Raw genomic sequence first — 244,924 nt, 5'->3', positions numbered from 1 at the left:
TGTGACATCTACACACTCAGTCACCTTTCTGTTCACCTCTTTCCCAGTGGTGAGGCTTTGTAGCCCATTTTCCGTGAGCTTTCTGTGGGCTACTTGGACACGGCAACCTTTGCACAGGAAAACCATCAAGGGAAATCCTTTCAACTGCTTATAAAAGACGATCCAGAGAGCTTCTGGTGGATGGGCACAAAGGAGGAGTGAAAGCAAGGACATCGTGACTTTGGTCTGAACTCTTCCTTTTCCAGAAGTTCAATTACATTCAAAGAAGAAGTATTTCAGGCTCTTAGGGGAGGAAGCACACAGCTGTGATGAAACACTTGCAGGCAGGGGATCAGTTGACCAGTTGGAAAAATAAAAATGTCAGCTGAAATGCTTAACGTGGGACTATGAAGTCAGCGTAGCAGGTTGCTCAGGTAACAGTGGGCTCGGAGGCTTTGTGCTTGTCTCAGCAAAACAGACCGAGAAGGTGATGGGGCTGTTCAGCATCTCTCTTATCACTGTATTTTTTGCAGATGAGGTGTTATGGCTATCGCTGTTTCCTCCTCTTTCTTAGTGTTATTTCATGCCTAGAGTTTGATGGGAAGATACTGTCTTGGTTTCTAGTCCTGGTCTGGAAGCACGCCATGCACCACCATCCCTTTTCACCATTTGCCAAGAGGACTAGGAAGAGTCATTTTTTTTTGTAGATGCATTTTGTCATGTTTCTGAGGATTTGTTGTCATCCCTGGGGCTTGGCACCTCTGAATGTGAAAAAATAGAAAGTGTTTGAAAAGCCAGTGCACCAAATTGCTTTAAAAAGCATCAGTAAGACTGTGAGGGGCCCCATTTTAGGCTTTCTCTGGCTGTGGGATGGGTAGGCAGAGGCACCATGTCCTCCTGCAGACCCCGGCGCAGGGTCAGGCCTGAGTGCTGGTGCACGACCGGTGCATTGCACCACTGCCGCGCTCTCATGCTGAGCTTTGCCCTGTCCCAGATCACCCCCTTGGCCAGCCCATGCCAGGCTGGGATTAGCACAGCGCCGGGAAAGTGCCCAGTGAGAAGTTTGGACATGGTTACCCCATGTATGTTGGGAAAAGCAAAAGAGCTTTTCTCTGGGTGTAAGCCATGCTGTACCATTTGGCCTCTGTGCCGAAGAACTGTGCCTGCCCTGACTTATTTCCCGGTATAAATGAAGTGAAAAGTTTCACTTCACATGGATGAAACATATTTTGAAAGTCCAGGTTTTTTAACTGTCCACCTTTCTGCTCCTCTACTCGCTACGTAGCACCAAGGCTCTTCCTGGGGGTGATCGGATGTTCTGCCCCTCCACCAGCCTTCATCAGGCTCAGCACTTATTAGCAGATCATGTCTCTGGTTGCTGGATTTCTTCAGGGATCACTCAATATTGTTTCATAAAAGAGAGGAAGAATATTTGTACTCTTAATGAATTTAGTTGTCATCACTTGTCAGGTTTGCGCTCTGAGGTCTTGGTTAGGCAGCATAATTATCATTATATTTATATACAGGTAATTCTAATCTGGGAAACGGTCCAAATTCTGCTTTTTAAGAAAGATCGGTCAAACCTATTTGAAGCGCCTGGAGCCCCTCTGCACGCAGCAGGCTCGCCGGCAGCTCCCCAGTGGCTGTGGGAGGATACACCCCACTCAGGCTGCCCAGGGAGGTTGTGGAGTCTCCTTCTCTGGAGATATTCAAGACCCGCCCGGACAAGGTCCTGTGCAGCCTGCTGTAGGTGACCCTGCTTCAGCAGGAGGGTTGGACTAGATGACCCACAGAGGTCCCTTCCAACCCCTACCATTCTGTGCTTCTGTGCTTCTGTGAAACAAGGGGACATCTTCCTTGCTCAGCTACAGCCAGGGGTCATTCCTCGTTCTGCCTGGCATTCCCTGAAACACCCTCACCTCCAGATATTCTAGCCTGGAAGCTGTAGTCAGGAAGCAGGACAAAAACCATCACCAGTTACACAGGCTGGGGAATGGGAAGGTCGTTAGGCTGTCAGGCTTGTACTCCCTCCCTACCCCTGCTGCCAGGCAGATTTTCTCTATACCAACAGGCACGGGTCCCGCTGTTCTCAAAGAAACAAGAGAGGCACAAGATGGTTTCTCGTGGAGTGGCTTTGGTTTCGAATCCCACCATCGATCTTCCCACAGCAATGGTTCCCGGACGAACAGCACAGGGCTCTGCAGAGCCAAAACAGCACCATAAGCACCCTGCCTGCTTCTCCAGACCTGATCTACAGCTATAGATGCTATCTTGATGATTTCTTTGTCCTCAGGGGCACAAAACGCATTTTCAGGTGCAAAAAATCCTCTGGGAATATGTCTAACCATTCCTACCCCAGTGTGCAGCATCACCCTGAGCCGTTGTCTCTACAATCAGTTGCACCTTCTGCCATGTCACGTTAGGAAAATGCAGGGTGCTGTTGGGTTTTGTAGGACATGGGCAAAACGGCAGGACTCCCCCCAGTGTCTCTGTTACTCATCTGGGGAGCATTACAGGACCATTAGGAAACGCTACTCTCCACTTCCACCCACAGGGCAAAAAATGAAATATTTTCTGAATTATGAGGAGGCTGAGTGATTGGAAACTAAAAATATTCCTGCAATTGCCACTGTCACTGATAAAAAAGGTTGTCAAAATTGGCTTATTCTGAAAATTTTAACCAGCAAACTGTGCTGTCAGCACAGGCAGGGGCAGGGAAGGGTCCTGGGGCTAGTCATGGGTGGATATCACTGCACACTAATGGGTTGCTTCTTGGGAAAGTGGATGAAGGGAATTGCTGCATAAAGAACTGGCTAATCGCTGGATATATGCTGGATGAAGAACTGTCTGGATGGCCGAGCGCAGAGAGTGTTGGTGAATGGAGTTAAATCCAACTGGCGGCTGGTCACAAGTGGTATTCCCCAGGGCTCAGTTTTGGGTCCGGTCTTGTTTAACATCTTTATCAATGATCTGGATGAGGGGATGGAGTGCTCCCTCAGTAAGTTTGCAGATGACACCAAGCTGGGTGGGAGTGTCGATCTGCTGGAGTGTAGGAAGGCTCTGCAGAGGGATCTGGGCAGACTGGATCCACGGGCCAAGGCCAATCATATGAGGCTCAACAAGGCCAAATGCCGGGTCCTGCACTTGGGTCACAAGCTACAGGCTTGGGGAGGAGTGGCTGGAAAGCTGCCTGGTAGAAAAGGACCTAGGGGTGTTGGTCGACAGCCGGCTGACCATGAGCCAGCAGTGTGCCCAGAGGGGCAAGAAGGCCAACGGCATCCTGGCTTATATCAGCAATAGTGTGGCCAGCAGGAGTAGGGAGGTGACCGTACCCCTGTACTGGGCACTGGTGAGGCCGCACCTGGAGTACTGTGTCCAGTTTTGGGCCCCTCACTACAAGAAGGACATTGAGGGGCTGGAGCGTGTCCGGAGAAGGGCAACGAGGCTGGTGAGGGGTCTAGAGAACAAGTCTTATGAGGAGCAGCTGAGGGAGCTGGGGCTGTTTAGTCTGGAGAAGAGAAGGCTGAGGAGTGACCTTATTGCTCTCTACAACTATCTGAAAGGAGGTTGTAGTGAGGCGGGTGTTGGTCTCTTCCAGGTAACTAGCGATAGGACAAGAGGCAATGACCTCAAGTTGTATCAGGGGAGGTTTAGATTGGACATTAGGACAAATTTCTTTACTGAAAGAGTGGTCAGGCTGCCCAGGGAGGTGGTTGAGTCCCCATCCCTGGAGGTGTTCAAAAAAGGTATAGATGTGGCACTTCAGGACATGGTTTAGCAGGCATGGTGGTGTTGGGTTCATGGTTGGACTTGATCTTAGAGGTCTTTTCCAACCTGTGATTCTCTGATGCTATGGTTCAGTCTTTTTGTTTGGAAGAGGGAATTCTCCTATTCACCCTTTGCTTTCTCACGCAACTGCATGTTGCATGTACCATGCAGATGCCAGAGCATCTGGGAATAGTAGAGTTGCTGAAGGCATATTGCCCTTTATCTGCATCTTATTCTGATATAACTAAGATTGCTCCCTGTCCTAGTCCATGATCTCCATCCATTGTACAGCCATATGGCTCTCTTGGAAAGGCCTTGCTTTTCTCGTAAACTGTAACTTCTGATCAGATGGTTTGTTCACCCCTAAGGCAACATGTTTCTAAAATACAGAAAGGGTCAGCCTTGCTAATCCATTAGGTAGGAACTTGGTGGCTATCAGAGTACATGCAATGAAACCTCTCTTCTCCAGTGAGCTCTGCAGCATTTTTCTCCAGGTCCCATGCAGTGGGGGGATGTGCTGTTTACCAGGTTTTCTGGTCGTTACTCTGTGGAGTATTTCTTTGCCTCACTTTCCCTGCTGCTTCTGGTGAGCAACGGTTTGGTTTTGATGAGGTTGCCCACATCTTCTCAGCCAAACCGCAATACTGAATGTCTGCCATAAATGCACTCAGAGCAAAATCTCTGCTTCTCTACCTGCCCTGTTATAGTGACCTTACCAATGGAACCAAATTCATTCCAATCCAGAAAATCCTCTTAAATCATGGGAACAGCTGAAAGCAGAATTTGACCTGCTGTGCGCAGGGCTTGGGTAAGGGCCAGGACTGCTGAGCCAGTGATGTGCCCTCACCGCAAAGCAAGCTAACAGCATCCTGGGCTGCATCAGGCAAAGTATTGCCAGCAGGCTGAGGGAGGCGATCCTTCCACTCTGCTCAGCACTGGGGAGGCCACAGCTGGAGTGCTGGGTCTAGTTCTGGGCTCCCAGGTACAAGAGAGACACGGACATACTGGAGAGAGTCCAGTGAAGGGCCATGGAGATGATGAAGGGACTGGAGCATCTCTCTTGTGGGGGGAGGCTGAGAGAGCTGGCGCTGTTCAGCCTGGAGAAGAGAAGGCTCAAGGAGGGGATCTTATAAACGTATATAAACACCTGAAGGGAGGGTGCAAAGAGGACGGAGCCAGGCTCTACTCAGTGGTGCCCAGGGAGAGGACCAGAAGCAATGGGCACAGACTGAAACACAGGAGGTTCCCTCTGAACATCAGGAAACATCTTTTCATTGTGTGGGTGACTGAGCACTGGCACAGGTTGCCCAGGGAGGCTGTGGAGTCCCCAGCCTTGGAGATATTCAAAACCTGTCTGGCCCTGGCCCTGGGCAACTGGCTCCAGGTGGCCCTGCTTGAGCAGGGGGTTAGACCAGATGAGCTCCAGAGGTCCCTCCCAATCTCAAATGTTATGTGATTCTATGTTTCAAAACAGGGCAGTGAACAGAGGAGAAGGGGCAGGAAAAAAAAGGGCAAGAAAGATGGAGTGAGGTGAATTACTGAGGCAGAACAGAAGAGAGGGACGAGACTGCCAGGAGGGATCACCAGTTAGTGTTCCCTCTCTTCTAGCCCCGTCTGAAACCAGTCTTTCTTATGGAGAGGAGTTATTGAGGCATAATGCTGCAGCAGACAGTGGCTGCAAACTGGAAAATGGCAATAATGTCACAGCTTGGCGGCTTCCTACTTGGTACGGAACTTCCCAGGATGGTTGTCAGTGATTTGCAGTCAGCCTGTGCCAAACCAGCCCATCCCCCTGCTGTACCAAGCCAGGGGAACCTGGAAGTGCCAGCAGAGCTGCCCAGTGTCTGCCCTGTCCCTGTGCTCCATCACCTGCGTATGGGAGCAGAGGTTTCCTCTGGATGTGCAGAGGTGATGGCAGGGTGATCCAAGGGACGTGGCTCCTAGTCAGGCATTTTTCTTTGCTTTTCCCTCTCCCTTGGAATCCCAATCCCAGCAACTGGAACTGCTTCAGGGCACGAGCTCGCAGCGCGGCGGTGCTTGATCAGAAGCAGCTGGCGCGTCAGACGCACACAGTGCTGGGTGGACCTCCCCGTCAGGCCTCACCGGCGGTGTTCATTCAGATTGCTGAATTATCCGTTGACAGCCTTGCTAAGTGAGATACGCTGGAGTGCGGTAATCATAGCTGACACGTTGTCCGCTGGCAGGTCTGAGCCCAGCTTCCTTGCTTGGGCTGGATTGCTGCTGTATTACTGTTATTAGCACTGTCACTTGAAGAGTTTATCTGGCACCCATCAGCGCATCTGAAAGCCATACAGACCTGTCTTTTCACTCTTGGTGCCGTCAGAGGCTGGCCGTGCAGGGAGGACCATGCCCGCAGGTGAGGTGGCCACGGCAGCAGGTTCTCAGCATCTCTCAGGTCCATCAAGCACCAGTGCTCCCCGTGGACCGCACTCAGGGTTTCAGTGCTGCGGGAGCACGCACTGCCCTGAGACCCAGTCTGACCGAAGGATGCGGGCACACGGGACCTCTCAACAGACCCCGCCAGCGCGAGCTTTGCCTGTACTTACAGGAGTGGAGCAGGCAGCCTGAGCCACACTGGCTCTGATAAAGGAAAGTCATCTCAAAATGAGTACAAATGTAAAGCATTGCTGATTTTATAAATGATTCATAGTAATTGTTCACTCAAAACCATACACAGACCAAATTAGATGAACATTATTGCCTTTCCAAAGTCAAGCTCTCAAGAGTTAAAGTATGCCAGAACTAAGGTGACCTACGCATGCTATACAGCCTCCTTAAGTACACATACCATGGGAGCACCTTGCAGTTTCTCAGTGTAGCACTTGTATGGACTCAGTAATGGGAAAGAATTTAGCCCTCTTTCACATTTAGTTGAGCCTTTTCTGTCTATCTTTCTCCATTCCCGTCCTGGACCCTGTAGATCAGCAGCTCCTGCTGAGGCTATAAATGTAGTCTAGTGGGAGATGAGATGTGCTTCAGCAAAAGCTTAGTATCCTTCGGGGTCTTTCTCTGTTGTGGAAGGTATTGGATGTGAGTGATACATAAAAATCAAGAATAAGCAGAAAGGGCTGCCCGGCTTGTTACCCAGTCTCTGACAGAGGCCAGTAACTGGGCCTGCAGGCAGAGCGTAAGGAGAGGACAAGCAGGTACTGCCGCTTCCCGAAAGTGCTTTCAGACTGCAATCGTTTGTGGTCCAGAGAATTCCTGACCAGAAATGATGCCGTCATTTTTAACAGTGCCAAATGTGTTTTTCTTCCACAATTTGGCTGGTTGCTTTCTGAACCGTGGAAACGCTGGCATCCTCCCGCAAACTGTTGTGAAGCTTCAGGACGTGTTGTCTGAGAAACCCTCCCCATCCCTCCCCGTAGCATCCGCCACCTGCTCGGGGTCTCAGACACCCTCAGACAGTGCCCTCTGCTCCCTTTCTTCACACCGCTCAGGACTTCATGGGCAGCCATCATAGCCCCCCCCTCAGTTATTTATTTTCAGGGTTAACGGCTGTAATTTTTTTCTGTACCTGTTTTTTCCATTCTATTTGCCTTGAGATGGGGGGGCCCAGAACTGTGCATCATGTTTTGATTTGCAATAGCTGGTTCAGCTTTTATCTTTGCATATTGGAAGATTTTATTGGGTTTGCCAATAGCTTTCACTTAAAGTTGTCTACCTTTTATCTGAAAATGTCATCTGCTATTTTACTGTCCAGTTGCTAGGTATTCTGAAACCCTTTTACAACTGCTGAAGTAGCTTCTGTCCTTATCACTTTGGACAGCTGTGTACAGTTGACGGATTTTACCCGTTGTCCCTGAGGGTCCATTATTCACCTTCTTCTGCAGATATTTTAGAAATCAGTTGCTGAGAGCAGCCGCAGCACGTGTCAGTGTAGGACTCCAGCGGGGACTCCCCTTCTCTGTCAATATTGCTTGCGTATTCCTGGTTTTTGGCAATTGCTTGCTCACATGAATATGTTCCCTCTTCATCCACAGCAGCCACTTTACGAGCTGCTGTTGAAGGATTTCACCAACGCCTTTTGAAAATCGAGTTGACTGTGTCTGTTGGGTTTTGCTTGTCTGTTGACACTCGCTTGTCAATGCTTTCAAAGAACTCTTTACAGATATGCGAGTCACGACTGCTGACGCTGTGACGAATATATCATATTTATTCACTTATCTGCACCACCAATACCTTCCAATAGTTTATTTACATAACTGTGCAATGGGGAAAAAAATTAGTCCCTAGATAGAGATAGCTTAGACTGTTTTTCATGTTTCTATATATATTCTTGTCCTAAAAGACTGCTTGCCTCCCACCAAAGAAAACCGGGGAATCGTGCAATTCATCTTCCGGCCACCAGGTAGAGGCAAAAGCCATTGCAAAATAGCTACACAGGCGATAATACAACGGCATTTCCAAAATACCGCCCTGACTGACATCACATGAAAGTTTCTGGCCAGCCTGTCTTCGTGGTTCTTAAAATAGGTCTGGCGAAATTCAAATATAAAAATTATTTTTGAATCTCATTAGCTCTGTAGTCAATTAGTTAATTAGAAAGTAGTTGCAGACAATCGGTATGAAGCACACTAATTATCCCTTCGTACCCAATGCATGAAAAATTAATCACGGTAGAATTGCTCTACCTTTTAAGACAACAATAAAAACAGTGGAGTGAGTGTTAGCTCTCTAAAAAAGCATCCAGTGAAGATCTTTAGAAGCTGTGGGGGGGGGTTTATTGAAGAAAACTTAATAGTTTGCCTATTATGAGTTTTTTAAACCACAGTCTTCTCAAATCTGGCCTTATGAAAAGAATCATTAAAAAAAAGGGACAAATCTGCACACCAAAACTCAAAGGTATTAAATACTAACTACACACAACAGTATCTATATTACATTCATGGTGATTTCATGAGTTTTCAGGGTTTGCTTGTAAGGAGGGAAACATAAACAAATGTAAGTTATTGGGCTACCAAGGACAAAACTTTCATATATCATTTATTCTTTCTACAGGAACAACATCAATCCTGATCTTTCAAAGACATATCTTTTCTTGACTTCACACATCGGCTGTGCCTATTATTATTCACATTGCGGCAGCTCAACGGAGCCCCTGATGTGGATCAGGACCCCATTGCACTGCAGACCATGCATGTATAAGCTTGATCGAGACCACTCATAATCCCTTGTCTGCCTTGGAGGAGCAGGGTTGTAGGAGTTCAGCTCTCCCCCATAATTCCCACATATGGAACTGCTCGTTCACCAGTCAAAAAATTCAAACTACAAAGACCCCCAAAAGCCTTAAAATGTATTAAAGTTGCAGTTAAAGTACATCAATATTTCAATTTGGTGAAACTGATGGATATTTTACGTTCTTTCAGACATCACAGGGTTCTGAGCTTAGGAGTACTGTATGAAGACGATAAGCTTGCAGGTTTCCTAAAATCTATCAGAGAAGCAGAATTTGATATTTGCACAGTAATGCCTCCAACTATGAATTTCGTATCAATGTGACTGAATACAAATGACTGGCATTCTGTTACTGATGAGCAATATAAGATTACACATTTTGGTTGTCTCAAAGGCCCTGGGCAGAGGGTGCTGGCAGGGGCCAGCAGCGGTGTGCTTCTCGCAGTGTGCTCCAGCACTGAGGAGGCGAATTTCCCTGCCTCCCCGCGCAGCTCTGCCGGAGCTCGGGAGGGTTGGACACCGCTCAGCTGGCTGCTGACAGTACAGGAGGTGTTGGATTTCTCCCCGCTCACAGCACTTTGTTGTAAAGATTTCATCTCACCTGAAGTATTTTCTGATTTTACCATGTAAAAAACTCAGAAGACATCCAACTACATGGGGATGGGTTTTGGCTATAAGTGCTAGGAAACTCTCTCAGCAACCCAAAATTCAAAGCCTAGGCAATCACTGGGTCACTCCTTCCCTTTTCCCAGAATCCGCCTGAAGGCGAAGCCATTGGTTGGCAAGCTTTTGCCTGAAAATGTCATCTCTCAGCCCCACAGAGCAGTGAGTGTAGAAGCCGAGCCCAGCCCCACATCTGGAGGGTGCTGTAGGACATGCCAGGGATGGGGACAAGGGTCATGGAGATGTGGCTACACCAGCCAGGTGCTGCTGCAGGAGGTCCCAGCGTGACCATGGGACACTGTCTCTGCCACCTGAGCGTGGCAGGCAGCACTGGGAGATGCATGGCTCAGCAGCATGCTGGTGGCACTCAGCAGCCTGGCACTCCCATCAAAAGCCAACCTCTGGGTTTCTTTCCAATCCACCCTCCTGCCACCATAGATTCCCGAAAGCCTGGGGTCTGGCACTTACTGAGGTCTCGTCACCTCTCCACGATGCAGTGTGGTGTTTCGGTCCAAAGCCACAGGACTGGGCCTTTAAATGTGTTTTATTCCATTTGCTGGCAGTGACCCTGAAACCCGACTGTGCCTTACAGGGTGAGACCAGCCTGCCGGGTCAGCCCTTCCAGTCTCCTCACTGCCATGAGTTTACAACAGAAATTTAATGCATTGAACCTATTTTTTTTCACCAAGAGCTACACCAGAAGAGCAGAAACTTCTTTTGTTGTCTGATTACTTAACAAGAATGAACCAGAGAAGGGCCCTGTGAGCCAGCAGCGAGCCAGCGATGCCAGAGAGAACAGGCGGACCACGGGCAAGAGGTTGAATGTCAGCCAGCACGAGAGGTAGAGCTGGCAGTGTCTTGGCCTGTTCAGCCTGGCTCTGAAGAGCATGCTTCTTTAATTTAGCTTTTGCTGAATATTTGCTAATGCAAAAATAATACCCAGCATCTAATAATATCCCCAGGATAAGGATGCTGCTTCAGATGTAGCATAGTAATGCAGGCCAAGACTTGGGTGAAGAACAACACCTGGGGCCCCAGATCCTGGAGCAATGTGATTGTATCTGGTTTTGAGCTATCTTCTGTACAAATTTCATTACGTATCAAAGGAATCCCCTTCCTTCTCAGAGTGGAAGAGGGATCATCAGTGCTTGCTTCTCCTGACATGAGCGGAAAGCTGTTTTTCCAAGGAGACAGTTATAAGACTCTTTGGCTGACGGAGTCAGAGATGAGATAATGTGATTGACCACTTACAGCTGAAATTTGAGTAGTCTGAAAAGTGGATTCAGTAGCAGGATGATCCAGCACTTTTAGGCTTTGATCAAAGCAGAGAGAGGCTTAATCTGTCTTCTAGGTGAAGGAGAGGGGTGAACACATGATGATGATGTTGATTATGAGGACTAGGAGGAGGGCTGCTGGGGAACAGAAGTCATTTTTGGGAGAGCCTAGGAGGCAGAGAAGAGTGCTCAAGGTCCTTGACAGAAGTGAGGTGAAGCAGTGGGAGCCTGCGAAGTTGGCCCTAGCTCCTTGGGGAATTTCAGCAATGAGACTTGTGAGGGATGGGTGGCCTGGAGGAAGGGCAGTAGAAGAATAACAGCGATGTACAGGAAAGGCAGCCTGGAGGAAAGAGCAGAAGGATTTTTTTTTTAGTTTTTCTGGGCTGCCAAGATTAACTGATCCTCAGAAAAAGACCTGATCAGCCTGAGGACTTGCTGTCTGATGTGGACACATTCCCGCTATGTAACTTCATGTAAAAACCCCATTTTTAAGTCCCTGAGTGTGATGGCAAGGTGTGAGGGTCCTGTGTGGCAGCTTTCAGGTTAGCAGCATTGGAGATGCAGGTGACAGTTGCCTTCACTCCCTTAGAATCACAGAACGGTTTCGGTTGGAAGGAACCTTCAAAGATAATCTAGTTCAACCTCCCTGCCACAGACAGGAACATCTATCACTAGACCAGGTTGCTCAAAACCCTGCCCAGCCTGACCTTGAGCACTTCAATGATGGGAAAGTGCCCTTGCTCCGCTCAGAAGAGCTTTCTGGGCCCAGAGGGCATGTCACTTGCAACAAACCATCCTGCCTCAAAAAAGGTGCTGGCATCCATCTGCTCACTGCTGGTAAACTTTTTTCATGTGTAGCTGAATCAAAATCTTTATTAATGATGTGGATAAGGGGATGGAGTGCTCCCTCAGTAAGTCTGCAGACAACACCAAGCTGGGTGGGAGTGTTGATCTGCTGGAGGGTAGGAAGGCTCTGCAGAGGGATCTGGACAGGCTGGATTGATGGTCCGAGGCCAACTGTATGAGGTTCAACAAAGCCAAATGCCGGGTCCTGCCCTTGGATCACAACAACCCCATGCAACATTACAGGCTTGGGGAGGAGCGGCTGGAAAGCTGCCTGGTAGAAAAGGATCTTGGGGTGTTGGTCGACAGCCGGCTGACCATGAGCCAGCAGTGTGCCCAGGGGGCCAAGAAGGCCAAGGGCATCCTGGCTTTTATCAGCAATAGTGTGGCCAGCAGGAGTAGGGAGGTGATCGTGCCCCTGTACTCGGCTCTGGTGAGGCTGCATCTGGAGTACTGTGTTCAGTTTTGGGCCCCTCACTACAAGAAGGACATTGAGGTGCTGGAGCATGTCCAGAGAAAAGCAATGAAGCTGGTGAAGGGTCTGGAGAACAAGTCTGATGAGAAGTGGCTGAGGGAACTGGGGATTTTTAGCCTGGGGAGAAGAAGGCCGAAGGGAGACCTTACCACTCCTGACAGCTATCTGAAAGGAGGTCGTAGTGAGGTGGGGGCTGGTCGCTTCTCCCAAGTAACAATCAATAGAACAAGAGAAAATGACCTCAGGTTGTGTCAGGGGAAGTTTAGATGGGATATTAAGAAAAATTTCTTCACCAAAAGGACTATCAAGCACTGGAACAGGCTGCCCAGGGCAGTGGTTGAGTCACCACCCCTGGAGGTACTTCAAAGATGTGTAGATGTTGTGCTTAGGGACATGGTTTATCAGTGGACTTGGCAGTGTTAGTTTTATGGTTGGACTCAATGATCTTTTCCAACCTAAATGATTCTGTGATTCTATGATCAGGAAGGTCAGTGATGTCTTAGGTGTGCCCAGCTTTCTTACTGGTACTTATAAAACAAGTGTATGCTCTCACATTAGAAGCCTGTGATGCCTGATCCAAAAATCAGTGTAGATTTTATTTCTGTGCCTGCTTTGTTCTAAGAGCAGGTGGTGTTGAAGCTGTCAGAGTGATGAAGGAGGAAAGCTGGAGGGAGCTGTCTGTCCTCCCTTGCTACACATAACTAAAGAGAACAAATATTTGTCATTAGCTTGTGACTCTTCCAACCTGCGTACAAGGAAGATTCATACTACTCAAAGACTTGTGTAATGAAGTGCTACTAATTCCCCAAAAGTCCCTCTGTAGTAGGATCATGTTAGTTTTAGGGAGAGAGGTGGCATGTCGGATTCTGCTCTCACAAGTACCTTGTGAAATAAGTTGTGAAGTATGGAATATGACTTGTGAGAAGAATCAAAGGAAACCAAATCTCTGGGGTCTAAACAAAGAAGAAGGAACATAGCCTGCTCTGTTGCCTGAAGAAAGAACCGTGCTCTCCTAGCTAAGGAAATCACAGAATCACAGAATGGTAGGGGTTGGAAGGGACCTCTGGGGGTCATCTAGTCCAACCCCCCTGCCGAAGCAGAGTCACCTACAGCAGGCTGCACAGGACCTTGTCCAGGCGGGTCTTGAATATCTCCAGAGAAGGAGACTCCACAACCTCCCTGGGCAGCCTGTTCCAGTGCAGCCAGGGCACACTGCTGGCTCATGATCAACCTGTCATCCAAAACCAAAGGAAAAGGGAAAGGAAAAAAGGAAAAAAAAGGAAAAAAAGAAAAAAAAAGAAAAAAGGGAAAGCCAAAGGAAAAGGGAAGCCAAACCCAATGAGCCATCTTCTGCCCCTGCCACACTGGTGCAATGGGAGTAAGCCCTTCAGCATCAGGAGAAGTGAAGCAGGCTTCAAATAACTGTTGCTAATCCTCCTGCTGCCTCTCTGCAAATGCACAGACTTTTCTGCCTCAGGGCGTCTCCAAGACATCGGTAGAGGAGAGAACCTCTGCTCCCACCTTCAAAATGCTGACGCTGGGTGAAGCTAACAGGCACCATGCAATGGAATACAAATTCTGCTGCAGAGTATGCCCATGGGAGTACATGCACATTAGCATTGTGGGTTTGACCAGTGCTGTTAGACAGAAGAAACACCAGAGGAAGAGTGGGGATGGCTGAATACAATGTTTGATCAGTCTGTGGCGATATTTAACCACCCTCCATAAGCTTCAGGGATCTGTGCTTCCCATATCCCTTTTCTTACAGGAGACAGGGTGAGAGGAAGGATAGTTTTCCTGTTTTATTTCTAACCAGAGGATGAAAGGGTATGTGTAGGCCACTTGGTGACCACTGGCCCTAGGCATGAACTGAGTCCCTGAGAAGCTGTTGGCTGAATTTGCCCAGCTTCACACCACTCCTGCCGTGGCTCAGTGCAAGAAAAGCACAGCCAGGTGGCTTAGGGATTGCCTTTTGGTGTCAGCCCTACGCTGTAGGCAGGTAAAGCTGAAGCTCCTGAAATCCATGGCTTTTCTCAAGCTCCTGCTTGTGCCCACAATCTCTGAACAGCAGAGAGACAACCTCTTCCAGGACAGATCTGGGAAGGGCAGACCACTTCTGGTAGTGGCTGCAGGCAGGACAGACGTGCATGACTGATGCCAAGTGTCTGCGAAAGCTGCCTGCAAAACTTGCACACTCCATTTCTTCTTTTTTCCCCACAGGTGGATTTGTTTTGCTCTCTGTGGGATTCAGAAACAAGCGCTGAGTTGTCCCTTTGAGTGGAAAGTCTTCCCTCAGGGAAGGCATGGCAGCTCTGCCATTGAGCCAGTGACTAAGAGCAGAGCCGTGGGCACAATCTGCTCACGGGGGCTCTCCACTGCCCAAGAGGGCAGGACCTGAGTCCCTGATGCGCTGCTTTCAGACAAACCCTGCTGAGAGGTGGCTCAGGTTGAGTTTCTGCCCTAAAACACACAAAGATGATAAAGGGAAGCCCAGAAGGGCTTTAGCTCTGGAAGGGCTTTTGCTCTGGAAGGGCTTTTGGCTGGGGTATGTCTGTGGTTCTGGTGAGCTCTGGATCTGTGGAGAGGACGTGTCTGTGCCAGCCTCCAGCACCATGAGCTGGACCAGACGTGGTTCAGCATCTCTCAGCACAGCAGCCTGCCGTGGCAAACAGTTAACAGCCTACGTACGAGTGCTGGTGGGAGGGCCAGGGATGTGACATCCTGGGGGACGCGCAGCCATCAGGCACTACTGGATAGGCCCTTTGTGGGTCTGTGTTCCCCCTCTGCCACATCCTACCTACTACAAACTTGCCTAATTTCAGCTATTGGTCTTCAAGGAAGGTTTTCAGACTCTCTCCATTGTAAAATCAGAGAAATGTGCACGCCTGGGTGCAGGTCACTGCAGCCTAGCGCAGGTCAGCTGGCTCGCAGCACGGAAATTGCTCTTGGCTCCAGCGGTGAGAGATACCGGCACCTGCACTAGTCAGCCACGCAGAGCAGAGGAAAGCAAAGTGATGTTACTTCACCAGTGCTGGGTTTCTGCAGCTGCCAGTGTGTGTGGGGACCACAATGCCCCTTTCAACTCCACCATAAGTGCTCAGTTGCCTCCATCGCGGCAGCGTGATGAGCAATCCTTCGAGGCCTTTTCATCTGTGCTTTGTGGTGAGGGGCTTTGAGACAGATGAAAATATAATTTCTTCAAGTTTAATCTACTTCTGGAGACCAGGACTCAGAGAGAGAGGGAAATGGGACCTCCTTGCCTGTTAGGGAAGCAAGATACTACCAAGCAGATACTAGCACTGTGGTTTTAAGTTGACTGAGCAGGCTGCAGTAAGGGATGCCATGTATGTGTCTGGAAGCCACTAAAGACCTGCAGAAGATGAAATGGACGACACCACTGGGGTCCTCTCTGAAAACTTCCTCCACATGCTGGGATCGCTGGTGCTCAGAGAGGAGCATCTGTAAAGTCTCAGCTAGAGGTGGCCAGGTTTAGCCCCACGCTACCTCTGGCTTTAGCTGTCAACTGAAACAGCCACCACCCCCTACCCACCAGGTCCTGCCTACAGCCAGCTGCTACTGTAGACCATGACTACAGACCCCACGGCTAGTAGGGTATGATAGACCATGACATATGGACAACACCCTATACGGCTAGTTTTGCCTAGAAAACAGCCATTTTCTGCGCCTAGCAGACCAGAGCATCAGGCATAAATCTCCATTATCCAAAGTGACCTACAACTGGCTGCACACGGTGGTGTCACAGCCGCTCGCCACAAGCCTGGTGCACGTGTGGGCTGTACCTCAGCAATGGGGACTGCTGGGACCTTCTGAAGGCTGAGCAGTGTGCAGAGCGTTGGCGAGGGGCAGGGCAGTGGAGCCAGGGGCAGGCACTTGCCTTCTGCTGCCCTGGTGCCTGGCAGGGCCCCGGGCACGCTCCTCCTCGCCGTGCCCCTGCCGTCCTGCCAGCCTGTCCCTGTGCCTGGGAGCAGGCTCACTGGCACAGAAGCTGTTTTTTTTGCTGTCAAGACCTGCTCTCATTTGAATTATTTTAGCAGTGCTGAAATAAAAATAAAATAACTGGGATGGATGATTTATTCTTTTCAGTTTTCTTTCAGCCCTGACACAAGTTGGCTGAGTTTCAATGAACTGATTTATACCAAATACTGCTCTGCCATATCCACAGCTTATCTTTATCTACAAGAATGAAAATAACTGTCAGCAGCAGGTTTAAGCCAGCTCATACAGTGGCTGCTGGAAGGAGCTGTGTGTCTGTTGTCCTTCAGGGTCAGGGCTTTGGACTGGGTCGCAGGTGAATGTATTTGCTGTGCCCAAGGCTTCTCTCCCTGTGGCTGCCTCAGTGACTCAGCTTGTCAGTTTGGCACAGGCACCGTTTCAGCTCAGGGTTCAAAACCCAGGTGACATCGCACCCATTTCTGTAAGGACGAGGTTCTACCATCTCAGGTTGTGTGACTCAGCATGCTGGTGGAGGTGTCTTAGCTGGCTGACTCGAAGGAGACAGCTAAGTCTCAGAAGATGAAAACCAACTTTTTTCACCTTGCTAAAAATAAGTTCAATTCTCAGTGAAATCTCAATTATAACCTGAGATTCTAAGTAGGGTCTCATACTGGAGTTTACTGAGCACAGCAACCGGGGGCCTCTAGCAAGACACATAGGATACAACACGTGGTATGGTTTAGACTATGCACATCCACATCTCAAATCTCGATTGTGAGTGCTCCGTGACAGAGCCAGGGAGTTCCCAGTACACGAGAACTGCAGCCCTGCACAGCAAAACCCAACTTGACGTGTGCTGTGCCGTGAAATCCCACAAGTGATCAGAGATGTCAGCTCAACCACGTGTCTTCTGATAAATCTTTTATAATACCCAGTCAGACCGTGTACCTGGCTGACTCTAGGGGACTGAGAAGACTGTCTGATATGGTTTCTACCTCTTCTGGGTCACCATCTGACAAGTGCAGGAACGTGACATAACCAAGATATGGAGAGGACACTATTTTCAGTGCTGAAATAATACCAGGTGTTTCACTGTTAAACTGCCTTCGGGGACCGGCAAAAGACCTTTACTGAAGGTTGATAACAACAACAACAACAACAACAGATGCTACCATTAGTACTACAACAGTGCTCGGATCTTCAGACCCAGCTAAGAAGATGACTTCTGCTTTGAAGCTAGAATGAGAAGCGGAGGCTGGATTTCCACCCGTGTGCTGGCCCTTAGCTGTGCTGAAGAGATGTGTGGGAGGTTTAAGCAATAATACTGTCATGCCTAATTTCCAAGAAGTCCTCACCCTTGACCCCCCTCCTACACTGACCCTTGTCCAAAACTATTAGAAAGCGAAAGCGCACCTGATGCCGAGCCTGGAGGAGACAGCACTCTCTGGGGAACGGACTTCTGCTCCGTGACATGTGTGCTTTTCTCATTAGTTATTTAACCAGTTTCCAGGGTACTGATCTGTTATCCTTTACTTCAGAAGCACTTGCTTCTTCCTTCACATATTTTCCCTGATTTCTTTTTTCCAAACAGCGGCCTAGCCCCAGCAGGAGGGGTAGGAAGGCATGCCCTGGGTGAGGAACAGGAGTAATTGCAGGGCTCTGGGCTGTGAGTAGGGAAGCAGGTGGCTACAGCCAGCAATGCCTGTGCACCTCCTACCAGCTAGAGGTCTTATTTCAAGCCCCCTTTCACACTCATCCAAACAGAAGGAGGAAAGAAAGCAGGGTGATTTTTTTTTCAGTCCTGAGCTGTAGCATTTAGTGAGCAAGGAGTGGCTCCGTGCTCTTGCTTTTCCCAAGGCAGCTTGCTAGAGAGAAACTGGAAAAATGTAGGGTAAAGCATCAGTACAAAGTTGTTCAGCCTTGTATAGACACAGATGCTTTGGCACCTTTGTGCCCAGAAACAAAATGCAGGTATTTAGGTTGACTTCACATTTCTCCAGGTCACTTCCAGAGCTGTTGCCTGCTCGGGCCTTGGCAGGTGGGTAGCTGGGTGTTAAAGTTATCCACAGCCAGGCTAAGCCCTGCGATTCTGAAGCAAACGTGAAAAATGGGATCCAAATGGTAAAATACAAACAAAAAAGAAAGAAGGAAAACTTCAAAAACTGCATCTTCCTTGCTGAAGTGACTCTTCATTCACATGAACAGGGCACTTGTGGCATCAATTTCCCTGCTGCCTGTACCTCCCAGAGGCTCCTCGCCAGAGCCAGCAGCGCTGGGCTGCTTCCGAGAACGCCGCAAGCCCCGCTGCAGCTGGCAGGGTGGGACAAGGCTTCCTCCTGCTTTTGCTTCGTAACTAGTGTAACTTTGCTATAAAGCACGGAGCTCCCGTTGCTTGCAAACTTGCATCTATGCAGTCTTTTGTTATGAAAATTCTTCTTGCCATCTGTGCACTTCTAACCCCTCCAAAACATGGCTGGGCTCTTGGTTGCAGCGAAACCCTTTGGCATGGAGGAGCTCGTGTTCGCCCTTCACGGTGTGCAGCTGCCTGCATGAAACTTTCTTCGGCTGCTCTTCAGGGTTGTTCAGTATCCTGCCCCACAAACGCGGAGTATCACGAGTGGTGGTTAGCTCACGCCGGGGAAGATGCTGGCTCTGAAAGAGAGATGGTGCGCGCGGTGTCCCGTGATTCCGAAGAGCTCTATCTTTTCCATTTAAAGACACTTCAATGCCAGAAGCGGCATTATAGGCATATGTTCAGGGAACTGACAGAATCAGGGGTTTGTAAGAACTTTTGTCCCCTTGTATTTAAAACTTGAGAAGAGGCGTGATGAGAAGAGGCGCGAGATGCCTGCTGCTGAGCTATAAAGGCTTCTTTGTGCTGAATCATCTGGGCTAAAAAGAGCTCTGGCTCTCTCCTGCGAAGTGGCCAGGGGCTGCTGGTGGACCCCACGGAACCAGCTTTTGTTAGCTGAGACCAGCTGCAGTGAGAGGTGGCTGGGTCCTCTTGCCCTAACGCCCGCTGCAGAAGGGGTGAGGGGATAAATTTCTTTCTCTTAACGTCACTCCCCTGCTGAGTTTTCCACTTCAAGCTGCAGTTTGGGCAGGAGTGCAAGTCGGTCTGGGAGCAGTGTGGGCTCAACGTGAGTTCAGACAGACGTGACCGTACAGACGTGGCACTGCAGGGAGTTCGTGGGGAGAGAGGGGAGGATGCTGCATCTCCAAAGCCAGCACTCCAATGTGACTTTTTATTGCCTTGATGGGAGAGGTGCACTGGAGAGGTGCACAGGAGCTGGAGGTACGCCATTAATCAATGAGCAGCCACAGCGTAGCAAACTCAGTGCAAGTCCCTACAGGAGGGTGACTTTATCACCTTCTGGGCAGGTGAATTTGTTTCAAAGCAGTACTGGTTTGACTCATTCGCATTCATATTCTTGTATCCACGTACTCACCAGACGGGTGTATCCAAGCGGTCTGACCAGCATGCAGATACCAGGATGCGCGTGTCCATCTTCGCGACGACTTTGAGGATGAAGGATGGTGCCATGATGTCCTCATCAAATTTCCTGGGCTGCTCTTAGGTTGGTGACCATCTGCTATCTCTGGATGTGCCTGTTGCACCCTTTAGTTGCTGGCATCAGCTACACTGTCCAACCTGCTCCATCTCTGGGAGTTGCTGGGACTCACTGCTCTTCATTTCCTGACTGTGTCCTGAGCAGCTGCACGCTGTGTGTGTGCTGGCATCTTGGTGGGCTCCTCATCAAGGTCCCGTCAGCACCTGCCACTCTTACAGCACTCGCTTCTAGTCTCCTGCCTTTGGTCCCTTCTGGTACCTCACACCCAGCCATTGCCATTGCTTTCCCATTCTTACCAATCTTCCCACTTCTATTCCTATTACAATCTTCTTCTGTCTTTAGAAGACAGTTAAATCTGTAAGAATTCTTTTATCAATGAATTCTGTAAGAAATTCTGTAAGAGTTTTTTTGGGGGGGGAATTAGCATTATGGACATTAAAGGGCAGGAAATTTGGTATATATATTTTGTTAAATTAACTGCTTCAAGGGAAAAAATGAGAAAGGTTTTGGAGAACAGCTTTCCTTTATATGAGAAAGCAGAAGCTCCATTCCTCTCTCTTTCTCACACCATCTGTGTTTACTAACTCTATTTTAGAAACAAAATATCTCTTACATCTTTCATGTAAGCCAGGCTAACATAATCCACATAATGATAGCGACAGGATGAGAGGCAATGGCTTCAAGTTGCATCAGGGGAGGTTTAGATTGGATATTAGGACAAATTTCTTTACTGAAAGAGTGGTCAGGCATTGGAACAGGCTGCCCATGGCAGTGGTGGAGTCACCATCCCTGGAGGTGTTCAAAAAATGTGCAGATGTGACACTTTGGGACATGGTTTAGTAGGCACGGTGATGTTGGGTCGACGGTTGGACTTGATGATCTTAGAGGTCTTTTCCAACCTATGATTCTATGATTCGCATAACCATCAAGCGCAGGAGCCACGTAGGAAAGGAAGATAAAAAGCTTTCTTTTATGCTTTCTTCCAAGCATCAGAGGTCTAAGAAAACTGCCTGAACTCCCCCCCACCCCGCCCCCCCAGTTCATGGGTACTACAACATGACAGACATTTACCTAAATTTATGCAAACAACCTGGATCAGCCCTTTGGTGCATCGCATCCAAAATCTTGTTTTCAGCAGTGGCCATGAGAAAACCGGCAAGCAAGACTGTAGGAACAGGGCAGACACATGTAGTCATGTCCTCCTATTCTCCCAGCTTCTAATCATTTTCAACATAGTTTATATGTGTTTAGCAACTCTCGGTGGATTTCTGTTCCGTTTTTTCTTGAACCAAACTGTAATATCTCCAACATCTGTTGGCAAAGGGCTCAATAGGTGGACTGCTTGTTGCATGAAGTGCAGCTCCTTATTGCTTGTTTTAAACCTCGTTCTCTCATTGTTTCTTTTGATGCTCCTGAGTTCTTCTGTTTCTGCCAACAGCCTTAGCCATGTGGCACCCAAGTCCAGCTAATGGTCTTTGAATAGCCAGTCAATAACTAAATGATGACTAAGCAGCTAAAAAAATATCAGTTACCTCCCACCACCCTGAAGCAACACACTCTAAGTTAAGCTCTACCTTTTGTAACCTGGTTTGGCTCTTCCTGAGGCCCAGGTGTCCGCTCTGTTACAAAAGTGCATTGTGGGTGCTGCTCTGCAAAGGGGTATCAAAATGGAAATCGGCACTAGAAGTAGCATCATTTATTTCTTTGGAAAGAAATACTTCAGATCAGTTGGTAATAGGGGGTTATTTTTTCCCCAAATACCGCTTTTCCCTTGCTAAGTTTATGAGTCTGTCTTTAAAGCGACTCTAAATCTTTTCAGCTCTGATTTCTGCTGCATGCCATATCGGAATCCTTACCTTGATCCTCCGGCACACAGCGTCCAGCACGGCACATGCACTTCCCACTCCAGTGAGTGCATTAGGATGCTGATGTCCAGCAGGTAAGTGTTCCCCTTGACTGTATTTACCAATCATTCTTTAAAAGGAAGGTCTTTCTCTTCCCGGGCTTTTCAGATGCTACATCTTATTCCACATTTGTTACCTATAAACTTCTCATAGTCCATGGAAAGGTGTTTCTAGTGGCAGCAATCGTTAATTCAGATAAACGGTAATTCTGAATGCGTATAAGCCACTTTTCCAGCCACGGAATCTCACAGTGCTCAGTCTGTGCAAGTCCAAGGTGCTGTCCCTTGGGGGTTACAGGACGGGTGCTGGGCAGAGCGCACCCCAAGCAGCAGTGTGGCAAGGACAGGCTGCAGGCTCTGCTCTGCGCCGGGCAAGCTGACTGGAAGGGCCTGAAAGAACAAACATGCTCATGCTGTACCCACGTTTGGGGTGAGTGACACCCCGCGAGGACTCACGGCGGCAGGCTGTGACATCCCCTCAGTGAGGGGCTGCTCTGGTGTTTGACCGACCCTCTGCCAGGACCAGCCAGGCTCCGTCTCTGGGTGCTCCCATCCCGGGTCTGGAGGAAATACGATGGAGAAAGAGAAATGTAGGGCTTGGCACGCCCCGGTGACATGGCGGAAGCAAAGACATCCCGACAGCTCTGTCTTGTCTGACTTTCAACAGGTTGGCATTTACATTTTATTTATACATTCAACAGAAAACAGGTAATTAGCAGTAAGATATGTCATCAACCAGCAGTAACAGAACATAGATCATACTTGATGTAACACTGTCAGAAAAACTCTGTGTATGTAAACCCACCAGATAACATGCATGGAGAGTAAGCACGAGAGATTGCTCCCCAGCTGCTGGTCCTGGGGAACTCTCAAAATTCTGTCAGCAAGTCATTTTTATGATTTAGTTCACATTCTTCCTTTCCTTGTAAACAATTTGGTCTGGATGTAAACCATCAGGAAATGCTGTGATGGGGCAAATGCTCAGGGCTGTGCAGAGGCCATGCCAAGCTTGACTCCAGGGGTGGCCAGGACTTGGGGCTACCGCCGCACAGCTGCCTGTCACCAGGGCAGAACGGGACACGGCCACACTGCTCCTTGGGCAGGGCTCTTCAGTGGCCTCAGCTCAGGCATCCCTTCCTAGGACATGCAGCAGTCTCCAAGACAGGCACTCGTCCTCCATGCTTGTTTTTACTCTTGTTTTCCCCATGCTGGACCAAAGACCTGTCTGTCCTGAGCAGGAGCAAACCTTCGTGCACGTGGCCACGTGGTTCTTCCATAGGTTGAGCTCTGCCGTGAAGGGCAGATGGACTCTAAGCCCTTCTAGGGAAGGAAGGTGGAAAATTAGGAGTAGACCTATAGCAGCTAACTTTATCTCTTAAATTGTAGGTGAAAACAAACAACTCAGTGCAGTAATGTCCAAGGGGTTAATATGAGGTTTATATCGAGGCTGTATTACTCTTTTTCAGCTTCCTTTTCCAACTTTCAATCTGCAGCTGATTTTTTTTAATTGACAAAACATAGGAATGGCCCAGAGATGCTTCTGGGATTGCATTAGGAATTAGGTAGGGACAGTGGGGCTTGGTATATGATCTTAATTTTTAAAACGTTTTATCAGTTCCAGAGCTGGAAATACTATTTTTTTAAAAAAGCACATATCCTGAAGTGCAGAGCTCCTCTTCTGCAGCAAATCCCCTTACCAGAGAACTGTGCAGCATGTCACACCTCAGATTACTGAGAGGACAATTGATGCTTGAACTTTTAGACCATTTTCTATTGCCTCTACTAATAAGGCTCAGTCCAAGCTCATCACAGTCAAAATAATTCCTGTTAAACTGTGGTGAGTGTGCTCCTGTACCGCAGCACAAAGGCAGGCTGCCTCGTGCACTCTTTGCCTGCTGCCCAAGGAGACTCCAACCACCGCAGCTGGGTGGCTGCACGGGGACAGAGTCCCCTTCCCACCCGCTCCCCTTCCCTCATGTAACACCCCAGTCCTCTGGGATCTGCAGAGGTGGGATGTGTCTGACTTCCAGTGTCAGGACTGTCAGAGAAACTGCTTGTGGGACACTGCAAGGGTAACACTCATTGCAATGTATTTAAAAGCCATGCCTTTGCTGCTAACTGGACCACTGCAGCAGACACAGATTTCCTGTCTTAATTTTTCCTTGACACCAAGACCATTAATTTCCCAACTAGTTTCTGCGGCAGTCCTAGCTTATGCCAGCCTTGCCTTTCTCGGATCAGCCCTTCCCTTGGCTGGCACAAGTGTCTGTACAGCAGCAACAGATCAGAGCAGCGACCAGAACGGGGTTAAAACAATGCTTGCAAGAAAAGCAAAAAAAAAAGGTTCACTTTAACCTGGGGATGAGTTCCTCAGTCCTGTGCTCCACATTGTTAGGGGCAAGTAAAGAAATGATACAAAGGGAGACTGAAGAGCAAATTCTGTGTGCAACGACAGCCTAAGCTATAAATGGATGGACATGACCAGTCTCAGTCACTTGGCTTAAGACAATTTAAAAATCCTCTTTAAGCCTTGAAGTATTTTTATAGCCTTAAATCGCCGTTTCTCCTCTCTCTGAAACAATCTCCAAAAATGGAGAGTGGTGACAGTGGCAGAAGAAAATGAGACCAGTCCTGTGAGTATGTGTCTGGGGCCAGCAGCTCTTGTCTGAGCGCTCAGCCATGTCCCCAGCTGCCCGAGCTGCCCAGGAGACCCTGGAGGGACAACACTTCATGTTATTTTCCTGACTTCTTGCCGCTGCGGAGACTGGAGCAGGACTCCTCTCTGCTCAAAAGACTTAGAGAAATATTTAGAGGCTGTGCTGGGTAATCCTGGGAGATGTAGGTCCTGGCTCGCACACACCGCTGGCACTGGGGCGGACTTACTCCACTCTGAATTCCTACCTTCAGAAGGACTACCCAAGGGGACGAATTCTGACCTGCAGCTCACAGAGATGGGAGGACAAAGCTCCAGCACTGCCAGCCAGCCCTTCACTCCCTACATTCCCCTTCTGCGTCATCTGCTGTCTAACTTCTGGTGCAAGAGGGGCCAAGAACAGTGGCTGTAGGCCCATTGCAGGTATCTTTTCAGCTTTGGTATCTGATTTTGACTATTTGATTGGAAACCAAAAGGAAGCACTAAGCTGTCACCTCCAAAGTGTCCTGGCCAAGTCGCCCAGGTTACCAACGCTGCCGAGTACAGCTGCTGCTGCCGGGGGCCGGTGCCTGGGGAGCCAGCTTTTGCTTTCTGAAAGATATCGCTATGGATTCCTGCTGGCATTAGGGTATGTGTGTTGTCACTGAGCAAAGTACGGGAGGAAGGCCCCTCCTCAGGTGCAGGGTGTTCGAAGCCAAAGCAGGGGGATGGGAGCAGCCCATAAGTACTTGACCTTCGCTCTTGCACAGACCACACAGCGCCCCACGCTGCTCTCGGGCTTCTGAGGTGTTCTTGGTTGAGAAGGTCTACACAGCTCTTTCCTCAGACCAACTGGGAAATGACTGCCATGCTGTTATAAAAACAAGAAATAACTGAATCTTACAGAGCCGCAAAGTTCTACAGCTCCAAAAGCAACGTAAATTTGTCAGGGCTCCCCACTGCTCTCAAAATGTAAAGAAACAGGATAAACGTAGAGGAAAGCAAGAGATGTACTGCAAGGTTGCTATTTCAGGGTACGAATTCACCTTTCAATTAAAAGCAAGGTCTCAGAGTTTGGGGAGAACCTGCACTTACCTCTGGATCCTGTCTTTGCCGCCCTTTGTGTTTACAGAATAAGCTGCAGACAGCAGTTGTTATTTTAGACACGAGTATTTTTTATCTGAGCACTACTGCCTACCAGAGATTTTGATATTTTTTTAAAATCTTGGCTAATTTTGTGTTTTGAGTAGGAAGCTTCAACTTCACACACCAGTTCCACACAGGCTCTTCTGCTATCCAGCAGTTTGGGCAAGATAAGCCTGCAATCAAGACATTTCTCCACTGATCTCTATGGCTTTTATCAGGATTCTATTATTGCTCACCTTACTGTGGACTTTGAGATGTGGGGAGTATCTGAAGTAGTTTAAAATTATTTAACCTTTAAAATATCACTGGAATGTAGGGATGTCCCTGTATATCCACCCAGCCCCAGTTTTTGCTTTGGCTTTCTAACAGGTGAATAGAGCAGGGAAGGCAGGGCCAGGCAAGCTGCCCGCAGCGATCTCTGCGGGGAGCCTGCCTCTCCCCCAGACTGCACTACCCACCTCTGCTCCCCTCCAGATGCCTGCCCAAACCCTCAGTCCCCTCCCGACACCCCCATGCTCTCTGTCCTGCACCATCCCAGCACTCGCAGGAGAGGGGACCCCCACAGGCACCACCCTGTCTTGCCCACATTTACGGTGGAAGGCAGTGCCCAGGCAGCATCGAGGAAGGAAAAGGCTCTGAAAAGCAGCAGAATTAGCAACATCTTGCACATCAAAGCAAGTCCTAAAGCTGGCAAAGCAGCAGCTGGGGAAGGTGACGACCCAGCCCCAACATCCTCCCTTGTCCGTCCATCCACCTTAGCACAAGGTGGGAGGCAGCGGGCAGCTCCAGCGCTGGCACCCTCAGCTTGCTTGATGGCTCATCCGTCGGGAGCGACGAGGAGGAACAACGCTTGGTGTCATCCTGGGCATCTGCCTGCCTGCCAGGCTTGCTCTTCAAAACAGGCTGTCAAGCACAGACAGCTGTTGAATCAATATGGATTTTACTTTACAGCCCGCGCCTGGTAGCTGTTGATGCCACTTCTGCTGCCACGGGGTGGGCTGTGCCGCTGTACGCCAGGATGGATCCGGGCTACGAGGGAGAGGATACCAGCGCTGACTCCTCGGTGTCCATCTTGGATGACTGTGAGAATGCAGCCACACAGGAGGACTGCAGAGACGGCATCTCTGCGTTGTCGCTGCCAGTCTCCCCCGCCAGCGCCAAACATGCACGTTTGCCAAGCACAGCGGAGAGTTTGGATATATCGCAGTCGGTCAGTCCTTCGGATGAGATGTGAAAGCAAGGGCCTCCTCCGCCAGCCTCGCCAAACCTGCTGCACGTCTGGAACAGACTATGAAAATCAGCCAACATCCAGATCACCATCTCCTCCTTCCACCAGGCAGCTTCTCACGCCCATCCCAAGGCTGTAAATTGCTGTGGATAATAGCCGTGATGTTTATCCAGAGGTGGCTGCCTATCTGTGCTTGCGCGGAGGGTCTGGTGCTCAATGGTCCCATTGGAGAGGTGACGTCCAGCTACTTGGAGCTTGTGTACTTGGTGACGGCCTTGGTGCCCTCCGAGACGGCGTGCTTGGCCAGCTCGCCCGGAAGCAGCAGGCGCACGGCTGTCTGAATCTCCCGGGAGGTGATGGTGGAGCGCTTGTTGTAATGGGCCAGGCGGGAGGCTTCTCCAGCGATGCGCTCGAAGATGTCGTTGACGAAGGAGTTCATGATGCCCATGGCCTTGGAGGAGATGCCAGTGTCGGGGTGGACCTGCTTCAGCACCTTGTAGACGTAGATGGAGTAGCTCTCTTTCCTGCTCTTGTGCCGCTTCTTATCACCCTTCTTCTGGGTCTTCGTCACGGCTTTCTTGGAGCCCTTTTTGGGGGCAGAGGTGGACTTCGCTGGCTCTGGCATCCTGAGAGCTCTTTCTCTGGGTCTTGGAGCTGTTTAGAAAGAACATAAAAAAAACCAAATTCTTTTTTGCTCTCCTACAGTATAGTTTTACCGGAAGATGAGTGAGTCCGAGTCAGAGACAAGCAACATCTCTGAATCCGAGACAAACACCCCATGGCCCCATGCAAGCATTTTTGAACTACCAGCGAGAACTGCTCTGGTTTATGTATTTTTTTTTGTTGTTTTCTGTTTAAATTCCATAGCACTGGCCTTGTAAACATCGTTGACCCTGGGCCTAGTTGGCATCTACTTAGTAAATATGGGCTGGAGGGCGAACATATTTCTGAAAAGAACACTGCAGTTCCAAAGAAAACACTAACTGCAGCATGGATTAAATTAAGTCTTGCTGGAAGGGGCTAGAGACTGTTGCAAGATATGACTGAAGCCACCCTTATGTAAGACTGGTCAAAATGATTTTATATGGCTATTACAAACTCCAGTAGACCCTTTAGTCTTTGCATGTAGGTAAAAGTTTATTTTGAGGGTGCTTGCATTTCTGTGGCTATTGTTTTAGACCGTGTATTCCAGTGGAACACAAAAATCATACAGTTTTAAGCTAGCTAGCTGAGCTACGGGAATCTCTAAGTACTCACGTTAGCTAGCAAAAATACCAGAGAGTAGAAAAGCTCAGAGAAGGTGGCAGGAATCACCTGGTAGAGAAACAGAAGTGTAGAAAAAAATTAAAGTGCTTTTGCACTACGTGTTGATGGAGAGAAGCTTCATGCACTGAAATTGTTTCCTGCTATTTGGTGCTTTCTGCTTTTGGGAGAGCGAGTGTCTGCTGGCCAGTTCACATCCAAGACGCCTGATCCTCTCGCTGAGTTTTTCTCATTACGCCACAGCCTGCAGAGCCCTGAGATGCAGCTCACTGCTGGCACTCAGAAGTGCAGTAGCAAAAAGACAGCATGTAAACCCATCATAAAACTGGGTGCCTCCCCTACACTACAAATTCGCATGTGCTTGGCTACGTGGGTCAAGGGAGTAACTGTGTCATAACCTGGTAGATGGTTTTGTGTTTCAGAGGACACTTTGAGTGCTCCCTTCAAAGGCAAAGCTTCTCCAGACTTTGCTGGAGGATCAGCTTCCAGCATCACCCCAGGGCTTGGGCTTTCACTGCTCTGTGCCTCCTTTGAAGATGACCTACGAATTACAGTCTGCTGGCCAAGAGAGGCTGGAAGAGAAAAGAAGAGCTTCAGGGCTGATGGCACATGGCAAAAATGGACAGAAGAAAACAGGAGAGAGAAAGGCAGGATGTAACATATGGTCTGCACACACAGAGCATCAGAGAGGGACCTAAGCGGTGCCTGTGCCAAAGCAATGGCTGCATGCTCAGCCCCTCTCCTCCTTGGGAAGGACCAGGCTGCCGCCCTCCAGCCTGGCCTGGTTTCTCCACTGTTGCCCTCATCTGCAACCAAAGGCAGACACAGCAGCTGTGCTGCAACCAAGTCTGTAGGAAGTTCCCAGTTGCTCCCTGTGGGAGCAGATGTCACAGAATCACAGAATGGTAGGGGTTGGAAGGGACCTCTGGGGGTCATCTAGTCCAACCCCCCTGACGAAGCAGGGTCACCTACAGCAGGCTGCACAGGACCGTGGCCAGGTGGGTCTTGAATATCTCCAGAAAAGGAGACTCCACAACCTCTCTGGGCACCCTGTTCCAGTGCTCTGTCACCCTCAGAGTGAAGAAGTTCTTCCTCATGTTCAGCTGGAACTTCCTGTGCCCGTTGCCCCTTGTCCTGTCGCTGGGCACCACTGAAAAGAGTCTGGCCACATCCTTAATGGTCCCCATGTCTTTGATGCTGAGGCTGGATTTACATGTCCACATCCTGGTGGACACCACCTCCTGCTTCCAAACCATGTGAGAAACCTCCGCGGCTCCAAATATTCAGTACATGAGGTGCTGCCTCTGCCCGCAGCCTGCACCAGGGCTGGCTGCTTTGCCCTGTTGGGCTCTGGCAGGCGTTGGGCAAAGGGCAATGCTGAGCATTTCAAGTGGGGGTATGCCTGGCTGCAAGGGCATGCTGGGGACCGGGGAGGCAACGTCTCCACCCCAGCCCCCCCCAAATGTCCACCTGGCTACAAGCCACAGCTGGCACCAGTGTCCCCTAGTACTGAATTTCTGCTCAAGCAAAGCAGTTGCTTCCCTGCCACTAATGGGAGCTTTGCTTCTGTGAGGCCTGAGAGACCCAATCACGTCTCCTTTGCTTCACCTTGCAAAAAGAAGTATTTTGTCACTCCAAAATGGGATATTGTCTAACTAGGTGGAAAAGGCCAGTGTACACGAAAACGTCATGTAACAGGCTTCAAGCACACCACCAACTCCTCGCTGCACCAGAACCTCAAACTGCTCATGACCAAACCATACAAATATTTAAAGAACTCCCCCAAAACTGGCTAAATACATATAAATCCCCCTCACATCCCTGGAATAACTAGCAACTTAACATCAGGTATGGGGGATAGGAAAAAAACGGAAAGAAAAAAAACGGACAAATGTATTGAGCACTGTTGATGCTTTCTTCCGGTAGGCTTTGGTTTATGAACATTAATATCTTTTCCTAGTTTCAGGAAATGTGTAGTTGTAATGTATGTGGATATACCACCTGGTTAATCATAAACTAACATGTATTGCTGACTCTTTGAAGTTAAAGGAGAAACAGTTACATAGAAAGAGGAAGGAGATGGCATGTTGCGAGAGTAGTTATCCTTCAGGTGAACTCAGAGCTTCATGGCCAAGCCAGCTGAGCCAGGTGGAAAACCATGGAGAAAGACCTGAGAGGTGCAGATGCCCAGAGACACGCGGGATGGGTCTCATCAGCGTGGACTCTGAGACCTGGCATGGCAGAATGCTCAGGTTGACCATACGAATAAACAGTGTCACAGAAACGGCAGAAATGTGCAGCTGAAATAAGCCTCCAGAGCTCTATGCTTCACTTTGAGGATGGAGAACCCAGGAGTGCCCTCCTAGACGAACTTCTCACCTTTTCCTTAAAAACTCCAGAGACATGATTTTCATGTGCTATGTGTTTGACTCTGCCACCTCATCCCCTTTCTTAATCTTCCCAGGCGTTCTTCGCAGTGCAGGAGTTTGGAAGGGCAAGTGCTGGAATGCCCCCATAGTCCCGGACACCCCCAAAACTCTGACACCTGCCCCCTAAAACACCGCATTTTCTTCCTCTGGTGAAACCATGATTTTTCTTCCTTTCTTCCTCTACTTGGGAAGCAATATGACGAAAAGAAATCCCCTACTGCTCTTGTTTGCAGACTCGAAAATATGTCTTTTCAAAGGAAAGGCATTTTTCCAAGAGAAGAAATAACTGTGAACTTGCTTCTTTTTCTCTTGAGCTAATTTCCAGACTGAAAAACACCATAACTGAAAAATGTAAATGACTATTTCTTAGGCTTTTTAAAAAGTGTGTCCTTCTAAAATATGTATTAAGTGCACTTGTACTGCAGCTTTAAAAAAAATGAATACAGCACACAACAGGCACCAGAGTGATTTCATATCATATCTCGGAAAAGGTCACACCTACTGGACAACTCCATCCTTGCTTCCCTCCATCCATTCCTTTGCAGCCTACAGTTTAACAAGCAAATAACACCTTCTTTGGGAATGGATTGTCTTCCTTTCAGTTTGTTTGGGCAGTGCCTAGCACAAAGAGCCCGACTGCAGTTGCCAGATGCTAAATAAATAATGTTAATAATGGTCAACAGTATCACCAACCCTTCTGTCAACAGTGCAATGCAACCCACAGGCAGGTGCTGCTCTGGTATGAAGACAGAAGTAGTGGGTTATTCCCAAAGTCTCCAGGTGGAGAGTTTGTTGAGGGAAAACTAGGTGACCTTTAAAAAAACGGTTTATTTTTACGAAAATAGTTGCATTTCTTTTTCCTTTAAAAAAAAAAAGAGAAAACCTGAAGAGGTTAATAATTATTAGGTTTGGAAGTGTTGTCATCATGATTGACTTCTCTGCTGTGAGGGTGACCATGCACTGGCACAGGTTGCTCAGAAAGGTTGCAGGGTCTCCATTCTTGGAGATACTCAAAACCCAGCTGGCCGTGGCTCTGAGCAAGCCACAGCGGCCAACCCTGCTCTGAGCACGGGCTGGACTAGATGTTCTCCAGAGGCACCTCCAGCCTCAGCCGTTCTGTGACTCTTGGGAGACTGAAGCTGGGTACCTCACAGAATCACAGAATCAAAGAATGGTAGGGGTTGGAAGGGACCTCTGTGGGTCATCTAGTCCAATCCCCCTGCTGAAGCAGGGTCTCCTACAGCAGGCAAACGTGTCTAGGCATACTCGCCTAGAAGGTGCTTTAGAACCACAGAATCATTAAGGTTGGAAAAGACCTCTCTAGGAGCTCTGTTCCCCTGATGGACATTTCCCATGGGATGCTGCAGCCAGAGACTCCCACATGGACCCCTAAGGAGGGGAGATGGTGCTCGTCTCTACGTCCAAGCCACCAAGGTCCTTGGGACATAGGTTATGCCCATGCAAGTGGAGGCACTCTGAAGCATCATGGTGACATTTGGAAGGTTTCAGGTTTTTGAAGAAAATCTTTGGGCATGCTTTTTTCTTTACGGTTTTGTATGCTCTGAGTCAATCAGTTATCCATGCTGGCATTTTTTTCCTTCCTCCAAAAAACAACAAAAACAACCACAGCATTTTTTCTCCAAGCAGCAGCCTGCCCGCTGCTAGAAACCAGAGCAGTGCTGGGTGACAGAAACATCCTCCTCTGTGTTGACACCCCTTTCTTCAGCATCATTAAAAGGAAAATGAACTGAAAACATATTCAAAGATACAAATCACCACAGTCTCTCTGATCTGAGACGGGAGAGGAGCCCTGCTGAGAAATCCCACGTGAAACCTGATGCCATCTCTGTTTTCCCCAGGCCTGATATATTGATGGAGAGAGAGACAGGCAGGGAAGCTCCTGCAGCATTTTTGTTCATTTTTGGCCTTGCTGCTGAGTCTGCAGGACCAGCACCAAGCTGGTGCCAGCAAAGTGCATGGGTGACCACGACTGGACTATGAGCTGGCCTTCTGGACCTCTCCTCGAGCAGGGGTGGAAACAGCACTTGGAGCTTTTCCTTCTTTTTCCCAATAAAAGCTGTCCTTGCTGTGATGAGCTCTCTGGCATGCACTGCAAATCCTCACACCCACTGGGCTGCTCCCTTGCCGTAATTTCCTAATTGACCATAAAAGTTACATTTCTAGAATCAGCACTTTGTTCTTAGTAGGTTTTGGTGAAAAATTAAACATTGGTATGAAAAACCCTCATCTTTTGTACATCTGATATTCTGATACTTGCTAATTTTCTGATGATCTATTTCAATCCTTGCTAGAGTAAACGAGAGCCAACGGGCACTTGCTGTTTATTGTGCCCCTTAAATAGGAATGTCCTGTTAGTTATGACCAATTATCATCCCTTTCCTTGGCTTTAATCCTACACATCAAGAAACATAAAGTGAAAATTGCTGCTGCTTTTTATTTTGCCCTGAAACACAAAGGACAACAGATTTGGGAATGTTTCCACTGAAAGGAAAAGGCTTTCTAGTGGCTTTATCTGCTCCAAATCGCTTGTAGGAGCACAGACAGCAGATCTGGTAAATACAGTTTACAAATTGCCAGATGTCAGCAAATGACTGTTGTTGGAACAGCGTATTTCTGCAAACCCCCTCCCTTTAATAATGTATGGCCAGCTACCTGCAAGTTATTAAACAGGAATTTGCACATCCAACAGATGCCTTTAAACAGAAATAGCTGAGAAAACAAGCAGCTATTTTATGGCTATTTGGTAGCAAGCTCTGCCTTTGGTAGTAAAGCAGATCAGAAGCGTGATGACTCACATGGGTGATGCTGCCTCATGTGCACAGACGGATAGTCATATTTTGGATTGGAAGGATTTTTCTCCTGGTATGTTGTCTAGCATGTGACGATGAGGTAATAATTACTCTGAAGTAATGAGGAGGAGAATTTCCTAGAATAAGGTAAGCTAGTCTGGAATGCCTGATTTCTCCCAACGGTGGAGGGCGCAGAGATCAGTTTTGGGACCCCAGGCTTCCTCCCAGGTAATCCAGTATCAATAATACGGCCCCATCCCTAATCCGACTTGCTCTGTTGCATTTTATACGATTGCTCCCGTAAAGTTAGCATTTAAACGGCTAACTTTTAACCTTGGATACACACATGCAATTTTTCTAGTGAAGAGATTCATGCTTGGACCATGCAGGTGTGTTAACACTGAAGATGCCCCCTCCTCCTTAACACAGAAAGAAATGCTACACACTCACTCCCTGACACAGATACACCACGTTCAAAGCGATCTTTAGATTTCTTTAGAAGAAATACAAGCAGAACAGAGCATACACTGGTGTCCTAGCTCTTCGACTGATCCTTATCACTGCTTGTGTTAACACATTGCCTGGGAGTTCACTACAGGATACTCCCTACAGTCACCTTCTCTTTTCTCTTCTCTTCTCTTCTACCATTACCATTTATGATTTTAGAAAACACATTTTTAATGACCAGGAACAGCTGTAATTCGTGTGCTACTTCTACCCAAGGTGCAACTACTTCTCAGGGTTGTGGGGGTATCAATCAGAGCTGTTTATGTACAAAGGAAGGAGCAGGAGCCCAGATGAGAGCTCCCTGCAGAGAAGATGCATTGCATTTTTAAGGAAAAGGAAATCTTATCCATGAGTCAAGCAGAGTAACGGAGAGACACAGTGCTGCAGGAAGAATGACTGTCAGGAGGATAAATACTGCTCTCCTTACTGTGATTAAAGGAGTGCCTGAAGTCAATGGGGGTTTAACCTGGGTCTGAAACCACAGATACGATGTTTAGAGATGCTCAGCACCAACAACCGACATTGATTTCCACTGAAATCCTGGAGGCTCGGTGCTTTATAAAAATCAGACTCCACGTTTTATCAGGGTTTTGTTACTGTGAATAAATAACTGAGTACTTAAACAAGCTTTAGCATGACTTTTATCTGCTCTTTATAAGAGCACACATTAGCTACCGGCTTTGGAATCTCTCTGATCTACATGCTTGACCAACCGGACCTAATAAATGCAAAGAGGAGAAATGATGTTTTCTGTAGATCAATACCCGTTAAACGTTCAAGAGAGTACACCCAGTACCAGCATCTGCTACAATCACACTCCAGTCAGCTTTCCCACGAAGAGTGCCAGGGTTTAAGGGAAACGTGTTATCACCCCAACCCCCCCCGGAAAGCCCTCAGCACTAACACTGTCCGTCAGAGCCTACAACCAGGCTCACCCCCTCCCTGCAGTTTTATCAGTAAGTCAAAACCTTAACACAACACAAACTTCAGCACAAGCTTCCTCTCCAAGCTGCACAGTCATCGGGATTTGCTTCTTTTGCCACGAATCCTTTCCATAGGCAACAGGCTTATGTTCCCTTCGTATCCCACTACAGCTCAACTGGACCCACCGGGGGTCAACCTGCCAGCAGCAGCCCTGTGTTGTGGTGCAGGGTTTAGCTCCTGTCCTTAGACTAACTCAGCAACGTCACTCTGAAGGCAGGGGGAGGTCAGAGCCTGCTCACCACGTACAGGCAGATGATCTCCAGCTGACCCGGTGCAATCCTGCCGGGCAGGAGAAGCCAGCAAGGCATTGCAGCAGCTCAGCTACTCGGCAGCATCACGAGCTCTACAAATCTCGGCTATTTGCAAAGTACAGATGATTGGAAATGAGTGTGAGAACAAAAACTGTAGGTGACTGGGGTTTGTAACACTAACGACCCATTACACATCAGAAAAGTGCTCTACTAATTCCATGATGCCCTATGCTATCAAAACAAAAGAGTGCAGGTTCAAACATAAATTGCTCTGTGCCATATCAAAAATGAAAATCACTTGATCTTTGACCTCATCATTTCAATTTCTCTGGAAAAGCAGATGACCACCAACTCAATGAGTCTGCTATATCTAAGTAATTCCTTCTACAATGGAGCCATGGTTTCTAAACTAGTAATAATAATAAGCCTAAAGAACTGCTATGGCATTTAAGCAAACTATTTTTATGGATTTTATGAAGTAACGGAGAATTACAAAAATTGTAGACTATTTTCATCGTGCTGAAAAAGGCATCCATTAAAAATGTGCTAATCCAGCCCTGGCAAAAAATATGAGAAAAGCTACAGCCCAACACCTGTGGGCCATACGGGGAGAGCGGAAGGAGGGGGAGAAGCAGCAGGCCCAGGAGACGAGAGCAGCTTCTGAGCCGGCGCAGGAGTTACGTGGGAACCAACACAGACACGTGCGGCACCTCTTCCTCCCACATGCCCCGTCCCCAGGTTTCAGCAGGTTTCTGTGACCTTTTCCAGTGCTACAGATCATTTGTGTAGCAAAAAGAAACAAAAGCAGGGATTGTACCCCAAAATGTTTACTCTGGTCATACCACATTGACTGGGAGTAATACCCATGGACATAAAACCACACCGAAGTGGAAAGCTGTGTTCCCAAATTAGACTGAAGATCAGACCAAGGTCATTAAGGCTTTTAAGTGAGGTGATGGGCACATCATGGCCTAAGTCTGCCTACGTGTCCCCAGTGGCATGAGTGAAACAAGCCCAGCAAAACTTTTTAACCACCTTCAAGCCAGGTATATGGGTCTAATGCATGTGCACTCAACAGAGTTGGACAGCATCACCAACCCTCCCCCTCCGCGGGGAGAAAGGGCCAGATGAGGGCATGACGTGTGCAGCTGTCATCAGTCATGACCGACACTCCTTCCAAATGCGCGTCTCTAACTTCAATCATCGCTGCCCAGTTACATTACCCACACCTCAGCAAGTCCTGAAAACGACTGAAAAAAAAACCCAGTGGAAAGCATGCAATTAATGAAGAAGTCAGGAAGACATGAATGGTGCTCCATCACGGTTGAGAGCGTGGCTGCCTGGAAATGCAGAGCGCAAATGCAGGCACCGTGGGTACCACACAGCTACGTCCAAAAGGTCTGCCTGCCACGCCACAAGCCAAAGGGCAGCAAGTGGCACAGACTCAGATTTCACTGCTACAGGATACCGAAAATATTGTAATGTGTGTATTAATAATTAATTTGGCACAGTGATAGCAATTTTACAGTAAAACAGAGATGTGCGACTATTACTGGAGCCTGCAGGAAAACAAAGACAAATGTCCTTCTCCAGATCTCACATCACCCAGTAATAGAATTGGGAACACAATCCGGGACTGCTGACACCTTTCTCTGCTGCAGCCACTAGATCACATTACCAGAGGCGGAGCGTCCTCTGAGCGTTAGAGGTCATCTTCTGTACCAAGAAGGGAAAGGGAGAGCCCGTCAGAAGGAGGAGAGGAGAAAGGCACGGCTGGGACAGCACGGCAAAGCTCCACCGAAGAGGGGAGCTGGCTGTTCTCTAGAAATAGACAGGGGTGAGCACTAAGGGCACAAGAGTTATTGAAGGTAAAAGCAAACTCTGGCACAAGAACTGACAATACACTGCTTTAAAATGTTCAGGAATAGGTTTATACTGGAGATGAGAAGGAACCTCACTTACATCCTGACTTGGAAGCAGGAGACGAGGGCAACAGAGGAGGAGAGAAAGATGAAGAAACTCGTATCTTCCATAGTTCAATGTCTAAAGCTGTGTTGTTTTTTTTTAAAAAGACTTCTGTGATATGGCTCTGGCACTAGCAAGTAACTGCTCTGCATTAACCAGACAGTGCCTTTCTGTTCTATGTTGCTGTGCTACTGAAGAATCTTTATCAGAACACACAGAGGTCCTTCATTTTGCATTTCTCTGTCCCTTCTTCTCTTCTTTATTGTTCCTTCCTTCTTTCTCTCACACCCATTACAAGTGCCAGGAGGTTCAGAGCCCGAGGAGGTTTGCTGCCACTTGGTCCCATCCAACACGTGATATTTGTACAGGGACACATTACTTTGAATGACCATCCACGGGGCTGAAAAGCTTGCATTTCTCTAGAAACATTGAAAAAAATGTTTCAGGCCAGGTTAGCCCACACTTAAACTCCACACCACACAAACTGCCTGTGAATGGTGTTTTAATTTAGCTCTAATTTGTGACAGCATCATTATCAAGTGGACTTCGTGTGCTAGTCACTATATTGATAGAAGCTAAAAAAGGCCATCTCTCTTCCAGAGAAATCAAAGCATAATTAGGCATACATCGATATTTATGTCAGGCAGGGATGCAAAGAGCTCTCTGCTGAAGACTCTGCTGCAAGCACTAGACCATCAGTGAAGACAGTGGGGGTTGCTGGACAAAGTGACAGCCTCAAAACACCAGTGGTCCCGGCTGGTCAGCAGTAATTAGAACAATTAAATGCAAGGTTTGCTTTTCAAAACACAGAAGGGTTTTCAAAGGCAGCAGGTTTCAAACGCCAGCGGAGTGCCACATTACCTGTATCATACAGTTATTTTTAACCACCCGTGGCTCCATCCCCCTACACTCACTTTCCTCCTGAGGCTTCCACACCTCTAGTTTCCTCACTGCTTCGGTCTCCTAACCCGTTCCTTCCTCAGACGAAGTGCTCACCCTTTGCTCTTCTCCTGCCTGCTGGTGCCTCTCACAGCACTCGCCCTCCGCAAAGCTCATCAGTGCCTCTGCCTCCAGAAGGACCTCTCTGCGGATGGCTCCCGAGGAGTCCTTATCCTGAGTTGTGCCCCAGTTATTAGGCAGGCGCAATCGTTAAGAAGGACAACTGGAGCTGGGATGAGGACCCACAGTGCAGGAAAGGAGAGGCTATGGGAATTAATTCTGGCGAGGGAAGAAAAGGGAGGTGTGATGGGAAGGGGGAGACCACTGCATCATCCACATCTTCAGAGCAGAGCTTCTGTATCTGCAATGCCTTTTAAGGCTCGTCTATATCCAAAGGGGAAGTAACCCATATTTATATTGGGTGCAGTCAGACAGCTTGTTCCTGATGGCTTGCTCCCTGCCTCCTGTCTGGTAGCACCCCACTTGTTACTCAGTCATTTTCCAGGTCCCACAGAGGACCCAAAGAGTCCCCTCCTGGCAACTCAGCAGCAGCGTCCCTACTCTTCCTTCATCCACATTTGTCAAGAGTTCACTTCGGTTCTTTTGGTTTTCCCCTTTCCTTCCCATTCCTTGATCCTGCCTGCCCTTGTGGCAGGGAAACGAGGAGACTCTTCTCAAATGCTTTCCCTGACCCTCCTTCATGCTACAATTTCTCTTTAAGCACTGAGCTCCACAGTAGTCTCCACTGTTCCTTCCCCTCTGCCCACCCTGTAACTCCTTTCGATCATTTCTTCTGACAAAATGTCACATGCTTTTCTGCTCAAGCTTTCTCTCACTTTCCAGGCGAACTCATGTCCTCTTTGTAACTCCCAGTAACCTTCCTGGAGGTGCACTTTCAGTTCCTCCTACCCCTCTTTCCGTTGCCTCCTGCACACACTGCATTTATCATATCGCCACGTCTATGTTTTGTTCTCATTCCCATCTTCGTGTCTTCCTTCCTGTAGTATTTTCTGCCTGGCAAATATCAGTCTACTACATACAGTCTCTCTCCTCACAAGAAACAGGGTCACACAGGTTATACAAGCAGGTTTTAAGGAGAGATTTTATGTGCCCAAAAACACGTCTATTTTTCCCGACTCTGTCTGTTGGTCTAAGGAAAAACATTGCCTCTGCTGAGAAAACTTCACCCTCTTAAACCCCTGATCATCAGGCTACAGCCCCCCAGCACATTCCTCTGCGCGCTTCTCATGCAGTGACTGCCTGGGGATGGTCCTCTACCTCCAGCCGATGCATCTCAGCTCTCCAGGTGGCACATATCATGTCAGAGACGAGTCCTCTGCAAATGGAAACTCTCTCTTCCCTGATCCTGGGCTAAACACTAGTTTTTAACAAGTAACACAGAAAACTATTGCGATGGACCGCCTATGTATTTTCACCAACTTCAGAAAAAAAACACTAATCTACAAGAAGTAGAAATCTACAAGCATCTTCAAGAGGGTCGGTAGAATAACAGGACTAGGGCGGTGATTAACTCTCACCCCAAAGGAAAATGTTGAGTTGATGTAGGTGGCATATAAAATCCTCCAGTCTCTTTATGAGTCAGGTAAGCTGCCAGAAAGCAGAGGTGGAATCCGTGGGATGGGGCTGTTTTCATTCCATCCAGTTAGCAGTATGCTTTATGAAAGACAAAACTCCCCAGTTTAGTTATGAAATCAGATTTTTTTGAAACTATGAGTCTTATTCAAATAGAAAAATCTAACATTTGCCCTTGATCCCCAACGATGCTGTCTGTAGTCAGTGACAGTCAAGGGGAAATATTATTAAACAACTCCACCCCACCCCGAGGTTAATGTAGCATTTTGGGTTATGCATCTATTCTTCTACCTCCCACCCAATGCACATGGTCCTGCAGTCACAGCTCTCTCCTCTCCCTCTGGCTCCAGAAAAAAGGGATGCTGATGAGCTGGGATCCCAGGCTCACCGCACACAGAGCCCTTCTCAGAGGCAGAGCTCAGCTCTGATGAGGAGAAAAGCATTCCTTTCCCAGTAGCTGCACAGAAGTATCTTGAAGAATGTATAAAAGAATTGGCAAAAGAAGAAAAGCATTTTGTGGGGTCTTATTTTGGATCAGTCCAGGATTCAAGGGACAATTCAAACAGATGGCAGTGTCCATTATCTAAAATTGTAAACTTTTCATTATCAAAAATCAGAAGTTAAGAAGTGTGAAGAAAATGCCATCAGGTCCTCTGGTTCAGGGGGCTCACAGTCCTCCTCTGGTACTGTCACTGGGAGCACAATAACTGCTCTGCTCACACCGCAGCCTCAGCGAGCTGCTTTCTCACATCCACCTCTGAATTTAGGAACATTTCCCACATAATTCTTCATCTACCCGATACACGTGTTTGAGGATGGGCAGGAGCAGCATATTTCAGGTACTGAGCAAGAGATGCAATGGGATCAGACTATCAGCATGAGTTGTTTGTTTCAGCTGGAGAATGGAAGATCTGGAGTGGAGATACATGTATACACACACACACACACACACCTCTCTATATATATGTAACTGTAAGTCAGGAGAAAGGATGGAGGAGGACAATGACCAAAGGAACAGCAGGGAGAAAAAGTGTCAAGAGAAAAGTAGAGTAAGGCAGTGAACTGAAGTGAGATGTCAGAATGGAGACAGAAAGACATGGTATAAAAACCGGGACAAGCAGAAAAGAAATAAAAAGATGGAAGAAGGAGAGTATATATGAAAAGGGATAAAAATGAGAGACAAGGTGCAAGTGGACAACAAGTGTAGGGAAGGGGGAAGGCAAAGTAACCAGCGCAATGTTGGGCAAGACAGCAATACTAAAGCATAAATTAGACACAGAGAAGAGAGACGCAGAAGGTCATACAGCACAGCAGAGAACACGTGAAATACGCAGTTGGAGAAAAAAAATCCCTTGCCAGGCCAGCACTTCTGAGAGTCACGGGTGAGAGGTGTTGCTGCCCCAGCAACGGACAGCCAAGCCTTGGGAAGTGACAGGCGGATCCCAAGGAGAACAAAGCATGAGGCCGGGAGAAGACAAACGATACCACCGCACTAGGTTGCTGCCTTTTGTCTAAAACAGAAATCACGAAGGTCACTGAAATTACCACTTAGATCTTACATCTCAAACTTTAAAAAAAAAAACCCTTATTTTTTCCAATACAGTCCTCCTCCTCCTCCTTCTTCTCTCCCAACGCTGGATTGAATTAATTACTGCGTGCTCCACAGCTATACCTCCCTGCCAGGGAACAAAACCCCAGACACCATTATGCCTAAAGCAGACCCTGCTCTCTGGCTCCCTTTGCGTATAGAGGCTTCCGTAGCAATATTTCTGCAGACAAAGCCAGATTTCCTGCAGCTCCAACATTACCGTGATGGAGCTGGGTATCACTAGCAAGCTGAGGGAAGAAAGAGGAAGCAAACAGGGGTGTACGCTCAGGGAAAAGGCGCTTTTTTGGTTGTTTTAGGAAATCTTACCTGTATAGAGGGAAAAAGCTTGCTGCTGGTAAATAAACTGTCACTCCTTTGCAGATTAAGAGGAACAAAAGAAGAGGGTGTGGGAAGTATATCCATATTACCAGATTCTTCCTGTTAGTAACACGGGTTCAATGTAATAAAAACATAAGCAGGGAAATAACACGCTCTAACAAAACTATATATATATCTATAACTATATATATGGAGGCTATAGAGTAAAAACCCCGGGAAGATGAAGCAGGGTTCCCAAGGCAGCACCAGCCTGGGAAACCAGCACTTCATTAGTAGTAACAGCAACAACAGACGGAGCTGAATGAAACCGTGACTGCGACCGCGATCTGCAGTCGCACGCTGCTCTCGCTCGGCTTCCCTTTCCCACAGCCTGACTCAGCCTCCGCACGGCTCCGCTCCCCCGCCTTCCGATTCATAAACCCCTGATCGCAAATAAAAAGCGTTACGACGCCAGCGCGCCCAGGGCGGGAGATGACGCGAGGAGGCCGGAGGGCGCAGGGCTGGGGACGAAGCTGCCGGGGCGCGGCTGCAGGGCCAGGGCCCGCCCCGGGGTCCCGCCGGAGGCAGGCCGCACGCCGCGGCTCGCCCGCCCAGGTGGACAGATCCGTTCCAGGGCCATGTCACGCCGCTCAACGCTGGTGTCATCCCCGCGTCGCCCAACCCAGGAGACGGGACACGAGGGGAACGAGAAACAGAAAGGGTTTCTCGCGGCACGTGCTCCCCGCGCTTCTCAAGGGGAGGGCAGGGCTGAGGCGCAGCGGTGCAGAGGACGGCAAGCGGTGCGTGACCGACGGCACGGAGGGGTCAGGGCGCGGGAACGACCCCTCCCCGCGGGCCGGGGCTCCTCAGTGCGGCCGTGGGGGCTGCAGCCGGGCCCCTGGCAGCCAGCGCCTCAGCGGGGCCCAGCGCGGGCGCTCCGGGCCCCGCCGCCGCCAGCCCCCGGTGACCCGGAGCGCGGTCAGACCAACAACGAACCCGGCAGAGCGCAGGCAGGGCTGCCGCCGCGCCGTGGGTCTGCCGAGCCCGGAGCGGCACCAAGCCCCGGCTCCGCCGCGCTCATCGCACGCTACCGCGGCCCGCACACCGCGTTACGGCACAGGCCGCGTCACGGCGAGCGTGCTGGGGCAGCACGGCCCCGCTGCGGAGCGCTCCGGGGCGCAGAGCGCGGAGCGGCCCGGATCGGGCGGCGCGGCGCGGCGCGGAGGACCTTGCCTGCTGGGCGCCGGGGCTCCTCCGCGGGCGGGCTCCAGGCGCCGGCGCAGGGCAGGTGCGCGGCAGCGGCGGGGCCGGGGGCTGCTGGCTGCGGACGCCGAGCCGGGCGCACGGCTGGGCCCGCCTCCGCCTCCCTCCTCCGCCGCCGCCTCCTCCGCCGCCGCCGCCTCCGCCTCCTCCGCCGCGCTCCCGCGGGCTGCGCCGCCCGCCCCCGCCTCTGCGGGCTCCCGCCGCGGGGCCGCCGGGGGCGGGGCGGGCGCGCGGCGCGGCCCCGGCGAGCGGCTCCGGGCGCTGCGGCGGCGGCGGCTGCGCAGGGCGCTCGGCGCGGCCTCGGCGGCGGCGGCGGACGGGCACCTGCTGCCGGGCTGCCCGCAGCGGGCGGGGCGCCGCGCTCTGTCCGGGGCTCAGCGGGCGCGCCCGGCCCTGGCGGCGCCCGGCCCGGCCTGGCCCGGCCCGGCCCAGCGACCGGCGGCTCTCGGGGCGTCGCCTGGCTCCGGCGGCCTGGGCACCGCGGGAAGCGTGAATGAGAGTTTGCTCCGATTTACGAGCAGGGTGAGTAGAAATGATAATAATAATGATGATGATTTTTTTTATGTGCTTTATTTTTTCATCCGAGCCTTTGCGCCCCCAGCGCGGCGCCCACCTCCGCGGGCCGGGGCGGCGGGGACCCGCGGGCTGCGGTGCCTCCCCGCCGGGACGGGGAACCGGGGGGGGGGAGGGCTGCGGGGGGCCCCACCGCGGAGCTCGGCCTTCCGGGGCCGCCGCCGTGGTGCGCTGGCGGGGGCCGTGAGGCGGGAGCGGCCCCGCTCTGCCCCCCGCGCCCCTCCGGGCTGCGGCGGAGGCTGTGCGGGGGGCGGCGGCGGGCCCGGCGGAGCTCAGACCGTCGCGCCGGAGCGCAGCTCGCCCCGGCCGCTCTCCTGGGGTGCTGTCGTCGTCCCGGGGGGACCGAGCGGTGGCGGCTGGTGCGCGGCCGCTGCCGGACCCGCGCCTCGGAGCCCCCTCCTCTCCCTCCTGCCCCCCCCCCCCTCGCTGCCGGGGTGGGCGGCATCTGGGCCGCACTCGTTTGGGAAGAAGAGCTGGGAGCGTCGCGGTGAGGAGCGCTCTGGCTGGGGCTGGCTGCGTGTTGACGGTCGATAGCAGCCAGCGAGGTGCGGGTCTGGGTGCGTGGTGGTGCGGGGAGCTAGGGGCAGCAGGGCCGGGGGAGTGAGGCGCAGGAACGCGTGCCCCGAGGAGAGGGAGCGTGTGGCAGGGCCGTGGCGCCGGGTAAATGGCCGCTGCACGGCCCCAGCGGCCAGCCTGGAGCCCTGCGGAGCGGGGCCGGTGCGTGTGGGCCTGCTGCCTGGCGCCGTGGGTCGTCGCCGGGCTGGAGCGCGCGTGGAGCGAGCGGGGAAGGGACAGCGGGTCGCCGTGTCTTCGGGCCGTGCTTTGCTGCTGCAGAGTTTTGGATGGCGTGGACGTGGCACGGCTGGGCTCGTGTGAGCGCAGGGCGAGCGATGGACGGGCGCTGGGGCATGGCGTGCCCGGCGGTGGCTGCGGTCTGGCCGGAGAGGAGAAGCGTGTGGAAAACAGGGATCCCAGCCGTCTGACAGCATCCTTAGCTTTGAACGTGTGATAAGCAGTTTCATTCCTCAGCATTAGAGGTGTGAGCTGTTTCAGACCTTTATTTTTTTTAAGTGCCGTATCTAGTTATTAAAAAAGGGAGGGCTTTTGTAGTCCCAATCTGTGTCCTTCTGAAGCTGACATTTAAGTTACTAGCTGCGCAGCTGATAAAGTATAAGATCGATGGTGTTACGATACCAGATTTGGCAGAAATCCCTGAAGCCTGAGTTATGTTTCACTGTTTTTCATGTGGTGTCCACAAGTATGTTTGGCTCACCCCTCTGCCGTAATAAAGGTAGTTTTGGGCTGAGATGCCAGACGGAATTGAAGATGATGAGCCATGTCGTGCTTCCAGCTCTGCAGGTGAGCTCTCGGAGATGGTTTTGGCCGGTGCCAGGTGGGACTAACCTGAGCTAAAGTGGCAGACTGGTGGGCTTGGGGTTTTTTCTCTTTTAACTGCGGCACTAGTGAAGCCTGGTCTGCTCAGCACGCCCTGGGTCAGGGGGTGACTGTCGAGCGGCACGGGAAGGGTGCTGCTGCTGCTTGAACGTACATGTGCCACTCCTTGGCGTGGTATGACGTCTGCTCGGGGTGAAGGCATCACCCAGACTTTGACCTCCCACCTGCCCGCCTTGCCAGCATCGCCGTGGCCTGGTGACCTGATGTCGAGGAGGGAGGAACTGAGGGCGGCAGCTGGGAAAATCCTGTCCTGGCTCCGCTCTTCGGCGGGACTGGGTTTCAGAGAGGCTGGCAGAGGGGAGATCCCATTTGAGGAGGCAAAATCAGGGGCCTGACACGGAGCCCTGCTGTTTTCCTGGCTGGAAACGAATTCCTCGTGATATACAGCAAGTAGCCAATACAGAGGCAGCTCCCTGGCACCAGTCCTTCTCCTCTGCCCAGCGTGTGGTACTCGGAGCTTGTAGGAACTGAAGTTCGTTATGAGAGTGAATGGCTGGGCAGGATCACGTGCCAAAGAGATTCAATATTGCTTGAGACCTGGGGAAAAAAACCCCCAACTTTAATATTTTATTTTGGTAAGGGAACTTCTGCAGTGCCTGAGAAGTGATTAGCGCTGCTGTTAAAGGTCGGGTACGCTTCTGGGGCATGGGACATTGTGGATACATATGACGTGCGTACATGTGATGTACATATATGTGTAGTGTCTGCAGCATCATTCTGATACTGGAGTATTCACTCCTTAATGCAGAGACTTCAAAGCTAGGGAGGAGCATTAGCTGTTCAACCCCCAGAGCAATGACAGATCTGTTGGAAAATTAACAAAGACCCCATTTCATCTCGTTTTGTCTGCTGGAAAGTTGTGCTTTGTTTTTGGACTCGGTCACCACCAAATCCATAGGGATTATTGAAGATAAGAGACCGTTTTGTGTAACGTATAGTCCTGTTAACAGTTTTATGGTGAATATCATTTTATTTAAGGAGTAATAAGTCATGCTTCTTGATGTTTTGTTTCTTACAGGTTTAGAAAATAAATACTATTCAGGAATGGTTGAGTCAAGGGCAACATTGTACCTTGCTGAATTTTTGGGGTTAAAGCTATGTAGCTCTTCAATGGCTTGTCCCGGTCTCTTCCTCCCTCTCCTTAGCCCCAGTATTTATCAGGCATAGCAGTGATACTCTCTAACGTTGAAGTCCCTAAAGCCCTGGCCATTACCAGAGTACTCCAGTATTATGTGCAGAAAAATCTGCCATCCTGAGCTGGAGTCTCTCTTGTCCAAACTTGACTGCGTCAAGCCCAAAGTACACAATTTTCTAGCTTTATCCTGTACCACTGTGTCCTCTTCTTTCCTAGATAGATTTTTCTGAGCTAAATAGTATCTGTGTGGCAGCATCCATGCTAGGAGGAGAGGTGACTTCCTCTAATGTGTTATTTTCATTACACAGAGTTTGATCGGAGGGAAAGCTTTGGACAGTAAGTGCATAATCAGGGTCTTGTTGAGAAGGTTCTCTCTCTGCCCGCTGCCCTGGCCTTGCATGGTGGCAGGTTAATCCATGAAGTAATCTGTGCACAGAAATACAGCTGTCAAATGTAGCTTTTGGGTCATCATGTTGGGTACTTCCAGGGTTTGTGTGTTTTGATCTTGCAAGTTTCTGAACAAATGCAATTTTTCTGCTTTCGTCTTGTGGTCCATGCCATTGATATGGGGGACACAAGCACACACACACACAAAACAAAGAAGTCAGCCCTTTTCCTAGGAGGTCAGAATTTATTAAAACAGTTATAGATTAGTGGTGAACTCGCCTTAAAATTTGATGTTAGTGCTGCTTTTTGTTATGGCATAAGAAAATGAAGTAAGGAGTCTTTGAAGCCACTTCAGACTTCGTAAATATTAACAGACTCTGCAGTCTTCACAGCGAGTAAGTTCTGGATGTTTTTCTTCACCTTAATGGTACAGTCTCTTTTACACAGTAAATCTCATTGCTATAACTAAACTGAAAGAGCAGTTATCGGAGGCAAACCAAAAAAACTGTATTTGTGGTTAGGAGTTCTCTTGCTGGTTTTCCCCTCCTCTTGTTAACACCCAGTCCTTTCTCCTGGTGCACACTCTGGTAGCAGTATATTTAATTTCATGACTTACAAGACCAGATCTTCACAGGTACTGAAATGACTGGAGATGCGTTTTTTTTGCTTCTGAGAATAGTGAAAGGTAGAGATTCCTGATGTGTTCAGTTGTGTTTGAAAAATCCTTTTTATTTGCATCTTGGGTCGACATATGTGTTTAATACTTGCCTGTGTTAATGAGGAAGAAAAATGCTGGCAGTATTTTCTAAACATGCCTTGAGAATATTTAAAATTGTCTCTTTTAGTTTAAAAGCTACATCTGCATCTTAATAGAAACTGAAATTCTGTGAAGTTGCAGCTTCTTACAAATCCCGAGTTAATGCAGCAAGTTCTTTGTGATGGTCTGTGAAGAGCACATCGCCTGTTCTAGATACATATTAACGGGAACGCATCGAGCTTACTTGTTCTAGGTGTCTCGTCAGTGACCAAGGAGAACTAGTCTTTTAATTTCGTAGAATCATGTAATGGTTGAGGTTGGGAGGGACCTCTGGAGCTCATCTGGCCCAACCCCCTGCTCAAGCAGGGCCATGGCCAGATGGCTTTTGGGTATCTCCAAGGCTGGGGACTCCACAGCCTCCCTGGGCAACCTGTGCCAGTGCTCGGTCACCCGCACAATGAAAAGATGTTTCCTGATGTTCAGAGGGAACCTCCTGTGTTTCAGTCTGTGCCCATTGCTTCTGGTCCTCTCCCTGGGCACCACTGAGTAGAGCCTGGCTCCATCCTCTTTGCACCCTCCCTTCAGGTGTTTATATACGTTTATAAGGTCCCCTCCTTGAGCCTTCTCTTCTCCAGGCTGAACAGTGCCAGCTCTCTCAGCCTCTCCCCACAAGAGAGATGCTCCAGTCCCTTCATCATCTCCATGGCCCTTCACTGGACTCTCTCCAGTATGTCCGTGTCTCTCTTGTACTGGGGAGCCCAGAACAGGACCCCCAGCACTGTGCTGACCCAGCACAGCAAACATGAGCTGTGGCCTCACGTTTCCCAGTATGCTGTAAAACCGGGAAACTTCTAAAGTGAATTTTGAGCCTATTTTTTTAGGATGCAGGTCCGAGAGGTGTCTTTGACGCTGTGAGCCACTCATGCGGTTTCTCCGAGTGCTTTTGCACTTCCACAGGAGCTGATGGTTCTTGTTAAAAAATCCCAAACGCTTCAGCGTTTTCCTGATCCCATCAATGGAGGCTTTGAGAACTCTTTGACCTGTGATTAAGAGATTTATGGCAAGGTTTGCTGGCTACACACACCTAGTGAGTGTAGCCACTAGATGCTGAGTCACACGGGTATGTGTGCTTCTCGGGGTGTGTTCGTATGGACTGCGGTCTGGAGCAGAGCTCCTTTCGATTTGGAGTGAACACCTGCTGACGTTTGTGAGGGCACATCCTTGCCGTGGGCTGGTTTGGTTCCCCAGCAGCCATCCCGTGTGGCGTTGTACTCCTTCAGGGCTGACCTGCCTGCTCCGTGGGCACGGTCTACGTTACTGCGTGTCCCTTGTGACACACCTGAAGGTGAGCGTCTGTCTTGTAAACTACACCGGATGGAGTTCGGGTGCTTCCTCATTCCACCACATCTGTTTTGTGTGCTTACATGGGTAACTCTGTAGTGGATGTTAAATATAGAATTTGTAAACAGGGTTTTCATTTTTAGGTCAGCACTTTAGGTGCAGAGTAAAGCTGTTGGTGTAATGCACAGGAGGGAGGGAGGAGGACAAGTAAAAGGAATGAAGCACGAAATATCACTTTATCCTTGGGATTCTCATCAGACTCTGTGGCAGGGGACACCCTTGTTTCTTGACCACTGAGCTTCGCCTCCTGTATATCTAGGTGTGTGGAGTCAGTTAAGGTGGTTTTTTAAGGTTCTTAAAGAACACAGCAAAATTATGTGGAAAAAGCAGTCAGCAGTTGCTTGTCTTCTCCGTGTCCAAATACAGTGGTGAATAGATGCATTTTAAATTTCCAAAGTACTCCCCTGAAAGTAACTGCACGACATGAGAGGTCTATACTTATCTTAATTAAAGTGAATAAAGCCGTGCACTCCATGCTGGCCTGATGTATGCGATTAGTGACTGAGTGCAATTAGTTTCCAACTGCTAAAACTGTCTTATCGGAGCTCTCACTAGGACTGTCAGCAGTTTGTATTAGTATCTGGCATCACTAATGCTTGGCATTTTTTACCACGTTGTAAAAGCCACTTGTTCCTTCAATATTCATTTCAGGTATCAGATTACTTACATACAACACACTTCACATTCACTGGTTTGGAAACCAACCAGTTCTCGGAGACTGAAAATTAGTACCAGGTTTTTCAATGAAGGATACACAAGCATCTTTAGACGCTCTAAGCAGGGTTTATTTCATAACCTGCACTTTATCATTAGCTTAAATTTTGAAAAGTGGCTTCTTGAAGTTGGAAATGTGTGTGCAAAAGAGAGCTTCTTGAAAGAGTTTTAGCTCTAGAGCTACCTTCAGGAAAAATAAGTCCTCCAGCCTCTCACTGCAGATTTTACTACCTGAGGCTCCACGTTCTTTCTACATTCAGGAAATGGTTTGTATGTTTTTCTTCCCCTCTCTCTGGATCTCATCTCTGTGTGCCCAGTAACTGCATTTTAAAATAACTTAATGCACTTTTCAGGGTTGACAGCATGTTGTGACTCCTGGGGAAATGTAGCAGGGCTACAGAGAGGTGTGTGGGTTTGTAGCCGTCAGCAGTATTTAAGCAGTGTCACAGCCATAGGGCTGGGGACATGTGAGGCCTCTAGAGAAGGATCTCTTAAAACGTAGTTTGAAGGCCATGTGTACTCCGTGATACTGCGTTACGAGCCTGACAAGCATGTCTCTTTTCCCGTCTTGCTTCTTGTAGAACCAGCCGATGTCAGTAGCTGTACAGCTTCAGGGTCCCGCCTAGTTATGTTAGGACTGATGTGGGTGTCTAAACCCTGTAATTTACTGCAGTTTACTTCAGATCTGAGTCTAGGGAGCCTTGTAGTTGTGTGCTTTGGGCACAAGCTGCTTTCCCAGACATTCCTGTAGTAGCGTGACCGCTACCAGTATTAGGGTTTGTTCTAGGGGCAACATGCTGCCAGAAACTGGGTGAGTTCTGCTTTCTGGGTTGGCTGGAGGGGTGACGTGCCTAATTCGAGTCTTAGAGGTCTGAGCAGCGGAGAAGAGACCGATCTGAAAGTATCCGTAACCCTGTTCTGGGGGTGAAGGGACCTGAGCGTTTTGTAAGATGCACGGCTATTGCAACAAGATAGCACACTGCAATGGGAAAAAAATAGGATGTTCAGCACTCAAAGATGAAATGCTCTGTGCCTGCGGTGTGATGTTCCTCGCACTTAACGTGGTCCTTGATGATCGCAGCTTTCATTACCTGATTCCAAATCAAGCTGCAAGATGATCTGTAGTCTGGGATCCCATCTCTGAACTCGCTTTTGAGTTTGCGGCATTCTTCATCTTCCCTTTTCCTCGCCTTTTTCCTTGTGAGACAGGGAGTGATGCCGAGGGAGTTGCCTGCACGTGCAGTCCTGGAAGATCCTCTTGCTGACAGTGGCCAAGGGGTTTGATGCCCAGCGGCTGCTGTCCTGCTTGTGTGGGGCAAAGGCAGTTGCGAAGCGTGGGACTGGAGAGCAGCAAAACAGCCAAAGCATCCTCGTATGAGTAATAGTAGGGTGAGTTTGGGCTGTGATCGTCAGATAATAGTAAAAAACAGTTCTCTGGACTGCTGAGTCTTGCATCAGCTTGCAAGGGTTGTGTCATTGGAAGGAGTAGGGATAACCAGAGTCTGTATAACTGTGTTCTTTATGTAGACTGACTTTTCAAATCATTAAACCACTTCTAGGCATTATTCCAGTTGGATTAACTTTATAATTCTTTGCACTTCTGCAGTGTTTTTATCCAAGATCTTCATACTCCTCTTAAAGGCTAATCTACAAAGCAACCCAAAAGATACCGCCGAGTGTCCGAGGTCACCTTTTGTATGAAAACGTGGTGCGGCTAGGTTTTGTGTAAAGCCCTGCAGGGTCTTGGCAGCTGTGTGGGATCACCTGGGACTGTGCAATGAGGAATGTCCTTCCCAGCAGGCCACGGAGTGTCCGCTGGGACACGCTGACGCTGTGAGAGATGAGGCAGCTGCTGCAGGGTGCTGTGCTCCCGGGGTCTGCTTCAGCTGGAAGAGCTTGCTGGAAACCTGCAGGAGTTGGAACTAATGTCAAGAGTTTGCAAAACACTGCAGAAATGAGGACTGTGGTTTCTTCCAGGTTATCTGGAGCTAGCCCTGTTTTGTTTCAGGAAAACATTCTGAATATAAAGCTTTTGATGCTTAGGAAAGGGTCTGGGCCTGTTTTGAAGGATTTTTGCCTTCCCTCCCTGGCAGAGTTGCTCATGGGACTGATGAATGTGCGCGTGTTCGGCAGCTCTTATTCTTACTTTCAGTTGTGGGAGTTACCAGCCAAGTTGGGATAGTTCTGACTTCCACTTAAAGCTGTGTTAAGAAATGTTTTTACAGCAAATACACTTTTTCTGAAGCTACTTCTGCTTCTTTCCTGTTTCTTCCAGCAGCAACCTTTCCCCGGTTTGGGGGCTCTGCCAACAACGATTTCCTCTCGCGCTAGATCGCTTGTCCCTCTACAACAACACGTTAAAAATGAGTGAGGCACAAATGCCATTGCTTGGGATGTTTTACAGGAGGAATGTGGAGGTCACTTTGCTTAGCAGTTTGAATTTGCCTGGTGAAGCTCTCGGGCCCTGGGCAGGCCTCTGTTAAAGCAGGGCAGGGCCAGCATTTGCCTTTTGAATGAGAGGCAATGACCGATGTTTTCAGTCCGGCTTTCCTGGTGGAATTCAAGCCTGGCTGTGCAGAGTGTCCGATTCGGATTTCACTTGGATGCATACAGCTATGCTGGTTGGAGACCATGGGATCTATTCAAAACTCATTTTCTGTGTTGTTTTTAATACTTTGAAATTGCATAAATATTTTTTCTTTAGAGATAAGCTTCAAGTATTAAGCTGTTGTCCGTGACTCATTAGTCTGCTGTTGGTGGCAATTTATTGTCTTTGTTAAATCATGGAAAATCTTTCCACGCGGTTTGTATCCCTTATTGTCTGAAGCAAACGACATCTGTGTTATCTTACCCTGAAGGTGGCTTTCTTCTCAGCTGGCTAAAAGTTCATCATAATATCTGAGAGCTAATACAAAAGTACAGCAGACCTCACTCTGCACAGAAAATTCCATGTGTGTAATTTAACTGTTGAACAGTTGTGTTAGGTGAGTTTTGGAAACACTGCGTGGACTGACACAAAAAAAAGTGCTTGCTTTAAGGGTGGTGATTTGCTTTTTTTACTTTCTCCTCCCTTTTCAAAAGCCCCAGCTGAACCAAGTGTTGGTAGTTACATAGGCTGGCGTTTTTTTAGAGCTTTTTTGGTTCAGTGATTTAATTGCTATGAAGTTAATACTGCATTCTTGTAAAAGTCAGAAGGAAAGCAAGTAAAGACAGATACATGTACTGGAAAAGCTAAGAACCTTGAGAGAGACTGTCTGACCACAGATTGCTCGTTGTCTGAAATGGGGGATGAGAAACCGTGTTTAGGAAGCAGATGCATCGCTGATGCTTCCGAACCGTGGAGGAAATGCCAGACACCAACTCTTGTAGGTTAGCTACAAGCATGGAGATTTTCTTTCCTAGAAGTTCATAATAATTTGAAATAACTTATTTTTCTTTTTAAATAAAAATTAACCAGTAGATTGAACTCTTAAAGTTTTTTGCAAAACGCAGTCGTAGCTGGTGATGTGAGTATTGTCACTGGGGCATGGGGCAGAGCAAAGCGCTCTGCCTGGCAAGGTGGAAAGGACAGCTCCCCTGGTAGCTGGTCTGCTAAAGAAAACACCTTTAAATAAAGGTACTCAATTGCTTGAGGTTCAGTAGCCCTGTCATTCTTGAAGGGAGACAGCTTCTTCTGTCACCTGCATGCTCTTGTACGCACCCTCGTGTAGGAACACCAGTATGAAGTGGTCTGACCTCTTCGGTAGCCCTGTTAACTGATACACCAGATCCAAAGACTTTTTTTGGTACACGTGTGAGCTCTTAGTTGAAGGCCTTAGGGCTGGTTATACGCGAATTGGACCCAGCTTTCCCATCTTACTGTTTGTTGTGATTCCTGGGCACCCAGAAACTTTTCCAGTTACTGGAAAATGGTCGTCTTGTTCAGAAAAAACTTGCTTTCATGTCTTCTGGGTTGTCTGGCTGCCTTTTCTGAAGGAGCCGTTGTAGCAGGGCATGTTTTCTGTTCTGCTTGTTGCAGTACAGCCCTTGGAGGCCTGACGCTTCTGCTGGGCTGTGGGGTATCAAAGTTGAGTGCAGCAATAAAAACCCAGAACAGTCCTCGATTAAAAATGCTGTGTAGTTTCTGGAGTTTTTGTACTATCCAATAAATAGAAGGGTTTGGCAGGAGTATCGGTAGGATATGAATTATCGCCTTATTGTGTCTTTCCAGCTTTTTCTTTCTACCCTAAAGACAGCCTGTCCCTGTTTCTTGTCATCTCATCTTCCATGACTTAGGTCTTGCTTAGAACAGACTCCCATTTACAGCCATCCAAGTCCCTGCTTCAGTCTAGTCAGCCTGCCTAGATCCTGCAGTTGGATGAAGGCCCCAGGTTCCTACGACAAAGAAATTCAAAGATATCATCTTTCTTTCTACTCCCCCCCCCCAAATCAGAGGTTAGTGAGAATTCTATGCTAGCTGGTGGTTCGATCATGTCCTGCAGTCTTCAGCAGGCTTCTGTCATTAATGCAGGAAGTCTTGGAATTCCAAATTTCCATGACTTTGAGAGACTGTCTGTTAAAACATTTGTGTAGTGGAAACAAAAGGCTTGATATCCCCAAACAGAGAATTTGAGCCTGATTGGTAATTAAAGTTTTAGGATCATTCTCAAAAAGTGAAACCCATAGTTTAGTTTTTAAAATTCCAAAATTTAAATAGGTGAATATTATTGAAGTAATTGGGAAGAAGATAGAGCTGGAAGAAGTCCTGGTTAAGAGACTGACAGAAGTGTCAAAAATGCTGCGTTCTGCCGTCGTTTCTGCTCCTTCCCCCAGGTTTTTTAGGGAGTTTTCGGAGAGCTTTTGGGGGTGTGGGGGTGGTCTCTGGGCTACATCAACCTCCTTTGTGAACTTGGGAAGCTTTGGAATGAGCACGGCTGCAGCGGTTTCATGGTGGCTTGTGGGGCTGGGGAGTGCGTGCAAGGAATAACGCTGCCTGCCCCTGCCCTCCCCACCCCAGCCGTAAGGCGCAGAGGGACGCGCTCTGCGTAGATGGGTCTTTTTCTTTAAGTGCTTTGACCTTTGGACCTTTATCATTGCTAACTGAAGTGTCATCATGGCGTATATATACCCGTCAGCCCAAGCAGGGTGATTCTGGCCCTCATCCCAGTCTGAGGGGCAGACGTAAATGCCATCCTGTAGCTGGCTTTTAACTTGCTTGGTCTGCTTGAAATGATGACTGAAATAATCTTATTTCTTCTCCCTTGGTTTCTTCACTTTGTTACTAAACTCTGTCGTGCTATCTTTGTGTTAATTTAAATCTGTTTCAAGTCTGAAGGCTCAGCAATGTGCCAGGTTGCTGTTTACTGTCATTGGATTTGTGTCATTTTAGCTGCCTGACAGGCATCGCGATGTGTTTGTGTCATTTTGAGATGAGAAAATACTTTGTTTTGAAATAAAGCATGCAAAAAAGTATGGTAGATCGGAGTGCTTGTACAGGCTTGGTTAATAAACTGAAGAGCTGATCCATTCAGTGCAAACACCATTGGATTCATAGGTTACCCCATGTTTGGGATCAAAAAACCAAACTGGCAGAGATTTTTTTCTGCCTCTTCCTTGTGTCCAGTACATGTGTTGAAACATGGTGGAAACCTTGCTAATATAGCTCCATCAAGAGAGAAGCTGGCTTTGCTTGGGAGAAATGCCACTTGGCATGTAACTATACGTCAGTGATGCTCGGTAGAGGAGGGGAGCTGGGTATGTCAGTGTGCCCTGGTTTATTTAAAGACTTGCTCTGAGATGTCTTGTTCCAGTTGTTAGAAGCAGCTTCAAAAATGTAGTTGTTAATTCCTGTGCATAATTTTTTTGCTGTCTGCAGTTCTGAGGCAACAGGATATAACAAGCACCACCACATCCTGGGAATCTTCCTCTGAAAACTCATATCTGGGTGGTTTCATGATAACTTGTTACTTGCTTACAGAGCTGTTGACATTGGCTTCTGCTGAATTGTCTCCCTAAACTGAGAGAAGCTCCTCAAGAGCATCTTGCTGTACTCTGGCTACGAGCCTTCTTCTCAGTGAGGTGCCCCCGTAGCTGAATGATTTGGGGATTGTAAATGTGGCCAGGTGGTGGTTTTGTGAGCAGAAAGGTAGACAAGTTCGTTTTATCCTTGCATGCGTAACACAGCAGTTGTAGGCCTGTGGTTTATGGCCTGATGGCTTTGGTAACTCCTCCTGCATGGTCTTGTTGTAGGCAGAACTGCGGTGCATAGGTGGCTTGGCATGGTGGCACATTGTTCTGCGTGGTGCTGCGGTGGGTTGCACGCTCTTGGCGACGCTTGGCAGAGGTACCTGCGCTGTGTGGGGGTCAGCAGAGATAGGTCAGGCTACAGTTCATAGCCAAGAGTTGCGTCCTGCTTCAAATGTGTACATCTTATTTCTCTTTATTTTTTTCAATGAATAGCAAGATGAAATCTTTGTTTATCAAAAAAGGAATATGTATCATAGAATCATAGACAGGTTTGGGTTGGAAGGGACCTTGAGGATCACCTAGTTCCAACCCCCCTGCCATGAGCAGGGACACCTTCCACTAGACCAGGTTGCTCAGAGCTCCATCCGACCTGGCCTTGAACACTGCCAGGGAGGGGGCAGCCACAGCTTCTCTGGGCAGCCTGTGCCAGGACCTCACCACCCTCGCAGTGAAGAATTTCTTCCTTATATCCATGTAGCCATTCTTCAAAACTAGACCACGTTTTATACCTTTGTTCTGTTTCTGAAGATTGCTGGGTGAGCTACGAGCAGTCATCCTGAGCAGATGAAATGCATGCCTGCTGCTGAGAGACCTCTTCCAGAAATACCTGCTAGGTCCAAGCCATCCTGTGTAGACCTTGGAAGGCTATTCTCAAAGTGTCTTGCTCTAAGCCTGGATTATGGTTTATTTCCACAGTGTCTTTTTTTTAATTCTCTGATTTATCTGTATTTATAATCTGAAGATGATGAACATGCAGCTGAGATGATGAAGAACACAGCATCGAACAGGTCTAACTGCATTGGTCTCAATAACTTGCACTTTTTTTACTAGAAAGGATAAAATTATAATTCTTCTTCAGGGCTGGCAGGGCTCACGCTTTCTAAACAGTTTAGTGGTCACCTTCCGTAATATACTTATTAATCTGAATAAGATACTCGATGCTAGTATGTGTACTTCTGACTTCAAATGTTTATTTTGAAGCAGATTGTAAAAGGCCAACTTTATTCTGAGTGCTATGTCAAGCTAGGCTTCTTACACTGCTGTGTGAATAGTGGAAGAGGAGATCTGTGCAGTGAGAGCCTCCTCTTACCCTGTGTCAGTGGTGTTCCGTCCTGCCCCCCGTCTGTCACCCCCATGTCTCTGTCTTTTTAGGCAGAAGTTGTGGTGCTTGCTTACAGCAGTGCTTCCCCTCTGCCTGGCTTCTCACTTGCTTGCAGCCCAGCCAGGCCGGAACTGCCTGAGCCTTCTCGAATGTGGAGACTCTTGCTGAGCTGGTGGTGTTCATTTCCCCGTCTTTCCCCGCAGCTCCCCTGACTGGTAGACAAAATTCAGAGTGAGGGAGCAGGAAAAAGCCTTTTGCCAGTGCTGAGCTGTGACAAGCTCTTCCCCCATCCTTCGGAGGAGGGACTGAAGCTCTGGCGTGGGACTGATTTCTGAAATGTGCCTCATGGCAGCTTCATAAACACTATCTTTAGGGTGAGGCTTTGCGGTCATTTAACCTGATTTACTTGCAGGTGGCTGCTGTAAAAGGACGCTTTCTCCCTCCGCCCATGACCAGAAACATTTTCTGCTCGGGAGGCACGACAGCCCTGACAGCTTGCGCAGCCACGAGTGAGGCTGCGTGGCTGTCTGCTCTGGTTAGACTGACCTTGCCAGAAAACAAACACAAAAATTAGTTGTATCAGCAATGAGCAGATCAGCTGCATGAGTGGTCAAGTGACATGAAGGCCGTGGCAGAAATGGATGAGGCTGCCCCCTTTGACGTCAGCCTGTGATCAAGTGGGCTTCAGGCTTGGGCCGGGCTCGTCTGGGATGGGTACGCAGCAGGGGGGACGGGGCGGCGAGGGGGGACCCGGTGGGCGACCGCGAAGGGAGGGGTTCGCCTGGAAGGGTGGAAGGCTTTTATTACTGTCGTGACGTGCTGCGCCTTTCACAGGACATCTGCCAGGCAGAGAAGCTGGCAAGCAGGAGTGCTGAGGCACTGCTTGCTGCCCCGTGGCTCAAACCGGAGGTTCCTCCAGTCCGCGGGTGCTGCTTGAGCTCCTCTCCGCAGGCAGAGGCATTTTCATGCAGGGGCTTCCATGCTGCTCTTCCAATGGTGTAGGAAGCATTTCAGATTTTTTCTCCCCCCCCACCCCTGGGTGTCTTGAGGAAAAAATGGGCTTTATCTTCTTGTTTTGGGAGTTAAAATTCCCAGTTTACAGCGGAATTAAGGTAACAAAACTTGCTACTTTGAGGTTTCGTGATGCAAGAGAGACAGAGGTGTGTAGGGTGTGAGCGTGGTTGCAGTGTGGTGTGTTTTTGGAGGAGGTGTGCTTCCAGGGTGGTGGCAAGTGGGGGATTAAGTACAAAGTACGACTCCCACAGCTACTCAGCAGAAATAGTCACTTTCCTCAGCTTCTTCCTTCACACACCGGTGTGTGACCTGTATAGGTATGTGTGCGGTTTGGAGTCTTATTGTGAGCCCTTCCACCCATAATTTTCCAGTGATGATCAAGCCACGGGCCCCTGCTTCCAGCTGGCTTGGGCACTGTCCCTAGCAGTGGGAGCAGCAGCTCCCCCTTCTCCGTCCTTCCGTGGGCTTGCTTAAGGCTGATACCTTGCGCAGGTCTGAAACTTTGCAGGGACGGAGCAGCTCATTTTGGGAAGCTCTGACTTGAAATGTTTGCCAGATACGTCCAAAGTACCCTCTGGGGGAGGCAGGTACAGAAGAGAGTCCTGCAGCCCTGTGCTGCCCTGGTCTGCATCTCCCCTCTTCCCCCAGCCCCTCCTGCCTGCAGGATTCAAAGAGAAGTCACTTCTACTGTACAACCCCGACTTGTCTCCCAGGCAGCTTCATGTTGTGAACTGAATGACACGTTAGTCTCTTTTGGGAGAAAAAATAGATTTTAGCGTGATGCATACTCATGAAGCTGCATTATGGTTGCTGTGACAACCTCACCACTGGCAGTCAGGATCCGTGTGTTGAACTTCTGTCTCCAGTCCCCATGTTGTGCCATAGCACGTGTTACACAGCTTTCCACTTTTTTTCCCTCCCCTCCTCCTCCCAGTCAGTGGACAATTTAAAAATTGTTTCAGAGTTGATGTTTAATTAATAGCTGCATCTAATTAAGCCTGCAACACTGAAGCACAACTTCCTGCTCTTTTCCGACATGTGTTAATTGGGTGTTGCTTCTGCCAGCAGTCTGTAACACAGAGAGGGGTGATTCTGGTGGGGTTTTCTTTGATCATCTCCCTTTAAACGCAAGGGAAAAATAAACCTGAATTACTAAGCATAATATTTCTCCACCCCATAGGTAGCCTGACTGATAACTTCATTTCTCATGCCAATAAACCCAACAAAGTCTATCCCCCTAGTCTATCCCTATCTAGTCTAATCTGTCCCGAGAGTTTTCAGGACTTCTGACTCTGAAAGGGTTAGGAGCTTTTAGCAGGTGTTACTCAAAACCAGAAAACAGTTTGCTCTGTATATGTATTACGTCATATTATGACCCTGGGGCCAAGAATGACATAGCTGGAGGAAGACTTTACCAGCCTGTGATGCTAAGGCGGTGACTAATTTTAGGACGAACCAGTGACGAGTTGAGTGTGGGGAGAGCTCAGTTCTGAAGGTCAAGCCTTGCGTGTTTGTTGGTGTCGGAAATTGAGGGCACTGGCGCAATGCTTGTAAGTTTTGAGGAGTGTTTGTAAGCTGCTCTTGGGCAGTCCAGCTGAATGCTTGGCCCAAAGTATTGACGTTTCTTGGTTTCCAATGAGAAGTGGTGACATCACTCTGTACAGAGAATCATAGAATCATTAAGGTTGGGGAAGACCTCTCAGGTCATCTAGTCCAATCGTCAACCCATCACCACCATGCCTGCTAAACCATGTCTTCAAGTGCCACATCTACATGTTTTTTGAACACCTCCAGGGATGGTGACTCCACCACTTCCCTGGGCAGCCGATTCCAATGCCTGACCACTCTTTCAGTAAACAAATTTTTCCTAATGTCCGATCTAAACCTCCCCTGACACAACTTGAGGCCATTTCCTCTTGTCGTGTCGCTACTTACTTGGGAGAGTTGCGTAGTCCTGGGTGATATAAGTCTCACACGGGTGCCCTTGATGAAGGGGCTGCGTTGAGTGAGGTTAGTGTCTCTTTTGTGTGCCTAAGCATCTTGTTGGGTTGAGCTTAATGTGAAGCTTTCTTGAAAGGTGCCAACACTGTATTGTTCTGGAAGAGACGCTGTGGGTAAGGTTTGGCTTTCTTCACAGAGAGGAGCCTTCTGGAGGGCAGTTTTGGAGAAGTGTGTGGACAAGAGGAAGAAAAGCTGAGCATCCAAGGAGCTCTCAACTGCAGTCAGCTGATCTTTGTCTGGTTAGTTTCTTAAATATTAATAAGTACAAAATGTTCAGACAGTGACTTGAGATGAGATTCTGTCTATTAAAGTGAGAAATTGGAGGGGAAGAATCACGTAGCAAGAGGGAACTTTGTGCACAGAACAGAATATAGAGCTCGACAGTGAATCTGTTGTAGGCTTAGATGCACTCATGGGGTTTTCCAGTTTTAGTTAGACATGTCCAGAAAAAAACATGCCAAGCTTTGTTTTCAGTATCAGTTGGTACGTGGATGGCCTGAGTGTATCATGTGATGTCCCTGCTCTGCTGTCAGCTCTTTTAGGATAATATGCAGGAGCATTTCAGTGAAGAAGTAATGAATACCTAACATAATCCTGATACTTTCCACTCCCTCAATTTGCACGTCCCTCCCTCATGATAAGACCAGAACACACTGGTGTTGACACCATGTCTGTATTTGTTCATCCACACACAGCCTGGCTTTTCTTGGATACCAGAGCTCTTACCTCGGACTTCTGCAGAAAGATGTTTCGAGATTAGAGGGAGAATGTGAAGGAGGTGGGATGTGAAGATGAGGACTAAGGGTCTGCTGGGTTTGCTTCAACTCCAGTGTCGTCTTCAGCTTTCTGAAACGCTTTTTTTCTGGCAAAAGGAGTACAGGTGCTTCAGAGGTTACTTTGCTGTGTCATAGTCTTGTATGGCCTCTTTGACCTAAGATGAAATTCATCCATGATGTTTTAATGGGTTTTTTTGTTGGGTTTTTCCCCCCAGGCTCCAGACGAACGCTTGCTGAGGCGATGCTGTTTGACTTTGCGTAGCTGGTTTGCGTTTTGTTAACAGCTGAGGAAAACTGCATCGCCGCGTTGTGGAGCAGAGTCTTTTCTCCAACAAAGTGCACATGAAGATTTATCTGTTCGCTCCCTGCCCAGTCTGCTAGGCCACATACTCTGATTCAGCGTATTCTTGTGTAAAAGCTAGATGCAGCAACATAAAACCGAAACCTGCAAGCCAGTTGTAGGAGACTCTGGGGTGAGTTGAGGCGGGTTTTGGACAGCAGCGGTGCACTGAGTGCTGCTGTTCCCCAGGTGCCCTCCTCCCTTCTGCGTCCCAACCTCTGCACGGTGGTGTGGGATGTCCAGATGCCCGTAGGAGCAAGCCCAGTAGCCGGGTCCCTCCACACGACGCTGGCCGGCTGGCTCTTGGTGTTCCCCAGCAGCTGCTTGTCCTGTGCTGAAGCCTCTCTGTAAATGTAGGCAGAAAAAGCTGTGCTAGGTCTCCTTCTGATTTTTATCTGAAAGTTTGGGAAATCTTGATATTTCTCTACTTATCATGAATTTGGAATGTGTGTATATGTTGGTTTGGGGTTTTGGGTCTTGATATACTAGATATTAATGGCAATTAAAAAAAACCACCTTTAAAGATTATTTTAGTTTTGGCTTTTTTTTGAAGTGTGGAAAATATAGGCCTTTTTCATTAATCAAGCCCTGTATACATAAGCTGTTACCTAGTTTTCTACTAGATGGTTTGGGATTTCAGGATAATTTTTACGGACTGCTGTTTAATTTTGCTGGTTTGACCTCTGCTACTGCAACAAGAGAAATAAACCCCACCATCTTAAAAACCTGGGTGCCTGAATAGCTATGTTTGTAAGTGTGTTAATGTAAGATATCCTTACGATATTACAACAGAGGACCTGCTAGTATTATTAGATCTGGCTGAGGCGCAACAAAGCGGTACCTAAATCGGTCTTGCAGAGTCAGCGTCTGCCTGACTCTGCTCTGCAGCACTTGCTGTTACGGCGCTGAACGTGGGAAAGAGCTCCTGTTGCTTAACATTAATGGTAGGGTGTTTGCAGAAATAAACTTGATTGGGGAGGATGGATTTGATTTTGCTCAAATTAATAATTTGCAAGCGTGTTACCAGTCTTAATTCTTATTTATAGCTTATTTTTTGTGTGGTAGTGAGAGCAATTATTGTCACATCTGTGACAGTGTTGGGAAATGAGAGTGTTTACAATGCATGGAGTTAAAATAGCTGTATTTTTATTAGAATTTCATAATGCCTATTTATGATTAGTTTGAAAGCAGAAGGAGGTGTGGGTCTGCATTCACGCTCTGAGCTCTGCATGTGCAAAACTGCGTGTTGATTTTGGTGTTGCTGGTACGGGTTGTTGTTAGAAACAGCCTGGAACTTAGAGCCGAACCACCTGAGGCCAGGATGTGGATGGGGAGTTGGGAGAATCGTGATGGTGAAGGAGGGGGGGGGATGAATCGTGATGGTGAAGCAAGTGGTTTTGATATTTAGTTACTGTATTTTACAACAAAGCTAATTCTAGCTCAGATTCTGGTCTTGCGTTTTACAAAAGCTTCCTCAAGCTTATCTAAATTTGATCCAAGCCACTTCAAATACAAAGTCTCTGAGAAGATTTCTTTTTTCTAGTGAGCCTGAAACTGCTGAAATGTCACCATTTTTGTTGATCTTTATCTAAAAAAAAAAAAGTTGCTAGTTGCAAGAGCAGGCTGCTGACATAAAAAGCCTGTCTTGGATTGTGCGTTTGGTTGGAGGCCAGATAATGAGTTTCTGTAGGAGCTTGTTGGCAAGCTTAGTTTTTTGCTTAGGTTAATCTAATGTAACTGTAATTAATCTGGGAGTCTGGTATGCTCAAAACAATTTTTTAGACAAAATGATTGTATTAATTTTAAATTATAACTCAGCAGATATTTTTATGTAACAGCTTCTTGTGCTTACAGCACTTACAAAAATGGCTAGGAACATGATTCTTTACTATTTCCTCTTTTAATGGTCAACGTACTGAGTAGTACTTTAACAATATTGACACTGAGGTCATCTCTTTTTGCTAGCCTCTGTGTTACAGAATTTAAAGCTGACTGTTCAGTGGAATGATCTGTTCGTGCCGTAAAGAAAGGTTTGCATGTTTAAGAGACCAGGTGGTAATACACGTAAGGGTAGGTGCGTCAGCTTTAGTAGTAAAAAATACCGTAAATGTGTTCATGGGTGCATCTGTTGGCCAGGTTATTCTGTGACCTGGGGCTGAAATACATGAACTGTCTGCAGGGGCAGCTGGAGCTTAGGACTGTGTGTTCCTGAGTGGTGTCCAAGCCAGGCAGTTACACCGCTGGGCCGTTTCACCGGCCTCGTGGGTCTGCTGTTCCTCGTTACCGGAAGGCAAAGCTCAAAGAGAGGGGTTGACGATTGCTCTGTCTCGAGGTGGTTTTGTTGCCTCTCACTTCTTTTGTATGATAAGTGGATGTGAATCCACTCTACGGGGAAAACAGAATTCAGATCTTGAAATGTCCATTGAAGTGCTGTATATGCCAGGCTATAAAAAGAGATCCAGATCCAGCCCTGGTCTTTCGGGAGCGGTGGATAAATGTGGCTTTCACAGGAGAATGCTGAGGACTCCGGATTCCGCCCAGGACAGTGATGCTCATCTCCAGCCTGGAGTCAGCTGCTCCGTCTGTAGGAGGGCTGGAGAAGGCTTGGGATGCGTGCTTGTCCTCCGTCGGTGTGGGCTGACGAGTGCCTGCCGGGAAGCACTCTGCAGTCCTTGTTACTTCTTCATACAGCCGTATCACTAGCAGTGGCAGCATGGATGGCAAGCAAACGCGGCTTGGTTTACAACTGCTTTGCTGTAGGTCTGACTTACGTGGTATGTAAAGCTGGTTGAACATAGATGGAGATCTTTGAGATGGGAGGGAGTGTGATACAATTGTGCCAGTGCTTCTCAAAGATTTAAACTTCCCTGATAGCATTTGTTCTCCGGTTGCTATTAATAGTAGAGCCTAGAGATATTTCTGGATGTGATAGCTGACAAGTTTCTTCATCAAATAGTCAATGAATGAGCAAGAAGTGTTTCTATTTTGAACTTAGCTTTGACAAGTAATAGAACTTCAAAGAAAAACTGTTCGTAGAAAATAACCTTGGTGTGAGTTACTGCAGGTGATTCTCTTGGAAGTGAAATATTAAATACAGGGCTTCAACTTTAAGCATCTCTGATAAAGGAAGAGTTTTGTGGGGTTTTTCTGCCAGCTGCGCTAAAGGGGATTTGTTTCAAACTTCTGTGTTTAAGTGAAGGGTGGTGATAAACCTTGGCAGAGGTGCAATCTAAGGCTGATTTGGAAGGGAGTGTTCTGGTTTGAACTTGGTGTGAATAATCACTGCCAAAGTGTTAGGGTAAGTGGGGAATCCGCAGGGAAAGATGAAGAGCTCTGTTGAGAAGAGGCTTGTGTTGGGACGTGAGGATTGCCTGAAGTGCAAAGGCTGTGGGAGCCAGTAGCAAAAGGCTCTTCTTTCTTGCTCTTTATACTGCTGAAATGACGCATGTATAGGTCGGCCATTTGCTTTTTCATCCCATACGAGTGCCTGGGATGATGTGCCATGGAGCTCAACGTGTTTTTTAATGAAGAGGAGGACAATGTTGACCATAGGGAAAAAAGGACAGTAACAGAACAAGTGCCTCAAAATAAATTTTTACCACTGCAGAAGTCCCTATGGGGGAGCGTTGCGGCACCCTCCAAATGGAACTCTCTGGACTGAGGAACGCAGGTTGTAGGAGAGAAAATTGAGTCTGGCTTGGTATAAACTGCCAGAGCAGTAGCAGGATCTTTGTTGTTTTGGTTTATTTTTTTGAAAAAAACGATGGAGCTTGGGACTATTTGGTACAGAGCAAGATAGGTGTGGAGCGTTGAATTGGAGCAGTTCAGCAGATCTGATTTAAACCAGAAAGGACGCAGTGCAGTGTTGTGGAAAGCTCCCATTACAGTGAGTTTACATACATTAATTAAGCTTTCTTCTATTGTCTTCTAAAAGGCAAAATGCTTCTCCCAGTATGATTTATCATTTGAGTATTGCTCATGTCACATACTGTCACTGGAAGTGTGTCCTGGGTTCGGCCAGGACGGGGTTAATTTTCACCAGAATCCAGGAAGGGGCACGGGGGGGGGGGGGGGGGGACGGCGGCGGGGGGTGTGCTGACCCAACCCCAACCGACCAAACAGAGCCCCGGTTGCTCACTCTCGGCTCGGGAGCGTGCGGAGCAGGTCCTGTCCAAGAGAGCGGGTCTGTGGCTTGTGCGGTTCGTGTCGTGTTTTCTCCTTATCTGTCTCATCGTTGTTCCTGTTCTCTTTTGTTTGCTGTTCTGTTAAACTGCCCTTATCCCGACCCACCAGTTTCTGCCTTTTTCTTTCCATTCTGCTCCGCACGCCGGCGGGGGGAGGGGCGGCCGAAACCAAAACAAAGTGAAATGTCCTGGACATTTCTCCTTCCTCCGGATGCTGTGGCACCTGCACGTTCTGCAGAAGTCCTGGCTGCGCTGTTTCCCTAGCAGTAAGGTTTTGGTCATGCTGGTATCAGCAAGTTGAAGAATGTGGTCTTATCAGTAAACTTTTTTTTGTTTCAAGTAACCTGTTAGGAGCTGACTTCCTAATCTTTCTTTGGAGTGCAGGTCGTTAGCTTGTGCCTATTTTCTGATTTGCTTTAAAAATAGCCATGATAAAGAGGCCAGAATAGTGTGGAAAGATGGTAAATCATCAACTACGGAAAAACAAACCATGCATCTGTTACACTGTGGAAGAAAATGCCTGTTAAAAAGCTAAGCTGCAGCATGTTTATCCTCCAGTGACAGGAAGGCCCTTGAAAGATGGTTGGAAGTAATTAGAGGTTAGAATGCATATGTTTGGGTCTATTGCAAGCTTTCCAAAGTACTCTTGATGTCTTGTTTCTTGCAGAGACTCCAACCGTCATGTTAAGGTAAAGCAGAAAAGTGCAGTGCTGAACATGCTAAAGAAGTTGGACAAAATAAGGTTCAGAGGTCACAAGAGAGATGAGTTCCTTGATTTAGCAGAGTCTCCAAATGCTTCAGACACTGAATGTGGAGATGAAATCCCGGTGAAAATACCTCGAACGTCAACTCGAGACAATGAAGAGCTGAGAGACCTTGTAAGTACTTGGTTTAAGTATCACTATATTATGTTATATAGCTGTCGGGCAGAAAAATAACAGAAATTAGTATTTCTTTTTCTCTGTATTTTGTATTAAACACTTTAAGATTTGTAGACTAGGAAGTAAGCTTCCAGTAATAGGCTTCCATTTTGTGGCAAGATAAAATTAATTTCTTAATATTAGGGTTCCTTGTTCCTACTATTAATTTGAGATGTTGTGGGTTGACAGGTTTGTTAACCTTGGATGTGCATCTGAGTGCTGTCTGGTTTTTATTTGTTTGTTGAATTACTAACGAACAGATCTGAAGGAAAGACTTCAGTCTGAGAAGCTCAGATCTGCTCTCATGGCACTGGTCAGGACTGTAGGGATAAGACTTCTGGTGGCTTCGTTAGAGAGTCAGCCACCTTGTTCTCCACTGCAATGTTGTATCCAGTGATGCTTCTGTGCTATAGACTTGATTTAAACCTATGCAGGAGGTGAGCAAGACTTCAGGTGCTAACATTTTTTGGTGCTTGTAAGCAGAGGCACTCAAACAGACCTGCCTTTTTAAAAGATGCTGTTTCAGGAAATGTTAAGAGTTGGTTAAAAAAAAAAAAATTCCTCCTATAACTATTAAAAAAAGGCTGTGAATCCTTGAGCTTGGAGTGCTACAATCTACAATTTGACCGTTTAACTACATGCTAGAATGTGACTTGGGATTCGGCATTTGTACCACCCTCTGTGGAAACTCACCGTGCAGTTTTTAATCCCAAAAATGTAGTCAAGCTGTTGTCTGAAAGGTCATGTCTAGCAGCACAGGGCTTGCTCACCACAAGTGTTACAGTAAAAGACTTCGAACTGTATACGCTTAAGCATCTTCTTTGGGGTTGACAGCTTGTATCCTGTTCCATAGCTATTATTAGTTTTTTTTTTTAAATTCAGGTACTCTTGTGTGGTATCACATACAGTCCTGCTTCTATAGACTTCTTTACCCAGATTTTTTTTCCTGTGATCGTGGAACAAACAAGTGGTAATGACAGAGCATTTTTGGGTCACAAAAAGTCTCTTGTATGCAAATCCTCAAGCTTCTCAGACAAGGAAGTTCTGTTGAATGCCTTTCCTTTGCTCTGATTCCACTGAAGACATCTGTCATTTGTTAAGATGTACATATTGTGTATACTGGGACGAGTCTGTGCTGCTGCCCTTCCAACATGGTATTTTCTGAGGTTTTGGTAGGTAAATACTGGCTTATTTTCATTAAACTTTAGGCATCATATGTATGTGTGGAGAGCAGGGAATACCCTTTGTATCTCATCAGAAGGATCTGGATGGCAGAGCTAGAGGCTAGAGAAAGGTCTGTCTTAAGCCCTAGATACCATTTTCTGTCTTTCTTCAGGAGGGTAGTAGCTCCAGGATGGTATGGCTGAGGGAATAGCGAGATATAACCAGTCAAAGCTGTGGGTTTAAAGCCTTACAGCTAGACATCTGTAGTGATGGTCTTTGTTTTCTCAACTAGTTGAGCTCTGTGTGCTGAGAAGATAATTTGAGGAGAAACATTTTGCTTTCTGGCTGATTGCATACTGTTAAGTAGGCTGTTGTGGTCTAAGTCCTTGGAATACAGTTGTGTGTAGTTCTTTAAAAACAGCGAGAAAGGGACAGAGGAAAGCAGCAACAGCATCAGACTTGTTGTTTTGCCCTGCTCCTGATGCTTGGGAGCTCCAGACCCAGTGTGGTGCTGGAACAGCCTAAGAGCAGCAGCAGCTGTGTTCCAGATCTGAGCAAAATAAGCAAACTTGTATGAGGAAAGAGGTCTGACGCATAAGGGAGGAATTTCAGATGGGAAGTTGAGGGGATTAGCGCTTGGCCCTCACAGACATCTGCCCACTAGGCGCTGCTGTCCATCCGTAAAAAGAAGGGAGGAGAAATAATCCCCTGTGCTGCAGAGGTGCTGGGAGTAAAGTAAGTGATGCTTGTATGTTTAAGTCGATATTAAAACAGTGGCTGAGAACAGGCCGATTCTGAGTTATGTCTCTGTTTCGTATTGAGATCATACAGCTGAATTGTGCCTGAATTGTTTCTAATTCAGTGACTAAAACTCCAATCTTAAATTGCTTACATAGGGTGGTTTTCTTTTATAGGCTCAGTAAGCAACTTAGTATTATCCTTTTATGACACTGATCATGAGGAGACCAAGTCTTGTTGGTTTCTTCCTGTTTAATACCTTTGGGCAGCTGGTGAAAGCGTACAGAAGTCAATGCAAGTCTTGTGCAGAAATTGAAGTTAGGCTGCATGCCGTTTCAGATAGATGTGGACTGTACTGTGCTTCCACTTCTGTTGCTTCACTGTTTCTATTGAAATCTGGATACAGAACTGATGAGCTTGAAAGAGCAAGATTGGTGGCTTGGAAGTGATCAGAGGCGTGCAAAATGTGAGTCCTGGTTGCCTGGTCTGCATCTTCAGTGCGTAGATGTGTCTGACTCCCCTGTCAGCCACTCCCTTGACAAAGGCATCATCTCTGCCCCTCTTGACTTCCCCCCGCCCCGGTCTGGCGTATTAATCGTTACGGAGCCATTACAGAAAGATCTCTGTCGATTGGCACGGTACAGCACAGTCAGGTGAATGAAACGCCCTTCTGTATTGTGCCTCAGGGGTGCGTGCTGCACTTAGAAGTGTGCACATTAGGTGCCTCTTCTCTGTCTATGTGTCTGAACTTGAAAAGCGTGTGCGAAAACTTGCCACAGATGGATGTTTTGGGGTGAAAAGCCTTGTCATAAAAGCTTGTGATTGCAGAGCCCTGCCCGTCTGCAAAGAAGACCATCCTGTTGCACACCTCGAACAAGTCAAGTGAACATTCAGTCCCCGGCCACAGATACAGCAGTGGGACTTAGTCCCACTTCACATGTCTTGCTGAAGTAGCGTGTGTAAAATTTACTCCCTGTGGAAGGACAGGAAGAATGGCCAGATAAGGTCATTTTATATTTTTTATCTTAAAACTTTGAGCTTTACCTATTTGGTTCAATAATAAACATCCTAACTTGTGTTTGGGTAAAGTATATGGCTAGCTCGTCGTAGGAGAGCCCTGAGGTTGGAAGGATTTGTTGTTTTCCTGTGACTTCTCCTTAGTGAGACTTTTTGTTCCACGGGTGTCTTACTCTTAATTTGAGCTAGTTAGGTCTCAACTTACAGGGTGGTTGTTTGCTTGTGTAGGTGCTTTTCCCCCTCCCATTCAAGTGCCAGGACTACCAGGGATGTCTTGGACAGCAGATACTTTCTTAGGTCTCTGTGGGTGCTTGGACACTATGATCAGATCATTGCCAAGACAGCCGTGTTGGTTAACCAACTCACTCTTTGCTGAGCATCTCTTTGAGGTCCTGAATGGCTTGCCGGATTTCTTCCTCCCTTCCCTCTTTACCATAGGTGGCTGACTGATTTTTTTATTTTTTTTTTAAAGCAAGGACATTCGGCACTGTGTGCAGCACTGGTATTTCTCCATTGTTTTGTGAGAACACCACAGTCACAAAACAGGTAGAGGGGGTAACCTGGTCCATTCCTGCTTAGTAGTAGTGAATGTATTAGCGTTTGTCTTGTTGTGACATTGGAAATTCAGGTCATGTTACTTGTTCGGTAATTGAATTCCCCTTGACTCAGTGCCATCATGGTTTCCTGCTCTGTAGACGCCATGTGGGTTCCTTCCTGCTAGATCACAATTCTGCACCTAAAAAAGCTGTCAAACATTGCTCCAGCAGCTTGACTTGCTAAGATGCAAATATTCAGGGATGGGGACTGTGCCCTGAAAATCATAGATCGCCCTGGTGTTTGCCAGTTCTGGCTTGATTTGCCTCATTTTAACTGAAGTCTCATCGTTTTGTGCTATAGATGTATTTATGTGCTCTTAATGTGACAAAAGTTCTGTTTTTATAAAAGGGAGAGGACATTCAGTACTATGTACAGGTATATGAATGAACTCGGTGCAGAGGAGGATCACCTCCCCTTCGGCAGAGTGGGGAGAGAATAAATTTGTGTTTTAAACCCGTGGAAGTTCTGCACTGACCTGTCAGTGACAATTACAAGTCTAAGTGCTCTCGTACCTGGCATATTGTGCTGAAAGCAGTCTAATCTATTTATGCAAGTTCCCCGCCAGCATGCTAGGATTAAATCTGAGGTATTGTGGTACAGAAAACATTACTGTAATTGCTGTTTCAGTACAGTTTGGCTTTTCCTGAAGCATGTCAATTAAAACCTTAAACTTCAGTATCAGTCACCTCATTTACAATGACAGGAAGGTAGAAAGCATGATGCTTGGAAGGTAGAAAGCATGATGCAAACATTACGGTTAAGATATTAAAATCTCTAAACCTGGCTAGCACTAGAATTTTTTTGAAATGCATGTAAAATATAGCTGTGTTTTAGGAGCTTGCAATATGGGACTACTTCCCAGAATTGCTGCTAAGGATTGAGTGTTCCACAGATGCTTTCGTTCTTCAGCAGTGTTGTTGGATTTTCCCTTCCCTTACAGCAGGTAAATGCAGCAGGCACGGGAAATCCTTTTGTAATTTGAAGTAAGAAAATGCTTGTGAAGTGTCAGTTGAGAAACTCAGGAGACTATGAGCTTCCTAGACAAGCTCTGGAGTTTGTTGTATTGCTGAAGAATCGTTGAACGGTTTGGGTTGGAAAGGACCTTCAAAAGTCACCTAGCCCAACCCCCCTGCAGTGAGCAGGGACATCTACCACTAGATGAGGTTGCTCAAAGCCCCGTCCAACCTGGCCTTGAATGTTTCCAGGGATGGGGCAGCTACCACCTCTCTGGGCAACCTGTGCCAGTGTTTCACCACCCTCGTGGTAAAAAATTTCTTCCTTATAGCCAGTCTGAATCTACTCTCCTTTAGTTTAAAACCATTACTCCTTGTCCTGTCACAACAGGCCCTACCTGACTTTTTTTTTTCTCCCATTGCTGCTCAAATGAGTACAAGTTAAAATTCTTGTATTTCAAATTACCGCTTCCCTGTGTCGTGTCCCGGCCACTGCTGGGCCCTGAGGAGTGCCTTGGGTGGATGGTCTTGCCCCTGGGCTTGGCACGCTGTGTCCTTGCTGCTCCCCATTCTCCGTGTGTGGGAACTGCTTGATTACAAACTTGGAAATGAGACCAGCATTTTGTTAGATATTCCTAGAGGAAAATCATCTGTGTATGATCTTCTGCAAGTAAAATGGAAGGAGTGAGTTGGCTGGTTACATGTCTGTGTGATGCTGAAGATGTGCTGTGCTGCAGTTGGAGAGGCCGGATCCACATCTGCTGGGTTAAGAAGGGACTTGGACCTTTTCCATGGCTGTACAGCGAAGGTGGCATCGGCGCTTGGTGCACAAAACAGAATCCCAGAGCTGGCGGGATGAGGGGGGTTTGGGGAGGGAAGGCAGAGAGCTCTCAGGTTGAGAGCTGCTGTTAGGAAAAGGCTGAACTGCAGATGGCTTGAAAAACACATTTGTGGGTAGATGTGGTTTTTCAGATCCGGATCTGGATGTGGCTTGGAGCAGCAACTCTGAACTCTGATAGTGGGTTGGAGGCAATCTGTCGTCATCTGAAATCTTCCTTTAACCCCTCTGGCTCCGAGTCTCCACGCTCAACTCTGGCATTTCTCTGGCTTCCTCGGCACTGCCGAGCCTTCTGCGCGGTCTTCAGTGAGTAATAGTGATTGCCAACGTTTTAAGAGGGCTCCTGTGTCAAATACTGTCAAAGCTAGAGAGGCAGAAGGAAAAGCAGAAATCTGTGGAAGCCTTCAAGGCTTTTACTGTGAGTCAGAAGCAAGAAAGGACATCTGTAGCCAAGTTATTGGTTAGTCCAGCCTGAGTCCCAGCACTAGTCTGCAGAGGCAGCAGACGAAAGAAACATTACACAATTAACGCTGGAATTAATAGAAGATAATTTTTTTTTTGTTGACTTGTGAGTTGAGTCAGTTATGCTAACTTCAGACAGAGGTACTTTTTGAATTCAGAGGCAGGCAGTTGACCTCCAGAAAATGTATGGACCTTGTTTCTCATCTTTTTAGCCCGTTAACACCTCTTGACACAGCAAGGTGTGTTTGGTGTGGGGAAAATTCTGCTGGGACAAAGGAAGCATCTGCTTAAATGTCTCCCGTATCACTGTCCTGGACATGCTTAGTTTTCTGAACACTTCCAACTTGTATTCATTAATACGTTATCGTGTCACTAATGTTGGAAATTGCATGCTCTGTTTTCCACCAAACTTGTATCTTACTCTCTGGTTAAACCATTTTGTTATTGCACAGTTATTGCGTGACGTTGCTCCTGGTGTTTTAGCAAGCAGCCTTATGTTTTGACTTAGTGGATGTTTTTTCCTTTTTTCTCTAACTTAGAAGGTCATTGTAACCTTCTTGGTGAGTTTAATGATGTGTACGTGCTGTTTTTTAACCAGTTAACCAGTGTCAGACTTCTTGGGTCCAATGCTTTAGCAGATATGCACATTTGGAAACTTTCAGAAAGAGTTCTGTTCACCCATGTCATTTAGTCCACAGTCCTAGTCATCTTTCGCTTTTTCCTGCTTCCTAAGAGGCACAGTCAGGGTATCCTGGGCCTGAGTTAATGACTTAACATCTCTGAAGACGCAAAAGTGGAGCTAGTTCTCCAGATGGATTTCTGCAATGTAGCTCATATCTTGGTGAAATACCTTGAGTATCACCAGTGAAGATGACAACTGGAATATGCTTAGATATTCACTAGCCCCGTTCTTCTTCCTCTCCTCCCTCACTTCAGTCTCTTACATTCGTGTCCCCACCGCAGCAAGTGGGGTTGGGAGCCAGGGACGGATTGGGCAGGAGCCAGGTGCTGTTTTGGATTGTGGTCCATTCATCACACGTTGTCTCTGCTGCTCCTTCCTCCTCACACTCTGCCCCTGCCCCAGCATGGGGTCCCTCCCATGGGAGACAGTCCTCCACGAGCTGCCCCAGCGTGGGTCCCTTCCACGGGTGCAGTTCTTCAGGAACAGCCTGCTCCAGCGTGGGTCCACCACGGGGTCACAAGTCCTGCCAGCAAACCTGCTCTGGTGTGGGCTCCTCTCTCCACGGGCCACAGGTCCTGTCAGGAGCCTGCTCCAGCACAGGCTCCCTACAGGGTCACAGCTTCCTTTGGGCATCCCCCTGCTCCAGCGTGGGGTCCTCCATGGGCTGCGGGTGGGGATGTGCTCCACCATGGACCCCCATGAGCTGCAGGGGCACAGCCTGCCTCATCATGGTCTTCACCATGGGCTGCAGGGGAATCTCTGCTCCGGCGTCTGGAGCACCTCCTCCCCCTCCTTCTGCACCGACCTGGGTGTTTGCAGAGTTGTTGCTCTCACTCCTCTCTCTCGACTGCCGTTTCGCTGCAGTTTCCCCCCGCCTTCTTAACTGCGTTATCCCAGAGGCGCTACCACCATCGCTGATGGGCTCGGCCTTGGCCAGCGGTGGGTCCGTCTTGGAGCCGGCTGGCATTGGCTCCATCTTACATGGGGGAAACTTCTGACAGCTTCTCCCAGAAGCTGCCCCTGTAGCCCCCCACTACCAAAACCTTGCCACGCAAACCCAATACATGCGCAGAGCCCGGGAGCATTCCAGACGAGTACAGCATCTTGCTCTTTAACCTGTACATGATTTTATTTATTTATCTGTTTGTTTGTTTTGAAGCAGTGGCACTCTTTCTTTAGACAGCTCCGTATGAACTCCTGCACGCTAGGAGCAGCGACTGTCCCTTTGTACCAGATGTGGATATACGGTATAGAAAGCCACGCTTTAACGCCTGGGCAGCAATCTGTATTTTAATAACGCTTTCCTTTTGCCTGTCTGTAGAGCGTGATGTTAGAATCGCAGAATCATAGAATGGTTTGGGTTGGAAGGGACCTTAAAGATCATCTAGTTCCAACTCCCCTGCCATGAGTGGGGACACCTTCCACTAGACCAGGTTGCTCAGAGCTCCATCCGACCTGGCCTTGAACACTGCCAGGGAGGGGACAGCCACAGCTTCTCTGGGCAGCCTGTTCCAGTGTTTCACCACCCTCATGGTCAAGAATTTCTTCCTAATATCTAATCTAAATCTGCCCTTTCTTAGTTTAGAGCCGTTCCCCCTTGTCCTATCACTACACACCCTTGTGAAAAGCCCCTCTCCGTCCTTCCTGTAGGCCCTCATCGGGTACAGGAAGGCTGTGTTGTTGGCGTGCCACTGTCCGACTTCAGCCACACCTTACTCGTTGGGGCTCTCCAAGCGTGTGGCAAGCGATAACACTAAATCTTCCGGCATAAATCAATAGAACCTAGCTCTGTAGATAAGAAATCAGCGCAGAGGTTAATTGCCATCCCATGTCCATCTGAAGCCAGACCGCAGCTCCTCGTCAGCGGTGGCGGGGTGGTTGCCGGTGGCGTGTTCCACTGTCCCTCCCTGCTGAAGGCAGGGGTGAGCGGGGGTCCGGAGCGGGGGGAGGAGGACGCTGTGCAGCAGCTCCCCGCGCGAGGACAGCCCTGGGCCCTGTCCGTCTCTGCGGCGGCGTGGTTCGTGCCGGCAGGGCTGCTGCTGCTGTGCCGCCGGCTCCCGCTGCTCAGCGCTGGCAGGGTGCGGGACGGGGCAGCTGCTGCTGGCGGGGCTGGACGCAGCGTCGCTGCCCGGCACGCCGCGCGGGGAGGTGGTGCGAGGTGAGTGCCTGCGGGGTGCCAGCTGGCCTGCGTAGGCAAACTCTGAGGCTTAAACTCAGCACCTGGGCAGCTCAGACAGGTGTACAAGAGGTATCTCCACACTGTTCTGTTTTAAAAGCGCAAGTCATTCCTGACAGTGAAAGCACTTTGCTGTCAGTGAGCTTTTGGTACATTTTAACTAAACCATAGAAAATGTCTTTTAATTAACTCTCCTGTAAATGAGTCGAATTTATATATGTATGTAATTTAAGCTGTCGCGGTTAAATGGATGCGAGCTGATTTTTGAAAGCGCTACAGCTCCTGTATGCTTTCCGAGCTCAAACAAGGGGTAGGGGAATGGCTAGGATAGGTAAATAAATCCCTTTTTGCCTTGGGATCATGTCTTAGATGTAGGCTTCTGTCATCCAGCACTTCGGATTTGAGTACAAGCTGTTGGAGAAGCTCCTGTAATTCTAGCTGACAGACCTTTTGTACCTGGTGGGGACTGCACACGGTGCCTGAAGAGCCATTACCGGGGACATGCCCTCGCCCACCCTTCCTCTTGCTGTCCAAAAGTGCTCACTTCATGGGGGTAGGACGGCATTACCTGCCTTGTGCTGCATGGGTCTGGGGTTTTTCTGTGCTCCCATGGAGGACAGGACGGTGGTCACTGCTGCTCTTAACTAACCAAGTCACTAAGTCTCGCGTTCTGCAGTATTTCTAATGCCGAGTTTGCTCGAGGGGTGCTGCGAGTCAGTCGAGGCATATAATCTCCTGACTCCCCCCTCTCCTGGCCTGCCAGGATGAGCTTCTGGGCACCAGCCACACATCCTTCAGCCGTAACTGGGCTGTACTGGAGGTGGGGGAGTGGCGGTCCCTGCACTGGTCTTCCTTACAGAGGGACCACGCTCCTCGGAATTACACACCCATAAATGGATATTAAAATATACAATATGTGTTTTGTAATAACTCGGTGAGTATCTGGAAAAGTACTCCTTTTGCTAGCTTCACAGCCTTGTATGTAAAGTACGTTGCATTAACCATTCATGGAATGGGAAGAGGAGGGGGACAGTATAAATACGCCTTTTAAATAAGCAGAATAAAGGCTAAATGATGATGCATCAGAACTGGTAAGAAGGAGAAAAAAAAAAAAAATCTTTGTTTTCAGTAACGCCCTGAGGTCTCCAGAAGTGCATTTTGTAAACTCAAGTGGGAGAGATGCTGTGCATTTGATTAGCTCTCACTCATTTTGGTAGTTTAACGCTGAATAAGAGGTGTGCAGAGCTGTTGGTACTTGCATGTTTCTCACGTGACTGTTTCTTTACTGCCCCAGAAGTAAGTTGATGTCTTTAAATGGCAAAAGAAAAGTGCCTCGGAGCTGTCAGTGTGTTCTGGCTTTCTTGTAGGCTGGTCCAGGGAGCATCATCATGGCTTCAGGAGTCCAGGATTTTAACAGAACGGAATCTGACAGACTGAATGAAATCAAAGGTCACCTGGAAATAGCCTTACTGGAAAAACACTTTTTACGTAAGTATAAAGTTAACGCTCTGTGGAAGGGAATGGCTTAAGCCTGCTGAAATAAGGCTTCTCTAAACTGCCAAAGTTGGCCTCAGAATTTTGAGGTGGGCTTGCTGCACGGGTAGCTTGTGGGCTGACACTTCTCTCGGAGGAACTTAAAAGCATTGGCAAGGTTTGTGGGTCACTTGGATATTTTTTTCCTCATTGCGTTCCTCAGAACATACCTGACTGTGACAAAAGCTGCTTAGTTGAAGCCTTGGTGTTGACATCTTCAGGTTATTTTAGAACTAACTGAACGTTAATGTGGTTGCAGTAGGTGTTTTTTGGCTAGTAGTAATTGGAAGAAGGAAGAGATTTCTGAAGGGATGACCAATGCATTTCCTTGGCAGCTGTATCAACAAGTAATACGTCTTAAAACACATGTCTGTTAACAGTATATGAATCACTGGCAAGTGGCCTAAGAAATACAGGTAAGAGTATGTGTCGGTTTCAAGTGGTACTTGTCTGGTTTTGTGTGTGTATACACGTATATATGAGACAAAATTGTTATTCATGGCTAGAGGCACCTGTAAGACTTCTGGGATTTTATTTCAGCAGATTTGAACTGCTGAATTGTGAGACAGGATAGTTAAAGCTGCAAAAAATGGCAGACAAGCATTCCTTTATCTTGACAAAAGTAGAGATCTCTGCAATAAATCAATGAGAATTCTTGCTCAGCTGCTTCCCCAAATGGTCATTTTAGTGGATTATTTTTGAACTTCAGAATATGAGGATTGTTTTTATGTGTTCGAAGCTTGTCAGATATTTTCTAAGGGGTAGAAATAACAAGGCTATAGACTCTATTCAGTTTATAGATTATAATCTGACAACAAGACTTGTGTTTTATCTTCATCATATTCTCAAGGAATTGGAATTAATTTTCTGGGACTTTTTTTTCATTTGGCAAGATTTCTTTGATTTTTTTTTTTTTCCTTGTGTATGAGAAGGAGGCATGATAAAGGAGACTGGGCAAGAATTTGTAGTGAGTGGTTAGCTTCCCCTGGTATCAGGACGAGGTATCATGATTGGAGTAATCATGGAGAAAAGCCAATGTCCCTCCAATCTTCAAAAAGGGCAAGAGGGAGGATCCAGGGCACTACAGGCCAGTCAGCCTTACCTCCATCCCAGGAAAAATGATGGAGCAGCTCATTCTGGAGGTCATCATCAAGCAAATGGAAGAAAAGAAGGTTATCAGGAGTAGTCAGCATGGATTCATCAAGGGGAAATCATGCCTGACCAATCTGATAGCTTTCTACGATGGCATAACCGGATGGGTAGATGAGGGGAGAGCAGTGGATGTTGTCTGCCTTGACTTCAGCAACGCTTTCAACACTGTTTCTCATAACATCGTCCTAGGGAAGCTCAGGAAGTGTGGGCTGGATGAGTGGTCAGTGAGGTGGATTGAGAAGTGGCTGAATGGCAGAACTCAGAGGGTTGTCGTCAGCGGCGCTGAGTCTAGTTGGAGGCCGGTAACTAGTGGTGTCCCCCAGGGGTCAGTACTGGGCCCAGCCTTGTTCAACTTCTTCATCAACGACCTGGATGAAGAGTTAGAGTGCACCCTCAGCAAGTTTGCTGAGGACACCAAACTGGGAGGAGTGGTGGATACACCGGAAGGCTGTGCTGCCATTCAGTGAGACCTGGACAGGCTGCTGCAGAGTTGGGCAGAGAGAAACCTGATGAGGTTCAACAAGGGCAAGTGCAGGGTCCTGCACCTGGGGAGGAACAGCCCCATGCATCAGTACAGGCTTGGGGTGGACCTGCTGGAGAGCAGCTCTGCGGAGAGGGACCTGGGTATCCTGGTGGACAACGAGTTAACCATGAGGCAGCAGTGTGTCCTGGCTGCCAAGAAGGCCAGTGGGATCCTGGGGTGCATCAAGAAGAGTGTGGGCAGCAGGTCGAGGGAGGTTCTCCTCCCCCCCTACTCAGCCGTACTGAGGCCTCATCTGGAGTACTGTGTCCAGTTCTGGGCTCCCCAGTTTAAGAAAGACGAGGAGCTGCTGGAGAGAGTCTAGTGGAGGACTACGAGGATGGTGAGGGGACTGGAGCATGTCCCCTACGAGGAGAGGCTGAGGGAGCTGGGCTTGTTTAGCGTGAAGAAGAGAAGGCTGAGAGGGGACCTTATCAATGCTTATAAATGTCTTAAGGGTGGGTGTCAAGAGGATGGGGCCAAGCTCTTTTCAGTGGTGCCCAGCGACAGGACAAGGGGCAACGGGCACAAACTGAAGCATAGGAAGCTCCGTCTGAACATGAGGAAGAACTTCTTCCCTCTGAGGGTGACGGAGCACTGGAACAGGGTGCCCAGGAAGGTTGTGGAGTCTCCTTCTCTTCAAGACCCGCCTGGACACAGTCCTCTACAGCCTGCTGTAGGTGACCCTGCTTCGGCAGGGGGGTTGGACTAGATGACCCCCAGAGGTCCCTTCCAACCCCTGCTATTCTATGATTCTGTGATTCCCAGAGGCTTCCATGGCTGGTGAATCCATTCTCAGTCGTTAGTTTGTGCTTACAGTGACTACATGGGGCAGACATTGTTGTGAATATTTGTGAATATTTTTACTCTCCAGGTTCTTGCTGTAGTTTGAAAACGTTCTGATCAACTGTGTTACTGCTTTTAGCTGAATCTTCTTCCTTTGCACAGACCTTTGTAGCGAACTCCCAGGTAAAGGGTAACGAAGCTCCCCCTTGCATGTGAAGTTGGAGCAGATGGCTGGAGGTTGAAGGCTGACAGGGCGGTTCAGCTGAGTGGTGTGTGTTGGTCCTGGGAGTCTCCAGCCCTTATTGCTAGGCCAAGAGCTCTTCACCGAAGCCCAAGGTTTGCTGTAGCTGCAGTTAGAGTGTTCTCCGGGCAAGCTGGTTGTAACTCTGTACATAAAAACAAGAGAAAGAATGATAAACTGGTAGGGAAATAAGCGCAGTAAAGCATACCCCTTATTCTCCCTACACCCCATTCAAAATTTTGGGCTGAAATCTGTAACTACGTTTGTCAGCTGAAGTAGGAGCTTGCTTTTTGGATACAGTTCCTGTATTCTTCTGTTTTCTTCCTCCTTCTCTTTGAGTTTTTTTTTTTGTTTTTTAATACTAGAAATGCTTCATTATTATTTTGCCTTCCCAAAAGTGGAGTGATAGTGAGCAGAAGAAACATTCTTGAAATGCGCAGTTTGTTTACTTTAATTTGCCCTTGGAAGAAAGCCTGATTATTATTTTTTTGAATCCTGTTGCTGCAATAGGTGTTTTTTAAGAAGGCAAGCCACTCAGCTGTATTTGCATACTATTTTAATCGTGGCATTCCTTAAGGACACCTTGCTGTAATTGTAGTTTTACATAAACTGTCTGCCACTTCCTCTTACTCCATGTCCTCCAGCTAGGTGTGCGAAAATCAAACCGACTGCTAGTATGTGGGGGAAGTATTTAAGCTTCCATGCATTTGCTTTATAATGTGTTGGGCTTAGAATCGCTATCAGCCTGATCCTGTGACTTTATTTTTGCCTCTTCCATGCCTCTTATTCGTATAGGTGTGTTATTAGCCAGGAGGTTTAAAGAGGAGAGATTTCCTCCCAGCTATACGTTGTGTGTAATGTACGCATACACAGCAGAGCTACAAGGCAGTGTGGGTTTGTGTTTGCAAGTGCCTGGCTAACAGAATAGCAAACTGTTAGTCTTCTCTCAACTCCGTTCAGCCATTAGTAGGCACAAGTAGAAGGTGCGGTTTGGCTCAGCAGTGTTTTCAGTGAAGCACATCCCAAAGCTAACTGTGGCCTCTACAAGCTGCAGAGGAAATCCGGAGCAAGTAGTTACTGCAGAGAAATGGTTGTCAGTAACGGGAGAATGTCTTCGTCTGAGACACCGGATGAATCTCCTCCCTAGCGAAGAGATAATCGAAACATCCCGAGAGGTGAAGATGGAGAGGCACTGCTTAGCGTGTTGCAAAGCTGTAAATGCAAATAAAATGTGACTGGAAATGCAAGGGGTTTAAGCTGCAGACTGACAGGAGGATGAGGCACGCGGAGGAAGAAAGGATCTGGGATAATGACGTCTTAAGCAAGGGAGGGATCAGATGGCTCTTCCGGCCAGAAGGGCTAAAGTTGCTTTTCCTGTCTGTGCGGGAATGGTCTTAATCTCTGTAATCTAATGGCTCGTTCTGAGCCGTGGTACAGGAATGCTGAAAATATTCGATGCGTGTTGGGTCTGGTGAGACTGCGGTATCAGGGTGGGTTCGTGCTGAACGAAAAGCGCGGAGAGCTCGGTCTGCTGGACCTCCAAATGCACGAGGGTGGGTAAAGCTTCATCTTGGGGCTGTTGCCGTCAGAACCATCCATTGCTAAAGGACTTGGAGTATTACCGTAACCTTGATTTGAATGTGTGTGAACACTGCCTTGGTGCTGGCTGAGGGTTCAAGTGTGGAAGGCAGCTGCTGCACTGGGGCATCTAGATTAACATGCTAAGGTTAGCAGTGGTTTTAGTGCTTCCATTTCGAAACCTAGTTGTATGTAAACAAGGAATAAAAACGTGCTTGCTGTTCTTGCATTTGAAAGAGAAAAAGGTAGGCAATATCTTCTGGGGTTTGCACCTCATTAAGCTACACGTCCTGCTTTTCTTCCCATTACTGTTTGTGCCTGCTTGTGGAGGACAGTTTTGCAGATGTCAGCACTCTGGTCCCGGTGCTGCAAGGTGCTTTGTAAGCATGCGTGCGTCCCATGGTTTACGTGAAGTATTAGCTAGTTCTCAGTCAAGGATGCTCAAGCTTTTCGCAATGCTAACGTGAGCAGCCTCGGGGAAGAGGAGTCGGTGGTAGCAGCAGCTAAGAGTAAACGAACCGGGTGGCTGTTAGGGAAGAGGGTTAGTCATGAACTGGTACATCGAAGAAACACCATGCGTGGATGAAGAACTTTAGGAGGAAATAAAGTCCTCTGCCACAAGGGTTTTGCATTCCACTCTGTACAGCAGACTGTGGCAGGAGTCTCTAGGGGCTTGCAGAACTGCTGGGTTTGGTTAGGATTTTATCGCAGCATTACAAAAGAAGTCAGGATTATGCTTCTTTGCCATTGATATTTCTGTTCCCCCACATTCTTTATTCTCATGTGCCTTTTTAAAGCGTGTGTGCAACTAACTCCACAGTGTTTTCTCTGGCTTCTGCTTTTTGGTGTAAATGACCTGAGGATTCTTTGTAAGAAGAGCAACCCGGCAGAATACAGACCTCATGAAAGTAGAGCTCTAGAAAGCCATACATGGTCCTCAGGCAAATCTGGCATGTTAGCAGGTGGTAAACATTAGAGGCGAAGCTTGTGGTGCTGGTGATGACCAGCAAAAGACCTGCACTACAAAGTCCTGTTCTGTACAGAAATGCTAATACCTCCTCAAACAGCCTTCATAATCGTATGCAACAAATTAACTATGAAACTGCGTCAGAGTCCAATTACCAACTGTGTCAGAACACCCTAGGTGTAATTTCTCCTGACGTGAGGGTCAAACACCTGCAGCAGCAGAGCTGGAGAAGAGCAGAGGAATAGTTTCACTGCATTGGTTTTGCTGTCTTCTTACTGACCCGGCAGGCTTGTGATCAGCAATTCTGAAGCAGGGTTGATTTGTGTAGCAGACAAAGACTCTGGTAAGAGAGTAAGTAGCTGCCTTGTCTGTCTGAGGCACCAGCTCCCAGCTGTGGGTCGTAGTAGCCATTCCTTGCTAGATGGTCAACCCTGGCCAAGGGATCCTGGCGATGCAGCGTGGGCTGCTGAAGCCTGCTGGAGGCTGCTGTGGCAGTGGAGTTTGCCCTGGGCGTCTCGCACCCTTTGCTCTTCTCCCTACGCCTCCTTTCTTTCAGCTTAAAGTCCTGGCCTCCCAGACACGAACAGGGGGCTTCTGGGAGATCTGCACAGGTCCCTCGCCCTTGTGGACTGCCTCGGATGAGGACTGTGGTTTACGTGTGGTGACCAATGGGGAGACTTCTTGAATGTTCTCCCTGGGAACGCAGAGAAGCTGCAGGAGAAAGATGTGAGCCGAGGCTTTGCTGCAGAGTTGTCTGTTCAGCAGAGCTGCTCTCCCTTGCGTTGTATTAACAAATTTGTTCAGAAGTTTTTCTCGCTCTGCGTTCTGACTGAGAAGCTTCTTGTAAAGGTAGGGAAAGTTCATTAAGAGGTGTAGGAAAGGTTTTGCTTACACCCAGAGACGCTTGCATGATGCGCCATGTATACTGAGTTCATGTGTAGCCTTCCTGGACAAAGAAAACCCTCCAAAGCTCTGGCTCAGTTTTCCTGGAAACGTTGCTGGAAGAGGCAATCATGAGCAGGTTAGGGCACTTGTCTGAGGTTTAGAAGGCCTCAGTATGGACGGAGGAGGGTTCAGACCTCCATTTCTCACCTGCAAGGACTCTGCTCTGACTGGTGCAGGATGAGTTGTGCTCTTGCTCGCTCCCAACTTGGCTTCCAAGAGCACAAGCTTCCCGAGACGAGGGGAGAGGGAGAGGGTGGGACCCCAGCCCAGTGCGGCAGCAGGCTGGAGGCCTGGGCTGTCCTTGTCCCGGGCCTGGCTCGTGCCATCTGCCCTCAAGGCTGGGCGACAAGTGTGAATGGTGGCGGCGTGAAGATGCCGGGATGCTGGCGGGCCCAGCCCCGGAGGATGACGTGCTGTCACGCCGCCTGTTCGTGGGGCTGGTTAACCCTAGTGCAGCACCGCGCCGACAGAAATGTGTTGCTTCAGCTCCTCCGCCGGCTCCAGCAGACGCTGCCAACGCCTGGTGTTACGTAGGTGGGCTGTGCGCTTGCTCCTGCCTTTTTTTGGGTGCCCAGCTTGGCTTCATGAATCGTGGAGTGAGCGTGAAGGCTGAGGCAGGGCAGCGGTCAGCACTGCTGTGCCTGTCCCTGCTGTGTAACCGCGACGGAGATTTCGGGAGCCCCGTGTGGATCCTGCCCTTCCTGGCTGTGTAACGTGAAAGCCTTGCTGGAAGAGCCTGCTGCTGTTCCCGAGCCAGGCGTTGGAATGTTTATAGCCTGTTTCACTCCTGGCAAAACCAGGGAGTGAAAACAGTTCCTGCAATAGTGACAACATTTTTGCAGTTCCCTTCATTTTAGATGGATTCTGCAACTCTTCTGAAATTTCTGAAAATTCATAGAGCAGCAGTACTTTTTGTTACTGTTTTGCTGGCAAAAGTGTATCTGGCGATAGAAGTGATGTTTTGAGAAGGGGATCTGTCTCAGTAAGTTATTAATTTTTTAAGATGGTTCCGATATTTTCGGGAAACTTAATTTAAAATCCTTCTGTAATGAAGGGGAAATGATCCTGTGTCTGTTACAACACTATAAAGCTTCCCTGAAAACAGTACATGTAAGTGTAAAGTTACTAATTGGTTGTTAGCGTAACTATTTTGTACGTACCAGAGTAACTGCATCTTAATTGTTTCTAACCTCACTCACGTGAAGTGGGACATGGCAAGAATGGTGAGGGAGGAGACTAGGCCAGTTTGCATAGAAGAAGATCTTGTCAGATACGATGTGCTTTGTACATCAGTCTCCCTCACCACAGGAAACAGAAGAACACTTCACGTGAACCTCTGCGGTTGAGGTGAGGAAAATAGTACCAGGGGAATGCTAATGCCAGTGAGAAGCAGGATGATGGTTCAGACTTTCCTACCCACGCAGGGAGAGCCCGTGCTGCTCCCCACGCTGTAGGTGTATGCAGAGAGACGCAGAAGTTGGTCCTCAACAGCAATGCTTATTGACAGTACTGCAGCAGGAGCTCTGCCCTTGAGAGAGCGAAGAGAGGCACAACAGACTGATGGAAACAAAAAAAAGTAAAAAGAGGGATTGTTTAACCACCAAACAAGGATTGTGTAAATGCCAGACCTGTGTTAGGGGTTGTTTAAGGCAAATTGGCATGGCTGGTATTTTTATAGTAGGAAGGAGTTTCTAAAACTGTGATCAGATAACGCTACAGTCCAGCTGCGTTTCCCACCCGCTTCCCACTGTAGCTTCTGTCTGTTGGCTCAGGTGACTCTCCAGACCACTCGTTGTCCAGCTCTGGAAGAGTTATGAAGAACAAGAAGGCTGGTATCCGTTTCGGAAGCGACCACCTAACCACACAAGACAAAGGAAGGGTTAGACGGCCAACCTGGAGTTTGGGGCTTGAAAAGGGAGGTTTTTAAGTTCTTCCTTCTTAAAATGCTAAGAGTAGTCCTCCTGAGCGGGTGAGCTTTGTGCTTCCCAGGTGAAGCGTCGACGTCCAGGCATGAACGAGGACATGAACTTAAGAGGTGTCTTCAAGAAAAAAGGACAGCTAATAAAGTGGAGCGGCTAGAGTGATGGCTTAGACAAGCCCCTTTCTTTCCCAAGCATCTGGCATGCAAAGTAGTAGAATGTCTTGCAGTGTCTGGGATCAAAGGCTAATGTTTTATCTGAAGTCTTTCGAACAGATTTGTGCAGTCTTTGGCAGTCTCTGTGGGTCTCAGGTCACCGGTGGAAAGGACATAAGACCTGAAGAAGAGTAGTCCTGGATTAGAACAGGAGAGCCGTGGATTAGAAGAAGAACAGGTAACAAAGAGTACGCAATTAAGGTGTATCCAGTTATAGCTATGAATTGTGAACTTGTATCCAGAGGAGAATATGAATTACAGAATAACTGTACACAGGAGAAAAAACAGGTTAGAGATTTCTGTTGTGGGTCCTTCCTCCACTACTGCTTGTTGGTCAGACCATGGTCTTTGCATGTCTTTGCTTTAGCAGAAGTGGTGTAGCTGTCCCATGTCTTTCACAGCAGGCTGTCCTTTGCTGCTGGTGTCTACAATTAAGACTAAAAGCTCTTCAGTGTCTATGATGATGAAGATAGACATGTTTTCAGACTCTAACATCTTGTTAGTAATGTCATATGGTTGGTTTACTTGGGACAAACTTACAATAATAATTGCTTTCTGTGGGAGTTGGGAGTCTGGCAAGGGTAGAAGCTGCCTGCGCTGGAGATAACTTCCGGTGCCTGGCGCTGTCAGTGCTGCTGGCGAGATCCAGTCTGACGGTCTGTGGTTGGGATTTAGGGCGTTTGGTACCAATGAAACAACACACTTGAACTCTGGTGATGTTCAAAGGGTTGAAGGGAGCCATAATTAGAGAAGGGTTATTTCTGTCTTGTTAGGCACTGGTGTTTCCCCATGTAAATATGACAGGGTGCACGTACGCTTTTTGGCATTTCTAGTTTTTAACTTGGTCTCCTTAGAGGTAACACTGAACTGATTTGGTAGCTAGGAACAGTGGTCTGCAGTCTCTAGCTGTGCCCCCTGAAAGAAATTTTTGGTCACTTTGTCGCAGAGGGGGATTTTGCAGCGTACCTGTAGGCCTATGAAGCAATAGTATTATGTAAAACAGCTACCAGGAGACTCCGTAATCCACCTCCAATCCCCACATTAAGGGAAACATCCGCTTTACTGCACATGCGGTATGGAATTAGAAACCCAACCTGCTGCCACGCCTTCCCAGCCTGATGTACCATCCTTCTGTTCCAAATACCGCTCAGGTTCTGTTCAGTCTCACCTGAACTGAATACTTTAGTATTGAAGAGCTTTTTCTCAAAACATTTCTTAAAAGCTTGTGTATTCTGAGGAGCAAATTGAGATTTTTCAGTTGCTCTAGCGGCTGATGCAACCAAACACGCGGTAGCTTGTCTTTTAGCAGTTACATGAAATCAGCTAAACTTTTTGAAATGTTCGGTCTTCAAATTTAAATGGCCAAATCCTTAGAATTCAGGTGTGATAGTTATGTTATACCTAATAGAGGGTAAAAAGATGTAGAAAAAATGAAATGGATAATTTTTTTGTAACCCATGAGATGCGTCGCTGTTGATGGTCTTTCCCTATGGGGTCAATTCTCCTAGGTTTGCAGGGCGATAATATGCAGGTTAACGTAACTGAAACACTGTTACTGCCTTGTCTCACAGACTGCTAAGGCTCATTTTTAAAAGTGCAATGTCATCCAGATATTGTGCTGCTTTTCTGTACAAGTTGACTTTGCTGGAGAGGTTTTAAAGCAGTTTTTCAGGGTCACACGTGCTGTCACGACCTAAAGGGTTACCAAGCCTGCAAGTGTGTAGAGATTGTGACTGTAGGTTGGTAGGATTCTGTAATACACAAGGACACAGAGGCCTTTTACTCTAAGTTTCTCTACTTTATTACAGGTTGCCACAAACATCACCACCGGCAACTGTACCTATGATTGATAAAGCAAATATATGTATGAATGGGAAAAAGAAATATATAAAGCCATTACAAATTATTGGCAACAACCAAGTGGGTGTATGTATACTATTACAAGTTACTATAAAGTTATGACTAGTGAAGTAACCTTATCAGTAATATTGCAGCAGATGTAATTATGACAGATTACTTATATGCACATACACATATGTTTACACTAATACCAGTGTCAAGCTCATTGCACAGATCTCTGAATGGGCCAGACCATCCCAGAGGGAAGGACAAATCAAAACCTCCCCCGTGAGGGTCCAAGAGCCCTAAGAAACTTTGTGTGGAGAGCTCAGCCTATTTGGGAAAGGAAAGGTACATGCAGCACGGGAAGTTCTTGGAAAGAGAAGCTCCATTTTGGGTAGAAATTAAGTAATTCTTATATGATAGAGACATAAGGAGGTGTAGGGCACCACCACTTCAAGCAGTGAATAGGTGCTGTTTCTTTCGATTTTTCACCTGGAATAGGTGATAGATGTTGAGGTTTTCTTTTCTCTAAGGTCAGTTTTTATTTTTCCAGACCGTTTTCCTGTTCTTGCAGATAGAACAGCCAATGCCAGTTACTAATTCTTACTTTCTCAGGATGTTTTCCCCTTTTTCCAGACTGTTTTTCACCTTTTCAGATGGTAAGTTGCTGCTACAGTTCCTTGTTTTTTGCGCTTGTCAATGGTATCTCAGGATGTCTCTGGTTTCTAGGTATCCAGCTGCGTACTTCTGAGAGGCCAGTTGCTCTTCTCAAGGATGCTTCTGGTTCCCAGGCCTAGTTCCCAGGCTGGCTGGCATTTTCTGTGTCAGTATTTCAGCAGACATTTTCTTCTGTTCAGCATTTTCCCCTGATAGCCAGGTCACCTTTATGGCTGCTCGCATCGCCTACATGTCCAGTTAAGACACGCGCTGAGGCGCTTGTAGTATTGTAGTGTTTCTTGCCCAGCAGGAGATAGGAAGCTGAGATTGATGTGCCTGGGAGGGAAATTATGGGAGCTGATTGATCTTGGACGCGAAGCTTGACCTTTTGTGTTTTACCCTTTTGTGTGTGTGTGTAGGGGGGAAGGTGTTTGAATTTTGATTGTCTGAAGATGAAATCCAAGGAGCACTCCGTTCTCGTCATCAAGGAGGATACTAATCTCTAAAGCTCAGTACTAGATGCCATGGTAGATGAAACTTCCGGGGTGAAATGTTCTTCCGGGTTCTTCACAAGGGTCCATGACCTCTGTGTTTTGTAGCCATCTTCACCCGTTCTGTAGGAAGGCATTGGAATAGGCTGCCCAGGCAGGTGGTAAACATCCCTGAAGGTGTTTAAAAAACGTGTAGATGTGGCACTTCAGTATATGGTTTAGTAGGAATGGTGGTGTTGGGTGGATGGTTGGACTCGATGATCTTAGCGGTCATTTTCCAACCTATGATTCTATAAGAGCCGTTGGGGCTAGAGAAATGTCCTCTGTATGTTCAGTTCAGCTTGGCCAAATTGTAGATTATTTCAGGGGAGATAGTAAGGAAGAACACATCTTCTTTTTTTTTCTTTTTTTTTCTTTATTTTTCCTTTTTTTTTTGGTTTTTTTTTTCCCCTCTGTGGTTTCTGTTGCTTCGCAAACATAAGTATTTAACTAACCAGACATGGAGGTTTTACAATGCCAGACCACACTGCTGCCAACGTAGCAACAAACACTGCTTGAAAGAGTTGGAGGGGCCAGAGCAGCCAAACTGGGGTGAATTTAAATTGCAAAGTCATGTACTTGAAAGTTAGGAAATGCTGTGAAATGTGAAGCTGTGACAATCCTTAATGATGTATTTTTTGTTTTGGTTTATGGGAGTTCTACGTTGTCCATTGTGTACCCTTTAACTCTGCCTCTTTGCGTAAAGAAATTCTGCATCTCTGGCACTGCCTGTTCTCCTAGAGGTCAAGTTCCTGGGGGGGGTTGTTTTGTTTTTAATAGAACAAGATGTAGCGCAGTCAGAACAACTGGGATTAAGGAGACTGGAAGATCTGAGTAGCCTTTCAAGGGCATTGAGGTTAATTTACACTACTTGCGGTTTTCTTATGTACACACAATGCATAGTCACTTCCTCTTTAAAAAAAACCACAAGTGCTTAATGAAGAACTTTTTGCTTTTCACGGTCTTGAGAAGATAACATCCCTATCAGGCTTTGGAACTTTTTGTGATATCTTCATGATATTGCCCAAGCTCCAGTGCATTTGAAGTGCGACAGATGTTTCCCCTCAGCTGTGTGCGTGCTCTTGTTCTGGAACAAGGCGAGCCCTGTGAAAGTAGGGTAAGCTAATTACAAACGTAGTTTTCTTGTATTTAAAATTCCTTGTGGACACATAATGAGGAACAGCTCCATGTGTAGGTAAGCCCTTCTGTCTGTATCTTTCCAGTTATTTACAGGAGAGACAATACCTGCTCCAACAGTGAAAGTTCCGTACCCTCGGGAATAAATGTCAGTTTTAGTTGCTGGAGGATAACTTGGTTTCTGTGCTCCAACTCTTCTTTCTGGGGTTGCTACCAAAGCATCAGTGGGGAGATGACAGCACTCCTTTCAGTTTGGTGGAGTTCAGCCTGTAGCCTCACGGTGGAAGCCGTCATGTTGTACTGTCCTCTCGATTCGTGTATCTCTTGCCTGTCGCTCCTGATGCTGTGCTCTAAACCTCTTAGTGCTGCGGAAATACAGATAATCTACCAGCACCTAACCTACAGAGCGGATAAAATGATGGGAGACACCACACAAGGGCCTCCTGCAGAGGGGCTGGAGTTTGTCTGTTCTTCTGAATATTTGCACAAGGGCTTCAGACCTTCTCAAAACACATAACGATTGGAGTCGGAGAGGCTCAGCTATCAAAATTATCTGATTATCAAAGATTTGCAAGGCAATATGAGAAAAGAAACGGAAGAGGTTGCTGAAGGGTGGAACACAATATACAAATCTTGTAAAATGACATGAAGTCTGAACCCCTGTGTCTGTGTAGGTAGTGGAATTAGCAAGTATTTTCTGCTCTGGTTTGCTTTAAGCTTGAAATACACCTGCTATTCTATTATTTATTGTCGAGACTGAGCTTAAAAAACAGGCCAGAGACCAAAATGCGGAGTAATCTTATTGTTTAACAAAAAGAAAAAAAGAGAGAGAGAGATTCCCGATCTTCTTTGTATCGTGTCTCTTGTATACCTGTCTTGGAAAAGTGATCAGTGATAGTGACCCCGTTGTAGCTCAAGAGTAAAATAAGGTCATGAACAAGGATACTGCCAGTGAGAAAAAAGCAAGGCTAGTTAGCCACATAAAAGCCTTAGGCATAGCTGATACTAAGTTCTCATGAAAAAATTTGTGAGTGTATATGTGTTTGTGTGACTAAGTGTATGTGTGTGTATGCGTATATATATTTATACATAAATTATGACATGGAAGGTAGTAGGACACACTGTAATCTCTGAAAAGGGTAAAAATCTGAACTTAGTTCCTTGTCTCATAACCCCTTCTTGAAACTGTGAGATACTCTGGTCCATGATGGGGCCATCCGGCATATAAAAATACAGGGGTACCAGAAACTGATGGATAGAGGGTTATGTGGCAGCATATAACTTTATGTGAATATAAGTTTGGGGTTTTTTTCCTACCCATAGACATGGGAGAAGAGAACAGACAGGTTTTTTTTTTTTCTTGTTTGACCACTGGATTTTGCAGTAGACAGCCTTTCCTGCTGATTATTTCTTTGGGGAATGAAGGGTATGTCACGTTGTATTTAGGTAAAGGTAGCTAGTACCAAGGGCTTGTTTTTGACACACTGCGCCTTGAAAATAAAACCTTGAAGTTGTTTTTCTCCTCGCTTTAATATTTGTAACTAAACATTTTCTAGATGATACAGCTGTGTACTTTTTATGAAGTCTCTCTAGCCGTTGACTACTTGTATTTTCTGGTGAATGTATTCGGTGTAGCGTAGATTAAAAAAAAACCAAAGAACACCTAATCTGTCATAACTAGTTTTAATTTTCTTATAGAAATGCTTCAGGGTAACTAAATCTTTTTGTTCTCCCTTAATTAACAGAGGAGGAGCTCCGGAAGCTGAGAGAAGACACAAATGCTGAAACCTTGAGGCAGGAGCTAGAAAAGGAGCGGCAGAGGAGATTAGAGCTAGAACAAAAAGTCACTGAAGTACTTAAAGCAAGGTAAGAGAAATATCTAAAGCAAGGTAAGATAAATATCTTCACTGTAAAGCTGAAAGCCACTTGAAATCTCTGACTGTGTCTGAGGAGTTCTGGTGAAAGCATCCATTTCCAGCCTAGGCTTTCTTAAAATCAATTAGTAGCTCCCAGAGAGAGAAGCTGTCTGTTTTCCTGTAAAAGTACATCTTGTGCACCCACGTACATCTGCATTACTTCACCATATGGAATGCCCTAGCTGCAGAGGTGTCCTGACACTTGTGTCGTTGGGCTATTCTTTGTTTCACCTTCTCTGATGCCCTCCCTCTGGGATCCCACCTACCTGGAGCTATTAGTGTGCCCTGTGTGCTATTGAATTCCAGGGCCTTCGCCATGCCATTGCATATGCTTTGCCTCTTCAAAACCTGTGTCATCTCCAGACTGCGCAGTCATTGTTACTCCTGGTCTAGCCGCAGCAAGGACATCCCAGTATCACGGCACAACCCTAAATATGTGGTAGTGACTGGAGTTTGAGCGTCTCTTGCCACTGCAATGACAAAACATGCTTCCCTATACCCCTAAGTCCTTTCAGCCTTGAGGACACCCACCTTGATGATGCAAAGCATCACATTTGATGTTGTCTCTCCTTAGTCTGCCTAGCTGCATGGACTTTAGGTCTTAAGACCGTAGCACCTGCTTGGTGGCCTTGTTGGTCTAGACCACTTGCATACGTCGCTCCCCGTGTTATCTTCCTCAGCAGTAGCTAAGATTACTTGGCTGAGCAGTAGGATCTTTGGTTCAGCATCAACTACTGTCATCAGGAGATGGTGCAGGCTGAGTTGGTAATTGCGTGCGATAGCACTGCTGGTTACTTAGAGGTGACAAGCAAGAACAAACAGGCGAAACTTTTTGCTTGGATATGAGGTTTCCCAGTGCCATACAAGCTGCTCCCATCCTGCTGCTTCTTTCTGTATTCATCCTGAGTGTGAAAATGCCTTTCTGGTCAGGCCAGCAGTCCACATCCACTGGTAGTCTGTAGCAATGGATATAGGCGCCATTTATAGGAAACATGTGAGCCTAGTTGCTTTCTGTGGTCTGTTTACCTCCTACTCCTGTAGAATCATAGAATCCTTTAGGTTGGAAAAAACCTGTAGATCATTGAGTGCAACCGTAAATCTAACACTACCGAGTCCACCACTAAAACGTGTCCCTGAGCACCACAGCTACGCATCTTTTAAATACCTCCAGGGATGGTGACTCAACCACTGCCCTGGGCAGCCTGTTCCAGCGCCTGACCACTCTTTCAGTAAAGAGATTTTTCCTAACATCCAATCTAAACCTCCCCTGATGCAACTTGAGGCTGTTCTCTCTCGTATCACTTGTCACTTGGGAGAAGAGACCAACACCCACCTCTCTACAACCACCTTTCAGGTAGTTGTAGAGAGCAATAAGGACTCCCCTCAGGTTCTTCTTCTCCGGACTAAACAAGCCCAGTTTCCTCAGCTGCTCCTCATACGCACCCACAAACACTGTATTTGCTGTGTTACTCCCCGTGCTGAGAGTGTTGGCTATCTTGGTAACAGCGGCACAAAGCAATGAGTACTGTTTTCTGCTGTTGGTGGATAAAACGGAGGCTTCAGGCGACTTTCTTGTCTGTGACTCGCTGCCTTGAAGAAGCTGCTTGAGATGCAAATTCCACATGTTTGTCTTTAGCGCTGGCACAGGGCTTTAGGCTTTCTCCCGAGAGCAGAGTGCCTGGGCTCTAGGTCACACACAGAAAACGGGGAGAGTGATCCCGTCATTGCTGGGAGTCCTGGAGAAGGATGAGGAGCCATCTTCCTCTGCAGGAAGGTACCCATCACCCTGCCCTGTTTCAGAGTAATGAGGATGGCCCAGGGTCTGAAGGGCCCACTGCAGCCTGTGAGTGCTTGCGGTTTACAGAGATACGAGGTATGCCATTGGTTTTTCCTTAACTTGTGCTCCGTTGTGTGAAATTCTTCTTCGCTGTTTGTTATCTTTTTGCACTTCACTGTAGACATTTTAAAATACTTTTATTAGGATACAGGCAAAGTGTTGGCTGACACAATCAAATATGTAATGGGCCACATTTACACCTGGGGGAAACGTGATTTTGTTAAGCAAAGTAACCACGGAAGGCTGCCTCTGCTTACGTCAACAAAACCAAATTTGCCCTGCTTCTCAGGTAATTTTTCATACAAGCTTTAAATAGATACGCATATGTTTGCATATACTCTTCTTTTTGCTTATTCTATAAGCAAAGTTCTGTGAACTACTAATGAAAAACAAACCATGCTGTAGTGTAAGAAGGAAGAAATTGTTTTAATAGTTGCAGTATTCAAAAGTATTTGTGAAGTAGATCAATACATGTAGCTATATAAATATGTGCTGCAAAGTGTTCAGCAAGGAGAAAACAGTGAGCTAACAATGCAGATTTTTTTTTGATTTTTTTTTTTTAGTGGAGAACATGGGTTTCTTTCATTGACTGGTTTGGAGGGAGGAGTGAAGAGGATGCTTAGTGGTTTAATTTGTCATGGTGTTCGTTGTCTATATAGCTGAGTATTCAGCAGCATGGTGGCCTCAGCTGAAGTTGTGCGTAGACGCACTTTGGGACTGCACAGCGTTTGGTACAACAGCTGAAGCTTACGACATTTTGCTGGATGGAACAATGCATAAATAATTTGGAATAGTCTGTGTGAGCAAGGCTTTAGTGTAACTTGTGGGCTTATTGCTGCCTTATTTTACAAATTGTGAGCTAGCTCCATCACTCAGGGAAAAAAAAAAAAAACCCAACAAAAAAAACCCAAACCAAAAAAAGCAGCTTTGCAACAACACCTACCAACAAGCTGTGGCTTATGCAAACCTTTTTATTAGTATCATTGTGAGCTATTTTTAAGAGGAGAAAATAGACAATGTTTCTGCATAAGGCACTATTCCTTCTGTACCCCTTACCTTGGTTAACTCTTCCGGGCCTCTTGTTACATGACGTCATTTTCCACACGTGATGTTTTGGGTATGGCTGACTTTGTGGTTGAGAAGGTGCCTCGGCATGCGATTGCTCTGGAGGCCGGAAGCGTCCCCTTCTGAAGGATCCCATCAGGCTGGGACACCACGCAGGTAGCAAGAACCTGAGACCTGGGTCAAAAGTTCCTTGCTCAGCTGCCGTGCCGTGCTGGGATTGCTGACATGCGTGGTGGCTGACATACCCAGCTGGCTGAACTTCACGCGCGTCTGTTTTTAAATTAGTAGATTTGGTGACAGGCTGCTGCTGGTAAAGGAGCTCCTGTCAAGACTGTATTTATTTTTTTTTTTCCTGCCCATGAACTTTTAGGTCTTGTGCAACTTTGGGCTGATGATTATTTCTTCATCAACCTTTCGTTTCTGAAGCTACCAATTTAGGACGCTAGCCATGTAAAATGTGGGAGTATCTAGTGAGGAGGACAAAGCCTTCTGAAATGTTTGGTGTATTTTAATGGGAAGGAGATGCAAAACATAAGAAAATGTTCTAACTCAGTTTTGTGCAGCTCCTCAGGCTAAGAAGCCATGCATAATTCGAATGATTAGTCTTTAAACTAGGCTGTGAAAAGATCTCTTTTATGCTTATTTTTGCATTTCTGAGGTTGTAAGGTGCTTTTGATGGAAGTGCGTACACATTCATGTTGTTTTGAGCAGTAAGAAAGATGTGACAGCCTTGACTGCCTTCCACAACAGCTGTCCAAAGAATGATGATGGGTTGCTTTTGAGCTCGGTACTCAGAATCAGCCTGTAGGAAAGTTGCTTTTAACACGTCGGAGAAAATCCCAGCAGCGACTGGCCCTGTTGTGTGCAGCAAGTCCGGTCTTCACGCAGTTGTTGGGGAGAGCGTTGGTTCACACACACGTCAGCTTGCAGCTGTGTTCAAGGCCAAGTACGCACAAACCAAAGATGTTTGGTTAAAGTAAATGGCCTTCAGTGTCAAGGCTCCTGTAACTTTTGTGTCGTACTTGCAGCTACAGAAATAATCCTTTGGCACTATTCTGTGGGGCAGCATCAAGTGGATGCTGCATCGGTGTGTGCTGGTCACTTTTGAATGCTACATGTCTGCTGGTCGTGAGCAGCTCTAGCAGTTGTGCTCCCTGTCTGCAGTATATATTTAAAATATAAAAGTAAAAATTGGCACCTTTGTGTTTGTCTTCTCCATTGGCTGTAGTTGCTCTTACCTGTTTTAAATGGGTGCAACCCCTAGCTGGATAAGCATGACCTAGCCTCGGGTGGTGGATCTTTTGGCATTACCAATCACACCCCTTTTTCTGTGTGAAAAGCGTGGTCCTAGAGGAGTTCATGCAGCTTGTTTTCTTTGGTGCAGGCTGCAGTTAGGAAACCTGCATAGAAATGCAGCGTTTTGCGTTGTTCTGGGGACGACTTAAGTTTTCCAGCCTTGTAACTGATGTCTGGCATGAAGTGTGGTTCAGAAGCTGTAAGGAAAGAGAATTGCTCCACTCTGTCAGTGGTCTTGGTGTGCTGGCTAGTTCAACATGACCTGATTTTGGGATTGAGCTTCCCGGTGGGTGTGCAAGCCTAAACAAGGAGTCCTGAGCTTCCTGGCCCAAATGTGTCTGAAGTGGCTAATTATAACCTGATTCACAGGTGCAGTAATGCGCTGTCATTAACCTGATGATTCGTAAAGGTCAGGTTCTTCACAGGGAAGGAGTAAGAGGCAGATGGCAAGTAAGCCATTGCCAAGAAAACGAAAAGAAAAAGCGCCAAGAAAATGAAACGAAAAAGCACCAAGAAGGGTCAAAGCCAAACCGTCACGTGCTCCTGATGGAGCCCAGTGACACTGCTATCCAGAACGGCTTCTTGAGGAGATTTTTTTTGTTTGTTTTTTTTTTTTTTTTTGGCAAGACGCGTGGGGAGTGATGACGCTGTGCTGCTTGTGAAAATATATCCCAGCGTGTCAAAGGAAGACCCAGCCCGACGGCTGAGGACTGCTGGGATCCCACCTCGGCTCTGTTGCTGGAGCCGTTCAGGTGTGACACCTCCCCAGTGCCATGGCACGGCTGGAGCGGGTTGAGCAACCGGCTCCTGCCTGTGGGAACCTGCTTGGGAATGACTACACCCTTCCTTCCAGAATGTGTCTTCAGCTTCAGTGAAACATGGTGGCAGTGACCGACGGTGGATGCAAATGCCCGCCTCTGTGGTGGAACAGTCTGATGTGCTGATAGAGGAAAACAGGGCACTGCTGTATAATAGTTTGTGCAAGTTTGACCACGTTAATTGCTCCCTGTCTTTAGAGAGACAGAGCTGGAAGTGGAGGAGATGCAAGGGTGTGTAGGGGAAAGAGTAAGGAGAGGAGGAGGTTTTGGGTGGGGAACCTGTGGTTTGTATACAAAATGAGGAAAACCAACACAGAAACCAAAGTTAAAGGTTAGCTAGAACAAAGAAACTGGTGGAATTTCAGGTGGCTTTTGAAACGAAGACTTGCTGCAAATACAGAAGGCACGTGGAAAAGTCCTGAAGAGGAAAATAAGTGGCTTTGAAAGTAGAAACCATTGAATTCAGCTGCTGCACGCTGATGGATGTCCAGTTATAATTTTAAATCCGTAAATTATTTCTGAATGTTCCTGTTAGTAATGAACGGGGATGTGCAAAGCTCATTAACTATGGGGAGTGCTTAGGAAGGCAGGGAGGTAATTAGTTCTGCAGTTTCTCTGTCGTAGTCATTCAGGCTGCACGAATTTGCAATGGCCTTTTCTGTGTGCAGACGGTACAGTGAGATCTTTCCCTAATGTACTTTCTGGAGGAACAGCAAGAGCGAGAACTGTATATCCATCTATACTGCTGCAGTCTGCCCAGTACAGTGGGATCCCTCCTCCCGCTCTCCATTTGCTGACCAGTGTCCCGCTTGGTTCCCTTCCTGCGGAGCGAAAGGTGAAGGGAACATTTGCAAGCACCTCTATTGTCTGATAAAGGAGTGATGATGGAATCGCACGCCCGAGCCGTTTTTGTTTCAAGCAGCAATCTTTTCAGTCCTTTTACAACTCCCTGTCAAGTAAAGCTTGCTACAGCTGCTGTTATGTTGTCAAAGCTGCTGCTTCATTAGAGGAGTCATTCTGTAGGATATCAACATGGATGGCTGAAGACTTTTGGACTAAAGCCTGACGTGTTCTCAAGGCAGGTTGGCAGTTGGAAGCCGTGCAGAGTGCAAATGGAATTTGGAGCCTTGCAGATGTGCAGAATGGCAAAGGCATTTGTGTTTTCCAAAATCTGTTCAGTGCTAATGGATGGAAATATTATTCTTGACTCATTTTGGAAGATGAGACCAGTGATGCGTGCTACTTGCCACAAATTATTAGAACACTTTTGTCTTGGTTTTTTAGACCTTTATTTAAATTTTTCAAGTTTTTAAAAAGGTATTTTTAAAAAGGGTAGGTATCTGTGCATTTCAAGAGCTTACAACACAACATTTTAAATAATTCTTGACACCTGTTCCTCACGTTGTGAAGATGAGTGGTGTTCGATGCGAGCAACAATGCAGAATTCAAGGTTCATGCATTAAACTGTGGTTTTGTTCTGGTATTGTGCTTATCAACTTGCGATACGGAATCCCTTTTCATTTATTACTGTGGGAATAGTTGGGCCTCTGAAGAGTTTTCCTGGCAGGCATTGCAATGAATATACAACACAAAGGCAGAAGGAATACAACAAATTTGATACTAAATGGTTTAGTAGTTCTAAGATGAAATTGAGCTGTCGGTGTCAGGAAATGGCTAAACCACGCCTCTCCTTCCAGTGGATGGTGTTTCCATGGATCTGAAGGGCGATGTGCAATGAATATTTTGAAGCTTGTGAAAGGGCATAAGTTTATTTTTTTTCCTTGTCATCTTGTGTTATCTCAGCTGTAGAAACCGTGGAGGTTCCAGCACTCCCTTTACCTAAAAGGGAAATAATTCTTCATCTGTCGCATTTCACATGTTTTCCGTTTTCTTCGTAGGACGGAAGAGGTGGCTGCAGCTCAGCAACCTGCAAAGCCGCAGACGCAGGCCAACGGAACAGGTAATCTTGGTCAGATCTCTACTAGCAGTTTGATTCAGTTGGATTTTTTTTTTTTTTTCCCCCCACCCCTTTCGTTTGATCTTTGGAAGATCAAACCTTGCTGAAAAACTTGCAGGGTCCTTAAGCAGGCTTCTGAGGAAGCCGAATAAGAAAGACCATTTGAGCAGCTTCTTACCTGTCTGTACATGATTCTGCATTTACTTTTAGTAGTTGACTTTGCACACCTGTGCAAGGAATTTATTTGGTGTTGTAAAGCCTTTAGGAATGTCATGAAACCTGTTGCCTGACTTCATGGCTCTTGCATGACTTGCTGATCCTGGACTTACCGAAAAACAGGTGTAATACATTGAAAAGAATTTCTGTTTTGTTCTCGACTGCAGAAGCTCTTTTATGCCATTAACCATATTACTTCTTCCTTTTTTAAAAAGAAAAGATATTCTGGGGAAAAATAAACTTAAGAGTTACTCATTGTTTTGGACACCTTCACCGTTGTCCACATTTCTCAAGCTGCTGCTTATTATGAGCTCAATAATACAGTGATTTCTCAAAGAACTAAGGCAACAGGCAGATTCTCAATCTTTCAGTACACGTGAGCTTTCTTCCCCACACCTCTTGATTGAGATAACCACTTAGCCTTGTAAATCTGCACATTAAATTTGAAGTTGCTCCTCTTGTACTCCCATAATGTCAGTGCTTTCTGTTGTGTGAAGTACAACGTGCCATTTTTTTCTGTCTTGTACACTCAGAATTTCTTTCTCAGTACTATCTGAAGTGTTAGCATGTGGGAAGCTGGTTTGTATTTTTTTATTTTCAGTTGTAAGTGTTGTCTCAGCTGTAAGCGGCCACTAAATTCCTTGGTTTTCTAGGTATCACTGCCATTAATGAAGAGTTTGATTCTGTTTTCTGAGCACTGGTTGCTTTTTTCTGACATGCTTAAAAGCATCGTGTTGGCGGTTGTAGTTGGAGGGTTACTGTTTCATACCTCTGTTTAATCATATCTTAATTTTATGGAGTTCTGTGCTAAGTTTGGCCCTGCAGTAGTTGTGACCAGTGTCCTCTTTGTGACATTTCTATATTGACCTACCTTTCCAAAGAATAGTCATTCTGTTCCTTCTAGACAGTTATTCTCTGAGTTACAGGTGAAGCAAAAGGTGATTATTTTGCTCTCACCTGTGCTGCCTTAAGGCTTATACCCTAATATTATTTCCATATACCTATAGATTTATGTTGTGTTTTTCCACTGAAACTGACATACAGAAAGTGTGCATCACTTCATTACTTTGCCATATAAGACTTTGCAGGCAGTACGATGACTACATATTCCATATATAGGAAGTGGCACATACAGCATAATTTCTGTAGCCTGTCTTTAGAAACAAGAAAGTGTATGTTACGTGTGTTTATGTATACACACGCACGCGCGTGCGCAATCTTTACAGCCTATAAATGGTTGGACAGCAGTAGTAAAAATGCCTCTTGCAGAATCTTGCTCAAGTTTCCACCTCACTGTCCTGTCAGATTCGTGTGGCTGCAAGGTGGTTGTCCTGCTCTGTGTTCAGGAGTGCTTTGCTTTACACTTGCTTTTCTCAAGGTGAGCCTGCAGCAGAATAGGAACACTGAGATTTACGTCAGTCTGCTGTTTACAGGAACCTCTTAACCAGAAGATGTTTTTACAGTGCTTGCTAAAAATTCTCGTTTGTTAGGATGTTGAAGTAATCTCTGTACTTGTGGTAATAAGATGCTTCCATGTGCTGTACTTGAAGCAAAGCAGGAGTCACCTTTCGCCTTATTTTACCAGCTTAGTGCAGTCAGGGTTTCTGTGCGATGGCAGAAGGAAATCACGGAGTGAGTTTCCCTGAGGAGTGTTGGTGAAGGATGGGAAAGCTGTGCCAAGTCTGCTTCCCAATGGAGCACGGTGTGCGGGAACAGGGACAGCCTTTGTATGACGATGTCTTCTGTGTTATCCTGATACTTAGCGCTTCTTTTTTATAGATAAATGTAGTCACACAGTCTGCTCGAGACTCCAGAAGTGGTTTTGTGACAAATTTGGGGAGTATGTTGAGGACTTCAGATTTCAGCCAGAAGAGAATACAGTGGAAACAGAAGAGCCACTTAGTGCTAGAAGGTAAGTCTCTAACGTGATTGTCAGAAATTGTTGGCTTCTTTACAAGTTGCTTTGCTTTTCTCTCTTTTTTTTCTTTTTACAATCTTTTACATGGTTTGAGCAAATATTTGCCTAGCAAGTCATAAAACTGAAAGCACAGAACCATCTCAAAAGGTTTGTGAATGCTTTGGGCAAAACATGAAATCTGAAGTTTCTCTGCTGTCTAATGTAGCCTAAGAGGTATATTATGTACGAGATATTACGAGATATGCCTCTCAGACTGTGGACAAAGTCTTAGTTAGGCGGGAGAGCTTTTACATTTCAATTTTTGGTCTGATGCAAGGTAGGCTGTATTAGTTACTAAAAACTCCTTTCGTAACAGGCAAGAATGAAACTTTATGCACAAACATCTGATTTATAACAGTGAGCAGTATTTCAGGGATCAAATGTACACAACTGTGTGCTACTTGCCTGTTTAACGAATTGGTTTTATTCATTATTTTTCAGATTGACTGAAAATATGAGAAGATTAAGTAAGTACATAGCAGTATTTTATTTTCTGGAAGTAAAAATTGTTCTTAGTAACCCTGTCGGGAGGATTGCTGCATTTTAAAATACAGTGTTTTGAAATACTTCTGCCAGTTCTTAAGCAGAAGTGCTTCTGAAATCCTGAATTAGTGTTTGGAGTGCAAAGTGACTTAGAGGAGCAGTGGTAGAAGCTTGCCTTTAATCTTGAATTACGTAGGATATCTCTGAACTAAAAATGTAATGTTAATTAAAATGTAATAAGCAAGAACAGGGTATTTGTGTAACGGCAAAAGTAACAGTGTTCATTTGCTTATGCCTGAGCTGCTTGTAGCTCGCTTGCTAGTCTGTTAGCTTGTGCTTTCAAACAAGGAGGGGCTGGATGATGCACTACACAGAGTGGGTCTTGCATTTCTTTCTCTTGGATAGCTGATAAATTGTTTTGGAAGGTGGAGGATGCAAGATGGTGGGTTGAACAAAGTTAAGCCCTCCAAAAGTTGTATGCAGCCATGAATTGCTAGCCTGAAAAAAACATGGCTGATTTGTGCTCCAAGTTGGTTAATTATTGTAGGGGAGAAGGTGAAGTTGAAATGAGGGTCTGTAATCTCCATGTAAGGTCAGCTTTGTTCTCCACATTCTAATACTGGTGTCCATTTCAGTTTCATTTGGGAGAATACTTGTGACCTCTTCTTCATGGTGCACGTGCATTGCCTTCAGAATAGCTTTAAAAAAAGCAGTATTAAGCTTAAGCTTTGAGTGGTTCTTTATTTCCACTCGCTGAGCCACAAAATCTAGATCCCTGTTGCCCAGGGGTGCCTGATGACCGACGAGACCTCTCAAGACCCTTGGCTGATCTCCAAACCCCTGTTGTTGCCAGCGGTTTCCAGGTGTTGACCTTCTCTGCAGGTTCGATGTCAGATGGTGGAGCAGTGCTGTAGTCCATGACCACCTCCAGTGGCCCAGGCGTGCCCTGCCGCTTATTTCATCTGCTGCTTTGGTTGTGCCACTGATGCTCAAGGAAATCCAGTCCTAACTGTTTAATTACTTCCCATAGGGACTGTGTCAAGGATAGCTGAATTTCAAGGCAAACAAACTAGGACAGCAAGTCGTAGGCTTTCTCGAGGAAAGCCTTTGGAATTTGTCAGCTCTCCTGCAGACCAGGGTGGGTGCTTCTGGGGCCCTCCTGTGCAGGAGTTGTCATCACTCTCCTCAGCAGGGAAGGCGAAACCCGTGTGTTCCAACAGAGAAAGCAAAGGTCCTCTTCTGCTCTGTGTGTCCCCTGGCTAGTTTGCCGAAGTGGTGAAAGAGCTTAGAGGAGAAGGAAGGGTGAAGGACGAGTCTTTTTTAGGGAGCTGAAGAAGAGCTGCTCTTGCTGGCTGTGGGCATCTGCGCATGGGAGTGACGCCTGTCCTGGCGCAGGTTGGTCTCCCGTGCAGTGACTGCGAGAGCAAAGGTCTGCAGAGGTGGGACACAAGCTTCTTCAGGCAGCAAGGTCCTGGGCCTCTTGGCTTAGGAAGAGTAAGCAGTGAAGTGCTAGCAGTGCATCGACTGCTGCAGAAATGTCACCAAGAGAGATCTAGCCTGGTTCTAAGCTAGCTTGCTCAGGTCATGGCGAATCGTTCCTCAGTGGCTTGGAGTCCAGTCAAGCTACTTTGCCTTGTTTTACAGTGGGACGAAGGGACCTGTGCGGAGGTCTTTGGCGTGGAATGAACAGGGCTCAGAACAGACTGCTTATCGGCATCCAGGGTACCGCTGTAGAGGATGTTGAACATTTTTGCCTATACCTCAGAGTTCAGACATAAGCTTTGTCTTAAATAACACTTTTGGTTTTGGAAATGCATTACTTAGCTAGTTGTTCAGTTATATTAATGGGTTTAATTTTTCTTACTTTGGGTAAGCCTTTTTATCTTTACATGTCTTGAATATTCCTATTAATTTTCTAATTTGGTTGTTTGTCATTTACAAGTGATTTAACGACTGCCAGCTAATTCTAACAATGATGTTTTTTCTCCGCTTCTGTTTAGAGAGAGGTGCCAAACCTGTTACTAATTTTGTGAAGAATCTCTCTGCCTTATCAGACTGGTATTCTATCTACACTTCTGCTATTGCCTTTATTGTAAGTTACCCCATTCCTCCAGGAGTAGTAAGAACTTTTAAAAATGTATTATTTACTGAAATTCATTGAAACTGCTATATCTGAGTAGGAGTTATGCTGCAGTTTAAGTCAAATCAAATAATGTAATTTCATCTAACACAAAAAACCAGTAGTTGTCACTTTCAGTTATATTTCAAAGCCACTTAAACTGTATATTTTGGGTTTATTGTAGGAGAGTTTTGTAACTGTTAAAATAGCTTAGAATGATCTGGGCATTGTTCCCTCGTTTCTTGTTTCCTGTCTCCCAGTCCTGTAACTTGATGGTTACTTCAGCCTCTGGAAAATCTCTTGTTGTCTAGGGCTGAAATGCTGATAGTGGCTCTGTTTGATAAGAAGCTATCATTCACCGTGAACGCTCTTTGCCAGTCGTTAGGATCGTACTTACTGAGGAGAGACAAAATGCCTTGATTTAATGTGCAGACGTCTGGTCTGTGTGCTAAGTTCAAGCATTCGCGTGCCATGTGAGGAGGTTTGTGTGCCACAAAGTGACATAACTATTTAGTGGATTCTTGATTTGTTTTCCTTCTAACTGTTAATTGAATGGTCTAAATTCTTTTGGACACAGTATATATGAAATGTTTTGCTGTCGAAGGGAATTAATACCGATAGTTGTAGCTGAATGAACGTGTTTGGTGAAAATATCACACACTGTTTCATTAAAAGACCCATCCCTGTCAGTTATAGAGCCTTATTTGATGCTGCTTTGCATGGCACAGCTGAAGAAATATTGAGGAGGAGACTTCCCCCTCCCAGTGCCCTGTATCCGTTCCTTCTCCTAATCTGCCAGTTTTTCTCTCATCTCTCTTGACAAATCCATTCTTCAGATAGAAGCTGAAAGAAGGAACTTCAGCTGTTGCTCAGAAAGCTCTGGGACCTCGGAGCTGGAGCAGTGCTTCGTTTTGGGGCTGGGAGTAAAAAGCCTCATGTCTGTCATCAGGGAGGCTCTAGTCTCTGTATTTTGAGAAGTTGGGAAGGGGACAGAATACCTTTTGAAGCACTTTTTTGCTGTATTTGGTAAGAACGATCTGTTTTCCTGCAATCTGTTGAAGCCTGGTAAAAATTTGGCATTTAATTGACCTGAAATAACACAGCAGGAGTTTATCCTATTGCCCTGTAAGGGCTAGTTGTTATAACTCTGCTACTATACCATTGCTTCAGCTGATCTAGGTGAGGGCAGACCGTATCACAGTTATGTAGCTGATTCACAGACTTCAAGGTTTGCTTTTTTTTTTTCTGTACCTTCATGTATTTGCAGTGTTGGGAATATTCATTTTCTCGAGCAGCTGAGAACTATTGAAGTGTAATCTCTGGAGATTTAGTTCAATCTTACAGTTTCCACTTTACGTTCATGAATGCAGTGCTATTGTCTGTCATGGGGTGGCTAAAAAATTTATTAACTTCTGTGATCTGAGTTGTGTGATTCTGAACCCAACAGAACAATGGGAAACGGCATTTCATACAGCTCACTGTACCGCAGTTTGTAATCCACATCTCTCTGTTTTTCTTCTTTTTTTTCTTCTTGATCTGCAGATTTACATGAATGCTGTATGGCATGGCTGGGCCATTCCGATGTTCTTCTTTTTAGCAATTTTGAGGTTGTCCCTAAATTACCTCATAGCCAGGTATTTACTTAAATAGTAGATTATTCTCTTGTAATGCTTTGCTTGGAAGCTGTTTTATTATTCTTGCACTGAGTTGTAAACTGTTACCTTTTCTAATGTTGTGAGTTACGTTTAACGAAGTGAAATTCAGACTCTGGTATCCTTAATTTCATTGCTCAATTTCTACGATTTTTGGCTAGTCTAAGGAATTATCTTTGTTTCCTGTGACTTAGGTCATCATAAATGATGCTGCATCTTCTCAGACAAATTCCACAACACTTCAAAGCTCTAAAAAAAAAGTATTCTGCAGTATTCAGAGTAGTTGGAGAACATCGCTTTAAATGCGTGAGGGATCGCTTAAGCAATCTGGAAGCCCACAAATCCATGGGCCCCGATGGAATGCACCCACGAGTGCTGTGGGGGGAGCTGGAGGATGTCATTGCTGAGCCACTCTCCATCATCTTTGAGAGGTCCTGGAGGACAGGAGAGGTGCCCGAGGACTGGAGAAAGGCCAATGTCACTCCAGTCTTCAAAAAGGGCAAGAAGGAGGACCCAGGGAACTACAGGCCCGTCAGCCTCACCTCCATCCCAGGAAGGGTGATGGAGCAGCTCATCCTGGAGGTCATCATCAAGCAAGTGGAGGAAAAGAAGGTTATCAGGAGTAGTCAGCATGGATTCACCAAGGGGAAACCATACCTGACCAATCTGATAGCTTTCTACGATGGCATGACTGGCTGGGTAGATGAGGGGAGAGCCGTGGATGTTGTCTGTCTCGACTTCAGCAAGGCTTTTGACACTGTCTCCCATAACATCGTCCTAGGGAAGCTGAGGAAGTGTGGGCTGGATGAGTGGTCGGTGAGGTGGATTGAGAAGTGGCTGAATGGCAGAACTCAGAGGGTTGTCGTCAGCGGTGCCGAGTCTAGTTGGAGGCCGGTAACTAGTGGTGTCCCCCAGGGGTCAGTACTGGGCCCAGCCTTGTTCAACTTCTTCATCAACGACCTGGATGAAGAGTTAGAGTGCACCCTCAGCAAGTTTGCTGACGACACAGAATTGGGAGGAGTGGTAGATACACCAGAAGGCTGTGCTGCCATTCAGCGAGACCTGAACAGGCTGCAGAGTTGGGTGCAGAGGAACCTGATGAGGTTCAACAAGGGCAAGTGCAGGGTCCTGCACCTGGGGAGGAACAGCCCCATGCACCAGTACAGGCTTGGGGTGGATCTGCTGGAGAGCAGCTCTGCGGAGAGGGACCTGGGTGTCCTGGTGACGACAGGTTGACCATGAGGCAGCAGTGTGCCCTGGCTGCCAAGAAAGCGAATGGGATCCTGGGATGCAGTAGGAGGAGTGTGGGCAGCAGGTCGAGGGAGGTTCTCCTCCCCCCCTACTCTGCTCTAGTGAGGCCCCATGTGGAGTACCGTGTCCAGTTCTGGGCTCCCCAGTTCAAGAAAGATGAGGAGGTACTGGAGAGAGTCCAGTGGAGGACTACGAGGATGGTGAGGGGACGGGAGCATCTCTCCTATGAGGAGAGACTGAGGGAGCTGGGCTTGTTCAGCCTGAAGAAGAGAAGGCTGAGAGGGGACCTAATAAATGTTTATAAATATCTGAAGGGTGGGTGTCAGGAGGATGGGGCCAGACTCTTTTCAGTGGTGCCCAGGGACAGGACAAGGGGCAATGGGCACAAACTGAAGCAGAGAAAGTTCCGTCTGAACATGAGGAAGAACTTCTTCCCTCTGAGGGTGACGGAGCACTGGAACAGGCTGCCCGGGGAGGTTGTGGAGTCTCCTTCTCTGGAGATATTCAAGACCCATCTGGACAAGGTCCTGTGCAGCCTGCTGTAGGTGACCCTGCTTCGGCAGGGGGTTGGACTAGATGACCCGCAGAGGTCCCTTCCAACCCCCACCATTCCGTGATTCTGTGATTCTGTAATATTGAACCCTACTGCTTTTCCCTGGAGAGAATGTTCATCTAGGCCTAAAATTGCAGTTTTGCCTTTTTCAGTGGCCCTTGTCATACTTTATCCAAAGTATCTTTCATTTGCGTATTTGGTCTCTGTTAAAAATTAAGACTTTCTTTAGAAAAAACATTTTATGTATTGAGAGGATCTTTTAAAAATGCTATTTTAGGTCGATGGTGTTTTCCCCCTTGAAATGCTTAAAATGGTGAGGAGGATCGTAATGTGCATATTTGAAAATAATTTTCTGATTTCTTAAGTAATACTTGCTGTCTGGCACTCTAATTGAAAATTACCAGTGGCAAATAGGCTCCAGTATAAGTTGATATAATTTTATTCACATTTTTTCACATTATTGGTGCAAAAACCAAGAAAAAATGTCTGTGCACACAGTTCCCTTTTGTTGTAAAACCTGCAAGCACTGATTTTGCCTAGTATCTACGTAGCGAATAGAATTTTTTTCTTTAATGTATATACCCTTAAAGGTGTCTGTGGTTGGCAACTTGTGCTTATGTTGTTTTGTGGGTTCTCTGTTGATTTGGGGATTTTTTAAAATATTTTTTTTAACCCACAAGTGCTTGTTGCAATAAACTACTTTTTAAGCTCTTACAAATAATCCATGTTGGCAGGTGGAGAAGAAGTACTTGCTCTCTTTAACTATTTCCTTAACTTCTAGGGGTTGGAGAATACAGTGGAGCATTGTGCCTGAAGTTTCTGAACCCATGGTAGGTCTTTGGTTGGTTTGAGCTGTATGTCTGTGTTACAGGTTGCGCTTTCACAGCCTTCCTCTGTGTTTGTGTGGGTGGCTGTAAGAGAAGGGAAGAGGGAGGTGCAAAGAAAGACACCACGGCTTTTTTCTTTCTCTTTGAATTTGGAAATCTTCACTAAGAGCACTAGGTTTGGGTGTTTCACCGTAAAATACTCCGAACTTGAATGTCATTTCTGGAATAAATGTTAATACGCCAACTTGGGGCAAGTTAGAGCCTGTTGGATCTTCAAGAAGCCTTACATTCTGTTTTCTCTGTAATATTTTTGAAAGAAATATTTGTCTATCCTGCTTTAAGCAGGAAGTATTGGAAGTATTAATGTAAGATGGAGTTCTTTGAATTTCAAACCTGTTAGTAAGACTTAGCGAGGCCTTGCTTCCAGGATAATTTTAGCTGAGCTGAAAACTAATGGATTGTCTCTTTCTTGTCTAAGGATCCCCCAAAAGAGGACCTGACGGTGTCTGAAAAGTTTCAGCTTGTTCTAGACGTGGCTCAGAAGGCGCAGGTACTGTGCTGCGCTTGGACCTCTTCAGCTGCCTCCTTAGAACAAGGAGGTTCATAGTGCAAGTGGTCAGAGTACTTTGTTCTGCAGCATGTGAAAACAAACACTTAAACAAGCGATGCTTTCCTTGCATAGGGATCTTTACGAGCAGTAGAGATGTCGGTGAGATGCCTAACTGGTCGAGGTTCTCCTGTCACTGCTCTGAGCAAGGTCTGAAGGGGAACAGAAGCAGCTTCTGGCGGTTTTTCCCCTAATATATGCAAACAAGCTTCTGAAAATGTAGATTAGGTGGTGAATCTTATCAGTGTACTGGAGTATTGGATCCGTGTCCCAAATCTGCTAGTCGCAAAACTGCTGCAAGTGACCCTTTTCCTTCAGCTGTCTGTGTAGCTGTGTTAAGGCAACAGTTTGCACAACATCTCTGAAATAATCTTCTTTAAACACCACCGCCCCCCACAGCCCTGAAATCTGCTGCTTGAGTTGGAGAGAGTGAGGCGAGGCTTTCTTCCAGGTCCACCAGTTTGGTGAGCTACCCTAGCAGCTGAGTGACTCCACCACCCGGTTGAAGTGCGGCCCTGTGCCGTGTCTAACAATGTGGCACTGCTGAAAGTAGCGTACCTTTCTCTTGCCAACTGTGTGCCCTCATCTTCTTCCTTCTGCTGGTGGTGGTGCCTATGTTTATATGAACACCCTTGGGAATTTATTGGGAAGATGAAGCTTACAAGTGCTGTGACAGCAAGAATCGGTTGGAGAAGATGTCTGACCCTCTTACTGCTGAGCGGGGGTCTGTTTGCATCAAGAGTTGTTGGAATTACGAGGAAACTAGTAACTCAAAGGGTATATCATGAACACCTGGTGGTGGTGTGTTTCTGAAGAAGCTGAGTCCAACACGTGATGAACTCGGTAACCACTTCCTGAGATGTCAGTGCTCAAAATGTGTGAAGAAAATTGCCGTTTTTTTAGCCACTGACAGAAGCTCTTAACTCTTAGATTGACAGCTTAATTTAAAATATTTGCGGTGATCTAAACACTTTCCAGTCATGACGGTAGGGTCAAATAGTTTCTTCACTTCTAAGAATTAATTGTGAGTTACAGAACAAGGTGTTAAATGAGGTGGAAGTTATCAAGTATTGCTATTCTGTTCTGTATTTACTCAGTTGTGAAGTACATAAATGGCTGAAATTTAGTTACAAAAAAAAATCACTTCCAGGAATTGCTTATTACCAGCAGAGTAAGGTAACTCTGATGGTTTCTATTATGTGGACAACAAAAGCAAAATAATGCAGGACTTGGTTTTAATTCTCTTGCTTCTTGTGCAGAATCTCTTTGGCAATATGGCAGACATACTGGAAAAAATTAAGAAGTGAGTGAGTCTTTTTTTCCTCTTAGAACAAGACTCGACCAATGTCTGGAATGCTAGCAATAAAAGTTTGTTGGTTTTTTTTTTTTTTGTTTTCAGCTTGTTCATGTGGGTCCAGCCAGAAATAACACAGAAGCTCTACATTACTCTGTGGGCAGCCTTTATTGCATCCTGCTTCTTGCCCTACAGGATTATTGGACTTGGAATGGGTAAATGCAATAAGTAATTGATCTGTTACAGTCTAGACTTAATGCATGATCTTTCGAGGGAGAATTGTAGAGTTTAAGAAAGAAAACACGGCATTAAATCATGCAGTGTTTTAAAGTATTTTCATTGTGCTTGGCATCGTTTGTCTTGTGCATTTTGAAAACCATTTCTGGGTACCTAATATAATAGCAAAAAGCCTGGATAATGCATTTGCTCCTTGAAGAAGGGAAGTTTATGATGAGCTGTTAGCAGAGGTCTTCAGACTGGCAGCTATAAGGCTTCCAAGAAGTCCTGTTTTTGGGGTTTTTTTAGCTCATATGGCCTTGCAGATTAAATATGTGGGACCACATAGAAGGCACAAAGATGACAGGGTTGGAAGAAAAGGAAGGGGCTAATGGGACTACTTGTAAAACGTGGAGGACAGGCTGGACAAGATGAACAGATTACTGTGGGTGAAGTTGCAGATGCTTGAAACTTTCAACTGAGAATTGGGAAACAAGGGTTTTCGCTACAGCATGAGACTGTCTTTTGTCTAAGACATGAATCGTCATCCTGTGAACTAAGAATTGTCATTTCTTTTAATTAAAGAAATGATAGGATCAACTGAGTATTACTTTTAGTGGCACTGCACTTCAAATTGTGTTAGCTTGAACATAAACGTAGGTTTGCTTGACATGGCAGTTGAATTAGATGTTTAAGGAATCATTTTTTTGACTCTGGCTCTTAGAGGTCTGAATAGCAGTCAGTAAAGTTTTGAGAGAATGTTTCAAACCCTGGCAGAATGCAAGGAAATACCTTGTAGAAGATCGGAGGACATAGTGGACTGGAAGATAGAATTTAATGTAGTACATGAGAGCCCTCTGTTGCCATTAAAATTCTTGCAAGCAGCTGCAGAGTTTAATGTTCTGGTGTGTTTTCTGTTTTGGAAGTAATCATGTTTTCAGAGTGCTTCTGGTGATAAGGAGTGTATGTTTGAAAGATTTTAATGTTGTGTTGCGTAATAAGAAGCTGTGTAAGTGGTGTAGAAGAACTGGGGATGGGGAGGAAGGAATCTGGGCAGGCGAGGAAAAGAAAAATAATTTCCTGCCTGTAGAAGAAGAATCAAAGTATTAAAACCAAGAGAATGGTTTAGCAGTATGATTGAAGATACTTACAGAATTTGGTTTCATTCATGAGCTTGTTAAAATATGATCAAAACAGTGATGTGCTTAATCCCCCTTCAACATGCCTACCAAAGTGATCTTTTTTTCAGGACTCTATGCTGGAATCAAGTTTTTCCTTATTGATTTTATCTTCAAACGATGCCCCAGACTAAGGGCTAAGTATGACACTCCGTATATCATCTGGACAAGTCTCCTGACAGATCCTCAGCTCAAAGAAAGATCTAATGCTACAGTGTCGAGACGGGTAAGGCTAATAAATCTTTTCGTCCTTCTGTTCCCAACATCTGAAAATCAGATCCCTTTCTCCCTTCCCTTTTTCCCCAGTGACTAGAGCACATTAAAGGGAAGGTTAATTAAATCCTAACAGTCAATATTAGTCTTTTTTTTTTAAATTATTTTCAGGATCCACAGAGTCTTTGTATGGATTGTGTTTCTTTTATGAAAGGAATCTGTTATCAAAATCTGCATATAAACATGTAGATATATTTTGGAAATTGTGTGGAGCTAAATGCACAAAAATAACAGCATCCATATTCATATCACTTTCTATAACATACATTCTGTGTGATTTTATTGTCAAAATTTAGTCTTTTTGTATTCCCTTTCTCTGTTCTCAGACATTCTTTTTTTAGTGGATATGCAGCTGCTTGTGTAGATTGGAGAACAGCTAGTTAAAAAAAGAGGCTTGAGTACAATATGCAGCTTACTAATGGAATAAGCGTTAACGGTCGTAATTAAGTAGTTTACAGATTTAGGCATTATGTCTTACAGTTATTTGTATTAGATGACCTTTTAGCATAGTGGTGGTAAATGACTTTTCACCATGTTGCTACTCAAACAGTAATTTTTTTCTTTTGTTAAAATCTCATAGTTAAATCTTTAAGTGTTGTTTTCTGTGCATCTTTGCAAATTGTTTTATGGCCTGACATGATAACTTAAAAGCAAGTCATACTTTTCCATACCCCTGAATTTGTCAATGTTTATTAGTTTAAAAAAAATAATAGTTGTAATAAAACTTAAGTCTAATCATGTTTTAGCATTTGCTTAATGCCTCTTATCACAATATCTAATTGCATTCATGAAGTATCTCAGTACTGCTGTAAGCTCCCTGACTAAAATGTGCAGCACTTGGCGATAATTCAGCCTGGGCACACAACTGGAGAGCAAAAGGGATAAACACATGAACCTTTGGCTGTTAACCAGTGAAGAAGAAGAAATACGGGGTTCTGAGGGAGATGGAGCAGTTGGTGATAAAATAACTCCAGCATAATCTGAGTATTGCAGAAGGAAGTAAAAGTTAAATGTTTCTGTGCCTTTCAAGTTTACAGATTACTTTTCACATACTGTGGTGGTTTTGGCAGGTTCTTGCGGAGTCTCTCTAATCTGCCTTGAATCCATAAACTGAGAGAGTAATTATCCTTTCTGGCTTTTTCTTATGGCTTAAATTTTGCCAAATAGACCAGGGTTTTAGTACTACTGTGCCTGACTTGATGACCTTGGCTTGTCTCCCTGGAAAGGATGCGCAGGACTGCATTATCTGCTTTCAGATCTCTTTGAAAACATTAACTTGGTCTCAATGATTTTAGACAAACATTCTTACCCCTTGAGAGATTTCTGGGAACCTCATAATATAAAGAATATATTTTCATACAAAAAGGTAAAAACCAAATAGGTTTTTCTTTTTTTTTTTTCCATAGAAAAGGCAGAGCCTAGAAGCATGTAGTGCCAGCATGTGTGCGTTTGCTTTGGTTTCTTCCCATTGAGCAGCATACAAGACACCATAAACCTAGACATGACACAGTATTCAGTGCCTATACCACCATTCTGAGCCTGTGACCTTAGGAGCAGTCCTGACAACAGTGTCTGGTGGATAAAGGTTGCTTGTCAGAAGCTGATGACAGCTCAAGTGGAAAGGAATGCCTCCAGGTATTCCTACCTCCAGGTTGTTGGTGACGTTTGTAAAGAGTCAGGACTCTTCAGCAGTACAAATCCAGTCACTTCCGGTTAGATTTAAGGTTTATAATAATTGGATGCAATGCTTTCCGTTTAGTAATTGACCATAGGTTTTCTCAAGCCTGGGTGCTTATGGAGAAGTTAGCTGCTTCTTGCAAGGGTAGAGGAAACATCTGCCTGTGTTAGGAAGGACTGGAAGTAAGGGCAGAACTTTCTCACATCTTGAGCCGCCAGATGGGATGTGGTACTGCAGTTTAAACACCTTTTTTTAAATCAGGTAGGTAGGAAGCAGTGTAGCAGAGAGCAGGAATAATCCTCATTCCAGCACACAAAGCCTTAGACCTCTTGCACCGACCTTTTGTATGTTTGGGGCCATGGAGTTTGACCTGGTTATGACATATGCAGCCGAATAACTTGTCCAGGAATGACCTCCAAATATTTGTGTGATCCTTGCTTGCACACAGATTGTTGGAGAAGCGATTATTTCCCTTGGTTCCAGGGGCTCGACCATTGGTAAGGGCCCAGCAGAGGGGCAGTAACTGACCCAAGAGTACAGTTAGTCAGCAACCATTTGCTTTCCATGTCAACTTTCTTTATTCTTTTCCCCCGAGGCATCGCTGTATTACAGTTACCCTAAAAGCTGGATGGTAAATACCCTCTGTCATGCCTGTGTCGTCAGTCTGGTTTTTATTGCAGTGTGCATGTTTTCATTTGCTGTGGATTTCTGCAGTTAGTGCTGAATCCTGCAAAGTGTCAACTGCTGCCAACTTAAGCGCAAAAAAAAGCAGCGGAGGCTGGCTGGCCTCCGGCAGCATCGGGCCTTGACGGAAGAAGGGCTTAGTCCTGAGCTTGCACGCTGACAGTTTGCCGGGTGTTTAACTGCATGTGTACGGTAGGACTAGGCACGGGGCTGTTAATGCTTCGATGACAGAAGCCAGCCTTTGGAATTGTGTGGTGCCCCGCCACGATGAGAAAGCAAACACGAGGAATCTTTCCAGGAGAACCTGCGTGTGCCGTCCTTCCAGAAGCAGGGCTTGTTTACTGGGGCCATCTGCAGTGGTTCAGGAGCTCTGTTTAAAAATAGATTTCACTCGAGTACTTTGGTTTTGAGAACTCCATGCTACCTTTGCCCCCCCCCGCCCCCTTAAGGATGCTGACAGCCATTCTGGTTTTATTTCACTCGTCAACACTCTCAAAATTCATTGCATCTTCAAAGCAAAGGAAAGATCAACGGCTCTAACGCAGCCTGAGTAAATTGAACTGGTGTGCTCTAACCACTGATAACTCTTCTTTTTTTAGTTGCATTCATTGTGTGTAGTCTCCTGGTTTGTGAGCAAGATCTTGCAGTGTCACTCAGTTCATGTTTTATTCTATGTATTATACTGTTAAATAGACTTCACTTTTTTCTTTTGTCACTGTCACATTTGTGTTTGTTTCTTTTCCTGCCAGCTGTCAGGGCATGAAAAGGTATGGATCGTAGCGTGGAAAACTTCCTTTCAGTTTTAGCGTTTGTATTCATAATGGGCTTATGCAGTTTTGTGTGGCTTTTTCTTTGTTTGCTCTGTTTTTCTTTCTAAACTTAGTTTGTGCAATAATATTGTGCTTGGTCTGTCTGTTGAAGACGAGCCAAGTACTGATAATATACTAACTGTTAGTAGTCCCACTAGTGTAGTAATTGGAGCTGTGTGCCGTGACTTAGCTGTATCTGATCGGATATACCCTTTGCTGTAGAAAAATGGTGTTTTAAGATAGGTGCATTTAGCACCATGTGCTTTCACCCCTGCAAAGGGTGTCCATCAAGGAAGGGGCAGCACTTTGAAAGGTGATCTTCAGATAGCACGGCAGAGTTTTGTGCTATAGCAGTAGCGTAGTGCAGTAGTCCAAAGCTAACTTTATTGAAGTAGTTGATGAAAATTGTTGCATTACAGAGTGAGTTTGTTTTTTTTAGGAAGAGTAGTTAGCCAAGTTATTTTTAGGAACGCAGCTTAAATGTTGCTGCTCAAATTTGGGAATCGTGTTTATTTTTCTGCAGCTCCAAGCAGCAGCATCCAGGAGCTACGTGGGCTCAAGCGCCCCAACCGGAATAAGCAAAGATGAAGACACGAGTCGTTTTCATACCACCAAGAGGGGAAATTTCCATGAAGTTTTCAACCTGTCGGAAAACGAGCGTCCTTTGGCAGGTATTATGCAACGGGAAGGCTACATGAGTAGAGTATTTTCTGAAGAGCCAAGGATAGTTTAAAGTTGAATTCCCTTTGTGTGCAACATAGTGGTATGAGCTTTTGATTGAAAAGACTTGCTTTAAATTAGGAAGAATGGAGATGATCTCTTTCATTGCCCATCCTTACAGTTCTTTGAAAGAATGCACAGCCTGGTGTGGCTTTTGTGGTAATGCAAATGGAGCAGTCAAGTTAAAGGGAATGATTGTGTGGGTGGCTTTTGTTTTGGTTTGTTGGGGTGTTTTGGGTTTTTTTAAACCGGTGTTAAAACAGGTGTTGCAATGTCTAAAAACGCCTCATTTAGGCTTTTATTTGTAAACGCTTCTAGCTTTAGGTATCTAAACTTTAATTTTCAGTGTTTTCTGTGGTTTTATAAGGAAACTGTTGGGGGTAATGCCTGTCTTTCTCTCTTTCTTAAAGTAAGATTTCTTGTGTGACTCTTTTAGTGTGTGAAAACGGCTGGCGCTGCTGCTTGATTAACAGAGACAGGAAGATGCCTACCGACTACATCAGGAATGGAGTTCTTTATGTCACAGAAAAGTGAGTTGCTGCACTCCACGCAATTCTTAGGAGGGAAATGCAACAGATACTGAAAAATTTGAATCTAAAAGTAATCCTTTAGCGGTATTTTGAAACAAAAAATGCCTTTTCATGGTGCTTTAAAACCTCAGGGAAGCACCATAGGGGAGGGAGAGCTGAATCTAGGGTGTGGTAACGCTTAACAAATGTGATTTTGCCTTGGAAAGGCTTGCATAGAAATGGAGAGTAGCTCTGTGTAGTCAGTTGTTAGAAGCTGTAGTTCTTGATGTGTATAACATACTATCTCTCTCTCTATATAAAAAAGAAACCTAAGAGCAAAGTATATTTTGAGACTTGTGGTCAGTGGTTATTTGGCAAATACTCTTAGTTTATTTTGTGAAGGCAAATTGAATGTGTAGCTTCCTTGAAGCAATGTGCAGCAAAAAGAAATTCAAGCCTTGGTTTCAAAACTAGTGCTTGATTTTTATGGGTTTTTTTTAATTCTTACTTATCCCTCAGCCTCCCAGGGCTGAATCACTGTCGTCACTACTGTTTGGGTCTCGCACTGAAATTCGTTTGGAATGTAATGAATGGAATTAAAGCTCATCTGTACGCCATGTCACCTAGTGATGGAGACCACTCTCCAGTGATTAGAAATCTGTGCTTTTGTCTGCACCACAATAACATGAAACTAACACAGTGTTTTCCGTTAATCTTCTTTTAGGATGGTAAAAGATTTATAAGCCTTTTGAGATTTGGTATTTCAACTGTTTAAGGATATACGTGCTTCCTGTGTCTTTAAAATGCCTGTCAGGTTTAACTGTTCAGTGCTGTAATATAAATACAAGATTTTTGTGTGCATGTGTGCGTACAGTATGTTCTGGGCTTTCAGACACGGTAGCCAGTTGCTAGAATTACAAATGTTTGCTCTAAATTAGAAGCCATAACTGAGTCGTGTATTGTGTGCTGCTTTCTTTTTTGGAAGCTGATTTTAGCCTGTGAGACTTCAAACTTCAGAAGTGACAGGAGGGATATGGAGAGCTTTGTTTTAGAATACTGTATCAAAATGAACATTCTTTTTCCTTGTCTGCAGTTACTTGTGCTTTGAAAGCTCCAAGTCCGGCTCATCTAAAAGAAATAAAGTTATAAAGCTAACGGATATAACAGATATTCAGAAGGTATGTCTGTTTTGTGTTGCAAATAGGGGACAAAGCTGGTGTTCTGTTCAGCTACTCATGTTTTGCTTTTCTGCTGACGTTATTTTGAGGAAGAAAAAAAAATACGCATGCCATTCATATTTTTTAGAAGTAAAATGTAATTCTTTGATCAAGAACATTTCCCAGAACTGCTTGTTTAGCCGTCTGGACGCACCACAAGTGATCTCCCTAGGAGCATAAAAACAAAGTAGTTTACTAATCGCTTACACTCCTGAATTATTTTGAAATGAAAGTTAATGTTGTTTCTTAACTCCTGCATTGACTAGAGCTGTGTGGGCTTTAAGATGATTTACTGTTAGCAGGAATTTGTAATCCTGACTTCAGTTTGGGTGTTGATGTCGGTAGCTGCACCATCTTAAAAGTAGCTGCCTCAGGGGAAAGAGGGATGATTATTGTCAGTGGAGAAAGGTAAATCATTAGAATGGCCAGACTGGATCTGGCTGGAGTTTCATCTAGGTGGGGTCCCATCACTAACAGAAGCAAGAAGTGGCTGATTGGAAGCACGGCAAGTACAGTGTGGTGCTTCCTCTGGCTGAGTTTTGTCAGCCTGTAGTCACCGATGGCTTTATTGTGCCTTGCATCACTCTGTATGGCGTTTAATGTCACTTTTTGTTACCCTCTCTGAACTTGTCCTACTCTTAAACACAGACACCCCTCTTTCTGCTACGCCCTGTGGCCAGGAGTGCCTCAGATTAAATCATGCTGTGCAAAGAAATACCTCAGCCCAGTGTCTGCTGCTTAAGTACCTCCAGATTTTCAAACAAATTCCTTCTGTTTATATCGCATGTGTGTAAAGCAGGCTACTTACACGTAACTTCAACATTCCGATTGGAATTAATAATTCATATTGATGGATTTTAAACATCATACTTGAAGTAATGCTGGCTCTTTATTTAGTAGGTCTTCACTGCCATAAAGGTCCTTTTGCATCTGTGTAGATTTTTGAAGGAAGATGAGACAGGGATCATGCAGCCAACATAAAAATATGCTGTGACTGGGTTGGTTTGGGGGTGGGAAACACAGGCCAGACTCGGGGTGTCTTCCCACTGGGGGATGTTCCCCAGTTCAGCCAACTGTATTCCTTCTTAGTGTTACAGACTTTCTCTAAAAAAAAAACCAAACCCAACAACCTACATATACCCTGTTTGTCTGTTTAATTTTGAAAAATATGCTTTTTCTGGTCTGCTTGGTGGTTCTTTAAGCAGTGGCTGAATGTTACTTCTAGGGAAGCCTCTAGGTGATACCCAGAGGCACGCTCCCACGTAGGTGTAGACGTGTAGCACCAGGGTGTCCTGCCGGTGGGGTCCCCTGTGTCGTGGCTGCACCAGCTCCTGGCACCACAGCCGTACCGATGTGCTCGGGTCGGGGCCGGGTGCCACGGTGCGTGGGAGGAAGAGGAGAGGCAGGTTCATGCTGTACGGGCGATGCTGTGCCCAGTGGCCCCGGGGTCCCTCTTGTTGTTTGTGACTGACATGTGCCAGTTGTGTCTGGGGGGATGTACCAGTGTCGAGGTGTGTAACCTTCTCAGCGCCTGTTGCAGTTCTTCGGTACACAAGATAAATGTGGTCTGTGGTTTTTTTTTTCTTTTAGTATAAAGTGCTCTCTGTTCTCCCGGGATCAGGGATGGGTATTGCTGTATCGACACCATCTACACAAAAGGTAAGGAGCTGGCCGTGTGTCTGTTGCTGTGCTGGACTTCATGCCGTTTGTGTCTTCTTTCTCTGGCTAGCACCGACATAAAGGCTTTTTTTTCCTTATGCCAGTGCTTGGGTTTTGTTGTTTTGGTTCTTTTCTCTCTCTTTTTTTTTTTTTTTTTTTAATTCAGTTGTCTATTAGTCATTATATTTGGCTTCAGAACTTTAAATTAAACCTTTAGCTTGTCGTGCTGCATCTGGACTGTTTTACTCTGACACTTCAGAAAGGCTTGCCCCGAAGTTTCACTGACCGTTGCCCCGCATGCTTCATCGGGAGCATGAGGGCTGCTCTGCTGTGCAGTCTGGGGTGAAAAGCTGATGGCTTGAGAGTGTCTGTGGGTGAGGAGGAAGGGCCTGGCCCTCAGATGCAGTTTTCCTGTTTCAGTCTTACAGTGTAAAAGATTTAAGCTTCTCTAAGTCTCAAATACCCTTTGGGTAACTGAAGCTTTTCTTAACATATGACTGAACCTTCTTTTAAACTGATCACCTGTAAATAACTTTTCTCCAAGTCACACAACCTTTGTACCAGATTTTCTGCTCATTGTTTGATATTGAGAAGTTCTTCTTAGTTATGAGGTTGAAAATGTTCATCTATGTCAATAAATATTCTATGAGCCAAAACAAAGAGGCAATGATAAAAGATTTCTAGAAATCTTTAATGGAGGCAGAGGTCTGTCCGGAAAACATCATGCACTGAGCAGATGGAGAGGAGAGTTGAAGGGTTCTCCATTGCTAATACTCTGTGCAGATAACGTTTTATGCCATGGGTGTTTGAAGAAGATGAAGAAGTGAAGAAAATCTTAGAAACTCTGCCATATATCCAAGGATTTAATAGAAAAAAGGTTTCTTGTGTCTTTATTAATGCGCTTGGAGTACAGTTCATCTCCTGTTCCTATTGATTTGGCCAAAACTATACCTAGAGGAAGATTTTCCTTTTCTGGACTGACATGATCTTTTTTTTCTGTCCTTTAGCCTTTGGTGTTTGGTGCCATGGTACACAGAGATGAAGCTTTTGAGACGATTTTCAACCAATACGTGAAAATAATCTCTGCATCATCAAGCAATGAGAGCTAGTATCTTATCTTAGAAGATCTCATGGAAAGTTTCCTATTTGACAACTTGGTAGTAAAAAAAATGAACATCCTCATCAATTTGCAATAATTTTTCTTGTCTGGTGGTTTATATTCTATCTGTTACATAAATCAACTGTATTTTATATATGCCTTCACGTTTGTTTTTAAGGTTTTTGTAAAAAAAAAAAAGACAAAAAACCAAAATCAAACAAAACAGTAAAAGTGCTATCATCACTATTAGCCTTGCACATTAAGCACTTTTAATGTTTATTTACTGACATTAAAAGCTGGGAAGATACTGAAGTGAAACAGATTGATCCCTTTAACTCCTCTGATACCACTAGAGATACATTTGTCCTTTTATCATAGCTATTTTTCCCCAAGAGGTGAGAAGGATGACTGTGGCAGCCTGAAGTCTCCTTCTTCAGCTCTAGAGTTTTTAATTGGGTTCTTTATTAAAACTGATGGCAACACCAGGGAAGTATCACCATCTTTGTATTTCCATATTTATAACCGCACTTAAAATAACTCCTCCTAGCTAATTCTTGCATTGCAGAAGTATATTTTACCTATTTTGTTAGGTTCATTTTTCCCTGCATAGACGTTTAAATTGCTTGTGCAGTGACTTGGAGGAGAAAGTTTGAAACTATATCTTCCTTTCCTAATTAACCAAAGTAAGAGGAAGGAAGGCAGGCAGATACTTTTTATAAAAGAGGGCACCAAAATGTTGTTCCTAAAATGTTAGGCATCGTATATTTGTATTTCTGTAGATACTTGTCATAGAAGGGCTCAACTATCGTACAAGTTGTACGTACAAGGTGTTTGTATGTTAATGTGTTAAAGACTTGCAGGCTTTTTGTGTTGGGGGAGGTGGGAATACTTAAACTGAGACAGGACTTTGTTTTTTTTTTCAATTTGGCTTTTCTCTTGAGTTACCTTGTAATAAAGTAACACTATAATATAGCAGCTGAAAGCACTAGTTCCTTTTCAAAGCATAGTTTAAGGGGCATTGGTATGTTGCTGTATTTCCCCTTGCAAAATTAAATTCTAGTGACAATTAAACCCAACTGCCAGGTAAAACAGGGAGGCTGTGCTCCTTCTCTAAACTCTCTCAGGCCTTTCTAGCAGCAAAGCACATATTGACCTTTGTCTTTAATATTAGAAAGCTTTTATACTCTGTATAATAGCACCCATCTGAGAGGTTTAGAATTTTGTTTACGTTTTCATGAAAGCACAGTGGGAGTTACGCCAGGCCTTCCAGTATGTCTTTTCCTTTGCTGTCTCTTTTGAGTTGACTAGTATGGGTGTCTTCAGACATTATGTGAATGTCCCTAAAAAAAAAGCAATGGAGATGCAAATTCTTATGTAAAAATGGGACTTAATTTCATGGACTTTTTCCTCTTTTTTTGAACAGGAATTTTCTTGCTTTTTATAGGTGAAGGGGTAAAATGAAGGAGGGAGAGGGGAGACAAACACCGAAGGGTGTTTTAACTCTTAGCACAGTTTTTAATGAAAATCTCTCAACAAATGCAGCAGTAATGAAGAAGGTGGCAGTCAAACTGTACAAACCTTATTTCAGTCTGGCTACTAAGAGGTAGGATGTGAAGAACTTAGTATGAACTTGATATGAAGAAATACTGTTGAGTACTATGGTTTTGTTGGGTATCGTAAAGTGAAACACTGGCAGGGTAAAACTCTGTGCCCTGGGTGGAAATGTGAACAAGAATGGGGGACAATTCCCTCTAATGGCTAAAATGCTATTTCTGAGTTGTCCTTTTAGAGTAGCACTTGAATATGTCTTTATGTGGCCTGACAAAGGGGTGCATTTCTAAGACCTGCTTAGGTATGGTGTAACTCAGGGCCTGAAAACTTAAAATATAAGCGAGGCTGGTGGGAAATCCATTTTTCCACCATCTAATATGGAGGTAGCTTGACAGCTTGTGGTTTCTTCACTTTACACACACAGGGTTTGTGTTTAAGTAAAAATCCTTGGTCTTAAATTTTTCTCATCAAACCTACTTTGAAATCAATTAATCTCTTTTTGTAATTGCTGTGTATTATCATTTGGCTTTCCTTTCTAGAAGCTGCCTTGAATAGTAAGTGTGGCTAACAAATAGGCATTAAAATCGCTTAATGCCATACAAATCTTAGTCAGATTCATTCATTTTGTCATAAGAAAAAATCATTTGGGTGTGTTTAAGGTTATCCTTTTTTTTGAAGAAACAGAAAACTATATTTTTTACAGAGAGCATGCTCTTTTTCTGATTTTTGTACCATTTTTCAAGTGTAATTTATACCTTCACTCTGATCACAACAGCAGTTTCAGCAGGAAATCAGTTGACTTGCACTTATTAGCTCTCCCCCTCCCACCCTTCACTGGCTGACCCTGGTAGATAGGGTTGTCCTAGATTCTGGTTCCTGGAGGAGCTGTCGGTCCTGTGCTGATGGTGCCAGGGCGATTAACCATACCTAGGCTTCGGAGAGGGAGAACAGAAACCATTATCCTTTTCCCAGACTGAAAGGCCTCATGCGTACAATATGCTCTTAAAATTTTTTTTCTGGACAAAGAAATTAGAAACTTCTTATAATATCTGGTATGTTGACATTTGAAACTAATCCGCACTTCAACGGTGTGAAGTTAGTGATTCTTAAAGCAGTAAACCTAGAGCAAACTGCAATGCAACATTGTTTCATTCTAATATATAGAAAACAGACTGGATGTGTTTTTCACAATAGTTTGTAATATAACTGACAAGCATCTATGTACATATTTTGCAAAGTTCACTTTACATTGGGTTGTTCCTGCTACATAACTGCTCCCGTGGCGTACGTGGCTTCAGAGGCACTGGAAGGTAACCTCGGTGTGTGTTTGTTTACTCATGCTTTTCCTCCTGCTACACCTGCCCAGGTCTGGAGGGCAGGAGGGGATGGACAGTGAGTAAATATACACTTCACTTGTATAATTACACTGTTGCGCTCACCTTCGTTTCCAGTCTTCCTGCACAGTTTTGCAGTACAGCCTGCTGTACTTCAGCGACAGGCTGGGTCGTACCGCTTGATGTAAAGTGCTGCTTCCTGACAGCAGAAAGTGATGTTCTGGTCATTCTGTCTGCCTGCTGTTTAGATTTGCAGTTCTGTTGATGTCTGTGGCTCATCGCTGGAGCACTCGTGCGTCACTGGATTTAACTTCTTTAGAAGCACATTGGTTGGTTTGAGTCCCTTTTCAAGAGAGAAAAAAAGGGAGATGAAAACTGACTGCTTGCATTCTTTATCGGTGACCATTTAAAATCAAAAGGCAAAAAAAAGCTGAAATATGAAATCATGCCTTTCTGTGCACGGTAGCTTTTGCGAGGCAGGATTGAATGAAACAAGCTGGTTATTGGTAGCAGCGTCACGCAGGACGCCAGCAGCAAAGCCCAGCCCTTGTTCCTCCAGGCAAAGCGAAAAGAGATTTTACCCCATCATGAAGAGATGGAAGGATGTACTTTTTTTTGGCTCCTTAAACTCATATTAAAAACACTGGTAGCTTTTATTGAATTCTGTACATTTTAGCAGATGTTTAATTTCTACTAATCATTGAAATGTAATGGGTGTTAAAATTTTTATGTCTGAAGTTTGAGTCTACATTTTGAAGTTGTAAATAATTCATTCTCAGTGTAACTTTTGTTTGACAAAAGACTTGTACTGTATGAAGAATTGAAATAATGAAATGATTTGCCCTGTACATTTTTTAAGAAAATCTTGTTTGTTTAAAAAGTCTTGTATAAATTATAATTTTTATTTAAATAAACTTAAAAATGCTTTGTGCTAACGCTTTTTACAAACTTTAATAACTGATCTATCAAAACTAGCCTGATTTCTTGGAGCGAGGCGAGTTACTGCGTTTTGGGAGATTCAGAGCCACCTGAAGTCCGTCACTGGGCAGGAGGCCGGGTAGGTTTCGTTTCTCACTGCTTTTATTTTAAATAATCCTGTTAATGTGTCGGAGAGCATGGTTATGTTTTTGGTTAGGTCTTTGTAAGTACATCTGTCACTTTGTAATCACACGGTTGATTCAGGGGATGAAAAAGCAGCCAGTGATTTCTAAGACGCTGCTGCTGGAGGAGGTCGCGGACGACACGAGACTGTTTGTAGGAGTGCAGACTTACACCCTACACCTGCCAGAGCTCCTCCGGGAGACAAATAGCTGCAGGCCGTGCTGGCGGCGGGCGCAGGAGGTGAGGACGACCCTTTCCCCCCCTGAGGGTCTGCAGGGGGTGTGCTCAGCAGAGGCATTTCGCATCCAGGTAGGGCTGTTCTGCAGCATCGGCGGTCGCCTCTGCTCATCGGTCATGGCGACACGTACCGAACTGGTGAGCCTTCCTTCGGCCGGGCTTCTGTGCAGCCGGTAACCCCACCGGGGGTGAATGGCGGGGCTGCTTTGTCCGTGGTCGGTGCCAGGGAGGCTCGCTGCGCAGCGCTGGCTTTCCCTGGGTACAGGGGCCCGTGGTTAGGAGTGTCACACCAGGAGTGAGCTGTCTGGCCGCCTGATCCAGACCCGTTCGTTTGCCTCCGCAGTCCTCCCTTCTGTGTTGTGCTGAGCTGAAACGGATCGGTCCGGGGGACCTCCTCCAGGAGGTGAATGCGTGCTGCTCCCTGTATTTCAATACTTGGTTTTCTCGTGATGGCAGCAGTGCATCTGGTGATAGAATGGTGCTTTTAAGCTGGTGTCGTATGTGCTCTGACAATACTTAACTTGTTCCGAGAATACTGAACTTCCCTCTTGTACTACTCTAACACATTTTTCATTAAACATTTGTACAAGAGGAGTTGCATCTGCAGCAGTGCTCGTGGAGATTGGATTCAGCCCCGCCTGCCTGAAGCCTCGTGGAAGGGCGGTGTGGAGCCTGGAAGTCTCACCTTGGCCGCAGGCTGCGTGGCACTCGGGAGGAGTTTCAAACTTCTGTGTTTAAGTGAAGGGTGGTGATAAACCTTGGCAGAGGTGCAGTCTGAGGCTGATTTTGAAGGGAGTGTTCTGGTTTGAACTTGGTTGTGAATAATCACTGCCAAAATGTTAGGTAAGTGGGGAATCCGCAGGGAAAGATGAAGAGCTCTGTTGAGAAGAGGCTTGTGTTGGGACGTGAGGATTGCCTGAAGTGCAAAGGCTGTGGGAGCCAGTAGCAAAAGGCTCTTCTTTCTTGCTCTTTATACTGCTGAAATGACGCATGTATAGGTCGGCCATTTGCTTTTTCATCCCATACGAGTGCCTGGGATGATGTGCCATGGAGCTCAACGTGTTTTTTAATGAAGAGGAGGACAATGTTGACCATAGGGAAAAAAGGACAGTAACAGAACAAGTGCCTCAAAATAAATTTTTACCACTGCAGAAGTCCCTATGGGGGAGCGTTGCGGCACCCTCCAAATGGACCCAACCCCAACCCCAACCGACCAAACAGAGCCGGGTGTTCCATAGCGGGTGCTGGTGGGTTCCATGCTGGGTTCCAGTGGGCGGGCGGCTCACTCTCGGCTCGGGAGCGTGCGGAGCAGGTCCTGTCCGAGAGAGCGGGTCTGTGGCTTGTGCGGTTCGTGTGGTGTTTTCTCCTTATCTGTATCGTCGTTGTTCCTGTTCTCTTTTGTTTGCTGTTCTGTTAAACTGCCCTTATCCCGACCCACCGGTTTCTGCCTTTTTCTTCCCATTCTCCTCCGCACGCCGGCGGGGGGAGGGGCGGCCGCGTGGCGCTTTTGCTACCGGCGGCAGCCGAAACCAAAACATTTAAATTGGCGCCCAGGCGTGGGGCGGGGATAACGGCAGGGCTGAGAAGCGGGTGTTAAAACTGCTTTCTTAGATTTTGTTAAATTTTGTTATACGCATTTTTCCTGTGTTAAATAGTCGCCGGTAAAAAAAAAAATGTTTCTGTCTGTGATCAGATGGCTGTGGTATTTGAATCCTTATTTGCTGTATCTGTTCGCTGCCGTGCTGTTCATTACCTCAGGGAAAAGGACCAGGATGATGATTTTGCTGTACTGTACGGTATCGACTTATAACGTGATAGCATCACTATGCATGAAATTAGGCTTGTGTTTGCATGCGGCACTGTGGTCTTTTCCATACCTCGGATCCTGTGTCTTGGAATTTGTGAATAATCGAACCCAGCCTGTGGGGAAAACCGGAGGGGATACCTTCCCCCACGCTTTCGCCCCCCCCCCACCCCTCCCTCAGGCTGGTCCTAAGGCTTTTGAGAATTTCGAGTACCCGTGGGATGCTCAGGCCAGCACTCTTCTTTTGTTCTGCCTCCTGAATGGGTTGCAGGTTTTGTTTAGGGCTAAACATGTCGTTAAGAACATCGTGCAGAGACCTGCCCCGGGGCCGGATAGCTGTGAGTGGCTGGGTGTGTGGGACAGCATGGGCAAGTACCTAGGGCAGTGGGCACCCCCGGTGTGTTTTAAACTCGCGTCTGAAGAAATACCGAATCCGGACAGTCTAGTAAAATATCTGCAAAAAGTGTGCTGCCACCCTGAGAACTCGAGAGAGACACAAATCACCGCAACGTGCTGGGGTCTGGCCCACGCCTACCGAGCTGCCCTGTTCAACACTGTTCAGAGCCCTAAAGGGGAAGGGGGGGAAACGAAGCAGCAGGCGCTGCGACTGGCGCTGCCCCCCCAGCCGGCTCTGCAGCCCCTGCAGCCCAGCAGGCAGTCACAGCCCCCCGACCCGCACTGCTGCTGCCACAGCTGCAGGGTCTGCCTCGGTTTCCCTGGCAGGCACAGCAGCTGCTCCAGCCCCAGCTCCAGCCGCAGGCACAGTGACTGAGCCCAATGACCAACCTGTGCCGGTAGCAGTCGCCCCCATAAAACTAAAGAAAGACGCAAAGAGAGCAGATTGCTCCGGGAGGGATGACGATGAGCCAGGGTCATCACGGGAGATAGAGACAGAGATCATCACCCGGTCCCTGTCCCTGAGTGAGCTGCGAGACATGCGGAAAGATTTCAGCCGCCACCCAGGCGAGCACATTGCCACCTGGCTGCTGCGGTGCTGGGATAACGGGGCCAGCAGCTTGGAATTAGAGGGCAAGGAAGCCAAGCAGCTGGGATCCCTGGCCAGGGATGGGGGCATTGACAAGGCCATTGGGAAGAAGGAACAAGTCCTCAGCCTCTGGAGGAGACTTCTGTCAGGCATGAGGGAGAGGTACCCCTTCAGTGAGGATTTTGTATGCTACCCTGGCAAGTGGACCAATATGGAAAGGGGTATTCAGTACTTGAGGGAATTAGCTGTGCGGGAGCTGGTTTACTGTGACACAGACGATGAGCAGGTACCCACAGACCCAGATGGAGTCCAGTGCACAGCATCTATGTGGAGGAAGTTTGTGTGGAGCGCACCATCCTCATATGCCAACTCACTGGCAGTTGTAAACTGGAAAGGTAAAGAGGCACCAACAGTGGATGAGGTGGCTGTCAGACTCTGCCAATATGAGGAAAGTCTCTCTTCCTCCTCCGTTGTCTCAGCTGTGGAGAAACTGGCCCGGGAGGTGCGGCAAATCAAAGAGAATATATCCTACTCCCCACCTGTACGGGCCAGTGTCTCAGCTATTAGGGGCAGGCGTTTCTCTGCTCAGGAGAGGGAATACCCCGGGGCACCCTGTGGTTCTACCTGCATGACCACGCAGAGGACATGAGGAAGTGGGATGGAAAACCCACCTCAAGTCTAGAGGCCCGAGTACGTGAGTTGCAGGGTAAAACAATCACGAAAGGGGATTCTCTTAGGAAAAATGCTGCTCCAGTTTCCAGCAGTCAGCTCTCCAGACCAGGTAGGCAGTTTGAGCTTGATTCGGATCCTCTGGAGGGGACCTCCAAGTCATTCTTACAGCAGGTGAGCAGCAAATTCTCTGACGAGGATTAGAGGGGCCCTGCCTCCAGCCAGGTGGAGGAAAGGGACAACCGTGTCTATTGGACGGTGTGGATTCGGTGGCCTGGCACGTCAGATCCACAAGACTATAAAGCTCCAGTGGACACTGGTGCACAGTGTACTTTAATGCCATCAGAGTTCAAAGGGTCAGAGTCCATTTGCATTTCTGGAGTGACAGGGGGGTCCCAAGAGCTGAGTGTACTGGAGGCTGAAGTGAGCCTCACTGGGAAAGAGTGGCAGAAGCACCCCATTGTGACTGGCCCCGAGGCTCCGTGCGTCCTTGGGATAGACTATCTTAGGAGAGGGTATTTCAAGGACCCAAAGGGGTATCGGTGGGCTTTTGGCATAGCTGCTGTGGAGACGGAAGAAATTAAACAGCTGTCCATTTTGCCTGGTCTCTTGGAGGATCCTTCCGTTGTGGGGCTGCTGAGGGTGGAAGAACAACATGTGCCAATCGCGACCACAACGGTACACCGGCGACAGTATCGTATCGTACCAACCGAGACTCCCTTCTCCCCATTCATCAGCTGATCCGCCAGCTGGAGAGTCAAGGAGTGATCAGCAAAACCCGCTCACCCTTTAATAGTCCCATATGGCCAGTGAGAAAATCTACTGGAGAGTGGAGACTGACAATAGACTACCGTGGCCTGAATGAAGTCACACCACCGCTGAGTGCTGCGGTGCCAGACATGCTAGAACTTCAATATCAGCTGGAGTCAAAGGCAGCCAAGTGGTATGCTACAATTGACATTGCTAATGCATTCTTCTCCATCCCTTTGGCAGCAGAGTGCAGGCCACAGTTTGCTTTCACCTGGAGGGGCGTCCAGTACACCTGGAATCGACTGCCCCAGGGGTGGAAACACAGTCCCACCATTTGCCATGGACTAATCCAGACTGCACTGGAAAAGGGTGAAGCTCCAGAACATCTGCAGTACATCGATGACGTCATTGTATGGGGTGACACAGCGGTGGAAGTTTTTGAGAAAGGGGAGAAAATAGTTCAGATCCTTCTGGAAGCCGGTTTTGCCATGAAGCGAAGTAAAGCCAAGGGACCTGCGCAAGAGATCCAGTTTTTGGGGATAAAATGGCAGGATGGGCGCCGTCAAATCCCAATGGATGTCATCAACAAAATAGCAGCTATGTCCCCCCCAACCAGCAAAAAGGAAGCACAGGCCTTCCTGGGTGTTGTGGGTTTTTGGAGGATGCACATCCCAAATTACAGCCAGATTGTAAGTCCTCTGTACCATGTGACCCGGAAGAAGAATGATTTTGAATGGGGCTCTGAGCAACGACCGGCATTTAAACAAATTAAACGGGAGATAGTTCATGCCGTAGCCCTTGGTCCAGTCCGGTCAGGGCAAGATGTTAAAAACGTGCTCTACACCGCAGCCGGGGAGAATGGCCCAACCTGGAGTCTCTGGCAGAAAGCACCAGGGGAGACTCGAGGTCAGCCCGTGGGGTTTTGGAGCCGGGGATACAAAGGATCCGAGGCCCGCTATACTCCCACTGAAAAAGAGATTCTGGCAGCATATGAAGGCGTTTGAGCTGCTTCAGAAGTGGTCGGCACTGAAGCACAGCTCCTCCTAGCACGACGATTGCCGGTCCTGGGCTGGATGTTCAAAGAGAGGGTCCCCTCTACGCATCATGCCACCGATGCTACGTGGAGTAAGTGGGTCGCGCCGATCACCCAGCGCGCCCGAATGGGGAACCCCAGTTGCCCAGGAATTCTGGAGGTAATCATGGACTGGCCAGAAGGCAAAGATTTTGGAGCATCACCAGAGGAGGAGGTGACACGTGCTGAAGAGGCCCCACTGTATAACCAGCTGCCAGGAGATAAGAAACAGTATGCCCTGTTCACGGATGGGTCCTGTCGCATTGTGGGGAAGCAGCGGAGGTGGAAGGCTGCTGTATGGAGCCCTACACGACAAGTCGCGGAAACTGCTGAGGGAGAAGGTGAGTCCAGCCAGTTTGCAGAGGTGAAAGCCATCCAGCTGGCTTTAGACATTGCCAGTCGAGAGAAGTGGCCAGTGCTCTATCTTTACACCGACTCTTGGATGGTGGCCAATGCCTTGTGGGGGTGGCTGCAGCAATGGAAGAAGAACAACTGGCAGCGCAGAGGCAAACCCATCTGGGCTGCCCCATTGTGGCAAGATATTGCTGCTCGTCTGGAGCAGTTGGTTGTAAAAGTCCGTCACGTGGACGCCCACATCCCTAAGAGTCGGGCCACTGAAGAACATCAAAACAACCACCAGGGCAGCTAAGATTGAAGTGGTTCAGGTGGATCTGGACTGGCAACATAAGGGTGAACTCTTTATAGCTCGGTGGCCCCATGACACCTCGGGCCACCAAGGAAGAGATGCGACATACAGATGGGCTCGTGACTGAGGGGTGGACTTGACCATGGACACCATCGCACAGGTTATCCATGAATGTGAAACATGCGCTGCAATCAAGCAAGCCAAGCGGGTAAAGCCTCAGTGGTATGGAGGACAATGGCTAAAATATAAATATGGGGAGGCTTGGCAGATTGACTACATCACACTGCCGCAAACCTGCCAAGGCAAGCGCTATGTGCTCACAATGGCAGAGGCCACCACCGGATGGCTGGAAACCTACCCTGTGCCCCATGCCACTGCCCGGAATACCATTCTGGGCCTTGAAAAACAAGTCCTGTGGCGACATAGCACTCCCGAAAGAATCGAGTCGGACAACGGGACTCACTTTCGCAACAGCCTCATAGACACCTGGGCCAAAAGAACACGGTATTGAGTGGGTGTATCACATCCCCTACCATGCACCAGCCTCTGGAAAGATTGAGCGATACAATGGGCTGCTAAAAACCACTTTGAGGGCAATGGGGGGTGGGACCCAACCTCAACCTGACCAAACAGAGCCGGGTGTTCCATAGCAGGTGCCGGTGGGTTCCATGCTGGGTTCCGGTGGGGCGGGGGCCGCGCGGCGGTTGCTCACTCTCGGCTCGGGAGCGTGCGGAGCAGGTCCTGTCCGAGAGAGCGGGTCTGTGGCTTGTGCGGTTCGTGTCGTGTTTTCTCCTTATCTGTCTCATCGTTGTTCCTGTTCTCTTTTGTTTGCTGTTCTGTTAAACTGCCCTTATCCCGACCCACCAGTTTCTGCCTTTTTCTTTCCATTCTCCTTCGCACGCCGGCGGGGGGAAACCAAAACAAAGTGAAATGTCCTGGACATTTCTCCTTCCTCCGGGTGCTGTGGCACCTGCACGTTCTGCAGAAATGCTGGCTGCGCTGTTTCCCTGGCAGTAAGGTTTTGGTCATGCTGGTTTTAAGAAAAATGCGAAAGCATCAGTAATAAAGGGATTCTCCTTTGCCTCTCAAAGGGAATAACAGAAAAGTAGCAAAGGCTGTACAAGATTTTCAGTGGTAATTTTAAGGATCTTGGCAGTGCATTTGTGGTTTATGGTTGATTTCAACAAACTCTGTTTTTTTGTGGGATCTGCTGCATGGATCTGTCTGGTGGCTTTCTTCAGTAAACCCTTGGTACTTTCTGTTTTCTAAGCCTGAAGCAGGAGAGGGATACGATAGCCCTGCTACTCTTTTGCTCCATTTTTTCTGGGAATTTAAAGATTGGTTGTGAAGCTTAGTGTATTTTCACGTCTTTGCTTAGAAGTAGCAGCAAGTTGAAGAATGTGGTCTTATCAGTAAACTTTTTTTTGTTTCAAGTAACCTGTTAGGAGCTGACTTCCTAATCTTTCTTTGGAGTGCAGGTCGTTAGCTTGTGCCTATTTTCTGATTTGCTTTAAAAATAGCCATGATAAAGAGGCCAGAATAGTGTGGAAAGATGGTAAATCATCAACTACCGAAAAACAAACCATGCATCTGTTACACTGTGGAAGAAAATGCCTGTTAAAAAGCTAAGCTGCAGCATGTTTTTCCTCCAGTGACAGGAAGGCCCTTGAAAGATGGTTGGAAATAATTAGAGATTAGAATGCATATGTTTGGGTCTATTTCAAACTTTCTAAAGTACTCTGGATGTCTTGTTTCTTGCAGAGACTCCAACCGTCACGTTAAGGTAAAGCAGAAAAGTGCAGTGCTGAACATGCTAAAGAAGTTGGACAAAATAAGGTTCAGAGGTCACAAGAGAGATGAGTTCCTTGATTTAGCAGAGTCTCCAAATGCTTCAGACACTGAATGTGGAGATGAAATCCCGGTGAAAATACCTCGAACGTCAACTCGAGACAATGAAGAGCTGAGAGACCTTGTAAGTACTTGGTTTAAGTATCACTATATTATGTTATATAGCTGTCGGGCAGAAAAATAACAGAAATTAGTATTTCTTTTTCTCTGTATTTTGTATTAAACACTTTAAGATTTGTAGACTAGGAAGTAAGCTTCCAGTAATAGGCTTCCATTTTGTGGCAAGATAAAATTAATTTCTTAATATTAGGGTTCCTTGTTCCTACTATTAATTTGAGATGTTGTGGGTTGACAGGTTTGTTAACCTTGGATGTGCATCTGAGTGCTGTCTGGTTTTTATTTGTTTGTTGAATTACTAACGAACAGATCTGAAGGAAAGACTTCAGTCTGAGAAGCTCAGATCTGCTCTCATGGCACTGGTCAGGACTGTAGGGATAAGACTTCTGGTGGCTTCGTTAGAGAGTCAGCCACCTTGTTCTCCACTGCAATGTTGTATCCAGTGATGCTTCTGTGCTATAGACTTGATTTAAACCTATGCAGGAGGTGAGCAAGACTTCAGGTGCTAACATTTTTTGGTGCTTGTAAGCAGAGGCACTCAAACAGACCTGCCTTTTTAAAAGATGCTGTTTCAGGGAATGTTAAGAGTTGGTTAAAAAAAAAAAATTCCTCCTATAACTATTAAAAAAAGGCTGTGAATCCTTGAGCTTGGAGTGCTACAATCTACAATTTGACCGTTTAACTACATGCTAGAATGTGACTTGGGATTCGGCATTTGTACCACCCTCTGTGGAAACTCACCGTGCAGTTTTTAATCCCAAAAATGTAGTCAAGCTGTTGTCTGAAAGGTCATGTCTAGCAGCACAGGGCTTGCTCACCACAAGTGTTACAGTAAAAGACTTCGAACTGTATACGCTTAAGCATCTTCTTTGGGGTTGACAGCTTGTATCCTGTTCCATAGCTATTAGTTTTTTTTTTTAAATTCAGGTACTCTTGTGTGGTATCACATACAGTCCTGCTTCTATAGACCTCTTTACCCAGATTTTTTTTCCTGTGATCGTGGAACAAACAAGTGGTAATGACAGAGCATTTTTGGGTCACAAAAAGTCTCTTGTATGCAAATCCTCAAGCTTCTCAGACAAGGAAGTTCTGTTGAATGCCTTTCCTTTGCTCTGATTCCACTGAAGACATCTGTCATTTGTTAAGATGTACATATTGTGTATACTGGGACGAGTCTGTGCTGCTGCCCTTCCAACATGGTATTTTCTGAGGTTTTGGTAGGTAAATACTGGCTTATTTTCATTAAACTTTAGGCATCATATGTATGTGTGGAGAGCAGGGAATACCCTTTGTATCTCATCAGAAGGATCTGGATGGCAGAGCTAGAGGCTAGAGAAAGGTCTGTCTTAAGCCCTAGATACCATTTTCTGTCTTTCTTCAGGAGGGTAGTAGCTCCAGGATGGTATGGCTGAGGGAATAGCGAGATATAACCAGTCAAAGCTGTGGGTTTAAAGCCTTACAGCTAGACATCTGTAGTGATGGTCTTTGTTTTCTCAACTAGTTGAGCTCTGTGTGCTGAGAAGATAATTTGAGGAGAAACATTTTGCTTTCTGGCTGATTGCATACTGTTAAGTAGGCTGTTGTGGTCTAAGTCCTTGGAATACAGTTGTGTGTAGTTCTTTAAAAACAGCGAGAAAGGGACAGAGGAAAGCAGCAACAGCATCAGACTTGTTGTTTTGCCCTGCTCCTGATGCTTGGGAGCTCCAGACCCAGTGTGGTGCTGGAACAGCCTAAGAGCAGCAGCAGCTGTGTTCCAGATCTGAGCAAAATAAGCAAACTTGTATGAGGAAAGAGGTCTGACGCATAAGGGAGGAATTTCAGATGGGAAGTTGAGGGGATTAGCGCTTGGCCCTCACAGACATCTGCCCACTAGGCGCTGCTGTCCATCCGTAAAAAGAAGGGAGGAGAAATAATCCCCTGTGCTGCAGAGGTGCTGGGAGTAAAGTAAGTGATGCTTGTATGTTTAAGTCGATATTAAAACAGTGGCTGAGAACAGGCCGATTCTGAGTTATGTCTCTGTTTCGTATTGAGATCATACAGCTGAATTGTGCCTGAATTGTTTCTAATTCAGTGACTAAAACTCCAATCTTAAATTGCTTATATAGGGTGGTTTTCTTTTATAGGCTCAGTAAGCAACTTAGTATTATCCTTTTATGACACTGATCATGAGGAGACCAAGTCTTGTTGGTTTCTTCCTGTTTAATACCTTTGGGCAGCTGGTGAAAGCATACAGAAGTCAACGCAAGTCTTGTGCAGAAATTGAAGTTAGGCTGCATGCCGTTTCAGATAGATGTGGACTGTACTGTGCTTCCACTTCTGTTGCTTCACTGTTTCTATTGAAATCTGGATACAGAACTGATGAGCTTGAAAGAGCAAGATTGGTGGCTTGGAAGTGATCAGAGGCGTGCAAAATGTGAGTCCTGGTTGCCTGGTCTGCATCTTCAGTGCGTAGATGTGTCTGACTCCCCTGTCAGCCACTCCCTTGACAAAGGCATCATCTCTGCCCCTCTTGACTTCCCCCCGCCCCGGTCTGGCGTATTAATCGTTACGGAGCCATTACAGAAAGATCTCTGTCGATTGGCACGGTACAGCACAGTCAGGTGAATGAAACGCCCTTCTGTATTGTGCCTCAGGGGTGCGTGCTGCACTTAGAAGTGTGCACATTAGGTGCCTCTTCTCTGTCTATGTGTCTGAACTTGAAAAGCGTGTGCGAAAACTTGCCACAGATGGATGTTTTGGGGTGAAAAGCCTTGTCATAAAAGCTTGTGATTGCAGAGCCCTGCCCGTCTGCAAAGAAGACCATCCTGTTGCACACCTCGAACAAGTCAAGTGAACATTCAGTCCCCGGCCACAGATACAGCAGTGGGACTTAGTCCCACTTCACATGTCTTGCTGAAGTAGCGTGTGTAAAATTTACTCCCTGTGGAAGGACAGGAAGAATGGCCAGATAAGGTCATTTTATATTTTTTATCTTAAAACTTTGAGCTTTACCTATTTGGTTCAATAATAAACATCCTAACTTGTGTTTGGGTAAAGTATATGGCTAGCTCGTCGTAGGAGAGCCCTGAGGTTGGAAGGATTTGTTGTTTTCCTGTGAATTCTCCTTAGTGAGACTTTTTGTTCCATGGGTGTCTTACTCTTAATTTGAGCTAGTTAGGTCTCAACTTACAGGGTGGTTGTTTGCTTGTGTAGGTGCTTTTCCCCCTCCCATTCAAGTGCCAGGACTACCAGGGATGTCTTGGACAGCAGATACTTTCTTAGGTCTCTGTGGGTGCTTGGACACTATGATCAGATCATTGCCAAGACAGCCGTGTTGGTTAACCAACTCACTCTTTGCTGAGCATCTCTTTGAGGTCCTGAATGGCTTGCCGGATTTCTTCCTCCCTTCCCTCTTTACCATAGGTGGCTGACTGATTTTTTTATTTTTTTTTTAAAGCAAGGACATTCGGCACTGTGTGCAGCACTGGTATTTCTCCATTGTTTTGTGAGAACACCACAGTCACAAAACAGGTAGAGGGGGTAACCTGGTCCATTCCTGCTTAGTAGTAGTGAATGTATTAGCGTTTGTCTTGTTGTGACATTGGAAATTCAGGTCATGTTACTTGTTCGGTAATTGAATTCCCCTTGACTCAGTGCCATCATGGTTTCCTGCTCTGTAGACGCCATGTGGGTTCCTTCCTGCTAGATCACAATTCTGCACCTAAAAAAGCTGTCAAGCATTGCTCCAGCAGCTTGACTTGCTAAGATGCAAATATTCAGGGATGGGGACTGTGCCCTGAAAATCATAGATCGCCCTGGTGTTTGCCAGTTCTGGCTTGATTTGCCTCATTTTAACTGAAGTCTCATCGTTTTGTGCTATAGATGTATTTATGTGCTCTTAATGTGACAAAAGTTCTGTTTTTATAAAAGGGAGAGGACATTCAGTACTATGTACAGGTATATGAATGAACTCGGTGCAGAGGAGGATCACCTCCCCTTCGGCAGAGTGGGGAGAGAATAAATTTGTGTTTTAAACCCGTGGAAGTTCTGCACTGACCTGTCAGTGACAATTACAAGTCTAAGTGCTCTCGTACCTGGCATATTGTGCTGAAAGCAGTCTAATCTATTTATGCAAGTTCCCCGCCAGCATGCTAGGATTAAATCTGAGGTATTGTGGTACAGAAAACATTACTGTAATTGCTGTTTCAGTACAGTTTGGCTTTTCCTGAAGCATGTCAATTAAAACCTTAAACTTCAGTATCAGTCACCTCATTTACAATGACAGGAAGGTAGAAAGCATGATGCTTGGAAGGTAGAAAGCATGATGCAAACATTACGGTTAAGATATTAAAATCTCTAAACCTGGCTAGCACTAGAATTTTTTTGAAATGCATGTAAAATATAGCTGTGTTTTAGGAGCTTGCAATATGGGACTACTTCCCAGAATTGCTGCTAAGGATTGAGTGTTCCACAGATGCTTTCGTTCTTCAGCAGTGTTGTTGGATTTTCCCTTCCCTTACAGCAGGTAAATGCAGCAGGCACGGGAAATCCTTTTGTAATTTGAAGTAAGAAAATGCTTGTGAAGTGTCAGTTGAGAAACTCAGGAGACTATGAGCTTCCTAGACAAGCTCTGGAGTTTGTTGTATTGCTGAAGAATCGTTGAACGGTTTGGGTTGGAAAGGACCTTTAAAAGTCACCTAGCCCAACCCCCCTGCAGTGAGCAGGGACATCTACCACTAGATGAGGTTGCTCAAAGCCCCGTCCAACCTGGCCTTGAATGTTTCCAGGGATGGGGCAGCTACCACCTCTCTGGGCAACCTGTGCCAGTGTTTCACCACCCTCGTGGTAAAAAATTTCTTCCTTATAGCCAGTCTGAATCTACTCTCCTTTAGTTTAAAACCATTACTCCTTGTCCTGTCACAACAGGCCCTACCTGACTTTTTTTTTCCCCCCATTGCTGCTCAAATGAGTACAAGTTAAAATTCTTGTATTTCAAATTACCGCTTCCCTGTGTCGTGTCCCGGCCACTGCCGGGCCCTGAGGAGTGCCTTGGGTGGATGGTCTTGCCCCTGGGCTTGGCACGCTGTGTCCTTGCTGCTCCCCATTCTCCGTGTGTGGGAACTGCTTGATTACAGACTTGGAAATGAGACCAGCATTTTGTTAGATATTCCTAGAGGAAAATCATCTGTGTATGATTTTCTGCAAGTAAAATGGAAGGAGTGAGTTGGCTGGTTACATGTCTGTGTGATGCTGAAGATGTGCTGTGCTGCAGTTGGAGAGGCCGGATCCACATCTGCTGGGTTAAGAAGGGACTTGGACCTTTTCCATGGCTGTACAGCGAAGGTGGCATCGGCGCTTGGTGCACAAGACAGAATCCCAGAGCTGGCGGGATGAGGGGGGTTTGGGGAGGGAAGGCAGAGAGCTCTCAGGTTGAGAGCTGCTGTTAGGAAAAGGCTGAACTGCAGATGGCTTGAAAAGCACATTTGTGGGTAGATGTGGTTTTTCAGATCCGGATCTGGATGCGGCTTGGAGCAGCAACTCTGAACTCTGATAGTGGGTTGGAGGCAATCTGTCGTCATCTGAAATCTTCCTTTAACCCCTCTGGCTCCGAGTCTCCACGCTCAACTCTGGCATTTCTCTGGCTTCCTCGGCACTGCCGAGCCTTCTGCGCGGTCTTCAGTGAGTAATAGTGATTGCCAACGTTTTAAGAGGGCTCCTGTGTCAAATACTGTCAAAGACAGAGAGGCAGAAGGAAAAGCAGAAATCTGTGGAAGCCTTCAAGGCTTTTACTGTGAGTCAGAAGCAAGAAAGGACATCTGTAGCCAAGTTATTGGTTAGTCCAGCCTGAGTCCCAGCACTAGTCTGCAGAGGCAGCAGATGAAAGAAACATTACACAATTAACGCTGGAATTAATAGAAGATAATTTTTTTTTTGTTGACTTGTGAGTTGAGTCAGTTATGCTAACTTCAGACAGAGGTACTTTTTGAATTCAGAGGCAGGCAGTTGACCTCCAGAAAATGTATGGACCTTGTTTCTCATCTTTTTAGCCCGTTAACACCTCTTGACACAGCAAGGTGTGTTTGGTGTGGGGAAAATTCTGCTGGGACAAAGGAAGCATCTGCTTAAATGTCTCCCGTATCACTGTCCTGGACATGCTTAGTTTTCTGAACACTTCCAACTTGTATTCATTAATACGTTATCGTGCCACTAATTTTGGAAATTGCATGCTCTGTTTTCCACCAAACTTGTATCTTACTCTCTGGTTAAACCATTTTGTTATTGCACAGTTATTGCGTGACGTTGCTGCTGGTGTTCTAGCAAGCAGCCTTATGTTTTGACTTAGCGGATGTTTTTTCCTTTTTTCTCTAACTTAGAAGGTCATTGTAACCTTCTTGGTGAGTTTAATGATGTGTACCTGCTGTTTTTTAACCAGTTAACCAGTGTCAGACTTCTTGGGTCCAGTGCTTTAGCAGATATGCACATTTGGAAACTTTCAGAAAGAGTTCTGTTCACCCATGTCATTTAGTCCACAGTCCTAGTCATCTTTCGCTTTTTCCTGCTTCCTAAGAGGCACAGTCAGGGTATCCTGGGCCTGAGTTAATGACTTAACATCTCTGAAGACGCAAAAGTGGAGCTAGTTCTCCAGATGGATTTCTGCAATGTAGCTCATATCTTGGTGAAATACCTTGAGTATCACCAGTGAAGATGACAACTGGAATATGCTTAGATATTCACTAGCCCCGTTCTTCTTCCTCTCCTCCCTCACTTCAGTCTCTTACATTCGTGTCCCCACCGCAGCAAGTGGGGTTGGGAGCCAGGGACGGATTGGGCAGGAGCCAGGTGCTGTTTTGGGTTGTGGTCCATTCATCACACGTTGTCTCTGCTGCTCCTTCCTCCTCACACTCTGCCCCTGCCCCAACATGGGGTCCCTCCCATGGGAGACAGTCCTCCACGAGCTGCCCCAGCGTGGGTCCCTTCCACGGGTGCAGTCCTTCAGGAACAGCCTGCTCCAGCGTGGGTCCACCACGGGGTCACAAGTCCTGCCAGCAAACCTGCTCTGATGTGGACTCCTCTCTCCACGGGCCACAGGTCCTGTCAGGAGCCTGCTCCAGCACAGGCTCCCTACAGGGTCACAGCTTCCTTTGGGCATCCCCCTGCTCCAGCGTGGGGTCCTCCATGGGCTGCGGGTGGGGATGTGCTCCACCATGGACCCCCATGGGCTGCAGGGGCACAGCCTGCCTCATCATGGTCTTCACCATGGGCTGCAGGGGAATCTCTGCTCCGGCGTCTGGAGCACCTCCTCCCCCTCCTTCTGCACCGACCTGGGTGTTTGCAGAGTTGTTGCTCTCACTCCTCTCTCTCGACTGCCGTTTCGCTGCAGTTTCCCCCCGCCTTCTTAACTGCGTTATCCCAGAGGCGCTACCACCATCGCTGATGGGCTCGGCCTTGGCCAGCGGTGGGTCCGTCTTGGAGCCGGCTGGCATTGGCTCCATCTTACATGGGGGAAACTTCTGACAGCTTCTCCCAGAAGCTGCCCCTGTAGCCCCCCACTACCAAAACCTTGCCACGCAAACCCAATACATGCGCAGAGCCCGGGAGCATTCCAGACGAGTACAGCATCTTGCTCTTTAACCTGTACATGATTTTATTTATTTATCTGTTTGTTTGTTTTGAAGCAGTGGCACTCTTTCTTTAGACAGCTCCGTATGAACTCCTGCACGCTAGGAGCAGCGACTGTCCCTTTGTACCAGATGTGGATATACGGTATAGAAAGCCACGCTTTAACGCCTGGGCAGCAATCTGTATTTTAATAACGCTTTCCTTTTGCCTGTCTGTAGAGCGTGATGTTAGAATCGCAGAATCATAGAATGGTTTGGGTTGGAAGGGACCTTAAAGATCATCTGGTTCCAACTCCCCTGCCATGAGTGGGGACACCTTCCACTAGACCAGGTTGCTCAGAGCTCCATCCGACCTGGCCTTGAACACTGCCAGGGAGGGGGCAGCCACAGCTTCTCTGGGCAGCCTGTTCCAGTATTTCACCACCCTCATGGTCAAGGATTGCTTCCTAATATCTAATCTAAATCTGCCCTTTCTTAGTTTAGAGCCGTTCCCCCTTGTCCTATCACTACACACCCTTGTGAAAAGCCCCTCTCCGTCCTTCCTGTAGGCCCTCATCGGGTACAGGAAGGCTGTGTTGTTGGCGTGCCACTGTCCGACTTCAGCCACACCTTACTCGTTGGGGCTCTCCAAGCGTGTGGCAAGCGATAACACTAAATCTTCCGGCATAAATCAATAGAACCTAGCTCTGTAGATAAGAAATCAGCGCAGAGGTTAATTGCCATCCCATGTCCATCTGAAGCCAGACCGCAGCTCCTCGTCAGCGGTGGCGGGGTGGTTGCCGGTGGCGTGTTCCACTGTCCCTCCCTGCTGAAGGCAGGGGTGAGCGGGGGTCCGGAGCGGGGGGAGGAGGACGCTGTGCAGCAGCTCCCCGCGCGAGGACAGCCCTGGGCCCTGTCCGTCTCTGCGGCGGCGTGGTTCGTGCCGGCAGGGCTGCTGCTGCTGTGCCGCCGGCTCCCGCTGCTCAGCGCTGGCAGGGTGCGGGACGGGGCAGCTGCTGCTGGCGGGGCTGGACGCAGCGTCGCTGCCCGGCACGCCGCGCGGGGAGGTGGTGCGAGGTGAGTGCCTGCGGGGTGCCAGCTGGCCTGCGTAGGCAAACTCTGAGGCTTAAACTCAGCACCTGGGCAGCTCAGACAGGTGTACAAGAGGTATCTCCACACTGTTCTGTTTTAAAAGCGCAAGTCATTCCTGACAGTGAAAGCACTTTGCTGTCAGTGAGCTTTTGGTACATTTTAACTAAACCATAGAAAATGTCTTTTAATTAACTCTCCTGTAAATGAGTCGAATTTATATATGTATGTAATTTAAGCTGTCGCGGTTAAATGGATGCGAGCTGATTTTTGAAAGCGCTACAGCTCCTGTATGCTTTCCGAGCTCAAACAAGGGGTAGGGGAATGGCTAGGATAGGTAAATAAATCCCTTTTTGCCTTGGGATCATGTCTTAGATGTAGGCTTCTGTCATCCAGCACTTCGGATTTGAGTACAAGCTGTTGGAGAAGCTCCTGTAATTCTAGCTGACAGACCTTTTGTACCTGGTGGGGACTGCACACGGTGCCTGAAGAGCCATTACCGGGGACATGCCCTCGCCCACCCTTCCTCTTGCTGTCCAAAAGTGCTCACTTCATGGGGGTAGGACGGCATTACCTGCCTTGTGCTGCATGGGTCTGGGGTTTTTCTGTGCTCCCATCGAGGACAGGACGGTGGTCACTGCTGCTCTTAACTAACCAAGTCACTAAGCCTCGCGTTCTGCAGTATTTCTAATGCCGAGTTCGCTCGAGGGGTGCTGCGAGTCAGTCGAGGCATATAATCTCCTGACTCCCCCCTCTCCTGGCCTGCCAGGATGAGCTTCTTGGCACCAGCCACACATCCTTCAGCCATAACTGGGCTGTACTGGAGGTGGGGGAGTGGCGGTCCCTGCACTGGTCTTCCTTACAGAGGGACCACGCTCCTCGGAATTACACACCCATAAATGGATATTAAAATATACAATATGTGTTTTGTAATAACTCGGTGAGTATCTGGAAAAGTACTCCTTTTGCTAGCTTCACAGCCTTGTATGTAAAGTACGTTGCATTAACCATTCATGGAATGGGAAGAGGAGGGGGACAGTATAAATACGCCTTTTAAATAAGCAGAATAAAGGCTAAATGATGATGCATCAGAACTGGTAAGAAGGAGAAAAAAAAAAAAAATCTTTGTTTTCAGTAACGCCCTGAGGTCTCCAGAAGTGCATTTTGTAAACTCAAGTGGGAGAGATGCTGTGCATTTGATTAGCTCTCACTCATTTTGGTAGTTTAACGCTGAATAAGAGGTGTGCAGAGCTGTTGGTACTTGCATGTTTCTCACGTGACTGTTTCTTTACTGCCCCAGAAGTAAGTTGATGTCTTTAAATGGCAAAAGAAAAGTGCCTCGGAGCTGTCAGTGTGTTCTGGCTTTCTTGTAGGCTGGTCCAGGGAGCATCATCATGGCTTCAGGAGTCCAGGATTTTAACAGAACGGAATCTGACAGACTGAATGAAATCAAAGGTCACCTGGAAATAGCCTTACTGGAAAAACACTTTTTACGTAAGTATAAAGTTAACGCTCTGTGGAAGGGAATGGCTTAAGCCTGCTGAAATAAGGCTTCTCTAAACTGCCAAAGTTGGCCTCAGAATTTTGAGGTGGGCTTGATGCACGGGTAGCTTGTGGGCTGACACTTCTCTCGGAGGAACTTAAAAGCATTGGCAAGGTTTGTGGGTCACTTGGATATTTTTTTCCTCATTGCGTTCCTCAGAACATACCTGACTGTGACAAAAGCTGCTTAGTTGAAGCCTTGGTGTTGACATCTTCAGGTTATTTTAGAACTAACTGAACCTTAATGTGGTTGCAGTAGGTGTTTTTTGGCTAGTAGTAATTGGAAGAAGGAAGAGATTTCTGAAGGGATGACCAATGCATTTCCTTGGCAGCTGTATCAACAAGTAATACGTCTTAAAACACATGTCTGTTAACAGTATATGAATCACTGGCAAGTGGCCTAAGAAATACAGGTAAGAGTATGTGTCGGTTTCAAGTGGTACTTGTCTGGTTTTGTGTGTGTATACACGTATATATGAGACAAAATTGTTATTCATGGCTAGAGGCACCTGTAAGACTTCTGGGATTTTATTTCAGCAGATTTGAACTGCTGAATTGTGAGACAGGATAGTTAAAGCTGCAAAAAATGGCAGACAAGCATTCCTTTATCTTGACAAAAGTAGAGATCTCTGCAATAAATCAAATGAGAATTCTTGCTCAGCTGCTTCCCCAAATGGTCATTTTAGTGGATTATTTTTGAACTTCAGAATATGAGGATTGTTTTTATGTGTTCGAAGCTTGTCAGATATTTTCTAAGGGGTAGAAATAACAAGGCTATAGACTCTATTCAGTTTATAGATTATAATCTGACAACAAGACTTGTGTTTTATCTTCATCATATTCTCAAGGAATTGGAATTAATTTTCTGGGACTTTTTTATCGTTTGGCAAGATTTCTTTGATTTTTTTTTTTCCCTTGTGTATGAGAAGGAGGCATGATAAAGGAGACTGGGCAAGAATTTGTAGTGAGTGGTTAGCTTCCCCTGGTATCAGGACGAGATATCATGATTGGAGTAATCATGGAGAAAAGCCAATGTCCCTCCAATCTTCAAAAAGGGCAAGTAGGAGGATCCAGGGAACTACAGGCCAGTCAGCCTTACCTCCATCCCAGGAAAAATGATGGAGCAGCTCATTCTGGAGGTCATCATCAAGCAAATGGAGGAAAAGAAGGTTATCAGGAGTAGTCAGCATGGATTCATCAAGGGGAAATCATGCTTGACCAATCTGATAGCTTTCTACGATGGCATAACCGGATGGGTAGATGAGGGGAGAGCAGTGGATGTTGTCTACCTTGACTTCAGCAACGCTTTCAACACTGTTTCTCATAACATCGTCCTAGGGAAGCTGAGGAAGTGTGGGCTGGATGAGTGGTCGGTGAGGTGGATTGAGAAGTGGCTGAATGGCAGAACTCAGAGGGTTGTCGTCAGCGGTGCTGAGTCTAGTTGGAGGCCGGTAACTAGTGGTGTCCCCCAGGGGTCAGTACTGGGCCCAGCCTTGTTCAACTTCTTCATCAACGACCTGGATGAAGAGTTAGAGTGCACCCTCAGCCAGTTTGCTGAGGACACCAAACTGGGAGGAGTGGTGGATACACCAGAAGGCTGTGCTGCCATTCAGTGAGACCTGGACAGGCTGCTGCAGAGTTGGGCAGAGAGGAACCTGATGAGGTTCAACAAGGGCAAGTGCAGGGTCCTGCACCTGGGGAGGAACAGCTCCATGCATCAGTACAGGCTCGGGGTGGACCTGCTGGAGAGCAGCTCTGCGGAGAGGGACCTGGGTGTCCTGGTGGACAACGAGTTAACCATGAGGCAGCAGTGTGTCCTGGCTGCCAAGAAGGCCAGTGGGATCCTGGGGTGCATCAAGAAGAGTGTGGGCAGCAGGTCGAGGGAGGTTCTCCTCCCCCCCTACTCTGCTCTAGTGAGGCCTCATCTGGAGTACTGTGTCCAGTTCTGGGCTCCCCAGTTTAAGAAAGACGAGGAGCTGCTGGAGAGAGTCCAGCGGAGGGCTACGAGGATGGTGAGGGGACTGGAGCATCTCTCCTATGAGGAGAGGCTGAGGGAGCTGGGCTTGTTTAGCGTGAAGAAGAGAAGGCTGCGAGGGGACCTTATCAATGCTTATAAATATCTTAAGGGTGGGTGTCAAGAGGATGGGGCCAAACTCTTTTCAGTGGTGCTCAGCGACAGGACAAGGGGCAACGGGCACAAACGGAAGCATAGGAAGCTCCGTCTGAACATGAGGAAGAACTTCTTCCCTCTGAGGGTGACGGAGCACTGGAACAGGCTGCCCAGGGAGTTTGTGGAGTCTCCTTCTCTGGAGATATTCAAGACCCACCTGGACAAGGTCCTCTACAGCCTGCTGTAGGTGACCCTGTTTTGGCAGGGGGGTTGGACTAGATGACCCGCAGAGGTCCCTTCCAACCCCTACTATTCTATGATTCTGTGATTCCCAGAGGCTTCCATGGCTGGTGAATCCATTCTCAGTCGTTAGTTTGTGCTTACAGTGACTACATGGGGCAGACGTTGTTGTGAATATTTGTGAATATTTTTACTCTCCAGGTTCTTGCTGTAGTTTGAAAACGTTCTGATCAACTGTGTTACCGCTTTTAGCTGAATCTTCTTCCTTTGCACAGACCTTTGTAGCGAACTCCCAGGTAAAGGGTAACGAAGCTCCCCCTTGCATGTGAAGTTGGAGCAGATGGCTGGAGGTTGAAGGCTGACAGGGCGGTTCAGCTGAGTGGTGTGTGTTGGTCCTGGGAGTCTCCAGCCCTTATTGCTAGGCCAAGAGCTCTTCACCGAAGCCCAAGGTTTGCTGTAGCTGCAGTTAGAGTGTTCTCCGGGCAAGCTGGTTGTAACTCTGTACATAAAAACAAGAGAAAGAATGATAAACTGGTAGGGAAATAAGCGCAGTAAAGCATACCCCTTATTCTCCCTACACCCCATTCAAAATTTTGGGCTGAAATCTGTAACTACGTTTGTCAGCTGAAGTAGGAGCTTGCTTTTTGGATACAGTTCCTGTATTCTTCTGTTTTCTTCCTCCTTCTCTTTGAGTTGTTTTTTTTTGTTTTTTAATACTAGAAATGCTTCATTATTATTTTGCCTTCCCAAAAGTGGAGTGATAGTGAGCAGAAGAAACATTCTTGAAATGCGCAGTTTGTTTACTTTAATTTGCCCTTGGAAGAAAGCCTGATTATTATTTTTTTGAATCCTGTTGCTGCAATAGGTGTTTTTTAAGAAGGCAAGCCACTCAGCTGTATTTGCATACTATTTTAATCGTGGCATTCCTTAAGGACACCTTGCTGTAATTGTAGTTTTACATAAACGGTCTGCCACTTCCTCTTACTCCATGTCCTCCAGCTAGGTGTGCGAAAATCAAACCGACTGCTAGTATGTGGGGGAAGTATTTAAGCTTCCATGCATTTGCTTTATAATGTGTTGGGCTTAGAATCGCTATCAGCCTGATCCTGTGACTTTATTTTTGCCTCTTCCATACCTCTTATTCGTATAGGTGTGTTATTAGCCAGGAGGTTTAAAGAGGAGAGATTTCCTCCCAGCTATACGTTGTGTGTAATGTACGCATACACAGCAGAGCTACAAGGCAGTGTGGGTTTGTGTTTGCAAGTGCCTGGCTAACAGAATAGCAAACTGTTAGTCTTCTCTCAACTCCGTTCAGCCATTAGTAGGCACAAGTAGAAGGTGCGGTTTGGCTCAGCAGTGTTTTCAGTGAAGCACATCCCAAAGCTAACTGTGGCCTCTACAAGCTGCAGAGGAAATCCGGAGCAAGTAGTTACTGCAGAGAAATGGTTGTCAGTAACGGGAGAATGTCTTCGTCTGAGACACCGGATGAATCTCCTCCCTAGCGAAGAGATAATCGAAACATCCCGAGAGGTGAAGATGGAGAGGCACTGCTTAGCGTGTTGCAAAGCTGTAAATGCAAATAAAATGTGACTGGAAATGCAAGGGGTTTAAGCTGCAGACTGACAGGAGGATGAGGCACGCGGAGGAAGAAAGGATCTGGGATAATGACGTCTTAAGCAAGGGAGGGATCAGATGGCTCTTCCGGCCAGAAGGGCTAAAGTTGCTTTTCCTGTCTGTGCGGGAATGGTCTTAATCTCTGTAATCTAATGGCTCGTTCTGAGCCGTGGTACAGGAATGCTGAAAATATTCGATGCGTGTTGGGTCTGGTGAGACTGCGGTATCAGGGTGGGTTCGTGCGGAACACGGACTGAACGCCTGCTGAACGAAAAGCGCGGAGAGCTCGGTCTGCTGGACCTCCAAATGCACGAGGGTGGGTAAAGCTTCATCTTGGGGCTGTTGCCGTCAGAACCATCCATTGCTAAAGGACTTGGAGTATTACCGTAACCTTGATTTGAATGTGTGTGAACACTGCCTTGGTGCTGGCTGAGGGTTCAAGTGTGGAAGGCAGCTGCTGCACTGGGGCATCTAGATTAACATGCTAAGGTTAGCAGTGGTTTTAGTGCTTCCATTTCAAAACCTAGTTGTATGTAAACAAGGAATAAAAACGTGCTTGCTGTTCTTGCATTTGAAAGAGAAAAAGGTAGGCAATATCTTCTGGGGTTTGCACCTCATTAAGCTACACGTCCTGCTTTTCTTCCCATTACTGTTTGTGCCTGCTTGTGGAGGACAGTTTTGCAGATGTCAGCACTCTGGTCCCGGTGCTGCAAGGTGCTTTGTAAGCATGCGTGCGTCCCATGGTTTACGTGAAGTATTAGCTAGTTCTCAGTCAAGGATGCTCAAGCTTTTCGCAATACTAACGTGAGCAGCCTCGGGGAAGAGGAGTCGGTGGTAGCAGCAGCTAAGAGTAAACGAACCGGGTGGCTGTTAGGGAAGAGGGTTAGTCATGAACTGGTACATCGAAGAAACACCATGCGTGGATGAAGAACTTTAGGAGGAAATAAAGTCCTCTGCCACAAGGGTTTTGCATTCCACTCTGTACAGCAGACTGTGGCAGGAGTCTCTAGGGGCTTGCAGAACTGCTGGGTTTGGTTAGGATTTTATCGCAGCATTACAAAAGAAGTCAGGATTATGCTTCTTTGCCATTGATATTTCTGTTCCCCCACATTCTTTATTCTCATGTGCCTTTTTAAAGCGTGTGTGCAACTAACTCCACAGTGTTTTCTCTGGCTTCTGCTTTTTGGTGTAAATGACCTGAGGATTCTTTGTAAGAAGAGCAACCTGGCAGAATACAGACCTCATGAAAGTAGAGCTCTAGAAAGCCATACATGGTCCTCAGGCAAATCTGGCATGTTAGCAGGTGGTAAACATTAGAGGCGAAGCTTGTGGTGCTGGTGATGACCAGCAAAAGACCTGCACTACAAAGTCCTGTTCTGTACAGAAATGCTAATACCTCCTCAAACAGCCTTCATAATCGTATGCAACAAATTAACTATGAAACTGCGTCAGAGTCCAATTACCAACTGTGTCAGAACACCCTAGGTGTAATTTCTCCTGACGTGAGGGTCAAACACCTGCAGCAGCAGAGCTGGAGAAGAGCAGAGGAATAGTTTCACTGCATTGGTTTTGCTGTCTTCTTACTGACCCGGCAGGCTTGTGATCAGCAATTCTGAAGCAGGGTTGATTTGTGTAGCAGACAAAGACTCTGGTAAGAGAGTAAGTAGCTGCCTTGTCTGTCTGAGGCACCAGCTCCCAGCTGTGGGTCGTAGTAGCCATTCCTTGCTAGATGGTCAACCCTGGCCAAGGGATCCTGGCGATGCAGCGTGGGCTGCTGAAGCCTGCTGGAGGCTGCTGTGGCAGTGGAGTTTGCCCTGGGCGTCTCGCACCCTTTGCTCTTCTCCCTACGCCTCCTTTCTTTCAGCTTAAAGTCCTGGCCTCCCAGACACGAACAGGGGGCTTCTGGGAGATCTGCACAGGTCCCTCGCCCTTGTGGACTGCCTCGGATGAGGACTGTGGTTTACGTGTGGTGACCAATGGGGAGACTTCTTGAATGTTCTCCCTGGGAACGCAGAGAAGCTGCAGGAGAAAGATGTGAGCCGAGGCTTTGCTGCAGAGTTGTCTGTTCAGCAGAGCTGCTCTCCCTTGCGTTGTATTAACAAATTTGTTCAGAAGTTTTTCTAGCTCTGCGTTCTGACTGAGAAGCTTCTTGTAAAGGTAGGGAAAGTTCATTAAGAGGTGTAGGAAAGGTTTTGCTTACACCCAGAGACGCTTGCATGATGCGCCATGTATACTGAGTTCATGTGTAGCCTTCCTGGACAAAGAAAACCCTCCAAAGCTCTGGCTCAGTTTTCCTGGAAACGTTGCTGGAAGAGGCAATCGTGAGCAGGTTAGGGCACTTGTCTGAGGTTTAGAAGGCCTCAGTATGGACGGAGGAGGGTTCAGACCTCCATTTCTCACCTGCAAGGACTCTGCTCTGACTGGTGCAGGATGAGTTGTGCTCTTGCTCGCTCCCAACTTGGCTTCCAAGAGCACAAGCTTCCCGAGACGAGGGGAGAGGGAGAGGGTGGGACCCCAGCCCAGTGCGGCAGCAGGCTGGAGGCCTGGGCTGTCCTTGTCCCGGGCCTGGCTCGTGCCATCTGCCCTCAAGGCTGGGCGACAAGTGTGAATGGTGGCGGCGTGAAGATGCCGGGATGCTGGCGGGCCCAGCCCCGGAGGATGACGTGCTGTCACGCCGCCTGTTCGTGGGGCTGGTTAACCCTAGTGCAGCACCGCGCCGACAGAAATGTGTTGCTTCAGCTCCTCCGCCGGCTCCAGCAGACGCTGCCAACGCCTGGTGTTACGTAGGTGGGCTGTGCGCTTGCTCCTGCCTTTTTTTGGGTGCCCAGCTTGGCTTCATGAATCGTGGAGTGAGCGTGAAGGCTGAGGCAGGGCAGCGGTCAGCACTGCTGTGCCTGTCCCTGCTGTGTAACCGCGACGGAGATTTCGGGAGCCCCGTGTGGATCCTGCCCTTCCTGGCTGTGTAACGTGAAAGCCTTGCTGGAAGAGCCTGCTGCTGTTCCCGAGCCAGGCGTTGGAATGTTTATAGCCTGTTTCACTCCTGGCAAAACCAGGGAGTGAAAACAGTTCCTGCAATAGTGACAACATTTTTGCAGTTCCCTTCATTTTAGATGGATTCTGCAACTCTTCTGAAATTTCTGAAAATTCATAGAGCAGCAGTACTTTTTGTTACTGTTTTGCTGGCAAAAGTGTATCTAGCGATAGAAGTGATGTTTTGAGAAGGGGATCTGTCTCAGTAAGTTATTAATTTTTTAAGATGGTTCCGATATTTTCAGGAAACTTAATTTAAAATCCTTCTGTAATGAAGGGGAAATGATCCTGTGTCTGTTACAACACTATAAAGCTTCCCTGAAAACAGTACATGTAAGTGTAAAGTTACTAATAGGTTGTTAGCGTAACTATTTTGTACGTACCAGAGTAACTGCATCTTAATTGTTTCTAACCTCACTCACGCGAAGTGGGACATGGCAAGAATGGTGAGGGAGGAGACTAGGCCAGTTTGCATAGAAGAAGATCTTGTCAGATACGATGTGCTTTGTACATCAGTCTCCCTCACCACAGGAAACAGAAGAACACTTCACATGAACCTCTGCGGTTGAGGTGAGGAAAATAGTACCAGGGGAATGCTAATGCCAGTGAGAAGCAGGATGATGGTTCAGACTTTCCTACCCACGCAGGGAGAGCCCGTGCTGCTCCCCACGCTGTAGGTGTATGCAGAGAGACGCAGAAGTTGGTCCTCAACAGCAATGCTTATTGACAGTACTGCAGCAGGAGCTCTGCCCTTGAGAGAGCGAAGAGAGGCACAACAGACTGATGGAAACAAAAAAAAGTAAAAAGAGGGATTGTTTAACCACCAAACAAGGATTGTGTAAATGCCAGACCTGTGTTAGGGGTTGTTTAAGGCAAATTGGCATGGCTGGTATTTTTATAGTAGGAAGGAGTTTCTAAAACTGTGATCAGATAACGCTACAGTCCAGCTGCGTTTCCCACCCGCTTCCCACTGTAGCTTCTGTCTGTTGGCTCAGGTGACTCTCCAGACCACTCGTTGTCCAGCTCTGGAAGAGTTATGAAGAACAAGAAGGCTGGTATCCGTTTCGGAAGCGACCACCTAACCACACAAGACAAAGGAAGGGTTAGACGGCCAACCTGGAGTTTGGGGCTTGAAAAGGGAGGTTTTTAAGTTCTTCCTTCTTAAAATGCTAAGAGTAGTCCTCCTGAGCGGGTGAGCTTTGTGCTTCCCAGGTGAAGCGTCGACGTCCAGGCATGAACGAGGACATGAACTTAAGAGGTGTCTTCAAGAAAAAAGGACAGCTAATAAAGTGGAGCGGCTAGAGTGATGGCTTAGACAAGCCCCTTTCTTTCCCAAGCATCTGGCATGCAAAGTAGTAGAATGTCTTGCAGTGTTTGGGATCAAAGGCTAATGTTTTATCTGAAGTCTTTCGAACAGATTTGTGCAGTCTTTGGCAGTCTCTGTGGGTCTCAGGTCACCGGTGGAAAGGACATAAGACCTGAAGAAGAGTAGTCCTGGATTAGAACAGGAGAGCCGTGGATTAGAAGAAGAACAGGTAACAAAGAGTACGCAATTAAGGTGTATCCAGTTATAGCTATGAATTGTGAACTTGTCTCCAGAGGAGAATATGAATTACAGAATAACTGTACACAGGAGAAAAAACAGGTTAGAGATTTCTGTTGTGGGTCCTTCCTCCACTACTGCTTGTTGGTCAGACCATGGTCTTTGCATGTCTTTGCTTTAGCGGAAGTGGTGTAGCTGTCCCATGTCTTTCACAGCAGGCTGTCCTTTGCTGCTGGTGTCTACGAGTAAGACTAAAAGCTCTTCAGTGTCTATGATGATGAAGATAGACATGTTTTCAGACTCTAACATCTTGTTAGTAATGTCATATGGTTGGTTTACTTGGGACAAACTTACAATAATAATTGCTTTCTGTGGGAGTTGGGAGTCTGGCAAGGGTAGAAGCTGCCTGCGCTGGAGATAACTTCCGGTGCCTGGCGCTGTCAGTGCTGCTGGCGAGATCCAGTCTGACGGTCTGTGGTTGGGATTTAGGGCGTTTGGTACCAATGAAACAACACACTTGAACTCTGGTGATGTTCAAAGGGTTGAAGGGAGCCATAATTAGAGAAGGGTTATTTCTGTCTTGTTAGGCACTGGTGTTTCCCCATGTAAATATGACAGGGTGCACGTACGCTTTTTGGCATTTCTAGTTTTTAACTTGGTCTCCTTAGAGGTAACACTGAACTGATTTGGTAGCTAGGAACAGTGGTCTGCAGTCTCTAGCTGTGCCCCCTGAAAGAAATTTTTGGTCACTTTGTCGCAGAGGGGGATTTTGCAGCGTACCTGTAGGCCTATGAAGCAATAGTATTATGTAAAACAGCTACCAGGAGACTCCGTAATCCACCTCCAATCCCCACATTAAGGGAAACATCCGCTTTACTGCACATGCGGTATGGAATTAGAAACCCAACCTGCTGCCACGCCTTCCCAGCCTGATGTACCATCCTTCTGTTCCAAATACCGCTCAGGTTCTGTTCAGTCTCACCTGAACTGAATACTTCAGTATTGAAGAGGTTTTTCTCAAAACATTTCTTAAAAGCTTGTGTATTCTGAGGAGCAAATTGAGATTTTTCAGTTGCTCTAGCGGCTGATGCAACCAAACACGCGGTAGCTTGTCTTTTAGCAGTTACATGAAATCAGCTAAACTTTTTGAAATGTTCGGTCTTCAAATTTAAATGGCCAAATCCTTAGAATTCAGGTGTGATAGTTATGTTATACCTAATAGAGGGTAAAAAGATGTAGAAAAAATGAAATGGATAATTTTTTTGTAACCCATGAGATGCGTCGCTGTTGATGGTCTTTCCCTATGGGGTCAATTCTCCTAGGTTTGCAGGGCGATAATATGCAGGTTAACGTAACTGAAACGCTGTTACTGCCTTGTCTCACAGACTGCTAAGGCTCATTTTTAAAAGTGCAATGTCATCCAGATATTGTGCTGCTTTTCTGTACAAGTTGACTTTGCTGGAGAGGTTTTAAAGCAGTTTTTCAGGGTCACACGTGCTGTCACGACCTAAAGGGTTACCAAGCCTGCAAGTGTGTAGAGATTGTGACTGTAGGTTGGTAGGATTCTGTAATACACAAGGACACAGAGGCCTTTTACTCTTAAGTTTCTCTACTTTATTACAGGTTGCCACAAACATCACCACCGGCAACTGTACCTATGATTGATAAAGCAAATATATGTATGAATGGGAAAAAGAAATATATAAAGCCATTACAAATTATTGGCAGCAACCAAGTGGGTGTATGTATACTATTACACGTTACTACAAACTTATCCCTAGTGAAGTAACCTTATCAGTAATATTGCAGCAGATGTAATTATGACAGATTACTCATATGCACATACACATATGTTTACACTAATACCAGTGTCAAGCTCATTGCACAGATCTCTGAATGGGCCAGACCATCCCAGAGGGAAGGACAAATCAAAACCTCCCCCGTGAGGGTCCAAGAGCCCTAAGAAACTTTGTGTGGAGAGCTCAGCCTATTTGGGAAAGGAAAGGTACATGCAGCACGGGAAGTTCTTGGAAAGAGAAGCTCCATTTTGGGTAGAAATTAAGTAATTCTTATATGATAGAGACATAAGGAGGTGTAGGGCACCACCACTTCAAGCAGTGAATAGGTGCTGTTTCTTTCGATTTTTCACCTGGAATAGGTGATAGATGTTGAGGTTTTCTTTTCTCTAAGGTCAGTTTTTATTTTTCCAGACCGTTTTCCTGTTCTTGCAGATAGAACAGCCAATGCCAGTTACTAATTCTTACTTTCTCAGGATGTTTTCCCCTTTTTCCAGACTGTTTTTCACCTTTTCAGATGGTAAGTTGCTGCTACAGTTCCTTGTTTTTTGCGCTTGTCAATGGTATCTCAGGATGTCTCTGGTTTCTAGGTATCCAGCTGCGTACTTCTGAGAGGCCAGTTGCTCTTCTCAAGGATGCTTCTGGTTCCCAGGCCTAGTTCCCAGGCTGGCTGGCATTTTCTGTGTCAGTATTTCAGCAGACATTTTCTTCTGTTCAGCATTTTCCCCTGATAGCCAGGTCACCTTTATGGCTGCTCGCATCGCCTACATGTCCAGTTAAGACACGCGCTGAGGCGCTTGTAGTATTGTAGTGTTTCTTGCCCAGCAGGAGATAGGAAGCTGAGATTGATGTGCCTGGGAGGGAAATTATGGGAGCTGATTGATCTTGGACCCGAAGCTTGACCTTTTGTGTTTTACCCTTTTGTGTGTGTGTGTAGGGGGGAAGGTGTTTGAATTTTGATTGTCTGAAGATGAAATCCAAGGAGCACTCCGTTCTCAGAATCACAGAATCACAGACTAGCAGGGGTTGGAAGGGACCTCTGTGGGTCATCTAGTCCAACCCCCCTGCCGAAGCAGGGTCACCTACAGTAGGCTGCACAGGATCTTGTCCAGGCGGGTCTTGAATATCTCCAGAGAAGGAGACCTCACAAACTCCCTGGGCAGCCTGTTCCAGTGCTCCGTCACCCTCAGAGGGAAGAAGTTCTTCCTCATGTTCAGACGGAACTTCCTGTGCCTCAGTTTGTGCCCATTGCCCCTTGTCCTGTCACTGGGCACCACTGAAAAGAGCTTGGCCCCATCCTCCTGACACCCACCCTTCAGATATTTGTAGGCATTTATAAGGTCCCCTCGCAGCCTTCTCTTCTTCAGGCTGAACAAGCCCAGTTCCCTCAACCTCTCCTCGTAGGGGAGATGCTCCAGTCCCCTCACCATCCTTGTAGCCCTCCGCTGGACTCTCTCCAGTAGCTCTTCATCTTTCTTGAACTGGGGAGCCCAGAACTGGACACAGTACTCCAGATGAGGCCCCACCAGGGCAGTGTAGAGGGGAAGGAGAACCTCCCTCGTCCTGCTGGCCACACTCTTCTTGATGCACCCCAGGATCCCATTGGCTTTCTTGGCAGCCAGGGCACACTGGTGGCTCATGGTTAACCTGTCGTCCACCAGGACGCCCAGGTCCCTCTCCGCAGAGCTGCTCTCCAGCAGGTCCACCCCGAGCCTGTACTGGTGCATGAGGTTGTTGCTCCCCAGGTGCAGGACCCTGCACTTGCCCTTGTTGAACCTCATCAGGTTCCTCTCTGCCCAGCTTTCCAGCCGATCCAGGTCTCACTGAATGGCAGCACAGCCTTCTGGTGTATCTACCACTCCTCCCAGTTTGGTGTCCTCAGCAAACTTGTTGAGGGTGCACTCTAACTCTTCATCCAGGTCGTTGATGAAGAAGTTGAACAAGGCTGGGCCCAGTACTGACCCCTGGGGGACACCACTAGTTACCAGCCTCCAACTAGACTCAGTGCCGCTGATGACAACGCTCTGAGTTCTGCCATTCAGCCAGTTCTCTATCCACTTCACCGACCACTCATCCAGCCCACACTTCCTCAGCTTCCCTAGGAGGATATCATGGGAGACTGTGTTGAAAGCGTTGCTGAAGTCAAGGTAGACAACATCCACGGCTCTCCCTTCATCTACCCAGCCAGTCATGTCATCGTAGAAAGCTATCAGATTGGTCAGGCATGATTTCCCCTTGGTGAATCCATGCTGACTACTCCTGATAACCTTCTTTTCCTCCATTTGCTTGATGATGACCTCCAGAATGAGCTGCTCCATCATTTTTCCTGGGATGGAGGTGAGGCTGACCGGCCTGTAGTTCCCTGGGTCCTCCTTCTTGCTCTTTTTGAAGATTGGAGTGACATTGGCCTTTCTCCAGTCCTCGGGCACCTCTCCTGTCCTCCAGGACCTCTCAAAGATGATGGAGAGTGGCTCAGCAATGACATCCGCCAGCTCCCTCAGCACTCGTGGGTGCATTCCATCGGGGCCCATGGATTTGTGGACGTCCAGATCGCTTAAGCGATCCCTCACACAGTCCTCCTCGACCAAGGGAAAGTCGTCCTCTTTGTAGGCTTCTTCTCTTACCTCCGGGGCCTGGGATTCCTGGGGGCCAGTCTTAGCACTGAAGACTGAAGCAAAGAAGGCATTCATTAGCTCTGCCTTCTCCGCATCCTCCGTCACCAGGACACCCGCCTCATTCAGCAGCGGCCCCACGTTGTCCCTAGCCTTCCTTTTGCTGCTGATGTAGTTGAAGAAGCCCTTCTTGTTGTTATTGACATCCCTTGCCAGCTTCAATTCCAGGTGAGCCTTGGCCTTCCTCGTCGCATCCCTGCATGCTCTCACCACGTTTCTGTACTCTTCCCAAGTGGCCTGTCCCTCTTTCCACATGCCATGCACCCTTCTCTTCTGCCTGATCTCCGCTAGAAGCTCCTTGTTCAACCATGCAGGTCTCCTGCCTCCTTTGCTAAATTTCTTTCTCAGGGGGATGCATTGCTCCTGTGCATGGAAGAAGTGTTGTTTAAAGAGCGACCAGCACTCATGGACCCCCCTGCCTTTGAGAGCCCTGGCCCACGGGATTCCTCCCAGTAGCTCCTTGAAGAGGGCAAAGTCAGCCCTCCTGAGGTCCAGGGTTTTGATCCTGCTTATCGCCCTGCTTCCTCCACGCAGGATCCTGAACTCGACCATTTCATGGTCACTGCAGCCGAGTCTACCTCCAACCTTCACATCCTCCACCAGTCCCTCCTTGTTTGTTAACACGAGGTCCAGCAGCGCGCCTTTCCTTGTTGGTTCCTCCACCACTTGCATCAGAAAGTTATCATCGATGCTCTGTAGGAACCTCCTGGATTGCGCCTGCCTAGCTGTATGGTCTTCCCAGCTGATGTCAGGGTGGTTGAAGTCCCCCATGAGAACCAGGGCCTGTGACTGTGAGGCTGCTTGCAGCTGCCTGTAGAAGGCCTCATCAACCTCCTCCTCCTGGTCAGGTGGCCTGTAGTATACACCCACCATAATGTCACCCGTGTGAGCCTGTCCCTTAATTCTAACCCACAAGCTTTCAACTGGTTCCTCATTTGCCCCCGGGCCAAGCTCAATGCATTCCAGTTGCTCCCTCACATATAGAGCAACTCCCCCACCTCTCCTTGTTGGCCTGTCTTTCCTAAAGAGTCTGTAGCCATCTATGACAGCATGCCAGTCATGCGAGTTGTCCCACCACGTTTCTGTGATGGCGACCAAGTCGTAGCCGTCCTGCTGTATAATGGCTTCCAGCTCCTCCTGTTTATTGCCCATGCTACGTGCATTGATGTAAACACACTTGAGCTGGGCTGTCAATCTCACCCCTGGCCTTGGCACTCCAAGCCTAGGCTCATCCCTAGTGAGCTGGGCAATATCCCCTTCCCCCTTCGAACCTAGTTTAAAGCCCTCTCAATGAGCCCCGCCAGCTCGTGGCCAAGAATTCTTTTTCCCCTTTGTGATAGCTGAGTTCCACTTGTCGCCAGCAGGCCCGGTGCTGTGTACACCTCCCCATGATCAAAGAAGCCAAAATTTGACCGATGGCACCAGTCCCTGAGCCACCTGTTAACCAGGTGAGTTTTCCTGCCCCTTTCAGTGCTGTCCCCTGCCACTGATGGAATGGAAGAAAACACCACCTGTGCCCCTGATCCCTCAACCAGTCGCCCCAGTGCCCTGAAGTCCCTTTTGATGGCCTTGGGACTTCTTTCTGCTACCTCGTCCCCGCCAACCTGCATTACCAAGAGGGGGTAGTAATCAGAAGGCCGCACCAGACCAGGGAGTTTCTTCGCAACATCCCTAACCCGGGCCCCAGGGAGGCAGCAGACTTCCCTGTGGGATGGGTCCGGTCGGCAGATCGGGCCCTCTGTTCCCCTCAGAAGGGAATCACCTATGACAATGACCCTCCTTTTTTTCTTAGTTGAGGCAGTCGTAATCCTTGGGGCTGTCTGACTCGTTCTAGGCAACCCCCTGGATGGAGCCTCACCTTCACCCACATCCTCTGTGGCCAGTCCCTCACATTCCAGAGCCCCATACCTGTTGCTTAAGGGCAACTGGGCAGGTGAGGGAGGCCGGGGGGAGATTCGCTTGCCACCCCGAGCAGGGACCCATTTCCATTCCCCCCCATCTCTTAGGCCCCCTCTTTCTGCTCGGTGGCAAGAGGGTTGGGGGTTCTCTGCTTTCTGTGGAGCCGCCTCCTGCTGCCTCTGCCTCAGGGAGGGCAGGGTGTGGCTCCACCAGTCGATCTCCCTCTCACACTCCCGGATGCTCCTCAGCCTCTCCACTTCCTCCTTCAGCTCTGCCACCAGGCTGAGCAGGTCATTCACCTGCTCGCACCGAACACAGCCGTTGTCTCTGCTGTCCTCTGGTATGAGCGCCAGGCTCAGGCACTCCCTGCAGCCAGAGACCTGGACACCCGCGTTCTTGCGTGGGGCCTCGTCTGGGTCCCCACACTCCTTCGAGCAACAGCTTTACCACGGGTGGTAACCATGGCTAGAATATCTCCTGGAAGAGCGATGCCCACTACTTGAGTTGCCAGAAGGGGCGGCTGTACCCTGCCAGTCGCCTTCCCCGCTCGCCCTGCCCGCGCAAACTGCTGCGCCGCTCCCGGGCTGCTGCGCCGCCTCTGTTTGCCGGTTCTGTTCGCTCGCGCTCCCTGGGAGCTGCTCTTATCCCTGAGGGGGTTTGGCCGCTGTCACACTCGACTCCGCCCCCTCTGAGTCAGAGCTGCTGCTCGTTGGCACTTCCCGCTTTCCCGCTGAGGGGGGGGGCTGGGGTCTCCTCACTCTCTCTCTCTCTCTCTCTCTCTCTCTCTCTCTCTCTCTCTCTCTCTCTCTCTCTCTCTCTCTCTCTCTCTCTCTGTCTCTCTCTCTCTCTCTTTCTCTCTCGGCGCTTTTTGCCGCCTCGCCGCTGCGGTTTTGCCACCAGAGAAAGGGTCCCTCGGCGCGAGCCTCTGCTCCAGAACCCTTCACCTTCAGTAGCTTCTCGTCATCAAGGAGGATACTAATCTCTAAAGCTCAGTACTAGATGCCATGGTAGATGAAACTTCCGGGGTGAAATGTTCTTCCGGGTTCTTCACAAGGGTCCATGACCTCTGTGTTTTGTAGCCATCTTCACCCGTTCTGTAGGAAGGCATTGGAATAGGCTGCCCAGGCAGGTGGTAAACATCCCTGAAGGTGTTTAAAAAACATGTAGATGTGGCACTTCAGTATATGGTTTAGTAGGAATGGTGGTGTTGGGTGGATGGTTGGACTCGATGATCTTAGCGGTCATTTTCCAACCTATGATTCTATAAGAGCCGTTGGGGCTAGAGAAACGTCCTCTGTATGTTCAGTTCAGCTTGGCCAAATTGTAGATTATTTCAGGGGAGATAGTAAGGAAGAACACATCTTCTTTTTTTTTCTTTTTTTTTCTTTTTTTTTTCTTTATTTTTCCTTTTTTTTTGTTTTTTTTCCCCCTCTGTGGTTTCTGTTGCTTCGCAAACATAAGTATTTAACTAACCAAACATGGAGGTTTTACAATGCCAGACCACACTGCTGCCAACGTAGCAACAAACACTGCTTGAAAGAGTTGGAGGGGCCAGAGCAGCCAGACTGGGGTGAATTTAAATTGCAAAGTCATGTACTTGAAAGTTAGGAAATGCTGTGAAATGTGAAGCTGTGACAATCCTTAATGATGTATTTTTTGTTTTGGTTTATGGGAGTTCTACGTTGTCCATTGTGTACCCTTTAACTCTGCCTCTTTGCGTAAAGAAATTCTGCATCTCTGGCACTGCCTGTTCTCCTAGAGGTCAAGTTCCTGGGGGGGGTTGTTTTGTTTTTAATAGAACAAGATGTAGCGCAGTCAGAACAACTGGGATTAAGGAGACTGGAAGATCTGAGTAGCCTTTCAAGGGCATTGAGGTTAATTTACACTACTTGTGGTTTTCTTATGTACACACAATGCATAGTCACTTCCTCTTTAAAAAAAACCACAAGTGCTTAATGAAGAACTTTTTGCTTTTCACGGTCTTGAGAAGATAACATCCCTATCAGGCTTTGGAACTTTTTGTGATATCTTCATGATATTGCCCAAGCTCCAGTGCATTTGAAGTGCGACAGATGTTTCCCCTCAGCTGTGTGCGTGCTCTTGTTCTGGAACAAGGCGAGCCCTGTGAAAGTAGGGTAAGCTAATTACAAACGTAGTTTTCTTGTATTTAAAATTCCTTGTGGACACATAATGAGGAACAGCTCCATGTATAGGTAAGCCCTTCTGTCTATATCTTTCCAGTTATTTACAGGAGAGACAATACCTGCTCCAACAGTGAAAGTTCCGTGCCCTCGGGAATAAATGTCAGTTTTAGTTGCTGGAGGATAACTTGGTTTCTGTGCTCCAACTCTTCTTTCTGGGGTTGCTACCAAAGCATCAGTGGGGAGATGACAGCACTCCTTTCAGTTTGGTGGAGTTCAGCCTGTAGCCTCACGGTGGAAGCCGTCATGTTGTACTGTCCTCTCGATTCGTGTATCTCTTGCCTGTCGCTCCTGATGCTGTGCTCTAAACCTCTTAGTGCTGCGGAAATACAGATAATCTACCAGCACCTAACCTACAGAGCGGATAAAATGATGGGAGACACCACACAAGGGCCTCCTGCAGAGGGGCTGGAGTTTGTCTGTTCTTCTGAATATTTGCACAAGGGCTTCAGACCTTCTCAAAACACATAACGATTGGAGTCGGAGAGGCTCAGCTATCAAAATTATCTGATTATCAAAGATTTGCAAGGCAATATGAGAAAAGAAACGGAAGAGGTTGCTGAAGGGTGGAACACAATATACAAATCTTGTAAAATGACATGAAGTCTGAACCCCTGTGTCTGTGTAGGTAGTGGAATTAGCAAGTATTTTCTGCTCTGGTTTGCTTTAAGCTTGAAATACACCTGCTATTCTATTATTTATTGTCGAGACTGAGCTTAAAAAACAGGCCAGAGACCAAAATGCGGAGTAATCTTATTGTTTAACAAAAAGAAAAAAAGAGAGAGAGAGATTCCCGATCTTCTTTGTATCGTGTCTCTCGTATACCTGTCTTGGAAAAGTGATCAGTGATAGTGACCCCGTTGTAGCTCAAGAGTAAAATAAGGTCGTGAACAAGGATACTGCCAGTGAGAAAAAAGCAAGGCTAATTAGCCACATAAAAGCCTTAGGCATAGCTGATACTAAGTTCTCATGAAAAAATTTGTGAGTGTATATGTGTTTGTGTGACTAAGTATATGTGTGTGTATGCGTATATATATTTATACATAAATGATTACATGGAAGGTAGTAGGACACACTGTAATCTCTGAAAAGGGTAAAAATCTGAACTTAGTTCCTTGTCTCATAACCCCTTCTTAAAACTGTGAGATACTCTGGTCCATGATGGGGCCATCCGGCGTATAAAAATACAGGGGTACCAGAAACAGAATCACAGAATCACAGAATCACAGAATAGTAGGGGTTGGAAGGGACCTCTGTGGGTCATCTAGTCCAACCCCCCTGCCGAAGCAGGGTCACCTACAGTAGGCTGCACAGGATCTTGTCCAGGCGGGTCTTGAATATCTCCAGAGAAGGAGACTCCACAACCTCCCCGGGCAGCCTGTTCCAGTGCTCCGTCACCCTCAGAGGTGACGGATACTGATGGATAGAGGGTTATGTGGCAGCATATAACTTTATGTGAATATAAGTTTGGGGTTTTTTTTCTACCCATAGACATGGGAGAAGAGAACAGATAGTTTTTTTTTTTTTTCTTGTTTGACCACTGGATTTTGCAGTAGACAGCCTTTCCTGCTGATTATTTCTTTGGGGAATGAAGGGTATGTCACGTTGTATTTAGGTAAAGGTAGCTAGTACCAAGGGCTTGTTTTTGACACACTGCGCCTTGAAAATAAAACCTTGAAGTTGTTTTCCTCCTCGCTTTAATATTTGTAACTAAACATTTTCTACATGATACAGCTGTGTACTTTTTATGAAGTCTCTCTAGCCCTTGACTACTTGAATTTTCTGGTGAAGGTATTCGGTGTAGCATAGATTAAAAAAAACCAAAGAACACCTAATCTGTCATAACTAGTTTTAATTTTCTTATAGAAATGCTTCAGGGTAACTAAATCTTTTTGTTCCCCCTTAATTAACAGAGGAGGAGCTCAGGAAGCTGAGAGAAGACACAAATGCTGAAACCTTGAGGCAGGAGCTAGAAAAGGAACGGCAGAGGAGATTAGAGCTAGAACAAAAAGTCACTGAAGTACTTAAAGCAAGGTAAGAGAAATATCTAAAGCAAGGTAAGATAAATATCTTCACTGTAAAGCTGAAAGCCACTTGAAATCTCTGACTGTGTCTGAGGAGTTCTGGTGAAAGCATCCATTTCCAGCCTAGGCTTTCTTAAAGTCAATTAGTAGCTCCCAGAGAGAGAAGCTGTCTGTTTTCCTGTAAAAGTACATCTTGTGCACCCACGTACATCTGCATTACTTCACCATGTGGAATGCCCTAGCTGCAGAGGTGTCCTGACACTTGTGTCGTTGGGCTATTCTTTGTTTCACCTTCTCTGATGCCCTCCCTCTGGGATCTCACCTACCTGGAGCTATTAGTGTGCCCTGTGTGCTATTGAATGCCAGGGCCTTCGCCATGCCATTGCATATGCTTTGCCTCTTCAAAACCTGTGTCATCTCCAGACTGCGCAGTCATTGTTACTCCTGGTCTAGCCGCAGCAAGGACATCCCAGTATCACGGCACAACCCTAAATATGTGGTAGTGACTGGAGTTTGAGCGTCTCTTGCCACTGCAATGACAAAACATGCTTCCCTATACCCGTAAGTCCTTTCAGCCTTGAGGACACCCACCTTGATGATGCAAAGCATCACATTTGATGTTGTCTCTCCTTAGTCTGCCTAGCTGCATGGACTTTAGGTCTTAAGACCGTAGCACCTGCTTGGTGGCCTTGTTGGTCTAGACCACTTGCATACGTCGCTCCCCGTGTTATCTTCCTCAGCAGTAGCTAAGATTACTTGGCTGAGCAGTAGGATCTTTGGTTCAGCATCAACTACTGTCATCAGGAGATGGTGCAGGCTGAGTTGGTAATTGCGTGCGATAGCACTGCTGGTTACTTAGAGGTGACAAGCAAGAACAAACAGGCGAAACTTTTTGCTTGGATATGAGGTTTCCCAGTGCCATACAAGCTGCTCCCATCCTGCTGCTTCTTTCTGTATTCATCCTGAGTGTGAAAATGCCTTTCTGGTCAGGCCAGCAGTCCACATCCACTGGTAGTCTGTAGCAATGGATATAGGAGCCATTTATAGGAAACATGTGAGCCTAGTTGCTTTCTGTGGTCTGTTTACCTCCTACTCCTGTAGAATCATAGAATCCTTTAGGTTGGAAAAAACCTGTAGATCATTGAGTGCAACCGTAAATCTAACACTACCGAGTCCACCACTAAAACGTGTCCCTGAGCACCACAGCTACGCATCTTTTAAATACCTCCAGGGATGGTGACTCAACCACTGCCCTGGGCAGCCTGTTCCAGCGCCTGACCACTCTTTCAGTAAAGAGATTTTTCCTAACATCCAATCTAAACCTCCCCTGATGCAACTTGAGGCTGTTCTCTCTCGTATCACTTGTCACTTGGGAGAAGAGACCAACACCCACCTCTCTACAACCACCTTTCAGGTAGTTGTAGAGAGCAATAAGGACTCCCCTCAGGTTCTTCTTCTCCGGACTAAACAAGCCCAGTTTCCTCAGCTGCTCCTCATACGCACCCACAAACACTGTATTTGCTGTGTTACTCCCCGTGCTGAGAGTGTTGGCTATCTTGGTAACAGCGGCACAAAGCAATGAGTACTGTTTTCTGCTGTTGGTGGATAAAACGGAGGCTTCAGGCGACTTTCTTGTCTGTGACTCGCTGCCTTGAAGAAGCTGCTTGAGATGCAAATTCCACATGTTTGTCTTTAGCGCTGGCACAGGGCTTTAGGCTTTCTCCCGAGAGCAGAGTGCCTGGGCTCTAGGTCACACACAGAAAACGGGGAGAGTGATCCCGTCATTGCTGGGAGTCCTGGAGAAGGATGAGGAGCCATCTTCCTCTGCAGGAAGGTACCCATCACCCTGCCCTGTTTCAGAGTAATGAGGATGGCCCAGGGTCTGAAGGGCCCACTGCAGCCTGTGAGTGCTTGCGGTTTACAGAGATACGAGGTATGCCATTGGTTTTTCCTTAACTTGTGCTCCGTTGTGTGAAATTCTTCTTCGCTGTTTGTTATCTTTTTGCACTTCACTGTAGACATTTTAAAATACTTTTATTAGGATACAGGCAAAGTGTTGGCTGACACAATCAAATATGTAATGGGCCACATTTACACCTGGGGGAAACGTGATTTTGTTAAGCAAAGTAACCACGGAAGGCTGCCTCTGCTTACGTCAACAAAACCAAATTTGCCCTGCTTCTCAGGTAATTTTTCATACAAGCTTTAAATAGATACACATATGTTTGCATATACTCTTCTTTTTGCTTATTCTGTAAGCAAAGTTCTGTGAACTACTAATGAAAAACAAACCATGCTGTAGTGTAAGAAGGAAGAAATTGTTTTAATAGTTGCAGTATTCAAAAGTATTTGTGAAGTAGATCAATACATGTAGCTATATAAATATGTGCTGCAAAGTGTTCATCAAGGAGAAAACAGTGAGCTAACAATGCAGATTTTTTTTGACTTTTTTGTTTAGTGGAGAACATGGGTTTCTTTCATTGACTGGTTTGGAGGGAGGAGTGAAGAGGATGCTTAGTGCTTTAATTTGTCATGGTGTTCGTTGTCTATATAGCTGAGTATTCAGCAGCATGGTGGCCTCAGCTGAAGTTGTGCGTAGACGCACTTTGGGACTGCACAGCGTTTGGTACAACAGCTGAAGCTTATGACATTTTGCTGGATGGAACAATGCATAAATAATTTGGAATAGTCTGTGTGAGCAAGGCTTTAGTGTAACTTGTGGGCTTATTGCTGCCTTATTTTACAAATTGTGAGATAGCTGCATCACTCAGGAAAAAAAAAAAAAAACCAAAAAAAACCCAAACCAAAAAAAGCAGCTTTGCAACAACACCTACCAACAAGCTGTGGCTTATGCAAACCTTTTTATTAGTATCATTGTGAGCTATTTTTAAGAGGAGAAAATAGACAATGTTTCTGCATAAGGCACTATTACTTCTGTACCCCTTACACCACGCAGGTAGCAAGAACCTGAGACCTGGGTCAAAAGTTCCTTGCTCAGCTGCCGTGCCGTGCTGGGATTGCTGACATGCGTGGTGGCTGACATACCCAGCTGGCTGAACTTCACGCGCGTCTGTTTTTAAATTAGTAGATTTGGTGACAGGCTGCTGCTGGTAAAGGAGCTCCTGTCAAGACTGTATTTATTTTTTTTTTTCCTGCCCATGAACTTTTAGGTCTTGTGCAACTTTGGGCTGATGATTTATTTCTTCATCAACCTTTCGTTTCTGAAGCTACCAATTTAGGACGCTAGCCATGTAAAATGTGGGAGTATCTAGTGAGGAGGACAAAGCCTTCTGAAATGTTTGGTGTATTTTAATGGGAAGGAGATGCAAAACATAAGAAAATGTTCTAACTCAGTTTTGTGCAGCTCCTCAGGCTAAGAAGCCATGCATATTCGAATGATTAGTCTTTAAACTAGGCTGTGAAAAGATCTCTTTTATGCTTATTTTTGCATTTCTGAGGTTGTAAGGTGCTTTTGATGGAAGTGCGTACACATTCATGTTGTTTTGAGCAGTAAGAAAGATGTGACAGCCTTGACTGCCTTCCACAACAGCTGTCCAAAGAATGATGATGGGTTGCTTTTGAGCTCGGTACTCAGAATCAGCCTGTAGGAAAGTTGCTTTTAACACGTCGGAGAAAATCCCAGCAGCGACTGGCCCTGTTGTGTGCAGCAAGTCCGGTCTTCACGCAGTTGTTGGGGAGAGCGTTGGTTCACACACACGTCAGCTTGCAGCTGTGTTCAAGGCCAAGTACGCACAAACCAAAGATGTTTGGTTAAAGTAAATGGCCTTCAGTGTCAAGGCTCCTGTAACTTTTGTGTCGTACTTGCAGCTACAGAAATAATCCTTTGGCACTATTCTGTGGGGCAGCATCAAGTGGATGCTGCATCGGTGTGTGCTGGTCACTTTTGAATGCTACATGTCTGCTGGTCGTGAGCAGCTCTAGCAGTTGTGCTCCCTGTCTGCAGTATATATTTAAAATATAAAAGTAAAAATTGGCACCTTTGTGTTTGTCTTCTTCATTGGCTGTAGTTGCTCTTACCTGTTTTAAATGGGTGCAACCCCTAGCTGGATAAGCATGACCTAGCCTCGGGTGGTGGATCTTTTGGCATTACCAATCACACCCCTTTTTCTGTGTGAAAAGCGTGGTCCTAGAGGAGTTCATGCAGCTTGTTTTCTTTGGTGCAGGCTGCAGTTAGGAAACCTGCATAGAAATGCAGCGTTTTGCGTTGTTCTGGGGACGACTTAAGTTTTCCAGCCTTGTAACTGATGTCTGGCATGAAGTGTGGTTCAGAAGCTGTAAGGAAAGAGAATTGCTCCACTCTGTCAGTGGTCTTGGTGTGCTGGCTAGTTCAACATGACCTGATTTTGGGATTGAGCTTCCCGGTGGGTGTGCAAGCCTAAACAAGGAGTCCTGAGCTTCCTGGCCCAAATGTGTCTGAAGTGGCTAATTATAACCTGATTCACAGGTGCAGTAATGCGCTGTCATTAACCTGATGATTCGTAAAGGTCAGGTTCTTCACAGGGAAGGAGTAAGAGGCAGATGGCAAGTAAGCCATTGCCAAGAAAACGAAAAGAAAAAGCGCCAAGAAAATGAAACGAAAAAGCACCAAGAAGGGTCAAAGCCAAACCGTCACGTGCTCCTGATGGAGCCCAGTGACACTGCTATCCAGAACGGCTTCTTGAGGAGATTTTTTTTGTTTGTTTTTTTTTTTTTTTTGGCAAGACGCGTGGGGAGTGATGACGCTGTGCTGCTTGTGAAAATATATCCCAGCGTGTCAAAGGAAGACCCAGCCCGACGGCTGAGGACTGCTGGGATCCCACCTCGGCTCTGTTGCTGGAGCCGTTCAGGTGTGACACCTCCCCAGTGCCATGGCACGGCTGGAGCGGGTTGAGCAACCGGCTCCTGCCTGTGGGAACCTGCTTGGGAATGACTACACCCTTCCTTCCAGAATGTGTCTTCAGCTTCAGTGAAACATGGTGGCAGTGACCGACGGTGGATGCAAATGCCCGCCTCTGTGGTGGAACAGTCTGATGTGCTGATAGAGGAAAACAGGGCACTGCTGTATAATAGTTTGTGCAAGTTTGACCACGTTAATTGCTCCCTGTCTTTAGAGAGACAGAGCTGGAAGTGGAGGAGATGCAAGGGTGTGTAGGGGAAAGAGTAAGGAGAGGAGGAGGTTTTGGGTGGGGAACCTGTGGTTTGTATACAAAATGAGGAAAACCAACACAGAAACCAAAGTTAAAGGTTAGCTAGAACAAAGAAACTGGTGGAATTTCAGGTGGCTTTTGAAACGAAGACTTGCTGCAAATACAGAAGGCACGTGGAAAAGTCCTGAAGAGGAAAATAAGTGGCTTTGAAAGTAGAAACCATTGAATTCAGCTGCTGCACGCTGATGGATGTCCAGTTATAATTTTAAATCCGTAAATTATTTCTGAATGTTCCTGTTAGTAATGAACGGGGATGTGCAAAGCTCATTAACTATGGGGAGTGCTTAGGAAGGCAGGGAGGTAATTAGTTCTGCAGTTTCTCTGTCGTAGTCATTCAGGCTGCACGAATTTGCAATGGCCTTTTCTGTGTGCAGACGGTACAGTGAGATCTTTCCCTAATGTACTTTCTGGAGGAACAGCAAGAGCGAGAACTGTATATCCATCTATACTGCTGCAGTCTGCCCAGTACAGTGGGATCCCTCCTCCCGCTCTCCATTTGCTGACCAGTGTCCCGCTTGGTTCCCTTCCTGCGGAGCGAAAGGTGAAGGGAACATTTGCAAGCACCTCTATTGTCTGATAAAGGAGTGATGATGGAATCGCACGCCCGAGCCGTTTTTGTTTCAAGCAGCAATCTTTTCAGTCCTTTTACAACTCCCTGTCAAGTAAAGCTTGCTACAGCTGCTGTTATGTTGTCAAAGCTGCTGCTTCATTAGAGGAGTCATTCTGTAGGATATCAACATGGATGGCTGAAGACTTTTGGACTAAAGCCTGACGTGTTCTCAAGGCAGGTTGGCAGTTGGAAGCCGTGCAGAGTGCAAATGGAATTTGAAGCCTTGCAGATGTGCAGAATGGCAAAGGCATTTGTGTTTTCCAAAATCTGTTCAGTGCTAATGGATGGAAATATTATTCTTGACTCATTTTGAAGGTGAGACCAGTGATGCGTGCTACTTGCCACCAATTATTAGAACACTTTTGTCTTGGTTTTTTAGACCTTTATTTAAATTTTTCAAGTTTTTAAAAAGGTATTTTTAAAAAGGGTAGGTATCTGTGCATTTCAAGAGCTTACAACACAACATTTTAAATAATTCTTGACACCTGTTCCTCACGTTGTGAAGATGAGTGGTGTTCGATGCGAGCAACAATGCAGAATTGAAGGTTCATGCATTAAACTGTGGGTTTGTTCTGGTATTGTGCTTATCAACTTGCGATACGGAATCCCTTTTCATTTATTACTGTGGGAATAGTTGGGCCTCTGAAGAGTTTTCCTGGCAGGCATTGCAATGAATATACAACACAAAGGCAGAAGGAATGCAACAAATTTGATACTAAATGATTTAGTAGTTCTAAGATGAAATTGAGCTGTCGGTGTCAGGAAATGGCTAAACCACGCCTCTCCTTCCAGTGGATGGTGTTTCCATGGATCTGAAGGGCGATGTGCAATGAATATTTTGAAGCTTGTGAAAGGGCATAAATTTATTTTTTTTCCTTGTCATCTTGTGTTATCTCAGCTGTAGAAACCGTGGAGGTTCCAGCACTCCCTTTACCTAAAAGGGAAATAATTCTTCATCTGTCGCATTTCACATTGTTTCTGTTTTCTTTGTAGGACGGAAGAGGTGGCTGCAGCTCAGCAACCTGCAAAGCCGCAGACGCAGGCCAACGGAACAGGTAATCTTGGTCAGATCTCTACTAGCAGTTTGATTCAGTTGGATTTCCCCCCCCCCCCTTTCATTTGATTTTTGGAAGATCAAACCTTGCTGAAAAACTTGCAGGGTCCTTAAGCAGGCTTCTGAGGAAGCCGAATAAGAAAGACCATTTGAGCAGCTTCTTACCTGTCTGTACATGATTCTGCATTTACTTTTAGTAGTTGACTTTGCACACCTGTGCAAGGAATTTATTTGGTGTTGTAAAGCCTTTAGGAATGTCATGAAACCTGTTGCCTGACTTCATGACTCTTGCATGACTTGCTGATCCTGGACTTACCGAAAAACAGGTGTAATACATTGAAAAGAATTTCTGTTTTGTTCTCGACTGCAGAAGCTCTTTTATGCCATTAACCATATTACTTCTTCCTTTTTAAAAAGAAAAGATATTCTGGGGAAAGATAAACTTAAGAGTTACTCATTGTTTTGGACACCTTCACCGTTGTCCACATTTCTCAAGCTGCTGCTTATTATGAGCTCAATAATACAGTGATTTCTCAAAGAACTAAGGCAACAGGCAGATTCTCAATCTTTCAGTACACCTGAGCTTTCTTCCCCACACCTCTTGATTGAGATAACCACTTAGCCTTGTAAATCTGCACATTAAATTTGAAGTTGCTCCTCTTGTACTCCCATAATGTCAGTGCTTTCTGTTGTGTGAAGTACAACGTGCCATTTTTTTCTGTCTTGTACACTCAGAATTTCTTTCTCAGTACTATCTGAAGTGTTAGCATGTGGGAAGCTGGTTTGTATTTTTTTATTTTCAGTTGTAAGTGTTGTCTCAGCTGTAAGCGGCCACTAAATTCCTTGGTTTTCTAGGTATCGCTGCCATTAATTAAGAGTTTGATTCTGTTTTCTGAGCACTGGTTGCTTTTTTCTGACATGCTTAAAAGCATCGTGTTGGCGGTTGTAGTTGGAGGGTTACTGTTTCATACCTCTGTTTAATCATATCTTAATTTTATGGAGTTCTGTGCTAAGTTTGGCCCTGCAGTAGTTGTGACCAGTGTCCTCTTTGTGACATTTCTATATTGACCTACCTTTCCAAAGAATAGTCATTCTGTTCCTTCTAGACAGTTATTCTCTGAGTTACAGGTGAAGCAAAAGGTGATTATTTTGTTCTCAGCTGTGCTGCCTTAAGGCTTTTACCCTAATATTATTTCCATATACCCATAGATTTATGTTGTGTTTTTCCACTGAAACTGACATACAGAAAGTGTGCATCACTTCATTACTTTGCCATATAAGACTTTGCAGGCAGTACGATGACTACATATTCCATATATAGGAAGTGGCACATACAGCATAATTTCTGTAGCCTGTCTTTAGAAACAAGAAAGTGTATGTTACGTGTGTGTTTATATATACACACGCACGCGCGTGCGCGATCTTTACAGCCTATAAATGGTTGGACAGTGGTAGTAAAAATGCCTCTTGCAGAATCTTGCTCAAGTTTCCACCTCACTGTCCTGTCAGATTCGTGTGGCTGCAAGGTGGTTGTCCTGCTCTGTGTTCAGGAGTGCTTTGCTTTACACTTGCTTTTCTCAAGGTGAGCCTGCAGCAGAATAGGAACACTGAGATTTACGTCAGTCTGCTGTTTACAGGAACCTCTTAACCAGAAGACGTTTTTACAGTGCTTGCTAAAAATTCTCGTTTGTTAGGATGTTGAAGTAATCTCTGTACTTGTGGTAATAAGATGCTTCCATGTGCTGTACCTGAAGCAAAGCAGGAGTCACCTTTCACCTTATTTTACCAGCTTAGTGCAGTCAGGGTTTCTGTGCGATGGCAGAAGGAAATCACGGAGTGAGTTTCCCTGAGGAGTGTTGGTGAAGGATGGGAAAGCTGTGCCAAGTCTGCTTCCCAATGGAGCACGGTGTGCGGGAACAGGGACAGCCTTTGTATGACGATGTCTTCTGTGTTATCCTGATACTTAGCGCTTCTTTTTTATAGATAAATGTAGTCACACAGTCTGCTCGAGACTCCAGAAGTGGTTTTGTGACAAATTTGGGGAGTATGTTGAGGACTTCAGATTTCAGCCAGAAGAGAATACAGTGGAAACAGAAGAGCCACTTAGTGCTAGAAGGTAAGTCTCTAACGTGATTGTCAGAAATTGTTGGCTTCTTTACAAGTTGCTTTGCTTTTCTCTCTTTTTTTTTCTTTGCTTTGCTTTTCTCTCTTTTTTTTTTCTTTTTACAATCTTTTAGATGGTTTGAGCAAATATTTGCCTAGCAAGTCATAAAACTGAAAGCACAGAACCATCTCAAAAGGTTTGTGAATGCTTTGGGCAAAACATGAAATCTGAAGTTTATCTGCTGTCTAATGTAGCCTAAGAGTTATATTATGTACGAGATATTACGAGATATGCCTCTCAGACTGTGGACAAAGTCTTAGTTAGGCGGGAGAGCTTTTACATTTCAATTTTTGGTCTGATGCAAGGTAGGCTGTATTAGTTACTAAAAACTCCTTTCGTAACAGGCAAGAATGAAACTTTATGCACAAACATCTGATTTATAACAGTGAGCAGTATTTCAGGGATCAAATGTACACAACTGTGTGCTACTTGCCTATTTAACGAATTGGTTTTATTCATTATTTTTCAGATTGACTGAAAATGTGAGAAGATTAAGTAAGTACATAGCAGTATTTTATTTTCTGGAAGTAAAAATTGTTCTTAGTAACCCTGTCGGGAGGATTGCTGCATTTTAAAATACAGTGTTTTGAAATACTTCTGCCAGTTCTTAAGCAGAAGTGCTTCTGAAATCCTGAATTAATGTTTGGAGTGCAAAGTAACTTAGAGGAGCAGTGGTAGAAGCTTGCCTTTAATCTTGAATTACGTAGGATAGCTCTGAACTAAAAATGTAATGTTAATTAAAATGTAATGAGCAAGAACAGGGTATTTGTGTAACGGCAAAAGTAACAGTGTTCATTTGCTTATGCCTGAGCTGCTTGTAGCTCGCTTGCTAGTCTGTTAGCTTGTGCTTTCAAACAAGGAGGGGCTGGATGATGCACTACACAGAGTGGGTCTTGCATTTCTTTCTCTTGGATAGCTGATAAATTGTTTTGGAAGGTGGAGGATGCAAGATGGTGGGTTGAACAAAGTTAAGCCCTCCAAAAGTTGTATGCAGCAATGAATTGCTAGCCTGAAAAAAACATGGCTGATTTGTGCTCCAAGTTGGTTAATTATTGTAGGGGAGAAGGTGAAGTTGAAATGAGGGTCTGTAATCTCCATGTAAGGTCAGCTTTGTTCTCCACATTCTAATACTGGTGTCCATTTCAGTTTCATTTGGGAGAATACTTGTGACCTCTTCTTCATGGTGCACGTGCATTGCCTTCAGAATAGCTTTAAAAAAAGCAGTATTAAGCTTAAGCTTTGAGTGGTTCTTTATTTCCACTCGCTGAGCCACAAAATCTAGATCCCTGTTGCCCAGGGGTGCCTGATGACCGACGAGACCTCTCAAGACCCTTGGCTGATCTCCAAGCCCCTGTTGTTGCCAGCGGTTTGCAGGTGTTGACCTTCTCTGCAGGTTCGATGTCGGATGGTGGAGCAGTGCTGTAGTCCATGACCTCCTCCAGTGCCCCAGGCGTGCCCTGCCGCTTATTTCATCTGCTGCTTTGGTTGTGCCACTGATGCTCAAGGAAATCCAGTCCTAACTGTTTAATTACTTCCCACAGGGATTGTGTCAAGGATAGCTGAATTTCAAGGCAAACAAACTAGGACAGCAAGTCGTAGGCTTTCTCGAGGAAAGCCTTTGGAATTTGTCAGCTCTCCTGCAGACCAGGGTGGGTGCTTCTGGGGCCCTCCTGTGCAGGAGTTGTCATCACTCTCCTCAGCAGGGAAGGCGAAACCCGCGTGTTCCAACAGAGAAAGCAAAGGTCCTCTTCTGCTCTGTGTGTCCCCTGGCTAGTTTGCCGAAGTGGTGAAAGAGCTTAGAGGAGAAGGAAGGGTGAAGGACGAGTCTTTTTTAGGGAGCTGAAGAAGAGCTGCTCTTGCTGGCTGTGGGCATCTGCGCATGGGAGTGACGCCTGTCCTGGCGCAGGTTGGTCTCCCGTGCAGTGACTGCGAGAGCAAAGGTCTGCAGAGGTGGGACACAAGCTTCTTCAGGCAGCAAGGTCCTGGGCCTCTTGGCTTAGGAAGAGTAAGCAGTGAAGTGCTAGCAGTGCATCGACTGCTGCAGAAATGTCACCAAGAGAGATCTAGCCTGGTTCTAAGCTAGCTTGCTCAGGTCATGGCGAATCGTTCCTCAGTGGCTTGGAGTCCAGTCAAGCTACTTTGCCTTGTTTTACAGTGGGATGAAGGGACCTGTGCGGAGGTCTTTGGCGTGGAATGAACAGGGCTCAGAACAGACTGCTTATCGGCTTCCAGGGTACCGCTGTAGAGGATGTTGAACATTTTTGCCTATACCTCAGAGTTCAGACATAAGCTTTGTCTTAAATAACACTTTTGGTTTTGGAAATGCATTACTTAGCTAGTTGTTCAGTTATATTAATGGGTTTAATTTTTCTTACTTTGGGTAAGCCTTTTTATCTTTACATGTCTTGAATATTCCTATTAATTTTCTAATTTGGTTGTTTGTCATTTACAAGTGATTTAACGACTGCCAGCTAATTCTAACAATGATGTTTTTTCTCCGCTTCTGTTTAGAGAGAGGTGCCAAACCTGTTACTAATTTTGTGACGAATCTTTCTGCCTTATCAGGCTGGTATTCTATCTACACTTCTGCTATTGCCTTTATTGTAAGTTACCCCATTCCTCCAGGAGTAGTAAGAACTTTTAAAATGTATTATTTACTGAAATTCATTGAAACTGCTATATCTGAGTAGGAGTTATGCTGCAGTTTAAGTCAAATCAAATAATGTAATTTCATCTAACACAAAAAACCAGTAGTTGTCACTTTCAGTTATATTTCAAAGCCACTTAAACTGTATATTTTGGGTTTATTGTAGGATAGTTTTGTAACTGTTAAAATAGCTTAGAATGATCTGGGCATTGTTCCCTCGTTTCTTGTTTCCTGTCTCCCAGTCCTGTAACTTGATGGTTACTTCAGCCTCTGGAAAATCTCTTGTTGTCTAGGGCTGAAATGCTGATAGTGGCTCTGTTTGATAAGAAGCTATCATTCACCGTGAACGCTCTTTGCCAGTCGTTAGGATCGTACTTACTGAGGAGAGACAAAATGCCTTGATTTAATGTGCAGACGTCTGGTCTGTGTGCTAAGTTCAAGCATTCGCGTGCCATGTGAGGAGGTTTGTGTGCCACAAAGTGACATAACTATTTAGTGGATTCTTGATTTGTTTTCCTTCTAACTGTTAATTGAATGGTCTAAATTCTTTTGGACACAGTATGTATGAAATGTTTTGCTGTCGAAGGGAATTAATACCGATAGTTGTAGCTGAATGAATGTGTTTGGTGAAAATATCACACACTGTTTCATTAAAAGACCCATCCCTGTCAGTTATAGAGCCTTATTTGATGCTGCTTTGCATGGCACAGCTGAAGAAATACTGAGGAGGAGACTTCCCCCTCCCAGTGCCCTGTATCCGTTCCTTCTCCTAATCTGCCAGTTTTTCTCTCATCTCTCTTGACAAATCCATTCTTCAGATAGAAGCTGAAAGAAGGAACTTCAGCTGTTGCTCAGAAAGCTCTGGGACCTCGGAGCTGGAGCAGTGCTTCGTTTTGGGGCTGGGAGTAAAAAGCCTCATGTCTGTCATCAGGGAGGCTCTAGTCTCTGTATTTTGAGAAGTTGGGAAGGGGACAGAATACCTTTTGAAGCACTTTTTTGCTGTATTTGGTAAGAACGATCTGTTTTCCTGCAATCTGTTGAAGCCTGGTAAAAATTTGGCATTTAATTGACCTGAAATAACACAGCAGGAGTTTATCCTATTGCCCTGTAAGGGCTAGTTGTTATAACTCTGCTACTATACCATTGCTTCAGCTGATCTAGGTGAGGGCAGACCGTATCACAGTTATGTAGCTGATTCACAGACTTCAAGGTTTGCTTTTTTTTTTTCTGTACCTTCATGTATTTGCAGTGTTGGGAATATTCATTTTCTCGAGCAGCTGAGAACTATTGAAGTGTAATCTCTGGAGATTTAGTTCAATCTTACAGTTTCCACTTTACGTTCATGAATGCAGTGCTATTGTCTGTCATGGGGTGGCTAAAAAATTTATTAACTTCTGTGATCTGAGTTGTGTGATTCTGAACCCAACAGAACAATGGGAAACGGCATTTCATACAGCTCACTGTACCGCAGTTTGTAATCCACATCTCTCTGTTTTTCTTCTTTTTTTTCTTCTTGATCTGCAGATTTACATGAATGCTGTATGGCATGGCTGGGCCATTCCGATGTTCTTCTTTTTAGCAATTTTGAGGTTGTCCCTAAATTACCTCATAGCCAGGTATTTACTTAAATAGTAGATTATTCTCTTGTAATGCTTTGCTTGGAAGCTGTTTTATTATTCTTGCACTGAGTTGTAAACTGTTACCTTTTCTAATGTTGTGAGTTACGTTTAACGAAGTGAAATTCAGACTCTGGTATCCTTAATTTCATTGCTCAATTTCTACGATTTTTGGCTAGTCTAAGGAATTATCTTTGTTTCCTGTGACTTAGGTCATCATAAATGATGCTGCATCTTCTCAGACAAATTCCACAACACTTCAAAGCTCTAAAAAAAAAAGTGTTCTGCAGTATTCAGAGTAGTTGGAGAACATCGCTTTAAATGCGTGAGGGATCGCTTAAACAATCTGGACGCCCACAAATCCATGGGCCCCGATGGAATGCACCCACGAGTGCTGTGGGGGGAGCTGGCGGATGTCATTGCTGAGCCACTCTCCATCATCTTTGAGAGGTCCTGGAGGACAGGAGAGGTGCCTGAGGACTGGAGAAAGGCCAGTGTCACTCCAGTCTTCAAAAAGGGCAAGAAGCCTCGAGGACCCAGGGAACTACAGGCCAGTCAGCCTCACCTCCATCCCAGGAAAAATGATGGAGCAGCTCATCCTGGAGGTCATCATCAAGCGAGTGGAGGAAAAGAAGGTTATCAGGAGTAGTCAGCATGGATTCACCAAGGGGAAACCATGCCTGACCAATCTGATAGCTTTCTACGATGGCATGACTGGCTGGGTAGATGAGGGGAGAGCCGTGGATGTTGTCTGTCTCAACTTCAGCAAGGCTTTTGACACTGTCTCCCATAACATCGTCCTAGGGAAGCTCAGGAAGTGTGGGCTGGATGAGTGGTCAGTGAGGTGGATTGAGTAGTGGGTGAATGGCAGAACTTAGAGGGTTGTCGTCAGCGGTGCTGAGTCTAGTTGGAGGCCGGTAACTAGTGGTGTCCCCCAGGGGTCAGTACTGGGCCCAGCCTTGTTCAACTTCTTCATCAACGACCTGGATGAAGAGTTAGAGTGCACCCTCAGCAAGTTTGCTGACGACACCAAACTGGGAGGAGTGGTAGATACACCAGAAGGCTGTGCTGCCATTCAGCGAGACCTGAACAGGCTGCAGAGTTGGGTGCAGAGGAACCTGATGAGGTTCAACAAGGGCAAGTGCAGGGTCCTGCACCTGGGGAGGAACAGCCCCATGCATCAGTACAGGCTTGGGGTGGACCTGCTGGAGAGCAGCTCTGCGGAGAGGGACCTGGGTGTCCTGGTGACGACAGGTTGACCATGAGGCAGCAGTGTGCCCTGGCTACCAAGAAAGCGAATGGGATCCTGGGATGCATTAGGAGGAGTGTGGGCAGCAGGTCGAGGGAGGTTGTCCTCCCCCCCTACTCTGCTCTAGTGAGGCCCCATGTGGAGTACTGTGTCCAGTTCTGGGCTCCCCAGTTCAAGAAAGATGAGGAGGTACTGGAGAGAGTCCAGCGGAGGACTACGAGGATGGTGAGGGGACGGGAGCATCTCTCCTATGAGGAGAGACTGAGGGAGCTGGGCTTGTTCAGCCTGAAGAAGAGAAGGCTGAGAGGGGACCTAATAAATGTTTATAAATATCTGAAGGGTGGGTGTCAGGAGGATGGGGCCAGATTCTTTTCAGTGGTGCCCAGTGGCAGGACAAGGGGCAACGGGCACAAACTGAAGCAGAGAAAGTTCCGTCTGAACATGAGGAAGAACTTCTTCCCTCTGAGGGTGACGGATCCCTGGAACAGGCTGCCCGGGGAGGTTGTGGAGTCTCCTTCTCTGGAGATATTCAAGACCCATCTGGACAAGTTCCTGTGCAGCCTGCTGTAGGTGACCTTGCTTCGGCAGGGGGTTGGACTAGATGACCCGCAGAGGTCCCTTCCAACCCCCACCATGCCGTGATTCTGTGATTCTGTAATATTGAACCCTGCTGCTTTTCCCTGGAGAGAATGTTCATCTAGGCCTAAAATTGCAGTTTTGCCTTTTTCAGTGGCCCTTGGCATACTTTATCCAAAGTATCTTCCATTTGTGTATTCGGTCTCTGTTAAAAATTGAGACTTTCTTAAAAAAAAACATTTTATGTATTGAGAGGATGTTTTAAAAATGCTATTTTAGGCCGATGGTGTTTTCCCCCTTGAAATGCTTAAAATGGTGAGGAGGATCGTAATGTGCATATTTGAAAATAATTTTCTGATTTCTTAAGTAATACTTGCTGTCTGGCACTCTAATTGAAAATTACCAGTGGCAAATAGGCTCCAGTATAAGTTGATATAATTTTATTCACATTTTTTCACATTATTGGTGCAAAAACCAAGAAAAAATGTCTGTGCACACAGTTCCCTTTTGTTGTAAAACCTGCAAGCACTGATTTTGCCTAGTATCTACGTAGCGCATAGAATTTTTTTCTTTAATGTATATACCCTTAAAGGTGTCTGTGGTTGGCAACTTGTGCTTATGTTGTTTTGTGGGTTCTCTGTTGATTTGGGGATTTTTTAAAATATTTTTTTTAACCCACAAGTGCTTGTTGCAATAAACTACTTTTTAAGCTCTTACAAATAATCCATGTTGGCAGGTGGAGAAGAAGTACTTGCTCTCTTTAACTATTTCCTTAACTTCTAGGGGTTGGAGAATACAGTGGAGCATTGTGCCTGAAGTTTCTGAACCCATGGTAGGTCTTTGGTTGGTTTGAGCTGTATGTCTGTGTTACAGGTTGCGCTTTCACAGCCTTCCTCTGTGTTTGTGTGGGTGGCTGTAAGAGAAGGGAAGAGGGAGGTGCAAAGAAAGACACCACGGCTTTTTTCTTTCTCTTTGAATTTGGAAATCTTCACTAAGAGCACTAGGTTTGGGTGTTTCACCGTAAAATATTCCGAACTTGAATGTCATTTCTGGAATAAATGTTAATACGCCAACTTGGGGCAAGTTAGAGCCTGTTGGATCTTCAAGAAGCCTTACATTCTGTTTTCTCTGTAATATTTTTGAAAGAAATATTTGTCTATCCTGCCTTAAGCAGGAAGTATTGGAAGTATTAATGTAAGATGGAGTTCTTTGAATTTCAAACCTGTTAGTAAGACTTAGCGAGGCCTTGCTTCCAGGATAGTTTTAGCTGAGCTGAAAACTAATGGGTTGTCTCTTTCTTGTCTAAGGATCCCCCAAAAGAGGACCTGACGTTGTCTGAAAAGTTTCAGCTTGCTCTAGAGATGGCTCAGAAGGCGCAGGTACTGTGCTGCGCTTGGACCTCTTCAGCTGCCTCCTTAGAACAAGGAGGTTCATAGTGCAAGTGGTCAGAGTACTTTGTTCTGCAGCATGTGAAAACAAACACTTAAACAAGCGATGCTTTCCTTGCATAGGGATCTTTACGAGCAGTAGAGATGTCGGTGAGATGCCTAACTGGTCGAGGTTCTCCTGTCACTGCTCTGAGCAAGGTCTGAAGGGGAACAGAAGCAGCTTCTGGCGGTTTTTCCCCTAATATATGCAAACAAGCTTCTGAAAATGTAGATTAGGTGGTGAATCTTATCAGTGTACTGGAGTATTGGATCCGTATCCCAAATCTGCTAGTCGCAAAACTGCTGCAAGTGACCCTTTTCCTTCAGCTGTCTGTGTAGCTGTGTTAAGGCAACAGTTTGCACAACATCTCTGAAATAATCTTCTTTAAACACCACCGCCCCCCACAGCCCTGAAATCTGCTGCTTGAGTTGGAGAGGGTGAGGGGAGGCTTTCTTCCAGGTCCACCAGTTTGGTGAGCTACCCTAGCAGCTGAGTGACTCCACCACCCGGTTGAAGTGCGGCCCTGTGCCGTGTCTAACAATGTGGCACTGCTGAAAGTAGCGTACCTTTCTCTTGCCAACTGTGTGCCCTCATCTTCTTCCTTCTGCTGGTGGTGGTGCCTATGTTTATATGAACACCCTTGGGAATTTATTGGGAAGATGAAGCTTACAAGTGCTGTGACAGCAAGAATCGGTTGGAGAAGATGTCTGACCCTCTTACTGCTGAGCGGGGGTCTGTTTGCATCAAGAGTTGTTGGAATTACGAGGAAACTAGTAACTCAAAGGGTATATCATGAACACCTGGTGGTGGTGTGTTTCTGAAGAAGCTGAGTCCAACACGTGATGAACTCGGTAACCACTTCCTGAGATGTCAGTGTTCAAAATGTGTGAAGAAAATTGCCGTTTTTTTAGCCACTGACAGAAGCTCTTAACTCTTAGATTGACAGCTTAATTTAAAATATTTGCGGTGATCTAAACACTTTCCAGTCATGACGGTAGGGTCAAATAGCTTCTTCACTTCTAAGAATTAATTGTGAGTTACAGAACAAGGTGTTAAATGAGGTGGAAGTTATCAAGTATTGCTATTCTGTTCTGTATTTACTCAGTTGTGAAGTACATAAATGGCTGAAATTTAGTTACAAAAAAAAATCACTTCCAGGAATTGCTTATTACCAGCAGAGTAAGGTAACTCTGATGGTTTCTATTATGTGGACAACAAAAGCAAAATAATGCAGGACTTGGTTTTAATTCTCTTGCTTCTTGTGCAGAATCTCTTTGGCAATATGGCAGACATACTGGAAAAAATTAAGAAGTGAGTGAGTCTTTTTTTCCTCTTAGAACAAGACTCGACCAATGTCTGGAATGCTAGCAATAAAATTTTGTTTCTTTTTTTTTTTTTGTTTTCAGCTTGTTCATGTGGGTCCAGCCAGAATTAACACAGAAGCTCTACATTACTCTGTGGGCAGCCTTTATTGCATCCTGCTTCTTGCCCTACAGGATTATTGGACTTGGAATGGGTAAATGCAATAAGTAATTGATCTGTTACAGTCTAGACTTAATGCATGATCTTTCGAGGGAGAATTGTAGAGTTTAAGAAAGAAAACACGGCATTAAATCATGCAGTGTTTTAAAGTATTTTCATTGTGCTTGGCATCGTTTGTCTTGTGCATTTTGAAAACCATTTCTGGGTACCTAATATAATAGCAAAAAGCCTGGGTAATGCATTTGCTCCTTGAAGAAGGGAAGTTTATGATGAGCTGTTAGCAGAGGTCTTCAGACTGGCAGCTATAAGGCTTCCAAGAAGTCCTGTTTTTGGGGTTTTTTTAGCTCATATGGCCTTGCAGATTAAATATGTGGGACCACATAGAAGGCACAAAGATGACAGGGTTGGAAGGAAAGGAAGGGGCTAATGGGACTACTTGTAAAACGTGGAGGACAGGCTGGACAAGATGAACAGATTACTGTGGGTGAAGTTGCAGATGCTTGAAACTTTCAACTGAGAATTGGGAAACAAGGGTTTTCGCTACAGCATGAGACTGTCTTTTGTCTAAGACATGAATCGTCATCCTGTGAACTAAGAATTGTCATTTCTTTTAATTAAAGAAATGATAGGATCAACTGAGTATTACTTTTAGTGGCACTGCACTTCAAATTGTGTTAGCTCGAACATAAACGTAGGTTTGCTTGACATGGCAGTTGAATTAGATGTTTAAGGAATCATTTTTTTGACTCTGGCTCTTAGAGGTCTGAATAGCAGTCAGTAAAGTTTTGAGAGAATGTTTCAAACCCTGGCAGAATGCAAGGAAATACCTTGTAGAAGATCGGAGGACATAGTGGACTGGAAGATAGAGTTTAATGTAGTACATGAGAGCCCTCTGTTGCCATTAAAATTCTTGCAAGCAGCTGCAGAGTTTAATGTTCTGGTGTGTTTTCTGTTTTGGAAGTAATCAAGTTTTCAGAGTGCTTCTGGTGATAAGGAGTGTATGTTTGAAAGATTTTAATGTTGTGTTGCGTAATAAGAAGCTGTGTAAGTGGTGTAGAAGAACTGGGGATGGGGAGGAAGGAATCTGGGCAGGCGAGGAAAAGAAAAATAATTTCCTGCCTGTAGAAGAAGAATCAAAGTATTAAAACCAAGAGAATGGTTTAGCAGTATGATTGAAGATACTTACAGAATTTGGTTTCATTCATGAGCTTGTTAAAATATGATCAAAACAGTGATGTGCTTAATCCCCCTTCAACATGCCTACCAAAGTGATCTTTTTTTCAGGACTCTATGCTGGAATCAAGTTTTTCCTTATTGATTTTATCTTCAAACGATGCCCCAGACTAAGGGCTAAGTATGACACTCCGTATATCATCTGGACAAGTCTCCTGACAGATCTTCAGCTCAAAGAAAGATCTAATGCTACAGTGTCGAGACGGGTAAGGCTAATAAATCTTTTCGTCCTTCTGTTCCCAACATCTGAAAATCAGATCCCTTTCTCCTTATGGCTTAAATTTTGCCAAATAGAGCAGGGTTTTAGTACTACTGTGCCTGACTTGATGACCTTGGCTTGTCTCCCTGGAAAGGATGCGCAGGACTGCATTATCTGCTTTCAGATCTCTTTGAAAACATTAACTTGGTCTCAATGATTTTAGACAAACATTCTTACCCCTTGAGAGATTTCTGGGAACCTCATAATATAAAGAATATATTTTCATACAAAAAGGTAAAAACCAAATAGGTTTTTCTTTTTTTTTTTCCATAGAAAAGGCAGAGCCTAGAAGCATGTAGTGCCAGCATATGTGCATTTGCTTTGGTTTCTTCCCATTGAGCAGCATACAAGACACCATAAACCTAGACATGACACAGTATTCAGTGCCTATACCACCATTCTGAGCCTGTGACCTTAGGAGCAGTCCTGACAACAGTGTCTGGTGGGTAAAGGTTGCTTGTCAGAAGCTGATGACAGCTCAAGTGGAAAGGAATGCCTCCAGGTATTCCTACCTCCAGGTTGTTGGTGACGTTTGTAAAGAGTCAGGACTCTTCAGCAGTACAAATCCAGTCACTTCCGGTTAGATTTAAGGTTTATAATAATTGGATGCAATGCTTTCCGTTTAGTAATTGACCATAGGTTTTCTCAAGCCTGGGTGCTTATGGAGAAGTTAGCTGCTTCTTGCAAGGGTAGAGGAAACATCTGCCTGTGTTAGGAAGGACTGGAAGTAAGGGCAGAACTTTCTCACATCTTGAGCCGCCAGATGGGATGTGGTACTGCAGTTTAAACACCTTTTTTTAAATCAGGTAGGTAGGAAGCAGTGTAGCAGAGAGCAGGAATAATCCTCATTCCAGCACACAAAGCCTTAGACCTCTTGCACTGACCTTTTGTATGTTTGGGGCCATGGAGTTTGACCTGGTTATGACATATGCAGCCGAATAACTTGTCCAGGAATGACCTCCAAATATTTGTGTGATCCTTGCTTGCACACAGATTGTTGGAGAAGCGATTATTTCCCTTGGTTCCAGGGGCTCGACCATTGGTAAGGGCCCAGCAGAGGGGCAGTAACTGACCCAAGAGTACAGTTAGTCAGCAACCATTTGCTTTCCATGTCAACTTTCTTTATTCTTTTCCCCCGAGGCATCGCTGTATTACAGTTACCCTAAAAGCTGGATGGTGAATACCCTCTGTCATGCCTGTGTCGTCAGTCTGGTTTTTATTGCAGTGTGCATGTTTTCATTTGCTGTGGATTTCTGCAGTTAGTGCTGAATCCTGCAAAGTGTCAACTGCTGCCAACTTAAGCGCAAAAAAAAGCAGCGGAGGCTGGCTGGCCTCCGGCAGCATCGGGCCTTGACGGAAGAAGGGCTTAGTCCTGAGCTTGCACGCTGACAGTTTGCCGGGTGTTTAACTGCATGTGTACGGTAGGACTAGGCACGGGGCTGTTAATGCTTCGATGACAGAAGCCAGCCTTTGGAATTGTGTGGTGCCCCGCCACGATGAGAAAGCAAACACGAGGAATCTTTCCAGGAGAACCTGCGTGTGCCGTCCTTCCAGAAGCAGGGCTTGTTTACTGGGGCCATCTGCAGTGGTTCAGGAGCTCTGTTTAAAAATAGATTTCACTCGAGTACTTTGGTTTTGAGAACTCCATGCTACCTTTGCCCCCCCCCCCCCCCCCCCCTTAAGGATGCTGACAGCCATTCTGGTTTTATTTCACTTGTCAACACTCTCAAAATTCAGTGCATCTTCAAAGCAAAGGAAAGATCAACGGCTCTAACGCAGCCTGAGTAAATTGAACTGGTGTGCTCTAACCACTGATAACTCTTCTTTTTTTAGTTGCATTCATTGTGTGTAGTCTCCTGGTTTGTGAGCAAGATCTTGCAGTGTCACTCAGTTCATGTTTTATTCTATGTATTATACTGTTAAATAGACTTCACTTTTTTCTTTTGTCACTGTCACATTTGTGTTTGTTTCTTTTCCTGCCAGCTGTCAGGGCATGAAAAGGTATGGATCGTAGCATGGAAAACTTCCTTTCAGTTTTAGCGTTTGTATTCATAATGGGCTTATGCAGTTTTGTGTGGCTTTTTCTTTGTCTGCTCTGTTTTTCTTTCTAAACTTAGTTTGTGCAATAATATTGTGCTTGGTCTGTCTGTTGAAGACGAGCCAAGTACTGATAATATACTAACTGTTAGTAGTCCCACTAGTGTAGTAATTGGAGCTGTGTGCCGTGACTTAGCTGTATCTGATCGGATATACCCTTTGCTGTAGAAAAATGGTGTTTCAAGATAGGTGCATTTAGCACCATGTGCTTTCACCCCTGCAAAGGGTGTCCATCAAGGAAGGGGCAGCACTTTGAAAGGTGATCTTCAGATAGCACGGCAGAGTTTTGTGCTATAGCAGTAGCGTAGTGCAGTAGTCCAAAGTTAACTTTATTGAAGTAGTTGATGAAAATTGTTGCATTACAGAGTTTGTTTGTTTTTTTTAGGAAGAGTAGTTAGCCAAGTTATTTTTAGGAACGCAGCTTAAATGTTGCTGCTCAAATTTGGGAATCGTGTTTATTTTTCTGCAGCTCCAAGCAGCAGCATCCAGGAGCTACGTGGGCTCAAGCGCCCCAACCGGAATAAGCAAAGATGAAGACACGAGTCGTTTTCATACCACCAAGAGGGGAAATTTCCATGAAGTTTTCAACCTGTCGGAAAACGAGCGTCCTTTGGCAGGTATTATGCAACGGGAAGGCTACATGAGTAGAGTATTTTCTGAAGAGCCAAGGATAGTTTAAAGTTGAATTCCCTTTGTGTGCAACATAGTGGTATGAGCTTTTGATTGAAAAGACTTGCTTTAAATTAGGAAGAATGGAGATGATCTCTTTCATTGCCCATCCTTACAGTTCTTTGAAAGAATGCACAGCCTGGTGTGGCTTTTGTGGTAATGCAAATGGAGCAGTCAAGTTAAAGGGAATGATTGTGTGGGTGGCTTTTGTTTTGGTTTGTTGGGGTGTTTTGGGTTTTTTTAAACCGGTGTTAAAACAGGTGTTGCAATGTCTAAAAACGCCTCATTTAGGCTTTTATTTGTAAACACTTCTAGCTTTAGGTATCTAAACTTTAATTTTCAGTGTTTTCTGTGGTTTTATAAGGAAACTGTTGGGGGTAATGCCTGTCTTTCTCTCTTTCTTAAAGTAAGATTTCTTGTGTGACTCTTTTAGTGTGTGAAAACGGCTGGCGCTGCTGCTTGATTACCAGAGGTAGGAAGATGCCTACCGACTACATCAGGAATGGAGTTCTTTATGTCACAGAAAAGTGAGTTGCTGCACTCCACGCAATTCTTAGGAGGGAAATGCAACAGATACTGAAAAATTTGAATCTAAAAGTAATCCTTTAGCGGTATTTTGAAACAAAAAATGCCTTTTCATGGTGCTTTAAAACCTCAGGGAAGCACCATAGGGGAGGGAGAGCTGAATCTAGGGTGTGGTAACACTTAACAAATGTGATTTTGCCTTGGAAAGGCTTGCATAGAAATGGAGAGTAGCTCTGTGTAGTCAGTTGTTAGAAGCTGTAGTTCTTGATGTGTATAACATACTGTCTCTCTCTCTATATAAAAAAGAAACCTAAGAGCAAAGTATATTTTGAGACTTGTGGTCAGTGGTTATTTGGCAAATACTCTTAGTTTATTTTGTTAAGGCAAATTGAATGTGTAGCTTCCTTGAAGCAATGTGCAGCAAAAAGAAATTCAAGCCTTGGTTTCAAAACTAGTGCTTGATTTTTATGGATTTTTTTTAATTCTTACTTGTCCCTCAGCCTCCCAGGGCTGAATCACTGTCGTCACTACTGTTTGGGTCTCGCACTGAAATTCGTTTGGAATGTAATGAATGGAATTAAAGCTCATCTGTACGCCATGTCACCTAGTGATGGAGACCACTCTCCAGTGATTAGAAATCTGAGCTTTTGTCTGCATCACAATAACATGAAACTAACACAGTGTTTTCCGTTAATCTTCTTTTAGGATGGTAAAAGATTTATAAGCCTTTTGAGATTTGGTATTTCAACTGTTTAAGGATATACGTGCTTCCTGTGTCTTTAAAATGCCTGTCAGGTTTAACTGTTCAGTGCTGTAATATAAATACAAGATTTTTGTGTGCATGTGTGCGTACAGTATGTTCTGGGCTTTCAGACACGGTAGCCAGTTGCTAGAATTACAAATGTTTGCTCTAAATTAGAAGCCATAACTGAGTCGTGTATTGTGTGCTGCTTTCTTTTTTGGAAGCTGATTTTAGCCTGTGAGACTTCAAACTTCAGAAGTGACAGGAGGGATATGGAGAGCTTTGTTTTAGAATACTGTATCAAAATGAACATTCTTTTTCCTTGTCTGCAGTTACTTGTGCTTTGAAAGCTCCAAGTCCGGCTCATCTAAAAGAAATAAAGTTATAAAGCTAACGGATATAACAGATATTCAGAAGGTATGTCTGTTTTGTGTTGCAAATAGGGGACAAAGCTGGTGTTCTGTTCAGCTACTCATGTTTTGCTTTTCTGCTGACGTTATTTTGAGGAAGAAAAAAAAATACGCATGCCATTCATATTTTTTAGAAGTAAAATGTAATTCTTTGATCAAGAACATTTCCCAGAACTGCTTGTTTAGCCGTCTGGACGCACCACAAGTGATCTCCCTAGGAGCATAAAAACAAAGTAGTTTACTAATCGCTTACACTCCTGAATTATTTTGAAATGAAAGTTAATGTTGTTTCTTAACTCCTGCATTGACTAGAGCTGTGTGGGCTTTAAGATGATTTACTGTTAGCAGGAATTTGTAATCCTGACTTCAGTTTGGGTGTTGATGTCGGTAGATGCACCATCTTAAAAGTAGCTGCCTCAGGGGAAAGAGGGATGATTATTGTCAGTGGAGAAAGGTAAATCATTAGAATGGCCAGACTGGATCTGGCTGGAGTTTCATCTAGGTGGGGTCCCATCACTAACAGAAGCAAGAAGTGGCTGATTGGAAGCACGGCAAGTACAGTGTGGTGCTTCCTCTGGCTGAGTTTTGTCAGCCTGTAGTCACCGATGGCTTTATTGTGCCTTGCATCACTCTGTATGGCGTTTAATGTCACTTTTTGTTACCCTCTCTGAACTTGTCCTACTCTTAAACACAGACACCCCTCTTTCTGCTACGCCCTGTGGCCAGGAGTGCCTCAGATTAAATCATGCTGTGCAAAGAAATACCTCAGCCCAGTGTCTGCTGCTTAAGTACCTCCAGATTTTCAAACAAATTCCTTCTGTTTATATCGCATGTGTGTAAAGCAGGCTACTTACACGTAACTTCAACATTCCGATTGGAATTAATAATTCATATTGATGGATTTTAAACATCATACTTGAAGTAATGCTGGCTCTTTATTTAGTAGGTCTTCACTGCCATAAAGGTCCTTTTGCATCTGTGTAGATTTTTGAAGGAAGATGAGACAGGGATCATGCAGCCAACATAAAAATATGCTGTGACTGGGTTGGTTTGGGGGTGGGAAACACAGGCCAGACTCGGGGTGTCTTCCCACTGGGGGATGTTCCCCAGTTCAGCCAACTGTATTCCTTCTTAGTGTTACAGACTTTCTCTAAAAAAAAACCCAGACCCAACAACCTATATATACCCTGTTTGTCTGTTTAATTTTGAAAAATATGCTTTTTCTGGTCTGCTTGGTGGTTCTTTAAGCAGTGGCTGAATGTTACTTCTAGGGAAGCCTCTAGGTGATACCCAGAGGCACGCTCCCACGTAGGTGTAGACGTGTAGCACCAGGGTGTCCTGCCGGTGGGGTCCCCTGTGTCGTGGCTGCACCAGCTCCTGGCACCACAGCCGTACCGATGTGCTCGGGTCGGGGCCGGGTGCCACGGTGCGTGGGAGGAAGAGGAGAGGCAGGTTCATGCTGTACGGGCGATGCTGTGCCCAGTGGCCCCGGGGTCCCTCTTGTTGTTTGTGACTGACATGTGCCAGTTGTGTCTGGGGGGATGTACCAGTGTCGAGGTGTGTAACCTTCTCAGCGCCTGTTGCAGTTCTTCGGTACACAAGATAAATGTGGTCTGTGGTTTTTTTTTTCTTTTAGTATAAAGTGTTCTCTGTTCTCCCGGGATCAGGGATGGGTATTGCTGTATCGACACCATCTACACAAAAGGTAAGGAGCTGGCCGTGTGTCTGTTGCTGTGCTGGACTTCATGCCGTTTGTGTCTTCTTTCTCTGGCTAGCACCGACATAAAGGCTTTTTTTTCCTTATGCCAGTGCTTGGGTTTTGTTGTTTTGGTTCTTTTCTCTCTTTTTTTTTTTTTTTTTTTTAATTCAGTTGTCTATTAGTCATTATATTTGGCTTCAGAACTTTAAATTAAACCTTTAGCTTGTCGTGCTGCATCTGGACTGTTTTACTCTGACACTTCAGAAAGGCTTGCCCCGAAGTTTCACTGACCGTTGCCCCGCATGCTTCATCGGGAGCATGAGGGCTGCTCTGCTGTGCAGTCTGGGGTGAAAAGCTGATGGCTTGAGAGTGTCTGTGGGTGAGGAGGAAGGGCCTGGCCCTCAGATGCAGTTTTCCTGTTTCAGTCTTACAGTGTAAAAGATTTAAGCTTCTCTAAGTCTCAAATACCCTTTGGGCAACTGAAGCTTTTCTTAACATATGACTGAACCTTCTTTTAAACTGCTCACCTGTAAATAACTTTTCTCCAAGTCACGCAACCGTTGTACCAGATTTTCTGCTCGTTGTTTGATATTGAGAAGTACTTCTTAGTTATGAGGTTGAAAATGTTCATCTATGTCAATAAATATTCTGTGAGCCAAAACAAAGAGGCAATGATAAAAGATTTCTAGAAATCTTTAATGGAGGCAGAGGTCTGTCCGGAAAACATCATGCACTGAGCAGATGGAGAGGAGGGTTGAAGGGTTCTCCATTGCTAATACTCTGTGCAGATAACGTTTTATGCCATGGGTGTTTGAAGAAGATGAAGAAGTGAAGAAAATCTTAGAAACTCTGCCATATATCCAAGGATTTAATAGAAAAAAGGTTTCTTGTGTCTTTATTAATGCGCTTGGAGTACAGTTCATCTCCTGTTCCTATTGATTTGGCCAAAACTATACCTAGAGGAAGATTTTCCTTTTCTGGACTGACATGATCTTTTTTTTCTGTCCTTTAGCCTTTGGTGTTTGGTGCCATGGTACACAGAGATGAAGCTTTTGAGACGATTTTCAACCAATACGTGAAAATAATCTCTGCATCATCAAGCAATGAGAGCTAGTATCTTATCTTAGAAGATCTCATGGAAAGTTTCCTATTTGACAACTTGGTAGTAAAAAAAATGAACATCCTCATCAATTTGCAATAATAAATTTTCTTGTCTGGTGGTTTATATTCTAGCTGTTACATAAATCAACTGTATTTTATATATGCCTTCACGTTTGTTTTTAAGGTTTTTGTAAAAAAAAAAAGACAAAAAACCAAAATCAAACAAAACGGTAAAAGTGCTATCATCACTATTAGCCTTGCACATTAAGCACTTTTAATGTTTATTTACTGACATTAAAAGCTGGGAAGATACTTGGAGAACTGACTAAATACCGAAGTGAAACAGATTGATCCCTTTAACTCCTCTGATACCACTAGAGATACATTTGTCCTTTTATCTTAGCTATTTTTCCCCAAGAGGTGAGAAGGATGACTGTGGCAGCCTGAAGTCTCCTTCTTCAGCTCTAGAGTTTTTAATTGGGTTCTTTATTAAAACTGATGGCAACACCAGGGAAGTATCACCATCTTTGTATTTCCATATTTATAACCGCACTTAAAATAACTCCTCCTAGCTAATTCTTGCATTGCAGAAGTATATTTTACCTATTTTGTTAGGTTCATTTTTCCCTGCATAGACATTTAAATTGCTTGTGCAGTGACTTGGAGGAGAAAGTTTGTAACTATATCTTCCTTTCCTAATTAACCAAAGTAAGAGGAAGGAAGGCAGGCAGATACTTTTTATAAAAGAGGGCACCAAAATGTTGTTCCTAAAATGTTAGGCATCGTATATTTGTATTTCTGTAGATACTTGTCATAGAAGGGCTCAACTATCGTACAAGTTGTACGTACAAGGTGTTTGTATGTTAATGCGTTAAAGACTTGCAGGCTTTTTGTGTTGGGGGAGGTGGGAATACTTAAACTGAGACAGGACTTTTTTTTTTTCAGTTTGGCTTTTCTCTTGAGTTACCTTGTAATAAAGTAACACTATAATATAGCAGCTGAAAGCACTAGTTCCTTTTCAAAGCATAGTTTAAGGGGCATTGGTATGTTGCTGTATTTCCCCTTGCAAAATTAAATTCTAGTGACAATTAAACCCAACTGCCAGGTAAAACAATAATTTTAATAAACAAAAATAATTTTAATAAACAAAAAATAATTTTTATTTAAATAAACTTAAAAATGCTTTGTGCTAATGCTTTTTACAAACTTTAATAACTGATCTATCAAAACTAGCCTGATTTCTTGGAGCGAGGCAAGTTACTGCGTTTTGGGAGATTCAGAGCCACCTGAAGTCCATCACTGGGCAGGAGGCCGGGTAGGTTTCGTTTCTCACTGCTTTTATTTTAAATAATCCTGTTAATGTGTCGGAGAGCATGTTTATGTTTTTGGTTAGGTCTTTGTAAGTACATCTGTCACTTTGTAATCACACGGTTGATTCAGGGGATGAAAAAGCAGCCAGTGATTTCTAAGATGCTGCTGCTGGAGGAGGTTGCGGACGACACGAGACTGTTTGTAGGAGTGCAGACTTACACCCTACACCTGCCAGAGCTCCTCCGGGAGACAAATAGCTGCAGGCTGTGCTGGCGGCGGGCGCAGGAGGTGAGGACGACCCTTTCCCCCCCTGAGGGTCTGCAGGGGGTGTGCTCAGCAGAGGCATTTCGCATCCAGGTAGGGCTGTTCTGCAGCATCGGCGGTCGCCTCTGCTCATCGGTCATGGCGACACGTACCGAACTGGTGAGCCTTCCTTCGGCCGGGCTTCTGTGCAGCCGGTAACCCCGCCGGGGGTGAATGGCGGGGCTGCTTTGTCCGTGGTCGGTGCCAGGGAGGCTCGCTGCGCAGCGCTGGCTTTCCCTGGGTACAGGGGCCCATGGTTAGGAGTGTCACACCAGGAGTGAGCTGTCTGGCCGCCTAATCCAAAGGCTGTGCAAAGGCTGTGGGAGCCAGTAGCAAAAGGCTCTCCTTTCTTGCTCTTTATACTGCTGAAATGACGCATGTATAGGTCGGCCATTTGCTTTTTCATCCCATCCGAGTGCCTGGGATGATGTGCCATGGAGCTCAACGTGTTTTTTAATGAAGAGGAGGACAATGTTGACCATAGGGAAAAAAGGACAGTAACAGAACAAGTGCCTCAAAATAAATTTTTACCACTGCAGAAGTCCCTATGGGGGAGCGTTGTGGCACCCTCCAAATGGAACTCTCTGGACTGAGGAACGCAGGTTGTAGGAGAGAAAATTGAGTCTGGCTTGGTATAAACTGCCAGAGCAGTAGCTTGCTGCAGTGGCAGGATCTTTGTTGTTTTGGTTTATTTTTTTGAAAAAAACGATGGAGCTTGGGACTATTTGGTACAGAGCAAGATAGGTGTGGAGCATTGAATTGGAGCAGTTCAGCAGATCTGATTTAAACCAGAAAGGACGCAGTGCAGTGTTGTGGAAAGCTCCCATTACAGTGAGTTTACATACATTAATTAAGCTTTCTTCTATTGTCTTCTAAAAGGCAAAATGCTTCTCCCAGTATGATTTATCATTTGAGTATTGCTCATGTCACATACTGTCACTGGAAGTGTGTCCTGGGTTCGGCCAGGACGGGGTTAATTTTCACCAGAATCCAGGAAGAGGCACAGAGGCGGGGGGGAGGGGGGGGGGGGGTCGGGGAGGGGAGGGGGGGGGCTGACCCAACCCCAACCCCAACCGACCAAACAGAGCCGGGTGTTCCATAGCGGGTGCTGGTGCGTTCCATGCTGGGTTCCAGTGGGCGGGGCGGCGCGGCGGTTGCTCACTCTCGGCTCGGGAGCGTTCGGAGCAGGTCCTGTCCGAGAGAGCAGGTTTGTGGCTTGTGCGGTTCGTGTGGTGTTTTCTGCTTATCTGTATCGTCGTTGTTCCTGTTTCCCTCTGTTTGCTGTTCTGTTAAACTGCCCTTATCCCGACCCACCAGTTTCTGCCTTTTTCTTTCCATTCTCCTCCGCACGCCGGCGGGGGGAGGGGCGGCCGCGTGGCGCTTTTGCTGCCGGCGGCAGCCGAAACCAAAACAAAGTGAAATGTCCTGGACATTTCTCCTTCCTCCGGGTGCTGTGGCACCTGCACGTTCTGCAGAAATGCTGGCTGCGCTGTTTCCCTGGCAGTAAGGTTTTGGTCATGCTGGTTTTAAGAAAAATGCGAAAGCATCAGTAATAAAGGGATTCTCCTTTGCCTCTCAAAGGGAATAACAGAAAAGTAGCAAAGGCTGTACAAGACTTTCAGTGGTAATTTTAAGGATCTTGGCAGTGCATTTGTGGTTTATGGTTGATTTCAACAAACTCTGTTTTTTTGTGGGATCTGCTGAGTGGATCTGTCTGGTGGCTTTCTTCAGTAAACCCTTGGTACTTTCTGTTTTCTAAGCCTGAAGCAGGAGAGGGATATGATAGCCCTGCTACTCTTTTGCTCCATTTTTTCTGGGAATTTAAAGATTGGTTGTGAAGCTTAGTGTATTTTCACGTCTTTGCTTAGAAGTAGCAGCAAGTTGAAGAATGTGGTCTTATCAGTAAACTTTTTTTTGTTTCAAGTAACCTGTTAGGAGCTGACTTCCTAATCTTTCTTTGGAGTGCAGGTCGTTAGCTTGTGCCTATTTTCTGATTTGCTTTAAAAATCGCCATGATAAAGAGGCCAGAATAGTGTGGAAAGATGGTAAATCATCAACTACCGAAAAACAAACCATGCATCTGTTACACTGTGGAAGAAAATGCGTGTTAAAAAGCTAAGCTGCAGCATGTTTTTCCTCCAGTGACAGGAAGGCCCTTGAAAGATGCTTGGAAATAATTAGAGATTAGAATGCATATGTTTGGGTCTATTGCAAGCTTTCCAAAGTACTCTTGATGTCTTGTTTCTTGCAGAGACTCCAACCGTCACGTTAAGGTAAAGCAGAAAAGTGCAGTGCTGAACATGCTAAAGTTGGACAAAATAAGGTTCAGAGGTCACAAGAGAGATGAGTTCCTTGATTTAGCAGAGTCTCCAAATGCTTCAGACACTGAATGTGGAGATGAAATCCCGGTGAAAATACCTCGAACGTCAACTCGAGACAATGAAGAGCTGAGAGACCTTGTAAGTACTTGGTTTAAGTATCACTATATTATGTTATATAGCTGTCGGGCAGAAAAATAACAGAAATTAGTATTTCTTTTTCTCTGTATTTTGTATTAAACACTTTAAGATTTGTAGACTAGGAAGTAAGCTTCCAGTAATAGGCTTCCATTTTGTGGCAAGATAAAATTAATTTCTTAATATTAGGGTTCCTTGTTCCTACTATTAATTTGAGATGTTGTGGGTTGACAGGTTTGTTAACCTTGGATGTGCATCTGAGTGCTGTCTGGTTTTTATTTGTTTATTGAATTACTAACGAACAGATCTGAAGGAAAGACTTCAGTCTGAGAAGCTCAGATCTGCTCTCATGGCACTGGTCAGGACTGTAGGGATAAGACTTCTGGTGGCTTCTTTAGAGAGTCAGCCACCTTGTTCTCCACTGCAATGTTGTCTCCAGTGATGCTTCTGTGCTATAGACTTGATTTAAACCTATGCAGGAGGTGAGCAAGACTTCAGGTGCTAACATTTTTTGGTGCTTGTAAGCAGAGGCACTCAAACAGACCTGCCTTTTTAAAAGATGCTGTTTCAGGGAATGTTAAGAGTTGGTTAAAAAAAAAAAATTCCTCCTATAACTATTAAAAAAAGGCTGTGAATCCTTGAGCTTGGAGTGCTACAATCTACAATTTGACCGTTTAACTACATGCTAGAATGTGACTTGGGATTCGGCATTTGTACCACCCTCTGTGGAAACTCACCGTGCAGTTTTTAATCCCAAAAATGTAGTCAAGCTGTTGTCTGAAAGGTCATGTCTAGCAGCACAGGGCTTGCTCACCACAAGTGTTACAGTAAAAGACTTCGAACTGTATACGCTTAAGCATCTTCTTTGGGGTTGACAGCTTGTATCCTGTTCCATAGGTATTAGTTTTTTTTTTTAAATTCAGGTACTCTTGTGTGGTATCACATACAGTCCTGCTTCTATAGACCTCTTTACCCAGATTTTTTTTCCTGTGATCGTGGAACAAACAAGTGGTAATGACAGAGCATTTTTGGGTCACAAAAAGTCTCTTGTATGCAAATCCTCAAGCTTCTCAGACAAGGAAGTTCTGTTGAATGCCTTTCCTTTGCTCTGATTCCACTGAAGACATCTGTCATTTGTTAAGATGTACATATTGTGTATACTGGGACGAGTCTGTGCTGCTGCCCTTCCAACATGGTATTTTCTGAGGTTTTGGTAGGTAAATACTGGCTTATTTTCATTAAACTTTAGGCATCATATGTATGTGTGGAGAGCAGGGAATACCCTTTGTATCTCATCAGAAGGATCTGGATGGCAGAGCTAGAGGCTAGAGAAAGGTCTGTCTTAAGCCCTAGATACCATTTTCTGTCTTTCTTCAGGAGGGTAGTAGCTCCAGGATGGTATGGCTGAGGGAATAGCGAGATATAACCAGTCAAAGCTGTGGGTTTAAAGCCTTACAGCTAGACATCTGTAGTGATGGTCTTTGTTTTCTCAACTAGTTGAGCTCTGTGTGCTGAGAAGATAATTTGAGGAGAAACATTTTGCTTTCTGGCTGATTGCATACTGTTAAGTAGGCTGTTGTGGTCTAAGTCCTTGGAATACAGTTGTGTGTAGTTCTTTAAAAACAGCGAGAAAGGGACAGAGGAAAGCAGCAACAGCATCAGACTTGTTGTTTTGCCCTGCTCCTGATGCTTGGGAGCTCCAGACCCAGTGTGGTGCTGGAACAGCCTAAGAGCAGCAGCAGCTGTGTTCCAGATCTGAGCAAAATAAGCAAACTTGTATGAGGAAAGAGGTCTGACGCATAAGGGAGGAATTTCAGATGGGAAGTTGAGGGGATTAGCGCTTGGCCCTCACAGACATCTGCCCACTAGGCGCTGCTGTCCATCCGTAAAAAGAAGGGAGGAGAAATAATCCCCTGTGCTGCAGAGGTGCTGGGAGTAAAGTAAGTGATGCTTGTATGTTTAAGTCGATATTAAAACAGTGGCTGAGAACAGGCCGATTCTGAGTTATGTCTCTGTTTCGTATTGAGATCATACAGCTGAATTGTGCCTGAATTGTTTCTAATTCAGTGACTAAAACTCCAATCTTAAATTGCTTATATAGGGTGGTTTTCTTTTATAGGCTCAGTAAGCAACTTAGTATTATCCTTTTATGACACTGATCATGAGGAGACCAAGTCTTGTTGGTTTCTTCCTGTTTAATACCTTTGGGCAGCTGGTGAAAGCATACAGAAGTCAACGCAAGTCTTGTGCAGAAATTGAAGTTAGGCTGCATGCCGTTTCAGATAGATGTGGACTGTACTGTGCTTCCACTTCTGTTGCTTCACTGTTTCTATTGAAATCTGGATACAGAACTGATGAGCTTGAAAGAGCAAGATTGGTGGCTTGGAAGTGATCAGAGGCGTGCAAAATGTGAGTCCTGGTCGCCTGGTCTGCATCTTCAGTGCGTAGATGTGTCTGACTCCCCTGTCAGCCACTCCCTTGACAAAGGCATCATCTCTGCCCCTCTTGACTTCCCCCCGCCCCGGTCTGGCGTATTAATCGTTACGGAGCCATTACAGAAAGATCTCTGTCGATTGGCACGGTACAGCACAGTCAGGTGAATGAAACGCCCTTCTGTATTGTGCCTCAGGGGTGCGTGCTGCACTTAGAAGTGTGCACATTAGGTGCCTCTTCTCTGTCTATGTGTCTGAACTTGAAAAGCGTGTGCGAAAACTTGCCACAGATGGATGTTTTGGGGTGAAAAGCCTTGTCATAAAAGCTTGTGATTGCAGAGCCCTGCCCGTCTGCAAAGAAGACCGTCCTGTTGCACACCTCGAACAAGTCAAGTGAACATTCAGTCCCCGGCCACAGATACAGCAGTGGGACTTAGTCCCACTTCACATGTCTTGCTGAAGTAGCGTGTGTAAAATTTACTCCCTGTGGAAGGACAGGAAGAATGGCCAGATAAGGTCATTTTATATTTTTTATCTTAAAACTTTGAGCTTTACCTATTTGGTTCAATAATAAACATCCTAACTTGTGTTTGGGTAAAGTATATGGCTAGCTCGTCGTAGGAGAGCCCTGAGGTTGGAAGGATTTGTTGTTTTCCTGTGAATTCTCCTTAGTGAGACTTTTTGTTCCACGGGTGTCTTACTCTTAATTTGAGCTAGTTAGGTCTCAACTTACAGGGTGGTTGTTTGCTTGTGTAGGTGCTTTTCCCCCTCCCATTCAAGTGCCAGGACTACCAGGGATGTCTTGGACAGCAGATACTTTCTTAGGTCTCTGTGGGTGCTTGGACACTATGATCAGATCATTGCCAAGACAGCCGTGTTGGTTAACAAACTCACTCTTTGCTAAGCATCTCTTTGAGGTCCTGAATGGCTTGCCGGATTTCTTCCTCCCTTCCCTCTTTACCATAGGTGGCTGACTGATTTTTTTATTTTTTTTTTAAAGCAAGGACATTCGGCACTGTGTGCAGCACTGGTATTTCTCCATTGTTTTGTGAGAACACCACAGTCACAAAACAGGTAGAGGGGGTAACCTGGTCCATTCCTGTTTAGTAGTAGTGAATGTATTAGCGTTTGTCTTGTTGTGACATTGGAAATTCAGGTCATGTTACTTGTTCGGTAATTGAATTCCTCTTGACTCAGTGCCATCATGGTTTCCTGCTCTGTAGACGCCATGTGGGTTCCTTCCTGCTAGATCACAATTCTGCACCTAAAAAAGCTGTCAAACATTGCTCCAGCAGCTTGACTTGCTAAGATGCAAATATTCAGGGATGGGGACTGTGCCCTGAAAATCATAGATCGCCCTGGTGTTTGCCAGTTCTGGCTTGATTTGCCTCATTTTAACTGAAGTCTCATCGTTTTGTGCTATAGATGTATTTATGTACTCTTAATGTGACAAAAGTTCTGTTTTTATAAAAGGGAGAGGACATTCAGTACTATGTACAGGTATATGAATGAACTCGGTGCAGAGGAGGATCACCTCCCCTTCGGCAGAGTGGGGAGAGAATAAATTTGTGTTTTAAACCCGTGGAAGTTCTGCACTGACCTGTCAGTGACAATTACAAGTCTAAGTGCTCTCGTACCTGGCATATTGTGCTGAAAGCAGTCTAATCTATTTATGCAAGTTCCCCGCCAGCATGCTAGGATTAAATCTGAGGTATTGTGGTACAGAAAACATTACTGTAATTGCTGTTTCAGTACAGTTTGGCTTTTCCTGAAGCATGTCAATTAAAACCTTAAACTTCAGTATCAGTCACCTCATTTACAATGACAGGAAGGTAGAAAGCATGATGCTTGGAAGGTAGAAAGCATGATGCAAACATTACAGTTAAGATATTAAAATCTCTAAACCTGGCTAGCACTAGAATTTTTTTGAAATGCATGTAAAATATAGCTGTGTTTTAGGAGCTTGCAATATAGGACTACTTCCCAGAATTTGCTGCTAAGGATTGACTGTTCCACAGATGCTTTCGTTCTTCAGCAGTGTTGTTGGATTTTCCCTTCCCTTACAGCAGGTAAATGCAGCAGGCACGGGAAATCCTTTTGTAATTTGAAGTAAGAAAATGCTTGTGAAGTGTCAGTTGAGAAACTCAGGAGACTATGAGCTTCCTAGACAAGCTCTGGAGTTTGTTGTATTGCTGAAGAATCATTGAACGGTTTGGGTTGGAAAGGACCTTTAAAAGTCACCTAGCCCAACCCCCCTGCAGTGAGCAGGGACATCTACCACTAGATGAGGTTGCTCAAAGCCCCGTCCAACCTGGCCTTGAATGTTTCCAGGGATGGGGCAGCTACCACCTCTCTGGGCAACCTGTGCCAGTGTTTCACCACCCGCGTGGTAAAAAATTTCTTCCTTATAGCCAGTCTGAATCTACTCTCCTTTAGTTTAAAACCATTACTCCTTGTCCTGTCACAACAGGCCCTACCTGACTTTTTTTTTCCCCCCATTGCTGCTCAAATGAGTACAAGTTAAAATTCTTGTATTTCAAATTACCGCTTCCCTGTGTCGTGTCCCGGCCACTGCCGGGCCCTGAGGAGTGCCTTGGGTGGATGGTCTTGCCCCTGGGCTTGGCACGCTGTGTCCTTGCTGCTCCCCATTCTCCGTGTGTGGGAACTGCTTGATTACAGACTTGGAAATGAGACCAGCATTTTGTTAGATATTCCTAGAGGAAAATCATCTGTGTATGATTTTCTGCAAGTAAAATGGAAGGAGTGAGTTGGCTGGTTACATGTCTGTGTGATGCTGAAGATGTGCTGTGCTGCAGTTGGAGAGGCCGGATCCACATCTGCTGGGTTAAGAAGGGACTTGGACCTTTTCCATGGCTGTACAGCGAAGGTGGCATCGGCGCTTGGTGCACAAGACAGAATCCCAGAGCTGGCGGGATGAGGGGGGTTTGGGGAGGGAAGGCAGAGAGCTCTCAGGTTGAGAGCTGCTGTTAGGAAAAGGCTGAACTGCAGATGGCTTGAAAAGCACATTTGTGGGTAGATGTGGTTTTTCAGATCCGGATCTGGATGCGGCTTGGAGCAGCAACTCTGAACTCTGATAGTGGGTTGGAGGCAATCTGTCGTCATCTGAAATCTTCCTTTAACCCCTCTGGCTCCGAGTCTCCACGCTCAACTCTGGCATTTCTCTGGCTTCCTCGGCACTGCCGAGCCTTCTGCGCGGTCTTCAGTGAGTAATAGTGATTGCCAACGTTTTAAGAGGGCTCCTGTGTCAAATACTGTCAAAGACAGAGAGGCAGAAGGAAAAGCAGAAATCTGTGGAAGCCTTCAAGGCTTTTACTGTGAGTCAGAAGCAAGAAAGGACATCTGTAGCCAAGTTATTGGTTAGTCCAGCCTGAGTCCCAGCACTAGTCTGCAGAGGCAGCAGACGAAAGAAACATTACACAATTAACGCTGGAATTAATAGAAGATAATTTTTTTTTTGTTGACTTGTGAGTTGAGTCAGTTATGCTAACTTCAGACAGAGGTACTTTTTGAATTCAGAGGCAGGCAGTTGACCTCCAGAAAATGTATGGACCTTGTTTCTCATCTTTTTAGCCCGTTAACACCTCTTGACACAGCAAGGTGTGTTTGGTGTGGGGAAAATTCTGCTGGGACAAAGGAAGCATCTGCTTAAATGTCTCCCGTATCACTGTCCTGGACATGCTTAGTTTTCTGAACACTTCCAACTTGTATTCATTAATACGTTATCGTGTCACTAATGTTGGAAATTGCATGCTCTGTTTTCCACCAAACTTGTATCTTACTCTCTGGTTAAACCATTTTGTTATTGCACAGTTATTGCGTGACGTTGCTGCTGGTGTTCTAGCAAGCAGCCTTATGTTTTGACTTAGCGGATGTTTTTTCCTTTTTTCTCTAACTTAGAAGGTCATTGTAACCTTCTTGGTGAGTTTAATGATGTGTACCTGCTGTTTTTTAACCAGTTAACCAGTGTCAGACTTCTTGGGTCCAGTGCTTTAGCAGATATGCACATTTGGAAACTTTCAGAAAGAGTTCTGTTCACCCATGTCATTTAGTCCACAGTCCTAGTCATCTTTCGCTTTTTCCTGCTTCCTAAGAGGCACAGTCAGGGTATCCTGGGCCTGAGTTAATGACTTAACATCTCTGAAGACGCAAAAGTGGAGCTAGTTCTCCAGATGGATTTCTGCAATGTAGCTCATATCTTGGTGAAATACCTTGAGTATCATCAGTGAAGATGACAACTGGAATATGCTTAGATATTCACTAGCCCCGTTCTTCTTCCTCTCCTCCCTCACTTCAGTCTCTTACATTCGTGTCCCCACCGCAGCAAGTGGGGTTGGGAGCCAGGGACGGATTGGGCAGGAGCCAGGTGCTGTTTTGGGTTGTGGTCCATTCATCACACGTTGTCTCTGCTGCTCCTTCCTCCTCACACTCTGCCCCTGCCCCAACATGGGGTCCCTCCCATGGGAGACAGTCCTCCACGAGCTGCCCCAGCGTGGGTCCCTTCCACGGGTGCAGTCCTTCAGGAACAGCCTGCTCCAGCGTGGGTCCACCACGGGGTCACAAGTCCTGCCAGCAAACCTGCTCTGATGTGGACTCCTCTCTCCACGGGCCACAGGTCCTGTCAGGAGCCTGCTCCAGCACAGGCTCCCTACAGGGTCACAGCTTCCTTTGGGCATCCCCCTGCTCCAGCGTGGGGTCCTCCATGGGCTGCGGGTGGGGATGTGCTCCACCATGGACCCCCATGGGCTGCAGGGGCACAGCCTGCCTCATCATGGTCTTCACCATGGGCTGCAGGGGAATCTCTGCTCCGGCATCTGGAGCACCTCCTCCCCCTCCTTCTGCACCGACCTGGGTGTTTGCAGAGTTGTTGCTCTCACTCCTCTCTCTCGACTGCCGTTTCGCTGCAGTTTCCCCCCCCCTTCTTAACTGCGTTATCCCAGAGGCGCTACCACCATCGCTGATGGGCTCGGCCTTGGCCAGCGGTGGGTCCGTCTTGGAGCCGGCTGGCATTGGCTCCATCTTACATGGGGGAAACTTCTGACAGCTTCTCCCAGAAGCTGCCCCTGTAGCCCCCCACTACCAAAACCTTGCCACGCAAACCCAATACATGCGCAGAGCCCGGGAGCATTCCAGACGAGTACAGCATCTTGCTCTTTAACCTGTACATGATTTTATTTATTTATCTGTTTGTTTGTTTTGAAGCAGTGGCACTCTTTCTTTAGACAGCTCCGTATGAACTCCTGCACGCTAGGAGCAGCGACTGTCCCTTTGTACCAGATGTGGATATACGGTATAGAAAGCCACGCTTTAACGCCTGGGCAGCAATCTGTATTTTAATAACGCTTTCCTTTTGCCTGTCTGTAGAGCGTGATGTTAGAATCGCAGAATCATAGAATGGTTTGGGTTGGAAGGGACCTTAAAGATCATCTGGTTCCAACTCCCCTGCCATGAGTGGGGACACCTTCCACTAGACCAGGTTGCTCAGAGCTCCATCCGACCTGGCCTTGAACACTGCCAGGGAGGGGGCAGCCACAGCTTCTCTGGGCAGCCTGTTCCAGTGTTTCACCACCCTCATGGTCAAGAATTTCTTCCTAATATCTAATCTAAATCTGCCCTTTCTTAGTTTAGAGCCGTTCCCCCTTGTCCTATCACTACACACCCTTGTGAAAAGCCCCTCTCCGTCCTTCCTGTAGGCCCTCATCGGGTACAGGAAGGCTGTGTTGTTGGCGTGCCACTGTCCGACTTCAGCCACACCTTACTCGTTGGGGCTCTCCAAGCGTGTGGCAAGCGATAACACTAAATCTTCCGGCATAAATCAATAGAACCTAGCTCTGTAGATAAGAAATCAGCGCAGAGGTTAATTGCCATCCCATGTCCATCTGAAGCCAGACCGCAGCTCCTCGTCAGCGGTGGCGGGGTGGTTGCCGGTGGCGTGTTCCACTGTCCCTCCCTGCTGAAGGCAGGGGTGAGCGGGGGTCCGGAGCGGGGGGAGGAGGACGCTGTGCAGCAGCTCCCCGCGCGAGGACAGCCCTGGGCCCTGTCCGTCTCTGCGGCGGCGTGGTTCGTGCCGGCAGGGCTGCTGCTGCTGTGCCGCCGGCTCCCGCTGCTCAGCGCTGGCAGGGTGCGGGACGGGGCAGCTGCTGCTGGCGGGGCTGGACGCAGCGTCGCTGCCCGGCACGCCGCGCGGGGAGGTGGTGCGAGGTGAGTGCCTGCGGGGTGCCAGCTGGCCTGCGTAGGCAAACTCTGAGGCTTAAACTCAGCACCTGGGCAGCTCAGACAGGTGTACAAGAGGTATCTCCACACTGTTCTGTTTTAAAAGCGCAAGTCATTCCTGACAGTGAAAGCACTTTGCTGTCAGTGAGCTTTTGGTACATTTTAACTAAACCATAGAAAATGTCTTTTAATTAACTCTCCTGTAAATGAGTCGAATTTATATATGTATGTAATTTAAGCTGTCGCGGTTAAATGGATGCGAGCTGATTTTTGAAAGCGCTACAGCTCCTGTATGCTTTCCGAGCTCAAACAAGGGGTAGGGGAATGGCTAGGATAGGTAAATAAATCCCTTTTTGCCTTGGGATCATGTCTTAGATGTAGGCTTCTGTCATCCAGCACTTCGGATTTGAGTACAAGCTGTTGGAGAAGCTCCTGTAATTCTAGCTGACAGACCTTTTGTACCTGGTGGGGACTGCACACGGTGCCTGAAGAGCCATTACCGGGGACATGCCCTCGCCCACCCTTCCTCTTGCTGTCCAAAAGTGCTCACTTCATGGGGGTAGGACGGCATTACCTGCCTTGTGCTGCATGGGTCTGGGGTTTTTCTGTGCTCCCATGGAGGACAGGACGGTGGTCACTGCTGCTCTTAACTAACCAAGTCACTAAGTCTCGCGTTCTGCAGTATTTCTAATGCCGAGTTCGCTCGAGGGGTGCTGCGAGTCAGTCGAGGCATATAATCTCCTGACTCCCCCCTCTCCTGGCCTGCCAGGATGAGCTTCTGGGCACCAGCCACACATCCTTCAGCCGTAACTGGGCTGTACTGGAGGTGGGGGAGTGGCGGTCCCTGCACTGGTCTTCCTTACAGAGGGACCACGCTCCTCGGAATTACACACCCATAAATGGATATTAAAATATACAATATGTGTTTTGTAATAACTCGGTGAGTATCTGGAAAAGTACTCCTTTTGCTAGCTTCACAGCCTTGTATGTAAAGTACGTTGCATTAACCATTCATGGAATGGGAAGAGGAGGGGGACAGTATAAATACGCCTTTTAAATAAGCAGAATAAAGGCTAAATGATGATGCATCAGAACTGGTAAGAAGGAGAAAAAAAAAAAAAATCTTTGTTTTCAGTAACGCCCTGAGGTCTCCAGAAGTGCATTTTGTAAACTCAAGTGGGAGAGATGCTGTGCATTTGATTAGCTCTCACTCATTTTGGTAGTTTAACGCTGAATAAGAGGTGTGCAGAGCTGTTGGTACTTGCATGTTTCTCACGTGACTGTTTCTTTACTGCCCCAGAAGTAAGTTGATGTCTTTAAATGGCAAAAGAAAAGTGCCTCGGAGCTGTCAGTGTGTTCTGGCTTTCTTGTAGGCTGGTCCAGGGAGCATCATCGTGGCTTCAGGAGACCAGGATTTTAACAGAACGGAATCTGACAGACTGAATGATATCAAAGGTCACCTGGAAATGGCCTTACTGGAAAAACACTTTTTACGTAAGTATAAAGTTAACGCTCTGTGGAAGGGAATGGCTTAAGCCTGCTGAAATAAGGCTTCTCTAAACTGCCAAAGTTGGCCTCAGAATTTTGAGGTGGGCTTGATGCACGGGTAGCTTGTGGGCTGACACTTCTCTCGGAGGAACTTAAAAGCATTGGCAAGGTTTGTGGGTCACTTGGATATTTTTTTCCTCATTGCGTTCCTCAGAACATACCTGACTATGTGACAAAAGCTGCTTAGTTGAAGCCTTGGTGTTGACATCTTCAGGTTATTTTAGAACTAACTCAACCTTAATGTGGTTGCAGTAGGTGTTTTTTGGCTAGTAGTAATTGGAAGAAGGAAGAGATTTCTGAAGGGATGACCAATGCATTTCCTTGGCAGCTGTATCAACAAGTAATACGTCTTAAAACACATGTCTGTTAACAGTATATGAATCACTGGCAAGTGGCCTAAGAAATACAGGTAAGAGTATGTGTCGGTTTCAAGTGGTACTTGTCTGGTTTTGTGTGTGTATACACGTATATATGAGACAAAATTGTTATTCATGGCTAGAGGCACCTGTAAGACTTCTGGGATTTTATTTCAGCAGATTTGAACTGCTGAATTGTGAGACAGGATAGTTAAAGCTGCAAAAAATGGCAGACAAGCATTCCTTTAGCTTGACAAAAGTAGAGATCTCTGCAATAAATCAATGAGAATTCTTGCTCAGCTGCTTCCCCAAATGGTCATTTTAGTGGATTATTTTTGAACTTCAGAATATGAGGATTGTTTTTATGTGTTCGAAGCTTGTCAGATATTTTCTAAGGGGTAGAAATAACAAGGCTATAGACTCTATTCAGTTTATAGATTATAATCTGACAACAAGACTTGTGTTTTATCTTCATCATATTCTCAAGGAATTGGAATTAATTTTCTGGGACTTTTTTATCGTTTGGCAAGATTTCTTTGATTTTTTTTTTTTTCCTTGTGTATGAGAAGGAGGCATGATAAAGGAGACTGGGCAAGAATTTGTAGTGAGTGGTTAGCTTCCCCTGGTATCAGGACGAGGTATCATGATTGGAGTAATCATGGAGAAAAGCCAATGTCCCTCCAATCTTCAAAAAGGGCAAGAGGGAGGATCCAGGGCACTACAGGCCAGTCAGCCTTACCTCCATCCCAGGAAAAATGATGGAGCAGCTCATTCTGGAGGTCATCATCAAGCAAATGGAAGAAAAGAAGGTTATCAGGAGTAGTCAGCATGGATTCATCAAGGGGAAATCATGCCTGACCAATCTGATAGCTTTCTACGGTGGCATAACCGGATGGGTAGATGAGGGGAGAGCAGTGGATGTTGTCTACCTTGACTTCAGCAACGCTTTCAACACTGTTTCTCATAACATCGTCCTAGGGAAGCTGAGGAAGTGTGGGCTGGATGAGTGGTCGGTGAGGTGGATTGAGAAGTGGCTGAATGGCAGAACTCAGAGGGTTGTCGTCAGCGGTGCTGAGTCTAGTTGGAGGCCGGTAACTAGTGGTGTCCCCCAGGGGTCAGTACTGGGCCCAGCCTTGTTCAACTTCTTCATCAACGACCTGGCTGAAGAGTTAGAGTGCACCCTCAGCCAGTTTGCTGAGGACACCAAACTGGGAGGAGTGGTGGATACACCGGAAGGCTGTGCTGCCATTCAGTGAGACCTGGACAGGCTGCTGCAGAGTTGGGCAGAGAGGAACCTGATGAGGTTCAACAAGGGCAAGTGCAGGGTCCTGCACCTGGGGAGGAACAGCTCCATGCATCAGTACAGGCTCGGGGTGGACCTGCTGGAGAGCAGCTCTGCGGAGAGGGACCTGGGTGTCCTGGTGGACAACGAGTTAACCATGAGGCAGCAGTGTGTCCTGGGTGCCAAGAAGGCCAGTGGGATCCTGGGGTGCATCAAGAAGAGTGTGGGCAGCAGGTCGAGGGAGGTTCTCCTCCCCACCTACTCTGCTCTAGTGAGGCCTCATCTGGAGTACTGTGTCCAGTTCTGGGCTCCCCAGTTTAAGAAAGACGAGGAGCTGCTGGAGAGAGTCCAGCGGAGGGCTACGAGGATGGTGAGGGGACTGGAGCATCTCTCCTATGAGGAGAGGCTGAGGGAGCTGGGCTTGTTTAGCGTGAAGAAGAGAAGGCTGCGAGGGGACCTTATCAATGCTTATAAATATCTTACGGGTGGGTGTCAAGAGGATGGGGCCAAACTCTTTTCAGTGGTGCTCAGCGACAGGACAAGCGGCAACGGGCACAAACGGAAGCATAGGAAGCTCCGTCTGAACATGAGGAAGAACTTCTTCCCTCTGAGGGTGACGGAGCACTGGAACAGGGTGCCCAGGGAGTTTGTGGAGTCTCCTTCTCTGGAGATATTCAAGACCCGCCTGGACAAGGTCCTCTACAGCCTGCTGTAGGTGACCCTGTTTTGGCAGGGGGGTTGGACTAGATGACCCGCAGAGGTCCCTTCCAACCCCTACTATTCTATGATTCTGTGATTCCCAGAGGCTTCCATGGCTGGTGAATCCATTCTCAGTCGTTAGTTTGTGCTTACAGTGACTACATGGGGCAGACATTGTTGTGAATATTTGTGAATATTTTTACTCTCCAGGTTCTTGCTGTAGTTTGAAAACGTTCTGATCAACTGTGTTACCGCTTTTAGCTGAATCTTCTTCCTTTGCACAGACCTTTGTAGCGAACTCCCAGGTAAAGGGTAACGAAGCTCCCCCTTGCATGTGAAGTTGGAGCAGATGGCTGGAGGTTGAAGGCTGACAGGGCGGTTCAGCTGAGTGGTGTGTGTTGGTCCTGGGAGTCTCCAGCCCTTATTGCTAGGCCAAGAGCTCTTCACCGAAGCCCAAGGTTTGCTGTAGCTGCAGTTAGAGTGTTCTCCGGGCAAGCTGGTTGTAACTCTGTACATAAAAACAAGAGAAAGAATGATAAACTGGTAGGGAAATAAGCGCAGTAAAGCATACCCCTTATTCTCCCTACACCCCATTCAAAATTTTGGGCTGAAATCTGTAACTACGTTTGTCAGCTGAAGTAGGAGCTTGCTTTTTGGATACAGTTCCTGTATTCTTCTGTTTTCTTCCTCCTTCTCTTTGAGTTGTTTTTTTTGTTTTTTAATACTAGAAATGCTTCATTATTATTTTGCCTTCCCAAAAGTGGAGTGATAGTGAGCAGAAGAAACATTCTTGAAATGCGCAGTTTGTTTACTTTAATTTGCCCTTGGAAGAAAGCCTGATTATTATTTTTTTGAATCCTGTTGCTGCAATAGGTGTTTTTTAAGAAGGCAAGCCACTCAGCTGTATTTGCATACTATTTTAATCGTGGCATTCCTTAAGGACACCTTGCTGTAATTGTAGTTTTACATAAACGGTCTGCCACTTCCTCTTACTCCATGTCCTCCAGCTAGGTGTGCGAAAATCAAACCGACTGCTAGTATGTGGGGGAAGTATTTAAGCTTCCATGCATTTGCTTTATAATGTGTTGGGCTTAGAATCGCTATCAGCCTGATCCTGTGACTTTATTTTTGCCTCTTCCATACCTCTTATTCGTATAGGTGTGTTATTAGCCAGGAGGTTTAAAGAGGAGAGATTTCCTCCCAGCTATACGTTGTGTGTAATGTACGCATACACAGCAGAGCTACAAGGCAGTGTGGGTTTGTGTTTGCAAGTGCCTGGCTAACAGAATAGCAAACTGTTAGTCTTCTCTCAACTCCGTTCAGCCATTAGTAGGCACAAGTAGAAGGTGCGGTTTGGCTCAGCAGTGTTTTCAGTGAAGCACATCCCAAAGCTAACTGTGGCCTCTACAAGCTGCAGAGGAAATCCGGAGCAAGTAGTTACTGCAGAGAAATGGTTGTCAGTAACGGGAGAATGTCTTCGTCTGAGACACCGGATGAATCTCCTCCCTAGCGAAGAGATAATCGAAACATCCCGAGAGGTGAAGATGGAGAGGCACTGCTTAGCGTGTTGCAAAGCTGTAAATGCAAATAAAATGTGACTGGAAATGCAAGGGGTTTAAGCTGCAGACTGACAGGAGGATGAGGCACGCGGAGGAAGAAAGGATCTGGGATAATGACGTCTTAAGCAAGGGAGGGATCAGATGGCTCTTCCGGCCAGAAGGGCTAAAGTTGCTTTTCCTGTCTGTGCGGGAATGGTCTTAATCTCTGTAATCTAATGGCTCGTTCTGAGCCGTGGTACAGGAATGCTGAAAATATTCGATGCGTGTTGGGTCTGGTGAGACTGCGGTATCAGGGTGGGTTCGTGCTGAACGAAAAGCGCGGAGAGCTCGGTCTGCTGGACCTCCAAATGCACGAGGGTGGGTAAAGCTTCATCTTGGGGCTGTTGCCGTCAGAACCATCCATTGCTAAAGGACTTGGAGTATTACCGTAACCTTGATTTGAATGTGTGTGAACACTGCCTTGGTGCTGGCTGAGGGTTCAAGTGTGGAAGGCAGCTGCTGCACTGGGGCATCTAGATTAACATGCTAAGGTTAGCAGTGGTTTTAGTGCTTCCATTTCGAAACCTAGTTGTATGTAAACAAGGAATAAAAACGTGCTTGCTGTTCTTGCATTTGAAAGAGAAAAAGGTAGGCAATATCTTCTGGGGTTTGCACCTCATTAAGCTACACGTCCTGCTTTTCTTCCCATTACTGTTTGTGCCTGCTTGTGGAGGACAGTTTTGCAGATGTCAGCACTCTGGTCCCGGTGCTGCAAGGTGCTTTGTAAGCATGCGTGCGTCCCATGGTTTACGTGAAGTATTAGCTAGTTCTCAGTCAAGGATGCTCAAGCTTTTCGCAATGCTAACGTGAGCAGCCTCGGGGAAGAGGAGTCGGTGGTAGCAGCAGCTAAGAGTAAACGAACCGGGTGGCTGTTAGGGAAGAGGGTTAGTCATGAACTGGTACATCGAAGAAACACCATGCGTGGATGAAGAACTTTAGGAGGAAATAAAGTCCTCTGCCACAAGGGTTTTGCATTCCACTCTGTACAGCAGACTGTGGCAGGAGTCTCTAGGGGCTTGCAGAACTGCTGGGTTTGGCTAGGATTTTATCGCAGCATTACAAAAGAAGTCAGGATTATGCTTCTTTGCCATTGATATTTCTGTTCCCCCACATTCTTTATTCTCATGTGCCTTTTTAAAGCGTGTGTGCAACTAACTCCACAGTGTTTTCTCTGGCTTCTGCTTTTTGGTGTAAATGACCTGAGGATTCTTTGTAAGAAGAGCAACCCGGCAGAATACAGACCTCATGAAAGTAGAGCTCTAGAAAGCCATACATGGTCCTCAGGCAAATCTGGCATGTTAGCAGGTGGTAAACATTAGAGGCGAAGCTTGTGGTGCTGGTGATGACCAGCAAAAGACCTGCACTACAAAGTCCTGTTCTGTACAGAAATGCTAATACCTCCTCAAACAGCCTTCATAATCGTATGCAACAAATTAACTATGAAACTGCGTCAGAGTCCAATTACCAACTGTGTCAGAACACCCTAGGTGTAATTTCTCCTGACGTGAGGGTCAAACACCTGCAGCAGCAGAGCTGGAGAAGAGCAGAGGAATAGTTTCACTGCATTGGTTTTGCTGTCTTCTTACTGACCCGGCAGGCTTGTGATCAGCAATTCTGAAGCAGGGTTGATTTGTGTAGCAGACAAAGACTCTGGTAAGAGAGTAAGTAGCTGCCTTGTCTGTCTGAGGCACCAGCTCCCAGCTGTGGGTCGTAGTAGCCATTCCTTGCTAGATGGTCAACCCTGGCCAAGGGATCCTGGCGATGCAGCGTGGGCTGCTGAAGCCTGCTGGAGGCTGCTGTGGCAGTGGAGTTTGCCCTGGGCGTCTCGCACCCTTTGCTCTTCTCCCTACGCCTCCTTTCTTTCAGCTTAAAGTCCTGGCCTCCCAGACACGAACAGGGGGCTTCTGGGAGATCTGCACAGGTCCCTCGCCCTTGTGGACTGCCTCGGATGAGGACTGTGGTTTACGTGTGGTGACCAATGGGGAGACTTCTTGAATGTTCTCCCTGGGAACGCAGAGAAGCTGCAGGAGAAAGATGTGAGCCGAGGCTTTGCTGCAGAGTTGTCTGTTCAGCAGAGCTGCTCTCCCTTGCGTTGTATTAACAAATTTGTTCAGAAGTTTTTCTAGCTCTGCGTTCTGACTGAGAAGCTTCTTGTAAAGGTAGGGAAAGTTCATTAAGAGGTGTAGGAAAGGTTTTGCTTACACCCAGAGACGCTTGCATGATGCGCCATGTATACTGAGTTCATGTGTAGCCTTCCTGGACAAAGAAAACCCTCCAAAGCTCTGGCTCAGTTTTCCTGGAAACGTTGCTGGAAGAGGCAATCGTGAGCAGGTTAGGGCACTTGTCTGAGGTTTAGAAGGCCTCAGTATGGACGGAGGAGGGTTCAGACCTCCATTTCTCACCTGCAAGGACTCTGCTCTGACTGGTGCAGGATGAGTTGTGCTCTTGCTCGCTCCCAACTTGGCTTCCAAGAGCACAAGCTTCCCGAGACGAGGGGAGAGGGAGAGGGTGGGACCCCAGCCCAGTGCGGCAGCAGGCTGGAGGCCTGGGCTGTCCTTGTCCCGGGCCTGGCTCGTGCCATCTGCCCTCAAGGCTGGGCGACAAGTGTGAATGGTGGCGGCGTGAAGATGCCGGGATGCTGGCGGGCCCAGCCCCGGAGGATGACGTGCTGTCACGCCGCCTGTTCGTGGGGCTGGTTAACCCTAGTGCAGCACCGCGCCGACAGAAATGTGTTGCTTCAGCTCCTCCGCCGGCTCCAGCAGACGCTGCCAACGCCTGGTGTTACGTAGGTGGGCTGTGCGCTTGCTCCTGCCTTTTTTTGGGTGCCCAGCTTGGCTTCATGAATCGTGGAGTGAGCGTGAAGGCTGAGGCAGGGCAGCGGTCAGCACTGCTGTGCCTGTCCCTGCTGTGTAACCGCGACGGAGATTTCGGGAGCCCCGTGTGGATCCTGCCCTTCCTGGCTGTGTAACGTGAAAGCCTTGCTGGAAGAGCCTGCTGCTGTTCCCGAGCCAGGCGTTGGAATGTTTATAGCCTGTTTCACTCCTGGCAAAACCAGGGAGTGAAAACAGTTCCTGCAATAGTGACAACATTTTTGCAGTTCCCTTCATTTTAGATGGATTCTGCAACTCTTCTGAAATTTCTGAAAATTCATAGAGCAGCAGTACTTTTTGTTACTGTTTTGCTGGCAAAAGTGTATCTGGCGATAGAAGTGATGTTTTGAGAAGGGGATCTGTCTCAGTAAGTTATTAATTTTTTAAGATGGTTCCGATATTTTCGGGAAACTTAATTTAAAATCCTTCTGTAATGAAGGGGAAATGATCCTGTGTCTGTTACAACACTATAAAGCTTCCCTGAAAACAGTACATGTAAGTGTAAAGTTACTAATAGGTTGTTAGCGTAACTATTTTGTACGTACCAGAGTAACTGCATCTTAATTGTTTCTAACCTCACTCACGCGAAGTGGGACATGGCAAGAATGGTGAGGGAGGAGACTAGGCCAGTTTGCATAGAAGAAGATCTTGTCAGATACGATGTGCTTTGTACATCAGTCTCCCTCACCACAGGAAACAGAAGAACACTTCACGTGAACCTCTGCGGTTGAGGTGAGGAAAATAGTACCAGGGGAATGCTAATGCCAGTGAGAAGCAGGATGATGGTTCAGACTTTCCTACCCACGCAGGGAGAGCCCGTGCTGCTCCCCACGCTGTAGGTGTATGCAGAGAGACGCAGAAGTTGGTCCTCAACAGCAATGCTTATTGACAGTACTGCAGCAGGAGCTCTGCCCTTGAGAGAGCGAAGAGAGGCACAACAGACTGATGGAAACAAAAAAAAGTAAAAAGAGGGATTGTTTAACCACCAAACAAGGATTGTGTAAATGCCAGACCTGTGTTAGGGGTTGTTTAAGGCAAATTGGCATGGCTGGTATTTTTATAGTAGGAAGGAGTTTCTAAAACTGTGATCAGATAACGCTACAGTCCAGCTGCGTTTCCCACCCGCTTCCCACTGTAGCTTCTGTCTGTTGGCTCAGGTGACTCTCCAGACCACTCGTTGTCCAGCTCTGGAAGAGTTATGAAGAACAAGAAGGCTGGTATCCGTTTCGGAAGCGACCACCTAACCACACAAGACAAAGGAAGGGTTAGACGGCCAACCTGGAGTTTGGGGCTTGAAAAGGGAGGTTTTTAAGTTCTTCCTTCTTAAAATGCTAAGAGTAGTCCTCCTGAGCGGGTGAGCTTTGTGCTTCCCAGGTGAAGCGTCGACGTCCAGGCATGAACGAGGACATGAACTTAAGAGGTGTCTTCAAGAAAAAAGGACAGCTAATAAAGTGGAGCGGCTAGAGTGATGGCTTAGACAAGCCCCTTTCTTTCCCAAGCATCTGGCATGCAAAGTAGTAGAATGTCTTGCAGTGTCTGGGATCAAAGGCTAATGTTTTATCTGAAGTCTTTCGAACAGATTTGTGCAGTCTTTGGCAGTCTCTGTGGGTCTCAGGTCACCGGTGGAAAGGACATAAGACCTGAAGAAGAGTAGTCCTGGATTAGAACAGGAGAGCCGTGGATTAGAAGAAGAACAGGTAACAAAGAGTACGCAATTAAGGTGTATCCAGTTATAGCTATGAATTGTGAACTTGTCTCCAGAGGAGAATATGAATTACAGAATAACTGTACACAGGAGAAAAAACAGGTTAGAGATTTCTGTTGTGGGTCCTTCCTCCACTACTGCTTGTTGGTCAGACCATGGTCTTTGCATGTCTTTGCTTTAGCAGAAGTGGTGTAGCTGTCCCATGTCTTTCACAGCAGGCTGTCCTTTGCTGCTGGTGTCTACGATTAAGACTAAAAGCTCTTCAGTGTCTATGATGATGAAGATAGACATGTTTTCAGACTCTAACATCTTGTTAGTAATGTCATATGGTTGGTTTACTTGGGACAAACTTACAATAATAATTGCTTTCTGTGGGAGTTGGGAGTCTGGCAAGGGTAGAAGCTGCCTGCGCTGGAGATAACTTCCGGTGCCTGGCGCTGTCAGTGCTGCTGGCGAGATCCAGTCTGACGGTCTGTGGTTGGGATTTAGGGCGTTTGGTACCAATGAAACAACACACTTGAACTCTGGTGATGTTCAAAGGGTTGAAGGGAGCCATAATTAGAGAAGGGTTATTTCTGTCTTGTTAGGCACTGGTGTTTCCCCATGTAAATATGACAGGGTGCACGTACGCTTTTTGGCATTTCTAGTTTTTAACTTGGTCTCCTTAGAGGTAACACTGAACTGATTTGGTAGCTAGGAATAGTGGTCTGCAGTCTCTAGCTGTGCCCCCTGAAAGAAATTTTTGGTCACTTTGTCGCAGAGGGGGATTTTGCAGCGTACCTGTAGGCCTATGAAGCAATAGTATTATGTAAAACAGCTACCAGGAGACTCCGTAATCCACCTCCAATCCCCACATTAAGGGAAACATCCGCTTTACTGCACATGCGGTATGGAATTAGAAACCCAACCTGCTGCCACGCCTTCCCAGCCTGATGTACCATCCTTCTGTTCCAAATACCGCTCAGGTTCTGTTCAGTCTCACCTGAACTGAATACTTCAGTATTGAAGAGGTTTTTCTCAAAACATTTCTTAAAAGCTTGTGTATTCTGAGGAGCAAATTGAGATTTTTCAGTTGCTCTAGCGGCTGATGCAACCAAACACGCGGTAGCTTGTCTTTTAGCAGTTACATGAAATCAGCTAAACTTTTTGAAATGTTCGGTCTTCAAATTTAAATGGCCAAATCCTTAGAATTCAGGTGTGATAGTTATGTTATACCTAATAGAGGGTAAAAAGATGTAGAAAAAATGAAATGGATAATTTTTTTGTAACCCATGAGATGCGTCGCTGTTGATGGTCTTTCCCTATGGGGTCAATTCTCCTAGGTTTGCAGGGCGATAATATGCAGGTTAACGTAACTGAAACGCTGTTACTGCCTTGTCTCACAGACTGCTAAGGCTCATTTTTAAAAGTGCAATGTCATGCAGATATTGTGCTGCTTTTCTGTACAAGTTGACTTTGCTGGAGAGGTTTTAAAGCAGTTTTTCAGGGTCACACCTGCTGTCACGACCTAAAGGGTTACCAAGCCTGCAAGTGTGTAGAGATTGTGACTGTAGGTTGGTAGGATTCTGTAATACACAAGGACACAGAGGCCTTTTACTCTAAGTTTCTCTACTTTATTACAGGTTGCCACAAACATCACCACCGGCAACTGTACCTATGATTGATAAAGCAAATATATGTATGAATGGGAAAAAGAAATATATAAAGCCATTACAAATTATTGGCAACAACCAAGTGGGTGTGTGTATACTATTACAAGTTACTACAAACTTATCCCTAGTGAAGTAACCTTATCAGTAATATTGCAGCAGATGTAATTATGACAGATTACTCATATGCACATACACATATGTTTACACTAATACCAGTGTCAAGCTCATTGCACAGATCTCTGAATGGGCCAGACCATCCCAGAGGGAAGGACAAATCAAAACCTCCCCCGTGAGGGTCCAAGAGCCCTAAGAAACTTTGTGTGGAGAGCTCAGCCTATTTGGGAAAGGAAAAGTACATGCAGCACGGGAAGTTCTTGGAAAGAGAAGCTCCATTTTGGGTAGAAATTAAGTAATTCTTATATGATAGAGACATAAGGAGGTGTAGGGCACCACCACTTCAAGCAGTGAATAGGTGCTGTTTCTTTCGATTTTTCACCTGGAATAGGTGATAGATGTTGAGGTTTTCTTTTCTCTAAGGTCAGTTTTTATTTTTCCAGACCGTTTTCCTGTTCTTGCAGATAGAACAGCCAATGCCAGTTACTAATTCTTACTTTCTCAGGATGTTTTCCCCTTTTTCCAGACTGTTTTTCACCTTTTCAGATGGTAAGTTGCTGCTACAGTTCCTTGTTTTTTGCGCTTGTCAATGGTATCTCAGGATGTCTCTGGTTTCTAGGTATCCAGCTGCGTACTTCTGAGAGGCCAGTTGCTCTTCTCAAGGATGCTTCTGGTTCCCAGGCCTAGTTCCCAGGCTGGCTGGCATTTTCTGTGTCAGTATTTCAGCAGACATTTTCTTCTGTTCAGCATTTTCCCCTGATAGCCAGGTCACCTTTATGGCTGCTCGCATCGCCTACATGTCCAGTTAAGACACGCGCTGAGGCGCTTGTAGTATTGTAGTGTTTCTTGCCCAGCAGGAGATAGGAAGCTGAGATTGATGTGCCTGGGAGGGAAATTATGGGAGCTGATTGATCTTGGACCCGAAGCTTGACCTTTTGTGTTTTACCCTTTTGTGTGTGTGTGTAGGGGGGAAGGTGTTTGAATTTTGATTGTCTGAAGATGAAATCCAAGGAGCACTCCGTTCTCAGAATCACAGAATCACAGACTAGCAGGGGTTGGAAGGGACCTCTGTGGGTCATCTAGTCCAACCCCCCTGGCGAAGCAGGGTCACCTACAGTAGGCTGCACAGGATCTTGTCCAGGCGGGTCTTGAATATCTCCAGAGAAGGAGACCTCACAACCTCCCTGGGCAGCCTGTTCCAGTGCTCCGTCACCCTCAGAGGGAAGAAGTTCTTCCTCATGTTCAGACGGAACTTCCTGTGCCTCAGTTTGTGCCCATTGCCCCTTGTCCTGTCACTGGGCACCACTGAAAAGAGCTTGGCCCCATCCTCCTGACACCCACCCTTCAGATATTTGTAGGCATTTATAAGGTCCCCTCGCAGCCTTCTCTTCTTCAGGCTGAACAAGCCCAGTTCCCTCAACCTCTCCTCGTAGGGGAGATGCTCCAGTCCCCTCACCATCCTTGTAGCCCTCCGCTGGACTCTCTCCAGTAGCTCTTCATCTTTCTTGAACTGGGGAGCCCAGAACTGGACACAGTACTCCAGATGAGGCCCCACCAGGGCAGTGTAGAGGGGAAGGAGAACCTCCCTCGTCCTGCTGGCCACACTCTTCTTGATGCACCCCAGGATCCCATTGGCTTTCTTGGCAGCTAGGGCACACTGCTGGCTCATGGTTAACCTGTCGTCCACCAGGACGCCCAGGTCCCTCTCCGCAGAGCTGCTCTCCAGCAGGTCCACCCCGAGCCTGTACTGGTGCATGAGGTTGTTGCTCCCCAGGTGCAGGACCCTGCACTTGCCCTTGTTGAACCTCATCAGGTTCCTCTCTGCCCAGCTTTCCAGCCGATCCAGGTCTCACTGAATGGCAGCACAGCCTTCTGGTGTATCTACCACTCCTCCCAGTTTGGTGTCCTCAGCAAACTTGCTGAGGGTGCACTCTAACTCTTCATCCAGGTCGTTGATGAAGAAGTTGAACAAGGCTGGGCCCAGTACTGACCCCTGGGGGACACCACTTGTCACCAGCCTCCAACTAGACTCAGCGCCGCTGATGACAACGCTCTGAGTTCTGCCATTCAGCCAGTTCTCTATCCACTTCACCGACCACTCATCCAGCCCACACTTCCTCAGCTTCCCTAGGAGGATATCATGGGAGACTGTGTTGAAAGCGTTGCTGAAGTCAAGGTAGACAACATCCACGGCTCTCCCTTCATCTACCCAGCCAGTCATGTCATCGTAGAAAGCTATCAGATTGGTCAGGCATGATTTCCCCTTGGTGAATCCATGCTGACTACTCCTGATAACCTTCTTTTCTTCCACTTGCTTGATGATGACCTCCAGAATGAGCTGCTCCATCATTTTTCCTGGGATGGAGGTGAGGCTGACCGGCCTGTAGTTCCCTGGGTCCTCCTTCTTGCTCTTTTTGAAGATTGGAGTGACATTGGCCTTTCTCCAGTCCTCGGGCACCTCTCCTGTCCTCCAGGACCTCTCAAAGATGATGGAGAGTGGCTCAGCAATGACATCCGCCAGCTCCCTCAGCACTCGTGGGTGCATTCCATCGGGGCCCATGGATTTGTGGACGTCCAGATCGCTTAAGCGATCCCTCACACAGTCCTCCTCGACCAAGGGAAAGTCGTCCTCTTTGTAGGCTTCTTCTCTTACCTCCGGGGCCTGGGATTCCTGGGGGCCAGTCTTAGCACTGAAGACTGAAGCAAAGAAGGCATTCATTAGCTCTGCCTTCTCCGCATCCTCCGTCACCAGGACACCCGCCTCATTCAGCAGCAGCCCCACGTTGTCCCTAGCCTTCCTTTTGCTGCTGATGTAGTTGAAGAAGCCTTTCTTGTTGTTATTGACATCCCTTGCCAGCTTCAATTCCAGGTGAGCCTTGGCCTTCCTCGTCGCATCCCTGCATGCTCTCACCACGTTTCTGTACTCTTCCCAAGTGGCCTGTCCCTCTTTCCACATGCCATGCACCCTTCTCTTCTGCCTGATCTCCGCTAGAAGCTCCTTGTTTAACCATGCAGGTCTCCTGCCTCCTTTGCTAAATTTCTTTCTCAGGGGGATGCATTGCTCCTGTGCATGGAAGAAGTGTTGTTTAAAGAGCGACCAGCACTCATGGACCCCCCTGCCTTTGAGAGCCCTGGCCCACGGGATTCCTCCCAGTAGCTCCTTGAAGAGGGCAAAGTCAGCCCTCCTGAGGTCCAGGGTTTTGATCCTGCTTATCGCCCTGCTTCCTCCACGCAGGATCCTGAACTCGACCATTTCATGGTCACTGCAGCCGAGTCTACCTCCAACCTTCACATCCTCCACCAGTCCCTCCTTGTTTGTTAACACGAGGTCCAGCAGCGCGCCTTTCCTTGTTGGTTCCTCCACCACTTGCATCAGAAAGTTATCATCGATGCTCTGTAGGAACCTCCTGGATTGCGCCTGCCTAGCTGTATGGTCTTCCCAGCTGATGTCAGGGTGGTTGAAGTCCCCCATGAGAACCAGGGCCTGTGACTGTGAGGCTGCTTGCAGCTGCCTGTAGAAGGCCTCATCAACCTCCTCCTCCTGGTCAGGTGGCCTGTAGTATACACCCACCATAATGTCACCCGTGTGAGCCTGTCCCTTAATTCTAACCCACAAGCTTTCAACTGGTTCCTCATTTGCCCCCGGGCCAAGCTCAATGCATTCCAGTTGCTCCCTCACATATAGAGCAACTCCCCCACCTCTCCTTGTTGGCCTGTCTTTCCTAAAGAGTCTGTAGCCATCTATGACAGCATGCCAGTCATGCGAGTTGTCCCACCACGTTTCTGTGATGGCGACCAAGTCGTAGCCGTCCTGCTGTATAATGGCTTCCAGCTCCTCCTGTTTATTGCCCATGCTACGTGCATTGATGTAAACACACTTGAGCTGGGCTGTCAATCTCACCCCTGGCCTTGGCACTCCAAGCCTAGGCTCATCCCTAGTGAGCTGGGCAATATCCCCTTCCCCCTTCGAACCTAGTTTAAAGCCCTCTCAATGAGCCCCGCCAGCTCGTGGCCAAGAATTCTTTTTCCCCTTTGTGATAGCTGAGTTCCACTTGTCGCCAGCAGGCCCGGTGCTGTGTACACCTCCCCATGATCAAAGAAGCCAAAATTTGACCGATGGCACCAGTCCCTGAGCCACCTGTTAACCAGGTGAGTTTTCCTGCCCCTTTCAGTGCTGTCCCCTGCCACTGATGGAATGGAAGAAAACACCACCTGTGCCCCTGATCCCTCAACCAGTCGCCCCAGTGCCCTGAAGTCCCTTTTGATGGCCTTGGGACTTCTTTCTGCTACCTCGTCCCCGCCAACCTGCATTACCAAGAGGGGGTAGTAATCAGAAGGCCGCACCAGACCAGGGAGTTTCTTTGCAACATCCCTAACCCGGGCCCCAGGGAGGCAGCAGACTTCCCTGTGGGATGGGTCCGGTCGGCAGATCGGGCCCTCTGTTCCCCTCAGAAGGGAATCACCTATGACAATGACCCTCCTTTTTTTCTTAGTTGAGGCAGTCGTAATTGTTGGGGCTGTCTGACTCGTTCTAGGCAACCCCCTGGATGGAGCCTCACCTTCACCCACATCCTCTGTGGCCAGTCCCTCACATTCCAGAGCCCCATACCTGTTGCTTAAGGGCAACTGGGCAGGTGAGGGAGGCCGGGGGGAGATTCGCTTGCCACCCCGAGCAGGGACCCATTTCCATTCCCCCCCATCTCTTAGGCCCCCTCTTTCTGCTCGGTGGCAAGAGGGTTGGGGGTTCTCTGCTTTCTGTGGAGCCGCCTCCTGCTGCCTCTGCCTCAGGGAGGGCAGGGTGCGGCTCCACCAGTCGATCTCCCTCTCACACTCCCGGATGCTCCTCAGCCTCTCCACTTCCTCCTTCAGCTCTGCCACCAGGCTGAGCAGGTCATTCACCTGCTCGCACCGAACACAGCCGTTGTCTCTGCTGTCCTCTGGTACGAGCGCCAGGCTCAGGCACTCCCTGCAGCCAGAGACCTGGACACCCGCGTTCTTGCGTGGGGCCTCGTCTGGGTCCCCACACTCCTTCGAGCAACAGCTTTACCACGGGTGGTAACCATGGCTAGAATATCTCCTGGAAGAGCGATGCCCACTACTTGAGTTGCCAGAAGGGGCGGCTGTACCCTGCCAGTCGCCTTCCCCGCTCGCCCTGCCCGCGCAAACTGCTGCGCCGCTCCCGGGCTGCTGCGCCGCCTCTGTTTGCCGGTTCTGTTCGCTCGCGCTCCCTGGGAGCTGCTCTTATCCCTGAGGGGGTTTGGCCGCTGTCACACTCGACTCCGCCCCCTCTGAGTCAGAGCTGCTGCTCGTTGGCACCTCCCGCTTTCCCGCTGAGGGGGGGGGCTGGGGTCTCCTCACTCTCTCTCTCTCTCTCTCTCTCTCTCTCTCTCTCTCTCTCTCTCTCTCTCTCTCTCTCTCTCTCTCTCTCTCTCTCTCTCTCTCTCTGTCTCTCTCTCTCTCTCTCTTTCTCTCTCGGCGCTTTTTGCCGCCTCGCCGCTGCGGTTTTGCCACCGGAGAAAGGGTCCCTCGGCGCGAGCCTCTGCTCCAGAACCCTTCACCTTCAGTAGCTTCTCGTCATCAAGGAGGATACTAATCTCTAAAGCTCAGTACTAGATGCCATGGTAGATGAAACTTCCGGGGTGAAATGTTCTTCCGGGTTCTTCACAAGGGTCCATGACCTCTGTGTTTTGTAGCCATCTTCACCCGTTCTGTAGGAAGGCATTGGAATAGGCTGCCCAGGCAGGTGGTAAACATCCCTGAAGGTGTTTAAAAAACATGTAGATGTGGCACTTCAGTATATGGTTTAGTAGGAATGGTGGTGTTGGGTGGATGGTTGGACTCGATGATCTTAGCGGTCATTTTCCAACCTATGATTCTATAAGAGCCGTTGGGGCTAGAGAAACGTCCTCTGTATGTTCAGTTCAGCTTGGCCAAATTGTAGATTATTTCAGGGGAGATAGTAAGGAAGAACACATCTTCTTTTTTTTTCTTTTTTTTTTCTTTTTTTTTCTTTATTTTTCCTTTTTTTTTGTTTTTTTTCCCCCTCTGTGGTTTCTGTTGCTTCGCAAACATAAGTATTTAACTAACCAAACATGGAGGTTTTACAATGCCAGACCACACTGCTGCCAACGTAGCAACAAACACTGCTTGAAAGAGTTGGAGGGGCCAGAGCAGCCAGACTGGGGTGAATTTAAATTGCAAAGTCATGTACTTGAAAGTTAGGAAATGCTGTGAAATGTGAAGCTGTGACAATCCTTAATGATGTATTTTTTGTTTTGGTTTATGGGAGTTCTACGTTGTCCATTGTGTACCCTTTAACTCTGCCTCTTTGCGTAAAGAAATTCTGCATCTCTGGCACTGCCTGTTCTCCTAGAGGTCAAGTTCCTGGGGGGGGTTGTTTTGTTTTTAATAGAACAAGATGTAGCGCAGTCAGAACAACTGGGATTAAGGAGACTGGAAGATCTGAGTAGCCTTTCAAGGGCATTGAGGTTAATTTACACTACTTGTGGTTTTCTTATGTACACACAATGCATAGTCACTTCCTCTTTAAAAAAAACCACAAGTGCTTAATGAAGAACTTTTTGCTTTTCACGGTCTTGAGAAGATAACATCCCTATCAGGCTTTGGAACTTTTTGTGATATCTTCATGATATTGCCCAAGCTCCAGTGCATTTGAAGTGCGACAGATGTTTCCCCTCAGCTGTGTGCGTGCTCTTGTTCTGGAACAAGGCGAGCCCTGTGAAAGTAGGGTAAGCTAATTACAAACGTAGTTTTCTTGTATTTAAAATTCCTTGTGGACACATAATGAGGAACAGCTCCATGTGTAGGTAAGCCCTTCTGTCTATATCTTTCCAGTTATTTACAGGAGAGACAATACCTGCTCCAACAGTGAAAGTTCCGTGCCCTCGGGAATAAATGTCAGTTTTAGTTGCTGGAGGATAACTTGGTTTCTGTGCTCCAACTCTTCTTTCTGGGGTTGCTACCAAAGCATCAGTGGGGAGATGACAGCACTCCTTTCAGTTTGGTGGAGTTCAGCCTGTAGCCTCACGGTGGAAGCCGTCATGTTGTACTGTCCTCTCGATTCGTGTATCTCTTGCCTGTCGCTCCTGATGCTGTGCTCTAAACCTCTTAGTGCTGCGGAAATACAGATAATCTACCAGCACCTAACCTACAGAGCGGATAAAATGATGGGAGACACCACACAAGGGCCTCCTGCAGAGGGGCTGGAGTTTGTCTGTTCTTCTGAATATTTGCACAAGGGCTTCAGACCTTCTCAAAACACATAACGATTGGAGTCGGAGAGGCTCAGCTATCAAAATTATCTGATTATCAAAGATTTGCAAGGCAATATGAGAAAAGAAACGGAAGAGGTTGCTGAAGGGTGGAACACAATATACAAATCTTGTAAAATGACATGAAGTCTGAACCCCTGTGTCTGTGTAGGTAGTGGAATTAGCAAGTATTTTCTGCTCTGGTTTGCTTTAAGCTTGAAATACACCTGCTATTCTATTATTTATTGTCGAGACTGAGCTTAAAAAACAGGCCAGAGACCAAAATGCGGAGTAATCTTATTGTTTAACAAAAAGAAAAAAAGAGAGAGAGAGATTCCCGATCTTCTTTGTATCGTGTCTCTCGTATACCTGTCTTGGAAAAGTGATCAGTGATAGTGACCCCGTTGTAGCTCAAGAGTAAAATAAGGTCGTGAACAAGGATACTGCCAGTGAGAAAAAAGCAAGGCTAATTAGCCACATAAAAGCCTTAGGCATAGCTGATACTAAGTTCTCATGAAAAAATTTGTGAGTGTATATGTGTTTGTGTGACTAAGTATATGTGTGTGTATGCGTATATATATTTATACATAAATGATTACATGGAAGGTAGTAGGACACACTGTAATCTCTGAAAAGGGTAAAAATCTGAACTTAGTTCCTTGTCTCATAACCCCTTCTTAAAACTGTGAGATACTCTGGTCCATGATGGGGCCATCCGGCGTATAAAAATACAGGGGTACCAGAAACAGAATCACAGAATCACAGAATCACAGAATAGTAGGGGTTGGAAGGGACCTCTGTGGGTCATCTAGTCCAACCCCCCTGCCGAAGCAGGGTCACCTACAGTAGGCTGCACAGGATCTTGTCCAGGCGGGTCTTGAATATCTCCAGAGAAGGACACTCCACAACCTCCCCGGGCAGCCTGTTCCAGTGCTCCGTCACCCTCAGAGGTGACGGATACTGATGGATAGAGGGTTATGTGGCAGCATATAACTTTATGTGAATATAAGTTTGGGGTTTTTTTTCTACCCATAGACATGGGAGAAGAGAACAGATAGTTTTTTTTTTTTTCTTGTTTGACCACTGGATTTTGCAGTAGACAGCCTTTCCTGCTGATTATTTCTTTGGGGAATGAAGGGTATGTCACGTTGTATTTAGGTAAAGGTAGCTAGTACCAACGGCTTGTTTTTGACACACTGCGCCTTGAAAATAAAACCTTGAAGTTGTTTTCCTCCTCGCTTTAATATTTGTAACTAAACATTTTCTACATGATACAGCTGTGTACTTTTTATGAAGTCTCTCTAGCCCTTGACTACTTGAATTTTCTGGTGAAGGTATTCGGTGTAGCATAGATTAAAAAAAACCAAAGAACACCTAATCTGTCATAACTAGTTTTAATTTTCTTATAGAAATGCTTCAGGGTAACTAAATCTTTTTGTTCCCCCTTAATTAACAGAGGAGGAGCTCAGGAAGCTGAGAGAAGACACAAATGCTGAAACCTTGAGGCAGGAGCTAGAAAAGGAACGGCAGAGGAGATTAGAGCTAGAACAAAAAGTCACTGAAGTACTTAAAGCAAGGTAAGAGAAATATCTAAAGCAAGGTAAGATAAATATCTTCACTGTAAAGCTGAAAGCCACTTGAAATCTCTGACTGTGTCTGAGGAGTTCTGGTGAAAGCATCCATTTCCAGCCTAGGCTTTCTTAAAGTCAATTAGTAGCTCCCAGAGAGAGAAGCTGTCTGTTTTCCTGTAAAAGTACATCTTGTGCACCCACGTACATCTGCATTACTTCACCATGTGGAATGCCCTAGCTGCAGAGGTGTCCTGACACTTGTGTCGTTGGGCTATTCTTTGTTTCACCTTCTCTGATGCCCTCCCTCTGGGATCTCACCTACCTGGAGCTATTAGTGTGCCCTGTGTGCTATTGAATGCCAGGGCCTTCGCCATGCCATTGCATATGCTTTGCCTCTTCAAAACCTGTGTCATCTCCAGACTGCGCAGTCATTGTTACTCCTGGTCTAGCCGCAGCAAGGACATCCCAGTATCACGGCACAACCCTAAATATGTGGTAGTGACTGGAGTTTGAGCGTCTCTTGCCACTGCAATGACAAAACATGCTTCCCTATACCCGTAAGTCCTTTCAGCCTTGAGGACACCCACCTTGATGATGCAAAGCATCACATTTGATGTTGTCTCTCCTTAGTCTGCCTAGCTGCATGGACTTTAGGTCTTAAGACCGTAGCACCTGCTTGGTGGCCTTGTTGGTCTAGACCACTTGCATACGTCGCTCCCCGTGTTATCTTCCTCAACAGTAGCTAAGATTACTTGGCTGAGCAGTAGGATCTTTGGTTCAGCATCAACTACTGTCATCAGGAGATGGTGCAGGCTGAGTTGGTAATTGCGTGCGATAGCACTGCTGGTTACTTAGAGGTGACAAGCAAGAACAAACAGGCGAAACTTTTTGCTTGGATATGAGGTTTCCCAGTGCCATACAAGCTGCTCCCATCCTGCTGCTTCTTTCTGTATTCATCCTGAGTGTGAAAATGCCTTTCTGGTCAGGCCAGCAGTCCACATCCACTGGTAGTCTGTAGCAATGGATATAGGCGCCATTTATAGGAAACATGTGAGCCTAGTTGCTTTCTGTGGTCTGTTTACCTCCTACTCCTGTAGAATCATAGAATCCTTTAGGTTGGAAAAAACCTGTAGATCATTGAGTGCAACCGTAAATCTAACACTACCGAGTCCACCACTAAAACGTGTCCCTGAGCACCACAGCTACGCATCTTTTAAATACCTCCAGGGATGGTGACTCAACCACTGCCCTGGGCAGCCTGTTCCAGCGCCTGACCACTCTTTCAGTAAAGAGATTTTTCCTAACATCCAATCTAAACCTCCCCTGATGCAACTTGAGGCTGTTCTCTCTCGTATCACTTGTCACTTGGGAGAAGAGACCAACACCCACCTCTCTACAACCACCTTTCAGGTAGTTGTAGAGAGCAATAAGGACTCCCCTCAGGTTCTTCTTCTCCGGACTAAACAAGCCCAGTTTCCTCAGCTGCTCCTCATAAGCACCCACAAACACTGTATTTGCTGTGTTACTCCCCGTGCTGAGAGTGTTGGCTATCTTGGTAACAGCGGCACAAAGCAATGAGTACTGTTTTCTGCTGTTGGTAGATAAAACGGAGGCTTCAGGCGACTTTCTTGTCTGTGACTCGCTGCCTTGAAGAAGCTGCTTGAGATGCAAATTCCACATGTTTGTCTTTAGCGCTGGCACAGGGCTTTAGGCTTTCTCCCGAGAGCAGAGTGCCTGGGCTCTAGGTCACACACAGAAAACGGGGAGAGTGATCCCGTCATTGCTGGGAGTCCTGGAGAAGGATGAGGAGCCATCTTCCTCTGCAGGAAGGTACCCATCACTCTGCCCTGTTTCAGAGTAATGAGGATGGCCCAGGGTCTGAAGGGCCCACTGCAGCTTGTGAGTGCTTGCGGTTTACAGAGATACGAGGTATGCCATTGGTTTTTCCTTAACTTGTGCTCCGTTGTGTGAAATTCTTCTTCGCTGTTTGTTATCTTTTTGCACTTCACTGTAGACATTTTAAAATACTTTTATTAGGATACAGGCAAAGTGTTGGCTGACACAATCAAATATGTAATGGGCCACATTTACACCTGGGGGAAACGTGATTTTGTTAAGCAAAGTAACCACGGAAGGCTGTCTCTGCTTACGTCAACAAAACCAAATTTGCCCTGCTTCTCAGGTAATTTTTCATACAAGCTTTAAATAGATACACATATGTTTGCATATACTCTTCTTTTTGCTTATTCTGTAAGCAAAGTTCTGTGAACTACTAATGAAAAACAAACCATGCTGTAGTGTAAGAAGGAAGAAATTGTTTTAATAGTTGCAGTATTCAAAAGTATTTGTGAAGTAGATCAATACATGTAGCTATATAAATATGTGCTGCAAAGTGTTCATCAAGGAGAAAACAGTGAGCTAACAATGCAGATTTTTTTTGACTTTTTTGTTTAGTGGAGAACATGGGTTTCTTTCATTGACTGGTTTGGAGGGAGGAGTGAAGAGGATGCTTAGTGCTTTAATTTGTCATGGTGTTCGTTGTCTATATAGCTGAGTATTCAGCAGCATGGTGGCCTCAGCTGAAGTTGTGCGTAGACGCACTTTGGGACTGCACAGCGTTTGGTACAACAGCTGAAGCTTATGACATTTTGCTGGATGGAACAATGCATAAATAATTTGGAATAGTCTGTGTGAGCAAGGCTTTAGTGTAACTTGTGGGCTTATTGCTGCCTTATTTTACAAATTGTGAGCTAGCTCCATCACTCAGGAAAAAAAAAAAAACCAACAAAAAAAACCCAAACCAAAAAAAGCAGCTTTGCAACAACACCTACCAACAAGCTGTGGCTTATGCAAACCTTTTTATTAGTATCATTGTGAGCTATTTTTAAGAGGAGAAAATAGACAATGTTTCTGCATAAGGCACTATTCCTTCTGTACCCCTTACCTTGGTTAACTCTTCCGGGCCTCTTGTTACATGACATCATTTTCCACACGTGATGTTTTGGGTATGGCTGACTTTGTGGTTGAGAAGGTGCCTCGGCATGCGATTGCTCTGGAGGCCGGAAGCGTCCCCTTCTGAAGGATCCCATCAGGCTGGGACACCACGCAGGTAGCAAGAACCTGAGACCTGGGTCAAAAGTTCCTTGCTCAGCTGCCGTGCCGTGCTGGGATTGCTGACATGCGTGGTGGCTGACATACCCAGCTGGCTGAACTTCACGCGCGTCTGTTTTTAAATTAGTAGATTTGGTGACAGGCTGCTGCTGGTAAAGGAGCTCCTGTCAAGACTGTATTTCTTTTTTTTTTTCCTGCCCATGAACTTTTAGGTCTTGTGCAACTTTGGGCTGATGATTATTTCTTCATCAACCTTTCGTTTCTGAAGCTACCAATTTAGGACGCTAGCCATGTAAAATGTGGGAGTATCTAGTGAGGAGGACAAAGCCTTCTGAAATGTTTGGTGTATTTTAATGGGAAGGAGATGCAAAACATAAGAAAATGTTCTAACTCAGTTTTGTGCAGCTCCTCAGGCTAAGAAGCCATGCATATTCGAATGATTAGTCTTTAAACTAGGCTGTGAAAAGATCTCTTTTATGCTTATTTTTGCATTTCTGAGGTTGTAAGGTGCTTTTGATGGAAGTGCGTACACATTCATGTTGTTTTGAGCAGTAAGAAAGATGTGACAGCCTTGACTGCCTTCCACAACAGCTGTCCAAAGAATGATGATGGGTTGCTTTTGAGCTCGGTACTCAGAATCAGCCTGTAGGAAAGTTGCTTTTAACACGTCGGAGAAAATCCCAGCAGCGACTGGCCCTGTTGTGTGCAGCAAGTCCGGTCTTCACGCAGTTGTTGGGGAGAGCGTTGGTTCACACACACGTCAGCTTGCAGCTGTGTTCAAGGCCAAGTACGCACAAACCAAAGATGTTTGGTTAAAGTAAATGGCCTTCAGTGTCAAGGCTCCTGTAACTTTTGTGTCGTACTTGCAGCTACAGAAATAATCCTTTGGCACTATTCTGTGGGGCAGCATCAAGTGGATGCTGCATCGGTGTGTGCTGGTCACTTTTGAATGCTACATGTCTGCTGGTCGTGAGCAGCTCTAGCAGTTGTGCTCCCTGTCTGCAGTATATATTTAAAATATAAAAGTAAAAATTGGCACCTTTGTGTTTGTCTTCTCCATTGGCTGTAGTTGCTCTTACCTGTTTTAAATGGGTGCAACCCCTAGCTGGATAAGCATGACCTAGCCTCGGGTGGTGGATCTTTTGGCATTACCAATCACACCCCTTTTTCTGTGTGAAAAGCGTGGTCCTAGAGGAGTTCATGCAGCTTGTTTTCTTTGGTGCAGGCTGCAGTTAGGAAACCTGCATAGAAATGCAGCGTTTTGCGTTGTTCTGGGGACGACTTAAGTTTTCCAGCCTTGTAACTGATGTCTGGCATGAAGTGTGGTTCAGAAGCTGTAAGGAAAGAGAATTGCTCCACTCTGTCAGTGGTCTTGGTGTGCTGGCTAGTTCAACATGACCTGATTTTGGGATTGAGCTTCCCGGTGGGTGTGCAAGCCTAAACAAGGAGTCCTGAGCTTCCTGGCCCAAATGTGTCTGAAGTGGCTAATTATAACCTGATTCGCAGGTGCAGTAATGCGCTGTCATTAACCTGATGATTCGTAAAGGTCAGGTTCTTCACAGGGAAGGAGTAAGAGGCAGATGGCAAGTAAGCCATTGCCAAGAAAACGAAAAGAAAAAGCGCCAAGAAAATGAAACGAAAAAGCACCAAGAAGGGTCAAAGCCAAACCGTCACGTGCTCCTGATGGAGCCCAGTGACACTGCTATCCAGAACGGCTTCTTGAGGAGATTTTTTTTGTTTGTTTTTTTTTTTTTTTTGGCAAGACGCGTGGGGAGTGATGACGCTGTGCTCCTTGTGAAAATATATCCCAGCGTGTCAAAGGAAGACCCAGCCCGACGGCTGAGGACTGCTGGGATCCCACCTCGGCTCTGTTGCTGGAGCCGTTCAGGTGTGACACCTCCCCAGTGCCATGGCACGGCTGGAGTGGGTTGAGCAACCGGCTCCTGCCTGTGGGAACCTGCTTGGGAATGACTACACCCTTCCTTCCAGAATGTGTCTTCAGCTTCAGTGAAACATGGTGGCAGTGACCGACGGTGGATGCAAATGCCCGCCTCTGTGGTGGAACAGTCTGATGTGCTGATAGAGGAAAACAGGGCACTGCTGTATAATAGTTTGTGCAAGTATGACCACGTTAATTGCTCTCTGTCTTTAGAGAGACAGAGCTGGAAGTGGAGGAGATGCAAGGGTGTGTAGGGGAAAGAGTAAGGAGAGGAGGAGGTTTTGGGTGGGGAACCTGTGGTTTGTATACAAAATGAGGAAAACCAACACAGAAACCAAAGTTAAAGGTTAGCTAGAACAAAGAAACTGGTGGAATTTCAGGTGGCTTTTGAAACGAAGACTTGCTGCAAATACAGAAGGCACGTGGAAAAGTCCTGAAGAGGAAAATAAGTGGCTTTGAAAGTAGAAACCATTGAATTCAGCTGCTGCATGCTGATGGATGTCCAGTTATAATTTTAAATCCGTAAATTATTTCTGAATGTTCCTGTTAGTAATGAACGGGGATGTGCAAAGCTCATTAACTATGGGGAGTGCTTAGGAAGGCAGGGAGGTAATTAGTTCTGCAGTTTCTCTGTCGTAGTCATTCAGGCTGCACGAATTTGCAATGGCCTTTTCTGTGTGCAGACGGTACAGTGAGATCTTTCCCTAATGTACTTTCTGGAGGAACAGCAAGAGCGAGAACTGTATATCCATCTATACTGCTGCAGTCTGCCCAGTACAGTGGGATCCCTCCTCCCGCTCTCCATTTGCTGACCAGTGTCCCGCTTGGTTCCCTTCCTGCGGAGCGAAAGGTGAAGGGAACATTTGCAAGCACCTCTATTGTCTGATAAAGGAGTGATGATGGAATCGCACGCCCGAGCCGTTTTTGTTTCAAGCAGCAATCTTTTCAGTCCTTTTACAACTCCCTGTCAAGTAAAGCTTGCTACAGCTGCTGTTATGTTGTCAAAGCTGCTGCTTCATTAGAGGAGTCATTCTGTAGGATATCAACATGGATGGCTGAAGACTTTTGGACTAAAGCCTGACGTGTTCTCAAGGCAGGTTGGCAGTTGGAAGCCGTGCAGAGTGCAAATGGAATTTGGAGCCTTGCAGATGTGCAGAATGGCAAAGGCATTTGTGTTTTCCAAAATCTGTTCAGTGCTAATGGATGGAAATATTATTCTTGACTCATTTTGGAAGATGAGACCAGTGATGCGTGCTACTTGCCACAAATTATTAGAACACTTTTGTCTTGGTTTTTTAGACCTTTATTTAAATTTTTCAAGTTTTTAAAAAGGTATTTTTAAAAAGGGTAGGTATCTGTGCATTTCAAGAGCTTACAACACAACATTTTAAATAATTCTTGACACCTGTTCCTCACGTTGTGAAGATGAGTGGTGTTCGATGCGAGCAACAATGCAGAATTGAAGGTTCATGCATTAAACTGTGGGTTTGTTCTGGTATTGTGCTTATCAACTTGCGATACGGAATCCCTTTTCATTTATTACTGTGGGAATAGTTGGGCCTCTGAAGAGTTTTCCTGGCAGGCATTGCAATGAATATACAACACAAAGGCAGAAGGAATGCAACAAATTTGATACTAAATGGTTTAGTAGTTCTAAGATGAAATTGAGCTGTCGGTGTCAGGAAATGGCTAAACCACGCCTCTCCTTCCAGTGGATGGTGTTTCCATGGATCTGAAGGGCGATGTGCAATGAATATTTTGAAGCTTGTGAAAGGGCATAAGTTTATTTTTTTTCCTTGTCATCTTGTGTTATCTCAGCTGTAGAAACCGTGGAGGTTCCAGCACTCCCTTTACCTAAAAGGGAAATAATTCTTCATCTGTCGCATTTCACATTGTTTCCGTTTTCTTTGTAGGACGGAAGAGGTGGCTGCAGCTCAGCAACCTGCAAAGCCGCAGACGCAGGCCAACGGAACAGGTAATCTTGGTCAGATCTCTACTAGCAGTTTGATTCAGTTGGATTTCCCCCCCCCCCTTTCGTTTGATCTTTGGAAGATCAAACCTTGCTGAAAAACTTGCAGGGTCCTTAAGCAGGCTTCTGAGGAAGCCGAATAAGAAAGACCATTTGAGCAGCTTCTTACCTGTCTGTACATGATTCTGCATTTACTTTTAGTAGTTGACTTTGCACACCTGTGCAAGGAATTTGTTTTGTGTTGTAAAGCCTTTAGGAATGTCATGAAACCTGTTGCCTGACTTCATGACTCTTGCATGACTTGCTGATCCTGGACTTACCGAAAAACAGGTGTAATACATTGAAAAGAATTTCTGTTTTGTTCTCGACTGCAGAAGCTCTTTTATGCCATTAACCATATTACTTCTTCCTTTTTAAAAAGAAAAGATATTCTGGGGAAAAATAAACTTAAGAGTTACTCATTGTTTTGGACACCTTCACCGTTGTCCACATTTCTCAAGCTGCTGCTTATTATGAGCTCAATAATACAGTGATTTCTCAAAGAACTAAGGCAACAGGCAGATTCTCAATCTTTCAGTACACCTGAGCTTTCTTCCCCACACCTCTTGATTGAGATAACCACTTAGCCTTGTAAATCTGCACATTAAATTTGAAGTTGCTCCTCTTGTACTCCCATAATGTCAGTGCTTTCTGTTGTGTGAAGTACAACGTGCCATTTTTTTCTGTCTTGTACACTCAGAATTTCTTTCTCAGTACTATCTGAAGTGTTAGCATGTGGGAAGCTGGTTTGTATTTTTTTATTTTCAGTTGTAAGTGTTGTCTCAGCTGTAAGCAGCCACTAAATTCCTTGGTTTTCTAGGTATCACTGCCATTAATGAAGAGTTTGATTCTGTTTTCTGAGCACTGGTTGCTTTTTTCTGACATGCTTAAAAGCATCGTGTTGGCGGTTGTAGTTGGAGGGTTACTGTTTCATACCTCTGTTTAATCATATCTTAATTTTATGGAGTTCTGTGCTAAGTTTGGCCCTGCAGTAGTTGTGACCAGTGTCCTCTTTGTGACATTTCTATATTGACCTACCTTTCCAAAGAATAGTCATTCTGTTCCTTCTAGACAGTTATTCTCTGAGTTACAGGTGAAGCAAAAGGTGATTATTTTGCTCTCACCTGTGCTGCCTTAAGGCTTTTACCCTAATATTATTTCCATATACCTATAGATTTATGTTGTGTTTTTCCACTGAAACTGACATACAGAAAGTGTGCATCACTTCATTACTTTGCCATATAAGACTTTGCAGGCAGTACGATGACTACATATTCCATATATAGGAAGTGGCACATACAGCATAATTTCTGTAGCCTGTCTTTAGAAAAAAGAAAGTGTATGTTACGTGTGTTTATGTATACACACGCACGCGCGTGCGCAATCTTTACAGCCTATAAATGGTTGGACAGCAGTAGTAAAAATGCCTCTTGCAGAATCTTGCTCAAGTTTCCACCTCACTGTCCTGTCAGATTCGTGTGGCTGCAAGGTGGTTGTCCTGCTCTGTGTTCAGGAGTGCTTTGCTTTACACTTGCTTTTCTCAAGGTGAGCCTGCAGCAGAATAGGAACACTGAGATTTACGTCAGTCTGCTGTTTACAGGAACCTCTTAACCAGAAGATGTTTTTACAGTGCTTGCTAAAAATTCTCGTTTGTTAGGATGTTGAAGTAATCTCTGTACTTGTGGTAATAAGATGCTTCCATGTGCTGTACTTGAAGCAAAGCAGGAGTCACCTTTCGCCTTATTTTACCAGCTTAGTGCAGTCAGGGTTTCTGTGCGATGGCAGAAGGAAATCACGGAGTGAGTTTCCCTGAGGAGTGTTGGTGAAGGATGGGAAAGCTGTGCCAAGTCTGCTTCCCAATGGAGCACGGTGTGCGGGAACAGGGACAGCCTTTGTATGACGATGTCTTCTGTGTTATCCTGATACTTAGCGCTTCTTTTTTATAGATAAATGTAGTCACACAGTCTGCTCGAGACTCCAGAAGTGGTTTTGTGACAAATTTGGGGAGTATGTTGAGGACTTCAGATTTCAGCCAGAAGAGAATACAGTGGAAACAGAAGAGCCACTTAGTGCTAGAAGGTAAGTCTCTAACGTGATTGTCAGAAATTTTTGGCTTCTTTACAAGTTGCTTTGCTTTTCTCTCTTTTTTTTTCTTTGCTTTGCTTTTCTCTCTTTTTGTTTTCTTTTTACAATCTTTTAGATGGTTTGAGCAAATATTTGCCTAGCAAGTCATAAAACTGAAAGCACAGAACCATCTCAAAAGGTTTGTGAATGCTTTGGGCAAAACATGAAATCTGAAGTTTATCTGCTGTCTAATGTAGCCTAAGAGTTATATTATGTACGAGATATTACGAGATATGCCTCTCAGACTGTGGACAAAGTCTTAGTTAGGCGGGAGAGCTTTTACATTTCAATTTTTGGTCTGATGCAAGGTAGGCTGTATTAGTTACTAAAAACTCCTTTCGTAACAGGCAAGAATGAAACTTTATGCACAAACATCTGATTTATAACAGTGAGCAGTATTTCAGGGATCAAATGTACACAACTGTGTGCTACTTGCCTATTTAACGAATTGGTTTTATTCATTATTTTTCAGATTGACTGAAAATGTGAGAAGATTAAGTAAGTACATAGCAGTATTTTATTTTCTGGAAGTAAAAATTGTTCTTAGTAACCCTGTCGGGAGGATTGCTGCATTTTAAAATACAGTGTTTTGAAATACTTCTGCCAGTTCTTAAGCAGAAGTGCTTCTGAAATCCTGAATTAATGTTTGGAGTGCAAAGTGACTTAGAGGAGCAGTGGTAGAAGCTTGCCTTTAATCTTGAATTACGTAGGATAGCTCTGAACTAAAAATGTAATGTTAATTAAAATGTAATGAGCAAGAACAGGGTATTTGTGTAACGGCAAAAGTAACAGTGTTCATTTGCTTATGCCTGAGCTGCTTGTAGCTCGCTTGCTAGTCTGTTAGCTTGTGCTTTCAAACAAGGAGGGGCTGGATGATGCACTACACAGAGTGGGTCTTGCATTTCTTTCTCTTGGATAGCTGATAAATTGTTTTGGAAGGTGGAGGATGCAAGATGGTGGGTTGAACAAAGTTAAGCCCTCCAAAAGTTGTATGCAGCCATGAATTGCTAGCCTGAAAAAAACATGGCTGATTTGTGCTCCAAGTTGGTTAATTATTGTAGGGGAGAAGGTGAAGTTGAAATGAGGGTCTGTAATCTCCATGTAAGGTCAGCTTTGTTCTCCACATTCTAATACTGGTGTCCATTTCAGTTTCATTTGGGAGAATACTTGTGACCTCTTCTTCATGGTGCACGTGCATTGCCTTCAGAATAGCTTTAAAAAAAGCAGTATTAAGCTTAAGCTTTCAGTGGTTCTTTATTTCCACTCGCTGAGCCACAAAATCTAGATCCCTGTTGCCCAGGGGTGCCTGATGACCGACGAGACCTCTCAAGACCCTTGGCTGATCTCCAAGCCCCTGTTGTTGCCAGCGGTTTCCAGGTGTTGACCTTCTCTGCAGGTTCGATGTCGGATGGTGGAGCAGTGCTGTAGTCCATGACCTCCTCCAGTGCCCCAGGCGTGCCCTGCCGCTTATTTCATCTGCTGCTTTGGTTGTGCCACTGATGCTCAAGGAAATCCAGTCCTAACTGTTTAATTACTTCCCATAGGGATTGTGTCAAGGATAGCTGAATTTCAAGGCAAACAAACTAGGACAGCAAGTCGTAGGCTTTCTCGAGGAAAGCCTTTGGAATTTGTCAGCTCTCCTGCAGACCAGGGTGGGTGCTTCTGGGGCCCTCCTGTGCAGGAGTTGTCATCACTCTCCTCAGCAGGGAAGGCGAAACCCGCGTGTTCCAACAGAGAAAGCAAAGGTCCTCTTCTGCTCTGTGTGTCCCCTGGCTAGTTTGCCGAAGTGGTGAAAGAGCTTAGAGGAGAAGGAAGGGTGAAGGACGAGTCTTTTTTAGGGAGCTGAAGAAGAGCTGCTCTTGCTGGCTGTGGGCATCTGCGCATGGGAGTGACGCCTGTCCTGGCGCAGGTTGGTCTCCCGTGCAGTGACTGCGAGAGCAAAGGTCTGCAGAGGTGGGACACAAGCTTCTTCAGGCAGCAAGGTCCTGGGCCTCTTGGCTTAGGAAGAGTAAGCGGTGAAGTGCTAGCAGTGCCATCGACTGCTGCAGAAATGTCACCAAGAGAGATCTAGCCTGGTTCTAAGCTAGCTTGCTCAGGTCATGGCGAATCGTTCCTCAGTGGCTTGGAGTCCAGTCAAGCTACTTTGCCTTGTTTTACAGTGGGATGAAGGGACCTGTGCGGAGGTCTTTGGCGTGGAATGAACAGGGCTCAGAACAGACTGCTTATCGGCTTCCAGGCTACCGCTGTAGAGGATGTTGAACATTTTTGCCTATACCTCAGAGTTCAGACATAAGCTTTGTCTTAAATAACACTTTTGGTTTTGGAAATGCATTACTTAGCTAGTTGTTCAGTTATATTAATGGGTTTAATTTTTCTTACTTTGGGTAAGCCTTTTTATCTTTACATGTCTTGAATATTCCTATTAATTTTCTAATTTGGTTGTTTGTCATTTACAAGTGATTTAATGACTGCCAGCTAATTCTAACAATGATGTTTTTTCTCCGCTTCTGTTTAGAGAGAGGTGCCAAACCTGTTACTAATTTTGTGACGAATCTTTCTGCCTTATCAGGCTGGTATTCTATCTACACTTCTGCTATTGCCTTTATTGTAAGTTACCCCATTCCTCCAGGAGTAGTAAGAACTTTTAAAATGTATTATTTACTGAAATTCGTTGAAACTGCTATATCTGAGTAGGAGTTATGCTGCAGTTTAAGTCAAATCAAATAATGTAATTTCATCTAACACAAAAAACCAGTAGTTGTCACTTTCAGTTATATTTCAAAGCCACTTAAACTGTATATTTTGGGTTTATTGTAGGATAGTTTTGTAACTGTTAAAATAGCTTAGAATGATCTGGGCATTGTTCCCTCGTTTCTTGTTTCCTGTCTCCCAGTCCTGTAACTTGATGGTTACTTCAGCCTCTGGAAAATCTCTTGTTGTCTAGGGCTGCAATGCTGATAGTGGCTCTGTTTGATAAGAAGCTATCATTCACCGTGAACGCTCTTTGCCAGTCGTTAGGATCGTACTTACTGAGGAGAGACAAAATGCCTTGATTTAATGTGCAGACGTCTGGTCTGTGTGCTAAGTTCAAGCATTCGCGTGCCATGTGAGGAGGTTTGTGTGCCACAAAGTGACATAACTATTTAGTGGATTCTTGATTTGTTTTCCTTCTAACTGTTAATTGAATGGTCTAAATTCTTTTGGACACAGTATATATGAAATGTTTTGCTGTCGAAGGGAATTAATACCGATAGTTGTAGCTGAATGAACGTGTTTGGTGAAAATATCACACACTGTTTCATTAAAAGACCCATCCCTGTCAGTTATAGAGCCTTATTTGATGCTGCTTTGCATGGCACAGCTGAAGAAATACTGAGGAGGAGACTTCCCCCTCCCAGTGCCCTGTATCCGTTCCTTCTCCTAATCTACCAATTTTTCTCTCATCTCTCTTGACAAATCCATTCTTCAGATAGAAGCTGAAAGAAGGAACTTCAGCTGTTGCTCAGAAAGCTCTGGGACCTCGGAGCTGGAGCAGTGCTTCGTTTTGGGGCTGGGAGTAAAAAGCCTCATGTCTGTCATCAGGGAGGCTCTAGTCTCTGTATTTTGAGAAGTTGGGAAGGGGACAGAATACCTTTTGAAGCACTTTTTTGCTGTATTTGGTAAGAACGATCTGTTTTCCTGCAATCTGTTGAAGCCTGGTAAAAATTTGGCATTTAATTGACCTGAAATAACACAGCAGGAGTTTATCCTATTGCCCTGTAAGGGCTAGTTGTTATAACTCTGCTACTATACCATTGCTTCAGCTGATCTAGGTGAGGGCAGACCGTATCACAGTTATGTAGCTGATTCACAGACTTCAAGGTTTGCTTTTTTTTTTTCTGTACCTTCATGTATTTGCAGTGTTGGGAATATTCATTTTCTCGAGCAGCTGAGAACTATTGAAGTGTAATCTCTGGAGATTTAGTTCAATCTTACAGTTTCCACTTTACGTTCATGAATGCAGTGCTATTGTCTGTCATGGGGTGGCTAAAAAATTTATTAACTTCTGTGATCTGAGTTGTGTGATTCTGAACCCAACAGAACAATGGGAAACGGCATTTCATACAGCTCACTGTACCACAGTTTGTAATCCACATCTCTCTGTTTTTCTTCTTTTTTTTCTTCTTGATCTGCAGATTTACATGAATGCTGTATGGCATGGCTGGGCCATTCCGATGTTCTTCTTTTTAGCAATTTTGAGGTTGTCCCTAAATTACCTCATAGCCAGGTATTTACTTAAATAGTAGATTATTCTCTTGTAATGCTTTGCTTGGAAGCTGTTTTATTATTCTTGCACTGAGTTGTAAACTGTTACCTTTTCTAATGTTGTGAGTTACGTTTAACAAAGTGAAATTCAGACTCTGGTATCCTTAATTTCATTGCTCAATTTCTACGATTTTTGGCTAGTCTAAGGAATTATCTTTGTTTCCTGTGACTTAGGTCATCATAAATGATGCTGCATCTTCTCAGACAAATTCCACAACACTTCAAAGGTCTAAAAAAAAAAGTGTTCTGCAGTATTCAGAGTAGTTGGAGAACATCGCTTTAAATGCGTGAGGGATCGCTTAAACAATCTGGACGCCCACAAATCCATGGGCCCCGATGGAATGCACCCACGAGTGCTGTGGGGGGAGCTGGCGGATGTCATTGCTGAGCCACTCTCCATCATCTTTGAGAGGTCCTGGAGGACAGGAGAGGTGCCTGAGGACTGGAGAAAGGCCAGTGTCACTCCAGTCTTCAAAAAGGGCAAGAAGCCTCGAGGACCCAGGGAACTACAGGCCGGTCAGCCTCACCTCCATCCCAGGAAAAATGATGGAGCAGCTCATCCTGGAGGTCATCATCAAGCGAGTGGAGGAAAAGAAGGTTATCAGGAGTAGTCAGCATGGATTCACCAAGGGGAAACCATGCCTGACCAATCTGATAGCTTTCTACGATGGCATGACTGGCTGGGTAGATGAGGGGAGAGCCGTGGATGTTGTCTGTCTCAACTTCAGCAAGGCTTTTGACACTGTCTCCCATAACATCGTCCTAGGGAAGCTCAGGAAGTGTGGGCTGGATGAGTGGTCAGTGAGGTGGATTGAGTAGTGGGTGAATGGCAGAACTCAGAGGGTTGTCGTCAGCGGTGCTGAGTCTAGTTGGAGGCCGGTAACTAGTGGTGTCCCCCAGGGGTCAGTACTGGGCCCAGCCTTGTTCAACTTCTTCATCAACGACCTGGATGAAGAGTTAGAGTGCACCCTCAGCAAGTTTGCTGACGACACCAAACTGGGAGGAGTGGTAGATACACCAGAAGGCTGTGCTGCCATTCAGCGAGACCTGAACAGGCTGCAGAGTTGGGTGCAGAGGAACCTGATGAGGTTCAACAAGGGCAAGTGCAGGGTCCTGCACCTGGGGAGGAACAGCCCCATGCATCAGTACAGGCTTGGGGTGGACCTGCTGGAGAGCAGCTCTGCGGAGAGGGACCTGGGTGTCCTGGTGACGACAGGTTAACCATGAGGCAGCAGTGTGCCCTGGCTACCAAGAAAGCGAATGGGATCCTGGGATGCATTAGGAGGAGTGTGGGCAGCAGGTCGAGGGAGGTTGTCCTCCCCCCCTACTCTGCTCTAGTGAGGCCCCATGTGGAGTACTGTGTCCAGTTCTGGGCTCCCCAGTTCAAGAAAGATGAGGAGGTACTGGAGAGAGTCCAGCGGAGGACTACGAGGATGGTGAGGGGACTGGAGCATCTCTCCTATGAGGAGAGACTGAGGGAGCTGGGCTTGTTCAGCCTGAAGAAGAGAAGGCTGAGAGGGGACCTAATAAATGTTTATAAATATCTCAAGGGTGGGTGTCAGGAGGATGGGGCCAGACTCTTTTCAGTGGTGCCCAGTGGCAGGACAAGGGGCAACGGGCACAAACTGAAGCAGAGAAAGTTCCGTCTGAACATGAGGAAGATCTTCTTCCCTCTGAGGGTGACGGATCCCTGGAACAGGCTGCCCGGGGAGGTTGTGGAGTCTCCTTCTCTGGAGATATTCAAGACCCATCTGGACAAGGTCCTGTGCAGCCTGCTGTAGGTGACCTTGCTTCGGCAGGGGGTTGGACTAGATGACCCGCAGAGGTCCCTTCCAACCCCCACCATGCCGTGATTCTGTGATTCTGTAATATTGAACCCTGCTGCTTTTCCCTGGAGAGAATGTTCATCTAGGCCTAAAATTGCAGTTTTGCCTTTTTCAGTGGCCCTTGGCATACTTTATCCAAAGTATCTTCCATTTGTGTATTCGGTCTCTGTTAAAAATTGAGACTTTCTTTAAAAAAAACATTTTATGTATTGAGAGGATGTTTTAAAAATGCTATTTTAGGCCGATGGTGTTTTCCCCCTTGAAATGCTTAAAATGGTGAGGAGGATCGTAATGTGCATATTTGAAAATAATTTTCTGATTTCTTAAGTAATACTTGCTGTCTGGCACTCTAATTGAAAATTACCAGTGGCAAATAGGCTCCAGTATAAGTTGATATAATTTTATTCACATTTTTTCACATTATTGGTGCAAAAACCAAGAAAAAATGTCTGTGCACACAGTTCCCTTTTGTTGTAAAACCTGCAAGCACTGATTTTGCGTAGTATCTACGTAGCGCATAGAATTTTTTTCTTTAATGTATATACCCTTAAAGGTGTCTGTGGTTGGCAACTTGTGCTTATGTTGTTTTGTGGGTTCTCTGTTGATTTGGGGATTTTTTAAAATATTTTTTTTAACCCACAAGTGCTTGTTGCAATAAACTACTTTTTAAGCTCTTACAAATAATCCATGTTGGCAGGTGGAGAAGAAGTACTTGCTCTCTTTAACTATTTCCTTAACTTCTAGGGGTTGGAGAATACAGTGGAGCATTGTGCCTGAAGTTTCTGAACCCATGGTAGGTCTTTGGTTGGTTTGAGCTGTATGTCTGTGTTACAGGTTGCGCTTTCACAGCCTTCCTCTGTGTTTGTGTGGGTGGCTGTAAGAGAAGGGAAGAGGGAGGTGCAAAGAAAGACACCACGGCTTTTTTCTTTCTCTTTGAATTTGGAAATCTTCACTAAGAGCACTAGGTTTGGGTGTTTCACCGTAAAATACTCCGAACTTGAATGTCATTTCTGGAATAAATGTTAATACGCCAACTTGGGGCAAGTTAGAGCCTGTTGGATCTTCAAGAAGCCTTACATTCTGTTTTCTCTGTAATATTTTTGAAAGAAATATTTGTCTATCCTGCCTTAAGCAGGAAGTATTGGAAGTATTAATGTAAGATGGAGTTCTTTGAATTTCAAACCTGTTAGTAAGACTTAGCGAGGCCTTGCTTCCAGGATAATTTTAGCTGAGCTGAAAACTAATGGGTTGTCTCTTTCTTGTCTAAGGATCCCCCAAAAGAGGACCTGACGTTGTCTGAAAAGTTTCAGCTTGCTCTAGAGATGGCTCAGAAGGCGCAGGTACTGTGCTGCGCTTGGACCTCTTCAGCTGCCTCCTTAGAACAAGGAGGTTCATAGTGCAAGTGGTCAGAGTACTTTGTTCTGCAGCATGTGAAAACAAACACTTAAACAAGCGATGCTTTCCTTGCATAGGGATCTTTACGAGCAGTAGAGATGTCGGTGAGATGCCTAACTGGTCGAGGTTCTCCTGTCACTGCTCTGAGCAAGGTCTGAAGGGGAACAGAAGCAGCTTCTGGCGGTTTTTCCCCTAATATATGCAAACAAGCTTCTGAAAATGTAGATTAGGTGGTGAATCTTATCAGTGTACTGGAGTATTGGATCCATATCCCAAATCTGCTAGTCGCAAAACTGCTGCAAGTGACCCTTTTCCTTCAGCTGTCTGTGTAGCTGTGTTAAGGCAACAGTTTGCACAACATCTCTGAAATAATCTTCTTTAAACACCACCGCCCCCCACAGCCCTGAAATCTGCTGCTTGAGTTGGAGAGGGTGAGGGGAGGCTTTCTTCCAGGTCCACCAGTTTGGTGAGCTACCCTAGCAGCTGAGTGACTCCACCACCCGGTTGAAGTGCAGCCCTGTGCCGTGTCTAACAATGTGGCACTGCTGAAAGTAGCGTACCTTTCTCTTGCCAACTGTGTGCCCTCATCTTCTTCCTTCTGCTGGTGGTGGTGCCTATGTTTATATGAACACCCTTGGGAATTTATTGGGAAGATGAAGCTTACAAGTGCTGTGACAGCAAGAATCGGTTGGAGAAGATGTCTGACCCTCTTACTGCTGAGCGGGGGTCTGTTTGCATCAAGAGTTGTTGGAATTACGAGGAAACTAGTAACTCAAAGGGTATATCATGAACACCTGGTGGTGGTGTGTTTCTGAAGAAGCTGAGTCCAACACGTGATGAACTCGGTAACCACTTCCTGAGATGTCAGTGCTCAAAATGTGTGAAGAAAATTGCCGTTTTTTTAGCCACTGACAGAAGCTCTTAACTCTTAGATTGACAGCTTAATTTAAAATATTTGCGGTGATCTAAACACTTTCCAGTCATGACGGTAGGGTCAAATAGCTTCTTCACTTCTAAGAATTAATTGTGAGTTACAGAACAAGGTGTTAAATGAGGTGGAAGTTATCAAGTATTGCTATTCTGTTCTGTATTTACTCAGTTGTGAAGTACATAAATGGCTGAAATTTAGTTACAAAAAAAAATCACTTCCAGGAATTGCTTATTACCAGCAGAGTAAGGTAACTCTGATGGTTTCTATTATGTGGACAACAAAAGCAAAATAATGCAGGACTTGGTTTTAATTCTCTTGCTTCTTGTGCAGAATCTCTTTGGCAATATGGCAGACATACTGGAAAAAATTAAGAAGTGAGTGAGTCTTTTTTTCCTCTTAGAACAAGACTCGACCAATGTCTGGAATGCTAGCAATAAAATTTTGTTGGTTTTTTTTTTTTTTGTTTTCAGCTTGTTCATGTGGGTCCAGCCAGAAATAACACAGAAGCTCTACATTACTCTGTGGGCAGCCTTTATTGCATCCTGCTTCTTGCCCTACAGGATTATTGGACTTGGAATGGGTAAATGCAATAAGTAATTGATCTGTTACAGTCTAGACTTCATGCATGATCTTTCGAGGGAGAATTGTAGAGTTTAAGAAAGAAAACACGGCATTAAATCATGCAGTGTTTTAAAGTATTTTCATTGTGCTTGGCATCGTTTGTCTTGTGCATTTTGAAAACCATTTCTGGGTACCTAATATAATAGCAAAAAGCCTGGGTAATGCATTTGCTCCTTGAAGAAGGGAAGTTTATGATGAGCTGTTAGCAGAGGTCTTCAGACTGGCAGCTATAAGGCTTCCAAGAAGTCCTGTTTTTGGGGTTTTTTTAGCTCATATGGCCTTGCAGATTAAATATGTGGGACCACATAGAAGGCACAAAGATGACAGGGTTGGAAGGAAAGGAAGGGGCTAATGGGACTACTTGTAAAACGTGGAGGACAGGCTGGACAAGATGAACAGATTACTGTGGGTGAAGTTGCAGATGCTTGAAACTTTCAACTGAGAATTGGGAAACAAGGGTTTTCGCTACAGCATGAGACTGTCTTTTGTCTAAGACATGAATCGTCATCCTGTGAACTAAGAATTGTCATTTCTTTTAATTAAAGAAATGATAGGATCAACTGAGTATTACTTTTAGTGGCACTGCACTTCAAATTGTGTTAGCTCGAACATAAACGTAGGTTTGCTTGACATGGCAGTTGAATTAGATGTTTAAGGAATCATTTTTTTGACTCTGGCTCTTAGAGGTCTGAATAGCAGTCAGTAAAGTTTTGAGAGAATGTTTCAAACCCTGGCAGAATGCAAGGAAATACCTTGTAGAAGATCGGAGGACATAGTGGACTGGAAGATAGAGTTTAATGTAGTACATGAGAGCCCTCTGTTGCCATTAAAATTCTTGCAAGCAGCTGCAGAGTTTAATGTTCTGGTGTGTTTTCTGTTTTGGAAGTAATCAAGTTTTCAGAGTGCTTCTGGTGATAAGGAGTGTATGTTTGAAAGATTTTAATGTTGTGTTGCGTAATAAGAAGCTGTGTAAGTGGTGTAGAAGAACTGGGGATGGGGAGGAAGGAATCTGGGCAGGCGAGGAAAAGAAAAATAATTTCCTGCCTGTAGAAGAAGAATCAAAGTATTAAAACCAAGAGAATGGTTTAGCAGTATGATTGAAGATACTTACAGAATTTGGTTTCATTCATGAGCTTGTTAAAATATGATCAAAACAGTGATGTGCTTAATCCCCCTTCAACATGCCTACCAAAGTGATCTTTTTTTCAGGACTCTGTGCTGGAATCAAGTTTTTCCTTACTGATTTTATCTTCAAACGATGCCCCAGACTAAGGGCTAAGTATGACACTCCGTATATCATCTGGACAAGTCTCCTGACAGATCTTCAGCTCAAAGAAAGATCTAATGCTACAGTGTCAAGACGGGTAAGGCTAATAAATCTTTTCGTCCTTCTGTTCCCAACATCTGAAAATCAGATCCCTTTCTCCTTATGGCTTAAATTTTGCCAAATAGAGCAGGGTTTTAGTACTACTGTGCCTGACTTGATGACCTTGGCTTGTCTCCCTGGAAAGGATGCGCAGGACTGCATTATCTGCTTTCAGATCTCTTTGAAAACATGAACTTGGTCTCAATGATTTTAGACAAACATTCTTACCCCTTGAGAGATTTCTGGGAACCTCATAATATAAAGAATATATTTTCGTACAAAAAGGTAAAAACCAAATAGGTTTTTCTTTTTTTTTTTCCATAGAAAAGGCAGAGCCTAGAAGCATGTAGTGCCAGCATATGTGCATTTGCTTTGGTTTCTTCCCATTGAGCAGCATACAAGACACCATAAACCTAGACATGACACAGTATTCAGTGCCTATACCACCATTCTGAGCCTGTGACCTTAGGAGCAGTCCTGACAACAGTGTCTGGTGGATAAAGGTTGCTTGTCAGAAGCTGATGACAGCTCAAGTGGAAAGGAATGCCTCCAGGTATTCCTACCTCCAGGTTGTTGATGACGTTTGTAAAGAGTCAGGACTCTTCAGCAGTACAAATCCAGTCACTTCCGGTTAGATTTAAGGTTTATAATAATTGGATGCAATGCTTTCCGTTTAGTAATTGACCATAGGTTTTCTCAAGCCTGGGTGCTTATGGAGAAGTTAGCTGCTTCTTGCAAGGGTAGAGGAAACATCTGCCTGTGTTAGGAAGGACTGGAAGTAAGGGCAGAACTTTCTCACATCTTGAGCCGCCAGATGGGATGTGGTACTGCAGTTTAAACACCTTTTTTTAAATCAGGTAGGTAGGAAGCAGTGTAGCAGAGAGCAGGAATAATCCTCATTCCAGCACACAAAGCCTTAGACCTCTTGCACCGACCTTTTGTATGTTTGGGGCCATGGAGTTTGACCTGGTTATGACATATGCAGCCGAATAACTTGTCCAGGAATGACTTCCAAATATTTGTGTGATCCTTGCTTGCACACAGGTTGTTGGAGAAGCGATTATTTCCCTTGGTTCCAGGGGCTCGACCATTGGTAAGGGCCCAGCAGAGGGGCAGTAACTGACCCAAGAGTACAGTTAGTCAGCAACCATTTGCTTTCCATGTCAACTTTCTTTATTCTTTTCCCCCGAGGCATCGCTGTATTACAGTTACCCTAAAAGCTGGATGGTGAATACCCTCTGTCATGCCTGTGTCGTCAGTCTGGTTTTTATTGCAGTGTGCATGTTTTCATTTGCTGTGGATTTCTGCAGTTAGTGCTGAATCCTGCAAAGTGTCAACTGCTGCCAACTTAAGCGCAAAAAAAAGCAGCGGAGGCTGGCTGGCCTCCGGCAGCATCGGGCCTTGACGGAAGAAGGGCTTAGTCCTGAGCTTGCACGCTGACAGTTTGCCGGGTGTTTAACTGCATGTGTACGGTAGGACTAGGCACGGGGCTGTTAATGCTTCGATGACAGAAGCCAGCCTTTGGAATTGTGTGGTGCCCCGCCACGATGAGAAAGCAAACACGAGGAATCTTTCCAGGAGAACCTGTGTGTGCCGTCCTTCCAGAAGCAGGGCTTGTTTACTGGGGCCATCTGCAGTGGTTCAGGAGCTCTGTTTAAAAATAGATTTCACTCGAGTACTTTGGTTTTGAGAACTCCATGCTACCTTTGCCCCCCCCCCCCCCTTAAGGATGCTGACAGCCATTCTGGTTTTATTTCACTTGTCAACACTCTCAAAATTCATTGCATCTTCAAAGCAAAGGAAAGATCAACGGCTCTAACGCAGCCTGAGTAAATTGAACTGGTGTGCTCTAACCACTGATAACTCTTCTTTTTTTAGTTGCATTCATTGTGTGTAGTCTCCTGGTTTGTGAGCAAGATCTTGCAGTGTCACTCAGTTCATGTTTTCTTCTATGTATTATACTGTTAAATAGACTTCACTTTTTTCTTTTGTCACTGTCACATTTGTGTTTGTTTCTTTTCCTGCTAGCTGTCAGGGCATGAAAAGGTATGGATCGTAGCGTGGAAAACTTCCTTTCAGTTTTAGCGTTTGTATTCATAATGGGCTTATGCAGTTTTGTGTGGCATTTTCTTTGTTTGCTCTGTTTTTCTTTCTAAACTTACTTTGTGCAATAATATTGTGCTTGGTCTGTCTGTTGAAGACGAGCCAAGTACTGATAATATACTAACTGTTAGTAGTCCCACTAGTGTAGTAATTGGAGCTGTGTGCCGTGACTTAGCTGTATCTGATCGGATATACCCTTTGCTGTAGAAAAATGGTGTTTTAAGATAGGTGCATTTAGCACCATGTGCTTTCACCCCTGCAAAGGGTGTCCATCAAGGAAGGGGCAGCACTTTGAAAGGTGATCTTCTGATAGTGTAAATGTAACAAATGTAACATGTAGGGGATGTTATCACTTCAGGTGGTCAGAAACAAGTCTTGGTTCTTTGTGAATATTGGGATGGTTGCAAGACAAGAGACTCCTGAATAATCCCTTTAGGCCCTGGGCCTTGGGAGAACAGGTATGCAAACTACAGAGATAAGGAGGCTGCAGGATAATCTGAAGACCCCTGCTGAGAGACGCCAAACAAACATGTGCGATGGACATTACCATATATTAATGAATTCTCGGAAAAGCCATTACTATGATAAACATTTCTTGGAAATGTAATGAATATGTATGTTAACATAGCATAAATACCTAGTAACTGTGTCTCTTCGGTGCACACGTTTGGAGGAGAGATCCCCCGTGTGCCCGGCGCCGCAATAAAGAATACCTGCTTAATAGTCTGCCGACTATTGAGTCTTCAATTCTGGCTTTTCACGGCATCATTTCAGATAGCACGGCAGAGTTTTGTGCTATAGCAGTAGCGTAGTGCAGTAGTCCAAAGTTAACTTTATTGAAGTAGTTGATGAAAATTGTTGCATTACAGAGTTTGTTTGTTTTTTTTAGGAAGAGTAGTTAGCCAAGTTATTTTTAGGAGCGCAGCTTAAATGTTGCTGCTCAAATTTGGGAATCGTGTTTATTTTTCTGCAGCTCCAAGCAGCAGCATCCAGGAGTTACGTGGGCTCAAGCGCCCCAACCGGAATAAGCAAAGATGAAGACACGAGTCGTTTTCATACCACCAAGAGGGGAAATTTCCATGAAGTTTTCAACCTGTCGGAAAACGAGCGTCCTTTGGCAGGTATTATGCAACGGGAAGGCTACATGAGTAGAGTATTTTCTGAAGAGCCAAGGATAGTTTAAAGTTGAATTCCCTTTGTGTGCAACATAGTGGTATGAGCTTTTGATTGAAAAGACTTGCTTTAAATTAGGAAGAATGGAGATGATCTCTTTCATTGCCCATCCTTACAGTTCTTTGAAAGAATGCACAGCCTGGTGTGGCTTTTGTGGTAATGCAAATGGAGCAGTCAAGTTAAAGGGAATGATTGTGTGGGTGGCTTTTGTTTTGGTTTGTTGGGGTGTTTTGGGTTTTTTTAAACCGGTGTTAAAACAGGTGTTGCAATGTCTAAAAACGCCTCATTTAGGCTTTTATTTGTAAACACTTCTAGCTTTAGGTATCTAAACTTTAATTTTCAGTGTTTTCTGTGGTTTTATAAGGAAACTGTTGGGGGTAATGCCTGTCTTTCTCTCTTTCTTAAAGTAAGATTTCTTGTGTGACTCTTTTAGTGTGTGAAAACGGCTGGCGCTGCTGCTTGATTAACAGAGACAGGAAGATGCCTACCGACTACATCAGGAATGGAGTTCTTTATGTCACAGAAAAGTGAGTTGCTGCACTCCACGCAATTCTTAGGAGGGAAATGCAACAGATACTGAAAAATTTGAATCTAAAAGTAATCCTTTAGCGGTATTTTGAAACAAAAAATGCCTTTTCATGGTGCTTTAAAACCTCAGGGAAGCACCATAGGGGAGGGAGAGCTGAATCTAGGGTGTGGTAACACTTAACAAATGTGATTTTGCCTTGGAAAGGCTTGCATAGAAATGGAGAGTAGCTCTGTGTAGTCAGTTGTTAGAAGCTGTAGTTCTTGATGTGTATAACATACTGTCTCTCTCTATATATAAAAAAGAAACCTAAGAGCAAAGTATATTTTGAGACTTGTGGTCAGTGGTTATTTGGCAAATACTCTTAGTTTATTTTGTTAAGGCCAATTGAATGTGTAGCTTCCTTGAAGCAATGTGCAGCAAAAAGAAATTCAAGCCTTGGTTTCAAAACTAGTGCTTGATTTTTATGGGTTTTTTTTAATTCTTACTTATCCCTCAGCCTCCCAGGGCTGAATCACTGTCGTCACTACTGTTTGGGTCTCGCACTGAAATTCGTTTGGAATGTAATGAATGGAATTAAAGCTCATCTGTACGCCATGTCACCTAGTGATGGAGACCACTCTCCAGTGATTAGAAATCTGTGCTTTTGTCTGCACCACAATAACATGAAACTAACACAGTGTTTTCCGTTAATCTTCTTTTAGGATGGTAAAAGATTTATAAGCCTTTTGAGATTTGGTATTTCAACTGTTTAAGGATATACGTGCTTCCTGTGTCTTTAAAATGCCTGTCAGGTTTAACTGTTCAGTGCTGTAATATAAATACAAGATTTTTGTGTGCATGTGTGCGTACAGTATGTTCTGGGCTTTCAGACACGGTAGCCAGTTGCTAGAATTACAAATGTTTGCTCTAAATTAGAAGCCATAACTGAGTCGTGTATTGTGTGCTGCTTTCTTTTTTGGAAGCTGATTTTAGCCTGTGAGACTTCAAACTTCAGAAGTGACAGGAGGGATATGGAGAGCTTTGTTTTAGAATACTGTATCAAAATGAACATTCTTTTTCCTTGTCTGCAGTTACTTGTGCTTTGAAAGCTCCAAGTCCGGCTCATCTAAAAGAAATAAAGTTATAAAGCTAACGGATATAACAGATATTCAGAAGGTATGTCTGTTTTGTGTTGCAAATAGGGGACAAAGCTGGTGTTCTGTTCAGCTACTCATGTTTTGCTTTTCTGCTGACGTTATTTTGAGGAAGAAAAAAAAATACGCATGCCATTCATATTTTTTAGAAGTAAAATGTAATTCTTTGATCAAGAACATTTCCCAGAACTGCTTGTTTAGCCGTCTGGACGCACCACAAGTGATCTCCCTAGGAGCACAAAAACAAAGTAGTTTACTAATCGCTTACACTCCTGAATTATTTTGAAATGAAAGTTAATGTTGTTTCTTAACTCCTGCATTGACTAGAGCTGTGTGGGCTTTAAGATGATTTACTGTTAGCAGGAATTTGTAATCCTGACTTCAGTTTGGGTGTTGATGTCGGTAGATGCACCATCTTAAAAGTAGCTGCCTCAGGGGAAAGAGGGATGATTATTGTCAGTGGAGAAAGGTAAATCATTAGAATGGCCAGACTGGATCTGGCTGGAGTTTCATCTAGGTGGGGTCCCATCACTAACAGAAGCAAGAAGTGGCTGATTGGAAGCACGGCAAGTACAGTGTGGTGCTTCCTCTGGCTGAGTTTTGTCAGCCTGCAGTCACCGATGGCTTTATTGTGCCTTGCATCACTCTGTATGGCGTTTAATGTCACTTTTTG

At 46.1% G+C, this 244,924-nt stretch overlaps 4 protein-coding genes across 9 annotated transcripts in view; 3 read left to right on the top strand and 1 right to left on the bottom strand.

The window, feature by feature from the left end:
• Window positions 1-21,533: 21,533 nt before the first annotated feature.
• On the bottom strand, window positions 21,534-42,597 carry LOC104326429 (histone H2B 5). Of its 3 annotated transcripts, none has more exons than XM_075427699.1 (2): window positions 42,517-42,597; window positions 21,534-27,290 (listed from the first exon to the last, which is right to left on the bottom strand). In XM_075427699.1, exon 2 carries the CDS (start codon window positions 27,259-27,261, stop codon window positions 26,881-26,883), a length of 381 nt encoding a protein of 126 aa, XP_075283814.1. In that variant the 5' UTR covers window positions 27,262-27,290; window positions 42,517-42,597; the 3' UTR covers window positions 21,534-26,880. The 3 variants fall into 3 exon arrangements, with proteins under 3 accessions (XP_075283814.1, XP_075283815.1, XP_075283816.1); XM_075427700.1 differs by having other exon boundaries at window positions 42,512-42,592; XM_075427701.1 differs by lacking the exon at window positions 42,517-42,597 and adding an exon at window positions 41,293-41,358.
• On the top strand, window positions 41,969-118,220 carry LOC142362140 (GRAM domain-containing protein 4). Of its 4 annotated transcripts, none has more exons than XM_075427698.1 (21): window positions 41,969-42,083; window positions 65,278-65,488; window positions 75,525-75,645; window positions 89,925-90,045; window positions 97,010-97,071; window positions 99,064-99,196; window positions 99,683-99,708; window positions 101,725-101,816; window positions 103,386-103,477; window positions 106,081-106,129; window positions 106,605-106,676; window positions 107,993-108,036; window positions 108,133-108,242; window positions 109,493-109,647; window positions 111,968-112,003; window positions 112,806-112,823; window positions 113,389-113,536; window positions 114,022-114,115; window positions 115,188-115,272; window positions 116,902-116,970; window positions 117,978-118,220. In XM_075427698.1, the coding sequence occupies exons 2-21, from the start codon at window positions 65,327-65,329 to the stop codon at window positions 118,077-118,079; spliced, it is 1,791 nt and encodes a 596-aa protein (XP_075283813.1). In that variant the 5' UTR covers window positions 41,969-42,083; window positions 65,278-65,326; the 3' UTR covers window positions 118,080-118,220. The 4 variants fall into 4 exon arrangements, with proteins under 4 accessions (XP_075283813.1, XP_075283810.1, XP_075283811.1 ...); XM_075427695.1 differs by lacking the exon at window positions 41,969-42,083 and adding an exon at window positions 42,960-43,068; XM_075427696.1 differs by lacking the exons at window positions 41,969-42,083; window positions 112,806-112,823 and adding an exon at window positions 42,960-43,068.
• Window positions 118,221-129,986: 11,766 nt separating this feature from the next.
• On the top strand, window positions 129,987-187,388 carry LOC142362284 (GRAM domain-containing protein 4-like). Its single transcript, XM_075429196.1, has 18 exons — window positions 129,987-130,190; window positions 140,223-140,343; window positions 159,410-159,530; window positions 166,331-166,392; window positions 168,375-168,507; window positions 169,025-169,050; window positions 171,067-171,158; window positions 172,727-172,818; window positions 175,427-175,475; window positions 175,951-176,022; window positions 177,339-177,382; window positions 177,478-177,587; window positions 178,838-178,992; window positions 181,612-181,759; window positions 182,245-182,338; window positions 183,411-183,495; window positions 185,125-185,193; window positions 186,200-187,388. Exons 1-18 carry the CDS (start codon window positions 130,029-130,031, stop codon window positions 186,299-186,301), a joined length of 1,737 nt encoding a protein of 578 aa, XP_075285311.1. The 5' UTR covers window positions 129,987-130,028; the 3' UTR covers window positions 186,302-187,388.
• Window positions 187,389-188,001: 613 nt separating this feature from the next.
• LOC142362326 (GRAM domain-containing protein 4-like) overlaps window positions 188,002-244,924 on the top strand; it is a 58,091-nt gene continuing 1,168 nt past the window's right edge. Inside the window, exons 1-19 of the mRNA XM_075429561.1 lie at window positions 188,002-188,057; window positions 190,154-190,361; window positions 200,395-200,515; window positions 219,573-219,693; window positions 226,651-226,712; window positions 228,692-228,824; window positions 229,342-229,367; window positions 231,385-231,476; window positions 233,045-233,136; window positions 235,745-235,793; window positions 236,269-236,340; window positions 237,657-237,700; window positions 237,797-237,906; window positions 239,157-239,311; window positions 240,505-240,540; window positions 241,342-241,359; window positions 242,390-242,537; window positions 243,023-243,116; window positions 244,189-244,273. Coding sequence (XP_075285676.1) covers window positions 188,002-188,057; window positions 190,154-190,361; window positions 200,395-200,515; window positions 219,573-219,693; window positions 226,651-226,712; window positions 228,692-228,824; window positions 229,342-229,367; window positions 231,385-231,476; window positions 233,045-233,136; window positions 235,745-235,793; window positions 236,269-236,340; window positions 237,657-237,700; window positions 237,797-237,906; window positions 239,157-239,311; window positions 240,505-240,540; window positions 241,342-241,359; window positions 242,390-242,537; window positions 243,023-243,116; window positions 244,189-244,273 — 1,722 coding nt within the window. The remainder of the gene's footprint in view (window positions 188,058-190,153; window positions 190,362-200,394; window positions 200,516-219,572; window positions 219,694-226,650; window positions 226,713-228,691; window positions 228,825-229,341; window positions 229,368-231,384; window positions 231,477-233,044; window positions 233,137-235,744; window positions 235,794-236,268; window positions 236,341-237,656; window positions 237,701-237,796; window positions 237,907-239,156; window positions 239,312-240,504; window positions 240,541-241,341; window positions 241,360-242,389; window positions 242,538-243,022; window positions 243,117-244,188; window positions 244,274-244,924) is intronic.

The sequence above is a fragment of the Opisthocomus hoazin genome, chromosome 8 (assembly GCF_030867145.1).
Source record: "Opisthocomus hoazin isolate bOpiHoa1 chromosome 8, bOpiHoa1.hap1, whole genome shotgun sequence".
NCBI lineage: Eukaryota > Metazoa > Chordata > Aves > Opisthocomiformes > Opisthocomidae > Opisthocomus > Opisthocomus hoazin.
This window is presented reverse-complemented; position numbering and strand designations above follow the sequence as displayed.

Excerpts from the sequence above, each read along its gene's own strand:
- LOC142362284 (XM_075429196.1), top strand. The coding sequence starts at position 130,029 with ATGCTAAAGAAGTTGGACAAAATAAGGTTCAGAGGTCACAAGAGAGAT. Across the intron at positions 176,023-177,338 it reads AGATGGCTCAGAAGGCGCAG|AATCTCTTTGGCAATATGGC; the intron begins GTACTGTGCTGC and ends CTTCTTGTGCAG. Across the intron at positions 183,496-185,124 it reads ATATAACAGATATTCAGAAG|TATAAAGTGTTCTCTGTTCT; the intron begins GTATGTCTGTTT and ends TTTTTCTTTTAG.
- LOC104326429 (XM_075427699.1), bottom strand. The coding sequence starts at position 27,261 with ATGCCAGAGCCAGCGAAGTCCACCTCTGCCCCCAAAAAGGGCTCCAAG.
- LOC142362140 (XM_075427695.1), top strand. The coding sequence starts at position 43,040 with ATGAGAGTTTGCTCCGATTTACGAGCAGG. Across the intron at positions 99,709-101,724 it reads TGAAAATATGAGAAGATTAA|AGAGAGGTGCCAAACCTGTT; the intron begins GTAAGTACATAG and ends GCTTCTGTTTAG. Across the intron at positions 116,971-117,977 it reads CGACACCATCTACACAAAAG|CCTTTGGTGTTTGGTGCCAT; the intron begins GTAAGGAGCTGG and ends TCTGTCCTTTAG.